The following is a 285,635-nucleotide window of genomic DNA, read 5'->3' as shown; positions in this document are numbered from 1 at the left end:
CCTTTAGCAATTGCCTATTCCTATATATGAGTCAACGTCTGTTCTATTAATCGAGGTTTGATCCGATAAGATTTTATGAGAAATAAATTTGATTTGATGAAAGGAATTGTGTGTCATTGGGGGAATTCCTGCTCTTTAACGAAATTGCTTTCTGCTGTTCATTATTATTTCTACGTGGACCACAGTCAATGGGCAATGTCAAATCATTCGAGTCGCGCTCTGAGAAAACTGGGCATAATGCATGTGCGTAAGGTGTCGTCCCAGATTAGACTGTGCAGTCCGCACAGGGTAATAAGGGATGACACTTTCCGCTTTTATGACATTTTTTGTTTAAATGAAGTCTCTTTTTAGCAAAACTCCAATTTAGGCGTAAAGTGTCGTCCCTGATTAGCCTGTGCGGACTGCACAGGCTAATCTGGGACGACACTTTACGCACATGCATTATGCCCAGTTTTCTCAGAACGCAAATCATTCAATCACGCTACAGCAGATACTTATTTCATGTACATTATGAAAAGCCTTACATGTTAGTGAGTTCAAACTTTTCAGCAAAACTCTTGAAAACTCTTAAAAACAATATTCAATTCTGGAAAAATGCATAATTGCATGATGGGTATTGTGGACAAGTAGAACACACGTAAATTCATTTAAATAACATTAGTCAGGGAACATACGTTTAAAATTATAGGCTTGTATGACAAATATTACATGTAACGTTAGTCTAATGCAAAAAGGCATATACTTATCTTTTAAATAATATATATAATTTGCTACCAAACAACCGTTATAGTATGTAGGTGTTGTTAAAAGTTCTGTGACATGATTGCTATAAATGAATTTCCACGAAATGAGTATATCAAAGACAACGAGGAGCACTTTGTCGTTATTGGTTAGATAAAATACGAATACAAATGTTTGCTTGCATACCTTTTATAACTCCGTCGTGTTCTTCACAAGCTACTGATAACGGCCAAGAACGATGAGAGGTTCAAACAATCATTGTATCCGCTTACTTCATCTGACGGATGCATGTTGGTGTTTTAATGTCCTCAGGCAACAATGCCTTTGAGCAAGACATGCAAATCACACTTAACAATCGTGTGAAAAGGTAGAAATGCATTAACAACGATTTTAACCAGACAGACATGACCATGTTTACATTCGTTCATAACTTCATCTCTCCATGTTTCTCATAACTAAATCTTAATTGTTTGTTTTTAATAAACTGTTAATATAGTGGCCATAGTTGACAAAAAAAAACATAATGAAACACGGAGGTTTAAGGCCATGTTTATTAGATTAAGGTTTCGTTCTCACATTCAACATGTGTGTTTGAAAACCATGTCTTCTCCTGACTGTTGCTTTATAACACTCTCTTGAACAGAAATCAGTGTAAGCCATCCTTTAGGCACCTGGTCGATTTTGGCAGCGAAACGCTGTAACGTATTGAAACGTATACAATTTTTCTCTCCTCAGAACCGGAGCTTTTTTTTAAGGTAACACCTACAACGTTGTTAAACGTACACGTTTTTCACAATTTTCAATCCTGTAACGGTTTTTCGCGGTTTTTAAAATACATTTTACGGTTTACAACGATAATCGGTCCTAAAATACGTTTTTACCCGTCACAGTTGTTTATCGTCAAACAATTATCTGCTTGAATACGGTATGATTTGTTTTAGAAAGGGATGTCCCATAGCGGTTTCTACCGTGTTTTTAAGCTTTTATACAACTGAAAAATGAAATGCTTCACGATCAACTCGATCATCTACACGACTAATACACGACCACTTCCCGAGCGCTTCTCCATTTATTTCCTACTCGACCGCTACTCGAATTTTTTGACATTGTCAAAAAATATCGGGTAGGAAGCCCGACCAATGCCTACCTACTCGACCGCCCCCGAATACTCATGCCGACCGAACCAGACCAGTACCCGACCGCTTGGTCGGGCCTGATCGAGTTGATCTGATCGGCAGTGGGAACGCAGCTTTACATTAAGGTCAATATATTACGACTCATACATATGTAAATCGTCTTGTATGCATTAAGTTTTTGGTAAAGTTATGCCAACTATCAATATATCATTGAGTAGTATACAAATAAAGTAATGATGAATACAGTGACAATACACAAAGTGCAACACAAAAATAACCGTGCTTGAACGTCTTAAATACATAAAAAAGACGGATAAACTGTAACTTTCTATTTACCTTGATTAATGAAATGTGAACAACAATGATTAAACGTATTAGATAGAACCTTAATTTTAAAGCAGTAGGAATACATTTGATTTTTAGTAAATCGGTTACGTCTAATGAAATTTCTTATAGTTAAAGGTTATTTTTTACGTTCTCACATATTTTACAAAAATTAGATTTACGAGCAGATTTGAGTAAATGGAATTTAAAAATATATGGGATAATAAAGTAATAAAAATTGAATATATCATTGTCATTGTATACATTAGCAAGGACATACACAAATAAGATGGAACGAATCCTTGAAGTCTCTTTGATTACAACAAAGGCAATAACGCTCGTTTAGAGGGATCTCTTTGATTACAACAAAGGCAATAACGCTCGTTTAGAGGGATCTCTTTGATTACAACAAAGGCAATAACGCTCGTTTAGAGGGATCTCTTTGATTACAACAAAGGCAATAACGCTCGTTTAGAGGGATAATTTTTCGAAAAACTAACGTTTTGAACTCTCAACGACTTGGCAGAGGACTTGAATGTTTAATATAAGCTCTTAGGCAATGTTTACAAGGAGATTAAAAAAATCATACATATCTACAGCAGAACTATTCTTTTAAGATTTGTTTCTCTAAAAAGTTTGGAAACTGTGTATTAATGTCTTATGTCGCCAGGATAAATGCACATTTTTGTTGAATTAAATAAACAGCGTATAGTCCACATTTTTGTATATGTACAGACGTATTCTGATCATATAAATACCATAGAGAACAGTTTGAGTCGATCACAGACAAAGAATCGAAATACATGCACATATGCTTATTGACAAGCATGACGTGTAGATTATTTTCGGCGAACAAAAACGGTAGATTTTAGACGACAGTTCGTTTTTAATGGAAATTCCTAAGTTATCGCGTAATCATGAAATCATAAATATTAGTGCAAAAATAACGGTTAAAACGTGAAATTGTATAATTAATGATAATTTTATCACTCTCAACGACATGCGGCTATTTTTGTTAGCCAATTCATTTGTGTATTTCGTTAATATGGCCATTACGGTGCACTTAAACCGCCCGTATGGAATTTACATGATACGTATACGTCCGCAATTGGCAAAGTGGACCATCAACTGGTTATTTTTAGTGTGAGCGTTAGCTCACACTAATGTTACAGAACAAGTTTTGCAAATCAGTATGCGCTTAACTGCTTAACTACGCTATGGAAAGACAACCACTGCCTGTTGCAGTAAAATTATGCAGACGACAAATGCTAGGAGCGTCTGCTAGGAACGATAACCACCACATCTGCCTGTTTATAGATCACCACTGGTATACTGCAGTGTGTCTATATGACTTATAGTGTTTAACAGGTTGTAAGACGACATTGGCCAGTCTAGTGTTTATCTTTGAAATCTGTACATATTGGCTGCTTTCAGGGAAAACGGGGCTTAATGCATGCCAAATAAGATTAGCCTGTGCACACTGATTAGCCTGTTCAATGCGCACAAGCTAATCAAGGACGACATTTCTGATTTTATATTGTTTTTCGTTTAAAGAGAGTCTCTGGTACTGAGATGACAATTAATGCATATGCATTAAGCCCTGTTTTCCCAAAATGAAGCTTAAGTTATATTTTTTATTAATGATTTAAAAAAACACACACCTGGACATGTGCTTCAAGACACACTCTTTATAAATTTGAATGGGTTGTGTTCATTTAAAACTTGCAATATAAAAAGCTATAACATATTTTTAAAAACTGAGTTGCATCTAAACTTATACAACAGCGAACACCTAGATTACCTTCAGCGCTTTGATTATTAAACATATTGTGCTTGCGGTCAGTGTGCATAATTTTGCTGGCAATTATGATTGTAATGATAACAGATAAATCTGGCGATAACGATATCTTAACCCGTGGATATGGCTTTTTCGTCAGCAAGAATATTGTAAAAATCGAGTAGAAAATAAAATATCTACCGGTACACTGTTTTAAAACTTTGTTATGGAACAAATACTAACTTACCATCTGGCCTACAATTAAGTCACAAGGTATGGTCACAATGTATTTATTCTTAAGATAATGATTCGTCCATTTTTATTCTGGTGTTTAAACAACATATTTAAAGGAAATCATCAACATTTACAATTGGAATATTTATTGTCCTTGGTAAATAGCGGTATCCCACTTTTGCCGCACGTTCATGCAATTGAAGCGGTTGCGCGTGAATTCGAATTTCAGATCGTCTCCACAAGACTCATAGCACAGTTGTTGTTCAAAATCATTTAAAATATGCCATCTGTATGTTACGAAGACCATTTTTACCTACCTTAATTAACTTTCTTTATCTTTTCTTAATCTATAAGGATTTCTAAACATACGATGGCGATTTAAAGGTGTACTAGCAATAGTAGGTAAATGGTACAATCAATTGAAAGACAGAAAGTCGCCAGGACCGAACAAACAGTGTGTGTTTTTTAATGTCAATAACCAGTCAATTTTGAATTATGAGAAAACTTCACCGATGTAAATTTTACATTCATGATTTTTTACGCCGGAGGGTAAGCAGAAAGGCAATCGGTACCCTTCGATTTAAGGTTCATGTTAAGTGCCAAAATGAACCAACATAGAAGAAATTGAAACATATAAACATGATCAGTAATACCCAAAATAAATAAATGAAATTTACATATGGTTTACATAATTACATATTATTTCCATATTTGTATACATTTAAACCAATCACAAATCCTAGTAATAATGTCATTATTAGCAAAAATATTCCAATGTATGACAAATTCTCAATTCATTAAAAAAACACACATGAACCAAATAAAACCACCAACAGTATAGGCCAGTTATATTTAAGGTACTTATACCATTGCACTGCGTCAATAAAGCCCAATATCGACATTATGCGTATTTCAAAATGAACATGTTTATCCCATGAGTTGCTATTAATAGATTTTGGAAAAAGTCAAAGTTTTCAATTGCATAGCATAGCATGCGATCAAGAGGAGTAATAATGTTATAAAATATATTTCATGAAACTATATCATTTTCAGATTATCTCCATAACAATAACGCTTACGTGAAATTCACTAATGCAATACAATCTTGATACATTATAGCCTCCTCCCGATTTAATTTCATCTGTCGTCCATCTTGGTCAGCAGTTTGTATTGATCCACATTTACGAATTTGTTAAATATTGCTTACATATGATATTTATTGGATTACTTAACTTGAAATTGAAGAACAAATGGATCGGTAATAATGTATAAATTATTGAAATTAAAAAGAAATGTTTTTCCGAATATACTTCCGGCAAATAATGGCTAGCTGAACAAGTGAACATGACAAGACAATAACAAATGCATTTTTGATCGATGACAAGGTTTTTATAGAAAGGTAAGTGTTCACTTGGTTTTATATGTACGTGTGCCAAACATTTGTATACTTCATTTTTCCGATCCCACAAATATTATGCCTAGATTGTTAATTGAAATATTGTTATGTCGACTTCCTTGAAACCGGATTAATGCCCCACATAATAAGGGTAGCCAATTAGTCGTCTTTCCGAGTCCTAAATGTTTCTAATGAAACATCAAAGTGTTTGCCTTTTGGTAATATAGTTTATTGTTTGTCATTGTGTCATTTTCTGACTATAATTAGTACTATATTGCGAGAAAATAAGTAAATTTGAAAATGAAGGTTCACTGGAAAGTCTCCCATACTTAAAGTAGTTCCCAATTTTTGTGTTAATTTTTGACAGTTTTTGATGTTTTTCGTTTGCATATTTTAGGATTGTTGGTGTGTGTTGTGTGGACTTTTCATTTGTAGTACCTAACATTAAGTGTATTTAATATTTTGACCAAAGGAGTTTGTTATTTTTGATAATTTCATGCATGCGCTGTATATTTCTTCAAAAGAAACATTTTGCATCATATTTGTTTTATTAGCATTTACTGATATGTTCTACAAGTATTTACGAGGCTATTTACATATAAATTGAATTAATTGCCATAATATTTATTGAACTATTCCTATGTGAAGAATACGCCTTTTTACACTTTACATGAACCTTAATTAGTGTCGGACACCCTTCATACGTGAGGCTTGATCATTCGACCTCAAGCTCTGTAGTTGAACACCCTGTGGACATGGAGACGAATGCGTACGTAAATGTCATATTGCTCAGACAGGTTCCATATGAAACAAGAGATGTGTTTGTCAGAAACACAATGCCACCTTTTGCGCCGCTTTGAAATAAAATTTCAATATATCATTTAGCAGGTTTAGACATTATCTCCCGTTTAAAGCTTATAACTTCCTTTTGATTGTATTTTTTGACTTTTGACCTTGAAGGATGACATTGACCTTGACCGTTCACCACTAAAAATGTGCAGCTTCATGAGATACACATGCATGCCAAATATCAAGTTGCTATCTTCAATAATCAAAAAGTTATGACCAAACTTTAACGAAGGTAAAAGTTTTGGTTAAAGTTTTGGGACACAATGAATGAATGACAGACAGACAGGCCAAAAACAATATGCCCCCGATCTTTTGATCCGGCGGCATAAAAGGCAGGAACAATGTGGAGGTTATGCTCCATAAAGAATTTGTTTTATATGGACATTGCACAGATCTCACTGGTGTGTTTGATTGGCGCCAGACTGTGGTAGATCTGCGTGTTTATGGGCCGAATGGTTTTAACGTTCGCCGTGATCTGCGCATGTGTGAACAACGTCTCGTCTCGTTAAACGCCATGCACGCTAGAAATTATATAAATAGGTGTCAATAGTCTTTGATTTACTGTCTTTTGTCATGCGATTCAGCTATAAATCTTCATTAACAAGGGGACTATTTGCATCTTTTACTGTTTTATTTGGTGTGTGTTTCGAGTAGAAACCTATGTTCAATGTTGGTTTATAGTTTTATCATTAAAGCGAATCAAGTCTAAGTTAAGGACCACGAAACTCGTCGTCTTAGATCGACCGAGCGTAAGTTGCTCAAACTATTCACAGGTTTCCGTCGTTATCATTTTATATTCTCAACGATGTTTCAAATGAAATATAATATAAATAAAAAAAAACAAATGTAATCTCGATACAAACTTAATTGGTGACGCCATTCAATTCACTCTGTGTAATATCTTAAAAGAAATAATACAACATCGTGCGTTCACTTTCATTAATAAGTAACTAAAACCAATAAACTCTCCGATAGATTGAATTCGCGGATTCAATGCGCAATATCCAATGAATCGCGGCAAAACCGGATCATGTCCTTTATTCAAATTACACGGCTTCCGTGCCAAAAGATTCGGTTTGTTTCAACTGTATTAATTGATCCCAAGTTATGGGATTTCATTTATTTTAATACGATGATAACAGGCATTACGGGCAGCACTCATCGCCACATAATTGGCTACAGAGTGTTCAGAGGTCCTATTCGATTGTAATACTGCAAGATGTCTATACAATAAACTTGTAATCAAGATGAATGATAAGTTTCAAACCTTGCTCATCTCGCATGCTGTTTGCTTTCGATTTCAGTATAAGTATACATTAATAAAATATTCCATAAAGTGTTTTAATATCACTGCATCCGTCTAACGATCTTTATTTGAACATTTTGACAAGACAGTCATAAATAAATTATACATTAATTGCATATTATTATATTGTATATGATAGAGGACAATATATACATCGGTGCATAAAAATAATTATTTATATTCATATCATTTTTTCAATTGTAAAGAAATCTTAGTCTATTTACGTCTCTGCACAACCTGCAATACACTTCACAAGGGATACGGAAAACAAAAAAAACACGTCGGACTTTTCTAAGCATTGGCGTTCCTATGCATACATTCTAAAACAATAAAACAGTGAAATACAAAGACAAAACAAATAGAACGTTTACCTGACAGAGTGTAACAACGCCGACAATAGGTACAGATCAAGGACAACAAAACACACACGAACTCTGCGATTTCTATCGTAGCTGTGCGCGGTTCCTAATTCTGGAATTAAATAAGCAGATAAACATGTGCAAATGAATGACGATGAAAGCGAAATAGATAAAGGAAGTGCAAATGGATGTGAGAATACTGTACGATCAATTCATATTCTGTATCTAATATGAGGGGGCTCACAAAACGAACACACATCAACATGTATAAGAAAACATATAACATACGAATGACCATGTGGCATCAAATCAAACTGTTAGAACACCAAGTAAAAAAAGAATATCATATATGTATTATCTCCCTTGCATCAATTTATCTTTTTCAAATGGTTAAATAATTGGATTTATGACTTTGTCCACAAACGCCAACTCAAACAACTTCTCTTTGAAAGTAATGTTAAAATTGTTGTACTCATCATGCCAAAATTACTTGCTTTATGTAAAAAATACATTTTACAGATTGTTGAAAATTGCAATTTTGTTATTATTGCGAATGGTGCTTACATAATGCGCAATGGTAGAGAAAGTACACTATTTATTAAAACAGTTGTTTTAAAACGGAGTATTACTGAGTATGTCGGTTTGTCCAGTTTAAAGTCCCGTCCGTTTATTTTTGTACGAATTTGTGACGTTTCGGAAAATGAATCAAGCTGAAAGATTATGGACTACGAATTTTGACTACCATTTATGTTTTAAAGTGAAAATTAATAATGCCACCATAATTCACATTTTTATTTGTTAAAGTTACGCATCATTGACTCGGATCATCATCATCATCATCATCATCATCATCATCATCATCATCATCATCATCATCATCATCATCATCATCATCATCATCATCATCATCATCATCACCACCACCCCCTCACCACCACCACCACCACCACCACCATCATCATCATCACCATCATCATCATCATCATCATCATCATCATCATCATCATCATCATCATCATCATCATCATCATCATCATCATCATCATCATCATCACCACCACCATCATCATCATCATCATCATCATCATCATCATCATCATCATCATCATCATCATCATCATAATCATCATCATCATCATCATCATCATCATCATCAAATGAACGAGGAATGAAGAAAAAACTATGAATTGTGTCGTTTAGTGATAAACAATAAACAAGAGGCCATACGTCACTCAGCTGAGTTAAAAAGGGACTGACCTGTTCTTTGCAGCCCAAGATATCATAAGGATAAATGTTCTATCCAAGTTTCATGATGAATGAACTAGAAATGGACCCCTGAGGGCCATGTTTTTTTCAACAGACCGGAACCATTTTCGAACTCATCCAAGATATCAATTTTTAAACTCGTCCAAGATATCATGGGGACAAATCGTCTGAGCAAGTTACATGATGATCGGACAATAAATGTGGCTTCTAGACTGTTAACAAGGTTTTGCCATAGCCATATAAGGAAAAACGCCCCGCACTCTGGGAGCCGTGTTTTTCAACGAACCGGAAACATATTCTGACCAATGTAAATGAAGATTGGACAATAAATGTGGCCTCTAGTGTGTTAACAAGGCAAATGTTGACGCCGCGCGACGAACGACGGACAAAAGGCGATCACAAAAGCTCAACATGATCACATTGTGCTCAGGTGCGCTAAACAAAGAACAATTTATGCATACTTCGTTATAAAATGTTGATTAAGTGTTGAGCTCAACAATAAATAAGTTTGACGATTGTATTTCTTGAACAAAATATGTACGCGTTAAACGTAATGCTGAATTCAAACAACTATTATTGATGATATAATTGTATCGCCAGTGTCTCATTGTTAATTTGCAATAAAAAATGTTATCATATGGCGCGATGTCTTTATATCTAAAATGTACGAATCAGAAATTTAGACATCTACGATACTGTTTTAATGCACGGTCACAAAGCGCATTACGACTTAATCACGTACCTTTTTTTGAAAATCTGGTCGACGTGGTCGTAAGTGGTAATTTCTGGTATGTTTGCGTGGCTGTGCTTTGGACGAGCTTCGCACTTTGTCTGGCCGTCGGCGGCTGTTCAACTGCTGAAACAGTGCCTAAGAACGAATAGCAAATTCCAGCCGCGTGTCAAGTTAGAAATAGGTTCTTGCGTGTTTAAACGCGGGTAAAAAAGAGGCAAGTTACCACGGCTAGACTCGGCCTTATCGCATCTGGAGCGCTGCTGATCACGTTTTTAGCATGATCGTAAAACGGGAACTCCACTGCTATCGCACTGTCCAATCACAGCTCGACCTCGTCGGAAGCGCAGCTTACCACATATACAAGCTGATCCTCACAGTTGCTAATTTTCCGCAGTCCAAGTTCGTTCACCTTCAAAGAAGAAGCCAACCAAGTATACGAATATCAAGGCCAAGGCTCCAGCTGAGGATGAGGCTCTTCAAACCTCACAGGCCCAGGCAACGGTTCATATCCATGCCGAGGTCCATGCTCCCCCAGCTGAAGCTGCCAGTCCAGACCCTCGGGCTGATACTGAAGCGGAGCTGGTGATGTTCAGTACATTTTTATTTACCAAGTCACTGTCTTCATTTGCAAGTTTTGTTACTTTCAAATTTACATTTTGAATGTATTTTAAGAAGCGAAACTAAGAGCAAGTAACTAAATACATTTGCATTTAATGAACTAATTTTTATGTTAAGGTGTTACCCTTGTCGCCACCCATACTTCCATCTCTCCTGCCACCATAATGGCCTCACATACGTCACGCAGAACCACACTTAAGGTGTTGTGGGGGACCCTCCAGGCATATTGCATCTCACGGTACTTGGAGCCAAAAGGCAAAGTGCTTCGAGGTGATAGCTACCTTGGGTCCTGGTGCAAGGAGTGCTATCCAGTTGGAGGTCTTCTTGGTAAAGGCTGGTGTCAGTCTCTGCATACATTTATCGTACATCGCAGGAGGCATCCTGATAAAGTTCTGAAAGCTTTTGGGTCTTCGTTACGCAGCTCGATCATAGGGTATTCGTAAAGCCCCAGCTGAGGTCTCCTCACAATCCAGTCACGAACTAAGATATTCCGTACCAACCTCCCCCTCCTTCTACTTCTCTTAGCAAGGATATGTTGGGCCTGTATCAGTTGTTTTTTTGCTGGTGCTGGAGCATAAAGATGAGAATATCATGGCGTTCAAGGTTCATGTTCAAACATTGACATATAGACTGAGATTGCATAAGTCTAAGAAAATTGCTCTATCTGTATACCGCAAATAAGAAATGAAACAGGCGTGAGTAGGTAGTGAACATTCGTAGTTAAGAATTGTACGAGACATCGTTTAAACGGTCTTAGGTAGTGCATCGTGCGATGAAAACACCACTTGTCAGTGATAAGCCGCAAAACACACGCCATTTCCCATGTTACCAAAGCGTAACACCCGTCCGATGACCGTGCTCTGCCCTTGACAGCCCGCTAAACTCTCGGGTCTAATTGCGTCTTTAAAGTTGTATTCACTGCTGGAACATGAATTGTCACGTGTGTTTCACGCGTATTGCACGTCTATAGCACGTGTATCACCCGTGGTTGTCACTGGTATAAAGTTTCGAGCAGTTTAAAACTTTTTTCCCGCGTCCAACGACGTTCAGAATTTTCCCCACCAGCGTCCTGTTACGTCTGAACCTCGACTTTAGCTCGTCTTAAACTCGACATCAACGCAAACAACATCGTCTCCTTAACGGGAGATCAATTTTTGACGAGTTGTGGCCTCGATTAAGCCGTTAATCGCTATGTGACCGGGCCTTTAGAAATACCATATGATTAATGATTTGCAGAAAACGAGAATGCAGACGCAACCGACGACGACCACAGGCCATGTTCTAGTTGACGACACATCGGTTTACTATGCTGAGCATGTGTACTCGCCTTTGTAATTCTTTCCATGTCGGATTTAATAATAATCTGGACATGAAATCTGACCGCCAAGAGTGACCGTGACTTTAGACCAAACCTTGAATTAATATAATAACGTAGCCGCGAAGAAAAGTATTGAAACAAAAGTACCGATTTTTTAATTCGTTGATTCCATTAACCAATGCAACTTTATTTTACCTATATTTTACGACTGATATGTAAGACACCAATATTTCTAAAGCCACGCATTCAATAAACCAACAATTTTAATATGATTATAGGTGCTACCTATTTTACGGGCAAAAGCTTTTTAAGTTTTTTTGATAACCATGCATTTTTTAAAATATATGGACATGATTGTGTTCAAAATATTATAATTGTTGCAATAATTAAGTAATGCATACAATAAAAAAAATCTTAAAACGAGTAACATGTTCCAAGCTTAAAGATCCAGCATCTTATAAGTTTTTTGTTTTCTAGCCACAGGAATTTTTAGCTGGTTCGGTGTCTGCGGTATAGTGGATGGGGTGTCTGCTAACTGGCTTAGTCACTGGGAGGTCTCTGTATTGATTCCTTAAGTGGGAGCATTCTTTAGATAACCCTAAAGACATACTATGGCGTACCATTGGGATTGAAAGTCAAGAAGACCTACACGGTAAAAAGAGAAATGTACGTAGAAGTACAATAATTGTACGTCGACATAAATATAAAATACACTTCGAAGTATATATTTGTACGTCAAAGTACAATTTGTACTTCGACATTCATGTTTGTACTTCGACGTACACATTTTCTGAACAGCCAATCAAAACACTAGTCTCTTGAGCCGCTTTTCCTTCAGATTTATTCATAATAAATGTTTAAAATCTCTTTTTTAAGTGAGGACAAAATGAATAAAAATATCAGAATGGCAAAAAAAATATGTCATAGAAGTTTCAAGTATTTAATGCATTGAAATAGGTTATATACAGATTTGAAGAAGATTCAATTGTTACCTTTTTTTAAATTAAAAGTATTCAGCATATTGTGAGTATTAATTGATCATGCGGGGCGGAGTATCACGACCGTCCAGCGCATTACTGTGTAGGAAATTCCCAACGGTAACCAAACAGTTACCAAGCATTAACGGGATAAATAATGTATAATAACCTCCCCGTTGGTCGTATTTTGTGATAACCATAACTTGCATAAGTCAGAGGTTAATTCCGCCACGCCAGGTCAATAAATACGCACAATATCTATGAGTTAGCGGTCGATAGTCGCATAATTTTGTATAACTTATTATAATAATAATGTTTAATAAATACGCACAATATATATGAGTTAGCGGTCGATAGTCGCATAATTCGGTATAAATTATAATAATAATAATGTTTAATGTCAAATATCTCTAAAAGCAACAGATGTAAGGTGTCTTCTGATTGGCTAACACTCAAGGGTCGGTGAAAATTGTACGTCAAAGTACATTTCTCGTTCTACCTAGTAGGTCTTGTAGACTTTCGACGTCATAAAGACACTAAGTACTGGTCCTACCCAGGAAACAGTTTGTTTCATCAAATGTCTTAATTCAACTTCACAGCTTGCTAAAGCAGTTGCATTTAGCATACAGTACACTGATTTAACATAAACAAAATCATGTGATGTGTCAAATCAATTTTGATTGACAAATTTGACAGGAATTTTTTTTAATCCAATAAGTTTTAGACTGTCAAATAACACACACTACGTATAGAACGCCATACATGAAGCTTTCGTCTGTATATCATGGACTTCATCAGAAGAATGATTTCTACTGTTAGGAAACGTTTACACCACAAATTGTCTTCTTATTTATTATCAATGTATAATTATGTGTAACAGCATAACAACATACTTGTTTCGCAATTAAAATATTTAATAAATACAGGTATCTTGCAGGTTTTTTTTTTTTTCGCAAACTCTTGTTAAATAGTTTAAATTTTGTCGCCACTAAAAAAACTAGCCATTTTGTAGCAATTCTAAAATCACAGTCTAAACTGCATACACTAGGCTCTATAGTTACACTTTGAATGCAAATATTAGAATGCATCATATTATATCATCCATATTTTTTTATTTAAACGTTCAAATAACACAAAACATAGTACATATATAAAAAGGTATGTGGTATTGTGTGGAGATACAAAACAATTCACATCATTTATTTGCACATAAAATAATAGTGACAAAATAAGTAATACTAAAACACTGTCATTAACCTACAGTACAAGAATATTTACGTAACTATATGAAATTAAAAAGTGGTGTTATTGTTTTACCTTTTACAAAATTAACACTGCTGGTTTTGTACTAGCCATAAAACATGTATCATGTATTAACAAGTAACAACCAATTTATTAATAATTACACAATAGAACGGAAATCATATTAATTGCATTATCCATTTACTAAACAAGCTATTTGCTACTGTTTAGAATTACAATATCTTACTAAAAATGATCACAGCTACTTAGTGCTTTTACATACTGGTGGTAAGTTTGGTATTACTAGTTTAACATTTATTGGCAGACACTTGTCGATATACAGACAAAATTTACAGAACTTTCATATTTTTTCAGCATAATTGCCTTCAAATTGTTAATTTAACAACCCTTTGATATTGTTTGCACGTCTGATCTTATTATACCATAGCTGATTTTTGTTTATAGATAGACATATATAGACTTTTCAAAGTTCTATAAAAATTCACACATGTTCCATCCAAGTAAACCAACAGATATTTAGAATATTTCTCTCAGAAATTCCTTTAAGCAAACAGCGCAGACCCTGATGAGATCACGCGGCGTCTCATCTGGGTCTACGCTGTTTGCCAAGGTCTTTTTTTCTAGACGCTAGGCATAAATGGGTTAAGATCTGGAAAGATGGTACGTGTGCATGCAGTTTCTAACGTATAAACTTAAGAGAGATACTACTAGAAGACGTCTGTTGCCATACGTCTACTTTGTTGCCGTCTAACAAATAGAATGAGCACCAACAGCAGCTTCGACAGCATAGGCACGACGCAAGCGTTGGTCAAACCACCATCAGGTCATCCCTGGAGGTACTGTTATAATTATGTAGTGTTATGCAGATACTTAATTCCAAAATTGAAATACTCACAACAAGCTTTGTCTGTGTTCTAACAAATAGGGTTGCACATGATGCAACTTCCTTTGGCTCAATTTTTAAAACTCTTAGAGGTTATAGATTTTTCTTTTTAACACTTTTTATGACCCCTTAATGAGCATGTAACTGTTATCTTATCCTGAAAATATATCGTTTTCTTGGTAGAGATAATAATTTCATTCTCCAAAACGTTCATTCAGATAAAAAGAATTGTTTAATTAGTTGGGCATGAGTTATCAAAGTTAAAAAAATTGAATAATAATTTGTCATATGAAACTCTTTACAAGTTCGTGTTTATTATAAGCATTTGTTTTGAATTATTAAAATAATTTCAAGGTCAAAACAGTTTTTGTGGAAATTGTTTCCACAATTCTATTCCAGGCGGTGTAATTGAATTATTGATCGCAGCCTGAATGCAAATTTTAGAATTGTATGACCGGTAATTTAATTTTAAAATAAATATCGATTATCGATTCACGCTATTCAAAAATATATATTTATGAAGCACTTAATGCCTTCGTAAAAGTGAAGTAGTAAATCCTAAAGCCATTGTCATTAACAGTATGATGTTTGAACATGAGAACGAAATGGTAATATAAAAGGAAACTGACAAACATGTCATTGTTATATAAATTGCTGCATTATTTCATAACAAAGCACTTACAATAGTGTTATTTGTCTTGCTATATTGGCACTAAGCATTCCAGTAAAACACATATTTTCCTTAATGGGCTCTTGTTTGCATTATGAGTTCAAAAAGAGGTTGTTCATAATACACGTAGCAATTGTTATAGCAACCGACCGAACGACGTTATTTGAAATACGTTTGGCCATTCGGAAAGCTCGGAGTGGATTGTTTTGCGGAACAATTTTGATTTCGTACACTGTCATTTGTGTTTGGCGGTGGTTATTCATAGCGTAAAGCGAGCGTTTCGCCAATGCTGCACATTATTGCATTTTCGCAAACGTCATGAGAGCGATGGCGGGGCCCTATGCATTTGACAACGGTACATCGGTACGGAGCTATTACTTCATAGCCACTGCACTGGCGCTTGTGGTTATGGGAGTTTCACAGACAATGCTTTCAGCAAACTGCTACATAAGCAAGACGAACGTATTTCGGCAAGTGTGGCAAACAGATTTAAAAGAGTGCCTTGGTTTGTGCAAAAGACGGAATCGCTGCGCTGGCGTCCGGTACCACTCCGGTTCTCGGCACTGTAGCCTTCTCCACACCTGGCCGGATTCGCCTTATTTAAACAACAACAAAGAAGAACCGCCGGTGTGTACGTACGTTGACATAAGCACGTGGACTTCCACGGAACTGGGGCCTTGCAACAGCCATAATTGCGCAGATACAGAAGAGTGTAACTGGGCGACCGAAAATCCTCTAGGATACGTCTGCAAACCTACCGAATGTCCGTCTACCACCGATGTAACGGAGGCACATTTGATGTCACTAGATACTGAGATCGGTATTGAGAACAGGTACAAATGTAGCGCTGATTACAGCGGTGTTGGCAACGCAAAGACCGCATGTTTTGCAAACGCAACGTGGTCACTCACTGATTTTTCTTGTTTAAAACAATGCGTAAGGCCAAACATGGAATATGAACGGGCAGTTTTGGAACGGATTGATGTAAAAAACAACTTTGCGCTAGGAACGACCGTACATTTCAAATGCAAAAATGGTTATCACAGTGCAGATTTGAAAGGTACAAGATTGGTTTGCAATGATAAAGGCAAGTGGAGCGATTACAGTTTGATAGGATGTTGTCCTCATGGCGAACGCTTTGTGGGGAGGTTTTGCACAAAGTTATATCAAGGACAATTAGTCTCAACAACCAACGGTAAGCAACAATATACTAAGCATTAACAAATGCGTGTAATACATGTGTATGCTCAGAACACGAAATTATTGAAAGATAAAATAATCCGTCTTTTTTCTATGGTATTATATATTCGTGAACGTATAACACGTGAAAGTTACAGACTTTTAGAATGCCAGTCAATGAGGTGATTATACAGAACGTCAGAAATAAAAGCATCACAACTAAATAATCCATTTGAATGCTTTATTTCAGACATCAAGACTTTCTGCAAAGGTGTACAAAGTTGGTGGATGGAACTGTGGCCAAAAGTAGCCAATAAGTTTCTTTCATTTGAGCCTAACATCAATTTGCTGATTCTCAATTTGGAGAAACAAGATATTGCAAATAAGTACAGTCTTGAGCCATGCATGTCGGCGTCAGGGATCGAAGGCGCTACTGCGCTCAGTTATGACCAAATGGTGAGGTTCGCAAGAGACCACAGTATGCTCGGTAATGAGAAGTGCAGCTCCGTGCTGTTTTGGGCGGACGGGCAACCCGATGGCGGGGATTTGGAGGAGTGCGTGTATCTCAACCGCTCAGAGAGCGGCGAGTACCTCTGGCATGATGTGCGCTGCGACTTTGGCCAAGATTTCAGACCGGCGTTTGTCTGTGGATGGCAAGTAACGGACATCATCGAATAGTCATGCATTACAGGACGATAGTTGTTAAAGCCATAGTATTAACACATCGGTAGAGATTATTATTTTATCTGCCATGTTTTAAGTGCGCAGAATGTGAGAGACAGTTTGTTTGTTTGTAACATGTACACGAATGGACAATACAACGGTATGCGACTGATACGCACATTTTAATATTTCGATTTTTTCGGTCGGGGTGGGGGGGGGGGGGAGTGTCACCGGTGTACACAAAATGCTTATAAGATCGAGAATTTAAAAATTTAAATTAAAAAAAGCTGTCCCGACGGTGGAAACAGCATGGACCATACGAATAAATGCAAACCGAATTGTATTGCGAATCGAATACTACATGCGAAAACCGACCTCACAGAAAATAATATGACTGTTCTTTTATAATGAGATGTTTATTTTCGTTCACATGCGCACGATGGCAATGACTGAATGATCGAATATCCGTTGTGACTCTTTGAAAAATGCAGCTGCAGCCGTGATTTTAATAAACCTGTTTATGATAATGCATACACATACTAAATCAATAAAAATCTTCCGACAAAACGTCTCCTTTAAGTCTTTTTAACGCTCAAAATTAACGAAAATTTCGTAAAGTATTTCGTAAAATAAATTTAACACCTAAACAATCAGTGTTCCTTATAGCAATAGCCACAATTTCAACGCTAAATGTGGTATGATTACATAGATTTTGTAGATACAAAATGCTCGTTTTTATGTATTTGTGACACAATTAATTCCATATTAATTTCCCGCGAATATATCAATTCATACGACACCCGAACACTAAAATGGTACCATGTTAGTGTTCATGTGTCGTATGAATAGATATCGTTTGCAGGAAATTAAAATGGAAACGAAATTTTCGTTAATTTTGAGCGTTAAAAAGACTTAAAGGAGACGTTTTGTTTTGCATATTCAAAACAATAATAAAAACGAGCATTTTGTATCTACAAACATCTATTTTACCAGACCACATCTGGCGTTGAAATTTCGGCAATTGCCATAAGGAACAATGAATTTTATTTAATTAGCTTTATTTTACGAAATATTGTACGAAATTATCGTTTATTTTGAGTAGTAATGTTACTTTAAAAAAAGATAGTTCGACTATGTTTATAGATATTGACATCTATATACATCGTCGAAATATCTTTTTTTAAGAAGACGTTTTGTCGGAAGATTTTTATTGATTTAGTATGTGTATGCATTATAATAAACCGGTTAATAAAAATCACGGCTACAGCTGCATTTTTCAACAAGAGGGCCTGAAAGGCCCAAAGTCGCTCACCTAAGTTTAAAAGAAATGACCTGTTTTTTGCAGGCAAAGATATCAATGGAACAAATGTTCTAACCAAGTTTCATGAAGAATGAACAACAAATGGCCCCCTGGCGGCCATGTTTTTCAACAGACCTGAACCATTTTTGAACTCGTCCAAGGTATCATTGGGACAAATCTTCTGACAAAGTTTCATGAAGATCCGACAATAAATGTGGCCGCTTTATAGTGTTAACAAGGCAAATATTCATGACGCACGACGGAAGACAGACAATTGACAAAAGGTGATAAAAAAATTTCACCATGAGCAAACAAGAGATGTGTTTGTCAGAAACACAATGCCTCCTTCTGCGCCGCTTTGAAGCCATATATTTGACCTTGAAGGAGGACCTTGACTTTTCACCACTCAAAATAGGCAGCTTCATGAGATTCACATGCATGCCAAATATCAAGTTGTTATCTGAAGCGACATTGAAGTTATGAGCATTTTTCGAAACCTAAACACGAAAACCTAAACGCAAAGTGTGACTGAAGGACAGATAGACGGACGGACGGTCCGATCACTATATTCCCTCCTTTGAGGGCATATAAATATCATGCTCATAAAGATTGTCACCATGTTTGAAGATGATATTATTCAAACTAATTTAGTAAACTAAATCAAGATATGATATATACATTTGCACTCAGCAAGTGTCATTCAGATTGAACTAAAAAATGTGACTAAAAGTATTCACAATGTTATGTTTCACTATAAACAACTGTAGACATACAATAAAACCCAGTTTATTTTAGCAGAAAAGTGGACCCTTCAAAAGAGAGTATCTTGGGCATACTAGTATGTTGATAAATACAGAGTGGTCATTGTCTACTGTACTAATTATGTAAAGGTAAGCCAGTGCAATTAACTGGAGTCAATGTTGCCATGGAAACAAGTTCATAGTACAGTATATGCTCACCAATACACCAAACACAGTTGATAAACTTGGCTTATCAGTAAAGATCAAAGATAAGGCTCTATAGTGCATAAGTTCATGTACAGTTATTTTATGACATAGAAATAATAGGTTTATTAAGTGCATGCAAACTACTGTCTTTATGTACACCACATTTTATGAAGGAAGTCCCAGGTTTATAAAAGGGAGTTAACTATTAGAAAGTATGTACAGGTTATCTTTCTTTAATATTATTGCTTATCAGAACAAGACTGTTCACATGTTTTCATTATATACATATAGAGAAAACTGCCCCACCCCCCTGGCGGCCATGTTTTTCCACCCATCATGACCATTTTCGAACTCGTCCGAGATATCTATAAAATTGATGTTTAGAAAACAAATTATGATGATTAGGCAAAAAATGTGACTTCTAGTTTTCACACACTTTTTTACTATATAAATATAAGGAAAATGACCCCCCCCCTGGCGGCCATGTTGTTTTACCGATCCGAACCATTTTCGAACTCAACCGTCATATCCAGAAAACACATGTTCTGACCAAATTTCATGAAGATTGGACCAAAAATGTGACTTCTAGAGTGTTCACATGTTTCCACTATATACATATAGAGAAAACTGCCCCGCCCCCTGGCGGCCATATTTTTTCACCGATCTGGACCATTTTCGAACTCGTCCGAGATATAAATGAAGCCAATGTTTCGAACAAGTTTCATGATGATTGGGCAAAAATTGTGACTTCTAGAGTGTTCACAAGGTTTCTCTAAAGCCATAAAAGGAATACTGCCCCGCCCCCTGGCGGCCATGTTTTTAAACGGACGGGAACCATTTTTAAAATCAACCAACATATAATTTAGACAAACATTTTGACAAAGTTACATGAAGATTGGGCATCAAATGTGACATCTACAGTGTTCACAAAGTTGTTTTTTTTACCTAGTGACCTAGTTTTTGATCCAGCATGACCCAGTTTCAAACTCAGTCGAGGTATCAATCGGACAAATGTTCTGACCAAGTTTCATGAAGATCAGATAATAAATGTGGCCTCTAGAGTGTTCCCAAGGCAAAATGTTGACGACGGACGCCGCACGACGGACGACGCACGACGGACAAAAGGCGATCACAAAAGCTCACCATAAGCACGTTGTGCTCAGGTGAGCTAAAAAGTCACAACGGAAAGTATATTTTATTTTATTTCAGTCTCATCCATTTACATGTAAAACATAGTATATACAAGATATAAAAACACATATATAAAAACATCTGTAAATGGCCATTCAAATTTGAATTATAAAAGACTAAACAAAATAGTCTATGTAACACAGAAAACACATTTATGGTAAAAGATATTACATGTATTCCGTGAGTGAGTGAGTGTGATTGCGAGGGTAAGAGTTGTATGAATGTGGTTTAGGTAGGTGATATGAATACGAATGAATGAGTGAGTGAGTGAGAGAGATCGAGAGTGTTGTGAGTGTAGGTCGATGTGTGGCTGTTGAGTATAAGTTAGTAATGACAATAGAGGGATTATTGAGCTATAATGAATCACTATTCAAAGCCAGTGGTTGACCACTTAAGTTGAGAATGAGTGTGTTGATTCACTTGTCTTGTTGGTAACCTAGTGAATTGGTAGATCAACTACAATTTAACCTATGTATGCAATATCAATGTTTTCATATTGATATATGTAAATGTATCTGACATTTAAACATGATTACTGAACTACTGAAGAGAGTATATACACAATGCATTCAAAATGCAACAACTGTACAGTTACCTAAAAGCCATATCAGTAGTGCTAATCTTAACTTTCATTTATAAGATTAAAAACTGTCTTAAAAACTAGAATTTTAAGATACTAAAAGAGATATCGTCACTTTTGCCAAAATTGTAAAATGTAGATAAAACACATATCACCTAAGGCCATGCCTGCAGTAAACTAATTAGCACCACTGATATGTACTGCATCATATTCTTAGGAAAATCATAAATCATTATGTTTCCTTGTACGCTATGTAAAACCGTAAAATCAAGTTGGACTAAAAGAATGAATAATCTAAATATCTGATAGTATAATCAAGAAATACGGTAGTCTATGGAAAGTCGATCATTGAGTCATTGAAATCAAGCGTCTATGACAACGTTAATAATATTGGAATACAATCGAGAGCTGGGTCCCGTCACGCTTGAAGTTTGTATTATAATAATAATAATAATAATAATAATAATAATAATAATAATAATAATAATAATAATTATAATAAAAATAATAATAATAATAATCTCTTTATTTTCCGAAGGTAACTCATTAAGACAACACATTGATACAAAGTCATGCAAACAGTTTAACAATGGCAATCTTATTTTCAATGAGGCCTTCAAACAACTATGGTATGTATAATAAATTTCTACATTACAATGCAAACATGTAGACTTTGACGGACATAAGAGTACTGTAACAGTGTAATAGAAGTGTCATAAAAAGCAAGTATATTATATGACTTCTTTTATATTACTAATTTCTCTTCCAATATTGAAATGGTCACAAGGAACAAATATTTATTAACATAAAGTATTTAAGAAAATAAATGTATTGTTGATTACATTGTCCCATATGCACACACTCTAACGCACACACACACACACGCGCGCGCACGCACACACCTATACACACGCACACTTATACAATTACCATATCTTAATTAATACGACCAATAACAATAACAAAAAGTTAACAAAACCAGCCGCGTGCATTATTGTACCAAGTTAGAGTTTTAAAAAACGTAGAATACATTATTCTTGAAATAGTTTACGATTGATAGAAGTGGCTGATATACACAAATATTATAATTACAGAAAACAATATTCATGATCAGTGTTGTTCACAATAGGATATGAAATTACACAACTATTATGAAGAATGGCCTGCACCTCCTTGCTATATAAATAGTTTGAAAAAGCAATATATATATTTGTTTGCAGAAATTAAATCTACAGTAATCATTACGACACTTATGGAGGAGTATTTGACTTTTGAATAAGAGGAAAACAAAAAAATGTTACTACGCGTGAGACTCATTTTGCGTCTCAAAGAGGAAATATTTCTTAAGCCTATGTTTGAAAGTGGTGAGAGTGAGAGATTGGCGAATACTAACCGGTATGTGGTTCCATATTTCCATACCAGAGTAACTGAACGACATTTTTAAAAGGTTTGAGTGAGGTGTTTTATGCGTCAAATCATTGTTTGATATCGATCTTAAATTGTAATTATTGTTTTTCACCAGTTTTATCAAGTCGTCAATATATGTGGGCGTTAAATTATGACGAGATTTGTTAATAATTATACATGTGAAATATTTACATCTGTTTTCAAAAGAAAGCCATTGTATTTTTTGTGATAAATCATAATCATTTATATTTAAGTCATTACGTAATATAACTCTTAAAAACCTTCTTTGCAGTTTTGATATTCTGTTTATGTCTCTAGTATTTGCATTTTGCCATGTGACACATCCATAATCAATAATTGGTGTTACATACGCATTATAGAACACAATTTTCATCTCAGGTGTTAGAAAATATTGTATACGCCTGAACAGTGATAATTTCGAAACAAGTTTTGAACAAGTTATATCAACATGGGCCTTCCAATTTAAATGTTTATCAATATGGATACCTAAAAGTTTTTGGGTTGCAACATGTTTTATTTTTGAGTTATTTACAAACAAATTTAGATCTTCTGAATGTTTAACTTTTTGGCGTGATCCTATAGTCATGCAAGTAGTTTTATCTGGGTTGACTGCCATATTATTTATCATACACCAATTTTGTGACCTTAGTAAGTCGTCTTGAAGAGTGCAAGTTATTATAGTTATATTATTCCCTTTACAGTGGATTGTTACATCATCAGCATACATGTCAGATTCTGATGTTAGTTTTAAGGGTAGATCATTCACGTAAAGTAAAAATAACAAAGGTCCTAAAATGGAGCCTTGTGGTACACCGGAACTTATCATGCAGGTGTCTGATGTTACTCCATCTGCCCGAATTAGTTGCAAACGGTTTTGTAGATATGATTAAAAAAACTTCAAAGACAAATCCGAAAAATGATATAGTTTCAACTTGTGCAGAAGAATGGTGTGGTCTACTAAGTCAAATGCTTTTTTGAAATCTACAAAAACAGTTTCTATCATATAACCATCGTCCATACAATTTAACCATGAATCAACGAGTCTGATTAAAGCAGTTTGGCATGAGTGGTTTTGTCTAAAACCCGATTGGTGTTCATTTAGTATACAGGTTTCTTTTAAATATTTATTTAATTGAATGGCTACATGTCTTTCAATTATTTTAGAAATTGTAGGTAATATAAAGATAGGTCTAAAATTATTTGGATCAGGTTTATCTCCTCCTTTATGGAGAGGTACGACACTTGCTAATTTAAGTAAGTCTGGAAAGATTCCAGTTTAAATTGAAGTATTTATAAATGTCGTAAGAGGTTGTACGATATAATCTTTGCAAAGTTTAAGGATATTAGGTTCTATTCTGTCTAAGCCACTACTTTTATTAGGATTAAGTTTATCAATTAATGTAAGAACTTCCATAGGCGATATATATTCTAATTTGAACTCTCGATTACCCAATTTTTCATCTAAGAAATTGTTTAAATATTCAAAATTTTCAGGTTTGAAAACTGTTTTCTTAATTATATGAGATATGTTAACAAAATGTTTGTTAAGTTCATTAGCCACAAGCTGTCTTCCACTAAAATAAACATTGTTAATATTTAATGTACGAGGTAAAATTGCTCTTTGATTTTCATTATCATTTGATATGCTTTTGATAGATCGCCACAATTGTTTAATATCTTTCTTCTCTTTAACATCATTATTGAAAATAGCTCTCTATTTTTCTTAATTATGGAATTGCATTTGTTTCTCCATATTTTGTACTGATCAAAATTGTTGCAAGCCTTAAATGTATCCCTTTTTAATCTAGCCTGTTTTATTTCATCAGAATACCATCCAGGCTGATGTATGCGCTTAACCCGCTTACTTTTAATTGGCGCATTGTGGGATAATACTCTATTTAATATATTGTATAAAGTCGTTAGGGCCAAATTCGGATCATTGGTAGTTTCTATAATATTCATATCATATTGACCTAGATCTTGTAGAAACAGTGTTTTATCAAAATGTTTAAACGATCTATAAGTTATTTGTCCATGTTCAGATATAGACGTACTTTTAAGTTTACAAAGGAGTGTACACGTGATTGGATAGTGGTCACTCAGGCCTATTACTGGAACGTTAACTTCTGATACGCAAGATATTGATGTTGTGTAATACATGATCAATTATTTTTGATGACGTTTTTGTTAGTCTGGTTGGATATTGAACCAGTTGTGTGAGTCCGAAATCAAGTACAGTTGTTGCCCATTTTGTATTATTAAATTTATTAGGTGAAGAAAATTCAATGTTAAAATCACCAATAGCTGACCAATTCATATTTGAAGATTCTGCAAATTCCATTTGTTTCTCAAATGAATCTATCCAAGACTGGGGACTGTTTGGGGCACGGTAGATAAAGCACAGAAGATGTGATTTATTATTTTCGATAGCTACCTGTAGCCAAAAAGTCTCAATGTCCGAGGATTCTAGATCAAAGCGACGGACATAGCTTATGTTCTTTTTGGGATATATAATGAGTCCTCCACCAGCCTTTTTTGACCTGTCTTTACGTTCAAAAACGAAGTCGTTAATTAATAGATCTGTATCATTAATTGAACCTGTTAAAAAGTTTCACTCAAACCAAATATATCAATTGACCCTGGCTCTTCCATTATAAGTTTGAGTTCATCTAATTTTGGAAGAATGCGTTGAATATTCAAACTTGCTACACGAATACCTTGTTTGCTGAAAGTAAAAACGTTTTTAAGAATCAACAATTTATCTTTGAAATTATAATTCGTTTTGAGAGGAGGCATTTTCGATAAATCTACGTTTTTGCTAACATTTAGATACTGGTATGAATCATAATTGCAATTACAATACAACGTACATGTATTTTTAGAAACAAAAATGGTGTCAGGTTGAATATTATAGTCACAAATTATTTTGTTACATTCAGTACATATATTGTTAAGTTTAAGAAATAGGTTTTCATGAGTAAATAAGTCAGAGTTGATATGTCCGTCAGTGTTTTCCTACCATAATCTGTGATTCCGGCAATCTTCTGTCGAGTGGTTTGCTAAACCGCAACGTCTGCACGGTGACCATCGTCCACGTAGCTGAAAGTTTCTATTACCAAACTGGCGACCGTTGTTTTGGAAACGATCTCTAATGCCATATGTCGCTCCTGTCCATGGTGGCCGAAAGTAACGTGCAGCGGCGACTCTGTGTGTTAATTCTCTCGCGGACGTATGTTTGGACTTCACAATTGGAGTAACCGTGTTGATTTTCGAAACCAGTCTACTCGAGCCTTTTGGACACAGGTGTATACCGTCTTTGAAGTAAAACGGACGATTTGTGGTTTTATCAGCGTAAATGAACGAATGGTAGCAATCAATGAGAACAGCGCCCGTTTCCATACACAATTTCTGTATTTACCGGCCCGATGTCCGTGTCCGTTCGCGGACAGAGAGTGCATAAATATACAGTGCACTGGTGACGTAGAGCCTCAAATGTTGAGCGAAGCGTTTCATACACACTGCGTGATGTTCCGGAAGCTGCATCATTACCTCCGACATAAATTACTATTTTTGTGTATTTTGATATATCGTCAGTCAAAAGACGAGTGTAAATGTCTCTCGATTTCTTACCGGGAAGTGTACGTACGTCCACATTGCTCTGAAAGCCACGCTTACTTATACCTTTAAGAATTGAGTCTCCGATTAATAACGTTCTATTTTGTTCAAGTCTGGGTTTATGTACGAAGTCAGTAGTGTGTGCGTTTCCGCTTCCGGTCAGTTCCGACGTGTTTTGCGAAGTTTGCAAAGCAGGCGACGTTATTTCAACATCAAATGATTGCGTCGGGGGAAACGTTGTACGATCATTTGATAAATCATACGATCTAGTAGGAGTCTTCATCAATTTATTTAGCGATATTTCAGTTTCTTTTTGTTGCGTTAAAATATTAGCCATCTGGGTTTTCATTGATTCAGAGAAGGATTGCCATCGTTTTAGAAGTCCCTCGTTCAGGTTGCTCATTTGCGTTTTAACAGATTGTGAATTAGAAGTAACATCTTTCAACTTATTTTTCATGTCACTACAGCACAGAGTGTGTTGATTTTTTTAAACCACATATAATATCTTTTATTTCAGCAAGTTGCGTTGAGGTCTGTAGTATGTGTTCCCGCATTTCACTTTTGAGTTCATTTATTTCACTTGAAACGGATTTCATAAAATCATTCAATATCTCATGGATATTCGAATTTGTGTCTTTATCAATTCGACGAGCATGCTTTTCTTTTCGTACTGACTGAACTGATTCATTGAGGCGACGTAATTCTTCATGGCTATCGGATTCATTTTGATTTTCCGAAAGTTTAGATTCATTTTTGCTTATTGACATCAACAGTTTTTTGAAGGCACTGTTTACATCAGTTGTTGTTGTTTCGTCATCTATATTTATTTATATTCTGTAGTGTGGGATTTTTACTGTAATGAGCAACAATTGATGACTTGTATTTTCCAACAATATGTTAATAATTTTACACGCTTTAATAAAAACGATTAAAATATGAATGTTTTCATAAAGAATCGAATTAAATATTGCTCTATGCAGATGTGAAGGCTGGTCATCGATGTTTGGCCTCTATAAATCAAAGCGCTGAAGGCACTGCGCATGTAAACTACCTCAATATACTGGATGCAGGCCACTTTTTCAAATTATTTTGTTTTAATCGAAAGTTTAAATAAAACACATTCTATTCAAATTTTTCTAAACGCATATGCCGACACTGTGTGCGCACTGTTCAGCATGCGAAGTAAAAGTTTAGTAAAGCATAGTTTGCTCAAAGGGATAACTAAGGGAAAACGCAACTTTAAGTGCATGGCGTTCAAGATTTCATTCAGAATGTTTTACCGGTAACCGCTTACTTAAATTCTTCCGAATTTCTTAAATTTTATTATTATTTATCACCCTTTTTTGCAAATTTGCTTTATACGTGTTTTCCCATAGCTCTCTGTTAAACGTTAGCATAGTCCGTATGCTTTATATGTATTGGGCCTTGCCAACCTATTCGCATTTTCCGAGAAACTTGTCCCGAATATTTAAAACCATTTATACTAATGTTATTTCTTCCGTAAAATATGTACAGCCTGAGTGTAATTAGAATTACGTGCGTGTGTTTTTTAATAGGTCGCATGCGTCTTGTTTTGTTAACTGGAAGATTTTTTTCCCGTAACATGACTTCCTCCACTTAAATGTCATCTATGATGTATTTTAATTCGACCAAATTCTCAACGTCGTTTATCCAACTTAACGTTTGATTTGTTTTCAAAAATTGGAATCTTCATCATTTTGATATGCAAACATGAAACCAACAGGGCCAACTGTCGAATCTAAAGCGAAAATTCTGATAATTCTTGTTTATCATATTCAACCAAATTTCCGTCGTTTAACGGCGGCTATTTAACCGCATGACACTCTGTCAGTTAATCTGAATTAAAGACCTACAAAATACATTATGTATTTACAAAAAACATTATGTATTGTATAGGTCTTTGGCTGAATTTAGCGGGTTAACCAGTATTTAGTGCTGATATTGCCAGTTAGTGCCTACTGGAATCAATGGTATATCAGTGGTAGGGAAGGAATTGGCGCACAAAGAGAAGACAATAAGTTTAAAGCTATAGTGCTAGAAGCATAAACCCATAAAACACTCCTGAGACTGATGGCATATTTGTTATTGAAGAAAGGTCAGAACACTATATCATTGAAATGTTTAACCGTTTTCTTTCATTCAAAAGAATCGTACAAGTTAAAGTAATAGCGATTGAGAAAAATACGCGAGTAGCAATGCAAATAATAAATATTTCCAAACATAAAAAAACGCTGCACATGTTTGAAATGCGAAATCTGCATCCACCGCTTAGAGCATGGACTCTAGATGAGAATATACGCTCCGTGCTTAGAGCAATCGCGCTGTTCCATCACAGAAACAGGAGCATGTGTACTGCGCGGTAGTGTACAGGTCCTACAAAGTAACCATCCGGTTTGCAAAATGGTGACGTTCGGTTCCTCGGTTGGCTGCAGCCAGTAAAAGAGCATATAATACATTGTCCTTTAGTTTACCATACGTTGTCATGGGGCATTTTTTTGTATACACGCGTTTTCTTTGGATCATTAAAAAGACCCACTGTATTTTCATTTCTTGGTCGAGAAACAAAATATAAACAAGCACATTCGTTGAATTGATATCCCCCGCCATTATACTTCTAGACACAAGATATGGCTCCGGACACACAAAAAAAGCATTTTTTCAAAATACAAAGTGCCATAACTCTGTTATTATTCGATGGTGTACAATGCCATTTGGCGTGCATCATCCTCTTATCCATACATATACTCATACCAAGTTTCAATGAAATCTGCCAAGCACTTCCAAGATATGGCTCCAGACACAAAAGTGCCGGACAGACGGACAACGCCAAAACAATATCCCTCCGCCTATGGCGGGGGATAACAAGGGCTGTTTGTAAAACATGCATGGCCCCCCCATATGGGCTGTCAGTTGTAGTGGCAGCCATTGTGTGAAAACGTTTTTTGTCACTGTGACCTTGACCTTTGACCTAGTGACCTGAAAATCAATTGGGGTCATCTGCCAGTCATGATCAATTTACCTATGAAGTTTCATGATCCTAGGCGGAAGCGTTCTTGAGTTATCATTCGGAAACCATTTAACTGTGTCGAGTCACCGTGACCTTGACCATTACCCTAGTGACCTGAAAATCATTAGGGGTCATCTGCAAGTCATGATCAATGTACCTATGAAGTTTCATGATCCTTGGCATAAGCTTCCTTGAGTTATCATCCGGAAACCATTTTTACTGTGTCAAGTCACCATGACCTTTGACCTAGTGACCTGAAAATCAATAGGGGTCATCTGCGAGTCATGATCAATGTACCCATTAAGTTTCATGATCCTAGGCGTAAGCGTTCTTGAGTTATCATCCGGAAACCATTTTACTGGATCGAGTCACCGTGACCTTGACCTTTGACCTAAAAATCAATAGGGGTCATCTGTGAGTCATGATCAATGTACTTGTACCTATGAAGTTTCATCATCCTAGGCCTAAGCGTTCTTGAGTTATCATCCGGAAACCATTCGGTAGACGGACGGACCGACCGACATGTGCAAAACAATATACCCCCTCTTCTTCGAAGGGGGGCATAAATATATGTATATTTCAATATGATAACCGTTTCACTTATGATAGATTCCAAAAACATATTTTCATGCATGAATATTATCAATTTATTTAAAAGAGCGCACAATATAAGTACATCTTAAGTGGTAACATTTCATCAGCTGTATTTTTACATTTGAATAATATTTTGTATAAATAATGCCAAGGGGTTATATCCACCTGTACACTACCTGGTGCTAACATTTTATACGAATGTTCTTTAGTAAGAGCAGCTAAAAGCTAGAATCCCTGAAGCTGTTCCTGAAAAACTTACCAACAAAAACCACTTGAATATCGCCGTCCGGACGTCAACACTGATGAGAGTATAATAAGTTTGATTTGAGGGCTAAATCGCGCACTTCTAATGTTAATACGCTTTTAAGACGATACACTAAAGTAGACTGTATGTTGGTTGAAAACAAATAAATAAACACATAAGACATAATATAATAATGCAAAAACAAACAAAGCATGTATTAAATCCCTAAATTTAATGCATCTTTAAGATAAAATATGACATAAGAGGCATTCTGCTTCCAAAATGTTAAATGTTTAACAATTCTGATTATGCAGCGTTTACATATGTGTATTAAAAACTATTGGTTGAATTTAAACTGCATAACAGCCTTCAATTCCTTCACACTGCCACCTTTCTTCAACTAGCAATTTTCGCCCTTTTGTTTGCTTTCTTCTTTTTCTTCTTATCTGTTACCTTAACAAGAGACTCTGTAAAACAGAACACATGGACAATAAACCTCTGGGTTATATTGCTACTGCTAGATATTGCTGTGACCTCAGTAATGCTAATATAACAATAACAAGCTGAGTTAATTAAAACATTTCCTCTGTCGGTGCTGCTCCTAGATGAAACAGTTAACCAACAAATAGGCAATGTCAAGTCCCAATTACGTTAAGGTAAAAGTGAGGTTGGGTGCTATTAGTTGAAAAGGAATGGTAACCGTAGAATGCAATAATTATGATAGTTTTGAAGATTGGTTGCAAAAGGTGCTGTACAAAACAGTTCAATTCACATCATCAGTTACCGACGGACGGTTCATCATCTTACGTACACATGAGCAGCACAAATGGGTCTTATTCCATATCCAGTCAGTATAGGTCTGGACCACCCTGCACAATTGCACAAGCAAGAAAACATGAGCTACCCTGTCTGATAATGAGTCAACAAAACCTGCCATTACTTTATAGTAGTCAGGGAAGCACCTGATCTGACTGTGCAAATGCGATGTCTAGAGCTATGCTGGCCCAATCACATAAAACCCATTTTTGCATGAAACTGCTCTAATGTGACATTATGTCACATGGTCCGAAGCAATGGGTGGAAAAATAATCTTTGGTCATAACTCATAAGTAATATGTGTATGCATTGAAGTGCTCTTAGCATACTGCATGGTTCTAGAAGGAACCATCATATCTACTTTACTTGAACTTAAGTTTTGGGGTTGAGGTGAGGTTTAATGAGAGTCCAGGTCATTCAAAGGTCAAGGTTAAATTCAACTTGCCAGTTACAGTAATCTCATGATAGTATGGAAGTATTTGAAGTTTGAAAGCAATAGCCTTAATACTTTAGAAGTCAAGTTGATCTTAACACAAAATTTAACCAAATATTCAAAGTTACTACCGGTAAGTCAAAAAATGGCCATAATTCCGTCAAAATGCCAACAAGAGTTATGCAACTTGTCCTGTACAGTCCCCTTATCATAGTTAGCGAGTGTTCCAAGTCTGAAAGAAATAGCTATTATACTAAAGGAGTGAAGTTGCCAAAAACAAAACTTAACAAAATTGTCAATTTTCTAAGTATAAAGGGACCATAATTCTGTACAAATACCAGTCAAAGTAACATAACTTTGCCTGCACAGTCCCCTCATGATAGGTAGTAAGTGTATCAAGTTTGAATGCAAGAGCTTTGAATCTTTATGAGAAAAGTGGACCTAAACACAAAACTTAACCGAAAGCCGACGCTCAGGTGATGACAATAGCTCATATTTAAAAAAAAGAGGGCCTGAAAGGCCCAAAGTCGCTCACATGAGATATCAAGATATTATTGGGACAAATCTTCTGACCAGGTTTCATGAAGATCGGAAAATAAATGAGGCCTCTAGAGTGTTAACAAGGTTTTACTATAGCCATATAAGGAAAAATGCCCCGCCCCCTGGCAGCAATGTTTTTCAACCAACCGGCATCATTTTTGAACTCGTCCAAGATATAATGGGGATGAATCTTCTGACCAAGTTTCATGAAGATTGGACAATAAATGTGGACTCTAGAGTGTTAACAAGGTTTTACTATAACCATATAAGGAAAAATGCCCCGCCCCTGGTGGCCTTGTTTTTAAAGCAACCAAAACCATTTTCGAACTCATCTAAGATATTATTGGCACAAATCTTCTGACCAAGTTTCATGATGATCGGAAAATAAATGTGACCTCTAGAGTGTTAACAAGGTTTTACTATAGCCATTTAAGGAAAATAGCCCCGCCCCTGCGGTGGACATGTTTTTCGACCAACCAGCATCATGTTTGAACTCGTCCAAGATATTATTGGGATGAATCTTCTGACCGAGTTTCATGAAGATCAGACTATAAATGTGGCCTCTAGAGTGTTAACAAGATTGTACTATAGCCTTATATAGCCATATAAGGAAAAATTCCCTGCCCCTTGGCAGATATGTTTTTCAAGCAAACGTAACCATTTTCAAACTCATCCAAGATATAATAAACACAAATCTTCTGATCATATTTTATCAAGATTGGACAATAGATGTGGCCTCTAGAGTGTTAACAAGGTTTTACTATAGCCATATAAGGAAAAATGCCCCGCCCCCTGGCGGCCATGTTTTTCAACCAACCGGCATCCTTTTCAAACTCTTCCAAGATATTTTTGGGATGAATCTTCTGACCGAATTTTATGAAGATCAGACAATAAATGTTGCCTCTAGTGTTAACAAGATTTTACTATAGCCATATAAGAAAAAATGCCCCGCCCCTTGGCAGCCATGTTTTTCAAGCAAACGTAACCATTTTCGACCTCATCCAAGATCAAATTTCATGAAGATTGGTCAATAAATGTGGCCTCTAGAGAGTTAACAAGGCAAATGTTGACGCTCAACGCACGCTTGACAAAAAGCGATCACAAAAGCTCACCATGAGCACATTGTGCTCAGGTGAGCTAAAAAAAATAAATAGATGAGCTAAAATTGCAATAAATACAATTTAATCCATTGAAAATGGCTATGTTAGAATTAAGATTACATAACAAAACAGTCCAGAAAACTGCTGGTGAAAAACACCATTACAACATATATAATCTTGCCAATTACATTCATACTGATTTTAGCCACTAAACACTATTTAAACAAGACTATTGTCAAGCGATATGGTCCCCTACCGGTGAAACTCCACCATTGTCAGATTTTTTTTATTTGTTGCCATAGCAACCAGAATTTTCGACGCAGGAACAAAATGAAATAACTTGCATAATCTCCATATAGCCATCTATCCATGTTTCAAGTTTCATGAAAAAATATTAAGAACTTTTAAAGTTATCGCAGGATCCAGAAAAGTGTGACGGACAGACTGATTGACTGACTGACTGACACACAGAGCGCAAACCATAAGTCCCCTCCGGTTTCACGAGTAGGGGACAATTAAGACAAATGCATGTATACTGGAAAAATTAATCTCAGTCCTTCACAGCTTACCTTTAGAAACAACCTTTGGGCTACTGTTCTCTGGTTTGCTCTCAAGTTTCACCTTCTTTTGACTGGATTCTTTCCCTTCAGACTTACCAGCCTTCCTTTTTGCTTTCTTAGGACTCTCCTCACTCATGCCAGTGTTTTCATGTTTGTCCGACTTTACAATATCAGTCACTTCTGTCACATTGTCTTCAACAACACCACTAGTGTTTGCTTTCTTGGCCTTCCTTTTCTTTTTCTTGCTCGTCTTCTCTTTATTGGTGTCTGAAATGCTGTCGTAAAAATTTGAAGACTGCTCCTGACTGTGTGGTGTTGAAACATTGCCATGCATGTGATTCTAAAGCCTGTGCTCTTCTCTGTCAATAAGTTGGTGGTGATTTTCTTCTGAAAAAGTAATGTTTATGAGAGGTGTGGCCATGTTATTAATGATCTTATTACAGTAACAACTGTGGGAGTACTCAATTATTGCAGTTAGTGAAATTGGTGTTGTTTCAATACAAAAAATACAGCCATTAAACCAATAATAGCAGTATAAATGTAAGACAGTCCTTTATGTTAGTTTTCGTAAACAAAGTTGTTACAAATATACAAGTTGTGTATTTGTGTCCACAAGTATTTATTCAGAAATGTGTTCCAGACACAGATGCTGTGAATACACGTCTTTGGACACAAAACCCACTTAACATTATACAGGGGACAAAAAGACAAAGGGCCACAATTATTCCAAAACTGGTTGCAGCCAAAATACCTTCCTTAACAATCATTTACACCTTAGGGTAATTCAGCTGTAGTACTTTTTAATCAAAATCTGCATAGAAGTTATAGTAAAAAAAAACATTAATATTTAATTAGAAAATTGTCAAAGACACTGAAGCTGCAACGTCCCATCTGCAACGTCACATATTTTTATACATAGCAAAGCAACTAAAATATTCAATAATAAAAAACAGAGAAAGGATAATAGTTCTACCAAATTTGTCACACCCTAAATTCCTTTCCCAACAATCACCAGCACATTAAGGTAACTCAGCTGTGAAAGGATAAGAAAAATCCAACAAGTATTTACGGAGGAGTTGAAAACAAAATGTTGGACCTAATGTTCCACAGTGAAGCAAGAGGGATAAGACCCTTACTTGAAAAACTAAACTGCTCTAAAAATGTATGTGGTGTAAGTTAAATAATTATTACTTGTGACCTTGCTTTTTCAATTGTTTTAAAACTCTGATGAAATATTATGAGAAAAGAGGTTTTGATAAAGTTTTATGCTTACAGGACAAAAACATGTGACTTTAAAAATGATCACAACGCTTCACTATAATCAAGATTGGAAAACTTCTGCCGTAGCCATGTTTATCAAAACCGCAACCATTTTTAAAATGGGCAGATATATCATAAGAACAAATGTTATGAGCAAGTTTCGTTAAGATTGGACAACAAATGTGGATTCTAGAATGTTTACAAAATTTCAATTAAGCATTTACTGAAAACTACCCCGCCTACTACCTGGCCACAATGCTTTTCAATCAACCTGAACAGTTTTCTAACTTTGCTGAAATATCATCAAACAAATGTTGTGAGCAAGTTACACAGGCCCTGATAGCCATGTTTAGTAACAGACCAGAATAATTTTATAAATCAGTCAACATACAATTGGTACATATACTCAAAATAAATTTGTTGAAGATTAGACAATAAATATATCAGCTCGAGGGTTCGCAAAACATTCCTTTAATATGGCCAAGAAACCATTGGTTGACCCCTCATGACCAACTTTGGAACTAGGCAGAATGTTATGAACAAATGCTATGACCAAGTTTTATGAAGATTGGGAAATAAATGTTACCTCTTCAGTGTTTACAAGGTAAATGTTGACATGAAAATGACACAATTGACAATCAACAACAGACAATAGGCAAGCACAAAAGCTCACCATAAGCAGATTGTGCTCAGGTGAGCTTTTAACTGACAACTTCACAGAGAAGTTTAAAAGGAGTATAGAACATACACTTTTGGAAACAAATACTAAATCATTTATAGTGGAACAAGAGCTGTCTCCATCGGCAGACATATGCCCCCGAAAAATGCTTTTTTGAAACGTAAACGCAGATTTTGAAAACTAAGCGCGGACCCTAAGTTCAAGGTCAAAGGGGTCAAAATTTGTGTGCGTATTGAAAGGCCTTATCGATATAGACATGCATACCAAATATGAAGGTTACATCTGAAGGGACATAGAAGTTATGAGTATTTTTCGAAACTTAAACGCAAAAGTGTGATGGACATACAGATGGACGGAATGGATGGACAGACAGACGGACGGTGCGTCTGCTTTAATATGCCACCCTACCAGGGGCATAAAAACAGATTATGGGCCATAATTATTCCAAAACTTGTCACAACAGAATTTCTCTTGTTTATGATTACCAACTCATTTACACAGGCATTAAACTGTGAAAGTTTTATCAAGATCCATCTAATAATTAAAGTAATTATATCCCTTTTTAAAAGCTTACACATGGTACTTATTTATTTTAATCAATATTTATACTTGTACTTTATAACAGTCATTAACAAAATGTAATCACTCATGCAACAATGACATCAGTGACAATTGATTAAATTAATTAAGATTTCATATTTTCATACATTATCAAATTTGTTAATTCTGACTGAACAATTTGGTTAAAAGTATATGTGTTAGCTATGCAAAATATTCCCCAAAATGGTCCAAAAATTTGAAAATCCCTGACAAACTTAAAAACGTTTTACCAAATCTTAATAATTTGATTGTCAATGAAAAACTAGTTGCCTGGTTACCAACCTCATGCACATCCGCCCTGTATAACTTGATCATTCCGTCGCTACTAGCAACTGCTATCTGTGTCTCGTTCTTTTCATTCTCTGTGTGCTTCCAAACACAAAGGCCCTTGATTCTGAACAAAAAATGGAATTATTACTTGATAAATGTGTTCCTTGTTTTTACAACTATGTAAACATCATTATGAAAAGTCAGGAATACCTGATAAAATTAAAATGCACTGTAAAATCAGTTAGAAATTTTCATATTTATTTTGTTTATTTGTAAGAAATAAATGTAATGTCAGTAGTTGTGATGTAAAGAAACCACTTTATCATCTTCAATTTCTATGCCTATAAATTAGAAGTCAAACTCATGTTTATCACATGATTAACAAGCAAATTCATTGAATTTATATCCCCCGCCAATATATTCTGAACAAAAAAGTGTTATATTTGACACTCAAAAAAGCATTTTTTCAAGATACAAAGGGCCATTACTCCGTTATTAACAGATGGTGTACAATGTCATTTGGCGTGCATCATCCTCATATCAATATATATACTCATACCAAGTTTCAATGAAATCCGCCTAAGCACTTCCAAGATATGACTCTGGACACAAAAGTGCCGGACAAACAGACGGAAGGCCGGACGGAAAACGCCAAAACAATATCCCTCCGCCTATGGCGGGGGATAACAACTACAAACAATTAAATTAATTATTTCAAATATTATTACTATTTAAATATTATTAAGACCATTGTAAACTCATTTATGAAGCGAACTATTATTCAACAAAAAATCCTACTGCCATGAATCCAAATGCACAAATAGAGCCTACCTTGTAGTCTTGGTTTCACAAGTATGCAAAGGCATATTGGTTGAAATGTCATGGAAACAGAGATCCCCACCTTCACCACCATAGCAAAGTACATCATCCTGAAACAACATTAGATTATGAAACAAGAGCTGTGTTTGTGAAACACGATGCCCCCTAATGCACTTTGGAGTTATACAACAGCTGCATCCCAAGATTGTTTTTTTTTAATGTAAAGATCACAGTGACCTTGACCTAGTGACCTCAAACCATGTTTGATAGTAGATCTCAATGAGATGCATGCACATGTAAGTTTAAAGAACATAGAGCCAAGAGTTTTCATTAAATGAGCAAGGTTAAAGTTTGGGGACAGACACACACATACAATGACAGACAGACAGGCCAAAAACAATATACCCCCTTATCATTTGATCTTGGGGCATAGAAATCAATGAGAAGATAAGACTTTCACTATTCATCCCAGGCAGTGGGAAGAGGTTGGCTAATGACTTCGACTGATCTTATGTTTCTGTAAATAAATCGCCAAACTTTGGTCAAGCATTTTTTTCTGAATTCATGTAGCTGGAGAATTATTTCTCAAAGACACGGAATTGTTCAGCACACCAGCTTGACGCCACTTTCAGTCTAATGTTCCATTTTTTGCTAATTGCATAAAAAAAGGTATGTAATACATATTGCACTACAAAGTAATTGTATTTAAACTACAGACACACTTTTTTAACTGGGAGTTTGTATTAAATATTTATGCAAGTCAATAACATAGTATATTTATTTATTAGTGACCTTGACATTTGACCTCAGCATGATAAGGGGTCTTCCTTTCATCCCAAGTAGTTATTTATTGGAAATGGAGACCCTATTCACTTAAAGGTGAATGGTATAGGTCACACTTTGCATGATAATAGTTTAAAGCTTTCTCTCTCAAAGTTCACAAGATGGTCAATAGGAATGAAGGACTGGTGCGATCAATACACCCCTACTTCCACTAAGTGACTTTACAAAACTTGAAGTACCTTGATGAATTCTAGACAGTTAACTCTGGATGACGCCTTAATAGTGGAACATACTTCTGCTGTCTGAAACATAGGTAAATATAGAGATCAAACTTTTTTAATAATGAATCTTAAGAATATATGGTCAGTGCTTTAAAACTTGTAGAACATGCATTTGTAAGTTCATTAAAAATTGCCTAACACTTTACTGTACTAGTTTGTTTCACTAATTCAATTTTATGACTTTTAATTATCAAAGGTAGGGTTCTAAATAATGACCTTAAGCATTAATAGAGTTCTAAATAATGACCTAAAGCATTTAATGTATTCTTGTGTGTACTCAAAAGAACAATATTGTTTAATAACACTGAAGTTTTTGAGAATATTCATGAACAGCAAGCCTATTCTCGTACCAAACTGCTTTTATTGTTTCTCGTCATGTTTCCTTAAGATTTAGCATAACCTCAGCAAGGTAGACATCAGAGCATGTGAATTACTCGAAGATGTTTATATTATATTGTTTTTGTATACAGAAACCCAAATTGCAGCATTCTTTAACTATATGCAGTCAGTAAATAATTCACGTACAGTTTCCTCATATTACAGATGATTTTGTCTACATTTTTTCTGCACTGCATAAATCAATGACTGCAATAAATTGCATTAAGACTTCATTGTATTTAATCAACATTTCTATAACAAGCAAATTTTATTAAATAGACAAAATTCTATCAAATCAGAAAGCATGAGTATTTCAATTTTTACAGCAATAATGTTCATAATTGAAAAGACTTGTACCTCTACAGAATAGACATCAATCTCGTTGTTGATGACAATCACATAGTTATCACCATTTGGTGACCAGCACACAAGCTCTGCTCCTGCAAGGAGAAAGAACATTACTGGTAGTCATGGAAAGTTCAAACTAATGTAGAATAATACCCACAGTGCAAAAACATGCCATTCCACATACATTTGTGTAGTTGAATGATTAGGAAAACTTTTTGAAATACTTTTCTCTGTGTATCATTGTTTAATATTTATACATAAATGTAAACAAACAGTGCTCCAGGTAGGACTGGAAAAGAGCAGGGTCCTCTTTTGTAAAAACGGAACATAAATGCACATGGTTGTATTACCCCTGTGACATATTTGCAATAAAACATGTGTTCTAAATTTCATACCATATGTTTTTTAATTTAAATAATTGCTTTTAGAATAAATAGAACTACTTTCACTAGACATTGTCAAAATTTTGATAATTTATTGAAACTACTAATACAATTTTCTGTTAAATCAAGTGATCAGATCAGAATAGCCCTACCAAAAGATTTGATTTAGTCATCTTAGGGATGAGGAAAACAAACACTTATTATCCTTGTATGCACATGTCTTCAAAACAATTATACAATCAATTACATTTGATGGACTTTATCCTAAGAGGCAGAATGTGATTCACACACATTAATACGCGAATGGAAACACCAATAATTACTTGCAAGTATTAAAAGCTAAATGAACATACTTTTCCTAATATTTGATATATAAGCAGATCGTCCTGTTATGAGGTTCCATGTATGAAGAGTCTTATCTTTGCCCACAGTCAGTGCCAACTTCCCACTGGGATGCACTGACACACAGTTGACCTCTGATCTGAAATAAACAGTTTCAATGGCTATATAAGCAGTTTGTGTATCCTTGCACTTAGTTACAATTTCAAAACCTGATTTGCAAGTACTATAATCACGTGTTCAACAAAAGCAAACAAAAATAAAGACTGTTGCTGAAAGACTTGCTCAACTTTCTATGTATATATTTAAACAAAAACATTATAACATGTATTTAACATACAGTAAATAAAACCTTAATTTCAATCTATACGTTATTTAAATTCAAAAAGTTTCTATTCAACCACATTTAAAACCCAGACACAAAAATCATCAAAAACACATCAATATATTGTGACACAACAAACTTTTTGTATACAATCAATTTCAAGGGAGGATATCAGGTAATAAATGTGACTGGTGAGGAAATACTTGTGTCCCTTGAATGTTCTCATGCACTCCCATGTGAATGCCCTCCACAGGCACAATGTGCCATCATCACTCGTGCTGAACAGGAACCCTCTGTGGAACTGCAAACTGGTAACCGAGCCTGAAGTAGCATTTATTAATCATTTAAAATGAGTTCATAGGTAGACATATTTAGTTTGTCATTTTGATTTTTTTCAACTTGAAATCAGGAATGGTATGCTTACTGAACCCTGTTATTAAATAAGAATAACAATAGCTGACATATACGATGCAATTACATTTATTGGCTGTTAGTTCTTTGGAACAGTAGTTACATGAATAGCTGAAACTCATTTTTATGTACGCATTAAACAATGCAAAAAACTTGAAATCTTACAATGAAGTGATAAATAATTTGTAGTTAATTAGTCCATAGTATTCACAAAGTAAAACTTCATCAGCTCCAGCAAAAGAAACTTATTATGGTATGTGGTCCGTTGTGGCATGGAACCATTGCCAAACTGTGAGACTCAAAAAAAAAATCGACTAAAAACACAAACAAATAACAAAACATTAAAAAAGGAATAAATCTGTGGTCAAAGCCTCAAAACGGTTAATGAATAGAATTGGTTGTTTGAACCCAATTTGAAGAGCTCCCAAACCTAGCTCTTGCCCAAGAATTATTTACAAAACATGTAACTCTGTGTGATTACAAAAGTCAGCATTGATCATTTTCAACATTTATTTTAAGAGAGCTTCAAGACTGTTACAAAGTTTCATCTTGGTTGACAAGGCATTCTGTTTTAGCAAACCTTCCAGCAGGGTGGCGAGACTTTTTTATCCACTTATAAACATTTCAAACAAAAAGAAATCAAACCAGACTTAACCATTATGATGTACAAGCGATCCAAGTTCCCTCATTTTACGAAGGTTGAGCAACCTGATGGTCTCGTCCGTGCTTCCTGTGGCAAGGATGCCTTTCTCAGAGGCAGCAATGCATTTCACGCAGCCTGAGTGGCAATTATCTGTGAAGCTGGCTTCAATTTGAACATCCTGCATTTTTTTTAATTTAAAAATAATCAACATGTACATGTATTAGGGTGTTTCATGGTTCAACAAATTTTCCACTCTCATTATAATGTTTTACAATAATAGAATTGGTTGTTCACATGCAATTTTCTATTGTGATTGTAATGGAAATATTATTTCACAGCAGAATCCAATAATGGGACAGAATTACACAAGAAACAATTGACAAAATTTCAGCACTAGATGCAGTTAACATCTTTCAACTTATTTTTCATGTCACTACAGCACAGAGTGTGTTGATTTTTTTAAACCACATATAATATCTTTTATTTCAGCAAGTTGCGTTGAGGTCTGTAGTATGTGTTCCCGCATTTCACTTTTGAGTTCATTTATTTCACTTGAAACGGATTTCATAAAATCATTCAATATCTCATGGATATTCGAATTTGTGTCTTTATCAATTCGACGAGCATGCTTTTCTTTTCGTACTGACTGAAATGATTCATTGAGGCGACGTAATTCTTCATGGCTATCGGATTCATTTTGATTTTCCGAAAGTTTAGATTCATTTTTGCTTATTGACATCAAAAGTTTTTTGAAGGCACTGTTTACATCAGTTGTTGTTGTTTCGTCATCTATATTTATTTATATTCTGTAGTGTGGGATTTTTACTGTAATGAGCAACAATTGATGACTTGTATTTTCCAACAATATGTTAATAATTTTACACGCTTTAATAAAAACGATTAAAATATGAATGTTTTCATAAAGAATCGAATTAAATAGTGCTCTATGCAGATGTGAAGGCTGGTCATCGATGTTTGGCCTCTATAAATCAAAGCGCTGAAGGCACTGCGCATGTAAACTACCTCAATATACTGGATGCAGGCCACTTTTTCAAATTATTTTGTTTTAATCGAAAGTTTAAATAAAACACATTCTATTCAAATTTTTCTAAACGCATATGCCGACACTGTGTGCGCACTGTTCAGCATGCGAAGTAAAAGTTTAGTAAAGCATAGTTTGCTCAAAGGGATAACTAAGGGAAAACGCAACTTTAAGTGCATGGCGTTCAAGATTTCATTCAGAATGTTTTACCGGTAACCGCTTACTTAAATTCTTCCGAATTTCTTAAATTTTATTATTATTTATCACCCTTTTTTGCAAATTTGCTTTATACGTGTTTTCCCATAGCTCTCTGTTAAACGTTAGCATAGTCCGTATGCTTTATATGTATTGGGCCTTGCCAACCTATTCGCATTTTCCGAGAAACTTGTCCCGAATATTTAAAACCATTTATACTAATATTATTTCTTCCGTAAAATATGTACAGCCTGAGTGTAATTAGAATTACGTGCGTGTGTTTTTTAATAGGTCGCATGCGTCTTGTTTTGTTAACTGGAAGATTTTTTTCCCGTAACATGACTTCCTCCACTTAAATGTCATCTATGATGTATTTTAATTCGACCAAATTCTCAACGTCGTTTATCCAACTTAACGTTTGATTTGTTTTCAAAAATTGGAATCTTCATCATTTTGATATGCAAACATGAAACCAACAGGGCCAACTGTCGAATCTAAAGCGAAAATTCTGATAATTCTTGTTTATCATATTCAACCAAATTTCCGTCGTTTAACGGCGGCTATTTAACCGCATGACACTCTGTCAGTTAATCTGAATTAAAGACCTACAAAATACATTATGTATTTACAAAAAACATTATGTATTGTATAGGTCTTTGGCTGAATTTAGCGGGTTAACCAGTATTTAGTGCTGATATTGCCAGTTAGTGCCTACTGGAATCAATGGTATATCAGTGGTAGGGAAGGAATTGGCGCACAAAGAGAAGACAATAAGTTTAAAGCTATAGTGCTAGAAGCATAAACCCATAAAACACTCCTGAGACTGATGGCATATTTGTTATTGAAGAAAGTTCAGAACACTATATCATTGAAATGTTTAACCGTTTTCTTTCATTCAAAAGAATCGTACAAGTTAAAGTAATAGCGATTGAGAAAAATACGCGAGTTACTATCGTAGCAATGCAAATAATAAATATTTCCAAACATAAAAAAACGCTGCACATGTTTGAAATGCGAAATCTGCATCCACCGCTTAGAGCATGGACTCTAGATGAGAATATACGCTCCGTGCTTAGAGCAATCGTGCTGTTCCATCACAGAAACAGGAGCATGTGTACTGCGCGGTAGTGTACAGGTCCTACAAAGTAACCATCCGGTTTGCAAAATGGTGACGTTCGGTTCCTCGGTTGGCTGCAGCCAGTAAAAGAGCATATAATACATTGTCCTTTAGTTTTCCATACGTTGTCATGGGGCATTTTTTTGTATACACGCGTTTTCTTTGGATCCTTAAAAAGACCCACTGTATTTTCATTTCTTGGTCGAGAAACAAAATATAAACAAGCACATTCGTTGAATTGATATCCCCCGCCATTATACTTCTGGACACAAGATATGGCTCCGGACACACAAAAAAAGCATTTTTTCAAAATACAAAGTGCCATAACTCTGTTATTATTCGATGGTGTACAATGCCATTTGGCGTGCATCATCCTCTTATCCATACATATACTCATACCAAGTTTCAATGAAATCTGCCAAGCACTTCCAAGATATGGCTCCAGACACAAAAGTGCCGGACAGACGGACAACGCCAAAACAATATCCCTCCGCCTATGGCGGGGGATAACAAGGGCTGTTAGTAAAACATGCATGGCCCCCCCCCATATGGGCTGTCAGTTGTAGTGGCAGCCATTGTGTGAAAACGTTTTTTGTCACTGTGACCTTGACCTTTGACCTAGTGACCTGAAAATCAATTGGGGTCATCTGCCAGTCATGATCAATTTACCTATGAAGTTTCATGATCCTAGGCGGAAGCGTTCTTGAGTTATCATTCGGAAACCATTTAACTGTGTCGAGTCACCGTGACCTTGACCATTACCCTAGTGACCTGAAAATCATTAGGGGTCATCTGCAAGTCATGATCAATGTACCTATGAAGTTTCATGATCCTTGGCATAAGCTTCCTTGAGTTATCATCCGGAAACCATTTTTACTGTGTCAAGTCACCATGACCTTTGACCTAGTGACCTGAAAATCAATAGGGGTCATCTGCGAGTCATGATCAATGTACCCATTAAGTTTCATGATCCTAGGCGTAAGCGTTCTTGAGTTATCATCCGGAAACCATTTTACTGGATCGAGTCACCGTGACCTTGACCTTTGACCTAAAAATCAATAGGGGTCATCTGTGAGTCATGATCAATGTACTTGTACCTATGAAGTTTCATCATCCTAGGCCTAAGCGTTCTTGAGTTATCATCCGGAAACCATTCGGTAGACGGACGGACCGACCGACATGTGCAAAACAATATACCCCCTCTTCTTCGAAGGGGGGCATAAATATATGTATATTTCAATATGATAACCGTTTCACTTATGATAGATTCCAAAAACATATTTTCATGCATGAATATTATCAATTTATTTAAAAGAGCGCACAATATAAGTACATCTTAAGTGGTAACATTTCATCAGCTGTATTTTTACATTTGAATAATATTTTGTATAAATAATGCCAAGGGGTTATATCCACCTGTACACTACCTGGTGCTAACATTTTATACGAATGTTCTTTAGTAAGAGCAGCTAAAAGCTAGAATCCCTGAAGCTGTTCCTGAAAAACTTACCAACAAAAACCACTTGAATATCGCCGTCCGGACGTCAACACTGATGAGAGTATAATAAGTTTGATTTGAGGGCTAAATCGCGCACTTCTAATGTTAATACGCTTTTAAGACGATACACTAAAGTAGACTGTATGTTGGTTGAAAACAAATAAATAAACACATAAGACATAATATAATAATGCAAAAACAAACAAAGCATGTATTAAATCCCTAAATTTAATGCATCTTTAAGATAAAATATGACATAAGAGGCATTCTGCTTCCAACATGTTAAATGTTTAACAATTCTGATTATGCAGCGTTTACATATGTGTATTAAAAACTATTGGTTGAATTTAAACTGCATAACAGCCTTCACTTCCTTCACACTGCCACCTTTCTTCAACTAGCAATTTTCGCCTTTTTGTTTGCTTTCTTCTTTTTCTTCTTATCTGTTACCTTAACAAGAGACTCTGTAAAACAGAACACATGGACAATAAACCTCTGGGTTATATTGCTACTGCTAGATATTGCTGTGACCTCAGTAATGCTAATATAACAATAACAAGCTGAGTTAATTAAAACATTTCCTCTGTCGGTGCTGCTCCTAGATGAAACAGTTAACCAACAAATAGGCAATGTCAAGTCCCAATTACGTTAAGGTAAAAGTGAGGTTGGGTGCTATTAGTTGAAAAGGAATGGTAACCGTAGAATGCAATAATTATGATAGTTTTGAAGATTGGTTGCAAAAGGTGCTGTACAAAACAGTTCAATTCACATCATCAGTTACCGACGGACGGTTCATCATCTTACGTACACATGAGCAGCACAAATGGGTCTTATTCCATATCCAGTCAGTATAGGTCTGGACCACCCTGCACAATTGCACAAGCAAGAAAACATGAGCTACCCTGTCTGATAATGAGTCAACAAAACCTGCCATTACTTTATAGTAGTCAGGGAAGCACCTGATCTGACTGTGCAAATGCGATGTCTAGAGCTATGCTGGCCCAATCACATAAAACCCATTGTTGCATGAAACTGCTCTAATGTGACATTATGTCACATGGTCCGAAGCAATGGGTGGAAAAATAATCTTTGGTCATAACTCATAAGTAATATGTGTATGCATTGAAGTGCTCTTAGCATACTGCATGGTTCTAGAAGGAACCATCATATCTACTTTACTTGAACTTAAGTTTTGGGGTTGAGGTGAGGTTTAATGAGAGTCCAGGTCATTCAAAGGTCAAGGTTAAATTCAACTTGCCAGTTACAGTAATCTCATGATAGTATGGAAGTATTTGAAGTTTGAAAGCAATAGCCTTATTACTTTAGAAGTAAAGTTGATCTTAACACAAAATTTAACCAAATATTCAAAGTTACTACCGGTAAGTCAAAAAAGGGCCATAATTCCGTCAAAATGCCAACAAGAGTTATGCAACTTGTCCTGTACAGTCCCCTTATGATAGTTAGCGAGTGTTCCAAGTCTGAAAGAAATAGCTATTATACTAAAGGAGTGAAGTTGCCAAAAACAAAACTTAACAAAATTGTCAATTTTCTAAGTATAAAGGGACCATAATTCTGTACAAATACCAGTCAAAGTAACATAACTTTGCCTGCACAGTCCCCTCATGATAGGTAGTAAGTGTATCAAGTTTGAATGCAAGAGCTTTGAATCTTTATGAGAAAAGTGGACCTAAACACAAAACTTAACCGAAAGCCGACGCTCAGGTGATGACAATAGCTCATATTAAAAAAAAAGAGGGCCTGAAAGGCCCAAAGTCGCTCACATGAGATATCAAGATATTATTGGGACAAATCTTCTGACCAGGTTTCATGAAGATCGGAAAATAAATGAGGCCTCTAGAGTGTTAACAACGTTTTACTATAGCCATATAAGGAAAAATGCCCCGCCCCCTGGCAGCAATGTTTTTCAACCAACCGGCATCATTTTTGAACTCGTCCAAGATATAATGGGGATGAATCTTCTGACCAAGTTTCATGAAGATTGGACAATAAATGTGGACTCTAGAGTGTTAACAAGGTTTTACTATAACCATATAAGGAAAAATGTATGGTGGCCTTGTTTTTAAAGCAACCAAAACCATTTTCGAACTCATCTAAGATATATTGGCACAAATTTCTGACCAAGTTTCATGATGATCGGAAAATATGTACCTCTAGAGTGTAACAAGGTTTTACTATGCATTGTTTTTTAATAGCCCCGCCTGCGGTGGACATGTTTTGTTAACCTGGATCATTTTTTTCCCGTAACATGACTTCCTCCACTTAAATGTCATCTATGATGTATTTTAATTCGACAAATTCTCTAACGTCGTTATCCAACTTAACGTTTGATTTGTTTTCAAAATTGGAATCTTCATCATTTTGATATGCAAACATGAAACCAACAGGGCCAACTGTCGAATCTAAAGCGAAAATTCTGATAATTCTTGTTTATCATATTCAACCAAATTCCGTCGTTTAACGGCGGCTATTTAACCGCATGACACTCTGTCAGTTAATCTGAATTAAAGACCTACAAAATACATTATGTATTTACAAAAAACATTATGTCTGTATTAGGTCTTTGGCTGAATTTAGCGGGTTCGTTGTTAACAGTATTTAGTGCTGATATTGCCAGTTAGTGCCTACTGGAATCAATGGTTATCAGTGGTAGGGAAGGAATTGGCGCACAAAGAGAAGGACATATAAGTTTAAAGCTATAGTGCTAGAAGCATAAACCCAATTAAAACACTTCCTGAGACTCTGCTGCATATTTGTTATTGAAGAAAGTTCAGAACATCTATCATTGAAATGTTTAACCGTTTTTCTTTCATTCAAAGAATCGTTACAAGTTAAAGTAATAGCGATTGAGCAAAATACGCGAGTTATTACCTATCGTAGCAATGCAAATAATAAATATTTCCAAAAATAAAAAAACGCTGCAACATGTGTTGAAATGCGAAATCGCATCCACCGCTTAGAGCATGGACTCTAGATGAGAATATACGCTCCGTGCTTAGGGCAATCGTGCTGTTCCATCACAGAAACAGGAGCATGTGTACTGGCGGTAGTGTACAGGTCCTACAAAGTAACCATCCGGTTTGCAAAATGGTGACGTTCGGTTCCTCGGTTGGCTGCAGCCAGTAAAAGAGCATATAATACATTGTCCTTTAGTTTTCCATACGTTGTCATGGGGCATTTTTTTTGTATACACGCGTTTTCTTTGGATCCTTAAAAAGACCCACTGTATTTTCATTTCTTGGTCGAGAAACAAAATATAAACAAGCACATTCGTTGAATTGATATCCCCCGCCATTATACTTCTGGACACAAGATATGGCTCCGGACACACAAAAAAAGCATTTTTTCAAAATACAAAGTGCCATAACTCTGTTATTATTCGATGGTGTACAATGCCATTTGGCGTGCATCATCCTCTTATCCATACATATACTCATACCAAGTTTCAATGAAATCTGCCAAGCACTTCCAAGATATGGCTCCAGACACAAAAGTGCCGGACAGACGGACAACGCCAAAACAATATCCCCTCCGCCTATGGCGGGGGATAACAAGGGCTGTTAGTAAAACATGCATGGCCCCCCCCCCCATATGGGCTGTCAGTTGTAGTGGCAGCCATTGTGTGAAAACGTTTTTTGTCACTGTGACCTTGACCTTTGACCTAGTGACCTGAAAATCAATTGGGGTCATCTGCCAGTCATGATCAATTTACCTATGAAGTTTCATGATCCTAGGCGGAAGCGTTCTTGAGTTATCATTCGGAAACCATTTAACTGTGTCGAGTCACCGTGACCTTGACCATTACCCTAGTGACCTGAAAATCATTAGGGGTCATCTGCAAGTCATGATCAATGTACCTATGAAGTTTCATGATCCTTGGCATAAGCTTCCTTGAGTTATCATCCGGAAACCATTTTTACTGTGTCAAGTCACCATGACCTTTGACCTAGTGACCTGAAAATCAATAGGGGTCATCTGCGAGTCATGATCAATGTACCCATTAAGTTTCATGATCCTAGGCGTAAGCGTTCTTGAGTTATCATCCGGAAACCATTTTACTGGATCGAGTCACCGTGACCTTGACCTTTGACCTAAAAATCAATAGGGGTCATCTGTGAGTCATGATCAATGTACTTGTACCTATGAAGTTTCATCATCCTAGGCCTAAGCGTTCTTGAGTTATCATCCGGAAACCATTCGGTAGACGGACGGACCGACCGACATGTGCAAAACAATATACCCCCCTCTTCTTCGAAGGGGGGCATAAATATATGTATATTTCAATATGATAACCGTTTCACTTATGATAGATTCCAAAAACATATTTTCATGCATGAATATTATCAATTTATTTAAAAGAGCGCACAATATAAGTACATCTTAAGTGGTAACATTTCATCAGCTGTATTTTTACATTTGAATAATATTTTGTATAAATAATGCCAAGGGGTTATATCCACCTGTACACTACCTGGTGCTAACATTTTATACGAATGTTCTTTAGTAAGAGCAGCTAAAAGCTAGAATCCCTGAAGCTGTTCCTGAAAAACTTACCAACAAAAACCACTTGAATATCGCCGTCCGGACGTCAACACTGATGAGAGTATAATAAGTTTGATTTGAGGGCTAAATCGCGCACTTCTAATGTTAATACGCTTTTAAGACGATACACTAAAGTAGACTGTATGTTGGTTGAAAACAAATAAATAAACACATAAGACATAATATAATAATGCAAAAACAAACAAAGCATGTATTAAATCCCTAAATTTAATGCATCTTTAAGATAAAATATGACATAAGAGGCATTCTGCTTCCAACATGTTAAATGTTTAACAATTCTGATTATGCAGCGTTTACATATGTGTATTAAAAACTATTGGTTGAATTTAAACTGCATAACAGCCTTCACTTCCTTCACACTGCCACCTTTCTTCAACTAGCAATTTTCGCCTTTTTGTTTGCTTTCTTCTTTTTCTTCTTATCTGTTACCTTAACAAGAGACTCTGTAAAACAGAACACATGGACAATAAACCTCTGGGTTATATTGCTACTGCTAGATATTGCTGTGACCTCAGTAATGCTAATATAACAATAACAAGCTGAGTTAATTAAAACATTTCCTCTGTCGGTGCTGCTCCTAGATGAAACAGTTAACCAACAAATAGGCAATGTCAAGTCCCAATTACGTTAAGGTAAAAGTGAGGTTGGGTGCTATTAGTTGAAAAGGAATGGTAACCGTAGAATGCAATAATTATGATAGTTTTGAAGATTGGTTGCAAAAGGTGCTGTACAAAACAGTTCAATTCACATCATCAGTTACCGACGGACGGTTCATCATCTTACGTACACATGAGCAGCACAAATGGGTCTTATTCCATATCCAGTCAGTATAGGTCTGGACCACCCTGCACAATTGCACAAGCAAGAAAACATGAGCTACCCTGTCTGATAATGAGTCAACAAAACCTGCCATTACTTTATAGTAGTCAGGGAAGCACCTGATCTGACTGTGCAAATGCGATGTCTAGAGCTATGCTGGCCCAATCACATAAAACCCATTGTTGCATGAAACTGCTCTAATGTGACATTATGTCACATGGTCCGAAGCAATGGGTGGAAAAATAATCTTTGGTCATAACTCATAAGTAATATGTGTATGCATTGAAGTGCTCTTAGCATACTGCATGGTTCTAGAAGGAACCATCATATCTACTTTACTTGAACTTAAGTTTTGGGGTTGAGGTGAGGTTTAATGAGAGTCCAGGTCATTCAAAGGTCAAGGTTAAATTCAACTTGCCAGTTACAGTAATCTCATGATAGTATGGAAGTATTTGAAGTTTGAAAGCAATAGCCTTATTACTTTAGAAGTAAAGTTGATCTTAACACAAAATTTAACCAAATATTCAAAGTTACTACCGGTAAGTCAAAAAAGGGCCATAATTCCGTCAAAATGCCAACAAGAGTTATGCAACTTGTCCTGTACAGTCCCCTTATGATAGTTAGCGAGTGTTCCAAGTCTGAAAGAAATAGCTATTATACTAAAGGAGTGAAGTTGCCAAAAACAAAACTTAACAAAATTGTCAATTTTCTAAGTATAAAGGGACCATAATTCTGTACAAATACCAGTCAAAGTAACATAACTTTGCCTGCACAGTCCCCTCATGATAGGTAGTAAGTGTATCAAGTTTGAATGCAAGAGCTTTGAATCTTTATGAGAAAAGTGGACCTAAACACAAAACTTAACCGAAAGCCGACGCTCAGGTGATGACAATAGCTCATATTAAAAAAAAAGAGGGCCTGAAAGGCCCAAAGTCGCTCACATGAGATATCAAGATATTATTGGGACAAATCTTCTGACCAGGTTTCATGAAGATCGGAAAATAAATGAGGCCTCTAGAGTGTTAACAACGTTTTACTATAGCCATATAAGGAAAAATGCCCCGCCCCCTGGCAGCAATGTTTTTCAACCAACCGGCATCATTTTTGAACTCGTCCAAGATATAATGGGGATGAATCTTCTGACCAAGTTTCATGAAGATTGGACAATAAATGTGGACTCTAGAGTGTTAACAAGGTTTTACTATAACCATATAAGGAAAAATGCCCCGCCCCTGGTGGCCTTGTTTTTAAAGCAACCAAAACCATTTTCGAACTCATCTAAGATATTATTGGCACAAATCTTCTGACCAAGTTTCATGATGATCGGAAAATAAATGTGACCTCTAGAGTGTTAACAAGGTTTTACTATAGCCATTTAAGGAAAATAGCCCCGCCCCTGCGGTGGACATGTTTTTCGACCAACCAGCATCATGTTTGAACTCGTCCAAGATATTATTGGGATGAATCTTCTGACCGAGTTTCATGAAGATCAGACTATAAATGTGGCCTCTAGAGTGTTAACAAGATTGTACTATAGCCTTATATAGCCATATAAGGAAAAATTCCCTGCCCCTTGGCAGATATGTTTTTCAAGCAAACGTAACCATTTTCAAACTCATCCAAGATATAATAAACACAAATCTTCTGATCATATTTTATCAAGATTGGACAATAGATGTGGCCTCTAGAGTGTTAACAAGGTTTTACTATAGCCATATAAGGAAAAATGCCCCGCCCCCTGGCGGCCATGTTTTTCAACCAACCGGCATCCTTTTCAAACTCTTCCAAGATATTTTTGGGATGAATCTTCTGACCGAATTTTATGAAGATCAGACAATAAATGTTGCCTCTAGTGTTAACAAGATTTTACTATAGCCATATAAGAAAAAATGCCCCGCCCCTTGGCAGCCATGTTTTTCAAGCAAACATAACCATTTTCGACCTCATCCAAGATCAAATTTCATGAAGATTGGTCAATAAATGTGGCCTCTAGAGAGTTAACAAGGCAAATGTTGACGCTCAACGCACGCTTGACAAAAAGCGATCACAAAAGCTCACCATGAGCACATTGTGCTCAGGTGAGCTAAAAAAAATAAATAGATGAGCTAAAATTGCAATAAATACAATTTAATCCATTGAAAATGGCTATGTTAGAATTAAGATTACATAACAAAACAGTCCAGAAAACTGCTGGTGAAAAACACCATTACAACATATATAATCTTGCCAATTACATTCATACTGATTTTAGCCACTAAACACTATTTAAACAAGACTATTGTCAAGCGATATGGTCCCCTACCGGTGAAACTCCACCATTGTCAGATTTTTTTTATTTGTTGCCATAGCAACCAGAATTTTCGACGCAGGAACAAAATGAAATAACTTGCATAATCTCCATATAGCCATCTATCCATGTTTCAAGTTTCATGAAAAAATATTAAGAACTTTTAAAGTTATCGCAGGATCCAGAAAAGTGTGACGGACAGACTGATTGACTGACTGACTGACACACAGAGCGCAAACCATAAGTCCCCTCCGGTTTCACGAGTAGGGGACAATTAAGACAAATGCATGTATACTGGAAAAATTAATCTCAGTCCTTCACAGCTTACCTTTAGAAACAACCTTTGGGCTACTGTTCTCTGGTTTGCTCTCAAGTTTCACCTTCTTTTGACTGGATTCTTTCCCTTCAGACTTACCAGCCTTCCTTTTTGCTTTCTTAGGACTCTCCTCACTCATGCCAGTGTTTTCATGTTTGTCCGACTTTACAATATCAGTCACTTCTGTCACATTGTCTTCAACAACACCACTAGTGTTTGCTTTCTTGGCCTTCCTTTTCTTTTTCTTGCTCGTCTTCTCTTTATTGGTGTCTGAAATGCTGTCGTAAAAATTTGAAGACTGCTCCTGACTGTGTGGTGTTGATGAAAACATTGCCATGCATGTGATTCTAAAGCCTGTGCTCTTCTCTGTCAATAAGTTGGTGGTGATTTTCTTCTGAAAAAGAAATGTTTATGAGAGGTGTGGCCATGATATTAATGATCTTATTACAGTAACAACTGTGGGAGTACTCAATTATTGCAGTTAGTGAAATTGGTGTTGTTTCAATACAAAAAATACAGCCATTAAACCAATAATAGCAGTATAAATGTAAGACAGTCCTTTATGTTAGTTTTCGTAAACAAAGTTGTTACAAATATACAAGTTGTGTATTTGTGTCCACAAGTATTTATTCAGAAATGTGTTCCAGACACAGATGCTGTGAATACACGTCTTTGGACACAAAACCCACTTAACATTATACAGGGGACAAAAAGACAAAGGGCCACAATTATTCCAAAACTGGTTGCAGCCAAAATTCCTTCCTTAACAATCATTTACACCTTAGGGTAATTCAGCTGTAGTACTTTTTAATCAAAATCTGCATAGAAGTTATAGTAAAAAAAAACATTAATATTTAATTAGAAAATTGTCAAAGACACTGAAGCTGCAACGTCCCATCTGCAACGTCACATATTTTTATACATAGCAAAGCAACTAAAATATTCAATAATAAAAAACAGAGAAAGGATAATAGTTCTACCAAATTTGTCACACCCAAAATTCCTTTCCCAACAATCACCAGCACATTAAGGTAACTCAGCTGTGAAAGGATAAGAAAAATCCAACAAGTATTTACGGAGGAGTTGAAAACAAAATGTTGGACCTAATGTTCCACAGTGAAGCAAGAGGGATAAGACCCTTACTTGAAAAACTAAACTGCTCTAAAAATGTATGTGGTGTAAGTTAAATAATTATTACTTGTGACCTTGCTTTTTCAATTGTTTAAAAACTCTGATGAAATATTATGAGAAAAGAGGTTTTGATAAAGTTTTATGCTTACCGTATACGTGCGCTTATAAGACGCATTTTTAAGAGTCAAATTAATAAGTAAAAGTGGGGGTCGCGTCTTATAAGCGAGATACTTGTGAAAATAAGCGAAATTTTTCAAAATATCGAGTTTACTGGGCTTACGCTGGCCAAGTTGGACACTTGTAAATTGTTTTGAATCATCGCGGCAGCCATTTGCATTTTCTCTAAAGTCTGTATTTGCCCGTACCGTGTATCGGAACGCTATGTTCAGTTACCGATTTACTTGAAATAAAATGTATCGTTATTGATTTTGTTGTCTATTATTTTTTATTTGAATTTTGTTATTTTGGGGTCGTAAGGCGTTATATTGTCCATGGTTATACTTGAAAAGTTTTTATCACCCGATTGTCTGCGCGCGACGTCGTTAAATGTCACATAAATTGGACATAATAGTAAACGTGTGTAAGCGGCGACACGATGCCAAACATGCTTAAAATAACAGCAAAATCAGTTCGCAGTTTGAAACTGTTAATTGTTAAATAAACACGCGATTACAAGTGCTTCTTGACAAATTTGTATCACCTGATCGTCTTTGTTCGACGCTGTTAATTGTCAATTAAGACATATTTGGCAATAAGGGTATCGTCTGAAAATAGTTACCAGTTTGCAACTGTCAATTGTTAAATAAACACGTTAATTCAGACGACCCCCTTATGCCGATGACAACTTATTTATTAGGGACCCACGACAGCGGGAGCAAAGAGCGACCGCATGCGATTATCCACAGGTGGCTTTCTTCTTGACCCGTGATTTCACTCTATCACGCGATTGGCTTATTTTATGAAAGTAGGCATTACCTATAGACAAGGGGCGTAACATTTGCATAATCAAGGTAATCTATATCTGCCTCTTAGTTTTCAATACCCGTCAAACAATACAATTATATTTACAAATTACAACTACTGGAATCGTCAAAATGAAACGTAAACGTAACTCTTATGATCTCAAACTCAATGGATGGTACACAGGACGACGAGTTGTTTGTTGATCTTGTGGAAAATCGCGATCAATCTGATGATGTATCTGCCTGTGCAAAGGTTAGTGATTGCGACGATGATGATGATGATATCGGCGATTGGGTTTACGATGACAATCTCACTAGTGAGGAATTCTACGAACTGTTCGGTGAAAGCGATGATGAGGATTTCGAGGGATTTTAAGATGACTGATACGATCAATTACGAACGTAATATGTTTGAAATTGTTATGGCAAATTGATTAAATACGCAATTGTTAGAAATTGTGTTAATTTGATAATTATTTTTACTGTATGAATAATACTTGAAAATAAATTAAAACCTACTTATATATCATGAAATAAACAAATATTATTTACTTTGTTATTTGATTGTTTTATTTTTCGGACTTGCGTGAATTAAAAATGTATGTGGTGTAAGTTAAATAATTATTACTTGTGACCTTGCTTTTTCAATTGTTTTAAAACTCTGATGAAATATTATGAGAAAAGAGGTTTTGATAAAGTTTTATGCTTACAGGATAAAAACATGTGACTTTAAAAATGATCACAACGCTTCACTATAATCAAGATTGGAAAACTTCTGCCGTAGCCATGTTTATCAAAACCGCAACCATTTTTAAAATGGGCAGATATATCATAAGAACAAATGTTATGAGCAAGTTTCGTTAAGATTGGACAACAAATGTGGATTCTAGAATGTTTACAAAATTTCAATTAAGCATTTACTGAAAACTACCCCGCCTACTACCTGGCCACAATGCTTTTCAATCAACCTGAACAGTTTTCTAACTTTGCTGAAATATCATCAAACAAATGTTGTGAGCAAGTTACACAGGCCCTGATAGCCATGTTTAGTAACAGACCAGAATAATTTTATAAATCAGTCAACATACAATTGGTACATATACTCAAAATAAATTTGTTGAAGATTAGACAATAAATATATCAGCTCGAGGGTTCGCAAAACATTCCTTTAATATGGCCAAGAAACCATTGGTTGACCCCTCATGACCAACTTTGGAACTAGGCAGAATGTTATGAACAAATGCTATGACCAAGTTTTATGAAGATTGGGAAATAAATGTTACCTCTTCAGTGTTTACAAGGTAAATGTTGACATGAAAATGACACAATTGACAATCAACAACAGACAATAGGCAAGCACAAAAGCTCACCATAAGCAGATTGTGCTCAGGTGAGCTTTTAACTGACAACTTCACAGAGAAGTTTAAAAGGAGTATAGAACATACACTTTTGGAAACAAATACTAAATCATTTATAGTGGAACAAGAGCTGTCTCCATCGGCAGACATATGCCCCCGAAAAATGCTTTTTTGAAACGTAAACGCAGATTTTGAAAACTAAGCGCGGACCCTAAGTTCAAGGTCAAAGGGGTCAAAATTTGTGTGCGTATTGAAAGGCCTTATCGATATAGACATGCATACCGAATATGAAGGTTACATCTGAAGGGACATAGAAGTTATGAGTATTTTTCTAAACTTAAACGCAAAAGTGTGATGGACATACAGATGGACGGAATGGATGGACAGACAGACGGACGGTGCGTCTGCTTTAATATGCCACCCTACCAGGGGCATAAAAACAGATTATGGGCCATAATTATTCCAAAACTTGTCACAACAGAATTTCTCTTGTTTATGATTACCAACTCATTTACACAGGCATTAAACTGTGAAAGTTTTATCAAGATCCATCTAATAATTAAAGTAATTATATCCCTTTTTAAAAGCTTACACATGGTACTTATTTATTTTAATCAATATTTATACTTGTACTTTATAACAGTCATTAACAAAATGTAATCACTCATGCAACAATGACATCAGTGACAATTGATTAAATTAATTAAGATTTCATATTTTCATACATTATCAAATTTGTTAATTCTGACTGAACAATTTGGTTAAAAGTATATGTGTTAGCTATGCAAAATATTCCCCAAAATGGTCCAAAAATTTGAAAATCCCTGACAAACTTAAAAACGTTTTACCAAATCTTAATAATTTGATTGTCAATGAAAAACTAGTTGCCTGGTTACCAACCTCATGCACATCCGCCCTGTATAACTTGATCATTCCGTCGCTACTAGCAACTGCTATCTGTGTCTCGTTCTTTTCATTCTCTGTGTGCTTCCAAACACAAAGGCCCTTGATTCTGAACAAAAAATGGAATTATTACTTGATAAATGTGTTCCTTGTTTTTACAACTATGTAAACATCATTATGAAAAGTCAGGAATACCTGATAAAATTAAAATGCACTGTAAAATCAGTTAGAAATGTTCATATTTATTTTGTTTATTTGTAAGAAATAAATGTAATGTCAGTAGTTGTGATGTAAAGAAACCACTTTATCATCTTCAATTTCTATGCCTATAAATTAGAAGTCAAACTCATGTTTATCACATGATTAACAAGCAAATTCATTGAATTGATATCCCCCGCCAATATATTCTGAACAAAAAAGTGTTATATTTGACACTCAAAAAAGCATTTTTTCAAGATACAAAGGGCCATAACTCCGTTATTAACAGATGGTGTACAATGCCATTTGGCGTGCATCATCCTCATATCAATATATATACTCATACCAAGTTTCAATGAAATCCGCCTAAGCACTTCCAAGATATGGCTCTGGACACAAAAGTGCCGGACAAACAGACGGAAGGCCGGACGGAAAACGCCAAAACAATATCCCTCCGCCTATGGCGGGGGATAACAACTACAAACAATTAAATTAATTATTTCAAATATTATTACTATTTAAATATTATTAAGACCATTGTAAACTCATTTATGAAGCAAACTATTATTCAACAAAAAATCCTACTGCCATGAATCCAAATGCACAAATAGAGCCTACCTTGTAGTCTTGGTTTCACAAGTATGCAAAGGCATATTGGTTGAAATGTCATGGAAACAGAGATCCCCACCTTCACCACCATAGCAAAGTACATCATCCTGAAACAACATTAGATTATGAAACAAGAGCTGTGTTTGTGAAACACGATGCCCCCTACTGCACTTTGGAGCTATACAACAGCTGCATCCCAAGATTGTTTTTTTTTAATGTAAAGATCACAGTGACCTTGACCTAGTGACCTCAAACCATGTTTGATAGTAGATCTCAATGAGATGCATGCACATGTAAGTTTAAAGAACATAGAGCCAAGAGTTTTCATTAAATGAGCAAGGTTAAAGTTTGGGGACAGACACACACATACAATGACAGACAGACAGGCCAAAAACAATATACCCCCTTATCATTTGATCTTGGGGCATAGAAATCAATGAGAAGATAAGACTTTCACTATTCATCCCAGGCAGTGGGAAGAGGTTGGCTAATGACTTCGACTGATCTTATGTTTCTGTAAATAAATCGCCAAACTTTGGTCAAGCATTTTTTTCTGAATTCATGTAGCTGGAGAATTATTTCTCAAAGACACGGAATTGTTCAGCACACCAGCTTGACGCCACTTTCAGTCTAATGTTCCATTTTTTGCTAATTGCATAAAAAAAGGTATGTAATACATATTGCACTACAAAGTAATTGTATTTAAACTACAGACACACTTTTTTAACTGGGAGTTTGTATTAAATATTTATGCAAGTCAATAACATAGTATATTTATTTATTAGTGACCTTGACATTTGACCTCAGCATGATAAGGGGTCTTCCTTTCATCCCAAGTAGTTATTTATTGGAAATGGAGACCCTATTCACTTAAAGGTGAATGGTATAGGTCACACTTTGCATGATAATAGTTTAAAGCTTTCTCTCTCAAAGTTCACAAGATGGTCAATAGGAATGAAGGACTGGTGCGATCAATACACCCCTACTTCCACTAAGTGACTTTACAAAACTTGAAGTACCTTGATGAATTCTAGACAGTTAACTCTGGATGACGCCTTAATAGTGGAACATACTTCTGCTGTCTGAAACATAGGTAAATATAGAGATCAAACTTTTTTAATAATGAATCTTAAGAATATATGGTCAGTGCTTTAAAACTTGTAGAACATGCATTTGTAAGTTCATTAAAAATTGCCTAACACTTTACTGTACTAGTTTGTTTCACTAATTCAATTTTATGACTTTTAATTATCAAAGGTAGGGTTCTAAATAATGACCTTAAGCATTAATAGAGTTCTAAATAATGACCTAAAGCATTTAATGTATTCTTGTGTGTACTCAAAAGAACAATATTGTTTAATAACACTGAAGTTTTTGAGAATATTCATGAACAGCAAGCCTATTCTCGTACCAAACTGCTTTTATTGTTTCTCGTCATGTTTCCTTAAGATTTAGCATAACCTCAGCAAGGTAGACATCAGAGCATGTGAATTACTCGAAGCTGTTTATATTATATTGTTTTTGTATACAGAAACCCAAATTGCAGCATTCTTTAACTATATGCAGTCAGTAAATAATTCACGTACAGTTTCCTCATATTACAGATGATTTTGTCTACATTTTTTCTGCACTGCATAAATCAATGACTGCAATAAATTGCATTAAGACTTCATTGTATTTAATCAACATTTCTATAACAAGCAAATTTTATTAAATAGACAAAATTCTATCAAATCAGAAAGCATGAGTATTTCAATTTTTACAGCAATAATGTTCATAATTGAAAAGACTTGTACCTCTACAGAATAGACATCAATCTCGTTGTTGATGACAATCACATAGTAATCACCATTTGGTGACCAGCACACAAGCTCTGCACCTGCAAGGAGAAAGAGCATTACTGGTAGTCATGGAAAGTTCAAACTAATGTAGAATAATACCCACAGTGCAAAAACATGCCATTCAACATACATTTGTGTAGTTGAATGATTAGGAAAACTTTTTGAAATACTTTTCTCTGTGTATCATTGTTTAATATTTATACATAAATGTAAACAAACAGTGCTCCAGGTAGGACTGGAAAAGAGCAGGGTCCTCTTTTGTAAAAACGGTACATAAATGCACATGGTTGTATTACCCCTGTGACATATTTGCAATAAAACATGTGTTCTAAATTTCATACCATATGTTTTTTAATTTAAATAATTGCTTTTAGAATAAATAGAACTACTTTCACTAGACATTGTCAAAATTTTGATAATTTATTGAAACTACTAATACAATTTTCTGTTAAATCAAGTGATCAGATCAGAATAGCCCTACCAAAAGATTTGATTTAGTCATCTTAGGGATGAGGAAAACAAACACTTATTATCCTTGTATGCACATGTCTTCAAAACAATTATACAATCAATTACATTTGATGGACTTTATCCTAAGAGGCAGAATGTGATTCACACACATTAATACGCGAATGGAAACACCAATAATTACTTGCAAGTATTAAAAGCTAAATGAACATACTTTTCCTAATATTTGATATATAAGCAGATCGTCCTGTTATGAGGTTCCATGTATGAAGAGTCTTATCTTTGCCCACAGTCAGTGCCAACTTCCCACTGGGATGCACTGACACACAGTTGACCTCTGATCTGAAATAAACAGTTTCAATGGCTATATAAGCAGTTTGTGTATCCTTGCACTTAGTTACAATTTCAAAACCTGATTTGCAAGTACTATAATCACGTGTTCAACAAAAGCAAACAAAAATAAAGACTGTTGCTGAAAGACTTGCTCAACTTTCTATGTATATATTTAAACAAAAACATTATAACATGTATTTAACATACAGTAAATAAAACCTTAATTTCAATCTATACGTTATTTAAATTCAAAAAGTTTCTATTCAACCACATTTAAAACCCAGACACAAAAATCATCAAAAACACATCAATATATTGTGACACAACAAACTTTTTGTATACAATCAATTTCAAGGGAGGATATCAGGTAATAAATGTGACTGGTGAGGAAATACTTGTGTCCCTTGAATGTTCTCATGCACTCCCATGTGAATGCCCTCCACAGGCACAATGTGCCATCATCACTCGTGCTGAACAGGAACCCTCTGTGGAACTGCAAACTGGTAACCGAGCCTGAAGTAGCATTTATTAATCATTTAAAATGAGTTCATAGGTAGACATATTTAGTTTGTCATTTTGATTTTTTTCAACTTGAAATCAGGAATGGTATGCTTACTGAACCCTGTTATTAAATAAGAATAACAATAGCTGACATATACGATGCAATTACATTTATTGGCTGTTAGTTCTTTAGAACAGTAGTTACATGAATAGCTGAAACTCATTTTTATGTACGCATTAAACAATGCAAAAAACTTGAAATCTTACAATGAAGTGATAAATAATTTGTAGTTAATTAGTCCATAGTATTCACAAAGTAAAACTTCATCAGCTCCAGCAAAAGAAACTTATTATGGTATGTGGTCCTTTGTGGCATGGAACCATTGCCAAACTGTGAGACTCAAAAAAAAATCGACTAAAAACACAAACAAATAACAAAACATTAAAAAAGGAATAAATCTGTGGTCAAAGCCTCAAAACGGTTAATGAATAGAATTGGTTGTTTGAACCCAATTTGAAGAGCTCCCAAACCTAGCTCTTGCCCAAGAATTATTTACAAAACATGTAACTCTGTGTGATTACAAAGGTCAGCATTGATCATTTTCAACATTTATTTTAAGAGAGCTTCAAGACTGTTACAAAGTTTCATCTTGGTTGACAAGGCATTCTGTTTTAGCAAACCTTCCAGCAGGGTGGCGAGACTTTTTTATCCACTTATAAACATTTCAAACAAAAAGAAATCAAACCAGACTTAACCATTATGATGTACAAGCGATCCAAGTTCCCTCATTTTACGAAGGTTGAGCAACCTGATGGTCTCGTCCGTGCTTCCTGTGGCAAGGATGCCTTTCTCAGAGGCAGCAATGCATTTCACGCAGCCTGAGTGGCAATTATCTGTGAAGCTGGCCTCAATTTGAACATCCTGCATTTTTTTTAATTTAAAAATAATCAACATGTACATGTATTAGGGTGTTTCATGGTTCAACAAATTTTCCACTCTCATTATAATGTTTTACAATAATAGAATTGGTTGTTCACATGCAATTTTCTATTGTGATTGTAATGGAAATATTATTTCACAGCAGAATCCAATAATGGGACAGAATTACACAAGAAACAATTGACAAAATTTCAGCACTAGATGCAGTTTGGTAGCATAGATTTAACACCATACAAAATGTTAGTATTTATTATTTGTGTCACAATATATTCCATGGGAATTTTCGGCTACGATATTAGGACATTTACAAGCGAACACAAAATTAATGCTTCAGAAGCACGAAGTTGTTCTCATTAAAACAATTTCGACACTGCCTGAAGCCAGTCTCGTGTTTGCTGGTAAATGTTTGGATATTGTGGCAGGAAATTAACATGGAATATATTCAGGCTTTTTCAGCTCCATTTTAGGAAAACGCCACACTAGAATTTTGGGAATTTCACGTCGTGAAAACCCCCATTTTGGGAAAAAAAATAATCACAAAATTGGCTCAATTGGGAAAAATTATCGCATGTAAAAAGTGTTTCTTATATTTCAAAGAAGCCGTTAACTGGTAAATAACGACTATTTTGATAACTTATTATTAAAATTTTACAAAAAATTATGAACATGTGTAATAAGTGCAGGTTTTTTAATCTGAATTTGGGGAAAAGGCCTGACCTTTTTTTAGGTGAAAAAAATCGCGCGAAGCGCCGGATTTTGAGGAAAATAAGGGAAGTCTTAAATAATCATTAACATATTTTACAGTTTTTAAAACAAATTCAAGGCAACAAATAATTTAATTATGCAATACTTTCTATTTTCTACACTGGATCAGGTTAACTCATTCATTTTAAGGTTAAAAAAAAAAAAAAAAAAAAAATTTCTTTTTGGAATTGGGAATTTTTTTTTTCAATTGGGAAAAAAACAACCAGATTTGCATTGGGAATGGGGCCGAATTTCGGACCTGTGGCATAAGGCGGAAAAAGCCTGATATTGTTGCAAAATCAATAAAAACAAGCATTTTGTATCTCGTTTAATTAATGTTACCATACCACATCTACATTTGTAGCCTTGCAATTTTGGCTTATGCTATAAGGAAAACTGATTTGTATGGGTTAACTTCATTTAAAAAAAAAATTTGGTGAAATATTTGTTGATTTGGAGTATTTTTCTTTGTACATTTCTTTAAACAGTAAACAAGAGATGTGTTTGTCAGAAACACAATGCCCCCTTTTGCGCCACTTTGAAGCCATATATTTGACTTTTGACCATGAAGAATGACCTTAACCTTTCACCACTCAAAATGTACAGCTCCATGAGATACACATGCATGCCAAATATCAAGTTGCTATCTTCAATATTGCAAAAGTTAAGACCAAGGTTAAAGTTTAGTGACAGACACACAGATACACAGACCAAAAACAATATACCACCGCATTTTCAATCCGGGGGCATAAAAACATACATGCCATAATTTTTTAGGTCCAAAGCGGGACATTCCATAAAAAATTGTCGGGACATTTGATCCAAAAGCGGGACACCTAAAACGATTTATGATTCCACCTTTACTGAAGTCAGTATAGTACTAACAAATACTCTTGGTACTTTTATTCAAGACATAAAACATCTGATATGAAGCATGGAATCTAACACATAACAATAACAGTTTTATCAAATAAGACAATAGCAAACAACGAGGATAATATTCATCTTTTTAGAGTACAAAATCTAGAACATTACGACAACAATACTCATATTAATTTCAATGGCAAACATTAACGCAGGGGAGGCTATCCAGTACACTGAAAGTACGGGTTACAGTCAACTATCTACTGAACAGTTACATCAGTTACACACGGAATGCGCGGCCGTACACATTTCAGAGGTAGGTTTTTGGTGGAAGCAAACCGTCTTTGTGTTCATTTTAACTCTCAACAACGCCTCAACTGTTTTTACGCCAACAAAAACAAAAGGACAAAAGAAGTCTATGGATGCTTTACTCGAATTATTTTTCTCTAATGTTAATAATCATATTTTGTTTTCTTCTTATATACACAGATTAAACTAAATTGTGAATTGTCAGGCGCTGTATTGGGGTAGTGTCAAACTGTCATGAATAACAACACGTTGTTTTTATTACAATAACACAAGACAAGATGGGTACCACTTTTACTGTTTGTTGCGATGTTTTTTTAAGCATGTATCCATGCGCAGTTTGTTACTTGTCAATTGTCGCGGCTTAATTGGAGTAGGGTCAAACTGTCATGCATAGCACCTCGTGGTTTTTAACTTCATTGGAGAAGGGGCAAACTGTCATGCATAGCACCTCGTTGTTTTTATTACAATTACACCCAATTACACTAGACAGGATGGGTATCACTTATTGGACTGTTTGTTGCGATTTTGGTATATTGCACATTCGGATTATCACGCTATTTATGAACTAAACATTGAATGTAAAAGACTCATTAATGACGTAGAGTTAATTTTACAAAACAATTGTTTTGTAAACCGTTTCAAACAAATACAAAAATAAACACATTTTCAACATTTATTTCATTATAATACAACTATCGATAGCAATAAGCGACCACTATCTTGAAAACCACCATGGTGTGAATGCCTGATGAAATCAATAATTAGCCGATAAATCGCTGATAAGGTGTCATAAACAACACTGGTACACACGATAAGTAGAATCGGATTGTTAATTGGGGGCAATAAAGGGATTAGCGGGGGTAAGTGTTAGCGAAACAGAGCTTGAATAGCGAATTTTATTGGGAACCTATAGACCTTACATCGTTTTTTACGAATGTCGGGACAAATCGTCTCATATCGGGACGGCGAGACAAAGGGCCCAAAAGCGGGACTGTCCCGCCGGACGTATGGCATGTATGCATAAAAATACATGGGTAATGTTTATTTATGGCCAGAGTTTTCTTAACATTAGGTGAATAAGGAAACCTTGTATTACTTTTTCGAATAACAAATTAAGTCTTACGCATTTGCAAACACTAACATTGAATAATAATTTTTTGTTTTACCCATGTATACCATATTAAAAAACACAATGTAATAAGGTAGGTAAATCACATGTGTTAAGGAAATGCCAAAATATGCTTTAAAAAAATGAAAGTGAATTTCTGAGGATATAAAAACTTCTTTTTGTAAATTGACAATTGTACCAAGTACAATACAATTGATCGTGATATAACTTGTTAGGTCATTCATGCATAAAACATGTTGGTATCCAGCCATCAACTGAAATAAAAGTGGGACTTACAACTTTCTGTCTGGAATGTCCAAAATTAAACTTAAAGGCTTGCGAGTCAGCACTCTCTACTTTTTAAAGCTAGCGAAAGCGCTATTAACGTGATAAATGCCTTTACCAAAAACAAGTTTTAGCTCTACCAAAGTACTCATTAAAGGTCAAAGCAATCAAGATGAACCACAGACCTGTAAAATACATTATTCTCTAGGTCTTTGGATGAACTAAATAGAAAGCATATTGCAGAAATTGCGACGCGAAAACAAGTGTCAAATCAATATTCGACACATAAATGACAATTATTGCGTAAAATATATAACACTTTCGAAAACAAAAGAGTTATCGGTTAATAAAATACCTCAGCGACATTGACGACACGATATCCTAAGACTACATCATCGTAAGTTCCAACTACTATTTCCATGTTTACACTAAACACAGAGCACGTGCGTTTGAGTATACGTCATCATAACTTGTGTAAAATTAAATAGCCTGTAAACGATAAATCATTTGTTGATGTTATTATGTATTATTATTGCAAAAGTTATATTATCATGGATTATATTTATATTTAAATTAAATTATAAATTTTTGAAATGTTGAAAACTGAATGGATGAAAAATCGAACAGTTTAGAGATTAGATAATACAGGGAAGTAAATAAAAATAATAACTTCCATATGTTTTAAAGCAGTGATGTATAACAACCCTCAAGCAAACAGACATCCTGGCACAATGACAACTGAACCAACAAAAACGCTATGGATGGGAGATGTAAGTAGAAATAATTCCATTGTTTATTATATCAATTTTTGTCACATTATTTCGTGACACGTTTCGTTTTCAATTTGAGTTTCCATTTACTCATTATATTTTCTGATCTTTGTTTATAATGATATTTTTCCTCTTACTCTTCATGCTTGCGACCGAATTGATGTGTGCGCACAGATTGGTCCGTGCATTTTTTCTTAGAGTTTTTCACTAACTTATATCATAGCCACACGCTAACAGCGTTTTTTTCCTTCTTTAAGTAGTACCAGGGAACGGTACCTTTCCCAAAGCCTACCTGAGGCTTCCCAATTTTAGCACCGGACCTTTCCCAATCTCAATATCTACCGTTCCGAACGATTCTAGGTGCCGTTCCTAATTGCCAGTGCCTTTTATTTTCGCTGGAAATATCTTTAGAAATCGTCGAGCCTTTCATTTTCTGCCATTTATTTTCGCCGGACATTGTTGCATAGAAAGTAAAGAAAACTTTTCAAAGGGGCTCAACTCTAACGGCTGTGTAAAATGTAACTGGATTACATAACTGCGACGAGTGGTCGATTTTTCCCATGAAAGAATTCCATCGTAAAGACCAGTCTTCCTTACATCAATAAACTTTCTCAACACTAATTTTTGTTGACATTAAAAAAAAATCGTAACCGTATTGAGTTAAATGCGCATATAACTTAAGATCTATATATGTATAGTTTTTTAAGTGTCAAATCCGGACAGAAACTATTCGGATACGGATATGAACAAATAAAAGTTTAACATAAAATTAAAAATAATGAGACATGGGTGTAAAATGCTATAGTTATTTACAACATATACATTAGCATTTTATGGCAGATTATCTTAATATGTTATTAAATGATTTGAAAAAAAATCAAAACAAAATATAAGACTTACCTTTGAAAATCAGAGCTCCAGATAAGGGCCGCACAGCCGTAAATATGCCTTTTTCATGAAGATTTACGCATTTATTTTTATAAACTGGACGTACAATAACGACTTTAATATCCATTTTACGCATTTACGAAAAAAATCTGGCCATACAGATAAGTCTGCGTCAGCGCGGCGTGATTTGTTGGTCTCTAACCTTACGGAGCTTTTCGTTAATTTAAATTACCGAAAAGTTGTAGACTGGGTTCATATTGTATTGTCTATTCTGTCGCGTGATTTCCTGTAACTTGTAAATCCGTCAAAAACAATATGTCAGCGCGAAATGGAATGCCGGCTTAACCGAAAGCGGTTCAAAACAACACTTTGTTGTCATATAATGACTACATACGGTGTTGTCTAACCATCCTGACATTAAATCGGTAAACCCAGAAAAAGACAGTATCGCCCCCGATATTTAGCGATTTTATTGCATCCGTGGCTTAAAACATTAGAAAACACGATGGGAAACGGATGAGACAGTGAAATAAGTGTTCGTTTACTTAGCTTACTAGTTTGCTTGTGTTTTCTTGTCAAAAAAATGAAGAAATAGTATTAGTCATGAGTTTTAATGTGTAGTTGTATTTGCATCATAATTCAGAATGGAAAACCTAATACAATAACTGTTTAAGAAGCTACATATGTTTATTATAATTGCTGCAAATGTTTCTGTAAAGTCAGTTATACACCCTTCAATATCCAAGAACACAGGTTGTACAGTACTACCTGTATTTTTGGATATGGTAGTACAGGTACTAATTGATTTTAAGCGTTACTCCTTGTCTTTCTGTCAGTGGCAGTACCGTAACTCATTTCACAAATCCTTATCTGGAGCTCTGGAAAATAGTTGTTAAAGCATTCCACTCTAAAAACTCATTTTGGTTATGTGTGACTATTCTCACTGTCTATTGTTAAAAGATTTCAAACCAGTACACGTTCCATTGTTGTTGGTTTTGTTTTGTTTTTAAGTTTTTAATTTAACTCACATGAAACATTGCAGGGCTTGTAAGACTTTTAAAGGCTAAAACTAAATTATTAATATTATTCTTTATGCATTAATATATATGCAACCTCAGTGCTTATGCCTATCACTGGAAGATATTTTTTTCCATTGACAGGCACATTCCTACTGAAGTGGCAATGACACAATTTTCACATGACATGATACAATAGTCAAAATATCATCACTAGTAGTTTTTCTGTTAAAACCTAGAGCTTAAAATGCTTAAATTATGCTTTGTGATGCAGAATATAGCCCCTAATGATAGATACCATGCATTTTAAAGGTTCCCAATTCATCAATTTTGTGACTCGAATTTTTCCCAATTCATTGATTTGGCGACTCGTTTTTTACCAATTTAAAGATTTCACGACTCGAAAAATTCCCAATTATAGGGGTACAGTTACCTTTGGGGAAAAAAAACGCTGGCTAACCACATGTATATTTAAAACTACTATTGAGTTTATATTTATTTTGAGACAGTCCCCACATTCCTGAATATGGGTCACCACATGTCCAATATTCACTAAATCCCGAGTTGCAGCTTTCATGCTTATTGTCCCCTACCGGTGAAACCGGGGGGGACTTATGGTTTGAGCTCTGTGTGTCCATCAGTATGTCAGTCAGCCTGTCATACTTTTCTGGATCCAGCGATAACTTTAAAAGTTCTTAATATTTTTTCATGAAACTTGAAACATGGATAGATGGCAATATGGAGTTTATGCATGTCATTTCATTTTGTTCCTACGTCAAAAATTCTGGTTGCTATGGCAACAAATATATAAATAGCAACAAATATATAAAAAAAAATCTGACAATGGTGGAGTTTCACCGGTAGGGGACCATATTGCTTGACAATAGTCTTGTTTTATATGGTACGCATCAATTCGGTTTCTGAGCATTCTTACTTTTGTAAAGGACACATAATACTAAAATATTACATCATCATGAACATTATGTTTATCAAACAAAATCTGAAAAATTCAAGAAACCATTCGTCTGAACTTTTCATGTCGTCACAAAAACGGTGCATACATAACATGACCTTGTTTTGCATTCGAAAAAAGAAACAGTTGTAAACATTGACACACGTAAAAAAAAACATGACTTAACAATGATAGGCTTTTTGTATTCAATTCATAGAAAACTGTAAATCTTCACATAAATAAAAGCATTTTGCAAAAAACGTTTAACCTATCCGTTACTCACTAAAATTCGCTATACACCAATCGACTGTAGCGCAGTGGGCTGCCTCTTTTTGCAATTTATGTTGAAATTTTATAAAGAGGACCAACAACTTGAATGGAGTAGGGATAAATTTGGATTATTTCAGTTCAAGTAAGATTTTGAAATGCAATAATACTTGTTTTTTCCTCATTTTATTTGTGTCTGTATTTATTTTCAAGCATATAATTTGTAATGAAACAAAATACTTAACTTTAAAGGGACTTTAAGTCTTTATCACGAGAGCCACATTCGTAATGTAAACAAAGTGATCGAAATTAGGCTACCCTTGATATTAGGGAATCGTGCGATAATTCTGTTGCTTCCTTTTCTTATCTAATTACTGTATGCTGGGAATGAATGGTATTAAAATACTGACAAAACTAAAATAATGGTGTTTTGCAAACGGGGTAGATTATTTCTATCTGAAACATTGACATTTGAAGGTCGTCAAAAAGAATGACCTTTCTTTTCAGTTGGAGCCATACATGGATGAGCAATTTGTGCTACAGGCATTTGAACAAATGGGTGAACCTGCTAAAGGTGTGAAGTTGATCATCAATAAAGTGTCTGGGTGAGTGGTATGCCTGTAACCCTTTACCACTTAGATACTTATTTTCACGCATTTGTAGTCCCTTAGAAAGTTATATTTAAGTCCTTTCTTTCAAGATTAAAGTTTTTAAGGCTTCATCTCCAAACCGAAGGTACATACGTACTGATGAGCAGCAAACAGCATAAAACCTGAACAGACAGTGAGTTGCTCGCAGGCTGTTCTAGTTTAATGCTGTTTGCACATAGCCATTTTTAATTTGCTTCTAAGTGGGAAAGGGTTCACAATTGTTCATTGACTTTTCAATTCCACTTTCCTAGTTCTAGTGACTTCCAATTTCACTTTTCCTGATCACAGTCTGCAGAGCTACAGATAAGGTGCGTATTTGCGTTAATACCCAATGTAAAATTGCCGCTTACTCTGCGTACCGAAACCCAATTGAAATGGCTGATTACGCATATCGTAAATTTCCTCTGCGTAATGAGTAAATCTGTCCCGGAAATACCCGGGTCCGAAATACCCGGATTCTTTCCGCCTTGTCCAAACGCTTTCAGTATAACCTTCAGCACAATAATATGTACGGAAGAAAGCGTCTATGTAACTTCGTGTCATTGTTGTGAAAATGTTGAAACCGGGAGGCCGACGCGTATCCCCACGCCGCATGTTTGACCCAGGGGCGCCCCAGGGTTTGTTATGGGGCCATGCATAGTTGAGATTGACCGTATTGTCATAAGAATAGTTTAGTATCAATTGGAAGTGAATCAGTGTAGAATTGAAGAAGTAATAGTAAAAGGCAATTTTGGGTGGGTGTGGTCTATGTGGGCAGGGGCGCCCCAGGGTTGGTAATAGGGGCATTCATAGTTGAGATTAACTGTATTGTCAAAAGAGAAGTTCAGTATCAATTAGAAGTGAATCGGTGTATAAATGAAGAAATTATAGTAAAAGGCAATTTTGGGTGGGTGTGGCCTATGTGGCCGGGGCGCCCCAGTGTTGGTAATGGGGCCATGCATAGTTGAGATTGACCGTATTGTCATACAAGAGGTTCAGTATCAATTTGAAGTGAATCAGTGTAAAAATGAAAAAATTATAGTAAAAGGCAATTTTGGGTGGGTGTGGTCTATGTGGGTGGGGTGCCCCAGGGTTGGTAATGGGGCCATGCATAGTTGAGATTGACCGTATTGTCATAAGAGAGGTTCAGTATAAATTTGAAGTGAATCCGTGTAGAAATAAGAAATAATAGTAAAAGGCAATTTTGGGTGGGTGTGGTCTATGTGGGCGGGGTGCCCCACGATTGGTAATGGGGCCATGCATAGTTGAGATTGACCTTAGTGTCATAAGAGAGGCTCAGTATCAATTTGAAGTAAATCGGTGTAGAAATAAAGGAGTTAATGTAAAATAACCTAAAGAAATGAGTGAAAACCTCTGACCCGGCCCCACTCCAACCCCCATAACTTTTGACCCAGGGGTCAGATCAAAATTCCAAATAGTGCAGGGTCGCACATATGCTCATAGCTACCATGTGTGTAAGTTTCAAGGTTCTAGTGCTCAGTGCTCCAGCTAGGATTTGAAAAGGGCAGGGGGGCTTTTTTATCAAAAGGGCACTTTCGACGCGCAGTATTTTGTAAAAAGGGCACTTTCGACGCGCAGAATTTTGTGAAAGGGGCACGTTCGAGCGCGCGGGTGTTTCTGGAATGCTTTCTATTGCATGTTAATTTATATGTTATAAATAATCTTATTATTCCCATTATTATTAAACCATTCAAATATAATGTCTACAATGAGGATTAAACTAATTACAATGTAATAAGAGATTTATGAATTATCATATGTAAAAAAAAAAAAAAAAATTTTTTTTTTTATGGGGGGGGGGGGGCGGGCAGGGCGGAGGTTCGGGGGGGGCAGGGCGGAGGTTCGGGGGGGGCAGGGCGGAGGTTCGGGAGAGCAGGGCGTGGCGCCCTTCGATTTAGGCCTAGCTGGAGCACTGAGTGCTAATAGTGTAGGAGGAGATAGTGGCCAGGACGGACGGACAGGCGGCGGAGATAACCACAATATCCCCAGCGTGGGGATAAATAATTCTTGACGATATTGTGTCGAAGGCAAGTGCTGACAGTGCTTACATTGTCAGTCAAATCCAAACTTGGTAAATTTTTACAAAACAGTAGGTCCTGTTAAATGGGGAAAAATACAGGACCTCCTCTTTTTTACAGGATCTACCGGTACTGGCGACAGAATAGAATAGTAACATAACTTGGTATCATTGCTGGGATCAAGGTGTTTATGATTTAAAATGATAAGTTATTAAAAAGCTATTAATTTTAAGGTCACACATTTGTATCGGATGTTAAATAATAATACATGCCATACATGGTACTAGTCTTGTTAAGTTAAAACATATTTAAACAAAATGTTGAACGAATGTGAACAGTAAATATAAACGGGAATCACTCATTTGTAATATCTTAAGAACATTTTCCAACCAAAGTAGCTGATACACTGTACTTATTTACCTAAGTTACGCTTAGCGCACATGTCAGATATGAGTCTGGTCAATACGGCCTAAACCGACAACGGCCTTAATAAATGACAACCAGCCTTTTTCACACATGGACATTGACAGCCAAGATAATAACGGTTTGACAATGATCATTATTATACATTACTATTGCTATTACAACCACTTACATTGATATCTGTATCATTTAAATTTTAATAATCAGGTTTATGATTATCTTGTCAAGCGACTAGGCCTTCATAGATTTGGACCGTCCTGATCCGCATTCGTAAAATGCATAAAAATGGACCAATCAGGTGCCCTTGGAAAATTCTGTCAGCAGAAAGAGCGTTGGTACGGAACAGCACGTGTAAAAAGACCCTATCGCTATTTTTGCACCTCAGAAAACTTTCAAACCCATTAACAAACATATACAAACCAAAGAATTTGTTCTTTTTTTTACCGGACAATCGGTCCTGTATATTTGACCGACAGGCCCAACCTTACAAAATTTTACAGGACATGACCGTCGGTCCGGCCATGTTTGGCTGAGACTGCATTGCACTTTCTTTTTAATCAAGACTGTATATTATGGATACATCTACATAATTACACAAGATCTGTAAAACTTAAAAAAAATCAATTAAGAGTGGAACTTCAACCAGCTCATTCAGGTGAGAATTAAAGACAATGAAAATACCCAATTTTTATACAAAAATACCCAATTGTCAAAGTAGTGGGTACCGACTTTTTTTGTACCCAATTGAAAATGAAAATACCCAATTGAACTCAAAAGTAGTGGGTATTTACCCAATTATTCAGAAAAGTTATCTGGAGCTCTGACAGTCTGTGTAAAGAACAGGCTAAAACTAATTGCAGGACTTCACATTTTTTCCCCAGTCAGTCTTTGTGGGCCATAACATTTAAAGCTCAAAGGACTCACAGTTTGTTGAAAGCATGAACATAAAATTATTTTCTATTACTACATATATAGGGGGTATAAGTTGTGATGAATATGTAGTTATTTTTTATTATGCCCCCCTTCAAAGAAGAGGGGGTATATTGTTTTGCACATGTCGGTCGGTCCGTCGGTCGGTCCATCCACCAGATAATTTCCGGATGATAACTCAAGAACGCTTAGGCCTAGAATGATAAAACTTCATAGGTACATTGATCATGACTGGCAGATGACCCCTATTGATTTTCAGGTAACTAGGTCAAAGGTCAAGGTCACAGTGACTGGAAATAGTAAAATGGTTTCAGGATGATAACTCAAGAATGCTTACGCCTAGGATCATGAAACTTCATAGATACATTGATCATGACTGGCAGATGACCCCTATTGATTTTCAGGTCACTAGGTCAAAGGTCAAGTTCACAGTGACTCGAAACAATACAATGGTTTCCTGATGATAACTCAATAATAATTAGGCCTAGGATCAGGAAACTTCATAGGTACATTGATCATGACTGGCAGATGACCCCTATTGATTTTTAGGTCACTAGGTAAAAGGTCAAGGTGACAGAAAAAACGTATTCATACAATGGCTGCACACTACAACTGAAAGCCCATGTGGGGGGGCATGCATGTTTTACAAACAGCCCTTGTTATAATTAAACTTTCACAGACATGCCTAATGTACCATGTACTAACATTAATATATTGTGAAGTGCATCAAACAATCTGAATTGTCTGATACAATTGTTTTGCATCATCCAGTTACATCACAAGTGTATTGACATCTTCCCTCTTCATTTGCAATCGTCATTGATTCCAGCATTTAGGCCAATTAATATTTTAAATCTTATAAGTGACAATGCACTGAGAAATAAGATTAAAGGTGTCCAGAGTTTGAACAAAAAGTAAAAGAGTTTAGGTCTTGTCTTTGTTTGATAATAAATGCAAATGTGATAAAGTTATTCTTAGGCTTTAGAATATTGTGAAGTCTTTTGCAATTTTTGTAACTTAGATGTTCATGCAAATGTTATGATTGAACAAGAAAGTGGCCTTATAAGATTTCATGTAATGTGAACTAATGGAAGGAATGTTTGTTATTAAAAGAGAGATTTATACTTTTATCTTCTTAGGATTGGTGTTGATTTGAAAAGTTGTATTGGCAGCCAAGGGACATTAATTCCAAAGTGAGTTTAAAAAAATCCACAACATTGATAGGTTCATGATGCAACAGTTATTGCTGGCCTACATTTGTAAATAATGTCTTAAATGTAACAAACAAATCATTGTTGTATCATGTACTGAAATGCATCATGCATATAATGGTGCATTCAGATAGCTTAAATGATTCTACTTCTGTGTGTTTTAGGTTGCCTGCAGGATATTGCTTTGTAGATTTTAATGATTCTGAATCGTCATTGAAGGCACAACTACGTTTGAACGGGAAAATCATTCCAAACAGTCAACCAGTAAGTGATGCTTTCCTATTTTTGTAACTGTTTTTTTTTAGTAGAACCTAACCTAAACGAAAAATGCTGGGGGTGAGCTTTTGTTTCGGGCCTTTGTCAGTCATTGTCAGTCTTCATTCTCAATTTCTTTAAAGCATCTCCTAAACTATTGGGAACAATTTAATTGAAATTATTTTGAAATATCCTTGTGTGGTCCTTTAAACTTTATAATACATAAGATTCCATTTATAATGAACAGACTTAACATGATCTCTGTGGGTTCATTTTGTGTGGTATTTAATTTCAGTTAACAATACAATATTTCACAGTTACACTATAAGGCAGTAGTCGATTTTTCTCATAATCAGACAAGACAAAGCTCCAGATAACGTGCTTTAAGACCTTTCAAAACATTTAATAACAAAACCTATTTGGATTAAAATTCTTGCTTAAAAATATTTGCAAACAAATGAAAATTACTAATCTAAATTTGAAAATGGGCAACGGTAAAAAATTTACATGTAAAATAAAGAAATATTTAAAGGTCACTTTTATTATAAATTTTGCAGCATTTTTTAGCAAAACAACAACAAGAATAATTCTCCTTTTTTATATTTGTTTCTTACTTTTTACTTTCTTTTATTTACTCTTCATATTGCAAAAAGACATAAACAATAACCTATGGTTAAACCACAATTATCACTATCTTTCCATGCGGAGTGGGTATATTTTGAAGAAAAAAACAACATTCTATTGTACATGCATATGCACCCATAATTGTACTGTTATCTTCTTGAAGGAAAAAATGTTTGCAATGTATGTACATGCATAATGTTTGCTTTTTTTTAGTTATATTGAATAAAAAAAAATAAAAAAAGAATAATTTCCTGATTTTAGTTAAAACGCCACAATTTTGTCCAATCCAATGGGACACAGCCCCGTTCCCAAAATGGTGAATAACCCCACTATATCATGTTATGATTTACCTTTGTATTATAGCATTTTGATATTTATCAACCAATTGGCAAGAAATTTAAACTGAGGAAAAACTGACGGATGTGGCCATACATTAATACATGTATCCAGTAAAAAAACTACTTTTTGGAAAACCCCACTAATCTGCTGGTACAAATAAAGCTGACCCATTTATAATCCTTTCAAAATCATACACTGTATCAACCGTTATGATTTAAAGTAAGCTTTCATTGGTTGATGTAATGGACCAGCGTTGTTTGTACGGGGGTGATTAGTGGGTTTTTCTAAACTCGTGCTTTTCCGGGATAAGTCTATTGTTCACTTATTAAAACTACGGTAATTTAAAATAATTTGCTCCACACAATACATTTTCTTACAGAAATTGAATACCACAAGTGTATAAAATCCTTTCATATGTAGTAAAGGACAACAAGCATCAAACACTTTGTCAATATTTATTTATGGGACTTTATTTCTGTTTTGCCAAAAGAAAGCTCTTAAGTTACACCATCATTCCTGTTTAATGTTTCTTTTTGTTGTACCGAGAGCATAGATACAGTAAGTCAGTACTTGGGCTACTGGCTTATAAAAACCTTATATGATTATATGATTAAGATCTTCAAATATTTGCTTGATACTAGCCATAGTTAAAGCGTACATTGATAACCATTTGTTAAGGATTCTGGGAGTGCAAAAAGATTTGCCCTTAAAAGTTATCCGAAGCTGGAGACAAGATTTCATATTGTTAGCATTAACGTCTGTTGAAGTTATCTTTAAACATGAATGCTTGACCTTGCCATTGTAACAAGCAACTAGTAAAAGAAGTATTTATGTGCTTCAAATTATTCTCACACAACTTATTTGTATAATAAATGATACATCTCTGATGTATTTTCTGTGTTGATCCATTTCAGCCCCACAGATTCAAACTGAATTCCAACAATGTGAAAGATGCCCCAAGGTAATCAAAAAGGTGTTACAAAGCATATTAATATTCTTAGAGTCAGAAACATGGTAAACAATAAATATAAAACCACAGTAGCTGCTATCTATTGAAAGAACAATGTCATTTGACAATAGTTCTCAGTGGACCAGATAAGATGCACACTGCTAAAATATGCATGAAAAAAATCTTTAGAAGTACAAACAATCATGGTTGATGCCACTGAGTAAATGTTCAAGAGTTGTTGCCTTCATTAAAATTAATTAGTTTTATTGTAATGCTTAAGTTATTTGTATTTATTTTTTAAACAAATACCAAATTTGCTTTAAACGCATTCATTGATAATAGTAATTGTTAAAATTGTGAATACCGAAAGCGTGACATCGTCAATCCAGGCTATGCAATTGACAAGAATCTTAGTAGCTAAAGTATTTGTAGTGTGTAACATGTTCAGCAATGGGTCAGTTGAAATGCATTGATTAATACCTTAGACTAGCTTTTTAGAGACTAGAGGGAAATGTTACATGTATGTCTGTTGTCAACAAAATGTGTTGTCTAAAATATTGCATGGTATGAATAGAAGATTCCTGGAAATGTGGAAAAATGTATTTATGAAAATAAAAAAAAAGAAATGATGAAATTTTGCATTAAATAAGGAATTATTCTTTAAATCTATATGGAGTACTGGTATATTAAAACTATGCTTGTGGAGGTACAAAATGCACATCTAGGAGAGGGATAAGAAAGGAAAATAATAAAAATTGCATAGAACAATTCCTCTTAAAAATCTTGGTGATTGTAGGTTAAGCATGAATAAAAAATATCATGAGTGAAAAACTTCTTGACTGAAGCAATTATGGAGAGATCTGAAATTCAATGGCGTTGATCAAACTGAAAACTAACTTATTTACAAAGCACAATCATGTTATGTTGAATTACATAATTGCTTGAAACAAGCAGAACATATACATGAACATTATACTTGTACCCCCAACTACTGTGCCCTCAAGACATTTCCTTTTATCTGAATATATAGTGCAATATTGTGACAAAAAAATCCTTTGGGGAGCATCACCCGTCTCCGACGGTTTCTTGTTTCTCTATTTTGTTAATTATTATTTTGATTCATGCATTGTAAAAGTGGAAGAGCTGAAAATCATACATGAAGTAGTTTCTAAAATTCGTAGAGTTGAATCCCCCCTCCCCAAATAAGCATCAAAGGAAAGCACTGACAGATTGTTTTGTTTTGAAATTTTATTTCTGGATGGCTACTTTATCTTTATCCTTACATGTTTTGCAGTATAATTAAGCAATATAAGATCTGCTTACAAAGATGAATGCGCAGAATTGACAGCAGTTTGAGCTCTTCCCATTAATAACAAGTTTGAGTTTTCAATAGACAATTGCATGTTTTATCAATTTCACAAGCTTTAATATTTCAGGAGGGAGTTTTCCTTATTTGTTGGCGATTTGTCTGATGAAGTGGATGACTTCATATTGTACAGAGCCTTCGTGAAAAAATATCCCTCATGTTTAACAGCCAAAGGTAAGCTTATTATTTGGCATGAAAGCAACATCTATAGGACTGGTATTGTTCATTGACCTTGTGCAATTCATATATAGCAATTAATTATTTCAGGTACTCTTCTGATTTAATTATATATAGTGAATCACAAAATTAATTTTATTTAGATTGAATGTAACATGTACATAAGACTGAACGCAACAGATATAAGTGAAGGAAAAATGATGTGAATAATACACCTGTGTTTGTATCTATCTAAATGGTCTGAATAGTCTGTATTACTTATTTCCTTGGTGACTTCAATTGCATTTTAGCAGATAATATATTAATAAACATCAATCTAAAAATAACTCTGTATTGAAACACGCAAAGATAAACTTTTCAAACTGAATTTGTTTTTCAGTTGTGTTGGACTCGAAGGGACAGACAAAAGGTTATGGTTTTGTGCGCTTTGCCGAGGAAACTGATCAACAGAAAGCTCTTATAGAGATGCAGCACACTGTTGGAATAGGGCGAAAACCCATCAGAGTTAGTCTAGCCACACCAAAAAAGTAAGAACACCAGTTGAACATTAACTTTAAATTGATGTAATAATAATAACATTTTGTTGTTTGAAAAGTTTTAAGTTGTATGATGTTATCTTTTAAAATTGTGTTTTAGTTACTTTTAATGGTAAAGATAATTAAGATGTAAACTGTCACATTAAAGGTAGTTTCTATGAAACTCTTGCAGAGTGTAAATATGTATTACTGTTTTACATGATGATGCATTTAAAGATCTTAATCACAGTTATTATTTTACTAACATACTTGTATTATTCAGTACATGAAAAATCATCTAAATCTGTTACAATAACCACTTGTATTAGTATATATAATTGTCTAACTGCTTGATAAAAGGATTTTTATTACAGAAGCTCATTGATTCATTTAAATATACCATAAGTACCATTATGTAAAATTTAAAAATGCACGATCTTACAATGATTTTAAATAAGACTTTTTTATTTATGCACGTAATTAGACAATGAATTGAATTGACAACATTGGATGAAAAGCATCTTTTTACAGATACAATATTCATATCGGTAAATGAATTGTATGTAAAATAGAATAGGCTGTAAAGTAAATGGTGCTGCAAACATGCAGAAAAGAGCCTAACTGAAGTTACATTATGGTTATTTTCAAGTCGGACCTGGGAAGATTCTAAGGTAGCGGGTCCAAATTACCCGTTTAACATGCAAGTAAATTAATTACATTTGACATGATATCTGTATTGTTTGTATTGGATGAATTAGTGCATTGGATTTCTCTTTAACCCATCAACCAACTTTGTATTTTTGTGTATTTTATGCCTAATACGGGATATATTTGCAAACATTTGAAATAATTATACAAAATGTGTCTCATTGGCTATGTTGTAATGTAAATCTTGTTTTGTTAGTTGATTAAAAAGCCTGTCTCCATGTGGAGCAAATCACTCCAGTTGGCATTATATTAATGTCAAAATGTGTTCATTTATTTGGGTAAATGTAATTAATTTACTGATTTACAAAAATCATTTCGTTTATTCAATGTTTGTATTTTCAAATAAATATATTTTCCTTGTTAAAACTCTTGTTACACGAAGGGACCTTAAATTGAGAAGACTTGTCTTTTTGATATGGCTCTGTGACCGCAACGTAATTAATATCAACTAGATATGAACAGATTAAATGTTAAGCACTTGCACAATGCCTTTGTGTGCAAAAATGATTGTTTTAAAGAAGCAGTAAGTTGAAATTTGATTGTTTTTTTCTCAATTAACATTTTTGTAATATTTTTTATCTTTTCATAGGAAAAACACACCATTATGAGTTTAAAAAGTTTTCCGCATCTTTGTAAATAGAGTGAGATGGTGCGTTAAATTGCAGGCGTGAGAACGATGTGGCGACTGCGGTTGCCGCCCACACATACAATAAGGCGTACCAGGACTACTACCAGGCGTACTACCAGCAGTATTACTCCAACTACTACAACACCACCCAGCCACCAGTACCTGTGAGTCTTGTGTTGGTTTAGGTATCCGCTTTTTGGGAAAAATCTCATCAAGATTACCCCCCATCTAAACGATGGATTTGTTTGGCTTTTCAAACAGTTTTTATCCAATCAAAAATGAATCTTGTGAATACTTTTGTTGGCCAAATTAAAAAATCTTTTTAGAATTAGCCTTTATTTTCAAATTTATGTTCCTTTATTTATCTTTAAGCTGTATTTAGATTTAATACTTGCATACAAAATGTTGACTCATGTGGCATACTATGATGCGGTTTGCATGATTGATTTTTCACTTAAAAATACAAATCTTTTGGATACCACTATAAAATTAAAGTAAGAGTGATCTGCACAATCATTAAAAAAAATCATACAGCACTCTTTGATGTCTCATTTGAACTACATTGTGCTATTTGTGGCTAGTGCAGCTCAAGACTGGGGCTATCCTGTGTGCTATAAATGAATGTCATGTTTCAAGGTCTCACAAGCACACATGGTTGTTCCAGACCAAACTGCAGGAATGCACAGGCTGGTCTGGAGCTATGCTTGACGCATATGGCATAAGACCCATTTTCGCACTGCATATTTTTTTAATTATTCTTTTTTATTGTTTTCAGGTGCCACAGACAGTATATGCCAATCCTGAAGATGATCCTAATGCTCTAGAAGGTATATGGGTTTTTTTCAATAAAAAGTGATTCAATTAATGTTTTCACTTTTAGATTTATATTATTCATTAACATTGTATTGGCATGCATGCCTTTAATTATTACACATTTGCCCTTTCGTTATGTCAGTTTTTAAGTTCTCCTGAGCACAATGTTTTTCATTGTGGGCCTTTGTGATCATCTAATGTCTGTCAGTCCTATGTTGTCCTTCTTCAACATTAATTCTTTGAAGTCTTTAGAGGCCTCAGTTTTTGCCCAATCTTTATAAACCTCTGTCAAAACATTTGTCTGAATGATATTTTGGTGAGTGTGAAACTGGGTAACATGGCTGAAAAACTAGATATCTTGGTCAAATTATAGAAAAAGTTATTTTATATTCTTGAAGTCACATGTTGTGCCCAATTAAGTCATAAAACTTGCTCTGAATATTTGATGTTATGATATTCGAAAATGGTTCCAATCTATTGAAAAACATGGCCACCATGGGACTGGGCAGGTTTTGTTATGAAATATAACCTTAAGAACAATTGTGAAGTAACACTTGTTTGCCCAATTTTTAAGACACTTGCTCAGAACATTTTTCTTATAATAACTTGTCCATTGAAAAACATCATTAAACACTTCACAGGACAGTTTTCTGTATATAGCTATAGTTCAACCTTGTAAAGACAGTATATGTCACTTATTTTGCACATTTGAAAAAATGGCCACCAGGCTGGTTAGTGGTTTTCATTTGAGAGCTGTAGTGAAAACTTGTTAACACTGTAGAAGTCGCTTGTATTTCCTGATAATAAAACTCACTCAGAATATGTATGATTATGGTTTTTTGACCAAGCTGAAAAACATTTGTGGTGCTTTTAAACAAATTTGTGCATATATGGCTTTAGTAAAACTAATGGAACACATAAGAGGTAACATTTTTGTGACCTAATTATCATAAAACTTGTTTATTGCAGTACACAAAATGTGTTCTAATTATCTTTTGTTTGGGTTTGAAAATGCTTTTGGTCATCTTAAAAACATAACTATGAAGGTTGTTCTCTTGCTCTGGATCCATCATTTGAGTCAATTAATTCCATAACTCAGAGCAATATTTGCTTACTCGAACATTTCGACAATATCACATAGTCTTCATCAGCTATGTGAAGGTCAGTTGAGCGGGTCACGTGACGTAGGATGGTCATGTAACACGAGGAGAGAATTGTACAAAAATCTGTCACCTGGCTCGCTCAACTGACCAGCACATTGCTGATGAAGACAATGTGATATAGTCGAAATATTCTAGTAAGCAAATATTGCTCTGAGTTATGGAATTAATTGACTCAAATTTCCATTTGTGTTTATTTCAGACCCTGAGTTAGACATAGACATTGACCGGTACAATCAGGAATACATGGCACAGAGTGAGGTAAGCTGTCTGTAATATTGCAGAAAAACAGGAGCATAACATGCACAGGATAATTTAAGATTCCAAGTTATCAGCTTCCATAGTGATTGACATAGAAAAAGCAGTACAGTCGTTAACGAGCAGTTCCTCACTTATTATCTCCCGCCTAAGGCGGAAGGATATAGTTTTGGCCTTGTCGGTCTGTCAGCCCGTCCATCCGTCTGTTTGTCAGTCCCTCCGTCCGTCTTTCACAAACTTTTAAGCTCACCTGATTGCTCAGGTGAGCTGTTGTGACCAGTCTTTGTCCGCCGTCAGTCCGTCCGTCGTCCGTCCACATTTGTTCGTAAACACTCTAGAGGCCACATTTATTGTCTGATCTTCATGAAACGTGGTCAGAAGATTTGTCCCAATGATCTTGATCGAGTTCTAAACTGGGTCATGCTGGGTCAAAAACTAGGTCACTAGGCCAAACAAAGGAAAAACCTTGTAAACACTGTAGAAGTCACATTTTATGCCCAATCTTCATGTTACTTTGTCAAAATGTTTGCCTTAATGATATGTTGGTTGAGTTCAAAAGTGGTTCCGGTTCGTTGAAAAACATGGCCACCAGTGGGCGGGGCAGTTTTCCTTATTTGGCTATAGAGAAACCTTGCAAACACTCTAGAAGTCACAATTTTTGCCCAATCATCATGAAAGTTGGTCAAAACATTGGTTTTATTGATATCTCGGACGAGATTGAAAATGGTCCAGATTGGTGAAAAAACATGGACGCCAGTGGGCGGGGCATTTTTCTCTATATGTATATAGTTAAAACATGTGAACACTCTAGAAGTCGCATTTTTGGCCCAATTTTCATTAAATTTGGTCAGAACATTTGTTTCCTTGATACAAGAGTTGAGTTTGAAAATTGTTCCAGTCAGTTGAACAACATTGCTGCCGGGGGAGGGGGCAGTTTTCTTATATTTATATAGTAAAAAAAGCTTGTGAACACTCTAGATGTCACTCTATTTGCCCAATCATCATGAAACTTGGTGAAAAGATTGGTTTTATTTATTTCTCAGAGGAGTTCGCAAATGGTCCGGATCGGTCAAAAAACATGGCCACCAAGGGGGGTAGGGCAGTGTTCCTTATGTGACTAGAGAGAAAACCGTGTGATCACACACTATAGAAGTCACATTTTTTGCCTAATCATCATGAAACTTAGTCAATACATTGGTTTTATTGATTTCGTGGACAATTTGAAAAATGGCTCAGATCGGTAACACACTTTTTAGCTCACCTGATTGCTCAGGTGAGGTTTTTGGATTGGTCTTTGTCCGCCATCTGTCCGTCCACATTTGGTTTGTAAACACTCAAGCATTCACATTTCTCAAGCATTCTTTATCAAAGTTGCTGAAAGATCTCAGTCAATTTTGATAATGAGCAGATCACATATTAAATGCAATTATTATTATCCCCCGCCATAGGCGGAGGGATATTGTTTTGGCGTTGTCCATCCATACATCCGCTTGTCTTTCCGTCCGTCCGGCACTTTTGTGTCCGGAGCCATATCTTGGAAGTGCTTTGGCGGATTTCATTGAAACTTGGTATGAGTAAATATATGGATAAGAGGATGATGCACGCCAAATGGCATTGTACACCATTGGATAATAAAGGAGTTATGGCCCTTTGTATCTTGAAAAAATGCTTTTTTGAGTGTCAAATATAACACTTTTGTGTCCAGAAGCATATTGGCGGCTGATATCAATTCAACGAATTTGCTCGTTGCCCTTAGATTGTCCAAATTTTCATTATATTATTCAAAATCCTTGTTAACACTCTAGAGGTCACAATTTTCATTCAGATTTTATGAATCTTGGTCATATTTATTTTTGTAAGCAAAGCTTGATGTTTGGTTAGGGGGGTCAACTCAAAATATAGGTAACCAGGTCAAATCTTACAAAAATAAAAACACTCCATGCGCCAGAGTTTTGGTTCAATAATGATGAAACTTGACCAGGATGTTTGTCTGGACAATATCTAGGTAAAGTTTGACATTTGGTAAAGATTGAATGAACTGACTCCTCTCAGGTGAGCGAACTAGGGCCCTTTTGGCCCTCTTGTTAGTTATTGCAGATCAGAGCTCCAGATAAGGGTCGTATTTTCGTAATTACGAATTATTTCCAAGTCCGTTACGTATTTATTTTAAAATCTTGTCGTACCATTAAGAATTACAAAATCAAGTTACGAATATTATTTTTACATCGGTTCGTATCGATTTTTATTGAGTTCTTTTCGCGTATTAAAGATCTTTGCGGTGCTTATATAGAATGGTTATCCGGTTTGTTTAACAAAGCGCATTTTTTCCAATATAAGGGGTGCGTATACAGTCTATCTGTCAAAAAACAATGGCGGCGCCAAGAGAGCGTCCTAAAAAAACTGCAAAGCGTCCAAAAACACGCTTTTAACATATTGTACGCAAAGTGAGCCGAAGTTAAATGTTTAGAAAGACATTATAGAAAAGATCTTATACGATGTTGTATGTTAAGTTGCCAACACAGTCGAAAAAGCTAAACAAAAATGCGACACGATGGGTCCAAACTTAAACACAAAAAAAACATTGAACGAGTGGAAGGGACAAGCCCTGTGGCTAATAGTTGAAAAGATTGAAGAGGTTGTCAGTGATGTCTGACTTTGTCATTGTTGGCTGTCTACAGACCCCCCCCCCCTCCCCTCGGTTGGATTGGACAAAATCCAAGGGAAGTAATAAGCTTTAAAGGGGGATGATTTCTATACTTGCCAAATGATAAATAGAAATTTTATATATTCTTATCCTCCATTTTACTTGCAATGGTGTATATAGTTAAATAACAGATGTATAACAGAAACACACATGGCAGATGGGTGATTGGGCTGCCTCAAAGAGAGCGTCCTAAAAAAACTGCAAAGCGTCCAAAAACACGCTTTTAACATATTGTACGCAAAGTGAGCCGAAGTTAAATGTTTAGAAAGACATTATAGAAAAGATCTTATACGATGTTGTATGTTAAGTTGCCAACACAGTCGAAAAAGCTAAACAAAAATGCGACACGATGGGTCCAAACTTAAACACAAAAAAACATTGAACGAGTGGAAGGGACAAGCCCTGTGGCTAATAGTTGAAAAGATTGAAGAGGAGACCCGTTTTTATTGTGAAATATATAAAAATTCATCTAAGGCATGCAATCTAAGCACAGTTTGGGCATATGAAGGTATTTGAAAAATTAAATTGTATAATACTGATAAGACACTGTTGAACTCGTATAAATAAAGTTGCTAGTATGTTTATTTTGATTTTTTTTGCATGAAAACAACCATTATTTTTTTTAGGTCATTTAGAAAAAATAAGAATTATTTTCCAAAACTTAGTAGTAACGTTAAGAATAAAATTTCAGAGTTAAGAATTCTTTTTGAAAATCTGGTAGTAATTTAAGAATTTCACAAAACCTTATCTGGAGCTCTGCAGATGATATCAATTCAACAAATTTGCTTCTTTCTTTTGCATTGATACTTCTAAAAATCAATACTCTATAACATATCTTCTTCATTAAAGCTTTACTTTTATTGTTTTTATAACCAATACATAATCATAGCCTTGGTAATGAGTTCCACTATACTTTTTAAAATAAATCAAATTTAATCAAATTGCAGTTTTTGCTTCAAGTTTATACCAGCTTATATCACAAGTGGAATTTAACAATAATCTGCATCTGTAATATTAATGTTAACTGTTTGTAACTGCATGTTTATGCCCCCTTTCGAAGAAAAGGGGGTATATAGTTTTCGCACTGTCCGTCAGTCTGTCTGTCAGTCTGTCACACTTTTCGTGTCCGCTCTCTAATTCAAATAGTTTGCATCGGATCCTTATGAAACTTGGTCAGAAGTTGTATCTAGACAATATCTAGGTCAAGTTCAAATATGGGTCATGCCGGGTCAAAAACTAGGTCACGGGGTCGAAAAAACAAATCCAAAGGAAGTAATAAGCTTTAAATGGACATAATTATCTGACCTGCCAAATTATATATGTTTGTTAAATAAATCAAAGCGGAGCATTAGGCGGCATTGTGTTTCTGACAAACACATCTTGGTAAAAAGTCAAGGTCAAGGTCATCCTTCAAGGTCTAAGGTCAATAATACAAATCCAAGGGAACTAATAAGCTTTAAAAGGAGATAATTATTCAATATTGAACATAGCAACTTGATATTTGGCATGCATGTGTATCTCATGGAGCTGCACATTTTGAGCGGTGAATCTACAGTCACTGTAGTGGCTTTTAATTATTTGCTACTAAAAATAGAGATTTGTTAGAGACAATTATTTTCAAGGGAAGTAATTTATATAATTATAAATCTCAGATTATATATTTCCTTACCATTTAAGATCTTTTCGCAGTTACTGTACAGATTTTTTATTTTGATTATTTATGACTCAAATGATTGATTTGTCAAAGTTTTTTTTTAAATGATATAATTATCATTCTTTCCTGTACTAATTTGTGAACGGTAGGGTTCATTACATACCTGTGGACTTCTGTCCATAGAGACATGATGAACTCTGGCTATGATCTCTTTGATAAACCACAGGCCTTGGTTGTCAGTGATGTCTGACTTTGTCATTGTTGGCTGTCTACAGACCCCCCCCTCCCCTCGGTTGGATTGGACAAAATCCAAGGGAAGTAATAAGCTTTAAAGGGGGATGATTTCTATACTTGCCAAATGATAAATAGAAATTTTATATATTCTTATCCTCCATTTTACTTGCAATGGTGTATATAGTTAAATAACAGATGTATAACAGGAACACACATGGCAGATGGGTGATTGGGCTGCCTCAAAGAAAACGATGTCTGCTCAATAACTCAAATAGTAAAAATACGATCATTATGTAACTTGGTAATACTGTTTAAGGGCTTAATATCTCAGCCTCGTTAGATTTACCTTTATATTACATTAAGCATTAAGACTATGGCCCTTAAATAGGAAGATATAGTCAAATTAGATAACTGACTCTGATAGTTTGTGTGAATTATCAAGACATTGGGGCTTGTTTATGGGCATATAATCTGCACTCCAATCCTTGAATTATTCAAAACTTGGGAAAGTAATCTTGTCTAGTCTAAAAGAATTTTCTAGGTCAATAAGTGAAATTTGCCTCAACTATCTTGATGAGAATTTGGATATAGTGGAAGTTAGCTTGCATGGAGACCAAAAAAGTGATTTGGGTTTTTTGTTTCAAGTCACTGTGATTGCACATTATTGATAGTAATTAAATGAAATTAATAAGTTAAACCTTGAAGACCTGTTTTCCTTGAATTGCCATATATATTGTTGTAAACATTTCTTTCTGTGCATTTATTTGTACAACATATTAATACATCCTTCATAGATAAATCTAACTCATGCTTATTTAATGACAAGTTGGCATTCTTGTATCATGTTACTTTACTAGTGTATAAATTTTTTACCTCATACATTTATAATTGGATATATTCTTCCATATAACTTTATCTTGATTTGATATATTCTTTGTAGCAACTTTACTTTGGGATATTTTCTTCCATGTAACATTACAATGAGATATATTCTGCTTGGTTACTTTGCTTTGTTACTTAACAATTGGATATATTCTTCCATGTTACTTTACAATGAGATATATTTTCCCTTGTTACTTAACAACTAGATATATTCTTCCAAGTTACTTTACAATGGGATACTGGTATATTCTTAATGTTACTTTACAATCTGATGTTTGTTTCTTGTAATTTTTAAAATCTGATATATTCGTCTTGCTTCTTTGGGATTCGTTTTCGTATCTTTACAATTGGATAGATTCTTATTACTTTACAATGCTATAAAATGCATATTCTGCTTGTTGATTTATAATCTGATCTATTCTGCCTGTTTCTTTACAATTGGATATCTTCTTGTTAGTTGACAAAAGTTATATTCTTCTTGTTACTTTACGATGGGACAAATTTCATCTTTTTACTTTACAATTCGATATATTCTGCTTGTTACTTTACTTCTTGTTACCTAACAATTGTCTATACTTTCCAGGAGATATTTGAAATGCTGGAGGACTCTAGATGGCATCCTATGGACCAATGGAACTCTACTGTACCTACAACAGCTAGGTGACCTGCTTAAAACTCATCCAAATTCGGTGACGGTTTTTCAAGAAAAAGTTCAGGGCATGCTATATTTTCATGTGGGAAAAGGGGCATCACATTTGTATGTAAAATGTTTTTGGGTTTTACAGAACAGGAAAGATCTGATTACAGTATCCAGTCACATGTTAGGCTTAGGTTACACACAGTTCTTTGTCAAAAAGCAACTGGTGTTTTTTAATTGCTTACATAATCATACAGGATGCCTTAAAGGTTTTTTTTCCAACCTGGGTTAATTGTTTGACAAAAGACATATATATTTTGTGTGTGCCATTAAGTCCTTAATATAACATCAGAAGTTTTACTACAAGGATGTTAACTTGTGATTGCCAGAATAATTTCCATTTTTCCTTAATGTAGTCATTGTCATGGTACATTTTGATTACTATTTTTAAAACTGTAATTATAATATGAGGTTTTTACATATAATTGTTTATATTGATAGTTAATTCAACATTGATAATTATTTAAAGATAAAATAAATTAATTTTAGTAATTGAATTTTTTATCAATTGGCACATTAAAGTAGCTCACAGTTGCAATGATATTAAATTTCTGGATTTAAGAACGGGAAGTGATGTAAACTACATGGAACACAATGAATATACCATGGAAGAGACTTCCGACATTGTATGAGTGTCTATGAGTGTCGTGTCGTGCCATTTTAACTGTTTTGATTCGTTTGTGATGTACTGAGGACTTTTTCAATAAACAAGAGAAAAACTGACAAATTCCATTTACTTTTATGTTGGTAATGTTCCTTTGTTAAATTTGTTCAAATGTAAAGCCTTCATTTGGCTGTTGTACTAATAGCATCCTTATCCTGTGGTCAAAACATCTAAATGTTTGTAGCTGTGTCCTTCATTGAGTAAAAGAAAATCCTGATTTTGGACATAAATATATAGCTTGGACGCATACATAGCTTTAGTGCAAATATAGCTTTAACATCATTTTCAGTTATTTGGATTAAAAAATTGAAACCGAAATATTAGATGTTTCGTCGGCTGTTTTTCAAATTTCAGACCTATATGTACCCAGTGTAAGGCATGTAGTGGAACGTGAGTTTGGTTAGTGGTTGCCATTACGGATAGGTGGGTTTTCCTCCGGGTACTCCGGCTTCCCCCCACAACACAAGACCACACCAAAATAAGAAAAAATCTTATAGTAGCAACAAAATAGCTTGAAGTTGAAGCTAAAATTCGGCATTTAACCCAACGTTGGTGGGTCTAGTAAGTCCATTATGTAGGAGTGCTGGGACACACTCTCGGTCCACACATAATGTAGCCTATTGCTCGGAAAGGACCTAATTATCTTCGAAATACACACTCGCACACACATGCAGTGGCAATGACCCTTTGATATGATTCATATTAAAAATCGTTATTCCCCATTAATCCATGTACGTACACACTTGAAAGAATCTAGTCCATATAACAATACTAAAATCTTATACGAACTCTTTAATTTTAATGTGAAAAAACACTATCGTTCATGGTTCATCACTCACAAGTTTCTAAACGGGGTATCATTCAGATTTCTAGGCCTATTCTCCCCCAACCTATGATTAAATAAGGGCAGTTTTCAGTACACATGGAAAGTGCTACTACTAAATGCCATTGAAAACGCTGAAAATCCAACAAAAAAACAAACATTTGAGCCGCGTTCTGACAAAACTCGGCATAATACATGTGCGTAAAGGGTCGTCCCAGATTAGCCTGTGCAGTCCGCACAGGCTAATCAGGGTCGACACTTTCCGCTAAAATTGGATTTTTGCTAAGAAGATACTTCATTTAAACGAAAAATGTCATAAAAGAGGAGTGTCGTCCCTGATTAGCCTGTGCGGACTGCAAGGATATTCTGGGACGACTCATTTAGGTCTTGTTGCTGTTGTCCATCCATAAATACTAGTATGTTCGATCCCCCTTTCTATGTTCATCCGTGAAGCTATAGTTCGGTCCCTATATCATGATAAAACGTAGAGTTGATGAACGTCAATGAAAAGGCTATCTGCTGCAATGAGCTTTCTTAATCAAGGTGCTTTCTTATTCCCAAACTCAGTTTATCTAAAAAAATATTGTGACAATTAGAGGTGACTGTCGAGATTTGAATAAAATTGGTTAATCTATGATAATATTCGCTACACATTTAATTTTACGGTCCACATTGGCCCAATTAAATGATTTCACGATAAATCTACAAGAATTTCATAATAAATAATAATTTTACAATGCCCGCTGCCGGAAAGCATCAGACCGATGCGGCGTAAGGTGTATTTCTCGTTACAGTTTACCTGCTAACTGTTTGTCAAATGTTATAATCCAAATGACTCTCTGTGTAATGTTGATTATCAGACAACAAACAACTGTGCCGTTCAGATCGGTGGCAATTTGTATCTACGTCCCAGGAAACCAAGTCGTTTATTGGTCGATGAATCGAAAATACAATTGAGAAAGACCGCAATGGTATCACACTACTGGTTGCCAATATCTGACCCGACATACAGTTTAAATTTCTGTAGTGTGCAAAAAAGAGATTCTCTTAGATGCGAGTCTAAAGGTTATTTAGAATTGTGCAGGACCATTTTCACCAGCCCTTTATTTGACAGAATAGTTTTACACTCAATAAAAAATCATCAGAGTAGGCGTATGTTCAGGATATAAATGGTTTGTTTATCATTTACATGTTTTTCTAAACAAAGAATTATATATTTGTATTTGCTAACTGCAACGCTAGAATTGACTTTCAAGTGGTTTAACCAATTCATTTTAACCCATTTATGCCTAGTGGACTCTCCCATCCTTTTAAATTGGATCAATTTATTTCCAAAATTAGAGATGTCTAGTATATTTATTTCTATATTTAGAATTTTTATGTCCCCCACTATAGTAGTGGGGGACATATTGTTTTTGCCCTGTCTGTTGGTCTGTCTGTCTGTCTGTTTGCGCCAACTTTAACATTTTGCAATAACTTTTGCTAGATTGAAGATAGCAACTTCATATTTGGCATGCATGTGTATCTCATGGAGCTGCACATTTTGAGTGGTGAAAGGTCAAGGTCAAGGTCATCCTTCAAGGTCAGAGGTCAAATATATATGGCCAAAATCGCTCATTTTATGAATACTTTTGCAATATTAAAGATAGCAACTTGATATTGGGCATTCATGTGTATCTCATGGAGCTGCACATTTTGAGTGGTGAAAGGTCAAGGTCAAGGTCATCCTTCAAGGTCAGAGGTCAAATATATGTGGCCCAAATGGCTAATTTTATAAATACTTTTGCAATATTGAAGATAGCAACTTGATATTTGGCATGCATGTGCATCTCATGGAGCTGCACATTTAGAGTGGTGAAAGGTCAAGGTCAAGGTCATCCTTCAAGGTCAGAGGTCAAATATATGTGGCCCAAATCACTTATTTTATGAATACTTTTGCAATATTGAATATAGCAACTTGATATTTGGCATGCATGTGTATCTCATGGAGCTGCACATTTTGAGTGGTGAAAGGTCAAGGTCAAGGCCATCCTTCACAAGGTCACGGTCATCCTTCAAAGTCAAACGTCATATAGGGGGACATTGTGTTTCACAAACGCATCTTGTTCTTACAGAAATTCCTTTAAGCAAACAGTGCAGACCCTGATGAGACGCCGTAACATGCGGCTTCTCATCAGGGTCTACGCTGTTTGCCAAGGCCTTTTTTCTAGACGCTAGGCATAAATGGGCTAAGCATATCGTGTATTATTATACTTCAGTCTTAAACTCGGTTGCTTTTTCTAGCTTGAATGTCCCCTTAATCGTGTTCCGGTGATAATCTTTTAGACCTTATTTAGACGCAACAAATCAACACAAATTAGTTATAACAGCGTTTTATTGTTGTGAAGTTGTGTTACTCAATTTGAGGTCACTTGTGTGAATACCTAACCCCGACGTTTTTCGATCATTTGCTTTTACGTCATTTAATGAAGTGCAACGCCACGTTTTCGAATATTAACTTTTTTCGTTCAAATGTAGTATCGAGGTATTTAATTCTTGAAATGCTAGTATTATGTTAACGTATTGCAACCACCGAACTTGCTTTAATCAAGATTGCTTTAATCAAGGTTCACCACATGACCGAAATAATGTAAAAAACAACAACATTATTTATATTGGTCACCGCATACCAAAACGGACAGTTATCAGAGGAGATAATCACGTGACAAACAAGATGGCGACGTCCATGCCGAGACGGGAATTTTCACCGTTTTATACCCTGTATTACTTGTATTTATTGTTTTAATGCCACTCACTTTCCAGCCATATCAGCGAGAAAGCAATCAAACAGTTAAAACAAGTAATTAACGGTAAAAAAACGATGAAAAATACGTGTCCAGGCATCTTGTTTGTCGCGTGATAACCCCTCTAGTTATGATATATTTTGTTCCTCATTAATGTTTGTTATATGTGTTGTCATAACCGCGCATGTGTGGTGTGAGGGTTTCCCGCTTTGTCGTATGCGGACGTTTATGTAACATAACTCGTGCTTTTAATACGTGGAGTTAACGGATCTGGGTTGTGTGTCCTGTATCTTCTAGGGTTGGATATCGTTCAGATTGAACGGTGCAACACCGATACTGATAGTTGGTAAAGGTGCGATATTTTTTACGATACCGATACTGACTGTTATTTAATAAAATCCCGTTTATCTTTTAATCTGTAATTAATTCGTAAAGCAAAAGAGCTTACCATGTTGGAAAAAGAGAGCGCTCCTTTTGAATTATTCCCGGGTTGTCAACGAACCATATTTTACATTCATTACTTCGTTAATGACATATAATGCCAGGGAAAAAGTATTATGTTGTTGTAAATATCAAACGATATACATGTACAGTGTATAACGGCTATTAATGAAGTTATCATTCGATATTGCAACAAGACCTGGTACCGGTGTCCAACCCTAGTATTGTCTTGCATGCGAAGGTAATGTACCGTGTCCTTCATTATTATTTGTGTATGTTATATTTTTAGCTCACCTGAGCACAACGTGCTCATGGTGAGCTTATGTGATCGCCTTTTGTCCGTCGTGCGTCGTCAACATTTTGCCTTGTGAACACTCTAGAGGCCACATTTATTGTCCGATCTTCATGAAACTTTATCAGAACATTTGTCCCATTGATACCTCGACTGAGTTTGAAACTGGGTCATGATGGGTCAAAAACTAGGTCACTAGGTCAAAAAAAGAAAAACCTTGTGAACACTGTAGAAGTCACATTTGTTGCCAAATCTTCATGTCACTTTGTCAAAATGTTTGTCTAAATGATATGTTGGTTGAGTTTAAAAATGGTTCCGGTCCGTTGAAAAACATGGCCGCCAGGGGGCGGGGCAATATTCCTTATATGGCTTTAGAGAAACCTTGTGAACACTCTAGAAGTCACAAATTTTGCCTAATCATCATGAAACTTGGTGGATACATTGCTTTCATTGATATCTCGGACGAGTTCGAAAATGGTCCAGATCGGTGAAAAAAACATGGCCGCCAGGGGGCGGGGCAGTTTTCTCTATATGTATATAGTTGAAACATGTGAACACTCTAGAAGTCACATTTTTGGTCCAATCTTCATGAAATTTGGTCAGAACATGTGCTTTCTGGATATGACGGTTGAGTTCGAAAATGGTTACGTTTGCTTGATAAACATGGCTGCCAATGGGCGGGGCATTTTTCCTTATATGGCAATAGTAAAATCTTGTTAACACTCTAGAGGCCAAATTTATTGTCCGATCTTCATGAAACTTGGTCAGAAGATTCATCCCAATAATATGTTGGACGAGTTCGAAAATGATGCCGGTTGGTTGAAAAACATGGCTGCCAGAGGGCGGGGCATTTTTCCTTATATGGCTATAGTAAAACCTTGTTAACTCTCTAGAGGCCACATTTATTTTTCGATCTTCATGAAACTTGGTCAGAAAATTTGTCCCAATGATATATTGGATGAGATTGAAAATGGTAATCTTTGCCTGAAAAACATGGCTGTCAAGAGGCGGGGCATTTTTCCTTATATGGCTATATATGGCCATAGTAAAATCTTGTTAACACTCTCGTGGCCACATTTATTGTCCAATCTTCATGAAACTTGGTCAGAAGATTCATCCCAATAATATCTTGGGAGATTTAAAAATGATGCTCTTTGGTTGAAAAACATGGCCGCCAGGGGGCCGGGGCATTTTTCCTTATTTGGCTAAATTAAAACTTTGTTAACACTCTAGAGGCCACATTTATTGTCCAATCTTCATGAAATTTGGTCAGAAGATTGGTCTCAATGATATATTGGATGAGTTCGAAAATAATTATGTTTGCTTGAAAAACATTGCTTCCAAGGGGCGGTCTTCATAAAACTTGGTCAGACGAACTGTCCCAATAATATCTTGTTATCTCAGGTGAGCGACTTTGGGCCTTTCAGGCCCTTTTGTTTCTATAAATTCATGTCGCTTACAAACACGATATGTTTTTTAATTGGTATGACGCTTAAATTGTGTTTAAATTCGATTGATTTTAAATCAAATACTACCATATTTTCTAATAATTATGTGTTACAACTTTTTGCACCGATGTTAAATGGCACACGTACAATTGCTTCGGTAGTACTCGTATACAAAGCTTTTATATTAATAACAAGCTTTTTATTTTGCCAATAATACTGTATTTTCAACAAGTGTATTTATTCATATGTGCGGAATGATTTAAAATTAACAAGAATTGCACTTTATGTCAGAATATTGATAAGTGTTGTATTGCATATATGGGTTTGAACCTAACCCATTTATGCCTAGCGTCTAGAAAAAAGGCCTTGGCAAACAGCGTAGACCCAGATGAGACGCCGCATGATGCGGCGTCTCATCAGGGTCTGCGCCGTTTGCTTAAAGGACTTTTTGTAAGAAAAATTCTAAATATAGAAATAAATATACTTGACATTCTTAATTTTAGCAATAAATTGAACCAATTTAGAAGGATGGAAGAGTCCGCTAGGTATAAATGGGTAAATCACACCCATTTATTTATTCATGTACAATATGTGCGGCTGTCGTTTATTTTGTGCTGTATACATATTGCGCCAACGGTTCAAATGAAGTATAATATGTGATTGTATGTATTAAAGGGGCATTTTCACAGATTTTGGCATGTATTGGAGCTTGTAATTAAATGCTTTATATTGATAACTGTAAACATTGGACCTAAAAATCTCCAGTAAAAAAACAAGAATACAATTATAAAAGGAAAAAAAAAGTAACACTTAACTGGACTCGAACCACTGACCCCTGGAGTAAAAAGTCTCCAACTTAGATCACTCGACCATACGTGCTCATGCTATGAACGGATGTATTTTTTTAATGATATAAGCAATCCTCGTAGTTTCTCAAAATATAACAACAACATAACTTTCCAAGTTATTCAATCGTTTCGCGTTGCAACGCTTTATAATTTTTAGGTTTTCAAATCGTCAAAAGATGCATATAATGAATATTTTAGAGCATGGTATATGTTTAGTATAACTATTCACAAATATCATAACTAAAACGAAAACTTGCGAATCTGAAACAACTTTTTTAAATTTTGTCAATTTACCAAAACGTGAAAAGGCCCCTTTAAGAAAGACGGTTATGAATGTTGATGATGTCGCTAACCTATTTCGTTTTACAGGACCGTTTGGTGACATCGCAATTTAAAAGGACCATAGAATGCGCGAACTTATAGTGCGGAAGAAACTTAACTCGTTTACTCAAGGTGTAATTAGCCCACGTGATCTCAATCAACAATGCAAGCATATTGCAGCCATGTGACATTGATGAACATTATTTATCCTTGCTGAAACAAACTCCAACGACATTCTGCAAGGGCTATGTTCTCAATTTGAGGCTTTAGGAAAAAATGTTATCCCGCCGACGTTTGCGACTTTGTGATGACCAAGCTTCATGCACGAAAAAAAAACAAACATGCGCGTGACCCGTAATATGACAATGTCGCAAGTTTTCGCGTTGTAATTTTATGATTATAAAATATCTAGTCAGGACATATGTCTCGGAAATGTAGTCTGCTTTTCAGGGAAAACATGTTGCCAAACCGATATACACGATTAAATGCAACTGTTATTCAAATACATTTTTTAATTATTATTGTCCAATTTGTTTCTGAAATAATTTTACGGTGTTTTGTTAATGTTGTTGTATATTGCGTTTTTGGAAGATATTGTGTTTTGATTAAAATGGTGAAAGAATTATTTTCATATGTAAATTCTTTTTTAATGTGTTCGGAACTGATCTGGGGTGGATTGTTTTTGTTGATTTTAATGATTGTGTTCTCGAATAGGCTGTAATTAGTCGTTTTATTCAATTTTGTGTTATTTATGGTGCTACGAAAGACACTAACGGTTTTATTTTTATTTTTCTAACTATTGTGTAACAATAATGTATGCGATTACGGAAATGGATTAACTAACGCAGTGTACTTTTTATTAATGGTGTACTTATTTCATTCAGTACATCTGTTGTAACTGCATTTATTACTTGTAATTTGATGTGCTTTTTAAAGTAGCGGGTAATCTCATTTTAGGTGACAGATTTTTTTTGTGATTTTTAAATCCATGTACAATTTGTTGGCCAGATATATTTATGCAAATAAGAAACACAAGTGTTCAGGTATTTGTTATGCATTTTTGAATTTTAATTTACCTGTTAATGAATACCGGTTGTGTATTTTACAATTTTATTTTATGACAAATTATTTTTGATCTTAATAAACATGTAAATTAAAATAAAGAAAACATAAATATGAACAGGCTAAACGTTTCCCTATCATCATGTAATCTGACTGGACGATATCGTTGAACCGATTTGATTTAAACTGTACCAAACATCGCGTTTTGGGCGCTACTGAAGATGGCGTTTAAATTACAAAATATTTTAATGACAATTAAATCACCACAACACTAAGCATGATCACAGCTGAGGTCAACTCATGGTAACGCTAATTGTAAATTTTGGTTTAAGCCGTTTTAAATGCTTGCCGAACCTCATAATTAACTATATGTATCCCCCTAATGAATGCTTCACAAAAATGTGCCTTGTTTTGTCCTGTGTCAATTAGATTTTATGAAGAACAGTTTTTAATGACTTCTCATGACCAAATTTAAACTTTTGTTTCGTGCACATTCACTAAAGTAACATAAATACTCAAAATCAACGGATATTTCGTACACTATTTAAAAAAAATGAAGTTAACACACGAACAATCAGTGTTTCTTATAACAATAGCTCAAATTTCAAAGCTAGATGTTAACATAGAGTTAAAGAGATACAAAATGCTCGTTTTTATTTTTGTGTGGAGCACTTAATGTAACATAGTTCGTCGAGACACAATACAAGATAAACGTAGACAGTAAACGTTGACAAAGTCCAATTCTCTTTTCTTTACTTTTTACACACAACGCAACGTTTTCAAAATGTTCGTCAAGTTCAATTTAACACGCGAAGCCCGCAACGGGCCCAGCCCGCGAAAGTAAGCAATAATGCACCTTCTACGTTCTGCTGCTCTAGTAATACTGTTTTATTAATATAGATATAAACAAGGAAAGCTTTGATAATTGTTTCGTTTGCAATTCTGATTGGCCGTGTAAAGTCAAGTGTCTGCAACGTAGAATTGATTTAACGTGTACAATTCTGATTGGCCGTGTGTAAAGCCACGTGTCTATGACGAATGCAACGGACACATAACGAATACATACGGAATGGACCGAATGTTGACACGTAAGGTAAACAAATATTCGTGTCCGGTAATTATTGACGTTTGCTAACCCGAGGCTACTGATATGTTGATCCAGGTGGCCGCCTAACCAAGACCGCATGGAATCTGGTACAAATTTCGACTATCATATTAATCCAACAATGTCCCAAATATGCGTTTTGTGTGCGTTATGTTACATTTATTCCATCTTAATTTCTCGGAACGATATCTGTTCATACGACACACGAACACTAACTTGGTACATGAACATGTATTTAATATATTTTTCCGCAAAAAAACTAAAAGAGCATTTTTTATCTCTTAATCTTTGTTACCAGACCACATTTAGCTTTGAAAGTTTGGCTATTGCTATAAGGAACATTGATTTTATGTGTAAATTTTTTTTTTTAAATATTGATTAAAATATTCGTTGATTTTGAGGGTTTATGGGCGTTTAACATGCAACGATTTACGCAAGACTGCAATATTTATAACATGGATAAAATGTTGACATAATTCTCTATAATGATCCTCTCGCACATGCGCCTATATTCTTACGCCTTCGATTCTTGTCACACAATGTCTTCCAGTTGAACTCTGCAGATCGTGTTTTCTCCTGTGCTGTGCATTCTAACGTAAGTTTGTTTATAAAATATGCATTTATTGAAATGCATAGGTTTATCGTTTATGAGTATGAAAGATACACGTCTGTTAACCAAATTGTAAATTATTTAACCCGCGTGCAATATTCATTTAGTATTTTAACCATTTTATTGAAAAAGACATACTCCTAAAACAAGTTGGAGAATGAATGACATGTTTGTAATCAAAGTACTGAAAGTACTGGTGTGACAATGCTTTTGAAAAGGATGGATATATAGAGGATATTTGTTGGATTCGGTGGAATATCGATTTTCCCAGAAAAACAGCGAAAAATATCGATATTTTCACTGTTATTTTTCACTGTTTAAAACAGTGAAATACCAGTTTATTTCACTAATATTTCTGTATAAATCACCGGAAAGCATAAAATAAATAAGCGTCCATTTTAGTTAATCTACATCACCGCAATTGTGTAATTTGTATTGCTTGTCATTTATCCGCAGGTCAATAGTTAATGGTTGTGGTGCAATACCGGGTAGTTTTCGTTCTTGGACACTGCACTCCCCTTCAATAGGATTTATTTACCCAAAAGTCTCATATTTGAACTTACAATTCTTTTGGGAGTTATGGTACAGACAACCAATGGATAAAACAGCAACAATATGCTAACCCATAATTTTTCGAGGAACATAATTGAGAATTCCTGTGCTAGCCCCCAATCACAGTATGTTGGGGTATAATAAGTCAAATTTTGTTTTTCTTCTCAAAAGATTGTCGTAGATTATAAGTTGAGGAATATATCATCCAAGACTACTACTTTTAGAAAGCCATTTTTTCCCAATAATTTTTATTGATAAACAAGATTTTGTAACAATCTATACTATACATAGATGGCTTTAACAGCACAATGTGGCTCACCTAAAACTGATTGTTTCCTAGTGATGTTAACTAATTTTTCGTGAAGATCTAGAAAAAATATGGCATTGTGAGTATGAACAAACTATTTACGTCTATCCGATCTAGTTGAGCCTTGTTACCGAGTTCCTACTTTTATTTATTTGAACATTCTGATCAACTGCCATGAAGATCATGTAAAAAATGTAAGTGTTAACATAGATTATAGATTTTAGTTATTGATCAAATGCATGGAAGCACATGACCCACTTTGAAACGTGACCTGTTAATCACTGAGACTAGACCTTGTGACCTAAATTTTGAATATGCTACTTTCAAGCTTGACTTTGAAATCATTTAAAAAATAATGTTTTAACCAATTTACAAGTGGATCAGAGAGAGAATGTGACCACTAAAGTATTAACAGACCTTTTCTTATATTTGACCTAGTGCCCTAATTTTTTACAAAATATGAAACCCAAAATGACATAGAGGTGACTACGTTTCATAAGAATCTGGCAAAGAGGTGACGACCAAATTTTAACATTGTAAAATGATATTTTGTTTGTTCACAATAAACTTAATAATAAAATACAACAGACAAAGAGTGATAAAAAAAACTCACCTTGTCACATCATAACAAGTGAGCAAAATAACCAAAACTATGACATCATATAATTGCTAAGTAACTTCCAATAACAATAAAATGTTACTTTTGAAACACATACAATACCTTCCCTTTCTTACTACAGGCTGTTCTAAAACAAGATAGCCCTGTATCGCTCACCCTTAACTCCTTCTATAGTGTCAAAAACTTGTGTATGCTTTGACAAAGTTGTAACCTAGCTTTAGCCTGCACATGACTAACTTGCAAATTCAGCTTTTGATTTGATTAAGATGGACATTGTAAGCAATTTTCATGAAAATCAGGAAGATAATGTGACATGTTGAAAGGTAAAGGACGTTTTCTATAATTTGACCTCATGACCTAGTTGTTGACAAACTACCATCTTTCAAACTGAAACTTTATTTCATCGAGATAACATTATGTCCAATTTTCATGAAGATCTGGAAGAAAATGTGACATCTGGAGTGTTTACTAACCTTTTCTGTGATTTGGTCTGTTGACCTAGTTTCGACCACATATGACCTACTTTCAAACTTAACCTAGAATTGACCGAAATGAACATATTCCAACATAAGACAAACACGGGCTTTTTGTAAAACATACATCCCCCCCATATGGACTGTCAGTTGTAGTGGTAGCCATTGTGTAAATACATTTTTTGTCACTGTGACCTTGACCTTTGACCTAGTGACCTGAAAATCAATAGGGATCATCTGCCAGTCATGATCAATTTACCTATGAAGTTTCATCATCCTAGGCCTAACAATTCTTGAGTTATCATCAGGAAACCTTTTTACTGTTATGAGTCACTGTGACCTTGACCTTTGACCAAATGACCTGAAAATCAGTAAGGGTTATATACCAGTCATGATCAATGAAGTTGCATGATCCTAGACGTAAGCATTCTTGAGTTATCATCCGGAACTCATTAAACTGTTTTGACACACTGTGACCTTGACCGTTGACCTAATGACATGAACATCAACAGGGGTCATATGCCAGTCATGACTCTAATGTACCTATGTAGTTTCATGATCCTTTGCCTAAGCATTCTAGTCACTTTGACCTTACCCTTTGACCTAGTGACCTGAAATTCAATAGGGTTCATCTGAAAGTCATGATCAATGTACCTATGAAGTTTCATGATCCTAGGCCTAAGCGTTCTTGAGTTATCATCCGGAAACCATCTGGTGGACGGACCGACTGACGGACTGACCGACATGTGCTAAACAATATACCCCGAACAAGCCACATAAGAAATGCAGCATAACACATTCTAAAAGTAACAGATATCTGTGCAATGATATCTTTTCTTCGAATGGTAAGATGAACAAACAAGAGAGCCTGAAAGGCCCAAAGTCGTTCACCTGAGATAACAAGATATTAATTGGACAAATATTGTGACCGAAATTCATGAAGATCGGAAAATAAATGTGGCCTCTGGAGTGTTTACAAGGTTTTACTATAGCAATATAAGGAAAAATGCCCCACCCCCTGGCAGCCATGTTTTTAATTTCAACCAATTGTAACCATTTTCGAACTGATCCAAGATATCATTGAGACTTATATTCTGGCCAAATTTTATGAAGATTGAAATATAAACGGGGGCATCCACAGAGTTAACAAGGCAAATGTTGACGGCTCACGACGGCCATAAAGCGATCACAAAAGCTCACCATGAGCACGTTGTGCGATTACACTCAACGTGTTAAAATTTTTCTCACAGGCTTTGCCATTGACCTTTATAGTATGGATGGCTTTGTTATTATTGATTGCTATCATGTACCTACAATATTGTGTGTATGTTTACAATACACAAAGCATACGATATAAATAGACAAATTGAGCTTATAATAATCTGATTACTATAGCCATGTCAATTTAGGACTTAAAAAACATTTTTTGTCCTGATTCCATGAAGACTTGAGATATTTATGCACAGAGAGTTTCAAGATATGGGATGCTCCACAAATAAAAAGTATTTTTGATCTGTTTTGTGCAGGCTCTTTTTCCATGACTGTCAAAGTGAAATTTCCATGTGAAAGGAATTTTTTTCTGAAGTACTTCATTCAGCCATTGTGTATAATGAACTGTTCTGCATATAATTTGCCATTTTGATAGGAGATGACCAGGGTGACAGAGAAAAGGGATATGCATTTGAGATCTGGTCAGGACTCCATATAAAAGTGGTTATATTTAAAAATGTTTAATTACCACATGACCATGGACTCTAGACCTCCGTGACATGACTAAGGTTCTAAATTAATCTAGTATGAACATTTGAACTATATCTTTTTAACACTAAAAAATAATATTTGATGTATAAATTTAATCTACTAATGTGTACAGATACTACTTAACATATATTTGACTGTATTGAATGTAGGAACTAGTTAAAGGGGCCTTTTCACAGATTTTGGCATTTTTTAAACTTATTCATTAAATGCTTTATATTGATAAATGTAGACATTTGATCTTTAAAGCTCCAGTAAAAAATCAAGAACAAAATTAAAAAAAGGAAAAGAACATTGGCCGGAGCAGGTTTCGAACCAGTGACCCCTGGAGTCCTGCCAGAGTCCTGAAGTAAAAACGCTTTAACCTACTGAGCTATTCCGCCGAGTACACAACCTTGACGTATTTTATACCTTATATAAGCAATCTTCGTAGTTATACAAAATTTAACGACAAAAACAGAACTCTCCAAATTATTCAATCGTTTCGCGTTGCAACGCTTTATAATTTTTAGGTTTTATAATCGTCAAAAGATGCATATAATGGCTATATTAGAGCATGGTAAATGTTCAGTATTACTGTTTCCTCACAAATATCATAACTAAAACGAAAATTTGCGAATCTGAAACAACTTTTTTCAATTTTGTCAATTTACCAAAGCGTGAAAAGATCCCTTTAAAATATCCATTAGAAAAAGAGATCAGGATATGAAATATTCATTGCCTGAAGCACTGACCCTGGAGCTAGGTTTATATATCTTTAAACACACTGATTAAAGAAGTAAAACAATACATTGATACAACAGAGGTAAAATCATCCCCTCTTAACAATATGGTACATAATTATGTATCATATTTTTTATCTGGATCTGGATAGGTACACAGCAGGATGTTTAGGTGTGCGCGATGCGGCAGAGATATCGGAGTAACTTATATTTTGGATTTAATTTAATTCACTGAAATTCATCACTGAAGTTACAGTATGATCTCATTTGATATAGATGTACATGATTGTATCAAGCAAAATATATTAAATAATTATCAGTATTAATTCACTGTCATGATTTCAGTATCATTTAAATGATTTCAGTAAAGTATATCATTCATATGCATCAATTTTGTAAATATCAATAGAAGTATACTACATGAAAACATTTTTGAAACAAGGGCTGTTTGTAAAACATGCATGCCCCCCATATGGGCTGTTAATTGTAGTAGCAGCCATTGTGTCATACGTTTTTGGCACTGTGACTTTGACCTTTGACCTAGTGACCTGACCATCAATAGGGTTCATCTGCGAGTAATTATCAATGTACCTATGAAGTTTCATGATCATAGGCAAAAGCTTTCTTGTGTTATCATCCGGAAACCATTTTACTTTGTCAAGTCACCGTGACCTTGACCTTTGACCTAGTGACCTGAAAGTCAATAGGGGTCATCTGCGAGTCATGATCAATGTATCTATGAAGTTTCATGATCCTAAGCGTAAGCGTTCTTGATTTATCATCCGGAAACCATTTTTCAAAGTTGAGTCACTGTGACCTTGGCCTTTGACCTAGTGATCTGAAAATTGTAATGGGTCATCTGCGAGTCATGATCAATGTACTTATGAAGTTTCATGATCCTAGGCATAAGCGTTCTTGAGTTATCATCCGGAAACCATTTTACTATTTCGGGTCATCGTGACCTTTGACCTAGTGACCTGAAAATCAAGGGGGTCATCTGCGAGTCATGATCAATGTACCAATAAAGTTTCATGATCCTAGGCATAAGCGTTCTTGAGTTATCATTCGGATACCATTTTACTATTTCAAGTCACCGTGACCTTGACCTTTGACCTAGTGACCTCAAAATCAATAGGGGTCATCTGCAAGTCATGATCAATGTATCTATGAAGTTTCATGATACTAGGCATAAGCGTTCTTAAGCTATCATCCGGAAACCATTTTACTATTTCGGGTCACCGTGACCTTGACCTTTGACCTAGTGACCTGAAAATCAATAGGGGTTATCTGCGAGTCATGATCAATGTACCTATGAAGTTTCATGATCCTAGGCATAAGCGTTCTTGAGTTATCATCCGGAAACCATTTAACTATTTCGGGTCACCGTGAACTTGACCTTTGACCTAGTGACCTGAAAATCAATAGGTGTCATCTGCGAGTCACGATCAATGTACCTATGAATATGATCCTAGGCATAAGCGTTCTTGAGTTATAATCCGGAAACCATTTTACTATTTCGGGTCACCGTGACCTTGACCTTTGACCTAGTGACCTCAAAATCAATATTGGTCATCTGCGAGTCATGATCAATGTACCTTTGAAGTTTCATGATCATGGGCCTAAGCGTTCTTGAGTTATCATCCGGAAACCATCTGGTGCACGGACATACGGACCGACATGTGCAAAACAATATACCCCCTCTTCTTTGAAGGGGGGCATAATAATACAGTAGAATGAACCAACAAGGGGGGCAACTCGTTATGTCACAATTTGGCAGTGTATAAAAAGTGGTACTTAATTTTCTCGCTTAAGGTTCATGGGGGGGATAAAATTAATTAAAAATTCGCTTTGGTTTTTCTTCATTCAATGTGGTACAATATGGTCAAACTATATATCATTTTAAAGCTAAAGACGGATAGAATAACATAAACACATTTTTGACATTCAATATGTGTGTGCTTTATTCATATTTTGGTTTAAAACCAATACATTTTTACACTAATTTACAAAATCTCAATCTAAAGTTAGGAAGGATATGCACTACCTTAAGTTGAATAAATACAAAGCTATATACATATACAAGGTCAAGTTAGCAACATTTCACAGAAAATTATTGTCATAAAACAACAAATGAGTTTTTATTCAACTGCCTATTTTGGATAAATTTCCTAAACAAAGTTCTAAAAATAACTAAAACGTAACTACTTTTTAAAAATCCATGTATGGTGGATAGTAAGAGTCACAATTCTTTTTCAAAGGCTTAACAATTTTGTTATTTACCTCTGAACCAAATTGCAAATTTAAACCATCTAAAATTGAAATAGATTGCAGACGACATATAAAATTGTAAAGAATTATAAAGAAATTGGCAAACCGATTGATTTTATATTTCGATTACTTCTACCCATTTTGAAAGCGTGGCCCTCGCTGTGCTCCGTAGAAAAACGTGCAAAACAAATCGGTCGAAACCACGTGCAGTAGTGAGAAAACCGGGTATGTGTATACACATACCTGAGAAAACACAAACATATTTTGACAGTTGGTTCGCAACTAGTAAAACAACTATTAACATTAATCAGCAAGAGATCGCACTCAATAACAGAAATGACCACGTAGAGATATCATCACTTACCCTATTTCAAATATTTTCCAGCTGAAAATTGTCCCCCACACGTCTTTTTTAGTTTATTTGTATTGTTTTTCTGGAGCCGAAGTGCATCTCACAGAATATCCATCTAACTTCCGTTGTTTTCACTTTCGTTATTAAAAACTTTGTTTAAAAGAATTATTTCTCCTTTTAGATTGTTAAAGCGATGTGTTATTATATATTATCAATAGAATAGTATACCGTGATGAATTTAACGGAGTTACTTATCGATCTTTCTGTCAGTCTGTAAGCGTACTATTTTATGCGCAATAATATAAGTATGGTGATTCGACAACAATTGTAAACATTGGTGAAATGCTTCTTACATAGTTATTCTTTTGAGTGTTTATGGGGTCTGATCGTGCAGTTTGCAAACATCAACGGAAAGATTACAATCCAATGCATTTGTCATCGTCAACCGTTTGGAATGTCAATTAGGCGATGAGTTAGTTTTTAGCATGTTTCTTTCTATGTTATGAATTTACAAATGGCTGCCCCCATGGTGATGAAATGACATGTGTTCGAGTTTTGATATTTCTAGATATGTAAACTTTTTTTACTGTTTAAGCGTAACTTGCCCTCGTCAATGTTGATATTATTCACTAGTTATATAATTTTCCGCCGAAATACGTGGAATTAACATGATTCAGATTTTTGAAAATAATGTATATTTTAGTGTTAAAATCGCTTTGTATTTTGATTGATTTTGTGGATGGTATGATACGTTGATGTACAAAATTGGTAGCAGTTTGAAGGAAAACATCCTTTAAGCATATATGTATACATTTTCAATGTGGCACTCTTCCTTTAGTCAAATTTGAGTTCAATGCTTGGGGTCCCACATTTTTCAAAATGAAGCCTCTACATGAACCTTAACATGGGTCTAGATTACGTTTGAAAGCGATTTTCTGATTGGGTGAAATAGTCAGAAATCATCCAATGAATAAGTCGAGATATTTAACTTGCGGAACATGCAATGCCATGCCGCATGTAAGCTATTTAGACGGTAAATATCGTGAACCAAAAAGTTTGTTATGTTTTTTTTCGCGGTCATAGACAGTGTTCCTGGCTGAAAACGATGCAACATTACTTTAAAATCATTCATGTATTTGTTTTTAGCAAGAAAGAGGTAGAATATTTGTGTAAAACAAGAATTTTTATTTAAACTTGTGTCTGCTACAATTTAACGAGTGGTTACGGAAATTACCGATTGTACAGATTTATCGACAGACATCAATCGTGATACATCGGCTATCTCGGATTCCTCCGTAAGATAGGAGATAAATCGTCTGCTGATCCAGAGTGCGACAGACATATGCACCACGAAAAAATAGCTTTATAAAATTGTAAAGAATTATAAAGAAATTGGCAAACCGATTGATTTTATATTTCGATTACTTCTACCCATTTTGAAAGCGTGGCCCTCGCTGTGCTCCGTAGAAAAACGTGCAAAACAAATCGGTCGAAACCACGTGCAGTAGTGAGAAAACCGGGTATGTGTATACACATACCTGAGAAAACACAAACATATTTTGACAGTTGGTTCGCAACTAGTAAAACAACTATTAACATTAATCAGCAAGAGATCGCACTCAATAACAGAAATGACCACGTAGAGATATCATCACTTACCCTATTTCAAATATTTTCCAGCTGAAAATTGTCCCCCACACGTCTTTTTTAGTTTATTTGTATTGTTTTTCTGGAGCCGAAGTGCATCTCACAGAATATCCATCTAACTTCCGTTGTTTTCACTTTCGTTATTAAAAACTTTGTTTAAAAGAATTATTTCTCCTTTTAGATTGTTAAAGCGATGTGTTATTATATATTATCAATAGAATAGTATACCGTGATGAATTTAACGGAGTTACTTATCGATCTTTCTGTCAGTCTGTAAGCGTACTATTTTATGCGCAATAATATAAGTATGGTGATTCGACAACAATTGTAAACATTGGTGAAATGCTTCTTACATAGTTATTCTTTTGAGTGTTTATGGGGTCTGATCGTGCAGTTTGCAAACATCAACGGAAAGATTACAATCCAATGCATTTGTCATCGTCAACCGTTTGGAATGTCAATTAGGCGATGAGTTAGTTTTTAGCATGTTTCTTTCTATGTTATGAATTTACAAATGGCTGCCCCCATGGTGATGAAATGACATGTGTTCGAGTTTTGATATTTCTAGATATGTAAACTTTTTTTACTGTTTAAGCGTAACTTGCCCTCGTCAATGTTGATATTATTCACTAGTTATATAATTTTCCGCCGAAATACGTGGAATTAACATGATTCAGATTTTTGAAAATAATGTATATTTTAGTGTTAAAATCGCTTTGTATTTTGATTGATTTTGTGGATGGTATGATACGTTGATGTACAAAATTGGTAGCAGTTTGAAGGAAAACATCCTTTAAGCATATATGTATACATTTTCAATGTGGCACTCTTCCTTTAGTCAAATTTGAGTTCAATGCTTGGGGTCCCACATTTTTCAAAATGAAGCCTCTACATGAACCTTAACATGGGTCTAGATTACGTTTGAAAGCGATTTTCTGATTGGGTGAAATAGTCAGAAATCATCCAATGAATAAGTCGAGATATTTAACTTGCGGAACATGCAATGCCATGCCGCATGTAAGCTATTTAGACGGTAAATATCGTGAACCAAAAAGTTTGTTATGTTTTTTTTCGCGGTCATAGACAGTGTTCCTGGCTGAAAACGATGCAACATTACTTTAAAATCATTCATGTATTTGTTTTTAGCAAGAAAGAGGTAGAATATTTGTGTAAAACAAGAATTTTTATTTAAACTTGTGTCTGCTACAATTTAACGAGTGGTTACGGAAATTACCGATTGTACAGATTTATCGACAGACATCAATCGTGATACATCGGCTATCTCGGATTCCTCCGTAAGATAGGAGATAAATCGTCTGCTGATCCAGAGTGCGACAGACATATGCACCACGAAAAAATAGCTTGCTTATTTCAAGTTTATCAGCCTTGAATTCACCTATTAATCAAATGAGAATCGAAATTATTAAAATATAAACCAGTAATGTTCATTAACACCAAAATCTTTGGGCACAACCATCATATTTTTGGAAACCGCGACGTATTGTTTTTCGGAAACCGACGATCGGTAATTTCCGTAACCATATGGAAAATTTCATCACTGACAAGTTTCGTTTCTAATGTTTTTCTCAAATATTCTACCACAAAATTATTGTATACCATTACACAAATGAATAACAAGTAATAATTCCTTGATTTTGGGGAGGGACACTCTCTATAAATGCTTATAAATACGCATTAAGGCTAAACTTAAGTGCATAAAATATTGAAAAATAAATCATAATTCAAGTATAGTCAAGTATTCGTTCCATCCGATATATTCATTCATCCCCATTGCTCAGTCACTCAATTATATTGGAAATTATTATGAATATCTAATAAAACTTGCATTATTTTCAGTTTCCAGGGCAGTCAGATCACACATTCTGGTTGATGATGCACTCAATACGCCTAGTATGGAAAAAAAATACTGCCAGCTGTGTTTCAACCGGAAGACATTGTTTCAACCGAAATTTCATCAAAAGACAGAGACGAGCTAAAAATTGTGGAAGAATTGAAGGCATTGTTTGACGGTGTACATTCCAAGGATGTGGAATTGCCATTAGTTAATGAAAATGGAGCATTGAATGAAGTACTAAGAAGACGTACAGAGTTAAAATCTACTCTTGAATGTTACCGAACAGCAAAACTTTGGATTCAGTATATGAACATGATAGACATTTTGAAAGCCTTCATTAAAGCTAAGAGAACGGGCGATTGGGACCTTCATCTGAAGACAATGAAAGAAATGCTTCCATATTTCGCAGCTGCTGATCATAATCTTGATCTGAAATCAGCTTATGTTTATCTTCAGATGAACTATCTGAGGACACAATGCAGGAATAATATGTTTCATGTAACTGTATAAGTGATACAAAACTTTGCATCGGTTAAGTGTGTGCTGTTATAACACTTTGTGCAAGTGCAATTAATTAATTAATTTATTTATTTATTGATTGATTAAGTGCAATTAGGTTCTGTTTCAATACTGTATTATATTTCGTTTTTTGACAGTATCTGTAAGTATTAACGGATCGATTATGATGTTTTCAAACTTATTATCATACACTGAGAATGTCACTTATTTTTGCACTAATTATTATAGGTACACAGCATGTATATTATTTTTTTAAACATCATCTAATAAATTACCACACCCCACATTATACTCCCTCTCATCCCCCCTACCCCCCAACCTCCCCCCCCCCCAATTTTTTTTAACATCATCTAATAAATAACCCCACCCCACATTATACCCCCCTTTCACCCCCCTACTCCCCCCTACCCCCCCCCAATTTTTTTCTTTCCTTTTTTATTTTTGAAAGATCGTCTGATAAATGACCACACCCCACATTATACCCCCTCTCACCCCAACCCCCCCCCCCCCAAAAAAAAAAAATTATTTTTTTTTCCGTTTTTTTATTTTTGAAAGATCGTCTAATAAATTATTGAATATGAACAATTTCCCCATGATGGCTTACGTTATACTGTCAAGCACTCGAATAATCGAGCGCGCTGTCCTCTGAAAGCTCTTGTTAAAGATATTATTTTGGGATGTAACATAATTATGCGTAACAAAAATCAATTTTTAGTTAAACTGCAATTTTGTTTATTGAATGATTTAATGTTGGACTGACATCGTTTTTTAATCGGTCTCATTAATATTCATAAATATGCAAATTATAAAGTTAACCTTGATCATTTCATCTGAATACCAATTACTCAAGTTTATGTTTGGAGACATATTTTATACCTTAATCTTTATCGTTAACAAATATATAATGATTTTTTTTAAAGAAACACATGCGTTTATGCATTTCCCGATTGTTACCACGGAAACACGTGATTTTATCAACTACTTAAATAGAAAGAAAAAAGAATTCATACAAACCAGTAATTTGAGTAAAGACTTTGTAATCAATGTTGTATTTCATGACAGCTTGGTGATATGCAAATCCCATATGGCATGTTGATATCGGGTATCATAGCCATTCAATAAGTCGCAAAATGCTCGAACAAAATTTATAAATGTGCCTTAAATTGATAACTAAAAATACCAGTGTGATCAGTATGCTAGTTTTGCCTTGTCAAGCTGTCGAGATCCAGAAAGTACTTCATTCACATCGAATATATCCTTCGAATTCCATGTATTGTTGCATTACTAAATAGCGAAACAAGCCGATTTAAGCTGTAAGAAAGTTTTGACACGAGTGTTATCAAGTCTCTCATGGGCGAAGTCATTGTTGTAGAAAATGATTCATTCACATCGAATATATCCTTCGAATTCCATCCATTGTTGTCATGAGCGAAGATTTAGTGAATAAATAATTCATATATCATAAATGACAACTTCTAAATAGCGAAACAAGCCAATTTATGCTGTAGGAAAGTTTTGACACGAGACTCTCATGGGGGCGGCCATTGTTGAAACACGAACGACAACTCTCCTAGTTGAATGTTATCAATGAAAATCAACGAAGTCGAGGTATTTCGATTAGAAAAACTGAGTTATCTCAATCGGATTGGCTCGGTCTTTTACATAGGTCGCCATTGTGAAGAATTTTTGATGGTATCATACCTTAGACGATGCTGAAACAGCATCGTCAAAAAAAGATCTTTTCTTGATGGTCTCCCGTAGTTGGTTTGTCAATACGGACACAAAGAGTAGAACACGGATGAGAGACGGGAAGTTTGAGCACCTACATGCACTGTTTTAGATAATTATATCATCGAATGTTGCGTTTAAACGATATCAACTGGAAACAATGTGTTTTGTTTAGATGTCGAATGACAATCGGCGTTGTTAAATGAATACTTCTGATGTGGTGATTTGATAATCCTAGTGCACCCGCCTTTCGCAAAATAGTCTTGTACATAAATGCCCTTCCTTTTCACGGTGACCACAAGTCAACCATATTTGTTGATATTTAAGTACTAAACAGTTTGGTTTGTGCGAAATATGTCAAAAATAGGTCGTTCGCAGTTTTACTAAATACATTTCTAACAAAGTGCCTATCTATACCTCACCGTTCGCAGTTTTTCAATTAATTCCACTTTTGTTGTCTAATATATTAAAGCTGTAACTCTTTGACGATATTTAATAACTTATTAAAATTCAATTTCTTATGTCATAGTCGTTGATTCCCATTAATGCGAATGCAATCATCATTAAACCAGAATCAACAGAAAACATGCGATCCGAACATACGCTTATTTAGCAAAAGTTATTATAGGCCGTATATTGACATTAGCTTGAATCAGTTGGCTCGGTAATATTTTTCCTACAACTTCAAGTCTGAATGAAGATACAATCCTGTTAACCTTATACGAAGAATGCATTTCTAGTTTTTAAAACTCAAACACAATTCACATAAGCAATTCATATGAGACATCAAGTACTTCATCAACTAAATATAAAAAGTATGCTAAAATAAGAAGTGCAATGCTATTCCTCACAGAAAGTTTATTCATTTAATTTATACCGTGTTGAAAATGGATAACCGTAGATCACGAACAAAGCATAAAAAACCCCGATATTTACCAGATTTTGTTGTTGAAGTTAGAATGTTGTTTTTTATGGCGAATATCTACACCAAAAAGTCTCGTACGATCACACCACGTGTTGTTTTACCACTTATATGTATGCCATAAAATTAGCAAATGGTCAATGTAAGTGCTATACTTGTGCGTGCAAACATTTTAACGACATCTTTCCTTGCCACCTCCATGACTAGTGAACTTCTGACCGTTTTTTTGAGTCTGGTGTACTTAAAAAAAAGAAAGTGCACGACACTTCTGCCAAACAAACGTTTGATTACCTCATTTTACACGATTTATGATCATAAAAAGTAAAATAGCATCGATGACGGATAAACATTTACCTTCGTTATTAAAGCATGATAATTTTATGAAAAGATCAAATCTATTAAAATTTAGTCATATTTAGTCATGTTTGATTTTGTTTTCTTATTCAAATTTTGGCACAGTATATTATGGCAATTACATAACAAGCCCGCTGTGTTAAAATTAATAAAAAGCAAAGTGAGATCAATGTGTGCTTCACCTTTTCATATTCATGTATCACTATGAATTGTCACACTGCGATCCGCCGATCACAAGCATCTAGTGCCAGGGTGCGTGATCACGTGACTGTGTGGGGTTCCCAATTAAACTTTAATGGATGTGAACACATCGGTAAGTGGTGATTTATTTCAAATAACTTTTTCAAACAATTTTTCTTAGGAATTTTATCAAGTGCATAAAAGACAGTTTTAACGCTACTTATGGCAATGTTAACTATTTCAGAATAACTTTACTTAATAAGTCTGTGTTCTTGGCAACAAATTCGATCTAAACTGCTTTTATGTATACAGTTATGCACCACGCAACGTGAAATTTTGGCACCTATTTCAGAGGTATTCAATGATTTATTCTTAAATCTTAAGATATCGGCACAAACTGAAAGAAAAACTGCCAGTTATGCACTTAAGATTTTTGCAAATGTATTTCAATAACTTGAGATATTTGCAAAAATAAATTTCTTAACGGTGTGTTTACATTCTTTCCAGCTCGTGTGTAAACCCCTGAAAACCCCGTTGGTCATGCCCCCTGAATGCAGTCGCAGAAGTGTCCGCTAGGTACAATTCAGTGTATAATATAGTTGTGGAGTTTTGATAACATACAGATTTTAATATACTGCACGCCAGTTTTTGCGCGGTATTTTTCCGATATGGTTTTGCATTTAATTACTTTGAAGAAGAAATAAAAAATATATAAGCACTACAATACTGCTGAAAACAGTCAATCTCCATGCTCTCACTCTCACATAATTTAATTAAACCGCCGTGCATTAGTTTGGAAAACAGTTCGTATTTTAACTGAATGTGATTCTTGAATATAATACAATAGTGATTTGTGAAGAAATGCTATCCTAATCAGACAAAACACATGTGATTTTTTCACACACAAATAGAGTAGTCTGCATTCTCCGGAGATCTGGAAAAGTTGCTGACTCGTTCAATGGTTCAATATGACACTGTTCCCATACCAACGCCTTTCATAACCGTCCGTCAATAAAAAGAGAGGCAATAAAACGAAGACACTCCAGTTAATGCAGCTATCATTTGCGCGATAAAAATTTATCCCGATGTTTACAATACGCAATAAAATACTGGGTCAATTATTAAAGCAACATTTCAATATTATTTAGTGGACTTCACTCGGTGGTATTTCGCTCCTTTCGTTCGGTACATAAGTATAGGACCCATTGGACACATTAATGATACATCTTTACGGATTTCAGTTTTAGTTTTAAAACAACAATACGCGTTTTTTCCTTTGTCTACAAAAACATTTTAACTTGCCTTGTGTAGGCATTATTGACGTTTTCTCACTTTTTAAAATAGATATGAGTCGTACTTTGTGAAAAGGGTGTTTAATGCATGTGCGTAAAGTATTGTCCTAGATTAGCCTTTGCAGTCCACCCACTCTACTCGGGGACAACACTTCCGTCAAACTGGATTCTTGCTAGATAATTTCCTTAAACAGAAAATATCATAAAAGCAGAAAGTTTCGTCCCTGATAAGCCTGTGTGGACTGCACAGGCTAATCTGGGACGACACTTTACGCATATGCATTAAACCCCCTTTTCACAGAGCACAGCTAATTTGTTGCTTTGTATCGTAATGGACATGTTTCACCAAGCTGATTGGTATCTTTTCAATGTGAACCTGGTTTATTGACATGGGATTTATTTAACAAAGATTTTGTATCCATCCTTCGTGTTTACTTCTCTTTTCGACATGCCTCTCTATAGAGAAACCACAAATAACGATTTTAATGACAGCCTAATTGTATGTAACATTAAATAGTTTTAAATGCACCAATGTTTAGCGAAACGAAATATAATGCATGATCCCCATTTCAATAGAAATGCCTAATGCACTTTCGGCGTCAAAGGCGTCGATAGCTAGCCCCACTTACATTTAAGAAACTCGTCTCTAAATCTCTTAGTCAGGTTTGATTTTTCTCTTTTGATCACCCTTGGGATTCAATAGAATCAAAGTTCCATAATACGGTCATAGGCAATGTTGGTGAAATAAGAAAATGGAGAAGAACAATTTCAATTAATTGTGAATTATGCGTGTGTTTCCTTTGCCAGCTGTTAATCAGCAGATGCTATAAAATGCGTCGTATTTCGACTATAAAATACTGATTTATCACACAGAACGTTTCATCTAAATCCGTGTGTCATTTTTATGATGAAATGTGATAAGTAATTTTGCATTACAATATTCCGAGTTGCAACTCAACGTTCAATTTTATTGTATTCTTCCTTTTGATCTGACATGTTGATCATCAGTAAAAGACAACACATTTAATACGTTTTCCAAATAAAATAAAACTACACGTTTTCAACTTTTCGTCATTCATCTTTGAATAACCTTCATTAAAAACAATAATAAACTTAAACTAGGAACTTGTGTGCGCATAAATTTGATTTTCAAATACATCACGTGCCGCCAGACTCAGCAACCTTTCTACTAGTATCTTCTTATATATTAAAAAAGCAAATGAAGGAAGTTATAATAATCTTAATGGTATCAACAACAAAATTATGTTGTTGTTGTTTTAATTTGTGTGATAGTGCCTCTTAAATAATTGTTCTACAACTTATGACATGTTCAAATGTTGTTTCTCGCACGGTTGCCAGTAAAACTGTAAAGCTTGCGGCAACTGCTATAAACGCGGCTGGTTTTTGTAACCAGTGATAGAAGACAATGTCAGTGCGATCAACACAATGCCATAAACGATTGAAACTTCCTATAAGTTCAATACAACTGATATAATTAATAGTTCTTTGTCATTCAATCATTTAAAAGAATTGCAAGCGCGTGTTTATACATTCAGTAGACAGTCTAGTTCAAGTATATAAACTGACTATTTCAAAATAATTAATAGTTAAATAGACGCTGTCTGATTTAGAATCCTTAGCATAAGCTTCGTTGTTCAGTTTGATATAATGGAGACGTCTTTTGTTTTCAATCTTTAGTATTCTTGGAGTGCGGAATTTAAGAAGTTGACATCTTCTTAAATATTTAGCATTCGCTTATCAAACGCGTTTAATGTTATTCTTAAGATCTGACAATGGGTTATAAAATATTATAATACTTTTCTTGTTCATCTATTTATTTAACACGGGTCTTAACATTTTGCAAAGCGTTGTGGAATTTAGAGAGAAAACAAATTAAAACTCTACTTCACTTAAAAATCAAAAGGTGTGTGCGTGTTTCAAATCGTAAACTATTTTAATCTCGAGATTGATTGATAAAACAAACACGGTGAAATTGTAAAAGTACTCACAAGTGTTTGTTTACTTTGATGAAAACGCTAATCTGGAAAGTAAGTGCGTTTAAAGCGATATGAAAGTCAATTAGATAAATCAATCCGTGCGTGTTCGATAAAAGACCCGTGTTTGTTTGTGGTGCGTTTAACTATTAACAAAGGATATACGATTCTAGACCCTACTCAGTGCATAGTCAAATCAACGCATATTTTGGAAAGTTCAAGACGTCAAGGATACGTTTGGAGGTGAGGATAGTCTGAGGATTACCGGATTAGGAAAGACGGAAATAAAGCAAGAAACAGTAACAAACTCGCGATTGAAACATATAATACGATTTGAATGGTTCAGAGGTGGTAATTTATTTTAATACACAATTAATTTTCATTGAGTTTGGTCTTTGTTTTATTTAATACCAAATAACCTGTTTTAAGGCACCCACGCAGTATCCAGGAGGCTATCTTTGTTAACCAGCCAATGAACTGACGAAGTACACGTCGTTTTTATAATAACATAGAAATAGTCACATAAATAAACCGATAAGTACGTAGTAATAACTCTCGACAATGCAGTGATATGAATAATAGAAAAGGAAAAAGTATGTTTAACATGGTCTATATAACGTTGTGGAAATAACGATGACATTTCTATTGATACGAAAGGGACGTTTAACATATTGTTGTTATTAATACGATGATAATCCATCACGTGAAATTATAGTGTTAGATGTGAACTCGATAAGTCAAGCAAAGGACCTTAAAATCTAATGCGGGATGAGGACGCGATTTGGGTGTGAAAGTTGCTCCCATCATCATCAATGTCGTTTATTAACTTCGAACTAACTTGCCCAGTCGGTAAGTTCGATTTTAAGGTATCACTTTGAGGCACCAGTTCGTGATTTCACATCGAAATGTCACATACCAGCTCCATATGAATTCTGCTTGAACGTTGAACTTCGCCGAACGTAGCATCAAAGGTATCGAATTATCACAATCGACTTGAACGTTAATGGTACTATCTAGTAGCACGAGGTAACTTATTTGACTTAAACGAATCATCTTTTGGGACGTGTAGCGGGTTTGATACGTGTAGAGCTATGGAGGAGAGGGAACGAGGCATACTGGAGCGGAACTCCGGCTTGCTCGTCGGCAATATTGTCATGGGCAAGGAGTTCTTCCGGTTTCTCCGTGCCGAGCACGTGCTCCCAGATACTATGGTGAATGACATCCAGGTATAACTATGTTTTTTTTGTAACTTTTCGTATAGGTGTTAAATATTTGGTATTAAAAACATCGTCCGTTATCATGTGATGAATTTCGTGTTTCGATTTTCATTCATTCTCATCATTATGAATCAACGTATATAACATACATTTCTACAATCACTCCTGTATTAAAGAAGATATTAGTTTCGAACAAATACAAATCAAATATATGAGCGCATTGTTAAATAAAGGTTTATAATAAAGCTTTGAAATAATTGGATAAATTTACAGTCAAATAAATGCCAAGTCACCAGAAACCGGAAGTTGCTAGAGGTGCTACGCCTCCGTGGTGGAGACTCATACCGGAAGTTCCGCCATGTTTTGTATCTTTCGGGCCACCAGTTGCTTGCCGATCATCTCTATGGAGAAGGTTTTAAAACGCTTTAGTTGAATCTTCAATTTATGTAATAAATATAATTTGGAACAGGACTTTGTACAAACTATTGAAACAACATGTATTTGAAATTTTCGTAGGGAAGCGTTATTATTTTGCTAAATTATGTCACTGTATCGGCTAAAATACTATGATATTTCCATAAGTTGTTCTCATTTTATAGGTGAACTTAACAGAGTATATTCAATTATTTTTATTTCATGACCTTAACACTATCTGTGCGTGACTTTTTTGTATGTCTAAAATGCTAAACTAAAAAACAGGTGCAATTTTCAATGAGCTATTTGTTGGCAACGAAATAGGCTCTTATTTTAAAACTGTACCATTGTACATTTACAGTCAAACGTCTTTCTCTTCCAGATTTTGAAACGAAGCTGTGGAGAGGAGACGAGTTATTCTCGAAGTTTCCCAAAGTCTTCCACCATGTCAGCGATGACTGCAAGGCGAAAATACTGAAATTCCTCGAAACCAAGGTAACCGTTTACGATATAGATTTCAAAAATACACATCTGATTACATAAACGTGATCCTAAATGAAACAGTTTGAACTCTAAATATATATCAACATACAAAAGAATAAGTTTTATAAAAACTATTCTGCAGACGATTAACAAATTTACGGACATAGATCTCCTGTCTATGGAACATTAATAGGGTAATGCGACCCTTCTATTGTATACCATTAGATATGGACCGGCTCTGTCAAAAGTTGGTTTAATTCATGTGCGTAAAGTGCCGTCCCAGGTAATCCTGTGCAGTCCACACAGGCTAATCAGGAAAGACACTTTCCGCTCAAACTGGACTTTTGCTAAGACGAGATTATCTTTAAACGAAAAATACAATAAAAGCGGAAAGTGTCGTCACTGATTAGATTGTGTGCACTGAACAGGCTAATTTGAAACGACACTTTACGCACATGCATAAAAACCCCTTTTCAGAGCACGGTACATATAAACAAATAATTGGTCGAACCAATCACTTATTGATGAACATCTAATAGTGAATTGTACATGTACAAGTTAGAAACAGCATTGGCAACAAAAGTGGGTAACTTTTTTAAATCGGTCTTCACAGGATGCTAAATGCCAACTGTTTCTCGTATCTACTAAATTAGTTTCGATTAGTACTTCTATCCCATGTTCATACAAGTGTTTGCGCCATCACCTCTTTGCCCTGGTGTAGGTCAAGGAAAAGGCCGTCACTAACGCTTGGTTGACGTCAAGCTCTGAACGCCTCGATCTGATGGAATCCAGGAAAATCATTTTTGATGCAGAGAAAGACTACAAACTGAAGTTGGAGACGAAGTCGAAAAAGGTTTTAATGACGCGTTAATTAATTTAAAATTAATATTTTTGTGGTTATTTGTTATATTTTTTTTTATTTACCCATTCACGAAGTGATTATATTAGCTTACTGAAGTAATACACTTACTTAGGTAAACCATTCGAGTCACACATGTCATGTAGATTTTGCTAACCGTTTATGAAATTGACTTCTTTTCGGTTTTTCTCAACAATGTAAAAGTAGTAGTATGGTAACACTTACTTCACATTTAGACGTATGCGTTTCAGGTCAAAATAAAACTTCCTATAATCTACTTTACAAGACGCTCCAACGCAAAACGTTTCTGTCACTAAATTAGCAAAAACCCAACAAATTTACATGATAATTTGTTAGTTTCTATGGCTTGTTTTGCACTAAACATCTATTAGTTTTATTGAGAAATATCGGCTTTCGAGAAAATAGTTCGCTTGGACAAATGCGAAGGTTAGATTGTCGGCGTACCACTACGCCCATAAGTCCACTAATGAAATCCATGTAATATAACAAAACGATAGCAATCAACGCACCCTTTTATTTCTTATAAGTTAAATAAAAAATGATATAACTACCTCGTCATACAATCGTTCTCTCAATACAGTTATGTGTCCCAAATAAAGTATACAAAAAACTTTACTGTCAGTAAATAACCATAATTAACACTCATAGTTAACGCCACAACCACTCCAAACGGGTTGCAAATGAACTTTCATAAAATCAAATAATTATTCAAGTTACCTGTACTTTTGAATGTAAATATATATCATGCATGTAATAAAAATACGTTGCACTATGTAATTGAACAGTAATATATCAGATAGCTTAGCAAGTTCCAAAGAAACTATTTTATAATAAAAGTGCTATTCTATAACCCATTTAAGACTACGCAGTATAAATTTACACGCCCTGTAATCGTCCCCACCACTCCATTAGGTGCTACAGATGAAGGACGATGTGACGCGGCTAACGGAGGAAATCAAGAAGCGGGATGGGGAGCTGAGTCGCATGCAACAGGAGGTGGGACTTATGCAAAAGAACTTCAAGGAAGATCTGGCCACGCAGTCACGCTTCAACGCCGCCAATAGCAACTCCATCATGCACTTGAAAGGTATATTGTGATATTTTTTTGCTAAATTGTTTTGTTTGATGTTCGAAAACAGTTGGTGTTTACTTCGTGTGGTTTTCTTTAAAAAAAATGTGACATAAATATTTACGTTGGTAATTAAATGTTTGGAATCCTTTAAGCATTACCTCCAAACAAGGCTGATTTTGTAACCACGAGTTAGTAAAGAACGGTCGGAACAATTACTTTTAAGACGTGTCGTTTCCACCGGTTTTTCAGCAAAATGGATAAGTTATGGAACGCTCTGATACATGAATGCATAGTTTAAATGTTGTTGACTTTTATAATTACCATCAATGTATCTGATCTAATGTTGCAGGACGTTTCGACAATTTCAACGAACGCGTCAGAAACGTTAACGTCGCAATACGCCGTTTCCTCGAGCCCGACAACGTGCACGTGGACGAAGACCCAGAAAACGTGAAACTCTCTGCGTTAGAGAAGAATGTGCGGAAGCTGACGCTCGTTGCGAGGACCAACATAGAGACGACGTCGAGCAACACAAACGAGAAAGAGGCGATACTGAGCATACTGAGGACGTCATCGAAGAGCAAGAACCAGACCTTGCTGGAGATTGTGCAACACTATGTAGACAAGCAAGAGAAAGGGAAGACGGCCCTGGGCAAGGAGTTGGAGATGCTGTTAGAGGTGGTCCGGGGCAACAGGTTCACGGCGAAGATGTCGACAAAGCCTAACACAGATTTGAAATACTTGAGGAATCAGATGGCCATGCTGAGGTACATAAAGTCTAATTAGGTTTCTTGAAATATATAATATACAGGGTATGTATGGAAATTGCTTGAACAGCAGTCAACATGAGTATAGACGACTCCAAAACCTACATACGACGGTTACTTTTTTGGATACAGATCATGACAATAATTTATCAGATGAGGAGGACTATGATTTTCAAAATTGAGGTTAGTTTGACAAAATAAGCGCTCCTACTGTTAGACGTAAATATCAGAATATTTTACCCCAAAATTCTTATCATAAAATACCGTATATAAAAATCATTCACTTACATACCCATTTTAAAGAGGGGTAACTCTGGACGAGTGGCTGATTGAACACTCATGAGTTATTTACTTCGTATGCATTTGGGAATTGATAAGAAGTGAACGCTTGTGAATATTTAAATACAACCTTCAAACATCTTTGAATGTGTTGATTGAAAAGTCGTGTGTACTTGTGATACCCTAATTAGAAACCTATCGCATTATTGAATCGGGCGTTAAATAATCATGTGACAGAGAATTTATATTGGTTTTAACTATTGTTTTAGTTAAGCATTTGTTAAATATATATTTGTTCTCTTTTACTGAGGAAACTATATTACTTTTTTTGTTATTAAGATTGTTTCGATATTATGATCTGCGACATTACTGAATTAATGTTTTCCATTCCAGGGAAGAGGTGGAACACATGAAGAAGAAGTTAGAATGGAAGGATGCGCAGATTACCGATCTCATCAAGGAAAACAGCGACCTCAAAGATCAGACGACAAAACAGCCATATTCACAGAAAACAGTCTCGTTTCCGCAGCTGTCGTCGAATCCGCCCGGATCGCATGGGGTTTCGAGAGACACGCCCGACTCGACCAGAGATATGGATAAGGCTTATCAGCAGTTCAATAGGTATGTGTTTATAGTTACGTGTTGAAGCAATTGCAAGTTTAATTTGCAGCAACTATTGAAACGTTTTTTATTAGTTTTTATTCCTCTCTCTCTCATGAAATTGATTTAATGTATTTCAGTAGATTGTTGTTTTGCATGTTCTATTCTTTAAAGAATAAAACAATAATTATAATGTTAAAAGGAACAAACTATTTTATCATCATGACACTTAGATAGTTTTCAGTCGATTTGGACCGCAACGCAAAATAAAAATGCGTGTTATATATAATATGACTGTTCCGCAAGTGCTGTGTTACAGTGTTTTATGAAAAATCACAGTATATAAGTTTGATGAAGAACACATTTTTGGGTTCGTATAAAATGAAATTTCCATTTAAGGTATATTGAAGGCTCTACTACACCACCCCCTTCTCGCCGAACCAGCACGTACAGACGCGGATCAATTGCAGAGGTGGCTCTTGAAACCGAACAGCCCGTAGTGCTTAATGACGTGAGAAGTCGACGTAATTCGAAGTACGACTATAGCGGTATCGATATTCTCGGAACTTCTTCTCAGTACAGGCGTAGCTCTACTGATATAAACTCTATAGAGATTGCGCGGGAAATTAAGAACGCGTCAGCTAGCGGTTTGGACAAAGCTATTGCCACTAAGAACGCGTCTCTTAATGTTTTGGACAAAGCAACCGCCACAAACGTTCATTACCCCCGTCCACGCCCCGATGATAAAGGTATCGATGACGTCAAACGACGAAATGACGTAATGCCGGATTTGACGTCAGAGTTCTCTCGTGGCGGCAGACGACCATCGCTTGCCGAGCTGATAACGATTTATGAAAACTCGCAAGATGATCATGTGGCCAATGAAGAAAACAACAAAACACGACTTCCAGTTTTACAAGAAACGTGAAATAATTCTTCGTTGTTGAGACTAAGCGAACTTTTAATTACCATGGCTTGTTGAACATGTGATGCATTGAAATACGATAGTTGCTGATTAATGTCAGGCAGCCGGTACAAGATTGGTTGTTTAAAAGCCGCAATCGAGATGACACATATTTGTACCTTTCTGTATATCTTTTCGTCTTTATATTTCCTGTATCTCCACATGTTCCTTCTACACGGAAATTAAGTCAGCGTAAACGTAATCGCGGCGTTAGTTGCTGATTTATCCCGTTCAAAGGCTACATCGAAGAAATCTCCATCAACAACACGACCAAGAGCATGGCTGTGTTGCAGTTTATATTATTATTGGTCACTAAATTGTATGTATAACTTAATATTATTTATAAAACAATTATAAAATTTATTTGGTTTCATTGTGTTGTGTGTCTCATGAACCTTATTGTGAAAATGACCAAATACAATTCGTCACTTACACACTGGCAAAGTGACCTAAACAAATCTAAATGAAAGAATAATATACATGTAGTATACTTAAACAAGCGAAAAACCTCTTAAAGAAAATAATATTCGAATTCTAATCCCGATGTATTTAAGCATTTGATTGACATCGAAACAATTAAAATCATTCAAATTATGTTTTATTCTTAGAAAATGCATTAATTGCAATACCCCTCAAATAGCGTTGCGTTGTTTAAAGTATTTTCTTCCGATAAATTATAAGGAAATTATCAATTGGATAGTGAATTTATGTTTAATGTTCTGTCTAGAAATCCACACCACAACATCATTAACACATTTTAATGACTTGATAAAATTATTTTAACATTATTTAACACAAAGTATTTCCATCTTCTGCCTGCTTATTTCAGTGTTTTGCATGACAGTGTGTGTTAATGCGCGCGTGTGTATGGGTTCATCAGAAGCCCCAATAATATGTGTTTGTTTGCGGGAACAAGGGAGAGATCGAGATACAAGAGACACCATGTTCAAATGGTGACCTACTGGTGTTAAGCTCGTGTAACACTGCACCTTGGTTATGTTAAACCAATACAAGTCATGTGAAATAAGTGAATTGTGAATCTAGTTGCGCGAGAATAACCAAGAATCCGCTATAGGGCGCTTACCTGAATGTCCATATGGGGTTTGCGTAAGATCATCTAATAAGAAATGTAATTATCATTGACATACTGCGTGAGGTTTTCGTGTTATAATCAAATGGATTTTCGAAAAGCATGCTTTATCAGTATTGGTTAAATACGTTGCCTTATGGTTTGTACTCAACGTATTGATCATACGGATATTTTGGTCATTTAATATATTTAACAAACATTTTTTTTTGGTTGAAACATATTTTATTTCGTGAGCACTAAGGAATATAGACAACACAATAAGTTGCATCTACTATAGGGTGTATGAAAAACATGAGTTATATTCTATGATGAAAAAATACACACTATATTTATCGTTAATACTAAGTTTACTAAAGGTTTAACACTGTGGTCTTTATTTATTATTCGCAGGAAACAGACGGATAAACAGGTTGATATGTAAAAATTATCAAAAATGCGCAAATTACTATATGTATACTATTTACATATATGACTCACGTATTCAAGTATTATTAAGAGACAAATACAGTTTTAAGATTTACAGGGGAATTTCTTAAGTTTCGCCATCGACAAAAAAAAGAGATTGCATTTGCGCCTTACACGATTTTCGTGAGGATTCGTAAAAACAAAGTTTATATCCTCATTAAAGACATATTTAAATCGATTGCAATATATCTCTTTTGAAATTGCTATTGAAAGAGGCAGTAGTGTTAGAAAATCATATAAAACACGCGATGCACTAAGAGGTTTAAATTGAATTGCGAAATATATATCCTTAGTATTCGCGTGAATTTGAAAACGTATATCGGCTCTTGCTCAGTAAGAATAGAGTGTATATTATTGGGCGCACCGGTATTATTTCCAATCAAAGTAATGACAGTACTGGTGTGACGATGCTTTTGAAGAGGATTGGTATAAAAGCATCTATTTAAGTTTATCTATATCACCACAATTGTGTATGTGGGTACGAAAATTTTGGGTAGGAAAAAAATGGGTACGAAAATTATGCCAAACAAAAGTGGGTACGAAAAAAGATTTGTTTACGAAAAAAGATTTGGTAGGAAATAAAAATTGGGTACGAAAAATTTTTGGGTACGAGCAAAAATTTGGGTACGAAAAAAATTGAGTACGAAAAAAATTGTGTACAAAAAATGTAGGGTACGACAAAAAAATTGGGGGTACGGGGAAGAAGTACCCGTGGGGAACTTGATCCATTCAACGAAACTGGGAGGACGGGTTACATTCTCGATCAAATATAACAAGAAATATCTTTAAAAAGATATTCGACGTGTATTTTCTGTACCACTTAAATAAAAGTTCTATTACAGTAAAACGTTAACATAACGTTTCAGCATATAAATTCAAAACTCTTTAATTACACCATGCTCTTTAATTTCACACGTATATCATACCAAACTTTATATTTCGTTGTTTCTTTTCCTAAGTTAATGATGCTATGTGTACGGACGTGATTTCACATGCCCATGTGCATGAACATATAATTTTTCTCTTTTGATTTTTTTTTCATTAATTCAATAAGCTTAGGCATGTTTGTTTGTTAAGTACGGCAATAATTTCATTTACTGAATCACGACAAATGTCAAATACAATACAGAAAATGCATAGTTGTTCCAATGATCTATAAACACATAATGAAATGAATATAACTGATTTAAAATTAACGTTTTCAAACTATTATTAAATCTTTTTCCCAGAATATGCTGTCCTATTTATAGCTGAGCTTCCTATTCCCATATCAATGATAATCAGCGATTAGAAAAATCGAGCTATCTCAATCGGACTGGCTCGGTCTTTTACATAGGTCGCCATTTTGAAGAATGTTTACATGGTATGATAACTTAGACGAGCTGCTTCGCAACATCGTCAAAAAGGCGTTCGTCAAATGAAGGCCTGTTTGTTGAATTGTGGTCAATAGGGTGAGCTAATGGTAAACTAAAGCTCGAGAAAACACTCAATCCAAACAAGTGCAGTTACTAATAAAACAATCTTATATTGTATTGTCTCTCTTAAATGGGAAATGAACTTGCGAATGTTATGACAACTAAAAGAATACTACAGACCCAATGGCGACTCTAGTACTTTTAAGCCATGGGCCTGTTTTCACGAACCCATCCTTTTTCCCGTTCTATACGTTTTATTTTTCTCTTACATAGGTATGTGGAAGTCGACGGCATCCCTCTCCGCTAAAAATCCTTACTTGAAGTAAAGAAAAATAGACTGGGACACACGAAATAAAAATTGAAATTCATTTAGTACGCATACATTTATAAACACACCCTGTTTTTTTGCCACTATTTAAATATTGTTCTAACCAAAAGTAGGATTAGGTGTGAAAAATACTATGAAAGACTCAACGTTAAAGCAATTTAAGAGCATTAAGACTGTTGTATCAGCTACTCTTGATTAAGTTTTAGTATTAAGTCGAAGAGGTGGTTGATGACTACGGGCCATGGTATATTTAACTCGTACGGGTGCACTTCGGGTTGCGAATTTCCAGTGTGTCTAAGCCGTTTTGTAAAGCGTTCTAACTAAATCATGGTAAGGTAACAGGTAAGATGCGACATTTCGATACTTTTTGTATTATTCATATAATATATGATGTGACTTGTCCGCGTTGAAGCTCGGGTATTTTCATGACGAATAATTATGCGAATATGTGGCGATGTTGAGAATGTCATTTTTGAATAATGTATTCATCGCACGCACAAGACGATGTAATTTATTCCACTGAATATGTAAAGCAGTCGCTATAGATTAAATTACGCCGTATTTTGATCAAATATCAACACTTACGATGCTTTGTTCGTGATAAAAGTAAAATACGATACAACCCGGGGACAAAATAACAAACGTATATACTAGGTTATACGGTGTTATAGTATACAAACTGTAGAACACCTGTCAATTTGGGTCATGTGCAAAAACATCAAGGTATTAATTGCATTAAACCAACGAATAACAAGCAACCAGGAAGTCAAAATAAGACCATAGGTATAAACAACGGGGCATACAAAACTATGTTATCATTTCACTGCAAATATTTGTTTGGACAAGTTTCAGCTTTTACACATGTATTTTGATGAAAAATATTTGTGAAATACTTTATCACCTTATACAAATCAGACAGTGTGATTCGGTTCGTTCGTGCATTTGCACCAATCTCGTTTGGTTAAAGTCCGAAGCCTTTTTCTTGGATATACTTTTTCATTGACTAACACTGTCATTATTTTAAGTACACTAATGCAGTGAACAATGCCTATCTATTGAATTCCGGTGTGTCATATACTTGTTGTCAATTGGACAATTGCTATTTGCAAAACGCCGATATGGCAATGAAACCATATTTTTCGTTACAAAATACCGCTTGGAAGTATAAAAGAAGTAATGACAGCTTTAATGATTACGCATGGTAATATTTGATTCCCGATCTGAACCTTTGATATCGATCTTTTGTATATTCCCCAATTTCAAACTTCCGTATTTCTGAACGAAAAGAGATTACTGTCGAACATTTGTGATAGGCTACATTGTCTTTTTGCATTAACAGATGATAACAGTTGACCTATTTTTAAAAGGGAAGTGAATAATTGTTAAAAAAATCGTAAAAGGTACATGTATATTGTGAAAATGTTTTGTAAAATCGTCCTGTTTGAGTAACTTATGTTGGTGGATCCGATTGATACATACGATAGACGGATTGCTATCACGGAATGTAATATTCAACACAGCAGGTCAAACTAAATCGAAACGCTCATACCAATTGTTTTGTTTCAACCTATTTATTTTAGCTCGATTGCATCGAAAGCCTCAGGCTTAGAGAAATTCTCGAGTCCGTTCCCTGACCTTAAACCAGTACTTGTAGTCTTTGGGGAAGATCTAGAGAACGCTTCCCGAGTGTGGATCAAACCCGTGACCTCCCGATCGCTAGGCGAACTCACTCCGTGTCGCAATGGTGTAGTGGGTATGGTGTCCGCCTAGCGAAATGGAGGTCATGGGTTCGATCCCCACTGTGGGAGCGTTTAAGGTTTCTCCCATAGACACCGAGTACTGGTTCTAGTCCCAGGAAACGGACTCGAGAGCGTTTGAAATAAGCCATAGGCGTTCTGTGCATCGAGCTAAAATAAATAGGTTTAAACTACAAACAACACTCCTATCTTTTATTCATTCACAATAGCGTTATAAGATTGAAAAAAATAAAACAACACCAAACACATGAGATATAAATGACATAATGTAAATCCAACATGAGAAACAGAAACAACAATCGATAAAGTGCAAGAACAAGCGAAATAATATTAATAACACATGCAAGGCGATAATATTACACGACATGTTCACCATTGGTTTGTACACTATATATTATTTATTAGTTATATTGTACTTTTGAGAGGTTTCCATTTCTTTTCTCTCCTGCCATTATTTATTATGAAATTAATACATGCATTTCTTTGGAGAAAATGTATTTTTAACATTTAAATTTCTGTTAAAAATCCTGTTAATCAATTTCATTGTTTGCAATACTGTTTTCCACAGTCGCCTTCTGGCGTGACTGAAATGGTTTGTTTCTAATATTTCATTTTAAGCCAATACCGAAGATGTGCAAACAAACCAATCAAACAACAATGTCAGACAATTCGGAAGACGGACATTTATTGAAAAAACATTCACCCTACTGTATGTTTGTTCACTTTGAGTTTGAAAAAGTGTTGGAATGAAGTGATGATAAAACCCCACCAACTTCGTACTGAACATAAAATAATGATAACATCAACATAAATCACTATATCGATAACTTGTTGATCATATATCTAAATGATTTCAATACAATAATTTATACCGCACATCTATCTTTATAAGTGTTGTAGTATGAACAGGTGAAAATATATGGACCGTGGCCTGTGAAAAAACAGTGTAATGCATGTGCGTAAAGAGTCGTCCCAGATTATCCTGTGCGGAATTCACAGGCTAATCAGAGACGACACTTTCCGCGTTTTATTGTATTTTTCGTTTTAAGAAAGTATCTTCTTAGCAAAAATCCTGCTTAGGCGGAAAGTGTCTTCCCTGATTAGCATGTGCGGACTGCACAGTCTAATTTGGGACGACACTTAACGCACATGCAGTAAGCCCCCTTTTCGCAGAGCACGACCCATATTGTTTCATATTGTCTCATCATGTGTATTATTATTTTTAATGATTATGCGGACTCTCTTTGACTGACAAAAACATTTCTTGAACAATGATAAAAATGGCAAAAGTTTTACAATAAAATAATATGGCAGCAACACTGTCATGTAGAAACATTAAACTGTTAAAACAATTTTAACAATGACACTTTATCAATTTATTAACCTAATATTTTAAGCATGATTATTATGCTTTGTGTTGTTTACTTTGTGTGAACTTTGACGATCATGATAATTCCTATTTGTAATTTCTCTTAGTTTCTACTGATTTGTACTTGAATATTTGCGCTCAAAAAGCTCATCCGAAAACCACTCCGCCTTTCAGACGTTAACGTTTGATTCTGTTCTTTTATCGCTATTTAGTGATGTATGTATTTACCAAATATACAAAGTAACAGAGTCACAAACGATGTTTGCAATTATCCATTTGGATTGATTGTTATAAAAAAACAAACCGATACTGACGATACTTCATTTTGTCCTGTTTTTGTTCCTATTGCATATTTGACTTTTGAATAGAAATGAAAAATGTCAATTTATAAATATAGCACTTTAAGACAATCGTACTCCACCTTCTCTGTGAAATGAGCCTAAATTAACATACTCAGCAATTTCATTATTATATTCAGCTTTTGAAACGAATTCATTTGCAATATCACAGCTACTTCCTCTGGCAGTAGACTCTGCAGTAATAAGCAAAGCTGATTTTGGAACGTCGTATATTAGACTGTCCGACAGGCTCTCTCTGTTTAATAAGTGTTCAGTTACTGACCTTGGTTTCTTTGGTGCATCGTATAATACACAGTCAGATTCACGTTCACTCTTTATGAAGTCTTCTGTCACGGACATTGAAGCATTTGAAGCGTAGTATAATTCAGTGACAGACCCCGATGATTTTCGAGCGTCGATTACTTGGCCGTCAGATTCAGTGTTACTGTTAATGAACGCTTTAGTCTCAGTCACATACCGGGATGACTTTGGAGCGTCGTATAATTCAGAAATAGACGTTGAAAACTTTTCGCGCGTCGTATATTTCGCCGTCAGATTCACTTTTAATGTCTATACGCTTCTCTGTCATAGACCTTGTAGACTTTGGGGCGTCATATATTTGACTGTCAGATTCAGAGTTTAAGTTTAGGAACTCTGTCTCATTCACAGATCTTGAAGACTTTGGAGCGTCGTATAACTCAGAGATAGGCCCTGAATACTTTGGCGCTACGCATGTTTGACTGTCAGATTCACTTTTAATTTTTATTAAGTTTTCAGTCACATTCCTTGTAGACTTTGGCGCGTCGTATATTTCACCGTCAGATTCAGTGTCATTGTTTATGAACTCTTCAGTCACAAATCTTGAAGACTTTGGGGAGTCGTATAATTCAGTGATAGACCTTGAAGACTTTGATGCGTCGTGTGTTTGCCAGTCGGATTCCATTTTAAAGTTAATGAAGTTTTTAGTCACAGACTTCGTAAACTTTGGAGCGTCGTATACTTGACCCTCGGATTCAAAGTCACTCTTTATTAAGTCTTCTGGCAAAGATCTTAACGACGGTGGTACGTCGTATATTTGACAATCAGATTCACATTTATTGTTTAATACTTCAGCCACATGCCTTGAATACTTTGGAGCGGCATATAGTTGATCATCGGAGATATATGCCGCCTCTTTTTCAAACACGTCGTCGTTCTTTTCTTCCGTAGCCACAGCACTGTAATCGGAATTAACATAATTACTACGATCATGACGATATTGTTTTCGAATACAAACGCTGCTGTTTATTTGGTTGCTTGCTTGCCTAAGCTCTTCTATATCATCCGGGTTTTCATAATCACCAACTGGGCCTTGACCATTTTTCAAAGCCTTTACATCGTCAGGTGCTACATAGTCACCACTTGACCCTTGGGCAAGTTTCAACGCTTCTACGTCATCAGTGTCTACATAATCACCAGTTGCTTCATAATCACCATGCGTCTTAACCATTTTTAATGATTTATCTTCGTCAGTTTCTTCATAATCACCAGCTTGCCCTTGAAGATGTTGTAATTGCGCTACATACTCTGATTCTTCAACGTCATCATTATCTTTGCTATTCTGGGGACTACACATTCCGTCCATTGGCATGTACAGACAATCTTCCATCCCGTCATCATTTGAATGTTCATTATTTTTATGATCATAATTGTTATGAGTATTAGATTCATGGCTTTTTGGAAGCTTCGTAAATCCTTCGATGTCTTGTCTACTTAATGGTGATAAATATAGTGATTCATCACCGCATTTATCATCATCGTCATATGAAACGCGTCTTCTCATTTGCATGTTTGGGTTATAGCTTAAACCTAAATGTGATTTTACCAGTTCATCATTGATCTTGCTATTGTCATGACCGTGACGGAACGAGTCTTGGGACACAGTGTGCCTCATCATTTTCGAGCTATCTTTACTTTGTTGCGTATGGTCTGCAATTTTAAATTCGCAGGAAAGATCACGTTCAACCAGTTCGTACACATCATCCTCTGTTATTTCATCACTTTCACTTTTTGACTTTCGAGGATCGATGTGATTCGTTGTTGCGATGGGCGTACTGTCAAAGCGTTGTTTACGCGGCTTGGAACTGGTTTTAGGTGAATTATTTGTGACCCATGTGGGATCTGGCTCATACACATTATCTAAATGAGAAGGAATTGTTACAGAAAAATGGCATATCGTGCTTATTTTAGGGTCAATAGTGTAAAGTTTCGAAGTAATAACTGCCTCATAGGAGCATCCTTGGAAATGGTTGAAAATGAACCCCGCCTTGCCAATATCTGATGCAAAAGTGGTTAGTTTCGCATGAATGTCTTTTAATTTTTCTTTTGGTATCAACAAGACTGTATGATCCTTTTCGTTATTCGTATAGGCGATGAAGAAATCTATATCATCAACTGTTTTTACTCGAACCTGACCCGCAAGAATTGTTTTCAACTTTTTGAATTCCATAGGATCATTTGATGCAACATCATTTTCGTCTATTTCATCAAATGTCACCACCGTCGAGTGTCTCAGATTGTCACCATTGATATACTGTTCTAAGGTCATGCGTTTTACGGGGACAAGAATATAGGCTTCCAACGGAGTGACGTCTTTCGCAATGTATTTGTTGCCTTTGATGTCCTGAAACACGGCTTTAACTAATTTGTTTTCGTGGTCCTTTTCCATTGAGGCCACAGCAAGAATAGTTTTAGAAGGGACATATACGGCTGCATGGTCCCCGTCGTTAAGTAGCAAGGCGTTTTCTCTGAGAACTACCGAACATACTCCTCCTACGGGAATCTGAATGATACACACAACAATATATATAATACAAATACATATAATAGAAGTCGAACTTTTATACGAAATAATTTTTCAGTATTTCGTTTCTTGTTTCTATTTAAACATGATTCGTGGCCTGAGGTAAAGGTTTTAAAATGGGAAAGATAGTTTTAAAGTATTTCAAATCAGTTGGTTTTTATCCTTAGAAGACAGATAGAGATTGAAATGGGTTATTGCAAATTGTTGTGAGGTTGTGAGGATGAACTTGGACAAAACGCATCTTACGTGAAGTTGTGGGTTTCTTTTTAATGAGTTTCTATTGAGCGAATTTTCATACATGCAATCTTTTTGTTAGGAACGACGCGTCTAAATACATGCACTTAGAGTACTCTTGCTCACCTCCTCAATTGATGAAATAGCTTTGCGACATTTCTTCAGTAGTCCATGGAATTGAATAGGAATACAGAACTGCACACCTTCATATTGCTTTCGTTCAATCAGCAATGATGGGTCTGGAATATAGAGGAAATGCTATTTTTGTATAACAAAGAATACGGTTATAATCTTTAAACAGAATATGTTGAGAATAAATATTATGTAGATGATGATGAAAATGATGATGATGATTTTTGATGATGCTATTGATTTTTTGATAAGTATGATGTTGTTATTGTAGTGGTGGTGTTGATGGTTGTGGTGATGGTATTTCTTTTGACCTTGCAGTCAAGGATAATCCATGAAAGTGCAAGCACTTATTTCCAATGAGGTCCTTTGGTGTTGCTCACTAGACAGCAAGCAGAAGAGACAGTATTGGTATAAAAGGAATCCGGGTGCGATACCCTAGCTCTTTACTTGCTCAGTATATATCACCGATATACCCGAGAATTACCTGGGTTTCATGCCAGTATATCTCTAGTTCGGTGGGAAAAGCATTCCTGAAATTTCCAGTGCCCCGGCCCGGAATTGAACCGGGGACCTCTGGAATGGTAGACCAGAGTGTTACCACTCGACCACCGCACCACCCATGGTGGTGGTGTTGATAAAGAAGACGACAACGATGTTGCTGCTGATGATGATGATGACGATGAAAATGATGATGATTATGAAAATGATGATTATGAGGAGGAGAGGAAGGATAGTGGCGATGACAACTTTTTTTATGATGATTGTGATGATGATAGTGATGATGATGGTGGTGGTCTTGATGAAGTTGGTGATGATATGATTTACGTAGTATCGTCGTTTAAGAGAAATTCAACGTAATGAATGATACGCACATGTCTCCATAAATTAAAGAATGTCGGTGGATGATTCGCTTATAATTATTAAGATACACGTAAATCGACGTGCACTACAATACATGTTTTTTTTAAGGTTTAGCATGTTATTTTTATACAATTGTTTAACACTCAAAATTTCGAAAATATTGATAAACAGCGTTTTAGTACTACCGGTAATTCAACACATCTAATTGGCTCATCAAAATAGTGATACAAATGTTCAGACGATTTTTTTTATTGGATTGCTGTAATTCAAAAAGTATCTTTGATAAACTAAAAAATGTAACTTTGTATTGTTTTCTATGATCTGACCATGCCAAAAGCTGACTATTTATAAATGACAAATGACAAAGCACAACAATGATAACAACAACAACTGATGAAAAGAGAGTAAAACACAAACACAAGCAACTATACTTAAACCTTAAGTCTGCAACTAAAACTGAAAGAGCGTTTCGCACTGAGCGAAACTTTTAAGCACCAACCGGTTATAAAAGGATCCGGCACCACTTCTATCCGCACGAAACGTATTGTCTTGCAGACTTTTTCCTCAATATACACCTGTCTTGCTGACACACCACTGCCGGCTAAGAACGATGCGATGAAAGGCGACCGCACGTGTTTGTCGTGCAAAATTCGGTCTAGCATTCGGTGTTCTTTGTGCTTAAACAATCTTGAAAACATGTTTACTTTTTTGGGGTATAACACAAGCAAAATGCGAATTCCATCTCTTCTAATCGAACCTTCTTCACGTGTGCTATGAGCTACCAGATGGTACTTTAATTGTGTCTTGTTCTGAGAAAACTGGGCATAATGCATGTGTGTAAAGTGTCGTCCCTGATTAGCCTGTGCAGACACTTTCCGCTTAAACTAGATTTTCGGTAAAAAGGGACTTCCTTTAAACGGAAAATACCATTTAAGCGGAAAGTGTCGTCCCTGATTAGCCTGTGCGGACTGCACAGGCTAATCTGGGACGAAACGTTACGCACATGCATTATGACCAGCTTTCACAGAGCAAGACACAATTTGTTAATGTTTTAACTAACAGTAGTTTCTATCTTAGAAATATTCGGTACGTTTTAAAACCACATAATAATCCTCTCCGTTCGTTTTCACAGTCACGAATCACGAATTAAACATAACACCATATTTCAAATCGATATTCATCGACGTATTTCTTATTCAATTGTTTTTGCTGGTAAATCTTTAGTTGAAATTTAATGCAAAACGATGCACGTTAAATGTCCAATGCTAGCTAGATACAATTACCCAATCTACAATAATTGCACACACGAATATGCTCCTAAATTCGTATCGGCTCATAAATCGTATCACTTCACGTTGAAGAACCTTTAATATTTTATCGGGCTTACCGTCTTATGCGACGCACACTTCTGTTTTGCATTTACTGTAGACATCAGTCGCAATGAACTCTTTTCACTATCTGAATTCAACTGCTTATTTTTTGCGCACACGATAAGGTAAGTTTATTTCTCTCTCTGCTCCAGATACGGTCACGATTGGAGGACGTATTCTTCCTTGTTACATATTCCTCATTGAAAATATATGTTTCAAACAAATCGTATCTTATTTAAAATTGCAACACATTGCTGAAGTCATCTTTGCTATTTTAAACAATAAGTCATTAAATTGTAACGGATGTAGTAATTGAACCGTATTATATTATAATTTTATATTGTTAAATGCGTTTTATATAGTAAAAAAGTGATCGTTCATGTTGTTATAAAATATAGTCACACACCCTATATGTGACTGAATATCATAGTTGTAGATGTAAATGTTTATTTGGTTATGTAAAAATGTGTTGCCATTTACATTTTCTGAAACAGCTTAATCATTTTATTTATTGGCGAACCAGATATATTACCATGTTAATTAGTTACGGAAGAACAACAACCTTTCATATTTTAATTTTGTCTTCATTTAATTAAATAGTTCTCACATTATTCAAAGTGAATTGTTTATAAGTCTTTTTTGAAGGTAGCTAGTGACTCGTCGATAACAAAAGGTAAAATATGCGGAGTGACGAACGAATCTCGGTCTTCCATGGCTATCTTCAGGAGATGAAATCAGCTTTATATTAGTTTACCTTGATCAACATTTCATTTTACAATTATAAGTAGAATGTTTAAATGACATTTAAGTTTAGCTCAAACCAATTAATTTAAGCTCCTATGCATTGAACGCTGTAGGCTTGAGTGACACATATGATTCCAAATAAGGCCCGTACAGATTCAAATGTGACAAATAAAACATGAATAGTTATTTTTTTCAAGTCATTTATGTTTCGACTGAATTGTGACTAACATTATATGTACCGGTAATTAATCCTTAACAGTTCTATTCGGAACGAATTTTGAAGGTTCTGATAAGTCAAAATGCTCTGAATGCTTTAATTTGTTTACATGACCATTCGGCAATATCAAACACACGTTATTGAACATACCGCACAGGCTAATTAGAGATGACATTTAAAGCTTGTATGTTTTTTTTTCCCGTTTAAACAAAGTAGCTACTAAACAAAAATCCAGTCTAGGCCGAAAGTATCGACTATGATAAGCCTGTGCCTGACTGCACAGGATAATATAGGACACCACTTTATGCACATTCATTAAGCACGGTTTTCAAAGAGCGCGGCTAATATATGAGTCGCGTTCTGAGAAAACTGGGCATAATGCATTTGCGTTAAGTGTCGTCCCAGATTAGCCTGTGCAGTCCGCACAGGCTAATGAGGGACGACACTTTCCGCTTTTATGACATTTTTCGTTTAAATGAAGTCTCTTCTTCGCAAAAATCCAATTAATCGTAAAGTGTCGTCCCGTGCGGACTGCACAGGCTAATCTGGAACGACACTTTACGCACATGCATTATGCCCAGTTTTCTCAGAACAAGACTCATATAATCACGAAGGTTTAGAGGCATAGATTATTAATAAATCACTCGTACTTCGTCATTAACAAGCCGCCTTTGTTCCTATAATATACAAAGTTGTGTTTTATACGATATCTCTATATGTTTAGTATTCTTTGGATTGGTGTTTGTGTAAAGCTTCCTTTATGTCGTTGCGTATTTTCAATGTATTCATATATGATCATTGTTTAAGTTCGACAACTCTTCCAAGAAAATGTAACTTGCTAAAATGGAAGGATGCAATATTTGTCGACCTTTACAATTCATACAAAAATAAATAGATTACGCACTTATACGTGGCCCTAATTCAAATGTCAATCTTACAAAATATCCCGATGGTTTAATAATGTTTTGATAACATGCATCATTGTGTCATTTGTCTATGTGACCACATGTTCTTGTAATATTACGAAGGAATGTGATGTTTGTTAAAACGCGACTTTACAAGGACCAACAGTAGTCCAGTACCTTTTCTCCGCCGATTAAAACAAAATGAATATATAACTTTCAATAAAAAACACGTTAGTGTTTTTGTTACGTTTATTATTAAACATCATATAACGAAAACACGATCCAGCTCTTGCTTCAAACTGTTACATATATGTGTCTTGTTCTGATAAAACTGGGCATAATGCATATGCGTTAATTGTCGTCCAAAATTTGCCTGTGCAGTCCGCACAGGCTAATCAGGGACGACACTTTCCGCTTAAACTAGATTTTTGGTAAAAAGGGACTTCATTTAAACGAAAAAGTACCATTGAAGCGGAAAGTGTCGTCCCTGATAAGCCTGTGTGGACTACGCAGGCTAATCTGGGACGACACTTTACGCACATGCATTTTGCTCAATTTTCACAGAACAAGACACATATACTAACCATATTATCATAGACGGAAAGTATACATGTTAAGCTGAATTCGTCAGTATGGTCTATGCATTAATTAAAATTCTTTGAGACTAAAACATGTCTTGTCAAGTGAAGCTATAATTGTATTATGTCTTACAAGGTCAGTGCATGTACCAGAAATGTTTCCTGTTGGGACAGGGGGAATGTAATAGGTTTTATTTACGACAGCGATCCAAATAAAATTCGACGTTTTTTTTCAAACATGGCAAATACATAGTTTAACAATCACAAACAATATAGGAGACGGTCTTCGTTACTTATGAAACTAGCAATTAAGTTATAGTTTGTCAATTTGTATAATTTTCATTTGTGCATTTGTTCATTTTCATGAACACAATTAAGATTTGATAATTATAATGAATATTTAATTCTAATGGTTTAATTTAATGTAATGCGATTGAAATTTTGTGTAATCAACTGAAACATGCAATATGCACTGTTTAAAGTTTACGTCTATTATCTAGATTACTAAATTTCAGATCGCAAAATGTTTGTTGACACAATTTTTGCTCTGAGGAAATGTGGGATTTAAAGTGATAAACTTTGCAAAATGGATATCAATTTTTGAACTGTGAGTAGATGAGCCAGTTATCCACACGATATGTGAATATTAACTTGTTTTTTTCTACAGAAAACGCTGTTTTTGAGTAAAAAAAAAGTTTTCCTGTGTTTAAAATGCTGATAAAGAGGACATTTTCACCAGAAATCGCTCACATTTTCCGCGTGGATTTGTCAGTGTGATCAGTGCTCGTCAGTGCTTTAAGCGGTTTATAAGTTTCCCGTTAACCATTGATATGCTTTAGCGCTCATTTAAGTGACTATTGGCTATTGACTATCAACAAAAGTACAGTATTTCTTCACGCACGGATTGAGCGCTGACAGTGCGGTAGTGTTTAACAAAATGGGGATTACTACAGAAGCCTGGCGGGCGAGGATCGGAAGCTTTTCACAGCCAGCCGCTAAAACAAAATCAAACTTTAAAGGGGCCTTTTCACAGATTTTGGCATTTTTTAACTTATTCATTAAATGCTTTATATCGATAAATGTAAACATTGGATCGTAAAAGCTCCAGTAAAAAATCAAGAATAAAATTAAAAAAAGGAAAAGAACATTGCCCGGACAAGGTTTCGAACCAGTGACACCTTGAGTCCTGCCAGAGTCCTGAAGTAAAAACGCTTTAACCTACTGAGCTATTCCGCCGAGTACACATACTTGATGTATTTTATACCTTATATAAGCAATCTTCGTAGTTTCACAAAATTTAACGACAAAAACAGAACTCTCCAAATTATTAAATCGTTTCGCGTTGCAACGCTTTATAATTTTTAGGTTTTAAAATCGTCAAAAGATGCATATAATGGCTATATTAGACCATGGTAAATGTTCAGTATTACTGTTTCCTCACAAATATCATAACTAAAACGAAAATTTACGAATCTGAAACAACTTTTTTCAATTTTGTCAATTTACCAAAGCGTGAAAAGATCCCTTTAAGACGCTTCAAATCACACACGTATCGCTGTTTATACATATAGCACTGTTTTTGCTCTTAGCGGCGCAGTGCATTGAGATGAACCCAGGCCCAGGCCCTGATCTGCGCGAAAGATTACCGCGCCAGAAGCCTCTTGGTAGAAGCTCGAACCGCGATGATACATCCGTCAGTGGAAAGACTAACGTGGTTGACTCATCAAAAGACACCAGAGTCCGACCCGATCGTGAATGACTAACTACTGTGCGTACTTCACAGCAGCCGGGGCCGTCAGATCGAGACCGCGCCACAAATCAGCTATCCCTAAACAACTGGCTCACTAAAGAAAGTCAGCAAACGAACGACGGCGACGATGATGGTTGTTCACTATTTTCCAACCAATCTGACACCGAGGGCGATACGATCAACGTAAGTAGTGGTAAACTAGGCTTCTGGCTCATCTCGATTTTTAACCATGAATATGGTTGAATTTTATTTTAACCATGAATATGGTTGAATTTTATTTTAACCATCTTGTGGTTGAATTTTATTTTAACCATCTTGTGGTTGAATTTTATTTTAACCATCTTGTGGTTGAATTTTATTTTAACCATCTTGTGGTTGAATTTTATTTTAACCATCTTGTGGTTGATTTTTATTTTAACCATCTTGTGGTTGAATAAGGTTTTAACCATCTTGTGGTTGAATTTGGTTGTAACCATCTTGTGGTTGAATTAGGTTTTCACCATTTTGTGGTTGAATTTGGTTTTAACCATCTCGTGGTTGAATTTGGTTTTAACCATCTTGTGGTTGAATTTGGTTTAAACCATCTTCTGGTTGAATTTGGTTTTAACCATCTTGTGGTTGAATTTGGTTTTAACCATCTTGTGGTTGAATTTTATTTTTAATCACGTTTATGCAATTATGGTCATTCATGATTGATTTAACCACGTTATGGTTGAAACCAAATTAAAGCCACAACTGAACCATGAATCGCGAAATACATGAAAATTCAATTTTCTTATTATCGTGACGGGGCGGCTGGAGGACTTTTGACCGTTTAGGCCTATGCAAAATATTCTCCTTTTATATGTTTAATTTCAAAGTCTTGGTCAACAATGTCGTTTGGTTTGATCATTCCGAGTAAGAATGCCGTGGTAATCTTGAAAAGATATTATTTATTCCAGTTCCACAGAAAGGTCAAGCTTTCCCTAAGATATTCGCCTTTTGACTTTCGACCTTGAAGAAACGTTTCTTCAACCCAAGGAGTAACATTCTGTTTAAGCCATATCTCCGTAAACTCTGACAACTCAGGGTCGCAGTTGGATTTTTTAACCATCTGCTGTTGAAAGTTATACAGAGTTAAGATTCTCCCCCAGTTAAGATCTGGTAGCATCTCATTCGCAATTAGTACAAATACTGTTTTGCATACCGGAACGGAATTAACCACATCAAAGATAGCCTTGTTGTACTTGTTATTCTGTATCTTTAAAAGACCTTTTTGTAAATAAGTATTCATGGTTTGTTTTGTATATCATATTTTTTAATATTTAACCATAACGATCACGAGGCTCTTGACAGGATAGGTTGCACGGTACGACGGGTTGGGAAGTTTTATATTACAAAAAAAATTGAATTGACTTAAGTATTTTTTTCCTATATATAAAATGAATAACACAACAGTACAAGAGTTGATTCAACGGCGTATTCAGCAAATTGAAAATCCACCACCACAAGATGAGCATCTAAATACAGTTTTACAAAACTTAAAATTTGCACACACAAAATTTAATTGCATAAAATTCAAAAGTCATAAACCTGTTAAAAATAGTTGGCTTTATGATCATCATGTTATGAATTTAGTAGATTATAAAAAGGATTAGGGTTAATTTCCATACCCAAATTGGGTTTGAAAATGACTATTACAAGTCTATTAGGCTTTTATTGTCAACCCATGAATTAAACGATTCGGGATAACCGAGCCACTTGACTAACGACTTGTTTCCGCTTTTTTGAATAACTTTTTCAATACTATATACTTCTTGACTTGTCTTTTGTAGTTCTTGTTCATAAAACGTACCCTGTATTTCCTCACCATTATAATCAGTGATTTTATACGTTGGTGGATCCGTATATTGAACTTGTGACACTGTAAACACTTCCTCAGTCCATCTAGGCGTATATCCTTTTTTCAAATATTCCCTTTTTCTTAGTGATTCTCACCTTATCACCGACTTCAAATATTGGCTTGCCGTACTTTTGAGGGTGTTTGAAGTACAAATTTAACCAAACATAGCTTTCGTTTTTTTATCACTAGCATCAACAGGTGTCAGTTTGATTGATGAATGCTTTGTGTTGTTATAATCATTTACCGTTTCATCTAAGACATCGATATATTTTCTGGTAGAGTTGGCTGAAACATATTTGAACATCTTTTCCTTCATTGTTCTGTTCCACCGCTCTACCACGGAACTTTTCTCTTCGTTTTCTGTGGAATACAACTCGACTCCCAACGCCATTACATTTTTATTGTAGAACTCTTTTCCTTTATCGACCCACAACTTTTGGGGTTGCTTTTCCTAAAATATTTTGTGAAATGCTTCTGCTACCTCAACTCCGGTTTTACTCTTTAATGGAACAATCCATCCATATTTTGAAAATACATCTCTAATTGTTAGCAAGTATTTTACACCATTATTAAACTTAGCAAAAGCTTGCATTTCTACTAAATCAGCAGCCGATATTTTATTAATGCCATGGGCAACGACAATTCTTTTTCTAAAAATTTTTACAACGGGTCTATGCAGTTCGTCTGCGAGCTGATCAGTCCATTTTAGTTCTTTAGCCACGACTTTTTTTCCCCTTATAACCTAACCCAAACGTTGCCTTGGTAGATATTATTGGCTTTATTATACTACGCTCAATTCTTTCACGGATCGTTAGGTCTTTAATAGCATCCATTTGTTCAAGCATAATTTAATCAGCTGCATTTCTACTTGCTGTATCTGGAAAGTGTTGGTAAGCTAAATCATGATGGTAGACAGCATTATCAACTCGATCAACTGGTTTACTCCAGTCTTTATAAGCACCAGTTGAAGTTAATCGTTCGTTTAAATTAGTTCCAGGTCCTGCAAAGTTCATTCCTGGAATATGCATTTCACCGGGAAATTTAGCCCACGGAAGCTTTACTTTACTAGTTACCGAATTTAACGACGAAACCAAGTCTCTTCCAGTTTTAGTATGCATTTTTACAAACTGTGTTTTAACACAACCGCAAACGACGCACTTTCCGCGAAGCATTGCTTTATTGTTTTTACTTACAACATTTTGCACATCAACTGTTTCAGTTTTGCTTTTGCACTTTACGCAATACATTTTTAAATGAAAAAATAATTTATATATAAAATGGAAGTTACAGATCTTTCATGGAATGATGATATTGCAAAAAGATGCAACAGTAGACTTTTACCGAGATCAATACGAGGTCTTATTATTGGAAAAAGCGGATGCGGAAAAACTATACTATTGTTAAACCTTTTACTTCGACCAGAATGGTTAGACTACAACAACTTGCAAGTTTTTGGCAAGTCTCTATTTCAGCCGGAGTACAGAATTATTAAGAAAGCGTTTGAAGAAAAGCTGCCTAAAGAAGAGATTCTGAAATTGTTCGCCGAACAAGACTATACTATAATAGAGAATGACGTTTCACCAGCTCTTTTAGTTGATTTAATTGCTAAACGTTTAGATAACCCAGCTGATATTGAATGTAATTTTTTTGATACGTCTGATGATGTACCTGATCCTAGAGACTTGAGTAGCTCTAAAAAGAATTTAATGATTTTTGACGACCTTTAGTTGGAAAAACAAAACAAATGTGAAACTTATTACATAAGAGGACGCCGCAGCAATATAGACTGCTTTTATCTCGCACAAAACTACTTTAAACTTCCAAGACGAACAATACGTGAAAATGCAAACTTTATGTGTTTGTTCCCACAGGACATAAAATATTAATCACATCTACAACGAACACTTTTCAACAGATATGTCAAAAGAAGAGTTTAGAAATTTTTGTAAAGTAGCCTGAGACCGTCCTAATGGATTTGCTGTTATAGATCTTACTAGTGAAAAGAATAATGGTAAGTATAGATCAGGATTTGACTACTCGTACATACTTCACTAATTGAAAAAAACTTTTTTCTTAATAAAAATGGAAAGTGTTCTTGAATTTTGTTTAGAAAAAATAAAACAAGTTAGGATTTATACAGGTCCGAAAAATTCTTTTCACATTATATCGAAAGGTAATAGCTCTCGAATTTGTACTTTTTTATGTCCAACAATTCAACTAGATGTAGACAAAAAATACGAAATGGCCTTAGTTAATTTGGAGACCTACTATTCATTTCCAAATATAGTCTCTTTAAACAATAATTTTCGCTATAGTCCTGACAACGGAGTAAATTGGGTTGATATAAATATTCCCGAAGGTTCATACGAAGCTGATGATATTAACGATTACGTCCAACGAATAATGATGTTAAATGGGCATTACAACTCTGTCTCGGACGAGTACGCAGTAACGCTAGAGTAAAACGACAGCACACTTAAAACAGTACTAAAAATTGCACCAAATTATAAAATAGGCCTGACACCTGCAAACTCTATCAGAACGGTATTGGTGTTTAATGCAGAAGTATACGCATCAGGATATCACGAGTCAGAAAATATTGTAAATATATTAGGTATTAGTAGCTTGAGAGTAACTTGTGATATAATTAACTCATCATATGTTAATAATTCGACTGACAACGTTATCTATAGTTTTTTTCCATCAGTCGGACCCGGGTATAAAATTATGGAAACACCAGTTAATTTGGTTTATTTACCTGTTAATTTATCGACAATTTCGTCAATTGAGACAAAACTCACTGATCAAAACGGGAAACTTGTAAATTTGCGTGGTGAAGATCTTTCGATAAGATTTCATATAAGAGAAAAGTAAAAATAAATTAAGTCCTATATAAAATGAGTCGTTACGAGAATGTAAAAGTAAATATTAGCGAAGGTCAGAGGGAAAAAATAAAAAGCTATTCAAGCAGGAGAGGCAGTGGCTATCCGTTTATCACATAAGGATATATCCGGAGAAGATGTGTTAGCCCTCACTCAAGCACAGATCAACAAAATAACAAAATCGTACCAAAGTGGAAAAGGAGTGACGATTAAAATGTCAAAAACACAATTAGAACACAACGCAAAAGTTGAAAGGGGATTTATTGGAGCTATTTTGCCGATGTTGGCAACCGCGGGTAAATTTCTGATGTCAAGCGTTTTACCAGGACTTGCAACCGGCTTACTAACCGGCGTAGGAGCCGCAGCCGGTAGTAAAGTTGTTAAGAAATTTTAGTGGATCAGGTGTTATGTATTTAAAGAAAAACGGAAGAGGTTGTAAAGTAACACAAGCAGGTAAAGGATTGTATTTAGCTCCGTGGAAGAAAGGTAGTTCGTTAGGAGAGGGGCTGTATCTTAAATCTGGAAAAGGAATGTACATGAGAACGGAAACAGAATTGCTACAAGGACCGAATTCACCATTTGGCAGTATTCCAATATTAGGGATGCTTCTATAAAAAATATTTACATATATAAAAATGCAAAGATATAGGATGCCAATTCACAAGTTTATCCACAAGTCTAAACGATCACCACCAGCGTCAGTTAAATGGTTGCCACACGAGAATCTTGCACATCCTGCAGAACCACTGTATGGTAAGTGGAACATTTTTGCGCAACAATCGCTGACTATTCAACCAAAAGCAGCACTAACTATTGCATTAGGAATAGGTGTACGGCTTTTTCAAGGTGTTTGTTTGGTATCGCTCAGACAAAGTTTAAAAGAAAAGAGATGTAGTTTACAAGATGGAACTATTGCTGAATCTGTTAACGACATAATTGTTACAATTCAAAACAACTCAGAAGTTGCAGTAAATATTTATGAAGGCGAATCTTTATGTTTTGTTACACCTCAGTCGTTTTAAAATTTTTTTTTTTAAATATAAAAATGGAGTACAAAGATTCTAAATGTAACGCATACGATACGTATGCTAGTGACGCTAAACTATATCCATCTCTACCACCAGTTGTCGTTCCGTCGGCTCCCGAACTGATAAGAGTCGAAGGAAGTGCTCAGCCATACAGACTTCAAAAGATTAACGAAATTCAGAAAGAAATTGCCGCAGAAAGAGACAAGCGTGTAAAATTGTCTAAAAAGTATCACAGAGCCGTGAGAATTGTAGCAGGATTAGACAACGCTCTTGTTGTTTCTTCAATGGTTTTAGGTGCAACGGGGATAGGAGTATTAAGCACAATCATTGTAGCGCCAGTTGCAATAACAATGGAAGGTGCTGCCTTAGGTTTAGTACTATTGTCTATCGTTGGAGGTCAAACTAATAAAAAGCTATCATTGATAGCTGAAAAACACGAAAAAATTAAAACACTCGCAGATGCAAAGTTGAGTACAATAAGTGATCTTATATCAAAGGCGTTAGCAGACGATCAAATTTCTGATGAATACTAAATGATTCTAAGTGAGCTAGATAAATTCAATCAAATGAAAGAGGAAATAAGATCTAAAATACGAGTAGGTATAGACAAGGAAACAAAACAGTCTCTTATTGCAAAAGGACGTGAAGATGCAATTTTATCGTTTCAAAACATGTTTAGTAAAAAAAGACGAACACCTCTCAATCAACGTATAACGTCTAAAATCACGTTGAAAATTACGTTTAAAATCACGTCAAAAATCACGTCTTAAATCACGTCTCAAATCACGTTGAAAATTACGTCTAAAATCATGTTGAAAATTACGCTTAAAATCACGTCAAAAATCACGTCTTAAATCACGTCTCAAATCACGTTGAAAATTTCGTCAATAATCACGTCAAAAATCACGTCCAAAATCACGTCTAAAAACATTTTTAATTCTATTTAAAAATGTCGTTTTTAAAGCTAACAGATCCGGAAAAAAGGAACTCCATGGTGCATGAGTATCTTATGTTAAGAAATAAAATTCGTCAAGACTCTTTATCTGAAAAGCTAGGAGACATTGATCAACACAGAGAACTAACAAAACTTTACAAACCTATCACCGATTCGCAAAGAAAGTTTAAAGAAGCAACGTCAAGTGCAATACAAGCACTGCCAGCAGCATTAGCAGCGTCAACACCTAATTCCATTACTTTCCCTCAATACCCAAGCATACAAGCAGAAGAGGATAAAAGACCGAAAGAAACATTAAAAGAACTAGGTTCAATAGCAACTGAATACTTGAGATCGATGGCAGGCAAACAATTAACCGATAAAACATTTGGACTGTATGATAAAGGTGGCGCTTTTTATATCGGAGATTCAGAGGTTAAACTATCTGGAGATGATATAATTGTTGGAGAAACTAAATATAATGGAACCCTAGGACTTTGGGAGCTAATAACATCGAAATATCCTGATTCCGAAAAATATACTTCACAAGACATTGAATTCCTACACAACAATTTTACTAAACACCAATGCTATTGTGAATCCTGACACGGGAAAGGTTAAATCAAATTCTGGAGAAAAGTACAGAAAAATTATTAAACCAATTTATGAAGCATATTTAAAACCTAAAAAGACACAAAAAATAAGTTCATTATTCAAGAAGAAAGGAGAAGGAAAAGCGTTAATGCCTTCTGATCCAAACAGACTCGTTGAAATGCTTACATTACGAGTTAATAGTTATAATGCAGGTAATACTGGAGTAAAAAATGAAATCATAGACATAGCAGATGAGACAAGCGGTAATAGACAAAGAATATTATAAAAAATTAATGTTACGCATTTAAAAAATGATTGTTAAACGAAGGTATATAAAAACACACGTTATCGGCGGTTCTGGAATGTTTGATACCGTCTCAAATTTCTTTAAGCGAATGGTAGGATCAACGGCTGCGAAAACTGCTGCAAATGTCGCAAAAACGGTGGCATCAAAAGTGAGTAGCGCATCGAAAACAGAAATAGGTAAAACGGCTATCGAAGTCGGAAAATCGGTTGTAAAAGAAGTTGGTTTAAAAGCTATTGATGTTGGAAAAGATGTAGCTATAGCCAAAGCTAAAGCTTTGATTGATGTATATAATGCACCAAAATATCGCGAAATAACGCAAGAATCGAGGGACGCGTTAGCGTCTCTCAAAAATAAGGGTTCTAATAAAGCAACAAACATTAACAACTTGATTGCGGGTTCCGGCGTCGGGGTGAAGAGAGGTACTGCAAGGGCAAACGCAATATCAATTCAAGATCTTGTAAAAAGGTTGAACACAGGATCCGGTCTTCGTCTGGCTTAAGAATTTTTTTCTTTTATAATTAAAATAGCAACAATGTCGAGCGAAATATTAAATTTTACGGAAGCTGCACCTATTGACGAATCCATTGAAAAATATGAGTTTAAGGCGTATGAGCCTGTAAATGGTACGAATTTAAATTCATCAGGTACCATAACTATCGATATCGGGTTGTATGATGTATTTGTTCATCCTGCGGAATCGTACCTACTCATTAAAGGTAGACAAACTAAAGTTAATGGGAATGCATACGCAGACGATGATGTAGTATCGTTAACAAACAATGGGCTTATGCATTTGTTTTCAAATATAACGTATAAGCTATCCGATCTACAAGTAGAATCGTTGAATCATCCTGGACAGGCTACGATCATAATTGGAATGCTCAAGTATCCGGATGGTTTTTCAAAAGCGCAAGGACTCAATCAGCTTTGGACTAAAGATACGGCGGCAACAGCTCATTTGGAAAATAACACAGGCTTTGCTATCAGGCAGGCATACCTTATTAAGAAGCCTAACCCCAAGGGAAAATTCTCGTTCGTTGTTCCGCTGAAACACATTTTCGGCTTTTGCGATGACTATGACAAGATTGTGTATGGATTTAAACATACGCTCGCACTTGTTAGAAAAACTGACAACGATGCCATCTTTAAACACAATGACGAAGATGAGGGTAAAGTAAGCCTTGATAAAATGTCATGGTTTATGCCTCATATTTTGCCTGCAGATATGGAAAAATTTCAGCTGTACAAATCCATTCAGGCAAAGGTAACAGTACCCGTCGCTTTCAGTTCTAGACATTGTGAAAGTATTACAGTTCCACAATCTACGTCGTTCAACTGGAGACTAAGTGTTAGAACACCAACCGAAAAACCGGGATATTTTGGTAGGATTCCATACTGATCGCAGAAATAATCAAACAAGAAATACATCGATATTCGATCATTGCAATCTAAATAACATATATGTTACTGTTAACAATCAACGATACCCTGAGGCTGATTACAACGTATCTTTTCCGAACCAAAAGTTCTCACGAGCTTACTATGAAGCGGCTAGATTTAGCGAAAAGTTTTATGGAATGGATCCGCTTATAACACAGAGTAACATTACTCCGGCGGATTTCAAAGACCTGTTTCCTATGGTGTTTGATGTCAGCAAACAAAGTGAGCGGTTAAAATATGCATCGGTAGAGATGCAAATCCAAGCAACATTCCACCAGAATGTGCTAGCGGGAACAGAAGCGTACGCAGTTGTTATTTCCGACCAAATGATAAAATTTACCTCTGACGGATCTAAAATGTATATAGTGATGAAAAAGAAAAATTGAATTGACTTAAGTAATTTATTTTTTTTATATTAAAAATGAGATACACGAAGGAAACGCTTATTAACATGTTAAAGAATATCAACATTACTGCAACGACTAATCAGAGTATAATGGAGTTAATGTTGATTGCAAAGGAGAACGGATTAAATTGGAATCGAAAGGATATTGTTATTCCAGAACCTAATGCCGATCAAAAAAGACCGCGAGGTAGACCTAGACAGTTTTCGCCAAGAGTAATTGTTAAATTAACGAATATTGAAACTGGAGAGGAAACAACCTATAATTCAAAATACCAAGCAATAAAAGCGCTTGGTTGTAATATAAAAAAGAAAGACAACGGACAAATGGTATATGGAATGAGGTATGAGGTAACGTTTTTATAAGCAAAACATATGCTTATAAAAAATGAATTGACTTAAGTATTTTTTTTCCTATATATAAAATAAATACCAAAACTGTAAAAGAGTTGAAAAAAAGACGCAAAAGATCAAGGTTTGCGCAGATATTCGCGGCTTACAAAGCATAAGCTGATTTCGTTGCTAAGCGGCAATGCAGTGCCGGCTGTTAGCAATACACTTCTCGACAATCCTGTTCCATTTATTGAAGTACCTGTTTTACAGCCTGTTAAGGCTACAAAGCCTGTTAAGGCTAAAAAGCCTAGTATGATAAAGAGAGCGATACAAAGTAGCTTTGATTGGATTCTTAATCATACGCCAAAGCCTGTAAAGAAAGCGATAAACAAAAAGGTGGACGCTCTTAAATCGCAAGTCGAATTTATTTATAATAAATATTATTGTAGAATTGTAGAAAGCAAATCCTCAATAAGAGGTTTTGCGAAGCAATACGTTGTTGATGGAGTTGAAGGAACTGATGCAATGACATTCTTAAAGTGGTGCAAGTCAGAAATTGTAAATTTCCTAAGCAACACTCGTCAAATAAAAATGAATCTAGTGCTCGTGTGTGAAATGGAGCGAGTAGATATAAAAAGTGGAGAAGTAATTAAAGACGATGTGCCGTATATATCAAAAACTGAATTAGTATTGGGGGGAACTGATGTAAACGAATTGTACAATAAAGCATCAGACAAGATTTTGGAATCCATTTCCATGTTTCAAATGAAGGGAAGCAATTGGAGACTAAAGTCCGTCATTAGACTGGAAGTTAACACCGTAACGTATAAGCCATTAAAAGGTAAATCATACATTCCATTGCCGGGTAAGTTGGCTGCTAAAAGGCAATTATTAACATGAAGAATGAAGATAACGAATGTTTCAAATGGTGCGTCACGAGAGCATTAAATCCAGGTTTTGAAAATTCCGAAAGAATAACCGAACAATTAAAAGAACAAGCAAAGTTGCTTCATTGGGATGGTATTGAGTTTCCAGTTGCAGTGAATGAAAATGTTATAAGTAAATTTGAAAGAAACAACTTGAGCATCAATATATTCGGTTATGATTCTAAAGAAAATGATATTTACCCACTAATTATCAGTAAAAACGAAAGTGAAAAGGTGATTGATTTGTTGTTGATTTCAGATGGAAAAACAAAGCATTATTGTTGGATAAGAAACTTTTACAAGTAAGCATCGGGACGAACTGAAACCGGTCACAATAAAATGTATTATTGTAAAAGGTGCTTAACAGGACATCGAACAGTTGAGGGTCTTCAAAGACACAAAGAATATTGTTCATTACACAGCACACAAAAATAGTAATGCCAGCAGAGGGAACCGCAGGGTATTTTAAGCATTACTGTAGATCAATGAGGGTTCCTTTTGTGATATATGCAGACTGAATCGTTTATCGAGCCTATAAGTTCTTGTAAACCAAATCCAGCGACGTCGTTTAAACACAAGTTCCAGAAGAATACGCCAAGCGCGTTTTGCTATCACGTAGTATGCTCTGATGGCTCATTGTATAGTCAAAGGCCTGTAGTGTATTCAGCTAAGAATCAAACAGATGATGTCGCGCAATTATTTGTTAACTCTGTTGAACAAACCACTAAGGATATTTACAATAAGTTCAAATTTTCCGAGGAAAATGATATTCACGAAAGATGATAAAACTGAATACGATGCTGCAACCACATGTCATATATGCGACGGTGCTGAAGGCGAGTTCCGATTAGAAGGCAACAATGATAGCTATACAAAGGTTCGAGATCATTGTCACTTGACTGGAAAGTTTAGAGGAGCATCACATTCAAAGTGTAATTTAGGGTGTACAATTCCTAAATTTATTCCTGTATTACTACACAATCTTTCTGGATATGACAGTCATCTATTTATTAAAAAGTTAAGTAATGGAGGACAAATTAGCTGCATTCCAAATAACGAGGAGAGGTATATTTCGTTCTGTAAGAAGATTGTTGTTGACACGTATACAAACAAAAAAGGAAAGGAAACACCTATTTATCATGAAATAAGGTTTATCGATAGCTATAGGTTTATGCAATCGAGTTTGGATGCTTTATCAGGAAATCTTACCGATGATCAGTTTCGTGAATTGGCTAAGGTCTATAGCGGTGATGAGTTTACACTCTTGAAACAAAAGGGAATCTTTCCATATGATTATGTGAGTTCTGTTGAAAAACTCGAAGAAACATCACTACCCCCAAAGGAAGCATTCTACTCAATGCTCACGGGTAAAGCTATTAGTAATGATGATTATGAATTTGCAAACAAAGTATGGAAGGCTTTTGGCTGTAAAACAATAAGAGACTACCTTGAACTCTACATAAAGAGTGATGTCTTGCTGCTAGCCGACGTTTTCGAAAACTTCAGAGATGCTAGCAATAAATATTATAAACTAGATCCAGCATGGTATTATACAGCGCCAGGACTATCTATGGATGCGTGTCTTAAGTTGACAAAGGTAAAACTTGAGCTTATAACGATTATGACGTGTTGCTAATGTTAAAGCAAGGTATTCGAGGTGGGGTTTGTACAATTTCAACGCGTCTTGGTATTGGAAACAATAAGTACATGGGTGATGATTATGATGAAAGCAAAGACTCATCGTTTATCATTTATCTGGATGCTAACAATCTCTACGGGTGCGCGATAAGTAAGCCACTTCCAACAGGGTGGTTTAAGTGGATGAATGAAAATGAGCTTAACGATTGGAAAAACATTTCATGCACAGAAGGACAGGGGTGTATTTTAGAAGTTGACTTGGAATATCCTGATGAATTACATGATCTTCATAATGACTATCCACTAGCCCCTGAAAACGTTATACCTGAGGGATCAAAAGTTAAAAAGCTTATTCCAAACTTGAACAACAAAACCAAGTATGTAGTACATTATGAAAACTTGCAGCAGTACGAAAAGCTAGGGATCAGAGTTACCCACATTCATAGAGGAATTAAGTTTGATGAAAGCCCTTGGTTCAAAACATATATCGACTTGAACACTGAATTGCGAACAGCTGCAACTAACAACTTTGAAAAAGACTTTTTTAAGTTGATGAACAACGGTGTGTTTGGAAAAACAATGGAGAACATCGAGAATCGTGTTGATATCCGATTGGTTAATAATCATACACAAGCGGAAAAGCTCGCTGCAAAGGTTAATTACAAACGCTGTACTATATTTGATGAGAATTTAATAGCTATACATATGAAAAGAACCAAATTATGTTATAACAAACCCATTTATCTTGGAATGTCTATTCTAGACTTAAGCAAGACAATAATGTACGAGTTCCACTATAACTACATTAAAGCTAAATGTGGAAATAGGGCGAAGCTATTGTTTACGGACACAGACAGTCTTGTCTACGACATTAACACTGAAGATTTTTATGAAGACATTTCAAATGATGCTTAACGACTGTTTGATATGAGTGAGTATCCGAAAGATCACCCCTCCGGAATAAAAACTGGTGTAAAACAAAAAGGTTCTCGGCATGTTTAAAGATGAGGCAGCTGGAAAACAAATAGAGGAATTTGTAGGACTCCGAGCTAAACTGTATTCGTGTAAAATGTATGAAGGGAAGGAAAACAAAAAGTGTAAGGGGGTAAATAAAAACGTTGTCGAAAAGACCATTACACACAACAATTATAAGAACACAATGTTTTCTCGCCAAGAAGTGCTAAGGTCAATGAACGTTATCAGATCATACGCGCATGAAATGTATACTGTTACGGTTAACAAAGTAGCTCTAAGCGCAAATGATGATAAACGTATTATACAAAAAGACGGTATTCACACACTGGCTTATGGAAATAAACTCCTAAGAAAAAAACAAAATGAGCAATAATCGTACAGACAATCAGAAGATAATGAAGAAGTTTAAGAGCGTGGGTGGGCGTGTTGTACCCATCATTCCCATTTACAGCACGTTCTCAAGCACATCATACCTTATTGACGTCGCAAAGCAACTAAAAAGCGCAAACGTTAGAGTAAGGTATGTGCGTGACAACTATCCACGTCATCTCAATATGCCGGGGACACACTGGACGGCATGGATCAAAAACGGTAATGAAAAAATATACTTTGACACTTATAGTTTAGAGCCACCACTTGAACTTGTAACGTATCTAAACAATCAAATGAAAACAAAACATTGATAGCACTATATAAAATGAGTTTTAATACCGAAAAGTATATTAATGTTGAAGGAGTTGTCTTACCAAACGAACCTCTATCCAATTTTCAGTTGATGGATGCTGGTAAAAAGTTAAAAATTAAAAACTTCAGGGGTGTCTATGTTAGCGATGAACTTCCGAAAAGCCCTAAAAGGTAGAATGTGGAATTCTAAATTTATGCGACTCGCGAGGAAATGGAACACACTGGACTGCATGGATCAAAAACGGTCATGAAAAACTGTACTTTGACAGTTATGGGTTAGCACCGCCAGTTAAACTCGTCAGCTATATAAGGAATCCTGTGTATTATAATAGCGAAAGAGTACAGATGGATGGTGAGGTGTTTTGCGGACACCTGTGTCTTTACATTCTTAAACAATGTGAGAGCGTAAGCTTACAACATGTAATAAACTCATTATATTAAAAAAATGTGTATATTAAAATGTCTGTAAACATATTTGGTAAAACAAACGTCGGATCGTCGCAAAGAGTGATTTCAGAAGGTGTCACATTATCACAAGCCATTAATACGTTCTTAAGACGAGATGGTAAAAATGCACTGCTGAAAATATTAATATGGATTCTCACAATCTAATCAATGTATTGGATCCTGCTTATGCTCAAGACGCTTCAACAAAAAATTATGTTGATAATCAAACAGTTTCAAAGTCTGGAGATACTATGATTGGTGATTTAAACATGGATGGTAGGATGGTTAAAGGATTACCTGTTCATTATCTTACATTGTACAGTGGAAATGAAGCACCCAGTTGGTCACAAGTCACTAGTTTAGTGAATGAAGCAACTACTAATAATAAACAGTATATAGATGATCAAGATGCTGTTACTAAATATAATGCTAACTAAAAAATGTTATTCGGGTTACGTTCCAATTTTGGAGGAGAATATTAGTAGAACTGGATTTGTAACAACTGCAAGTTCAGTAACTGATGATAAATTTAGAGCATACGGTGCATTTAATAGTCTTAACGATGATGGGTCTAATGGAAGCTGGGCTACACCTTCAAAAACTGGTTGGCTTCAAATTAAATGTCCTGAATCCGTAACAATTTGGAGCGTGGCATTAAAAGCTAGAGCTATAGATGGTAAAAATATAACTGGATGGACTATTAGTGGAAGCCTTCATGGAAAAGAATTTGAACCACTGTTGACATCTACAACTAAATTGTTTGGATCTGCTAATGCTCCTTTGTTTTTCGATATTTCAACTACTAAAGCATACCAGTATTATAGACTTAATATAACAGCAAGTTCTGGAGCCGCAGATCTTGGAGTTCAAGTTATGCAGTTGTATGTTTAATCAACCTGAGTTTAAAGTATCAAACTCTAATATAAAAACATGTGATTTTATCCGTTTTTTCTATAATGTAGGAAGCGCGAAACTGATAAGGAAAATAAGTTTATTTGGAACTTCTTGGTTTATGAAAATGTGGTATGATTATTGACAAAGACGATGGAACGTCTACCTTATTAAAATTTAATAAAACGTTTAAAATACCAAAAACATACAGCGTCCAACTGCATGATGAACTTAATCAAATACTCTGGACTAAAAACGATGAGTTTGAAAAGATGGAAGCAACCATTAAAGAGTCAATAAAACAGTGGAACAACGTTAAAAAACGGGTTCAGCTTAGGTTGATTGACAAATACGTGTTAAAATTAGAGTGTGATATGGAGGAGAAAAATTATCGCAAATGTGCTATTACCACGGCATTCTTACTCGGAATGATCAAACCAAACGACATTGTTTACCGAGACTTTAAATTAAACATATAAAAGGAGAATATTTTGCATAGGCCTAAACGGTCGAAAGTCCTCCAGCCGCCCCGTCACGATAATAAGAAAATTGAATTTTCATGTATTTCGCGATTCATGGTTCAGTTGTGGCTTTAATTTGGTTTCAACCATAACGTGGTTAAATCAATCATAAATGAACATGATTGCATAAACGTGGTTAAAATAAAATTCAACCACAAGATGGTTAAAACCTAATTCAACCACAAGATGGTTAAAACCAAATTCAACCACAAGATGGTTAAAACCTAATTCAACCACAAGATGGTTAAAAATAAAATTCAACCACAAAATGGTTAAAATAAAATTCAACCACAAGATGGTTAAAATAAAATTCAACCATATTCATGGTTAAAATAAAATTCAGCCATATTCTTGGTTAAAAATCGAGATAAGCCAGAAGCCTAATTTTATTACTACTTACATCAATGTGGCCTCAATTTCATTAGAAATTCGTACCGACGTAAAGAAAATGAACACAAATTTGACAGTCTTGAACTTTCTGTAAATTCATTAAAATATGAAAACAAGGCAATACGAAAGGAAAATGAGGAACTAAAATCCTCTGTTAAAAAGCTCAGAACAAATGAAACTGTATGAGGAAAAACTAAGCGAAACGGAACTTAAACAAAAAAAACACATGATTATGGCTTTTAGAAAAAACAATCTTAAAATATACGGCATAGCGTTCTCTGAAAATGAAACCGCTTCTCAAACAGAACAAATAATTCGTAATTATTTTTCGACCGAATTAGGGTTGAATCAGGATGAACCACTATTGGACTACGCATATAGACTTGCAAACAAAAAAGATATTCCTGTATTAGCTAGATTCTGTGCGTTAAAAAGTCGCGACGCAGTGTTAAATGCTTTTCGACAAAAGCGCAAACAGGGGCACGTAACCGGTAGGGTAGTGGATGATCGACCGGAAAGGATCGTAAAAGCGCGCACCGGACTGTATCCGTTTCTGCAACAGTGCATAGCAGAGAACAAATCCGTGAGATTTAAGTTGGACAAACTTATAGTTGACGGCGATACTTACGTGTTCAACGTCAACACTAAAATGCCCATTTTAGTTCCTAAATATGGGTCCGGCCAAAGCCCAAACTGCAGTGTAAATGTAAATAGGTGTACATATATTAAAATATGCTCATTAAACATTCAAGGTCTGAAGAAATACAAAAATGATGTACTGTTTGATAAATTTTGTAAATCGTTCGATATAATCGCTTTTTATGATACCTGGCCGAGAAGTGCAGATGAATTTAATCAATTTTTAAGTGGCTACACGTGTTACTAAAATATGAGGTTTTGTGGAAATAAGCGAGGCTCAGGGGGCGTCAAAGTTTTTGGGCGGGATACGTTTAGTCAGCACTTTAAGCAAATATACGACAAATTTGATGATTGTGTAATATTAAATGCAACGAAAGAGTTTTTATGCATTACGCAGGATGTAATATTGTACTTTACATACATTGCCCCAGAAAGATCACTAATTTACGAAGACATTAACACAAATGGCATTGAAAGTCTGCAGGATAAACTTCTTGCCATTGTATCAGACTTCCCATCAGCGCACTTAGTAGTAGCCAGGACCTGAACGCAAGGATTAGTGACACACTGGACTATATACCAAACGATGACGTCAATTATATATTCGATGAAACTGCATATCCAAGTGACACGTTCTGTGCGCCACGGAGAAATAAAGACGTTACGCTTAATAGGTTTGGTGTTGCTCTCTGTGAACTTTGCTCCGTTTTTGACATTCATGCATTAAACGGACGATCAGATGGTGACAAATTAGGCGAATTCACATGTACTGCAAACGGCGGGAAAAGTGCATTTTACTTTATATTGTTCCCAACATCGCTTTTTGAGCATGTTAGTCACTTCGAGGTTGAGAGCGAAGACTTTTCGGATCACTTTCCGTTAAAACTGCATTTTAAGTGTAACAGCAAAAATACTCACCCAGTTGATTATTCAAATCTGAAAACTGCACACCATTTTAAATGGAATGAAGGCTGTCGTGAAACGTTTATAGAACTTTTCGAAACGCATTATACCGCCTTTGAACGGTTGCCACCAAACGGAAACGCATGTGACAAATTAAACGCATCCATGAATGTCTTTGACCAGGCAGGCGCATGTATGAAGAAGAAACGTTGCGGCCCGCAAAGCAGATCAAATAATGTTACTCAACCTGAATGGTGGGATGCAGAATGTTCGAATCTTAAATACAAGAAGTATCGAGATTTAAGAAGAAAAGTTCCATACGACAAACACAAGTGGTGACTTCGAAGAATATAAATTAAACATATATAAGTTGAAGCAAACGTGTAACACAAAAAGTCAGAGTTACAGCGATCGAAACGTGAACAGTAATGTAACAATAGCGCCAATCCAACGAAATTCTGGGATCAATTAAAAAAAGGCTAATATGAGTAGAAACGATTCGAGTGATTTGATTTCTGGTGATGATTGGTATGAGTATTTCCGTAAATTATTTGACAATGCGGAAATGGATGATGGTGACCATATCGACGCGCTTCCTGAACTAGCAAGGGAGATAAATGCCGATCATTTAAACCTAGATATAACGGATGAAGAGATCTGCAAGAGCTTAAAAGATCTTAAAGGCAATACTGCCGCAGGTTACGTTGGTCTCTGTATAGAAATGTTTAAGGTCACTGCTGTACGAATTGTGCCATTTTTGACAAGAACTTTCAATCATATATTTGAAACGGGTGTATTTCCAGAAAACTGGAGTGGCAGTATCATTACTCCCCTTCACAAAAAAGGTTCAACCTTAAAGCCAAACAGTTATAGGGCAATTATAGGGCAATTTCGCTATCGAATAGTATAAGCAATTTTTTTGAATCACAGGCTGGTTTTAGGTCGGGATACTCAACTGTTGATAACATATTCAATTTACACGCTATCATTCAAAAGTATATTACAAAACAAGGAGGCCGTTTCTACATATTCTATGTGGACTACCTTAAGGCTTTTGACAATTGTAATTATATGAAGATTTGGCAATGTCTATCGAGAAATGGTGTTACTGGTCGTTTTTTAAATATGTTTAAATCTATGTATAGTCAAATGAAAGCATGTGTAAAAGTTAAAAATGGCTTGACAGACTTCTTTGACTGTAAAATAGGTACAACAGAAGGCTGTTTGTCGTCGCCGATTATTTTTGCCATGTTCATGAATGATCTGGTTAACTTTTTGAGATCAAAAGAAGGCGATGGAATATATGTCTCTCCTGAAATCGATCGATTTGTATTAATGTATGCTGATGATGTTTCGGGACTAGCAGATACAGCTTTGCAATTGCAGCGACTTATCAACAATATCGAAGTTTTCTGTGATAAATGTTAAAATGAAAGTGAATCTGGACAAGTCCAAGATCATGGTTTTTAGAAATGGTGGTCCTCTACGCCGATATGAACACTGGGCATACAAATGTAGAAGTCGTTTCTTTTTATAAGTATTTAGGTGCGTACTTTACACTGAAGTTATCATTGACAATGACGAAGGAGACGCTAGCAAAACAAGCCATGAAAGCTTTAGGAAGCATTTATAGGTGCCAGAAACATTTTGGATAGTTTAGCCCAAAACAAGCGTTCAAACTTTTTGACGCTATGATCACGCCGATTCTGTGCTACTCTGCCGAAATATGGGGCTTCCAGTACGCAGAATGTATTGGACGTGTGCACATCAACTACTGTAAACAGCTTTGTGGTTTAAACAAACATGTGTCAAATTTCTTTGCTTTGTCTGAATGTGGACGGCTGCCTTTGTATGTTACATGTACGGGTAAACTCATTGCATACTGGGTCAGGATTCTTCAGATGCCAACAAACAGATACCCGAGACAAATGTACATGCTTCTTCGAAACCTCGATTCATCAGGCAAAACCAATTGGGCTACACATGTGAAAAGAGTACTTTTCGAGAATGGCGTTGGCTATATTTGGTAAGCAAACGAAGTCGGAAATGCTAAAATGTTCATGTTCTTATTCAAAAACAGGCTTAAAGATTGTGCTCTGCAAAAACTCCAAGCTCAAATGGATAGTTCTCCTAAGGCGAAATATATCGGGAATACAAAACATTACTTAATGTTGGACGATATCTGTCAATTGAGTTGCCTTACGCATTAAAAAGATGTCTTTCAAATTTCCGATGTTCCGGACACGAGCTCATGATTGAGAAAGGCCGACACTTGAACATACAGCATAATTATAGATATTGTAAATTTTGTCTCATGCGAAATGTCTATATCGTAGAAGATGAGTACCATATGTTTATGCAGTGCCCACTGTATAACACACTTAGACACGATTTGTTTATTCCGCAGTGGCTGAATCAAATAGAAACTGTTCGTTTGTTCAATATGCTAATGGCCGATGAAAATGACAAGCACATATTTTTGATAGTTAAATTTTTGTCTGAATGTAATAAAATACGAAGACATTTCTTTAGCACGCAGCATTTATAACGTTTGCATTAGATGTCCATTTTTTTTCCTTTTTCCTTTAAAATGTAGATCCCATGTATTTAGACTGCCATAAAATATACACATATATATTTATGTGCCTGCTAATATGTAATAATTACGTAATTATCATGCAAACCAGCTTTCATTTTAATACTGCATGATTGTATTAAATTGTTTATTTACCTTTGATAATGAATAATGATTCTTAGATTATTTTATACGTATGTAACTATTGTGCATGCTAACTTGTCATAGGTATTTCATTATTAGGTAAACCATGTTTTCGTTAAAAATAACTGCATAATTATATTGGTTGGCATAGATAATTAATCATACGCTGTGGCTTACCTTGTAAATATGTTTATACTTGCATTTTGATGTTTAAAATTTTTGAAATTATAATATATAGCAGTATTTGTTCTACAAAAGTGCATGTGTGTGTTGCATCATATGACTTTTATTATTTAACTACTCAGTTTATTTTATATAATAATGCAATTAAACTGTTTGTATTATGGGCTGGTCGCCTTTGACTGCAAAATAAATATTCGTATTCGTATTTGTATTGTTCCTGTTGGTGTGCATAAACGGTAAAAGCATAATGAAAAACATTAAACATATTTGTATAAACACACGAAAACTATGGCATAAATCAATCTTATTTAAATTAAAGACAGAAAAAACATTAAACAACGTCTATATCCATTAAACCGTGTACTCTCTTATTAAAAATAGCGGACCCAAAACATAATATAGACAATGGTAACACTTTTTTTGTATCAGTTTCCTTCTTGATTGTCAAATTTTAGTATTTAAAACTAAACTGAAATCTCGTCATAGAGATTCGATTCGTCCTCATCTATGATGGCATTTGCTTCATCTTCTATTTCATGTTTATGAATAGCCATTTCTTTATCATGTTTTAGAACCACATATTCACCGATTTCGTCGTAATCGTTCAGACTTGTTTCCGCCAAATCAAAGCTTATCCCTATACCCTCATCCGAACTATTGCAGGAGTACTTTGCGCATCCTTCCGCTATTTCATCGCTCATTTTTGGGATCCCTTGACGTCTAACCTGGCCTTTACCATTTCGGTAATCATCGTCATTTCTCGCGTTTTTGAGCCTGTTCTTCCTATGTTAACACGTCGGTATATTTGTTTACATTGCTGCTTGAAACAATAACATTCAGTACGGCAATTATAGACGCCTCTGAGCCCGTCCTTTGGTATTCATACAGTTGTTTACCAACACAATTGTTCCAACTGCAATTTTCAACGTGTTTAGCAATGAATGCTTTACTACTTTCTGTGGTTTTAAAAGAATATGGTTTCACAACAAGATCCTTGGCCATTTCGTTCGGAATCAGCATGACATCGATCGAATATTAATTGGAGACACCTTTATGGCGTCAGGCTACAATTAATTCATATTCCTCCACTCTTTTTACTTTGACTAAGCCACGCAAGTATTTGACAATTTTGTTAAGACAACCCATGTCACATGTCGCTATATCTCTTTCTTCAATTTGATGAAATTGAACTGCTCTTGGTAACTGGGAAGACACAACTAACTCTTGCAAGGACAATGTAGATTTAGTGTTTTTTGCCTCCAATTAATGAATATTCTCTTCAGTAATTTTGTAACAAACGTTGTTGGAGTCGGTTGCAAACACATTGACCTCTGTGCTGTTGTTGACATAAGTTACCTCAAGTCGTGTTCCATCTGGAATAGGAACGTAACATGGAGAAGAAAGACCTGTCGAGCAATTTGCCAATGGTAAACGCAGTCCATTCGTAGCATAAACGTGGCTATATCTACAGAGCAGCATCTTAAAACATTATATTACAATACATTACATTTCTACATTAGATTTTGAATGCAATGACTAACATTAAACAAATTCAATACATGCTAGTCTCAAAGATATTATTTGATACTAATGTATTAAATATTTTTCTGAACAACATAAATATTATCTATATCCCACTCTTAAGTCGTTTGATTCTTTTAGTAAATACTATCTCTTCATTAAATGATACCTTTTGTAAAAAAAATCAAAATAGAGTTTTGCCATAATCGTCCTTGCATTGAAGTTTGTGCAAACTAAACATTGCTTACTATGATACTTGCCTTGCAGACTTAGTGCATTAGCATTTACTTAACGCATACCTCCTCATTGCCTTTGATACGCTTTCGCGCATATGCTTTGTTTAAAAGTGTCATATTGCAATCGAACGTTAGCGGAATCAACATTTCCTGACCCACCATAGTTGTTCGGCACTCTAGACTGCGATCTGCAATCATATATTATCAAGTCAGAAACCGAGTAAAATATAGTATTTTATTGCTGATTGTCTAATGTAGCGCATAATACCATTAACATATGATTATCTAAATACCATAAACTAATCAGTGACTTCCGTTATGCTTTTCTGGAGATATATTCATTGTATCAAAATAAAAGCAAACATATATCTGACTTCATCATTGAATATACTTATAACACATCAAAAAATTACAGATATACGTAAGTGAGTCTCAATGCTTAAATCGTTAATTTAGCAATAACATATTCAACGTTGAGAGATTTCGGACTGTGAGTCTGCTAGAACTATACTCAAGACAAGACAAATATTTATTCAGACTTGCACAGTGTACATCGTCTAAACACTAGATATTTCACATACAATTATGTCACAGAGATAAACATCGTAATAATATAAACATAAGGAGCATCGTATACGTTTAGGAAAAGTTACAGAGATAAACATAGTAGTAACAATAACATAATCAGCATCGTATACGGTTACGAAAAGGCAAGGTAATATATGGAGGATTGCTATATAAATTAATTAACAGCATTAGTAATATTATTTCTTAAAATCAGAGCTTCTTTTACAAATTTGGCTAACTTAATAAGTTCAAATTTATTCGTTGTATTCAGCAACTGGTGGAATTTGTAAACAGAAGGCCTATTGTAATAACATTTCTTTAAATAGTTTTTTCTAATATCAACGTATAATGGACATTTACAGACAAAATGGTACTCATCTTCAATATCTAATTCGTTACAACAAAGGCAAAAACGTTCATTTCGTGGTATATTTTGACCAGCATATCTTCCAGTTTGAATTTTCAGTGGTAGGCTGGAAGATCGAAGCTTTGCGACATAGTGTCTTAGTGATTTAGGTAATAAATCTAAATAATTTTCGTATACAAATGTTGACTTAAACACACGGTACATATCTAAAACAGAGCTATTTTCAATGGATCGAAACCACTCTTGTTTATAAGTATCAATGACAACAGTTTTAAACTGTGGTATAACTATTTTAACATCGACGGAGCTTGGATTATTAAACACGTATGAAAAACCGTAAGTGTCTAACAATAGTTTAACATAAGATACCCAATTAGAACGACCATTTTGACAATCATTTAATGCTTGTATATAAATCGATTTTAAAATTATGTTATCAGTTTCAATAAGTTTAAACCAATATTTAACCATTTTAACATATCTATGAATAAATAGTGGGTATCTTCCTAACTCGCCATACACTAGAGCATTACATACAGTTTGCTTAACGTTTAACAATCTTTTACAAAACTTTAAGTGTATCCTTTCCAATTCCATGGATTTTGCTTTACCCCATATCTCACATGCGTAATTCAGTATGGATCCAACAAAGGCATCGAATAGCTGGAATTGTGTTTTTGGTTTTAAGTCAAACTCTTTACATTTGTTAAATAAAATATTCATAGCTTTAAGTGCTTTTCCACATAAATATTCTTGATTTAAATTAAAATTTCCAGTGTAATTAAAAACAGTCCCAAATAATTAAAATCATTTACTACTTCTATTTGCTGACCTTCAAATGTCCATGTTTCAGATGGCAATAATCTACCCCGTTTGCGAAACACCATTATTTTAGTTTTATCGGTATTAACCTTTAATCCCCAGCATTTACAATAATTTGAAACAAGATCCAAGTGTTTCTGCACTTCCGCGGGCGATTTACCAATTATAGCCATATCATTTGCGAAAAGTAACAAAATCAATACAATGTCATCAATACTTAGGCCGGAAGAGACGTCATTCTGTAAAAACAATTCTAAGTCTTCTACAAATAAGGAAAACAACAAAGGGGACATAACTTCACCTTGCCGTAATCCTACAGCGTAGTTAAAATAGTCTGAGTATGATGAACAATGCTTAACACATGATTTAACATTTTCATACATACTTTTTATTATTCTAAGCAATTTACCTTCTATGCAAACCTTGTATATTTTCAGCCATAATGCATTACGGTAAACAGAATCAAAACATTTCATCATGTCAACGTACATTACATAAAGTCTTTTATTTTCATTTATATATTTTTGAACCAGGGACATGAGAATGTATATATCGTCAATTGTTGAGCGCCCTTTTCTGAATCCGAATTGGGCGTCCGAAATTATATTAAAGTTACTACAAAAAGTTTCTAACCTATTGTTAACAACTGAGGTAAATAGCTTAGATAAACAACTTAGAAGAGTTATCCCTCTATAATTGTTCACATCAGATTTATCACCTTTTTTATGTAGAGGGATTATAATACCTTCCGTCCATTTCTCGGGGAAATGACCAGAGTTCAACACAGCATTAAACAAATCACATATATGCAACGCTAAAATAACAATACATTCAATCAAGTATTCGTTTAAAATATAGTCACTTCCATATGCTTTGTTGCGTTTCAATCGTTTTACAGACAATTTAATCTCATCAACGGTAAATGGCTGATCTAGTTCGGGGAAACGTGAATTTGGTAAATTGAAATTATGTGTACTACAAAAATGTTCAGCCTCATCATTAACACAATCAAACAAACCATGACTAATATCAGTGAAAAAATGTTGAAAGTCTTCCAAAGGGATATTGTGATTTTTAGTTTGATTATTTGATTTAAAGTATTTCCAAAATTCTTTTGGTTTACGATTTTTTAAACGTTCTATCTCATTGGCCTTATTTCTCAAATAGCATTTTTTCTTTCTATTGATAATTTGTTTGTACTCCTTTTGACATTGCAACAAGTGAAGTCTATTGTCTTCCGACTTATTACAGTTAAATTGTTTTAACAGGGAAACATAGTGACCGTGTGCAATTTTACATTCCACATCGAACCAATCAGCATGCCTTACAGCGCTACACTGTTCAAATTTTGATGTATTGGTTATTACATAATCTTTGCAAAATAAAGGATCAGCAACATTACGTATAACATCAGTGAATTTATTTAACGCACTATTTATAGAGTCACAGCTTGTACAATCTAAATCCTCTACAATTGTGTTAACGGAGGTAAGTTGCTAATAATACCCGATCTAAATTGGTTACGCAATGAATCGTTCCATTTAAACTTCGTTTCAGTGTATGACAATTGTTCAACCGTTTTATTGTTACAATACAATGTAAACGATAACGGTGTGTGGTCACTGAATTCATTAAAAAAGTGTACTACAAATTCTTTAATAAGTGCGAAATTTCGTTCATGGCAAACCAAATAATCAATTATAATATAATATACTATTATTGCTACTACCACCAACATACATGAGAAGAGTAAAAGTAGGTTAGTACAGCATCCAACTAAACACAAGATATATACAAAACATTTAAATGGGCATATCAATGGTATTAATTGTAATTCTTGACATGACTTGACCAATGTTTTTCTATATGCCAATGCAAAAGTAGATTTAAATTATGTGAAGCAATATCAAACAAATATACGTTTATAAGGAACCAAAAAAAAAACACAAGACAATTGAATACATGTAACTGGGCATATCAATAGTTTCAATAGTTTTTGATGTAATTCTGTACATGACTTGAACAATGTATTGCTGTATGCAAATGTAGATTTGCATATAGTGAAAACACAAATTATAAATAATGTGTATCATATAATTACATTAGGTTAATTAAGTATCCAATTAAAAACAAGACGTATACAATACACTTAAAGGGGCATATCAATGGTATTAATTGTGATTCTTGACACGACTTTACCAATTCACGGCATTTCATTTGTTTAAATAAGTGTATGTACACGCCGAAATATATTTTTGGAATTGCTAGAAAAATATATACATGAAAAACAATAATATTTTTCGTTAATAACTTCGTTATCTATAATGAGTTTTTAAAATCATTATAATCTATAAGTTGTTGATAGGCTTCTGTTATGTTATAATACTGAAATCAGCATTTTGTTTTTAAATCTACAATGACTCACATATTTAAAGTACAGAATACATTTTAAGAACGTACGCGGTAGTTTTACTTTTGTTTTATTAAACAAAGCATAATGTTTGCTAGATCCATCTTTGGCTGATATCAAAATAAAATAAAAATAGATGGTGACGGGTGTTTTTTTTTTTTTAATTGAGCTTTGAATTAAACGACTATTTCAATGTGTGAGTTCACCTCGAAAATATGCATTAAAGAACAAATCTAAGCACACACGTGAGAAAACTGTTGAAAATAATGTAATTCTCTGTGCCCATTTATAATAATGATTAAAATTTGATTTCATAAAAAAAACATGAAATGGATATCAAAAAGTTATTTGGAAAATTAAAAAAAAGATAATTTCTTACTTTCAACTTTGAATACCTCCTTCCCTTACATAGAAAGGTTTATGCTTGGAACCAGTCATATATCTGTGCGGATGTTGAGAAACCACCAACCGTGAACCTGGCTGACAATAAATCACTCTTAACATAGTAACAGTAGAAAAGTCGTAAATGTGCTATATGTAAACATTCCTATTTCTCCATCTTGTCCAATCGCCCCACCAACAACTTCCAAACGAACACATTTTATACGTCTCACACTGTCTTCCAGTAACACCATTTGTCCAGAATCTTCTTTCACGTCTCGATTACCAGTAGACATGGAGACCACACATGGAAAATGAACGCGTCTGTCATTGAGTAGCATTTCTAACGTGTTAACGTCTGGTGAAGACGTCGGACGAAAACGCTCAGCCAATGCTTTCACTCTGCGCATTGTGTATGTTGATATTCTACCTTACATTCTGAATCTTTTTGAAAAAAAAGAATATATATATATATATATATATATATGAATGCCCCTGTTCGTCAACATCCACATTTCTTTTCAAAACGATGAAAGAAAGACGAACACGTTTTAAGTCTAAGGCAACTACCAAAAATGTTCAAGGTGTCTTATCCTTAAACCTAATTTCGAATTACATATTTTAATCACTCCGCTCACCGGTATAAATGTGGATGAACACTTCGTGTCTGCAGTTCGTGAACCCGAACATAAACTTACTATGGGAGGCCACTGTGGTGGGATTAATGAACTCGTCACATTGATATTGATATTTGTGTTGTTCGTCAGAATGATTCATAACTGCGAATAAATCTATTTACATTATTTAGTATTGGTTGATTACTCCTTTCGCACTGTATTATTTAGAAGCTTTTTTTGGTTGTCTTTTTGCGTAAATTAACCCATTTATGTCTAGCGTCTAGAAAAAGGCCTTGGCAAACAGCGTAGACCCAGATGAGACGCCACATAATGCGGCGTCTCATCAGGGTCTGCGCTGTATGCTTAAAGGAATTTATGTAAGAAAAATTATAAATATAGAAATTAATATACTAGACATCCCTAAGTTTGAAATATATTGATCCAATTTAGAAGGATGGGAGAGTCCACTAGGCATAAATGGGTTAATAATACATCATGCGTGTAAAACACAGTGTTGACGTTAAGTTTCAGTTGATTATTTATTCAAGACGAGAAACACGAGGCTCTTTAACAGTAATATCGGTAAAAAAGAAGATAAAAATGAGTATTTAGTCAATGCGTCACTATTAAATGGCCGTATTGACTTGTTAATTATTTTAATTCATATTTCGCTATATCAATAATGAGAATAATTATTTTAAACTGTCATTTCGTTTTTTTCCATATTTGTAGTCGGCAATACGAACTTATGTTTTTTAAATCATAACCCTCGTTTGTTTAGGTTTACGTACGTATGTACATTCTAATATGTATTTTGATAACTTGCGTACATATGCATGTGTTGTATCTACGTTCGTTTTCTGGTCAGTATACCTTTATTTGTATTTAAAAAGCTCACGCAAGATTGCCATTCGCTTCTTCTTACGGCGTTGCAAATCTGAGTGTTCTATTAAATTAAACTGAACTGTACGAGGCAAAGGCGACGGCATCAGTAGCAAATGGATGTTCTGACATTCTTACTTCCATATGACGAATGTTTTCCTTTGTTATATTGTAACGTTCACCGCCCACGTTAGCAGCGGTGATATCTTTTGTTTTTCGTCTCTATTTTATATCACATTGAGAGCGGTTTCTTTTTGTATTGTTATTCCCTTAGTAAGATAACATGATGGATCTGGCATTGGCAACACCAAACCAGGTCCTTCGCATTCATAGACGGTCGGATAAAAGCACTATGTATCTGGAGGTCAAAGCAAGAATGTACGTTTTAATGATCATTCAAGTGTGTTACGGACTGGTCCATGGAGGTATCAAATTCCAGGGAAATAAGGAAAAAACAACCATTTGGGGCATAACAGAAGATTGCCTGTCGGTGATTCAAATAAGTAAATGATGATGTTTTCCACAAGTATTACCATCATCAATCGTAAATTGTCGAAAAAAATACGGTATAAACTAAGTTGTATATCTGCATTCGTGGAATGGAACTGATTCGTGCTGAAATGTTCAGAAACTACATTCCCTTTAGATTACTTAAGCACTAAGTGCTGAAGCAAACAGCGTAGACCCAGATGAGACACCGAATCATGCGGCGTCTCATCTGGGTCTACGCTGTTTGCCAATTGAAGAAGAGCTATCGTGATCCCCCTATGTCGCCGTTCGTCTGGAGTTGTACGCAGTTCTCTGTGCGTCGTCAACACTTAATTTGTTATCACTAGAAGGGCAAAATTATTTATCCAATCATAAAAAGTCAGATTATTTTATATGGACCAATGCAAGTCCACAATCGGGTTAAGTCTTATAGAAGACCTTGTTAACATTCTTGAAAAACATTTAAGGCGCACTCTTGTTGTAATTTGGTAAGAACATTTTGCCTTAAAAATATAAAGGCCGCGTTTGACTGTGGTAATTTGTCAATTGGCTTGTCAATGGACATAATAACCACAAATCGAAAATACAATCCGATCGGTTTAGTGCAAAAGATGCGGTAAAATGCCCGGATGAAGTAGAATTCTGGCAGACGAAATAGATTAGATCATAAACATTAAATGTTCTCATTCTAACTTAGACACTTTTTTTTCGTAGATTTTTTTATTATTTTTTTTCTAGCACCATTTTAAGTGCATTTTACGACGAGCACTTTTTGTGAAAAAAACGTCCTTAGAAAATAAAACAAATATCGTTCATCAACAATTCTATCATTTGGCAAAAGCGTTAAACATATACTGTACAGATGTTGTAATTACGCGATAGTCAAGATGGCGACGTCTATGCCGAGGCAGTTGTTTCGCCGTTTTATACCCTTTATTTCTTTTATTATTTTTTCAAATGCAGCTAACTTTCAACCAGCATCGGCAAGAAAGTTACAAGTGGTTATTTCGCATTAATATTCGCTCTATATCTCGTCTTTACTCGCTGCGAAATGTCTTAGCGGGATGACCTTATTACAGCAAATTTTCACTAAGAAAATTTGCGGGAAGGAAAGTCACATATAATATGTATTTTAATACGAAAAAAACGCTAATCACCTTTTCACTGATATGGCTGGAAATTGAGCGGCATTTTAAAAATAAACAAAAGCCATGAAGGATCTAAAACGACGAAAAATAACTGTCTCGGCAGTGACGTTGCAACTTTTTTTTCTTAATACAAAAATTAGTTAAGTCTTTACAAACATTTCTAAGCTTTCATATGTAATGACATTTGAAAAAATGCCCAAATCATATTACAATTCCCTTAAAACGTGGATGGGAACGAGATTTTGATTTAATTATCGTATTTCTACTTCCCATCATTCGAATAACTATGTGCCTAACATTTGTTTGCATACTCAGTTGTGTTTTTTACAAAGTAAATCTCGACGTATTTGATTTTGAGATACAAAACTTTTCAATGTATTTATTAATGCAGTACATTACTTAAAAATAATTGTCTTGTTTCTTGCAGAAGACTGTACGGCTGTGATATCGTTAAACTTTGTGACGGCAATTATTTACCTTGCTATATTTGGTGGAAAGAGAGGGAATCAAATTTCAGTATTTTGATATGAATCAGCAAATTATTTTGCATAGTATTTTAAATTATTTTAATAATTTGAAATAGGATTGAAACTTCAGAACGTGTGCTAAAAATATAGCGTGCATGTTATAGTTTGCGTAAAAATAAAAAAAGCAACACAACAACAACAAAAACAACAACAACGAATTGTACTTTTCTGATTAAATGAACATGAAGCGATCGTAACACTATATTGAATAGAAACAAAACAAGAAAAACAAAGATATAAATTTGATCTTAGCTTCCGAATGAAAAGGTCGCTTAGTCTCGTAAATACAGTTGTAGTTATGATATTATGCTAACTAATTCTAAAAAAACTTCATTTTTAGAGCATTTTAGATTTTTATTTAGTCAACTGTTCCTTAAACATTTATTTCAGCAGAAACTTCCCGGTGTCGTGCCAATGGACGTTCAACGCCGTCGGTGCTCTCGTTTTCAGAATCTCCAACGAGATGTGTTTGTTGGAGAACGATAGATTAGGACAACACAATACTAAAGACGACCAGATACAGTGTCGACCATCTTGTGTAAAGCTCTTAGCTCACTCAACCTGGGTTGAACGAAATAATTGTGTTACACAACAGAAAAGAACATAACAAATCTTTATTATGTTTTAGAGGTCACAAAATACCATGAACATACATGTATCGTCAACTAGGTGAGCATATATAAGTTGTGAAAGTGCACAGTTTCATTAAACATTTGGAAATACGTCAGAAAAAAACGATAATAAATTGGTGAGGGGGGCTGATCTTTGGAGTTTAATCAGCTACTCAGTTGTTACAAGCGATTATAGAAGGATATCATTTTACAGTTAACGAATGTGAAGTTTTATCAAAAGAAAACAGTAAAAATAATTTTTTATAAGGCCACCAAAGATCTTCATCTTTACGCTCATATGATGTTTGAAAAGATTTAACTATATAACAAGATAGTCATCGATGGCATGCTTTGTTTTTCATCTATTAATAAAAGCATAGAATTAATTCCAAACGGCATACTTTATCTCTATCTCTATTTGAATGGGCTTTAATTTTACAGATTGAAAGTGCATGTAATGTGTTCATTGAGATTGTAAGCAGATATACAATACACTTGTTTGTTTATATGAGTTTATTAAGGGTTGAACATGACAATCTGAGTTAATATTGACAGTTTACTTAAGGATAAACAACTCTGCATTAATGTATATGTTAATGAATCATGTATACAAGTCTTATGCAACGAAAAAGTTGGGAGATTTTCAGGGGATTTTTTTCAAGTATCACCATTAAACAAAAATTAACTAGATTACATTCGTCACTATTAATCCTTTGTCGCTACCTTTGTGTTTTAAAAGTGCACAAAACACGTTGCGAAATACGAGATAAACTTATTATAACCAACGGCTTTATATTACGCATAGGCCGTGTCTCTGTTTTTTTTAAATCCTATCCGCACGAATTCATATTCTTATATCACCTTTCTATAGAGTGTATGTGTATGCGCAGAATACATTTCCAACGACGAGAGCGCCAAGTTAAGGCTCGTTTGTTGCCCATAGTATCAACTAACGTCAACTAACGCTTTAGAATATTCATTTTAAATACCTTGTCCAATGCAATATAATATTTTAGCCTTATTAAGAGATGTGAACGATCAATCCAGATATTAATTGACTTACTTTGAGTTTGTTTGATTGGCAAAACACGGACATTGATCACGCGATTGTTATTACGTTCCGTCCGTTTTGAAAATTAATGCAATGGTGCAAAAATGCTAGTTTGTAGCTATAACGTAGCAAAGGTTCGAATATGCAACTCATCGTAAAGCCCGTAAAGCCACTGCGTTATCCATAGACCACAGTTCCGTGAGAAGTCAAAAGCAAAATTTGCTTCTGATCGCTTGTTTTTTTTTATTCGACAGGCCGAGTTTAATGTATTCAACTAATTATGCAAAATAAATATTAAACGCATTATATAATTGTCAAGGAATTCCGGATTAAATACAACTCTTAATTAAAAATTGTATTCGTAAAAAGTAAACAGCGATGCGACAAACAATATCGTTTGAATGAACGGGTATTTCAGTTTACATTTAGATGCACCAAGTGATAAGGTGCAATATTATATCCACTGAACAAAACCTGTCAATATGGGTCATGTGCTATAAACATGCACTTGAATATCCTCACTTACCTAAAACATAATACGCGTCGAGGAAGTCAACATAATTTATCAGGTTCAAATTACCGTCTTCTTCTTCGACTGTGGTCATGCCCGCCGATCTGTTACCCACAAGCGTCTCGATTCTGATTGAGTTTCTCCAGCTGCGGGTCAAGTTGCCAGCGTGCGAGGATACGTGATCTTTTAACTGCATTTTTTATTTCTTGATGAGTTTAATTTTCTGAAATGCGATCTGATTCAAAATGTATCGGATTTATTGTATGTCTTTGATTACACCAGTGCTGTCCTATTTGTTGTATTTGCATCAATGGCGTTACATTTACTTTCTTATCTAACAGTTTCAAACCATCATCGACATTTCATCAACACACAAACCATTCAACGTTTCCTAAAATGGGCAGTCTTAAGACTTGCACATTAAGTCCGGAGCATTTTAAACAATTGCGTTTTCTCCAATTGTAATGGTTTTGAAACTTCATCATTAGGCAACCTTTTTTAACAAAATGAGTCGCGTTCTGAGAAAACTGGGCATAATGCATGTGCATAAAGTGCCATCCCAGAAAAGCCTGTGCAGTCCGCACACTTTTCGCCTAAATTGGATTTTTGCTAAGAAGAGACTTTATTTAAACGAAAAATGTCATAAAAGCATATTGCACTGGCTAATCTGGGTCGACATTTAACTCACATGCATTATGCCCATTTTTCTCACAACGCGACTCAAATCAGCACGCTAAACCTAGGGAGTTTTGGAAGCATTTTAAACACAATAAGAGAAAAGAGAAACACCATTTATAATGATGTTTTTTATTTATAACTATTTCTTTTCACCAAGTAATGATATTTCATAATATTCAAATGACGAGGCAGAACAATATTGTCGCTTACAAGATTTTACTAACTGTGATGTCCCGTTTCCAGAACTTAATAAACCAATCACAACTGACGAAATTGTTGATGCCGTTAGATTTTAAAATCAGGTAAAGCATATGTCTATGATAATCTGCTACATTCGTATTATAAGGAATGCGTGGATATTTAAGGATCTCATTTGTGTTATATATTTAATGCTATTTAAAACTCGGTGTATTTTCCCGCTAAGTGGATTGAGGGACGCGTGTAGATGTAATTGTGCCTTTACATATAGGGGAGGGGGGGGGGGGGCGGTACTGAAATGGCTAGTAAATATCCGGGGTGTAACATTTGTTAGCTGTTTGTCCAAGCTCTTACCACGGTGGTAAAAAAGTGCATTGGATATTTTTGTGTTTCGGACGCTCAGCTCGGATTTCGGAAAGGAAGATCAATCGTTAATGCCGTTTTATACTCATGTAATTCATTCCAAATTATCTCAACAGAAATAAACGTCTTTATGTTGTTTTTGTGGACATGTTATAATGCATTGACTTAATTTATTGAAATGCCGATTGTATCGAAAGTATACAATCTTAACGAGATTTCACGAAATAATGCAGCCATATAATGGTGTACTTATCGTGATATCTGCCTCCCGATATACTCCCTAACCTAAGGATGTTTTGTATATGTCTGTAGTTAAACGACCGCATTAAAGGTAAGAGATGACTGTTGGAAGGTTGGTGGTAACTAACCTGTATGCATTGAACTAAAGGACAACAGTTGATCTGACAATTCAAGAATACCTGACGTAGATGTATCACATCTTTATTAGGGAAAATAATCTTAGTTCAAAATAAACACTTCCTCATTCGTCCATGTATTGTATGGGGGTCTCCCAAAATCTTTACTAAATTCCACATGTTAAACTGAGGTTAGTGATCTAGATTAATAAATGTATAATCAGATTGTGTTCACGGAATGCAATATTTAACATAACAGGTCCAAGGTACCTGACACGAGCACTCAGATGGTTTCATTTATTCTGCAATTATCTTGTTATAAAAGACAAAATCCACACAAAACAACAATAACCCCAAATACACGATATATTTCTTTTAATAAGGAGCACAATTTAAAATCAAAACGAAGTTATACATATACAAATTACAACTGATAAAATGTATGGCCTAAAACTGTGTTAATGCACCATCGAATTTAATATTAGCATCTGGTACTTTCATCCATCTTTACATATTACAGCGAAGTGAATGTTTGAGTAAAATGTACACATCACACAGAAATCGTTCGAAATCTGAATGTGATATATGACTTGGGACAAAAAGTTATGAAACTCTCATGCGTGTAACCCATACACCCGTTTAACTCGAACGCAGTAGTTTGCACTTCAATTTTTGAAATACCGTCCATTTTGCAATATGGAGCGGTAAACGTCATTTACATATTCCCAAGCGTATAATTGTATAACATAAACTGGCACATACAATTACACTTGTCGTGAATATTATATGAGATTTTAGACGTAACGTTGATTGGTGGTTGCCGCGAATGAGCACGTTAGTATTATTATTATTTTGACGTCATATAGATTTGTATTGTTGTTGACGGGCAGTTGAATTAAAGGATCGAACCTGAACAGTCGTGTTTTGCATATCAACTCAAAGTACACCATTATAATTTCGTGAAATTGGTGCCGTGACCAAACAGTAAAATGCCGACGACAATAGAGAAGTTACAAGGCCAGCGGCTAGGTTTGAAAAATATTATTGACCGTTTCGTCAGTAAAATAGAAGAAACGAGCGATGAAGACGATGACATTCAGTTTCAAGCGCTTATCGAGAAATTAGAAGAAAAAGTGGCATGTCTGCTAGTCCACAATGATAAAATTCTCTCGCTCACCGACGCCGACGCTGCGCCAGACGAGATGGTCGAGGCAGAAGAGTATACCTTCGACGTAGAGGTCAAACTACGAAGATACAAGCAGCGTCTACAGCGGCCTAACATTGGCATCACAGACGCCGCCGATTTATTATCGCATGCATCCGGTTCCGGTAGTCAGCAGGCATCCGGTCCACTACCACCAAACAACCAACGCAGGGTGAACACCAATTCGTCAAACAACAGCGGCCAGTCAGCGCCCGAGATAAGTACATCTAGTACTCATAAATTGCCAAAATTAACACTTCCACGATTTGACGGTGATATATTACAATGGCAATCGTTCTGGGATTCATTCGAATCGTCAATCCATTTCAATGTCAACTTGACTGATGTGCAGAAATTCAATTATTTGAAAGCACAGTTGGAGGGTACAGCCGCCATGACTATTGAAGGATTTGCACTCATGAATGCAAATTACACGCGCGCAGTCGAATTGTTACGTGAAAGGTATGGTCAACATTGCAAAATTGTTCATGCAACCATGCAAGCGTTATTGAAATTGCCATCACCAACTTCCACAGTCGCGAGTTTGAGAGGGTTTTACGACCGCATGGAAACGTTTATCCGGGGTCTTGAGTCGCTAGGACAACATCAAGATATGTACGGTAGCCTATTGGAGCCAGTTGTATTGGAAAAATTGCCGATGGATATATGTAAAAATCTCGCCCGCGTAAACGAGAATAATGACTGGTTTTTGCAAGATCTGCGACGAGCGATTAACAAGGAAATCAACATTCTCGAGATCGGCACCGGTTGTTCCTATGCGTTGCCGGAAGTTAGCGACTACAACTCAACAGCATTGTTTCATGCAAGTGCGAATGGTAAGAAGACTTCATACACTCCTAGCAACAAGTTTGGCAAAAGGAATACGCAAAATTATTCTAGAACATGTGCATTTTGTGATCAAGAACATTTAAGTTGTGAATGTAAAAACTTTCCTGACACTGCTGCCCGAATGAATGTTGTGAAACAGAAACAGCTTTGTTTTAACTGCTTGGGTAAACACCGAATCACAGAATGCAAGTCAAACGGACGCTGTCAAAACTGCCACCGGAAGCATCACACTTCTATCTGTAAGGAGCTACAAAGAAAACCGGAAGTTGAATCGCCGCAACCGGAAGCCGCCGTATTCTTCTCGTCTACAAAGAGGTCGAACGCAGACGTTATATTAAAGACCGCCATTGCCCCTGTTTCGTCGTCTCACACTACAACGGATGCCGCCATTTGAGTCGACGAAGGCGCACAGCGATTCTTTATCACCAGAAAGCTTGCTGACGATCTTCAACTAGAGACTGATGGAATAGAAACACTTAGCCTGACGGGATTCGGAGGAAGTAATAACAGAAGCTTTCAGCAACAAGAACGCACGAAAGTGTACATAGTTTCGAAGAGAAAGAAGATACCTGTTAGTGTACTCATCATCCCCACTATTGCGGCTCCCATCAGATGCGGATATCTTAGATCGACTGCGGAACTTCCGTACCTGCGGGGATTGAAGTTGGCTCATTCCGTTACAGGTGACACGTTATTTGACATTTCATTACTCGTTGGAGCTGACCACTATTGGGATAATGTCGACGATCATGTTGTTCGAGGGAACGGGCCGACCGCCGTCAAGTCTAAGATTGGTTATTTACTGTCCGGTCCGATGCCCTCCAGGTCTCATGCGTCAGCTGTTAAGCACATCTTGAACGTACTTGCATCGCGCGCCCCAGAACACAGCATATTAGAACGTTTCTGGAGTCTTGAGAACATGGGTATCTCACCTTGTGAACCTGACCGGAAGTCTGTCGAGTACCTACAGCAATACCAAGCGACAGCCATTGAGTACGACAACGGAAGGTACCATGCCAAACTACCATGGAAGCAAGACCACCCTGCTCTACCAACAAACCACAACATAGCCTTGAAGAGAACTGTTGGGGCTATTCAGAGGTTGCGCAATGAACCGGAAGTGCCTCGGGCACATGGTGACATCATAGCAGAGCAGGAAAGACGTGGCTTCATCGAGCGGGTACCACTTGGTCAAGAGTCAGCTGAACAAGTGCACTACATCCCTCATCACCCAGTGGAAAAAGAATCATCGACACCCATACGCATCGTCTACGATTGTAGCTGCCGTCAGTCACGTGATTCACCAAGCTTGAACGACTGCCTGAAATCAACGCCACCGGCATTGAACGAGCTTACGTCGATTCTTACAATCGTCACAGAAATCGAGGCTGTACTTAACGATCTGCCATTGACGTATGCATCAACAGATCTAAACGACCCCGCGCATATCACGCCGTCGCAGCTGTTATACGGTCGCCGAGTTACAACGCTGCCTCACGATGACGTCACAGTCGATGCCGGGAGTACTGTCGCTGCAGCCGACCATGCTGCATTTAACCGCATGGCAAGGCGACGTGAGTTGCTCATACAACAGTTCTACAGACGCTAGAAGACTGAGTACCTGACGTCACTCCGCGAGCACCACCGAATGTCTGGTTCCAACACGCAGACGATCAACACCGGGGACGTGGTGCAGATCCATGATGATGGCCCTAGATGTCGATAGAAACTTGCCGTGGTCGTCGATGTTGTAACCGGAAGGGACGGGCATGTTCGCGCGGCCAAAGTGCGAACCAGTAACGGACTGTATACCCTAAGGCCAATAGCAAAACTTTATCCACTGGAAGTGATAAGTGCCAATGGAAACTGATGGACAATCATGATATTGTTGTGATGGACTGTTTTTTTTTTAAATATTTAAGCATTTTGTTATGATTATCGTATTCGTATACTTATGTGAAAACTCTGTTTTATCATTTTGCGGCCCCCAGTATGTCGTGAATATTATTTGAGATTTTAGACGTAACGTTGATTGGTGGTTGCCGCGAATGAGCACGTTATTATTATTATTATTTTGACGTCATATAGATTTGTATTGTTGTTGACGGGCAGTTGAATTAAAGGATCGAACCTGAACAGTCGTGTTTTGCATATCAACTCAAAGTACACCATTATAATTTCGTGAAAACACTGATTCGTTCAACGTTCTTTTTATCTTGTGAAATAACCTCATTTACACATTGTTATGCATAATATAAATATTTAATTATAAAACACTTATATCAAACAAAATTGTATAAATGATTATTGTATATGTATACTTATTTGTATACGTGTTTCCCCGTTTGCTTACATGTAAGTGCATGGTTTGATTGTTGGAACATATCACTATGTATGTTAACATGTGCACTGTCTAATAAATACAAACTATAAAACAAATGAAACCTGATTTTTTACTCTAATTTTCTTACACAAAAATGTATACTGTTCCCTGCATGGAGTGGACGCAGATAGTTTGAAAAAAAACTAGACGTTTTGTTGAATTGGCAACAACTCGTCGGGAGTGATAACGAATACTTCAATTTGGCGTCACCGTATATAAAATATACTTCGGAATGTTTAAAAATTATTCAAATAACTTGTTCATACTGATTATATGATCATGGTTTAACTGGTTATAACGAGAACATATTTCTTTAACAGAAAAGAAGGCGGCGATGCTTGATATTAAGATAATCTACTTATGCACTTTTGTACTAAACGCAAATATCCTAATACGATGATACGAGCCGCGCGCTCTATGAAAAGTGGGCTTAATGCATGTGCATTAAGTATGGTCCCAGATCAGTCTGGGTCTTCGACAGACCTGACTTTTTTGTGACCATCATAAAACTGACAAAAATGTTTTAGTTAACTGCTTATCGGCTCTTCTGACAAAGTTCGAGCTGATTTAGGAACGCCAAATATTTTGCAGTGTGCAAAGTTGGCAATTTTTTATACTTTGAATATATGTTTCAATTTCGTAAGTACAACTTGATAACCTTCCTGAAATGTAGCATTGCCATACATCCTTTCACTGTTTTCGTCATTCTAACAAATGTAATCAGCCACGTCTATTTCTTAATCGTCTTGTTTGCGACTAGTTTGCATAGAAACGTCATTATTCGATGCTTGGATTACTATCTACGTCGCTCCTGCTTTTGACAATGTGTTGCTAATAGGACTTTTATTCACACTTACTATTTTTTATCTATATTTCTTTTGTTTACATATGATACATCTATAGCATTAGTTTCGGTCGATTTAATATGTTCCTTATATGGTCTGCCATGTTTTCCGTGAATACTATGTCTACGTCTTGAGAAAGGACATGTTTTATCCCCTGTAACAAATACTTCGTCGTTTTGTTCGCCCATTCGTTCCACGGATGGAACGCGACCAACTACGTAACCATTATCAATATTCCCCTGATCATCGTTCGACGCTGTTCGTTCCAGGGATGGTAAACGACCAACTACGTAACCAGCATCAATATTCATCTGAACCTTGTTCGACGTTTTGTCGTCGTAAGTGGGAGCATTACCGCTAAATGGGACTTGATTACGTTCAAAAGCTAGAACAATGCCATTTACGTAATTGCCACAAGTTTGCGCCGGAAACATTTTACTTGGTCCGTTCATTAGCATGTAATCAGAATCTACTTCCACGTCATCATTTTGCTTTTTATACGTTTTCTTAGCATCCTTTTTAAAAGCATCCTTTATTTCAGAAGCCGACCCTTGTTCTAACATGTGACCACCGAGGGGCTCGTAATCATCTTCTATTATGGCATCATCTTTTCGCGGATCGATGCATTTCGGTGTTGCGATGGACGTGGTGTCGGCACTGGTCTTTGGTCGATTTTTCGTTGCAGATGTCGGATCTTTCACATAGACATTATGTAAATGAGAGGGAACTGTTACAGAAAAATTGCATATCATGTTATCTTTAGGGTCAATAGTGTACAGTTTCGACGCAATAACTTCATCATAGGAACATCCTTGGAAATGGCTGCATATGAACTCCGCCTTGCCACTATTTGTTTTAAAGTTTGTTAATTTTGCATGAATGTCTTTTAACTGCTCTTTCGGTATCAACAATACTGTATGATCCGTTTTGTTATTTGAAAAGGCGACGACGAAATCAAACGTTTCAGTTGTTTTAACTTGCACCTGACCCGCTAGAATCGTTTTCAACTTTTTAAATTCCATAGGATCATTTGATGCAACATCATTTCCATCTATGTCATCAAATGTCACCACCGTCGAGTGTCTATGATTGCCACGACTGATGTACTGTTCCAAGGTCATGCGTTCAGTTTTGACCAGAATATAGGCCACCAAAGGAGTAACGTCTTTTGCAATATATTTGTCTCCTTTGATGTCCTTAAACACAGCTTTAACTGGTTTGTTATCATGGTCCTTTTGAATTGCCACCACCGAAAGTTGTGTTTTGCTAGGCACGTATACGGCTGCATCGACACCTACGTTAAGAAGCAATGCGTCTTCTATGAGAACTATTGAACACTCTAGTGCGTCGGGTATCTGAATTATAAATACAACAATAGATATAATGCAAATACAAAGCACCCAATCCGATCATTTATTCGAAAAATCCAAACATTCCCCTATATATTTTTGTTGTCCTTATTGACATTAATTATGGAATGCGATTTCGGTTTGAATCAGGGAAATATAGTATAAAAGTGTTTCAATGTAGGAGATTGTATTCCAGAGGACGCAGATAGAGAAGGTATTATATGGGACGTGACGTTTACTTAAACTTAGTGTATATTAAGTGCATTAAGCGACATTAGGGCTTGAAACAAATGTTCGGAATGAATACACTACTGGAACCCGTACTCACCTCTTCAATTGATGAAATAGCTTTTCGACATCTGTTAAGTAGTCCATGAAATTGAATAGGAATAAATAACTGCACACCCTCATATTGCTTGCGTTCATTCAACAATAATGAGTCTGGAACATAAAGATATATTGTTACAGTTATACTGTAAATATACATCGCGACAATAATCTGATAAATATGTTGATGATGATGGTCATTCGATGATTTTTTAAGCTGATGATCCTGTTGTGGTGATTATTGTTATTATTATTATTATTATTATTATTATTATTATTATTATTATTATTATTATTATTATTATAATTATTATTATTATTATTATTATTATTATTGTTATTATTATTATTATCAATTATTATTATTATTATTTGTTTTTGATGATGAAGGTGATGATGCCGGTGATAATGCATATGATAATGCCGGTGATGATGATGGTGATGATGATGATGATTATGACGATGATGCTGCTGCTGTTATTATTGCTGTTTCTGCTGATGATGATGACGACGACGATAATGATGATGATGATGATGATGATGATGATGATGATGATTATGATGATCTTGATGATGATGATGATGATGATGATGATGATGATGATGATGATGATGATGATGATGATGATGATGATGATGATGATGATGATGATGATGATGATGATGATGATGATGATTATAATGCGTAAGTCTAAAAGGCCTATACTGACAGGATTTGTGTCTATGAGCGAGACATCTGTTAATACCAACCAGTAATAAATGGATCCGGAACTACTTCTATCAGCACGAACCGTATTGTCCTGCACTGTTTTTCCCCGATATACACATGTCTATCTGCCACACCGTTGACAGGTAAGAATGATGCGATGCACGGCGACTGAACGTGATTGTCATGTAAAAGTCGTTCCAGTATTACCTGCTCTTTGAGCTTGAAAAGTCTTGAAAACATTTTTATTTTCTTTCCCTTAAACAATCCATTAATAATAACTTCGGTTCGTTTTTAAAGTTCCCGAATATATTTCAAAAATAAAGTACACAGTTTTCTTAGATCAATCTCAAACGACTGATTTCTCATAACATGTTTTTCGCATGCACAGTTTTAAGTGATTTTATTCAAGTCAGATGACCTTCGCTACACACAATAGTCTCGTTTATAATCCTTGCACACACTTATTCACCCGTTTCTTCGTTCCCGCTCATAAGATCGTATCACTTGCGTCGAAAGAACCTCTTTTTACCTTTTATCATACTATCAATCTTACTTCCACATACATTTCTGTTTTGAACATTTACTGTATATTTACAGCGTTGAAATGAACGTTTTACACTATCCGAATTGTTTATTCTGTCAGCACACGCTTATGTAAGTTTTTTTCACAAGCTCAGGTAGCTTTTGTTCTGCCTCTTCACAACAAACACGCCTGCGATTAAAGCACTTAAACTTCCGTGTTACATATTCCCCGTTTATAGTATATGTTTAAATAAAAAAAAAAACTGACCCTAAGTAAACATTGCAACGCATTATTTAAGTCCTGTGGACTGTTGTTCAACAAACAGTTACAATAAGTGTATTATAAAACTATTTGTAATTGGGCGGGTAATGCTATTGGCCCGTAATATGATAATTGTCGATTTTAAACAGCACACAGATCGGCTTTCGAAGTTTTTAAATTCTGTCATGATAAAAGCCTTAACTATCTCTCGGTTGTCGAAGATATTAAAATGTTGGCTCTTAATGCTATAATTGTTTGTCATTAATCGTTCCTGAAACTTTTTTTACATTATCTTGATTGGCGAAACAGATAAATTAACATGATTATCAGTGACTCCGAAACAAAAGACTTGCATATTTACGTAAAGGCTACATTCAAATAGTCGATTACGATTAAACGTGTATTTTATGAGCGAGTATTCTACATCAAGGTGGCTAGTGCCATTGGTATTTATAGCTAAACTATGCGGAGTCAGGAACGAATCCCGTCCCTTCAAGAAAGTGTTTGCTATCTTCCAAAGATTGAATTATACTATTCATTATTCATGTAATTTCATTTTATGTACATACTTTCTATTACACTTGTCTAGTTTAAGATAAGTTCAATCCAATTTATTAAATTCTTTAGAATCGAAAACTTACGGCTTATAGTGACATCTCGTGTTAGTTTTCTTTGATAAACCAGTGCCTTGCGTCTTTGAAAAAATCCTTAAAATGCTTCCTCCGAGTGGATCGAACCCAGAACTTTCCTATTTCCAAAACAACTAACGAAAAGGAAATTATTTACTTTCAATCGCATTGCGTTTATTATGTTTTGTTTTTTAATTCATTGCAATCTTTATTACTTGTGAATGAGAGGTACAGTATGGGCTGTCATTATTCACATACATTTTATTTGTATTTGAGGTATTACAGCTGCATGTTTTGTTTCAGTTTTATTGAACAGAGGTATTATAGGTATATGTACGTGTATTAAACAGGTGTTAAAAAGTAATACGTGTTCACGTGTTCACATATTTCAATTGATTTACTTTATATGTATAGTCGTTAAGGTTGCATGCGTATTTATATGCATGCACTCGCATTTAAATAAGCTTGCCTCAAATAGATAATGTTGACAGGCTTGCACAGACAATATGCATACATTTATCATTGAAAATAACTGCACATCGCTCCTGTTGAAAATTTGTTTGGGACCCATTTGCTATGGTTTATTGTTTATTCAATGACCAATAGACACAGAGCACTTGAATGCCGGTAGGCACATATATACACGCCAATAAATGTGACCTATCATATAACGATACATGCATAATGAAACTTCGTAAAGTCCCTAGGTCGTTAATAAGATTAAGTACATTTCAAGTAAATAATAGAACGGTGTTATTAAGTGAAAATGCTTATAGTGTTTGACAAGGAACACTAGAAATACAATTAAAGGATCTATTAAATTCCGTTGCTCCAAATAGCTTCTTTTGAAATCACCACAATCATTCCGTATGTAATCTCTGTAAAGACGATGTAAATGATAAAGCGTTGTGTTCAGGTTCGTTCCTTTAATTCAACTGACAATAACATAATAGGATATGACGTTAAAACAACGTTACATAAAGTGGCGCGGCGTTACGGCGGCGTTACGTAAACGCGCCAAAACCGCGACAATCTTGGGGCCTCAAAATGATTACGCAACATAAATCAATGAGTCTGATCAAAATGTTAATCCAACAAAAATACATGAAGAACAAATTATTAGTCAAAATGATTATCTCAATTACTGTCAAAGTATCGATTAATCACCTAAACCCCAGAATAGATTGCACTGTCTTTGAAAGTTCACTTTGTATCACATTTGTAACAATCACATGTTAAGCACATTGTAAATCAACTGTTTATCGCGCTGTTTCTCACATGTTTTATCACAATGTTCATCACTAGTTTCTCTCGGTTTCGCTTCCACATAGCACTTCTAACGGATAAAGTTTTACGATTGGCCTGGTCCCGGAAGGGCAGCGACAGAAAGGAGGGGATGTTGCGCGCCCATTTCACGGACATGAAGAGCAATTTTGCGGCTGCCTCGTACGTCTGCTCCACCGGCTCTCTCTGCGCATGCCGGTACATGCTCATGTTGACATCCGCGAACGTGTTGTACCGGGAGCCGAAGCCGACGGGCGCGGTCCTTGCGCTCTGGTGATGGTACGGCGTACGCTGCAAAAGCGGAGACCAGCTGGAATCTTGGTGAGAAGCGGTGACCGTAGAGTTGACCGTCGGACTATCGCCTAGTGACTTTTCGGACACCACGATCGATTTATGATCTTCGCTCTCGGAGCCGGACGAGTGCTTGGAGTCGGACGGCGAATTGAAATCGGGCATGCTCGTGTCACGTGACTGGGGGCTTGCTCCCTGAAAACTCTGCGGTGACGGATATCGGGTAACTGAGATCGTCTTCTTTTGTTTCCAATCCGCCGTCCGTCCGCTCGCTCTTCATCTCTACCGATGAGACGCTTGTCTGGTCGCTCGAAGCGGTTCCCGCCGGATCGCCGGAGCTCCGCGGCCGCTCGTGGTCGCCGTCGGCGCTGCTAGGATAAGGCGGTTCCGGGCGTTCTGAGCGTCCGCCATAATTAGGCCACAAGGGAGTCGCATGGTTAACATTTGCGTAGCGGCCTTTGTGTGAGAAGCTGTTCCGGTAAACTGAATGTGTAGGATGTGGCTGCAGGTGGGCGGCGGCGGGATGTTGATGGAGCGTTGGATATACGCCATTGAAGTGAAATCTAGCTGGTGGTTCGTAGCCAGTACCAGGCGGCGACATCCTGTGGGTCAACGGCCGGAAAATGGCTGTGGGTGTTTCCGGTACGCCGACCCTGTTCGAAAGGCCGCTTACGAAAGGGAATTCAGTTGCGATGTTAACGTGAGAGTTGTGTTGGTTTGATTGCCGGTACTCCGATCTTGTCCGGTCGAGGTACTCTCCGTACGGATACGGGGACCGTCTATCGTGTGCCGCCCGGCAGCCGTCGTATCCTTCCCACCGGAACTGGAAGCTGCAAGGCGCCCTCTCGTGCTGCACGGCTGTAAGATGAATGGTATCGACTGGATTATGTAACGCATGATTATTTCTGTTCTCCAGTGTAAGTGATGTATCGTCGGGATGAAATGTCGTCTGCTGAATGTCCAACCTCGTATCCGCTTGATCACGCTGAGCTAAGGGATGAAATGTCGTCTGTTGACCTCCTAAACCCGTATCCCCTCGCCCGAGCTGCGTATCCATGGGATGAAATGTCGGCTGCTGACTCCCTATGCTCGTATCCCGTTGATCACGCTCGGCGATAAGTGTGTCTAATTTCATGCGTAAATCCATCATGTAAATTTCTGTTTCCACAATTTCATCTTCGATTCCGTCAGTTTCAGTGTTTGATAAGATTTTGTCGTTAAGTGTCTCTAGCATTTCCACTTTTCTCCAGCAAAATAGCGATGGTGCGTTTAGTACCTCCTCTATTTGATCGTAACTTCTGTAAATTCATCGTTCTTCTAGTGTAATCGGCACGGCACCAAAATATAAAGACGATGTAAGTGATAAAGCGTTGTGTTCAGGTTCGTTCCTTTAATTCAACTGACAATAACATAATAGGATATGACGTTAAAACAACGTTACATAAAGTGGCGCGGCGTTACGGCGGCGTTACGTTAACGCGCCAAAACCGCGACAATCTCCAAGGCCCATGGGTATACACACTTATTATTAGACTATCCGTACTTCGACATTTGTAATCAAATTCATACGCGTCTTCTCTAATAACCGTGGATTAATCGAAAATTACCTAATATAGAAAAACATATGTCTCAAACAATTTACCGTACATCTATATAAGTAAGTGAAATATTGCAATCTTTCTAAACTGGTGTCCACCTTGCAATCGAGAGGTCATGGGTTCGATCTGTGGGAGCGTTCTATAGGTTTTCCAAAGTGCTGGTTCTAGTCCCAGAAAAACGGAGCTTTTCAAATAATAGATCGTCGTGGAGTGGATATGGTGTCCACCTAGCAATCGAGAGGTCATGGGTAAGATCTGTTGGAGCGTTCTATAGGTTTTCCAAAGTACTGGTTCTAGTCGCAAGAAACGGAACTTTTCAAATAAGCCTTTGCTTTCTATGCAATCGAGCTAACAGAATAGGTTTAAACTATTTAAATGATAATGTACAGTTGCAAGAAAAGTCTTGGTTTTCATAATCGTCATTTGGTATAGGTCCTTTGCAATTCCATCTGTCTTACTGACCGTCTCCATGGAAACCTGACGTTTTGGTCTCGCAGGAATGAAGTAAGAGTCAGTTGAACCTTTACCGTTGGACGTTCAGTATGAAAATGTTGTTCCAAACGTTAAAAAAATGTCTTTGTATTGTCCAAACAAATTATAAGTTTTATATTAGTTTAAAACACGTTTTAAAACAAAATCGCATTTTTTTGTAAATAGATATACAACATTTACTAAACATTCGGCACAACATTTAAGTTTTAAGTAGCTCGCGTGTGTGGTTTATTTCTTGCACTTACGTGTCATCAACATTGTCATGATTGTTTTTAATTGAAAGTGTATGCAGAATTTAAAAATATTAGATTTAAGTTTCAGACTCAAGACAATCAGTAAAAACGGTTTTAAAACAATAAGACTCGTGCTGTTTTAAGTAGGATTACTTGTTACAAGAAGTATAACGTATGTAGTGGAGACAAAAATGGATTATGAAACCAGTATATTTCACAATTGAACTTATTATCAAACAAATTTTACGCAGTTGCTATGCGTTTTTGTTTTTTAAATAGACAAAGATACATTAAGAACAAGTTATACTAATGACGTTTGATTAACTTGCTAATCAAAACTTCTATTATGCATGCATGTATATTTGGTGCGAGACATGAGGCCCGGTATGAGGTAGCAGATTTTGTCTGGAATCAATCATTTTCTTCTAGATTGAGTGAAAGCTGAATACACGTATGAATGAGGTTAAGCTACTCTATTTATTTTATTCATTTTTATATGGTTTCGCATAAACATTGGACACTGAAAGTTTGTTTTTATCTTTATAGACCAGTATGGTGCCTCTGTATGTATTACTTAATATTAATATTAAGAAAGTAGTTTTTCTTCTTAATAAAACAGATCTCGAAACACAAATTCGTGCTTTGAAAATCTTTTGCACTTCATGTTCTAATAATTATGTGTTAAAACTTTTTGCACCGATGTTAAATGACACACATACAATTGCTTCGGTAATACTAGTATAAAAAGCAATACTTTTTATAACACGCTTTTTATTTTGTCAATAATAATGTATTTTTAGCACGTGTATATGTTCATATGTGCGGAATAATTTAAAATTAACAAGACTTGCATTTTTCGTCAGAATATTGACAATTGTTGTATTGCATATATGGGCTGGAGCATTAGCACAATCATTTATTTCATTTATGTACAATACGTACGGATGTCATTTATTGTTTGCTGTATACATATTGTGCCAACGGTTAATATGGCTCATTGGGTCATTGTCGAACTGAAATGGCCCACAAGTCTTCCGGGGATGACTTCAAGCCGACGCTAGTCACCTCCGGGTGACTAGAATCGGCTTGATGTTACTACAGGGTGACATGAATCGGCTTCTAGTCACCCCCGGGTGAAAAAAAATCGGCTACTAGTCATCCGTGTATTTTTTTTATCAAATTGCAACGCATCCAGGTATCTAATATAGGCTAATGTGGTAGTTGTTTAGCTCTACTTTCGTTTTTGTAGTATTTTAACACAAAGTCCCTCGCATATGAACGACCAAAACATGTATTTTGTTGTTGAAAAAGTAAAATCGGCTTGAACTCACGCCCGGGTGACAAAAATCGGTTTCATGTCACCCCCCGGGTGACTACAATCGGCTTCATGTCACCCAGGGGTGACTAGCGTCTGCTTGAAGTCACCCCCGGGTGACAAGAATCGGCTTCTAGTCACCTCCGGGTGACCTGTGGGCCATTGCAGGTCGACAATGACATAGTGAGCGTTAACATGAAGTATAACATGTGATTGTATGCATCAAGAAAGACGGGTATGCATGTTTTTTATGTTACTAACCTATTTCGTCTTACAGTACCGTTTAATTCAAAAGGACCATAGAATGCGCGAACTTATATAGTGCTGAAGAAACTTAACTCGTTTACTCAAGGTGTAATTAGCCCACGTGATCTCAATCAACAATGCAAGCATATTGCAGCCATGTGATATTGAGGACCACTATTTATCCTTGCTGAAACAAACTCCAACGACGTTCTTTAAAGGCTATGCTCTCAAAGTGAGGCTTTAGGAAAAAATGATATCCCGCCGACGTTTGCGACTTTGTGATGACCAATCATGCTTCATGCACGAAAAAACAAACATGCGCGTGACCCGCAATAGGACATTGTCGCAAGTTGTAGCGTTGTAATTTTATGATTGTAAAATATCTAATCAGGACATATGTCTCGGAAATGTAGTCTGCTTTTCAGGGAAAACATGTTGCCAAACCGATATACACGATTAAATGCAACTGTTATTCAAATAAGTTGTTTAATTATTATTGACCGGTTTGTTTCTAAAATAATTTTACGTTGTTTTGTTAATGTTGCTGTATATTGCGTTTTGGGAAGATATTGTGTTTTGACTAAAATGGTGAAAGAATTATTTTCATATGTAAATGTGAATGTGTTCAGAACTGATCTGGGGTGGACTGTTTTTGTTGATTTAAATGACTGTTTTCTCGAATAGGCTGAAATTAGTCGTTTTATTCAATTTTGTGTTGTGTTATTCATGGTGCTACGAAAGACACTAACGGTTTTATTTTTATTTTTCTAACTATTGTGTAACAATAATGTATGCGATTACGGAAATAGATTAACTAACGCAGTGTACTTTTTATTTATGGTATACTTATTTGTTTGTGTACATTTGTTTTAACTGCACTTATTACTTGTAATTTGATGTGCTTTTTAAAGTAGCGGATAATCTCACTTTAGGTGACGGATTTTTTGTTGTGATTTCTAAATCCATGTACAATTTGTTGGCCAGATATATTTATGCAAAAAAGAAACACATGTGTTCACGTATTTGTTATGCATTTTTGAATTTAAGTTTATCTGTTAATGAATACCGGTTGCGTATTTTACAATTGTATGTTATGAAAACTCATTTTTGATCGTAATAAACATGCAAATTAAAATAAAGAAAACATAAATATTAACAGACTAAACGTTTTCCTATCGTCATGTTATCTGACTGGACGACATCGTTGTACCGATTTGATTTTAACTGTACCAAACATCGCGTTTTGGGCGCTACGGAAGATGGCGTTTAAATTACAAAATATTTAAATGACAATTAATTCACCACACCACTAAGCATGATCAAAGCTGAGGTCAACTCATGGTAACGCTAATTTGTAAGCCTCTTGGTTTAAACCGGTAAATGCTTGCCAACCTCATAATTAATTTTATGTATAACCCTAAAGAATTAGACTTTATAAAGACAATTTTAAAATGACTTCTCTATACCAAATTTTAAACCTTTGTTTGTTTCGTGCACATTCATGAAAGTAACATAAATATTCATAATCAACGAATATTTTGTACAATATTAAATAAAAATAAAGGTAACACATGAACAATGAATGTTTCTTATAGCAAAGGCGAAATTTTCAGCGCTAGTTGTTGACATACATTTAAAGAGATACAAAATGCTCGTTTTTATTTTTGTGTGTAGCACTTTATTCCATCTTAATTTCTCGAAACGATATCTGTTCATACGAGACACGAACACTAACTTGGTACATGAACATGTATTTGATATATTTTCCGCAACAACACACAAACAGAGCATTTTGTATCTCTTTAAATCTTTGATACCAGACCACATCTAGCGTTGAAAGTTTGGCTATTGATATAAGGAACATTTTATGTGTTGTTTTTTTTCAAAATATTGTTTGAAATATTCGTTGATTTTGAGGGTTTATGGGCGTTTAACATGCAACGGTTTACGCTAGACTGCAATATTTATAACGTGGATAAAATGCTGACAGAATTGTCTATAATTATCCTCACGAAAATGCACCTTTATTGTTACGCCTTCGATCCTTGTCACAAAATGTCTTCCAGTTGAACTCTGCGGATCGTTTTTTCTCCTGTGCTGTGCATTCCTACGTAAGTTTGTATACACAATATGCATTTATTGAAATGCATAGGTTTGTCGTTTATGAGTATGAAAGAAACACGTCGTCCATGCTGCTCAAATGACAGAGAAATCGGAACTTATATACAATATTTATGAACACGAAACGCGAATTCAAAATAATGGTATTTTTCTATTAACCAAATTGTAAATTATTCAACTCGTGTGCAATATTCATTTAGTATTTAAACCATTTTGTTGAGAAAGACATACCCATAAAACAAGTTGGAGAATGAATGACATGTTTGTAAAATCAAAGTACTGACAGTACTGGTGTGACGATGCTTTTGAAGAGGATGGATATAAAAGCTTAAGCTTATCTACATCACCACACTTGTGTATGTATAGGATATAAAATTTGGGTACGAAAAAAATATGCGAAAAAAAATTGGGTACTAATAAAAAAGGTACGAAAAAAAAAATTGGGTACAAAAAAAAATTGGGCACGAACAAAATTAAGGTAGGAAAAAAAATTGGGTACGAAAAAAAAATGGGTACGAACAATTTTGGGTACGGAAAAAAATTGGGGGTACGGGAAAGTAATACCTGCGGGGAACTTGACCCACAATCGCACATTTTCGGCCCTTTCCGTCAAACATGGGATAAGTACCTCGAAGGCAAAAGTATGAATACACATTTCGGAAGCGGTAATGCGGTCCTACCCACGCGCGTCAAAATGTAAGGGAAATATGTAAACAAAGCGGTAGCCTGTCAGGAATGCTTGAATTAACGAAGAAAATCGTGTATTGATGTAAGTTTTTTTGAAGAAATGTGCAGAAAATATATTAAATAAGCAATGGCGATATTTTTTTCAGCCACATAATTTTTAATAGTTTGATATCACAAAATTAAAGTGAAAGTAGAACTGTCAAAAATGACAACCTGTCAACGTGTTGTTTTTGCTGGCGCGAGAGGGCGATTACACACAATGTGTTCACACTTTTACCATAGGCTTTGTTAATGACCTTTATAGTATGGGTAGCTTTGTTATTATTTATTGCTATCATGTAACTGCATGATTGTGTATTTGTTTACAATACACCAAGCATAAATAATGATATAAATATACTGATGAGCTTATAATAATCTGAGAACTATAGCCAGGTCAAATAAGGACTTAAAATACTTTTTCCTGATTTCATGAAGACTTGACAATGCATGTCCTAGATTACGAAATCAAGGCCCTGTTCTGACACATTTGTAGCATTAAAGTTAAACTGTTACCAGGCTTCTGAACGTAGTTTTTATTGAACTATGTAAGGAAATCTAAATCAGGCACTGTTTTTCCTTGTTTTAAAACAGTCATAGATCAGTTGTGGCCTCTCGGTAATGATCCGTTTTTGCTTACTTGTCACCCCCTTAAAACTTTCCTCACTTCTAAAATAGCAAATCTGGATTGAGGTGATCTTAAATGGTACATTTAAAATTTAGCTCTGTAACATCAACACGAGTGCTGGTCAAGTCAAGTCACATATTTAAATCTAGGCTATGTCAAAATCAAAGTGTCAAAGACAAATGAAAGATGCAGTCATTAATTATTGTCCAATTGTTTACTACTGCTGTGAGTTATTATATAACATAACTGATGACCATCATGTGAGAGAAAATTCACATAATCTTAGTATATCAAGTTTAGCAGCCATTTAGATAACAAAGTTGGCAAGTTTTCAATGTCGCTTCTGAGGATCAAACCCGCAGCGCAACCTCCTTTAATCAAAGTCGACGCTCTACCAATAGGCTTGTAGGAAGATTCTGCAATGTTTCGATCCCTCGAGAGCAACCAAACCAAAAATTAAGTCAAATATTTCCGACTCGGTTTTATTGAGTCGGTTCAGAGATAATGGAGCTCGATTGGTCATTGTCGGCTCGGGTACTTCTAACATGTACCCCAGGTACTCTTAAGTATACTAACAATGCATACAATTTTGAAAAAAATGCATGTCATTAAATTCTATACGTCGTAACTCAAATTATTAAACTTAAAATAGGAACACCGGTTTTGACACCTGTGGAGGCGGCCATTTTGGGCTCAAATAGTATGACCTACTTTCAAAGCCGGGAACCATGAACAGAAAAAGTAGAGCAAAAAATTGCTTTTTTTTCTTACTGCTTACATAAATACCTTCAAATTGACACCAAAACACACCATTTGCAATGTATTTTTCAAATCCTAGGCAGCATGCACTGAACAATGTGTGCTTAGTTTCAATTTGACTGTATGTAACCCTGCAAACAGGAGTTCCGGTTTGGGGTTATGTGACTTATTAGAAAACCCAACCCCTTCAAATTTGAATTAAATGCACTTTCCCATAGGTAAATCTGTTTTGAGAAAGATCACAAAGTTCCCGTACAATGACATACAGATTTATTCATAAAAGTTGCCGTAGAAAGCGTCATTCGTAACAAAGCGGTAGCCTGTCATGAATGTTTGAATTAACGAAGAAAATCGTGTATTGATGTAAGTTTTAATATATTAAATAAGCAATGGCGATATATTTTTCTCAGCCACATAATTGTTAATAGTTTGATATCACAAAATTGAAGTGAATGTAGAACTGTCAAAAATGACAACCTGTCAACGTGTTGTTTTTGCTGGCGCGAGAGGGCAATTACACTCAATGTGTTTACACTTTTACCATAGGCTTTGTCAATGACCTTTATAGAATGGGTGGCTTTGTTATTATTTATTGCTATCATGTAACTGCATGATTGTGTATTTGTTTACAATACACAAAGCATAAATAATGATATAAATATACTGATGAGCTTATAATAATCTGAGAACTATAGCCAGGTCAAATAAGGACTTAAAATACTTTTTCCTGATTTCATGAAGACTTGACAATGCATGTCCTAGATTACGAAATCAAGGCCCTGTTCTGACACATTTGTAACATTAACGTTAAACTGTTACCAGGCTTCTGAAAGTAGTTTTTATTGAACTATGTAAGGAAATCTAAATCAGGCACTGTTTTTTCTTGTTTTGAAACAGTCATAGATCAGTTGTGGCCTCTCGATAATGATCCGTTTTTGCTTACTTGTCACACCCTTAAAACTTTCCACACTTCTATAATAGCAAATCTGGATTGAGGTGATCTTAAAATTTCCGTACAATGACACACAAATTTATTCATAAAAGTTGCCGTAGAAAGCGTCATTCGTAGCAGCGTTTCGCATCAAGAATTAAGGTAGAAAAGCCGAACTTGGTTACATCATACTTCTCCATTTTCTGATTTGACAAGCAGTGCCTATGACCGTATTAAGGAACTTTGATACTATTGACTCTGTTGAATCCCAAGGTCGAACAAAAGAGAAAAAAACAAAACTGGGTAAGAGATTTAGAGACGAGTTTCTAAAATATAAGTGGGGCTAGCTATCGATGCCTTTGAAGGCGAAAGTGCATTAGGCATTTCTATTGAAATGGGGATCATGCATTATATTTCGTTTCGCTAAACATTGGTGCATTAAAAACTTTTTAATGTTACATTAATGTTTTTGATGGTCAACTGTCAAAATTCTGGCAGACTACATACTTTTTCGGCATTTCTTAAAGGTTACGCATGCGCAATTAATTTCCTTCTATATTACATACATTATATAATAGTTGAAGTTCGATATCATCTTTTACCATGATCAAGCGATAAGGCACTATATCATCATACATCATTGGAAAGATACATGCAAAATATTTAGAAAAAAATGCATGTCATTAAATTCTATACGTCGTAACTCAAAATATTTACCTTAGAATAGGGACACCGATTTTGACACCTGTGGAGGCGGCTATTTCGGGCTCAAATAGTATGACCTTCTTTCAAAGCCGGGAACCATGAGCAGAAAAAGTAGAGCAAAAAATGGCTATTTTTTCTTATTGTTTACATATATACCTTCAAATTGACACCAAAACACGCCATTTGCAATGTATTTTACAAATCCTAGGCAGCATGCACTGAACAATGTGAGCTTAGTATCAAGTTGACTGCATGTAACCCTGCAAACAGGAGTTCCGGTTTGGGGTTATGTGACCTGTATGTTTACCCATGAACGACAACTCTGCTTTGAGAATGTTTACAATGATAATCAGCGAGGTATGCCGATTAGAAAAATCGAGCTATCAAACCACGGGCATAAAACTGTTATTAAGAGCAATATGCGTCGGAATTCTTTATATAAATAAATACATAAATATATATATACGATAATTACTTTCAACAAGTCATAAACTCTGATATATTTTCTTTTGAAGATACCCCCACAATTATCCACGGAAAAGAAACCTTCTCAACACCTTTTAATTTGTTTACTCGCAGCGGGCCGCTTTTATAATATCATAGACAATTACCGCTTTCAGGCGCTTTAAACGCAAAATAGACGGACAAATAATGTGCTGTGTTTTTAATTTTCGCGACTCGAGACGACTGACGCGTGACCGTTGATTTCAGGTCAAACATGAATTTCGGAGTGGAATATAGTGGCCGTTAACCGTTATGGTCAGGTGGCCGTTAAATTCAAGTGTAATATAGAGTTTTTATCGTCGGGGGGATTCCAGACTGACCGTTGTCTGCAGGTGACCGGTAAATTCAGGTGGCCGTTAGGTCAGTTTCGACTGTATACAAATTAACATGTAAATATGTGTATCATTCCACAAGGAAAATGTCATCTATTGTACTTGCAAACTCGATTCATAATTCGTTAAAAATGTTTTGACAAGATGCAAATTTACATTAATTTAATCGAACAGGCTCGGTCTTTTACAAAGGTCGCCATTGTGAAGAATTTTTTCATGGTATGATAACTTAGACGAGCTGCTTCACCGAAGCAGCATCGTCAAAAAAGTATTTTCTTGATGGTTTCCCTTAGTAGGTTTGTCAATACGGACACAAAGACTAGAACACAGATTAGAGATGGGAAGTTTGAGTACCTTACCGCCTCTACATGCACTGTTTTAGATTATTATACCATCGAATGTTGTGTTTAAACGACATCAACTGAAAAAATGTGTTTTGTTTAGATGTCGAATGAAAATCGGCTTTGTTAAATGAATACGCCTGATGTGTTGCTTTCATAATCAAGTGCATTCGCCTTTCGCAAAATAGTCTTGTATATAAATGCACTTCCTTTTCACGGTGCACACAAGTCAACCGTATATGTTGATATTTTAGTACTAAACAGTTTGGTTTGTGCGAATTATGTCATAAATAGGTCGTTCGCCGTTTTACTAAATACATTTCTAACAAAGTGCCTATCTATACCTCACCGTTCGCAGTTTTTCAATTGCTTCAACTTTTGTTGTCTAATATATTAAAGCTGTTACTCTTTGGAAATATTTAATTACTTATTAAAATTCAAGTTCATATGTCATAGTCGTTTATTCCCATTATTGCGAATGCAATCGTCATAAAAGCCAGAATCAACAGAAAACATGCGATCCGAACATTCGCTTATTTAGCAAAAGTTATTATAGTTCGTATATTGACATTAGCTTGAATCAGTTGGCTCGGTAGTATTTTTCGTACAACTTAAACTCTTAATGAAGTAACAATCCTGTTTACTTTATACGAAGAATATATTTCTAGTTTTTTAAAACTCAAACACAATTCACATAAGCAATTCATATGAGACATCAAGTACTTCATCAACTAAATATAAATAGTATGCTAAAATGACAAGTGTAATGCTATTACAAACAGAAAGTTTATTGTCATAATTGATACCGTGTTGAAATGGATAACCGTAGATCACGAACAAAGCATACAAAATCAACCGATATTTACCAGATTTTACTGTTGAAGTTAGAATGTTTTTCTGGCGAACCTCTTCTACACCAAAAAAGTCTCGTTCGATCACCCCAAGTGTTGTTTTACCACTTATCTGTATGCCATAAAATTAGTACACGTTCAATGTAAGTGCTATACTTGTGTTTGTTTGCAAACATTTTAACGACACCTTTACTTGCCACCTTCAGGACTAGTGATTTCTGACCTTTTGTTGAGTCTGGTGTACTTCCAAAAAGAAAATCGCCGCGCAGAGTTGTCCTTCCATGCTCTCATATACAATTTGATCCAGCTATGCTGGTTCCAGTCAAATATCTGCGCGGAGGTTGCAAAAAGGAAGTGTTTGCACGACACGTTTGCATCATAAAGTTTGATAACCTTATTTTAAACGATAAATAATCATAAAAAGTAAATTAGCATCGATAACGGATAAACATTTACCGTCGTTATTAAAGCATGATAAATGTATTATTGTATGAAGCGATCAAATCGATCCAAATTTATTCATATTTAGTCATGTTTAATTTTGTTTGATTATACAAATTTGGACACGGTATGATATGGGAATTACTTAAAAAGACCGCTTTGTTAAAATTAATCAACAGCAAAAAGAGATCATTGTATGCCTCACATTTTCATCCCATAATCATGGGGCTTACTGAAGTTTATAAGATGGCGATCACAAGCATCTAGTGCCAGAGTGCAGGATCACGTGATTTTGTGAGGTTCCCAATTAACCTTGTATGGGTGTAAACAAACCGGTAAGTTTTTGCGCTGTGATTTACCTATATGGTTTCGCATTTAATTATTTTCACCAAGAAATAAAAAACGAAATAACAGCACTACAACAGTGCTGAAAACAGTCAATCTCCAAAGTTGCAAAGTTGTCGTCCCATGCCATCGCTAAACACATGATTTAATTTAACCGTCGTGCAAGAGATTGGAAAACATTTCGCACGCTAACAGAATGTGATTCTTAAATATAATACAATAGTAATTTGTGAAGAAATGCTATCCGAATCAGAAAAAAACACATGTGATTTTTACACAAACCAATAGAGTGGTCTGCATTCTCATGAGATATTGTAAAGTTGCTAACTCGTTCAATGGTTCAATATGACACTGTTCCCATACCAACGCCTTTCATAACCGTCCGGCAATAAATAGAAAGGCAATAAAACGAAGACACTCCAGTTAATGCAGCTATCATTTGCGCGAAAACAATTTACTTCGATGTTTACAATATGCAATAAAATACTGGGTCAATTATTAAAGCAACATTTCAATATTATTTAGTGGACTTCACTCGGTGGTATTTCGCTGCTTTCGTTCGGTCCATAATGATAGGACCAATTGTACACTTTAATGATACATCTTTACGGATTTCAGTTTTAGTTTTAAACAACAATACGCGTTTTTTGTTTACTTTGGTATCTTGTCTACAAAAAATTTTACTATGAAAACATGTTTTATATAAACCCATCTCCCTTAAAATATGCTGGAAAAAAGTGTATTTTTCCTAATACTTGTGTAGGCATTATTGACGTTTTCTCACTTTTTAAAATAGATATGAGTCGTACTTTGTGAAAAGGGTGTTTAATGCATGTGCGTAAAGTATCGTCCTAGATTTGCCTTTGCAGTCCGCACACTCTAATCAGGGACAACACGTTCCGTCAAACTGGATTCTTGCTAGATAATTTCCGATAATTTCCTTAAACAGAAAATATCATAAAAGCAAAAAGTGTCGTCCCTGATAACCTTGTGTGGACTACACAGGGTTACCAGGGACGACACTTTACACATATGCATTAAACCCCCTTTTCACAGAGCACAGCTAATTTGTTGCTTTGTATCGTAATGGACATGTTTCATCAAGCTGATTGGTATCTTTGCAATGTGAACCTTGTTCATTGACATATGACTTATTTAACAAAGCTTGTGTATCCATCCTTCGTGTTTACATCTCTTTTCGACATGCCTCTCAATAGAGAAACCACAAATAACGATTTTAATGACAGCCTAATTGTATGTAACACTAAACAGTTTTAAATGCACCCATGTTTAGCGAAACAAAATATAATGCATGATCCCAATTTCAATAGAAATGCCTAATGCACTTTCGCCTTCAAAAGCGTCGATAGCCAGCCCCACTTACATTTAAGAAACTCGTCTCTAAATCTCTTAGCCAGGTTTTATCTCTTTTGTTCACCCTTGGGATTCAACAGAGTCAATAATATCAAAGTTCCTTAATACGGTCTAATACGGTCATAGGCAATGTTGGTGAAATTAGAAAATGGAGAAGAACAACTTCAATTAATTGTAAATTATGTGTGTGTTCCCTTTGCCAGCTGTTAATCAGCAGATGTTATAAAATGCGTCGTATTTCGACTATAAAATACTGATTTATCACACAGGACGTTTCATCTAAATCCTTGTTTCAGTGTTATGATGAAATGTGATAGGTAATTTTGCAAGAACAATATTCCGAGTTGCAACTCAACGTTCAATTAAATTGTATTCTTCCTTTTGATCTGACATGTAGATCATCACTGAAAGACAACACAATACGTTTTCCATAAAAAAAATAAAACGACACGTTTTCAAATTTTCGTCATTCATCTTTGAATAATCTCCATTAAAAACAATAATAAACTTAAACCCGTGTGCGCATTAATTTGATTTTCAAATACATCACGTGCCGCCTGACTCAGCAACCTTTCTACTAGTATCTTCTTATATATTAAAAAAGCAAATGAAGGTATAATCTTAATGGTATCAACAACAAAATTATGTTGTTGTTGTTTTAATTTGTGTGATAGTGCCTCTTAAATAATTGTTCTACAACTTATGACATGTTCAAATGTTGTTTCTCGCGCGGTTGCCAGTAAAACTTTGAAGCTCGCGGCAACTGCTATAAACGCGGCTGGTTTTTGTAACCAGTGATAGAAGACAATGTCAGTGCGATCAACACAATGCCATAAACGATTGAAAACTTCCTATAAGTTCAATACAACTGATATAATTAATAGTTCGTTGTCATTCAATCGTTTGAAAGAATTGCAAGCGCGTGTTTATACATTCAGTAGACCGTCTAGTTCAAGTATATAAACTATTTCAAAATAATTAATAGTTTAAAAGATGCTGTCTGATCAAGAAGCATTAGCTTCGTTGTTCAGTTTGATATAATATAGACGTCTTTTGTTTTCAATCTTAAATATTCTTGGAGTGCGGCATTCAAGAAGATGACATCCTCTTCAACATTTAGCATTCGCTTATCTAACTTGTTTAATGTTATTCTTAAGATCTGACAATGGGTTATAAATATTATTATAATTTTCTTGTTCATATATTTATTTAACACGCGTCTTAACAGTTTGCAAAACGTTGTGGAATTTAGAGAGAAAACAAATTAAAAATCTACTTCACTTAAAAGCCGAAAGGGTGTGCGTGTTTCAAATCGTAAACTATTTTAATCTCGAGATTGATTGATAAAACAAACACGGTGAAATCGTAAAAGTAATCACAAGTGTTTGTTTACTTTGATGAAAACACAAACCTGAAAAGTAAGTGCGTTCAAAGCGTTATGAAAGTCAATTAGATGAATCAATCCGTGCGTGTTCGATAAAAGACCCGTGTTCTGTTTGTGGTGCGTTTAACTATTAACAAAGGATATACAATTTGACCCTACACAGTGCATAGTCAAATCAACGCATACTTTGGAAAGTTCAAGACGTCAAGGATACGTTTGGAGGTAAGGATAGTCTGAGGATTACCGGATTAGAAAAGACGGAAATAAAGCAAGAAACAAACTGGCGATTGAAACAGAGAATGCGATTTGAATATGACAGATGTGGTAATTATTTTAATACTCAATTAATTTTCATTGAGTTTGGACTTTGTTTTATTTAATACCAAATAACCTGTTTTAAGGCACCCACGCAGTATCCAGGAGGCTATATTTGTTTACCAGCCAATAAACAGACGAAGTGCACGTAGTTTTTATAATAACATAGAAATAATCACATAAATAAACCGATAAGTACGTAATAATAACTCTCGACAATCCAGTGATATGAATAATAGAAAAGGAAAAAGTATGTTTAACATGGACTATATAACGCTGTGGAAATAACGATGTCATTTCTATTGATACGAAAGGGACGTTTAACAAATTGTTGTTATTAATACGATGATAAACCGCCACGTGAAATAAGAGTGTTAGATGTCAACTCGATAAGTCAAACAAAGGACCTTAAACCTAGTGCGGGATGAGGACGAGATTAGGGCTTGACAAGTTGCCCCTATTATCATCAATGTCGTTTATTAACTTCGAACTAACTTGCCCAGTCGGTAAGTTCGATTTTAAGGTATCACTTTGAGGCACCAGGTCGTGATTTCACATCGAAATGTCACATACCAGCTCCATATGAATTCTGCTTGAACGTTGAACTTCGCCGAACGTAGCGTCAACGGTATCAACTTATCACAATCGACTTGAACGTACATGGTACTATTAGCACTAGGTAACTTATTTGACTTAAACGAATCATCTTTTGGGTGGCGGGTTTGATACGTGCAGGGCTATGGAGGAGAGGGAACGAGGCATACTGGAGCGGAACTCCGGCTTGCTCGTCGGCAATATTGTCATGGGCGAGGAGTTCTTCCGGTTTCTCCGTGCCGAGCACGTGCTCCCAGATACCATGGTTAATGACATCAAGGTATAACTATGGTTCTTAAATTTTCGTCAAGTTGTTAATAAATATTAGGTATTAAAAACATCATCCGGTATCCTTTGGTGTGTTTCGTGTTTCGATTTTCATTCATACTTCTCTTTATGAATGAACGTATATAACATACATTTCTACAATCACTCCTGTTTTAAAGACGATAATAGTTTCGAACAAATACAAATCCAATATATGCGCGCATGGTTTATAATGAAGCTTTGGAATAATTAGATAAATTTACAGTCAAATAAATGCCAAGTCACCAGAAACCGGAAGTTGCTCGAGGTGCTACGCCTCCGTGGTGGAGACTCATACCGGAAGTTCCGCCATGTTTTGTATCTTTCGGGTCACCAGTTGCTTGCCGATCATCTCTATGGAGAAGGTTTTTCACGATTTTGTTTAATCTTCAATTTCTGTAATAAATGTAATTTGGAACAGGACTTTGTACAAACTATCGAAACTACATGTATTTGAAGTTTTCGTAGGATAGCTTTTTTATTTTGACACATAATGTCACTGTATCAGCTAACTTACTAGGATATGTCTATTAGTTTTTCTATATTTTTAAGTGAAATTTACTGAGTATCTTGAATAATTTTTATTTCATGACCTAAACACTATTTGTGCGTGACTTGTTTGTATGCCTAAAAATGTTAAACTAATTAACATGTGCAATTTACAATATTCTATTTGTCGGAAGCCACACAGGCTCTTATTTTAAAACTGTACCATCGTACATTTACAGTCAAATGTCTTTCTCTTCCAGATTTTGAGACGAAGCTGTGGAGAGGCGACGAGCTATTCTCGAAGTTTCCCAAAGTCTTCCACCATGTCAGTGATGACTGCAAGTCGAAAATACTGAAATTCCTCGAAACCAAGGTAACCGTTTACGATATAGATTTAAAAATACGCATCTGATTACATAAACGTGATCCTAGATGAAACAATTTGAACTCAAAATATATATCAACATTAAAAAATATAAGTTTTATGAAAACTGTTCTGCAAACGATTAATAAATTTACGGACACAGATCTCCTGTCTATCGAACATTAATAGGGTAATGCGACCCTTCTATTGTATACCATTAGATATGGACCGGCTCTGTCAAAACTTGGTTTAATTCATGTGCGTAAAGTGTCGTCCCAGGTTAGCCCGTGCAGTCCACACAGACTAATCAGGAGAGACACTTTCCGCTTAAACTGGACTTTGCTAAGAAGAGATTATTTTTAATCGAAAAATACAATAAAAGCGGAAAGTGTCGTCCCTGTTTAACCTGTGTGCGCTGCACAGGCTTATTTGGAACGACACTTTATGCACATGCATTAAACCCCCTTTTCACAGAGCACGGTACATATAAAAAAAATAATAGGTCGAACCAATCATTTATTGATGAACATCTACTACTGAATTGTACATGTACAAGTTAGAAACAGCATTGGCAACGAAAGTGGGTAACTTTTTAAAATCGGTCTTCACAGAATGCTAAATTCCAACTGTTTCTCGTATCTACTTAATTAGTTTCGTTAAGTACTTTAATCCCATATTCATACAAGTGTTTGCGCCATAAAATTCTCTCAAACCATTTAATAACACAGGTGGTTAGCGCGTAGCTATGATATTAATTAGTGAAAACATCATTTTGAATGATAAATAATCAAATTATAACGTAAAATCAACTTTTCTGAAAAATAAGTGTTCACTATCAAATTACAAGGAATTCAACTCAAAATCACCCGAAAACGGGGTTTATCGCTTTGAACAGTCATAACTTCATCAATTGTGCAGCGGTTTTCATCAACCCGGTCTTAATCAACGCAGAAATAGATTTCCTTTCTGAAAACTTGTAATATTTCTACAAATGCTGGGTAAAATAACACGATACACAACTCGCGTGACCTACTTGACAGCGATCAGGCCCGATTCATGAATGAAATCTTCAGGTGTACAGACACACATTCGCATTGGACCAATGAAATCACTCGTGTGTTTAAAATGTCGGTTAGTTGAAATGTATGAAAACAAAGGTTTCAAAAGGCGCTGGACATGTTTATTTTCTGTCATAGAAACATAAAATTAAAGTAATTCTATATTGATTTTAACATTTAAAACACAGATCACAAAGTCTAAAGACTGCAACAAACCCATAGCAGTATATACTGAACAGTGGGTCTAGTAATGATGATGTCACATACAATAGTATGTGTTTTCAACATCTTTACTTATAAAAATTAGGCTATTTTCTCTCCTTCTCTTTCCTTTAAAAAACATCCAATAACAATATCATATTAATAATAATAATAAGAAGAAGAATAACAATATAACAACAACATAGTAATTTATTACTATAAAACAATTCATGTATTTCCTTAAAATTCAAGTTCTTTTGGATGTTATTATCCTTTTATCTTTCAACTCATATATTTCCTGCACAGAAAATTTTATTGTTTACAATCTGCAAAGTGCACTCAATGTCAAGGTCGTCCGCTGAGAAATTTTTCTATTTTAAAACGGATTGACCTACTTGTAATTTTGATAAGAAATTTCTGCCAATCAGCGCCGTCGTTATATAAGCCATTCAACCAATAGAAACGCCGCTTTTTAACAACGGAAGGCTCAGTCAATATGCAGTTTATATTGAGTATTGCGTTTATATCGCATCTAATTTAATTATAAGTAAAGCTATGTTTAAACGACTAGATTTTTATCAAAGCACCGCATCCAAACTGCAAAGTATTTTATATTATAAATGGTACAGCCCAGTAAAATCGGGCTGACCATATTATGGCCGTCTTCGGCTTTTTAACGCAGAGTTTTATGTTAATCAGTGTGCTCGGGCAAAAGTTTCTAACCGAAGTCCCGAGGGTAAATAACCCCATTAGTCAGTCGGCGCTGGACAGTTAACATTGATGCATAATGTAACGGCAAGCACGGTAAGAATTTGTTTCATACGTTTTATTGAATTATGGTATCGAGGTACGCGAACTTTGCAGGGAAAATGCCCTTTACTCCGTGAAGATTTCAGTCTTAGATCGGGTCTGATTGATGTAAAGTAGGTCACGCGAGTTGTGTATCGTGTTATGTCTTAACATTTGACCCAGCATTTGTAAAAATCTAGCAAGATATATACATTTCCAGAAAGGAAATTCATTTCTGCGTTGAATAAGACCGAGTTCGTGACAATCGCTGCATAATTGATGAAGGTATGGCTGTTCAAAGCGATGCACCCCGTTTTCGGGTGATTTGAGTTGAATACCTTGTTATATATATATTTGATAGTGAAAAATTCATTGTTCAGAAAAGTTGATTTTTTCGTTATAATTTGATAATTGATCATTCTCATTCAAAATGATGTTTTCACTAATTGATATCATAGCCACACGCTAACCACCTGTTTTAATAATAATGTCATTAACATAAAGAAGGACACTACATAGTATATATTCTTAACCTTCACCTCTTCGCCCTGATGTAGGTCAAGGAAAAGGCCGTCACTAACGCTTGGTTGACGTCAAGCTCTGAACGCCTTGATCTGATGGAATCCAGGAAAATCATTTTTGACGCAGAGAAAGACTACAAACTGAAGTTGGAGACGAAGTCGAAAAAGGTTTTAAAGACGCGTTAATTAATTTAAAGTTAATATTTTTGGGGTTATTTGTTATATATTTTTTTAATTTACCCATTCACAAAGTGATAATATTAGCTTACTGTAGTAATACACTTACTTAGGTAAACCATTCGAGTCACACTTGTCATGTAGATTTTGCTTACCGTAAATAAAATTGACTGCTTTTCGGGTTTTCTTAACAATGTAAAAGTAGTAGTATGGTAAGACTTATTTCACATTAAGACGTATGCGTTTCAGGTCAAAATATAACTTCCTATAATCTACTATACAAGACGCTCCAACGCAAAACGTTTCTTCACTAAATTAGCAAAAAAACAACAACAAATTTACATGATTATTTGTTATTTTCTATGGCTTGTTTTGCACAAAACATGCATTAGTTTTATTGAGAAATATCGACTTTCGATAAAATAGTACATTCGGACAAATGCGATGGTTAGAGTGTCGGCGTACAAGTACGCACATACGTCCACTAATGAAATCCAATGTAATATAACAAAACGATAGCGATCAACGCACCCTGTTATTTCTCATAAGTAAAATAAAAACAATTGATATAACTATCTCGTCGTACAATCGTTCTCTCAAAACAGTTATGTGTCCCAAATAAATCTACCAAAAAAACTCTACTTTCAGTAAATTACTATAATGAACACTCATAGTAAATGCCACAGCCACTCCAAACGGGTTGCAAATGAACTTCAATAAAATCAAATAATAATTCAAATTACCGGAACTTTTGAATGTAAATAATAAAATATATATCATGCATGTAATGAAAAAACGTTACAATATGCAATTGAACAGTAATATATCAGATAGCTTAGCAAGTTCCAAACGAAATATTCTATAATAAAAGTTCTATTCTATAAGCGATCAATGACTACGCAGTATAAATTTACACGCCCTGTAATCGTCCCCACCACTCCATTAGGTGCTACAGATGAAGGACGACGTGACTCGGCTGACGGAGGAAATTAAGAAGCGAGATGAGGAGCTGAGTCGCATGCAGCATGAGGTGGGACTCATGCAAAAGAACTTCAAGCAAGATCTGGCCAAGCAGTCACGCTTCAACGCCGCCAACAGCAACTCCATCATGCACTTGAAATGTATGTTGTGAGATATTTTGCTTAATTGTTTTGTTTTATGTTCGAAAACAGTTGGTTGTTGTTTCGTGTGGTATTCTTAAGAAAAAATGCGACATAAATATTTACGTGAGTAATTTTATGTTGGAATCCTTTAAGCATTACCTCCAAACAAGGTTGATTCTGTCAACACGAATTAGTAAAGAACGGTCGGAATTATTACTTTTAAGACGTGTCGCTTGCACCTGTTTTGCAGCAAAAGGGATAAGTTATGGAACGCTCTGATACATGAATGCATAGTTGAAATGTTGTTAAACTTTCATATTTACCGTCAATTTATGTGATCTAATGTTGCAGGTCGTTTCGACAATTTCAACGAACGCGTCAGAAACGTTAACGTCGCCATACGCCGTTTCCTCGAGCCCGACAACGTGCACGTGGACGAAGACCCAGAAAACGTGAAACTCTCTGCGTTAGAAAAGAATGTGCGGAAGCTGACGCTCGTTGCGAGGACCAACATAGAGACGACGTCGAGCAACACAAACGAGAAGGAGGCGATACTGAGCATACTGAGGACATCATCGAAGAGCAAGAACCATACCTTGCTGGAGATTGTGCAACACTATGTAGACAAGCAAGAGAAAGGGAAGACGGCCTTGGGAAAGGAGTTGGAGAAACTGTTAGAGGTGGTCCGGGGCAACAGGTTCACGGCGAATATGTCGACAAAGCCTAAAACGGATTTGAAATACTTGAGAAATCAGATGGCCACGCTGAGGTACATAAAGCCTAATTAGGTTGCTTGAAATATATTTTATACAGTGTATGTATGGGAATTGCTTGAACAGCAGTCAACATGTTGAGTATATACGACTCCAAAACCTACATACGGTGGTTACTTTTTTGATTAAGATCATGACCATTATAAGGCAGATAAGGAGGGACAAAATATACTCTCTTACTGTTAGACATAAATATAAGTTTAATTTGCCACAAAATACTGATCATAAAAGTTACGTATATCATTTACTTACATTCCCACTTTAAAGAGGGGTAACTCTGGTAGAATGGCTTAATGAACACTAACGAGTTATTTACTTTGTATGCATTTGGAAATTGATAAAAAGTTAACAATAGTGAATATTTGTATACAACCTTCTGAAATCTTGAGATCGTTTAAATGTTTTGATTGAAAAGTCGTGTGTACTTGTGATTTAGAAACCTATCGCATTATTGACTCGTGCGTTAAATAGTCATGTGACAGACAATTTATATTGGTTTTGACTATTGTTTTAATTAAGCATTTGTTCAATATATATTTGTTCTTTTTTACTGAGAAAACCATATCATTTTTTGGAATTAAGATTTGTTTGGATATTATGATCTGCGACTTTACTGAATGAATGTTTTCCATTCCAGGGAAGAGGTGGAACACATGAAGAAGAAGTTAGAATGGAAGGACGCGCAGATTACCGATCTCATCCAAGAAAATAGCGACATCAAAGAGCAGACGACCAAACAGCCAAACTCTCAGAAAACAGTCTCGTTTCCGCAGATGTTGTCGAATCCGCCCGGATCGCATGGGGTTTCGAGAGACACGCCCGACTCGACCAGAGATATGGAAAAGGCTCATCAGCAGTTCAATAGGTACGTGTTTATAGTTACGTGTTGAAGCGATTTAAGTTTGATTTGCAGCAACTATTGAAACGTTCTTATTTGTTTTTAATCCTCTCTCCCATGAAATTGATTTAATGTATTTCACTAAATTGTTATGTTTTGCAAGTTCTATTCTTTATCAAATAAAACAATAATTATAATGTTAAAAGGAAATAAACTGTTTTACCATCATAATATTTAGATAGTTTTCAATTATTTGGACCGCATCGTAAAGTAAAAAAATGCGTGTAATATATAATATGACTGTCCGCAAGTGCTGTGTTACAGTTTTTATCATATATCAGTATATACGTATGATGAAAAAGAAATATTTGGGTTCGAATCAAAATGAAATTCGTGTTAAAGGTATATAGAGGGCTCTACTACACCTACCCCTTCTCGCCGAACCAACACGTACAGACGCGGATCAATTGCAGACGTGGAACTTGATACCGACCAGCCCGTAGTACTTAATGAAGTGAGAAGTCGACTGTAATTCGAAGTACGACTATAGCGGTATCGATATTCTCGGAACTTCTTCTCAGTACAGGCGTAGCTCTACTGATATAAACTCTATAGAGATTGCGCGGGAAATTAAGAACACGTCAGCTAACGGTTTGGACAAAGCTACTGCCACTAAGAACACGTCTTTTAATGTGTTGAACAAAGCTACAGCAACAAATGATCATTACCCCCGTCCACGTCCCGATGATAAAGGTATCGATGACGCCAAACGACGTAATGACGTAATGCCGGATTTGACGTCAGAGTTCTCTCGCGGCGGCAGACGACCATCGCTTGCCGAGCTGATAACGATTTATGAAAACTCGCAAGATGACCATGCGGCCAGAGAAGAAAACAACAAAACACGACTTCCGGTTTTACAAGAAACGTAAAATAATTCTGCGTTGTTTAGACAAAGCGCACTTAATTACATGCACCATGACTTGTTGAACATGTGTTGTTTAAGAAATAACCGATGGGTAACCGTTGGTTATTGCGATAATAACCAACGGTATGGAATTCCGATGCGTAGAAAGTAAACCATTAGGGCGTAGCCCGAATGGTTCGATAACAAGCATCGGAACGACATATCGTTGATTATTACCACAATAACGAACGGTTACCCGTCGATTATTTCGATTGTAACACGAATACATGTATAAGTTATCTCCCATGTAAAGGTTATAAATGAGAATTATATTAACCGAACGTCCTCCACTTTTCCGCTAAAACGTGACGTCTCCACAAACAATGAAAATCAAATGACGTCGTCTTCATTTATAAACAGAGCCATTGAAATCAAAGTGAAGTCATACTAACAACCGTTGGTATATCGGGGTAATAACCCACGATACTTTTCCTTCTTTGTATATAAAAAACAAGTCACGTGCCGTGGTAGAAATTGAAATACGATACTTGCTGATTAATGTCAGGCACCCGGTACAAGATTTTGTTGTTCAAAAGCCGCAAACGAGATATCACGTATTTGCACTTTTCTGTATATTTGTGTGTCTTTATATTTCCTGTATCTCCACATGTTCCTTCTACACGGAAATAAAGTTAGTAAACGTAATCGCGACGTTGTTTGTAGATTTATTCCGTTCAAAGGCTACATCGAAGAAACCTTTGTCAATAACACGACCAAACGCATGACTGTATTGTAGTTGATATTATTATTATTGGTCACTAAATTGTTTGCATATTTATAAAACAATAATGACATTTATTTGGTTTTATGGTGTTTTGTGTCTGATGAACCTTACTGTGAATATGGCCACATACAATTCACCTGTTTTTAGACTGGCAAAATAACATAAACAAATCTTAATAAAATTATAATGTGTGATACTCAAACAGGCGAAATATCTCTTATAGAAAATACTGCCGAATTCGTATCCCGGTGTATTTAAGTATTTTATTTACATCGAAACAATTAAAATCATTCAAAATATGTTTTTATCTGAGAAAATACATTAATTGCAATGTCCCTTTAATCGTTTTGCGCTGTTTGACGTATTTTCTTCCGATAAATTGTAAGGAAATTATCAATTAGATTGTGAATTTATGTGTAATTAATTATCTGTTGAAAAAAAACAACAACACAACAACATCATAAACACCTTCAAATGACTAGATACAATTATTTTAACATGTTTTAACAGATGGTATGTCCCATCTTCTGCGGCAAGTTTCAGTATGAAAGCGTGTGTTAGTGCGTATGGGTTCATCAGAAGCCCCAATAATATGTGTTTGTTTGCGGAACAAGAGAGGGAGAGGTCGAGATACCGGAGACACCATGTTCAAATGGTGACCCTCTGGTGTTAAGCTCATGAAACACTGCACCTCGATAAGGTTAAACCAATACATGTGAAATAAGTGAATTGTGAAGCTAGAACAACCAAGAATCCGCTATAACGCACACACAATTGAGTCGCGTTCCGAGAAAACTGAGCAATATGCATGTGCGTAAAGTGTCGTCCCAGGTTAGCATGTGCAGTCCGCACAGGCTAATCAGGGACGACACTTTACGCTTCTATGGTATTTTTTTGTTTAAAGGAAGTCCCTTCTTACCGAAAATCTTGTTTAGGCGGAAAGACGACACTTTACGCACATGCATTTCGCCAAATTGTCACAGAATAAGACATAATTGAACAAAATAAAGCGGTCATACTGAAGTTTAAATTAGGTCACTAATAATCTTCTCCTGAATGACCATATGGGGTTTGTGTGAGATCATCTAATAAGAAAAGTAATAATCATTGACATACTGCGTGAGTGTTTTCGAGGTTGATTTCCGAAAATCATGCATTATCTGTATTGCTTAAATACGCTGCCTTATGGAGTTGTATTTTACGTATAGATTACACGTGGATATTGGTCATGTAATATATTTAACAAACTTTTTTTATTTGTTGAAACATATTTTATTTCGTGTACACTAACAAATATAGACAACACATTAAGTTGCATCTAATTTACTTGTTCGGAAAATGGATACGGACGGAATATTTAATCTTGTATAGTTCTTTTCCATGAATGTTTTGTAGACAATGATGTCACATTAATAAAGGGTGTGTTTGGATACAACTATAGGGTGTAGAAAAACATGTGCTATAGTTTATGATGAAAAAACACACTGTATTTATCTTTTTACCAAGTTTACTTCGGGTTTAACACTGCGGTCATTATTCATTTTTCGCAGGAAACAGACGGATGAACAGTTTGATATGTATTAATTATCCAACATGCGCGAATTACTATATTTTTTCTATTTACAATTATGACACACGTATTCAAGTATTATGAAGAGACAAATACAGTTGTAAGATTTTCAGGGGAATTTCTTAAGTTTCGCAATCGACAAAAATAAACTAGATTGCATTTGTGTCTTACACGTTTTTCGTGAGGATTTTTCAAAACAAAGTTTATATCCTCATAAAATACTTCTTATGAAATTACGTTTAAAAGAGGCAGTAGTGTAAGAAAAGCATATAAAGCACGTGATGCAGGAAGAGGTTACTTAATTTGAATCGAATTGTGAAATATATTTACGAATATTGTGTTTATCCTATTCGCACGAATTTGAATACGTATGTTGCCTCTTGCTCAGTAAGAATAGAGTGTATACTATTGGGGGCAGCAGCATTATTTCCAAAATGCATTCGTCGAATGAAGGCCAGTTTGTTGAATTGTGGTCAATAGAGTGAGCTAATCGTAAACATTCGCTCGAGAATAAACTCAATCTAAACAAGCGAAGTTACGATACAAACAATCTTAAATTGTATTGTTTCTCTTAAATGGGAAATGAGCTCGCGGATGTTTTGTCAACTAAAGAGTTCTACGGACCCAATGGCTATCTAGTGCTTTAAAGCCATGGACCTGATTTCACGAACCCATCCTTTTTTCCGTTATATAGGTGTTATTTTTCTCGTCAATAGGTATGTGGGAGTCGAGGGCATGCCTCTCCGCTAAAAAAACCTTTTAAAGAAAAATAGACTAGGGCACACGAAATACTAATTGAAAATCATTTAGCCCACACTTATTTATAAACACACCCTGTTGTTTTTGCCAATATTATACTATTGTTCTAACTAAAGGAAGTATATAATAAGTTGGGTAAAATACTAAGCAAGACTCAACGTTAAAGCAATTTCAGAGCATTAAGACTGTTATCTCAGAGCATTAAGACTGTTATCTCAGAGCATTAAGACTTTTATCTCAGAGCATTAAGACTGTTATCTCAGAGCATAACGACTGTTATCTCAGAGCATTAAGACTGTTATCTCAGAGCACTAAGACTGTCATCTCAGGGCATTAAGACTATTATCTCAGAGCATTAAGACTGTTATCTCAGAGCACTAAGACTGTTATCTCAGAGCATTACGACTGTTATCTCAGAGCATTAAGACTGTTATCTCAGAGCATTAAGACTATTATCTCAGAGCATTTAGACTGTTATCTCAGATTATCTCTGAGCATTAAGACTGTTATCTCAGAGCACTAAGACTGTTATCTCAGAGCACTAAGACTGTTAGCTCAGAGCACTAAGACTGTTATCTCAGAGCATTACGACTGTTATCTCAGAGCATTAAGACTTTTATCTCAGAGCATTAAGACTGTTATCTCAGAGCATTAAGACTGTTATCTCAGAGCATAACGACTGTTATCTCAGAGCATTAAGACTGTTATCTCAGAGCACTAAGACTGTCATCTCAGAGCATTAAGACTATTATCTCAGAGCATTAAGACTGTTATCTCAGAGCATTAAGACTGTTATCTCAGAGCATTATGACTGTAATCTCAGAGCATTAAGACTGTTATCTCAGAGCATTAAGACTATTATCTCAGAGCATTTAGACTGTTATCTCAGATTATCTCTGAGCATTAAGACTGTTATCTCAGAGAACTAAGACTGTTATCTCAGAGCATTACGACTGTTATCTCAGAGCATTAAGACTTTTATCTCAGAGCATTAAGACTGTTATCTCAGAGCATTAAGACTGTTATCTCAGAGCATTTAGACTGTTATCTCAGAGCATAAAGACTATTATCTCAGAGCATTTAGACTGTTATCTCAGAGCATTAAGACTGTTATCTCAGAGCATTAAGACTGTTATCTCAGAGCATTACGACAATTATCTCAGAGCATTTAGACTGTTATCTCAGAGCATTACGACTATTATCTCAGAGCATTAAGACTGTTATCTCAGAGCTCAGAGCATTACCTCAGACTGTTATCTCAGAGCATTAAGACTGTTATCTCAGAGCATTAAGACTGTTATCTCAGAGCATTAAGACTGTTATCTCAGAGCATTAAGACTGTTATCTCAGAGCATTAAGACTGTTATCTCAGAGCATTAAGACTGTTATCTCAGAGCATTGTTATCTCAGAGCATTAAGACTGTTATCTCAGAGCATTAAGACTGCTATCTCAGAGCAAGACTGTTATCTCAGAGCATTAAGACTTTTATCTCAGAGCATTAAGACTGTTATCTCAGAGCATTAAGACTGTTATCTCAGAGCATTAAGACTGTTATCTCAGAGCATTAAGACTGCTATCTCAGAGCATTAAGACTGCTATCTCAGAGCATTTAGACTATTATCTCAGAGCATTAAGACTGCTATCTCAGAGCATTAAGACTATTATCTCAGAGCATTAAGACTATTTTCTCAGAGCATTAAGACTGTTATCTCAGAGCATCGAGACTGTTATCTCACAGCATTAAGACTGCTATCTCAGAGCATTAAGACTGTTATCTCAGAGCATTAAGACTGTTATCTCAGAGCATTAAGACTGTTATCTCAGATCATTAAGACTGTTATCTCAGTGCATTAAGACTCCTCTTGTTGGTTGTTGAGTAAGGGCCATGGTGTTAAACTCGTACGGGTGCACTTCGGGTTGCGAATTTCGAGTGTGTCAAGTCCGTTTTGTAAAGCGTTAAAACTAAATAATGGTTAGGTAACAAGTAAGAGGCGAAATTTCGATATTTTGTGAGTTATTCATATAATATATGATGTTACATTTACTTAGCCGCGTTGAAGCTCGGGTATGTTAATGACAAATAATTATGCGAATATGTGGCGATGTTGATAATGTCATTTTTGAATAATGTATTCATCGCACACACAAGACGATGTAAATTATTCGACTCAATATGTAAAGTATTCGGTATGCATTTAATCACACCAACTATCAACACTTAAGATGCTTTGTTCGTGATAAAATTAAAATACGATGCAACGAAATCGACCCGGGGCCCAAATAACATACGTATATACTAGGTTATACGGTGTAATAGTATACCAACTGTAGAACACCTGTTAATGTGGGTCATGTGCAAACACAGGTATTAATTGCATTAAACTGACGAATAACAAGCAACCAGGATGTCAAAATTAGCCCATAGGTATAAACAACAAGGCATACAAAAATATGTTATCATTTCACTGCAATATTTTTTTGGACAAGTGCCAGCTTTTACACATGTATTTTGATAAACAATATATGTGAAAAAAATATCACCTTATACAAATCAGTGTGATTCGGTTTGTTCGTGCATTTGCACAAATCTCGTTTGGTTAAAGTCCGGAGCCTTTTTCTTGGATACACTTTTTCGTTCACTAACAATGTCATTATTTTAAGTACACTAGTGCAGTGAACAATGCCTTTCAAATGAATTCCCGTGTTCCAGTTACCTTTCGCTAATTGGACAATTGCTTTTTGCCAAACGCCGATATGGCAATGAAGCCACATTTTTCGTTTGGAAGTATAAAGAAGTAATGACAGCTTTAATGATTACGCATGGTAATATCACAGGCGCTTGATGGCATTGTTTATTATTATTGTTCTTCTTCTTTTTATTATTATTATTATTAGTAGTAGTATTAGTATTATTAGTATTATTAGTAATCTTATTTAGTTACCCGTTGTTTATAATAATGCATACACAAACTAAATCAATAAAAATCTTCTGATAAAACGTCTTCTTAAAAAAAGATAGTTTGACATGTATATAGATATTGACAAGGTAAGCCACTCGCCATTCTCAAGCAACGGAAGTGCGTCATTACCCATAATTAAATCGCTGTCACCCGCTCGCTTATTCAAATGCGTGCGCAGGCCGGGAACCTCGCTCTTTCTCTACAACAACAACCTTGTCTGTCAAGTTAAACAATTGGTAAGGAATGAGTCATGTGTATGCAATGTACAACATATTCCCGATCTGAACCCTATGATAAGGAGCTTTTGTATATTCACCAATTGTAAACTTCCGTATTGCTGAACGAAAAGAGATTACTGTCGAACATTTGTGATAGGCTACATTGTATTTTTGCATTAACAGATGATAGCAGTTGACCTATTATGAAAAGGGAAGTGAATAATAGTGCAAAATAAAAATTTCGTAATAGGTACATTTATGTTATGAAACTGTATTGTAAAATCGTCCTGTTTGAGTAAATTATGTTGGTGGATCCGATTGATAAACACGATAGACGGATTGTTATCACGGAAGGTAATATTCAACACAGCAGGTCAACTTAACCGAAACGCGCAATCCAATTGTTTATATATGCCATTTACGATAGCGTTATAATATTGAAAAATAAAACAACACCAAACACACGAGTTATAAGTGGCATATTCTAAATCCACCAGGAGTAAAAAAAAGAAAAGAAAAAACTAATCGATAAAGTACTAGAACAAACAAAATACTATTAATAACTAGAGCTGCAACGATTCGCCAACAGCTCGATTCGATTCGATTTCGATTTCAGACACTCCGATTCCGATTTTTTCGATTCGATTCATCTTCAAACCTATTTTTATCATATATTCACTCTTATGCCTCAAAATTAACATTTCTGTTCAAATGTGATTTCAATAAAACACATAAAAAATAATAGCAAATTAGGACTCAATTTTAATAAAAAAACTTCTGACTAGAAGATTGTGTTGATTACACAATAATATAAATAAATGAAAAAAATAATCATAAGAACGTATCTGGAATCAGTTGAATGGTAGTACTATCACTATTACATCTTTACCCAAAACCGCTATAAGCATGTCAACCACTGTGCCATGACAGCATCACCTGTTACCTGTAGGACAAATCACATTCTCTAATAAACTTAACAAAACTCCAACAGAAATAGAACTACTTTTCTGGCTGGCGACTTGAGTAGTTGCACTTGTGCGACCTCTTTGTCTTGCTAAATCAACGTTATGTTTGCGTTTGACATATTGCATTAAATTAGATTAGTGGTTGAGCTGGACTTAGTGTACGCCACATCCATGAAGCACAGTTTACACTTTGCTTTATTGGTAGGGCTACCATCCCGAAACCCAAAATACTGCCACACTTTTGATTTTAGCTTCTTAGGCGCATCTGATAATTTCAATTTGTCGGCAACAACTTGTTCAGCCATTTTGACGCTTTTTCCGAAAGTAGACCGTAACGGGCTTATTGATTGGATGACTAAAGTAATAAGCAACCAATCGCGCGCGTCGTAATTACAGGTAACTATAAAACCTACACCTTCCTGTATCAATAGTCAGAATACAGCGCGCTTTACGTATCTATGTATATATATGTATATATGTTAAAGAATCGAATCGAATTTGGTAGGTTTGGTATCGTAATCGAATCGAAGCATTTCGAATCGATTTTCGATGAATCGGATCGAATCGTTGCAGCTCTATTAATAACACATACAAGTAGGGCTGCAACGGGTACCCGAAATATCCGATGATATCGGATTCAACTTCAGATTCTCGGGTACGGATCCACCCTTGGAAATTTTGGTTCCGAATATTTATTTTATAGTTGTATGTAACCTAGCGCTGTTTTCACGAGTATTGTTTTTATACAGACTGGTTCTGTTTAAAAGATAAAAGATACAGGTAAGTATATTAGTGGATATTTATTGACATGTGACAGTCAAATAGCAGATCATTCGAGATCTTTCGGCTTTTATTGTCTAATGAGCGCCGAAAGCTAAACTAATTCAAAATTATTGAGGATTTACACATTACAAATTCAATTCCTAATGGCAATAATAAGTTTTCAATCCTTATTGTCTTTCTGAGTTGTATTAAAAACAACGGTTGTGGATCCAGTGTGGCTGAAAGGGTGCCGGTCAATTCGTACCTAAGTCAACTCGCACGGTAGTCAACTCGCACGTTTTTTGGTCAACTCGCACGGCATTTCTGGTCAACTCGCACTTTTTGAAGTCATAATTTCTATTATTAATACTTATAAACTACTTATAAACTGCTGATCATATTACATCCTTCATCTATTTCTATATATTTTTTATTTGGGGTGCGAGTTGACTTCAAAAAGTGCGAGTTGACCAGAAATGCCGTGCGAGTTGACCAAAAACCTGTGAAAAACTTTTTAATGCATGTGCTTAAAGAGTCGTCCCAGATTTGCCTGTGCAGTGCGCACAGGCTAATCAAACGCGACACTTTCCGCTTTCACTGTATTGTTTGTTTGAAGATAGTCTCTTCTTAGCACAATTCCAACTTAGTCGGAAAGTGTCGTCCCTGATTAGCCTGTGCGGACTGCACAGTCTGATCTGGGACGACACTTTACGCACATGCATTACCCCCCCTTTTCACAGAGATAGACCCATATTGTTTCATATTGTCTCATCGTGTGGAGTATTATTTTTAAGGATAATGCTGACTCTCTTTGACTGAAAAAACTTTACTTGAACAATTATACAAATGGCAAATGGTGTACAACAAAATAATATTTGAGCAACATTGTCATGTAAAAACACGAAACTGTAAAAAAACAATGTTAACAATGGCACAATATTAATTCATTAACCTAATATTTTAAGCATGATTATTAAGGTTTGTGTTGTTTGCTTTGTGTGAACTTTGACGATAACGATTATGCCTATGTGTAATTTCTTCTAGTTTACATCAGGTTTTAGCTGTACACGATCATAATTCGTTTATCAAATGGACTAGTATTGCAAAGACTTGAGTCTATGGAAACATTAAAAGCGTAACGTTTATTTAATAATATAAGGTAAACATTCCGTCGCAAGATTTGTACCTGAACCTTTGCGCTTAAAAAAGCTCATACGCAAACCACTGCGCCATTCAGACTTTAACATTTGATTTTGTACTTTAAGCGCTATTCTTGTGATGTATGTATTTACCAAAAATACAAAGTAACAGAGTCACATACGATCACAAATCCATTTGGATTGATGATTATAAATAAACAAACCGATACTAACAATACTTTACTTTGTCCTGTTTTTGCTCCTATTGCATGTTTGACTTTTGAATGGAAATGAAAAATGTCAATTTACAAATATACCCTTTTAAGACAATCTTACTCCACCTTCTCTGTGAAATGAACCTAAATTAACGTACTCGGCAATTTCATTATAATATCCAGCTTTAGAAACAAATTCATTTGCAGTATCACAGCTACTTTCTCTGGCAGTAGACTCTGCAGTAATAAGCAGAGCTGATTTTGGAACGTCGTATATTAGACTGTCCGCCTGACTCTTACTGTTTAATAAGTGTTTATTTACAGACCTTGGTGACTTTGGTGCATCGTATAATACACAGTCAGATTCACATTCACTCTGTATGAAGTCTTCTGTCACTGACATTGAAGCATTTGAAGCGTAGTATAATTCAGTGACAGACCCCAATGATTTTCGAGCGTCGATTACTTGGTCGTTAGATTCAGTGTTACTGTTAATGAACGCTTTAGTCTCAGTCACATACCGGGATGACTTTGGAGCGTCGTATAATTCAGAAATAGACGTTGAAGACTGTCGCGCGTCGTGTATGTCGCCGTAAGATTCACTTTTAATGTCTACACAGTTCTCAGTCACAGACCTTGTAGACTTTGGAGCGTCATATATTTGACTGTCAGATTCAGGATCTATGTTTAGGAGCTCTTCTGTCTCATTCACAGATCTTGAAGACTTTGGAGCGTCGTATAACTCAGAGATAGACCTTGAAGCCTTTGGCGCTACGTATATTTGACTGTCAGATTCACTTTTAATTTTTATTAAGTTTTCAGTCACATACCGTGTAGACTTTGGAGCGTCGTATTTTTCACTTTCAGATTCAGTGTCATTTTTTATTAACCCTTCAGTCACAAATCTCGAAGACTTTGGAGCGTCGTTTACATCAGTCATAGACCTAGACGACATTGGTGTGTCGTGTGTTTGACAGTCAGATTCCATTCTAAAGTTTATGAAGTTTTCAGCCACAGACTTCGTAGACTTTGAAGCGTCGTATACTTGACACTCGGATTCAAAGTCACTCTTTATTAAGTCTTCTGACAAAGATCTTAAAGAAGGTGGAGCGTCGTATATTTGGCAATCAGATTCACATTCATTGTTTAATACTTCTGCAGAATGCCTTGAATACTTTGGAGCGTCATATAGATGATCATCGGAGATATATACCGCCCCCTTTTCAAACACGTCGTCGTTCTTTTCTTCCGTAGCCACAGTACTGTAATCAGAATTAACATAGTTACTACGATCATGACGATATTGTTTCCGACTACAAGCGCTGCTGTTCATTTGGTTGCTAGTTTGCCTAAGCTCTTCTATGTAATCCGGGTTTTCATAATCACCAACTAGATCTTGAACATTTTTCAAAGCCTTTACATCGTCAGGTGCTACATAATCACGAGTTGACCCTTGGGCAAGTTTCAACGCTTCCACATCATCAGTGTCTACATAATCACCAGTTGGAGTATGAGCACGCTCCATTGATAGTTCACCACCAGGTGCGTCACAATCACCTGTATGCGCCTTTACATTTTTTAATGATTTATCGTCGTCAGTTTCTTCATAATTACCAGCTTGCCCTTGAAGATATTGTATTTGCGCTACATACTCTGATTCTTCAACGTCATCATTATCTTTACTATTCTGGAGACTACATGTTCCGTCCATTGGCATGTACAGACAATCTTCCATCCCGTCATCATTTGAATGTTCACTATTTTTATGATCATAACTGTTATGAGTATTAGATTCTTTGCTTTTTGGAAGCCTCGTAAATACTTCAATGTCTCGTCTACTTAATGGTGATAAATATAGTGATTCATCACCGCATTTATCCTCATCGTCATATGAAACGCGTCTTCTCATTTGCATTTGTGGGTTATAGCTTAAACCTAAATGTGATTTTACCAGTTCATCATTGATCTTGCTATTGTCATGACCGTGACGGAACGAGTCTTGTGACACAGTGTGCCTCATCATTTTCGAGTTATCTTTACTTTGTTGCGTATGGTCTGCAATTTTTAATTCGTTGAAATGATCACTTTCAACCAGTTCGTACACATCATCCTCTGTTATTTCATCACTTTCACTTTTTGACTTTCGAGGATCGATGTGCTTCGTTGTTGCGATGGGCGTACTGTCAAAGCGTTGTTTACGCGGGTTAAAACTGGTTTTAGGTGAATGGTTTGAGACCCATGTGGGATCTGGCTCATACACATTATCTAATTGAGAAGGAGTTGTTACAGAAAAATGGCATATCGTGTTATTTTTAGGATCAATAGTGTAAAGTTTCGAAGTAATAACTGCATCATAGGAGCAACCTTGGAAATGGTTGCAAATGAAATCCGCCTTGCCAATATCTGATGGAAAAGTGGTTAGTTTCGCACTAATGTCTTTTAATTTTTCTTTCGGTATCAACAAGACTGCATGACCCCTTTCGTTATCCGTAAAGGCGACGACGAAATCAAACGCCTCAACTGCTTTTACTCGAACCTGACCCGCAAGAATTGTTTTCAACTTTTTGAATTCCATAGGATCATTTGATGCCACATCATGTTCATCTATGTCATCAAGTGTCACCACCGTCGAGTGTCTAAGATTGTCACCATTGATGTACTGTTCTAAGGTCATGCGTTTTACCGGGACAAGAATATAGGCTACCAACGGAGTGACGTCTTTCGCGATGTATTTGTTGCCTGTAATGTCCTGAAATACGGCTTTAACTAATTTGTTTTCGTGGTCCTTTTCCAGTGAGACCACTGCAAGAATAGTTTTGGAAGGGACGTATACGGCTGCATGATCCCCATCGTTAAGTAGCAAGGCGTTTTCTCTAAGAACTACCGAGCATACTCCTACTTCGGGTATCTGAATGATAAATACAGCAATACATATTATACAAAAACATGGCAAAGAAGTCGACCATTTATACGAAATCATTTTCTAGTATTTCGTTTCTTTTGTCTATTTAAACATTACTCGTGGCCTGGTGTATAGGTTTTAAACCAGGAAAGATAGTCTTAAAGTCTTTAAATTCAATTGTTTTTTTATCCTTAGAAGACAGATAGAGATTGAAATGGGTTATTGCTAAATGCGAAGTTGTGAAGCTAAACTTGGACAAAGCGCATCTTACGTAAGTTGGGAGGTTAAATTTTAATGAGTTTCTATTGAGCGAAATGTGATACATGCAATCTTTTTGTTAGGAACGACGGGTCCGAATACATGCACTCCAAGAGAACTTTTACTCACCTCTTCAATAGATGAAATAGCTTTGCGACATCTCTTCAGTAGTCCGTGGAATTGAATAGGAATACAGAACTGCACACCTTCATATTGCTTGCGTTCAATCAGCAATAATGGGTCTGGAACATAGAGGAAATGCTATTTTTGTATAACAAAGAATACGATTATAATCTTTAAACAGAAGATGTTGAGGATAAATATTATGTAGATGATGATGAACATTATGATGATGTTTTTTAATGATGCTTTTGATTTTTTTTATAAGTATGATGTTGTTATTGTGGTGGTGGTGGTGGTGGTTGTGGTGGTGGTGGTGATGATAAAGATGACGATGCTCCTGCTGCTGCTGCTGCTGCTGCTGATGATGATGATGATGATGATGACGATGATGAAGACGAAAATGATGATGATTATGAAAATGATAATGAGGAAGAGGGCAAGGATAGTGGCGATGAAAACTTTTTTATGGTGATTGTGATGATGATGGTGGTGGTCGTGATGAAGTTGGTGATGATATGATTAACCATGTAGCGTCGTTAAAGAGCAATTAAACGTAATGAAAGATACGCACATGTCTCCATAAATGTCAGAATGTCGGTGGATGATTCGCTTTAAATTAGAAAGATAAATCAACGTGGACTACAATACATTTTTTAAGGTTTAGCATGATATTTCTATACAAGTGTTTACATAGACTGGAAATTATTGATAATCAGCGTTTTAGTACTACCGGTAATTTAACACATCTAATTGGCTCAGCAAAATAGTGCAAACATGTTCAAACAATTTTCTTTATTGGATTGCTTTAATACAAAAAGTATCTTTGATAAACTAAAGATGTAACTTTGTATTGTTTTCTATGTTCTGCTTTAAACCAGGCCCAAAACTGACTATTTATAAATGACAAATGACAAAGCACAAAAATAACAACAACAGCCCATCAAAAGACAGTAATCAAAGCGCTGAAGGCACTGTAGGTGTTTGCTGTTGTAAAATGTCGTCCTTGATCAGCTTGTGCGCATTGCACAGGCTAATCAGTATGCACAGGCTAATCTTATTTGACATGCATTAAGCCCCGTTTTCCCTGAAAGCAGCCAATATGTACAGATTTCAATGATAAACCCCAGACTGGCCAATCTCGTTTTACGAGCTGTTAAACACTATTAGTCATATAAACCCTCTGCAGTGTACCAATGATGAACTATAAATAGGCAAATGTGGTGGTTTTTTTTTCTAGCAGACGTTCATAACATTTGTCCACTCTCTTACACAGCGGTTCATCGCATTCACATGTATGTTGAGGCACGAACGACAACTCTGCTAGGAGAATGGAATTTGTCGTCTGCTGCAACAGTCAATGGTTGTCTTTCCATACCGTACCTAAGGCTTCTAAGCACACACTGATTTGCAAAATATGGTATGTAACATTAGTGTGAGCTAACGCTCACACTAAAAACACAACACAAGCAACTGCACTTACAGCTTAATTAACCCATTTATGCCTAGTGGACTCTCCCATCCTTCAAAATTGGATCAATTTATTTCCAAAATTAGGGATGTCTGGTATATTTATTTCTATTTTTAGAATATTTCTTACAGAATTTCGTTTAAGCAAACAGTGTAGACCCTGATGAGACGCCGCATTATGCGGCGTCTCATTTGGGTCTACGCTGTTTGCAATGTCCTTTTTTCAGGACGCTAGGCATAAATGGGTTAAGTCTGCAGCTAAAACTGAAAGAGCGTTTCACAATAAGCGAACAATTTTAAGCACCAACCGGTAATACAAGGATCCGGCACCACTTCTATTCGCACGAAACGTATTGTCTTGCAGACTTTTTCCTCAATATACACTTGTCTTGCTGCCATACCATTGCCGGTTAAGAACGATGCGATGAACGGCGACCGCACGTGTTTGTCGTGCAAAATTCGGTCCAGTATTCGGTTTTCTTTGTGCTTAAACAATCTTGAAAACATGTTTACTTTTTTGAGGTATTACACAAGCCAAAAGTCGAATTCCCTCTCTTCTAATCGAACCTTCTTCACGTTTTCTATGGGCTACTATATGGTACTTTAATTTGTTAATGTTTTAACTAACAGTAGTTTATATCTTAGAAATATTAAGTACATTTTAAAACCACATAATAATCCTCTCCGTTCGTTTTCACAGTCACGAATCACGAATTTAACATAACACCATACATAGTGTTTCAAATCGATATTCATCGACGTATTTCTTATTCAATTGTTTTTGCTGGTATATCTGAAGTTGAAATTTAATGCGAAACGATGCAAGTTAAATTTCCGATGCTAGATACAATTACCCAAGCAACAAATATTGCACACAAAAATATACTCCTTAATTCGTATCGGCTCATAAATCGTATCACTTCACGCTGCAAGAACCTTTCATATGTTATCGGGCTAACCGTCTTATGCAAACCGTCTTATGCCACGCACACTTCTATTTTGCATTTACTGTAGACATCAGTCGCAATGAACCCTTTTCACTATCTGAATTCAACTGCTTATGTTTTGCGCACACGATAAGGTAAGTTTATTTCTCTCTCTGCTCCAGATACGGTCCCGATTGGAGGACTTATTCTTCCTTGTTACATATTCCTCATTGAAAATATATATTTCAAACAAATCATATCTTTAGTGAACATTTCAACACATTGCTGATGTCGTCTTTGTTATTTTAAACAATAAGTCATACAATTGTAATGATTACTTCTTTCAATAGCAACGGATGTAGTTATAGAACCGTATTATATCATGATTTTATATCGTTAAATGCGTTTTATATAGTTAAAAAGTGATCGTTCATGTTGTTATAAAAATAGTGTCACACTTCCTCTATGTGATTGCATGTCGTAGTTGTTGATGTTAATGTTTGTTTTGTTTATGTTAAAATTAGTTGCCATATACATTTTCTGAAAACAACTTTATCATTTTCTTTATTGGCGAACCAGATATATTACCATGTTTATTAGTTACGTCAGAACAACAACTTTTCATATTTTCATTTAGTCTTCATTTAAATAGTCCCCACATTATTCAAGGTTGATTGTTCATAAGTATTTTTTTTTGAAGGTAGCTAGTGACTCGTCGGTAACAAAAGGTAAAATATGCGGAGTGACGAACGAATCTCGGTCTTCCATTGCTATCTTCTGAAGATGAAATCAGCCTATTTAGTTTTCCTTGATGAACATTTCATTTTACAATCATAAGTAGTTTAGTTTCAAATGGCATTTCAGTTTAGTTTAAACCAATTTATTTAAGCTCCTTTGCATCGACAGCTGAAGGCTTGAATGACACATATGATTCCAAATGAGGCCCATACAGATTAAAATGTGACAAATAAAAACATTAATAGTTCTGTTTCTTTGTTCAAGTCATTTATGTTTCTACTTAATTGTGGCTAGTATTTTATGTTCCGGTAATTAATCATTAACATGTCCCTTCGCAATGAGTTTTGAAGGTTCTGACAAGTCAAAATGCTCTGAATGTTTCAAAATTTTACAGGACCATTTGGCGATATAAAACACACGTTATTGAACATACCGCACAGGCTTTTAATGGATGGCATTTAAAGCTTGTATGTTTTTCCCCGTTAAAACAAAGTAGCTTCTTAACAAAAATTTAGTCTATGCGGAAAGTGTCGACTATGATAAGCCTGTGCCTGACTGCACAGGATAATATAGGACACCACTTTATGCACATTCATTAAGAACGGTTTTCAAAGAGCGCGGCTGATATATGAGTCGCGTTCTGAGAAAACTGGGCATAATGCATATGCGTAAAGTGTCGTCTCAGATTAGCCTGTGCAGTCCGCACAGGCTAATCAGGGACGACACTTTCCGCTTTTATGACATTTTTTGTTTAAATGAAGTATCTTCTTCGTAAAAATCCAATTTAGGCTGAAAGTGTCGTCCCTGATTAGCCTGTGCGGACTGCACAGGCTAATCTGGGACGACACTTTACGCACATGAATTATGCCCAGTTTTCTCAGAACACGACTGCTATAATCACGAAGGTTTGGAGGCATAGCTTACAAATAAATCACTCGTACTTCGTAATTTATAATGCCTTTTGTTCCTATAATGTACAAAGTTGTGTTTAATACAATATCTCTATATGTTTAGTATTCTTCGGTTTGACGTTTGTGTAAAACTTCATTTATGTCGTTGCGTATGTTTAATATATTCCTATTTGATCCTTGTTTAAGTTCGACAACTCTCCCAAGAAAATGTAACTTGCTTACATAAAAGGATGCAATATTTGTCGACCTTTACAATTCATACAAAAAATAAATAGATTACGCACTTATACGTGACCCTAATTCAAATGTCAATCATACAAAATATACCAATGATTTAATAATGTTTTGATGCATGCATTATTATGTCATTTGTTTATGTGACCACATGCTCTTGCAATATTACGAAAGGATGTATCGTTTGTTAAAAAACGCGACTTTACAAGGACCAACATTAGTCCAGTACCCTTTCTATGCCGTTCAAAACATAATGAATATATAACTTTCAATGAAAAAAAAGAACGTAAGTGTTTGTTGTTACGTTTATTATTAAATATCATATAACGAAAACACGATCCAGCTGGTGCTTCAAACTGTTACATATACGGAACGTAAACATATTAAGCTGAATTCGTCTCTATGGTCTACGCATTAATTTAAATCATTTCACACAAAAACATGTTTTGTCAAGTGAAGGCATAATTGTATTTAGTCTTACAAGGTCAGTTCACGTACCAGAAATGATTCCTGTTGGGACGGAGGGAATGTCACATGTTTTATCTACGATCATAGCGATCCAAATAAAATTTGACGTTTTCTTTCATACATGGCAAATACATAGCTTAACAATCACAAACAAGATAGGAGACGGGGTCTTCGTTACTTATGAAACTAACAATTAAGTTATAGTCTGTCAATTTGTAAAATTCTCATTTGTGCATTTGTTCATTTTCATGAACAAAATTGAGATTTGATAATTGTAAGGAATATATAATTCACGTGGCTTAATATAATATCCTTTAGCGATTTAAATTCTGTGTAACCAAGTGAAACATGCAATTGGCGCTTTGAAAACTTTACGTCTATTATTTAGATTACTAAATTTCAGATCGCAAAATGTATGTTTCTGTTGGTGTGTATAAACGGTAAAAGCATAATGAAAATCATTAAATGTATTTGTATAACACACGAAAACTATGGCATAAATCAATCTAATTTCAATTAAAGACAGAAAAAAAACATTGAACAATATCTATATCCATTAAACCGTGTACTCTCTTATTTAAAATAGCGGACCCAAAACATAATATAGGTAATGCTAACACTTTTTTGTATCAGTTCTTTCCTTCTTGATTTTCAAATTTTAGTATTTGAAACTAAATAGAAATCTCGTCATAGAGATTCGATTCATCTTCATCTATGATGGCATTAGCTTCATGTTCTCTTTCTTGTTTATGAATAACCATTTCTTTATCATTTTTTAGAACCACATATTCACCGATTTCTTCGTAATCGTTCAGACTTGTTTCCGCTAAATCAAAGCGTACCCCAATACCCTCATCTGAACTATTGCATGTGTATTTTGCGCATCCTTCCGCTCTTTCATCGCTCATTTTAGGGATCTCTTGACGTCTAACTTGGTCTTTAGCATTTCGGTTATCATCTTTATTTCTCTGTGCTAGGTCGCGATTTTTAGCTTGCTCTTCCCTTGATAACATGCCGGTATATTTGTTTACATTGCTGCTTGAAACAGTAACATTCAGTACGCCAATTATGGACACCTCTGAGTCCGTCCTTTGGTATTCATACAGTTGTTTACCAACACAATTGTCCCAACTGCAATTATCAAAGTGTTTAGCAATAAATGCTTTACTACTTTCAGTGGTTTTAAAACAGTATGGTTTCACAACAAGATTCTTAGCCATTTCGTTCGGAATCAGCATGACATCGATCGAATATTTATGGGAGATACCTTTATGGCGCCATGCTACAATTAATTCATATTCCTCCACTCTTTTTACTTTGACTAAGCCACGCAAGTATTTGACAATTTTGTTACGACAACCCATGTCGCTTGTCGCTATATCTGATTCTTCAATTTGTTGAAATTGAACTGCTCTTGGTAACTGGGAAGACACAACTAGCTCTTGCAAGGACATCGTAGATTTAGTGTTTTTTGCCTCCAATTTATGAACATTCTCTTCAGTTATTTTGTAATAAACGTTGTTGGAGTCGGTTGCAAACATATTGACCTCTGTGCTGTTTTTGACATAAGTGACCTCAAGTCGTGTTCCATCTGGAATAGGAACGTAACATGGAGAAGAAAAACCTGTCGAGCAATTTGCCAAAGGTAAACGCAGTCCATTCGTAGCATAAACGTGGCTATATCTACAGAGCAGCATCTGAAAACATATTAAAATGCATTACATTTCTACATTAGATTGTGAATGCTACGACTTAAATTGCACAAATTCAATACATGCCAGTCTCAAAGACATTCTTTGATACTAATGTGTTAAATATTTTCCGAACAACATAATTATCTCACTCTGAAGTCGCTTGATTCTGTTAGTAAATACTATCTCTTCATTACATTACACTTGTTGTTAATCTTTTTTCAAAATAGAGTTTTGTCGTATTTGACATTGCATTGAAGTTTGTGTAAACGAAACATTACCTACTATGATACTTGCCTTGCAGACTTAGTGCATTAGCATTTACTTAACGCATACCTCCTCATTGCCTTTGATACGCTTTCGCGCATATGCTTTGTTTAAAAGTGTCATATTGCAATCGAACGTTAGCGGAATCAACATTTCCTGACCCACCAGAGTTGTTCGGCACTCTAGACTGCGATCTGCAATCATATATTATCAAGTCAGTCACTTAGTTAAATAAAGTATTTTATCGCTGATAGTCTAAAGCAGTGCATAATACCATATGATTTATATTTATTAAGAATTGTAATTCTTGACATGACTTGACCAATATTTTTCTATACGCCAATGCAGAAGTAGATTTAAATTTTAGTGAAAACACAAATTATGTGAAGCAATATGAAACAAATATAAGTTTATAAGGAACCAAATAAAAAACAAGACAATTGAGTATATTTAACTGGGAAAATCAATAGTTTTTTTGTAATTCAGGATATTACTTGACCAATGCATTGCTGTATGCAAATGAAGATTTGCATATAGTGAAATCACAAATTATAAATAATGTGTATCAGATAATTACATTAGGTAAATTAAGCATTCAACTAAAAAACAAGACTTATACAATACACTTAGAGCGGCATATCAATGGTATTAATTGTGATTCTTGACACGACTTTACCAGTTCACGGCATTCTCTTTGTATAAATAAGTGTATGTATACGCAGTAACATATTATTGGGATTTCTAGGAATATATATATATATGAAAAACAATAATATTCTTCGTTAATAACTTCGTTATCTATAATTTGTTTTTACAATCATTATAATCTATTAGTTGTAAATACGCTACTGTAATGTAATAATATTGAAATCAGCATTTTGTTTTTAAATCTACAATGACTCACATATTCTTAAGTACAGAATACATTTTAAGAACGTACGCGGTAGTTTTACATATTTTTTATAACACATAGCATAATGTTTGCTAGATCCTTCTTTGGCTGATATCAAAATGAACTAAAAATCGAGGATGACGGGTGTTATTATTAATTTTTAATTGAGCTTTGAATTAAACAACTATTTCAACGTGTGAGTTCGCCTCGCAAATATGCCTTTAAGAACAAAACTGAGCACACAAGTGAGAAAACTGTTGAAAATAATGTATTTCTCGGTGCCTATTTATAATGATGATTACAATTTGATTTCATATAAAAAACATCAAAGGGATATCAACAAGTTATTTGGAAAATTACAAAAATATATATATTCTCACTTTCAACTTTGAATACCTTCCCTTATATAGATTTCATCCCAACTTACCGTATGGCTCGTGGGTTAGAAAAATGAAAAATGATAAACAAGCAAATTAGTTGAATTGATATCCCCGCCACATACATTTTGTTTGAAATCGGTTCGGCGGACGAACTGACATTTGGTTGGCCAAGGCCTATGCTATTTCCCTCAGCCTTTGAAGGGGGATAAAAACTACGTCGCCAGGCTCATTTGTTCACAATTACATTTCAAAATACAACTCGCTGTCAAACAATTATTGCTAAGTTCCAACACATCACGACTGATACTAAAAATGCACTAAATAAATAAATATCCGATCCTGTTTGCTCAATATAATGCGATACATTGTTCTGTCAAATGTTAGACGCAGATATCTTATTGAGAATTCATTATATAACATTTAAAGGCTGTTGTTTTCCAGAATACGGGCCATATTAACGTCCCCAATGCTACACGTGATTACATGACGTGCCTTAAGTATTTCAGCGAGTCACATACATAAAAAAGATCTCTGAAGTTATGTGTTTATTATAACTGGGTTGCACGTGCGGTACCAGCTTGTATTGAAATAAATTGCTTAACGATTGACCAGCCAGTAAATGCCTTAGTGTACATCCATGTTTTTTCACAATTGCTTTCCAAAAAATAAACAAAATGTTATTTTTTCGAGTCATATTGGTCAGAGATGAGTAATTTAAGCGAACATAAAATAATAATATTCGAGTATTACTATTTGCACATGCGGTAAGATGCAACCACATCCGCACATAGTAAAGACGTATCGGAACGTCGTGGATGAATAATTTTAAATCATCAAATATTCTATTTAGTAAACGATCTCAAACAACACTACATCTTTAGCCGTTGTTTAAGAAATTAAGGTCATAAAAGTGTTCCGAGTTATTTTAAAGTATTACATAAAATGTACATAACGATTTTGATTATAATTAATATATAGAGCGGGTGTACCTATTTCCGAACACTTTATCCACTTATAATGATGTTCGGAATTACGATCACTTTCAATCAAAGGGAGACAATAATCAACTAGATATGTGCATATGATATACTTGAGTCCAATATAGAATTATATAATGGTCCAACCAAAAAGAAATTATTTACAAAGCATGCGGACATCCAACTGTTCCTAATTCCGAACATATGTTCGTAATTCCGAACATGATGACCTTTTTAAAATAAAAATCCCGATGATTCCATTTATTTGACACAGTTTGAAAAATACCAACTTAGAAACAAGTTCTGTAATAAAAACGATTACATGTAAGTTCGATAAATGACAAGGTCGTTAAAAAAGTAATAAAGAGCAATAGATCTGGAGGTTTCGTTAAATTGAAATTTTTAAAAACGTCAACGAAACAAGGATATTAACACGCATTTAGATACTTTACAGTTATTCACGCTCTTTGTCCAGACATATTCAACTCTTTTACCTTTTTACCGAACTTTTCATTTACCAAACTCTCTGTCAATTAGTGAAAATGCAAAAAAACTGTAATCCATTACAACAATAGGATTTTTGTTATTTATTCAAATTACACAAATAAACATTACATTTAAAAAGTAAATTGTGGGAGTGACGGATATAATTACATACGAATATTTTGGCGAAAATCAACCAGTCTCTATTCAAACCAGGCAGCGTTAATGTCAGAAGTCGCGTTGATGTCATCCTCAAGTGTGAAACATAATTTTAGTGATGTTACGTTTATAGTTTCGGTAACTTGAAACGAATGAATGTATCATTTAAAGTCCCCAATATTTAATGCTTAATGGCATGAGCATTAAATACATATTAGCTATTTAAATACAAACATCAGTTAATTTGATACTCAATGCAAGTGATTTCGTTCCAAAGAATTATTTTATGTCTATTTTACTCATTTCATATTTCAAATATAGATTCTATTTTGCAAAACGCAGTGTTGCAAAACGCACACTTTTATTTCTTCAAACTTAATACAGCCGGGATTCGATCATAAATTTCGTGAAATTATGTACAAAAGCATGAAACTGTATTCGCCCGGTATTCGATAATAAATCTTGTGACAACATGTTTTAAAAATTATGTGCTCGTTTCGTTGTAGTGCTTCGTTGCACCCTACTTTGGTCCATGTGAATTACCGTGTCGCTAATGTAGACTAACCACAATAGTTATATCATCCCGATAAGTTAATGTTTTTTGCGACTCAATGCGTAAACATCATAACCAGACAGATCCTTTTAAAGTCCCATTAACACTCAACATCAACGAATATTTCGTTAACTGTTTCGTAAAATAAAGTTAACACATACAAAATCAGTGTTCCGTATATAATAGCCATAATTTCAACGCTAGATGTGGTCTGGTAAAAATGTATCTTGTTAAATCTATGTTACCATACCACATCTAGCTTTCATTCTGGCTATTGTGTATTTAGTAAATACACAATGCTCTGGTCTAAGGCTATTTCTTGTTTCGCACAAAAGGTTAAAATACTTCTTGAGGCATCCATGCTTGTTTTTGAACACCAAAGAAGATGGTTTAATATATCCTCGCGTAAAATATGGTTATATTCACGTTCGTCGTTGTAAAGTATTTCTTATTGAGCTTTCACAATATGGTACAGGCCTAAATGCACACATTTGGATTGTCCAGTGATTTCCCGTTTCATTAGTCCAGCTTGGAAACCCATTGTACCTAGAAAAAGATAGAAGGCCAATCATTTACACTAACATACTCAGTCAATTTTGGAAAAAGTTTTTTAGTAAATAAAGAGGGAAAAGTAGGTTATATGTTTTAGAGGATTGACAAAGAGACATTCTTCCACTTCTTACAACCTCGGCAGTTTGATCCATCATACAGGGGTCGTATGACTGCCTCTTCTCTCCAACTTGACGGCTCATTACTGCAAAAGAAAAACAAAACCAATTATTATAAGTCATCAGACATGCAACATAAAAAAGGATCAAATTTAGTCAATCGTTCGGTATTTGGATCAGTCCTTGAATGTGGTATGTAATTCCGAACACTATCAATTTACAAACCCTACATCTTGATCATGAGGGTCACACATGATTAGAACATGTTTCCATGAGGGTCACACATGATCAGAACATGTTTCTAGATTATAATCTTTCATAGAACTCTACTGAAACGAAATTGTGTGTTTTGATATAACCTTAGCAAATAAGTGTAAAAAATTGGCGATCAAATAATTTCACTTACCGGAAGGCTGTGTATATCGGCAAATGTATTTTTCAGAAAAACTGGCTGCACCTTTACCTCAAAATTGCACCGAAAAGAAAGAGAAAGGAAGTGATGTCAAACTAATTACGCTAGCTTCCTGATATCTTTTACGCCACATGATTGGATAAGAAATTTATATTGTGTTTGGAATCAGGAACATGGTCGGATTATGAAGCACCCGCCCTTACTTATATAGTTTGATGACATATTTTACACATATGATGATTCAATAACAAATTGCTTAATTTGAAGCTATCCGTTTTGAACAAGTCTTACTTGCGGTACAAACATTTTCAGTTATGAGGAATTATTGACTGTTTTTTCCGTATTGAGATTCATGCTTGTCGTTACAATCACGCGATACAAGGTTGGCGCGGTCGTAGGCATGATGGTCGATTCATATTCTGTAATTTAGGGGATACAAATTGTTTATCAATTTTCTTTACTTCATAATATTTTATTTCTTGGTATCCATGCCTTATTGAATATGCATCCCGTTTTGATTCGAGTATCCGAAAAAGCATATACGTATTGAGCAATTGGTGTTACAGTCAAAACAAACTGGCGTAAAACTAAACTGCCGCGTACGTCCTCAACCTCAAATGAGCCTCATGTGATACAATATTAGCCGCGTCATGCGAAAATGGGTCTATGCGAAAAGCATTCGTGCCATATGGTCCGCTTATGAGACCAGGAGACCTTGCAGGACTTTATAGGGAACAGGCAGGTCCGAAGCTACGCTTGCCTCATATGGCATAATACCCATTGTCGCATGACGCGGCTCGTATTTTTTTACAATGAGGCCAATTGAAAGTAGTAATTTTTGTTTGAACTTTAAAAAGCCAATTAATATAAATCAGGGATATGAATGATTAATGTACGGCGCGGGTTGAAAGGTCATTGCGTGGAACCAGTCATATCTGTGTGTGGATGCTGAGAAACCACCAACCTTGAACTTGGCTGACAATAAATCACTCTTAACATAGTAACAGTAGAAAAGTCGTAAATGTGCTATATGTAAACATACCTATTTCTCCATCTGGTCCAATCGCCCCATCAACAACTTCCAAACGAACAAATTTTATACGTCTCACACTGTCTTCCAGTAACACCATTTGTCCAGAATCTTCTTGCACGTCCCCATTACCAGTAGACATGGAGACTACACATGGAAAATGAACGCGTCGGTCATTGAGTAGCATTTCTAACGTGTTAACGTCTGATGAAGACGTCGGACGAAAACGCTCCGTCAATGCTTTAACTCTGCGCATTGTGTATGTTGATATTCTACCTTACATTCTGAATCTCTTTTAAAAATACCAGTATATGAATGCCCCTGTTCGTCACCATTCAAATTTCTTTTCAAAACGATGAAAGGAAGACGAACACGATAAATGTCTAACACAACTACCAAAAATGTGCAAGGTGTCATATCCTTTAACCTAGTCTCGAATTACATATTTTAATCACTCCGCTCATCGGTATAGGTTTATATTGAGAACTATGGCATACCATTTGTGTCAAAAGTCAACAAGACCTACTAGGTAAAAAGAGAAATGTACTTCGACGTACAAAATTGTACTTCGAGGTACAGTTTTTACCGACCCTTGAGTGTTAGCCAATCAGAAGACGCCTGACATCTGTTTAATAAGACGTTTTACATGTAGTAGTTTACTTATAACTTCATGCTATCTGTATTTATTTATGAATATGAATAGACAAGTTTACATTTAAATTATCTGTTATTTCATTATCTATTTCGTCTTGTTATGAATGTTCAATATTGTTGTCGCTATGGTAACTATTTTGTTCAATCACTGTTCAAGTTGCTTTTGTTCTTTCGTTTAACTTCAGTTATAAATTAATTTAGTTATCTGCCATGAAACATTATTGTTATCTAATTCTAATGTGAAATAACACAAACTCAGATTTTAATTGCTTTTTTTAATTTTGTAATTTATTCATTTTGTCCTCAATTAAAAACGAGATTTTAAATATTTATTATGAATTAATCTGAAGAAAAAGCGGCTCAAGAGAGTGTTTTGATTGGCTATTCGGAAAATGTGAACGTCGAAGTACACACATGTACGTCGAAGTACAAATTGTACTTCAACGTACAAATATATACTTCGAAGTGTATTTCATATTTATACGTCGACGTACAATTTTACCTAGTAGGTCTTAGTGACTTTTGACACAAATGGTACGCCATAGAGAACAGCAAAATATTTCTTCTTCCTAGTTGAGATAAATGAGCGTCTGCAATGGTATAGGAAATTGTTATAAACGCATGAGGTATATTGTAATAAAGAACCGTGCTAATTGAAATAATATGATTCTTAGTTTGTAGTGTATACTGTATTTAAATGACATGAGGCTAATTATAACGATTTGAAGTTCACGTGTTACATAACTCGAAATATGTCTGGTATCACGAATATTGGTCGTTGGCCTGCAGGGCAATATGTATAAATATAACGCACACATTCGATTGCAAGGCTCATATGTATGTATACTTAACAATTACGAGCAGGTAGTTACTGAATTACATCAAAAAATCGTTCCATACAGGATTTTGTTTTGAATAATCCATTTGATTATGTTTAAAATGTTTTATGAAGCTGTATACATATTACATTTCAATAAAACTATTTACGGCGTACAATACAGTAGATGACTGACTCAGATCTTTATTAAAATGTGGATGAACACTTCGTGACTGCAGTTCGTGAACCCGGACATAAACTCACTATGGGAGGCCACTGTGGTGGGATTAATGAAATCGGCATATTGATATTGATATTTGTGTTGTTCGTCAGAATGATTCAAAACTGCAAATTAAACTATTTACATTATTTAATAGTGGTTGATTACTCATTTCGTACTGTATTATTGAGAAGCTGTCTTGTGGTTGTCTTTTGCCGTAAATTAAAAATAAATCATTTGATTACAAAGACGATGAGATTCAGTTGATTATGTATCCCAGACGAAACACACGAGGCGCTGCAACAGTAACATCGGTAATAAAATAAATAATACAAACTGAGTGTGTAGTCCATGTGTCACGTTGAATGGCAGTATTGACCTTTTAATTATTTTAATTTATGATTCCCTATATAAAAATGCGAATAATTATTTTAAACTGTCATTTCGTTGTTTCCGTATGTGTAGTCGGCAATACGAACTTAAGTTTTTTAAATCATAACCCTCGTTTGTATAGGTTTACGTACGGTATGTACATTGTAATATGTATTTTGATAACTTGTGTACATATGCATGTGTTGCATCTTCATACGATTACTGGTCTGTCATGAAGATGAACATTGGAAGTTTCGGTCCGCAAAGGCTAAAAAAGAACGACATTTTCTTTATAAACTTGATTTTCACTATGAAGATACTTCATGTTAACAAAAAATACTTTAACAGCAGCTAGCGTCGTCCCTTATTAGCCTGTGTGGACTGTCCCTTATTAGCCTGTGTGGACTGTCCCTTATTAGCCTGTGTGGACTGTCCCTTATTAGCCTGTGTGGACTGTCCCTTATTAGCCTGTGTGGACTGTCCCTTAGTAGCCTGTGTGGACTGTCCCTTATTAGCCTGTGTGGACTGTCCCTTATTAGCCTGTGTGGACTGCAATGGCTAATCTGGATCAACACTTTACGCACATATATTAAGCCCGGTTTTCACTGATTGCGGCTCGTATCTATGATCGACTTCACATAAACCAGTCCTCTGACATGTATTTGAATTCAATGTCTTAGTATACGTATGCCGTGTACTATTTAACCCCTAACATAGAATTGATGTAAATCGAGATATCTCTGGTGGATACCAATAAAGTTTGTTCCCCAAACATCGGGTCAAAATTTCAGTAAAGAAACTTATTGAAAATTTCCGCGTTGGGGCGTTCTTAAAGAATAAAGAAAAACTGTAATGTACTTAGCAGTCTCAACACTTTGAAATGTGAAGCTCTACATGTATCCAATATTCTATGACTTAAAGGTGCGTAATTATTTCTTTACCTCAATTAGTCTTTAAAAAGCCCACGCAAGATTGTCTTTCGCTTCTTATGACGGCGTTGCAAAATCCTAGTGGTCTATTGAATTAACAGAACTGTACGAGGCAAAGGCGTTGTCATTAGTAGCAAATGGATGTTCTGACATTCTTACTTCCATATGACGAATGATTTCCTTTGTTATATTGTAACGTTCACCGTCCACGTTAGCGGCGGTGATATCTTTTGTGTTTCGTCTCTGTCTTATATCAACTTGAGAGCGGTTTCGTTCAGTATTGGTATGCCCTTCGTAGGATAACATGATGGATCTGGCATCGGCAACACAAAACCAGGTCCTTCGCATTCATAGACGGTCGGATAAAAGCACTATGCATCTGGAGGTCAAAGCAAGAATATACGTTTTAATGATCATTCAAGTGTGCTACGGACTGGTCCATGGAGGTATCAACTTTCAGGGAAATAAGGAAACAACGACCATTAGGGGCATAATAGACGATTGCCTGTCGGTGATTCAAATTAGTAAATGATGATGTTTTCCACAAGTATTACCATCATCAATCGTAAATTGTCGTAAAAATACGGTATAAACTAAGTTGTATATCTGCATTCGTGGAATGAAACTGAAACGTGTAGAAAAATGACGGTATTCACTGTATTGTGTTATGACGTTTGTTAATGCTAGTCATGGAAAATGTTCAGAAAATACATTGCCTTTAGATAACTTTTTTAAAAGCATTACGTGCTAAAGAAGAACTATTGTAATCCCTCTATGCCGCCGTTCTTCGGGAAGTGTGTTTCTTGCTGAGTGCGTTGTACGCAGTTCTCTGTGCGTCGTCACTTAATTTGTTATCACTAGAAAGGCAAAATTATGTACCCAATTATGAAAAAAACTGAGTCAGATTATTTATCTGGATGAATGCAAGTCCACAATCGGGTAAAGTCTTATAGAAGACCTTTTTACCACTCTAGAAAAACATTTAAGGCGCATTCTTGGTGTAACTTGGTAAGAATATTTTGCTTAGAAAATATAAAAGCCGCATTTGACTGTGGCAATTGCCCATTGGCTAGTCAATGGACATAATAACCACAAATCAAAGATACAATCCGATCGGTTAAGTGTAAAAATGCGGTAAAATGCCCGGATGAAGTTGAAATTTGGTAGATGAAAAAGATTAGATAATTAACAATGCATTTTTTAATTCTTACTTAGATTTTTTTTTCGAAAATTGTTTTAATGATTTTTTTTCTCGCACAATTTTAAGTGCATTTTTTTACGACCATTTTAAGTGAAAAAACGTCCGTAGAAAATAACACAAATATCGTTCGTCAACAATTCTATTATTGGCAAAAGCGTTAAACATATACTGTACAGATGGGGTAATTACGTGATAGTCAATATGGCGACGTCTATGCCGAGGCAGTTTTTTCGCCGTTTTATACCCTTTATTTCTTTTATTATTTTTTCAAATGCATCTTACTTTCAACCAATATCGGCAAGAAAGTTACAAGTGGTTATTTCGCATTAATATTCGCTCTATATCTCGTCTTTACTCGCTGCGAAATGTCTTAGCGGGATGACCTTATTACAGCAAATTTTCACTAAGAAAATTTGCGGGAAGTAGTCAGATATACCCGGTAATGTGTATTTTAATACGAAATAAACGCTAATCACCTTTTTACTGATACGCCTGGAAATTGAGCGTCATTTAAAAATTAAACAACAGCAATAAAGGATATAAAACGACGAAAAATGACTGTCTTGGCATTGACGTTGCAACTTTTTTCCTTCTAAATACAAAAATTAGTTAAGTCTATAAAAACATTAAAGATTTGTAAGCAATCATATGTAATGACATTTGAAAAGAGCCAAAATCTAACAACAATTCCCTTAAAACGTGGATGGGAACGAGATTTTGATTTAATTATCGTATTTCCACTTGTTTCATATATGTCATCATTCGAATAACTATGTTCCTAACATTTGTTTGCATACTCAGTTATGTTCTTTTTTTAAAGTGAATCGCGACGTATTTGATTTTGAGATAATATCCTTTTCATTGCATTTATTAATGGAGTACATTACTTTAAATAGTTAAAACGGAGAAATGATTGTCTTGTTTCTTGCAGAAAATTGTTGGGCTGCGATATCGTTAAACTTTGTTACGGCATCAAATTACAGTATTTTGATATAAATCTGCAAATTATTTTGCATAATATTTTTTATTATTTTAATAATTTCAAATAGTATTGAAAACTTCAGAACGTGTGCTAAAAGTATAGCGTGCATGTAATATTTTGCGTAAAAATAACAACAACAACACAACAACAACAACGAATTGTACCATTCTGATTAAATGAACAGAAGCGATCGTAACAGTATAATGAATAGTAACAAAACAAGAAAATCAAAGATGTAAATTTGATCTTATCTTTTGAATGAAAAGGTCGCTCAGTCTCGTAAATAGTAATGATGCAATGCTAACTAATTAAAAAAAAACTTCTTTTGTGATAGCATTTTAGATTCTCATTTAGTCAACTGTTTCTTTAACATTTACTTCAGCAGAAACTTCCCGGTATCTTGTCAATGGACGTTCAACGCCATCGTGCTCTCGTTTTCAGAATCTCCAACGAAATGTGTTTGTTTGGGAACGATAGATTGGGACATCACGATACTAAAGACGACCAGATACAGTGTCGACCATCTTGTGTAAAGCTCTTAGCTCACTCACGCTGGGTTGATAGAAATAATGTTGTTACAGCAAAAAACAATCTGTATAAGGCCACCAAATATCTCCATCTTTACGCTCATATGATGTTTGAAAAGATTAAACTATATCAAAAGAATAGTTATCGATGGCATGTCTTGTTTTTTTCATCTATTTATACAAGCATATAATTAATTCCAAACGGCATTCTTTTATCTCTATCTTTATTTGAATTGGCTTTAATTTTACGGATTGAAAGTGCATGTAATGTGTTCATTGAGATTGTAAGCAGGTATACAATACACTTTTTTGTTTATATGAGTTTATTAAGGGTTGAACATGACACTCTGAGTTAATATTGACAGTTTACTTAAGGATAAACAACTCTGCATTAATGTATATGTTGATGAATCATGTATACAAGTCTTATGCAACGAAAAAGTTGGGAAATTTTGGGGGGATTTTTTTCAAGTTACACCATTAAACAAAAATAAACTAGAGCACATTCGCCACTATTAATCCTTTGTCGCTACCTTTGTGTTTTAAAAGTGCACAAAACACGCTGCGAAATACGAGATAAACTAATTATAACCAACGGCTTTACATTACGCAAAGGCCGTGTCTCTGTTTTTTTAAATCCTCTTCGCACGAATTTAAATTCTTATCTCACCTTTCAATAGAGTGGACGTGTATGCGCTGAATACATTTCCAACGACGCGAGCGCCAAGTTAAAGCTCGTTTGTTGAATTGCCGCATCCACTGCCGATAGAATCAACTAACGTCAACTGACGCTTTTGAATATTCTATATACCTTATCCAATGCAATAGCATAGTTTAGCCTTATTAAGAAATGTGCACGATCAATCCACATATTAATTGACTTACTTTGATTTTTGTTTGATTGGCAAAACACGGACATTGAACAAGCGATTCGTTCCGTTCCGTTCTGAAAATTAATGCAATGGTGCAAAATGATAGTTTGTAGCTTTAACGTAGCAAAGGTTCGAATATGCAAGTCTTTATAAAGCCACTGCGTTATCCATAGACCACAGTTCAGTCAGAAGTCAAAGCGAAATTTTGATTCTTATCGCTTGTTTTTTATTCGACAGGCCGAGTTCAATGTATTAAACTATTTATGCAAATAAATCTTAAACGCATGATATAATTGTCAAGGAATTCCGGATTAAAAACAACTCTAAAAAATTGTATTCGTAAAAAGTTAACAGCGATGCGCCAAACAATATCGTTTGAATGAACGGGCATTTAAATTTAAATTTAGATGCACCAAGTGATAAGGTGCAATATTCTATCCACTGAACAAAACCTGTCAATATGGATCAACATGCTATAAACATGCACTTGAATATCCTCACTTACCTGATACATAATACGCGTCGAGGAAGTAAACATAATTTATCAGGTTCAATTTACCGTCTTCTTCTTCGCTTGTGGTCTTGCACGCCGATCTGTTACCCACAAATGTCTAAGTTCTGGGTGAGTTTCTCCAGCTGCGGGTCAAGTTACCAGCGTGCGAGAATACGTGATCTTTTAACGGCATTTTTTATTTCTTGATGAGTTTAATTTTCTGAAACGCAATCTGATGCAAAATATATCGGATTTATGTTATGTCTTTGATTACACCAGTGCGGTCCGGTTTGTTGTGTGTGCATCTATGGCGTTAAATTTACCTTCTAATCTAACAGTTTCAAACCATCCATCGACATTTCATCAACAAACAAACCATTCAACGTGTTTTAAAATTGGCACTCTAAAGACTTGCTCATTGAGTTCAGAGATTTTTTAAACAATTTCGTTTCCTCGAATTGTAATGGTTTTGAAAATACATCATAAGGAAACCTTTTTTTTTAAATCAGCACGCTAACCTAGGGAGTTTTGGAAGCATTTTAAACAATATAATAGAAAAGAGAAACACCATTTATAATGATAATTTTATTTATAACTATTTCTGTTCGAGTGATGATATTTCATAATGTTCAAACGACGAGGCGGAACAATATTGTCGCTCACAAGATTTTGCTAACTGTGATGTCCCGTTTCCAGAACTTAATAAACCAATCACAACTGAAGAAATTGTTAATGCCGTTAGATTTTAAAATCAGGTAAACCATATGGCTATAATAATCTACTAAATGAGTATTGTAAAGAAAGCGTGGATATTTTATGATCTCAATTGAGTGATATATTTAATTTTATTGTAAAGTCGGTGTATTTTCCTGATAAGTAGATTGAGTGAGTAATTGTGCCTTTACATAAGGGGGGGGGGGGTACTGAAATGGCTTGTAAATATCCGCGATGTAACATTTGTTAGCTGTTTGTCTAAGCTCTTTACCACGGTAGTAAACTAGTAAACAAGTGCATTGGATATTTTTGTAACAAAAACAATAGTATTTCGGACGCTCCGCTCGGACTTCGGAAAGGAAGATCAATCGTTGATGCCGTTTTTATACTCTTGTCATTCCTTTCAATATTCTATTAACCGAAATAAACGTCTTTATGTTGTTTTGTAGACATGTTATAATGCATTAACTCAATTTATCGGAATGCCGATTGTATCGGAAGTATTCAATCTTAACAATAATTCACGAAAGAATGCAGCCATATAATGGTGTACTCATCGTTAAATCTGTGTCCCGATATGCACCCTTACCTAAGGATGTTTTGTATATGTCTTTAGTTAAACGACAGCGTTAAAGGTGAGAGATGATTGTTGTAAGTTTTTGTGATAACTGACCTGTATGCATTGAACTAAATGACAACAGTAGATCTGACAATTAAAAAAATACCTGACATTATGTATCACGTCTTCATAAGGGAAAATGATCTTAGTGCAAAATAAACACTTCCTCATTCGTACATGTATTGTAGAGGGGGGGAGTCTCCCAAAAAGTTTACTAAATTCCCCATGCTAAACTGAGGTTAGTGATCTAGATTAATGAATGAATAATCAGACTGTGTTCAAGGTTTGGAATATTCAACATAACAGGTCTAATGTACCAGACACGAGCACTCGGATGGTTTCATTAATTTCGCAATCAGCTTATTATAAAAGAAAAAATCCACACAAAACAACAATAACCCCAAATACACGATATATTTCTTTTAATAAGGAGCACAATTTAAAATCAAAACGAAGTAATACAGATACATATTACAAATGATAAAATGTATGGCCTAAAACTGTGTTAAAAGCACCATCAAATTTACAGATTACAGCGTAGTGAATGTTTGAGTAAATTGTTAACATCACATAGAACTCGTTCGAAATCTGAATGTGATACTAGTATTCGACTTGGGACAAATAGTTTTGAAACACTCATGCGTGTAACCCATAAACCCGCTTTAACTCGAACGCAGAAGTTTGCACTTAAATTTTGCAATAACGTCAATTTTGCAAAAAGGAGCTATACAATTAATGTGCATATTGTCAAGGGTTATAACTGTGTAACATAAACTGGCACATAACATAACTCTGATTCGTTCATAGTTTTTTAACTAGTGAAAAAACGCATTTTCACATTGTTATGCATAGTATAAATATTGCATAATAAAATGATGATAAAACACTCATATCATCACAAAATTGTAAAAGTATAACACAGTAAAATGATTATTGTACATATTTACATTTAGTTGTATACGTGTCTTCCCGTTTGTTTAGATGTAAGTGCATGGTTTAATTGTTGGATCATACCACTACGTATGTTACCATGTGCACTGTCTAATAAATACAAACTATAAAACAAATGAAACCTGATGTTTACCCTAATTTTCTTATAACCCGCTCATACACAAAAATGTATAGGCCTACTGTTCCCTGCATGGAGTGGACGCAGATAGTTTGAAAAAAGACGTTTTGTTGAATTGGCAACAACTCGTCGGGAGTGATAACGAAGACTTCAATTTGGCGTCACCTAATATAAAATATATTGCTCAATACTTTACAATGTTTTAAAATTATTCAAATATTTAGTTCATATTGATTATATGACCATGGTTTAACTGGTTATAGAGAGAACATATTTCCTTAACAGAAATGAGGCGGTGGTGTTTGATATTATGATAATCTTCTTATGCACTTTTGCACTAAACGCAAATATCCTAATACGATGATATTGGAAGCGCTCTAGGACAAGTGGGTGTAATGAATGTGCATTAAGTATGGTCCCAGATAAGCCTGGGCATGCGACAGACCTCACTATTTTATGAGCATCATATAACTGACACTAAGATTTTCTTCAACTGCTGCATCACTCCTTTGTGGACAATCTCTCGTGATTTACTGTGTGTTGAGAATAGGACTTTTAGGCACAATACTTTTTTATCTACATGTCTTTTGTTTACCTACCATACATCTATAGCATTATTTTAGGTCGATTTAATATGTTCCTTATTCGGCCTGCCATGTTTTTTGTGAATACTATGTCTATTTCTTGAGATAGAACATGCTATGCCCCCTGTATCAAACACTTTGTCGTTTTGTTCGTCCGTTCGTTCCACGTATGGAACACGACCAGTAACGTAATCACCATCAATAGTCCCCTGAACAACGTTCGAAGTTGTGTCATCGTAAAGATTATCATTATCGCTAAATAGATTACGTTTCAAAGCTAGAACATCGACATTTACGTAATAGTCCCGAGTTTGCGGTCGAACCATTTTCAATGATTCAACGTCGTCTGTTTTGTCATTGTCAGCAGTTAGCCCATGAAGAGGATTCAATGGCGCTGCATACTCCGATTCTTTAATGTCATCACCATCCTTGCTTTGCCGGAGATTACTTATTCCGTTCATTGGCATGTAATCAGAATCTTCATTCGCGTGATCATTTTGCTTTTTATACGTTATCTCAGCATCCTTTTTATAATAAACATCCTTTATTTCAGAAGCCGACTCTTGTTGTAGCATGTGAGGAAAATCCGACACATTTTTAATTCTGCCCAAAATGTAACCATCGAGGGGCTCGTAAAAATCATCTTCTATTATGGCATCATCTTCATGCGGATCGATGCATTTCGGTGTTGCGATGGACGTGGTTTGGGCACTGATCTTGGGTCGATTTTTCGGTGGAGATGTCGGATCTTTCTCATACACATTATATACATGAGAGGGAGTTGTTACAGGAAAATTGCATATCATGTTATCTTTAGGGTCAATAGTGTACAGTTTTGACGCAATAACTTCATCATAGGAACAGCCTTGAAAATGGTTGCATATGAACTCCGCCTTGCCAAAATTTGTTGCAAAATTTGTTAATTTTGCATGAATGTCTTTTAACTTTTCTTTCGGTATCAACAATACTGTATGATCCGTTTTGTTATTTGAAAAGGCGACGACGAAATCAAACGTTTCAATTGTTTTAACTTGCACCTGACCCGCAAAAATCGTTTTTAACTTTATAAATTCCATAGGATCATTTGATGCAACATCATTTATATCTATGTTACCAAATGTCACCACCGTCGAGTGTCTATGATTGTCACGACCGATGTACTGTTCCAAGGTCATGCATTCAATTGTGACCAGAATATAGGCCACCAAAGGAGTGACGCCCTTGGCAGTATATTTGTTTCCTTTGTTGTCCTGAAACACAGCTTTAACTGGTTTGTGTTCATGGCCCTTTTGAATTGCCACCACGGCAAGTTTTGTTTTGCTAGGTACGTATACGCCTGCATCGGCACGTTCGTTAAGTAGCAATGCGTCTTCTATGAGAACAATTGAACACTCTGGTGCGTCGGGTATCTGAATAATAAATACAACAAAAGATATAATGCAAATACATTACACCCAATCCGAACATTTACACGAAAAAACAACCACGCTCCCCAATATCTTTTGTGTTGTCCTTATTGACATAAATTATGGAATGAGATTTCGGTTTGAATCAGGGAAAGATAATCTTCAATGTTGTCAATGTAGGACATTGTAGTCCTGAGGACACAGATAGAGAATATATTATATGGGACGTGACGTTAACTTTAACTAATTAATTGAGTGTATATTAAGTGCATTTTAATTCAGGTGATATAAAGGCTGGAAACAAAGGATCGGATTTAATACACTGTATTGGAACCCGTACTCACCTCCACAATTGATGAAATAACTTTTCGACATCTGTTCAGTAGTCCATGGAATTGAATAGGAATAAATAACTGCACACCCTGATATTGCTTGCGTTCATACGACAATACCGCGTCTGGAACATAGAGAAAAAGCTATACTGTAAATAAACATCGCGAGCATAATCTTATGGAACGCCTAGTCTGTCTCCTGTTGACTATTGATATATCGGAGGTTTCATTGAAATGATGTGGGTTTAAATCATATGCTGCGTGCTTGCAATATTATGCTGTGTGTTTATGATGGTATGCTGTGTGTTTGTGATGGTATGCTGTGTGTTTGTGATGATCTGCTGTGCGTTTTTGATGATATACTGTGTGTATACCAAAGTCTGCTGTGTGTATTTGATGGTACCCTGCGTGTTTGTGATGATATGCTGTTTGTTTAAAATGTTATACTATGTGTTTATGATGGCACGCTGTGTGTTTGAGATTGCATGCTGTGAGTGTGATTGAACTTATCTGGGTTTAAATCATATGATATGTTCTTATAATACTATGTTGCGTGCTTGCCATATTATGCTGTGTGTTTGTGATGGTATGCTGTGTGTTTGTGATGGTTTGCTGTGTTTTTGTGATGGTATGCTGTGTGTTTTTTATGATATGCTGTGTGATTTTGATGGTATGCAGTATGTTAACCATAGGCATCTGTGTGTATTGCATGGTATCCTGTGTGTTTGTAATGGTATACTGAGTGTTTGAAAAAGTGTGCTGTGTGTTTGTGATGGTCCGCTGTGTGTTTTTGATGGTATGCTGTGAGTGTTATTGAAATGATGCGGGTGTAAATCATATGATATGTGCTTATAATACTATGCTGCGTGCTTGCCATAGTTTGGTGTGTGTATGTGACTGTGTGCTGTGTGTTTATGATTGTATGCTGTGTATTTGTGATGGTATGCGGTGTGTTTGTCATGGTATGCTAGGTGTTTATCATGGTATGCAGTGATTTCGTCATGGTATGCTGTGTGTTTGTCTTGGTATGCCCTGTGTTTATCATGGTATGCTGTGTGTTTGTTGTAGTATCCCGTGGGTTTGTCTAACATGATGTCCTTTCCATTCGCTATGATGTAAGTTGGCGTTATTTTCATTCTGAACAATCGGTTCTTGTCAAAGATCTAATGGTTACGTTATACGTATGTCCGTCGGTTCGTTTGCCCGTATTTCCGTCCGTCCGTGCCTCTGTCTGTTTGTCTGTCAATTTTTATGTCTATCTGTTTATCTGTTTGTGTGTGTGTGTGTCTGTCTGCTTTGTCTGTCTGTCTGTCTGTCTGTCCGTCCGCCCGTTCCTCTGACCCTCCTTCAGTCCGTGGGTACTTTTTCCGATTGTCAATGCGTATGTCCGTCCGTCTGTATGTACGTCCGTATATCCGACAGACAAACAGATACGGACGCTGAGAGGAACGGGCGGACATGCAGACGGAAAGACAGATACCCGGACGGTCGGAAATAAGGACACACGGTCGGACGCACGAATAAATGGGCGCACTGACATACGGACGGACAGTAAAAAAAACAGACAGACAAACAGACGTGACTCTCGGACACACGGACACACTGACACACGGAAAAAGGACACACGGACGAGCGGACAGATGGAAAAACGGACGTACAAACCGAAGGACATGCGTATGACGTAACCATTGGTTATTTGACAAGAACCGAGTATTCCGAATGAAAAAAACTTACATCATAGCGAATGAAAATGACATCATGTTAGACAAACCCACAGGATAGTTCAACAATCACACAGCATACCATAATAAACACACAGCATACTATGACATACACACAGCATACCATGACAAACACACAGCATACCATGACGAAGACCTAGCATACCATGTCAAAACACATCATACCATGAAAAACACACCCCATACAATCACAAACACACAACATACCATCACATACACACAAAAAACAATGGAAAGCACACAGCATAGTATTATAAGCACATATCATATGATTTAAACCCACATCACTCACAGCATACAATCACAAACACACAGCGTACCATCACAAACACACAGCATACCATTTCAAACACACGGCATGCCATGACAAACACACAACATACCATGACAGACACACAGCAGACTATGGTAACACATAGCATATCATCAAAAACACACAGAATATCATCACAAACACACAGCATACCCTCACAAACACACGGCATACCATCAAAAACACACAGCATAATATGGCAAGCACACAGCACACTCTTATAAACACATATCATATGATTTTAACCCACATCATTTAACAGAAAACTTCGATATATCAATAGTAAACAGAAGACAGACTAGGCGTTCCATATAATCTGATGATGTTGATGATGGTTATTCGATGATTTTTTTTACAACTGATGATCCTGCTGTGGTGATTATTTTGTAAAATTATTATTATTATTATTATTATTATTATTATTGTTATTATTATGATTATGCTTATTATTATTATTATTATTATTATTATTGTTATTAATTTTTATTATTATTATTTGTTTTTGATGATTAAGGTGATGATGCCGGTGATAATGCATATGATAACGCCGGTGGTGATGATGATGGTGATGATCATGATGATTATGACGATGATGATGCTGCTGTTATTATTGCTGTTTCTGCTGCTGATGATGACAACGACGACGACGACGATAATGATGATGATGATGATGATGATGATGATGATGATGATGCTGATGCTGATGCTGATGATGATGATGATGATGACATCTGTTAATACCAACCAGTAATAAATGGATCCGGAACTACTTCTATCAGCACGAACCGTATTGTCCTGCACTGTTTTTCCCCGATATACACATGTCTTTCTGCCACACCGTTGACGGGTAAGAATGATGCGATGCACGGCGACTGAACGTGATTGTCATGTAAAAGTCGTTCCAGTATAACCTGCTCTTTGTGCTTGAAAAGTCTTGAAAACATTTTTATTTTCTTTCCCTTAAACAATCCATTAATAATAACTTCGGTTCGTTTTTAAAGTTTCCGTATAAATTTCAACACTAAAGTACACAGTTTTCTTAAATCAATCTCAAACGACTGATTTCTCATAACTTGTTTTTCGCATGCACAATTTTAAGGGATTTTATTCAAATCAAGTGTCCACCGCTACACACAATAGTCCCGTTTATAATCCTTGCACACACTTATTCACCCGTTTCTTCGTTCCGACTCATAAGATCGTATCACTTGCGTCGAAAGAACCTCTTTTTATCTTTTATTATACTATTCATCTTCCACATACACATCTGTTTTGAACATTTACTGTATATTTAAATCGTTGAAATGAACGTTTTACACTATCCCAATTGTTTATTCTGTCAGCACACGCTTATGTAAGTTTTTTTCACAAGCTCAGGTAGCTTTGTTCTGCCTCTTCACAACAAACACGCCTGCGATTAACGGACTTAAACTTCCGTGTTACATATTCCCCGTTTATAGTCTATGTCTAAATTATAAATAAAACTGACCTTAAGTAAACATTGCAACGCATTATTTAAGTCCTGTGGGCTGTTGTTCAACAAACAGTTACAATAAGTGTATTATAAAACTATTTGTAATTGGGCGGGTAATGCTATTGGCCCGTAATATGATAATTGCCGATTTTATACAGCACACCGATCGGCTTTCGAAGTTTTTAAATTCTGTCATTTTAAAAACCTTAACTATCTCTCAGTTGTCGAAGATATTAAAATGTTGGCTCTTTATGCTATAATTGTTTGTCATTAATCGTTCTTGGAACTTTTTTATACATTATCTTGATTGACGAAACAGATACATTAACATGTTTATCAGTGACTCCGAGACAAAAGACTTGCATATTTACGTTAAGGCTACATTCAAATAGTCCTCATAAGATTAATCGCGCATTGTATTAGCGTGTATTCTATATCAAGGTGGCTAGTGACGTTGGTATTTATAGCTAAACTATGCGGAGTCAGGAACGAATCCCGTTCCTTCAAGAAAGTGTTTGCTATCTTCCAAAGATTGAATTATACTATTCATTATAATTTCATTTTGCTTACATCTTTTTTATTACACTTGTCTAGTTAAATTAAATCCAATTTATTTACGTTCTTAAGAATCGAAAACTTAAGGCCTATAGGAACACGCTAGTTGTAATTTTCTTTGATGAACCAGTGCCTTCTGTCTTTGAAAAGTTCCTTAAAATGCTTCCTCAGTGTGGATCGAACCCAGAACTTTCCTCTCGCAAGGCAAACAACTTACGAAAAGCATATTAATTACTTTCAATCACATTCCGTTTATTAATTTTGGTTTTCAATTCACTGCAATCTTTATAACTTGTCTATGACAGGTACAGTTTGGGCTGTCATGACTGACATACATTGTATCTGTATTTCAGGTACTACAGTTGCATGTTTTGTTTTACTTTTATAGAACAGAGGTATTATAGGTATAAGTACGTGTATTACACAGCTGTTTATACGTAATAAGTTATTATTTCACATGTTAATATATTTACATCGATACGTAGAGGCGTTCAGGTTACATGCGTGATGACAAAATGCATATGCAGGCTCTCGCATTAAAATAAGCCTGTCTCAAATAGATAATGTTGACAGGCTAGCACAGACTATATGCATACATGAATCCTTGAAAATGACTGCACATTGCTCCTGTTAAAAATTTGTTAAACACAAACAAATGTAAACTTATATTTTAAAAAAGCAATTATTTATTCAATGACCAATAGACACAGAGCACATAAATACCGGTAGGCACATATGTGAGTCGAAGTCTGAGAAAACTGGGCTTAATGCATGTGCGTAAAGTGTCGTCCCAGATTAGCCTGTGCAGTCCGCACTGTCTAATCAGGGACGACACTTTCCGCCTAAACTTGATTTTCGGTAAGGAGGGACTTCCTTGAAACTAAAAATACCATAAAAGCGGAAGGTGTCGTCCCTGATTGCAGTCTGCTCAGGCTAATCTGGGATGACACTTTACGCACATGCATTAAGCTCAGTTTTCTCAGAACGCGACTCTTATATATGCCAATAAATGTGACCAATCATATAACAATAAATGCATATTGAAATTTCGTAAAGTCCTTCAGTCATTAATTGATTATTTACATTTCAAATACATAATATGGTTCTTAAGTGAAAATGCATATAGTGTTAGAAAGGAACACTAGAAATACAATGTAATTAAAGGATATATTAAATTCCGTTGCACAAACAGTTTCTTTTGAAATCACCACAATTATTCCGTATGTAATATACAAGGCCCATGGTTATACAAGCTTATTATTAGACTATCTGTTCATCGAAATTTGTTATCAAATTCCTACGCATCTACTCTAATAACCGTGGATTAATTTGCAATTACCCAGTATATAAAACATATGTCTCAAACAATTTACCGTAAATCTATAAATACATAAGCGAAATATTGCAATGCCTCAAAACTGGACAATATAAGCAGCAACATACAGTTAACTAATGTATGCATATGTGTATGTACCGGTACTTATCAAATAATAGATCGTCGTGGAGTGGACATGGTGTCCGCCTAGCAATCGAGAGGTCATGGGTAAGATCTGTAGAAGCGTTTTCTTTTAGGTTTTCCCGAGTACTGGTTCTTGTCCCAGAAAAACGGAGCTTTTCAAGTAAGCCTTTGCATTCTATGCAATCGAGCAAAAATAAATAGTTTTAAACTAATCAAATGAAAATTTACAGTTGCAAGGAAAGTCTTGGGTTTCTTATCATTATTAGGTCTAGGTCATTTGCAATTCCATTTGTTTTATTGACCGTCTCCGTGAAAACACGACATGGAAACCTGATGTTTTGGTATTGCAGGAATGAAGTAAGAGCTATTTGAACCGTTACCATTTGGCTTTCAGAATGAAAATGTGGTTCTAAAAGTTTAAATATTGTTCTTTGTATTTTTGTGTCAACAAATAACAAGTTTTTCATTATTTTAAAACATTTTTGTTGATATTTCATAGACAAGAAAAAATGCATTTTTTGTTAATAGACCTACAACATTTACTAAACATTCGGCACAACATAAGTTTTAAGTTGCTCGCATGTGTTGTTTATTTCTTGCACTTACCTGTCATCAACATTGTCCTGATTGTGTTTAATTTAAACTGTATGTAGAATTGAATACTAATGGTTTAAAGTTTTTGACGCAATACAATCAGTAAAGATGGTTGTTAACAATAAGACTCGTGCTGTTTTAAGTAGGATAACTTGTTATAAAAAGTATAACGTATGCAGTGGAGACAAAAAATGAAAAATTTAACCAGTATACTGCACGAATGAACTTGTTTTCAGAAAAATGTTACACATCAGCTAGGCTTTTTCTTAAATACACAAACATAAATTTATGACAAGTTATACTACTGGCGTTTGATTTACTTGCATCTTTTTTCAAATCAAAACCTTAATGCTAAAAGCATGAAAGTCCAGCACTAAGCTGATTCCATGGTATGACAATTTACTGTCAGCACTCCAGTGTTAGCATTATCCTTGCGGCATTGAATGATAGTAAATACTTGAAAGATTGTTTAAAATAAAATCTGACGTATCTAGTAGTTGTATACATGAAGCAAATAGAGTTTAAACTACATTGAGTATTTATTTATTCTGTAAAATATACACCAAACATGAACCACGTAGTCGGACTAACATAAGTTCCCCAAAACAGTTCTATTTATAAACATAAAATAACCTTATGTAACATGATACATTAAAACGCCTCGTCTCTGTATCATCCAATGGCGTTATGTATATAAAAGATAGCACACGAATGACACGTTTGTAACTTTTGTGTATATTATAACCTTAAAGGGATCTTTTCACGCTTTGGTAAATTGACAAAATTGAAAAAAGTTGTTTCAGATTCGCAAATTTTCGTTTTAGTTATGATATTTGTGAGGAAACAGTAATACTGAACATTTACCATGGTCTAATATAGCCATTATATGCATCTTTTGACGATTTTAAAACCTAAAAATTATAAAGCGTTGCAACGCGAAACGATTGAATAATTTGGAGAGTTCTGTTTTTGTCGTTTAATTTTGTGAAACTACGAAGATTGCTTATATAAGGTATAAAATACGTCAAGTCTGTGTACTCGGCGGAATAGCTCAGTAGGCTAAGGCGTTTTTACTTCAGGACTCTGGCAGGACTCCAGGGGTCACTGGTTCGAAACCTGGACCGGGCAATGTTCTTTTCCTTTTTTAACTTTTATTCTTGATTTTTTACTGGAGCTGTTACGATCCAATGTTTACATTTATCGATATTAAGCATTTAATGAATAAGTTAAAAAATGCCAAAATCTGTGAAAAGGCCCCTTTAAAGGGCCTTTTCACAGATTTCGGCATGTATTAAAGTTTGTCATTAAATGCTTTGTATTGATAATTTTAAACACTTGACCTAAAAATCTCCAGAAAAAAATACAATTAAAAAAAGAAAAAGAGGTAACCCTCAACTGAGCACGAACCACTGACACCTGGAATCCTAGAGAAAAAGTCTCCCGCTTGAACTACTCGACCATCCGTGCTCATCCTATGAAGTGATGTATTTTTTAGTTTTATAAGCAATCCTCGTAGTTTCACAAAATATAACGACAACAACATGATTGGTCACATTTATTGGCATGTATTTATGAGTCGCGTTCTGATAAAACTGGACCTAATCCATGTGCGTAAAATGTTGTCCAAGATTAGCCTGTGCAGTCCGCACAGACTAATCAGGGACGACACTTTCCGCTTTTATGGTATTTTTAGTTTCAAGGAAGTCCCTTCTTACCGAAAATCAAGTTTAGGTGGAAAGTGTCGTCCCTGATTAGCCTGTGCGGACTGCACAGGCTAATCTGCGACGACACATTACGCACATGCATTATGTCCAGTTTTATCAGAACGCGACTCATAAATACATGCCAATAAATGTGACCAATTATATAACAATACATGCATAATGAAACTTCGTAAAGTCCTTCAGTCGTTAATTAGATTAAGTACATTTCAAGTAAATAATAGATCGGTGTTTTTAAGTGAAAATGCTTATAGTGTTAGACAAGGAATACCAGAAATACAATATAATTAAAAGGCTCTATTAAATTCCTTTGCACAAATAGTTTCTTTCGAAATCATCACAATTATTCGGTATGTAATATACAAGGCCCATGGGTATACAAGCTTATTATTAGACTATCCGTACATCGACATGTGTAATCAGATTCCTACGCCTACGTTTAATCTTTACCGTTGGGCTTTCAGTATGAAAATGTTGTTCCAAAAGTTAAAAAAAAAAGTGTATGCAGAATTGAATAATATTAGTTTTAACTTTCTGGCACACGACATTCAGTAAAGACGGTTGACAATAAGACGCGTGCTGTTTTAAGTAGGATTACTTGTTATAAGAAGTATAACGTATGCAGTGGAGACAAAAAAATGGAATATGAAACCAGTATATTTCACAATTGAAATTGTTATCAGACACATTTTACACAGTTGCTATGCGTTTTTGTTTTTTTAATAGACAAAGATACATTAAGAACAAGTTATACTTATGACGTTTGATTTACTTGCATTTATTCTAATCAAATCTTCTATTATACATGTACATTCATCTACATTTGGTGCGAGACATGAGGCCCGGTATGAGGTTGCAGATTTTGTCTGGAATCAATCATTTTCTTCTAGATTGAGTGAAAGCTGAATACACGCATGAATGAAGTTAAGCTACTCGATTTATTTTATTCATTCTGATATGGTTTCGCATAAAAATTGGAAACTGAAAGGTTTTTTATCTGTAAAGACCATTATGGTGCCTCTGTATGTAAATGCTTAATATTAAGAAAGTAGTTTTTCTTCTAAATAAAACAGATCTAGAAACGCACATTCGTGCTTTGAATATCATTTGCACTTTACAATTGAAAAAATCAGTAAAACCCACCATTACTTTATGCCATATATAAACATATATTTGTCAACATATTTTAAAGCCTCAACTCATATGTTCATATGTTAATGTTATAAAAAAAATTGCTTTTATGTTGTCACACGCATTTAACCTAATAAAAGCATGAAAGTCTAGCACTAAGCTGATTGCCTCGTATGACAATTTACTGCAGGGGTCAGCACCCCAGAGTTAGCATTATACTAGCGGCATTGAATGATAGTAAGTACTTAAAACATTGTTTAAAATAAAATCTGACGCATCGAATAGTTGTATACATGAAGCAAATACAGTTAAAACTGCAGTTGGTATTTTTTTTATTCACTAAAATATACACCAAACATGAACCACGTAGTATGACTAACACAAGTTCCCCATAAAACATGTCTATTTATAAACATAAAATAACCTATATGTAACATGATACATTACAACGCCTCGTCTCTGTATCAGCCAATGGCGTTATGTATATAAAGGAAAATGCGAAAACGCGAATGACAACGTTTTCAACTTGTTTAAATTATTACCTTAAGGGGAAGATGCAAATAACTACATAAAACAATGTTAACAATTGTCTATTGTAGTCGCTTCGTTTAAATAACGTATTCGTTAAAGGTATTTGCTCAAGTTCGACAACCCTCCCAAGTAAATGAAACTTAGTAAGATGAATAGAAAAAATATAGGTTTGGGTAATATTCATACTGATTTCTGACGCCAGAATGGTCCTGATACCATTAAACTGAGAACCATCTTGCACATATCTTCAAAAAGATCAAAGGGAATCGCTCAAATACTTTTCCATCTTTAAAAACTGTCATGGAATGGAATACATTAATCTTACAACATTTATAAAATTAAAATAGTAGCAATAACAAAAGCTTTTGGAAATAAACGCATGGAAGCAACATCAAGTGCGTTACCACTAGACCATTCAGGCTTTTAAAATAAACAATGTATCTTATACGCTGTTTCTTATATATTGTTTTGAAATTATCTAAGGAAAGCATTATCGATGCTCAATTATTTTGCAGACGTCGATTGATGATTTACAGTGAAAAACTAATATTTGTCTCCGCCATCAGTTTTATTTCGCTTTTTGCATATAATATATACATTCATTGAAACGTTGACCTTTGCTGAAACCGGGCAATATGCACATTAAATAGTAACACACTTGATCAAAATGTTTAAGGTGTACCATTATTTACGCGGTTTCGACTGAGGCATGAACAAAATAATATTGGTATCATATTTCAGAAAAAATAAATTACATTATTTTCCTGGTTCAAATAGGCTTTTTAGATGGTTTGGATATTTGCAAGAGCTGTACTCATGCGTAAGTCAGGTATAATTAATGTGTCTTGTTCTGAGAAAACTGGGCTTAATTCATGTGCGTAAAGTGTCGTCCCAGATTAGCCTGTGCAGTCCACACAGGCTAATCATGGACGACACTTTCCGCTTTAATGGTATTTTTAGTTTCAAGGAAGTCCCTCCTTACCGAAAATCAAGTTTAGGCGGAAAGTGTCGTCCCTGATTAGCCTGTGCGGACTACACAGGCTAATCTAGGACGACACTTTACGCACATGAATTAAGCCCAGTTTTCTCAGAACAAGACACATTTGCTCATTTAAAATGTTAAATTAAATTAAAATGTTGGTGAAACTTGGTTTGAAGATGGAGGTTGCTATGATATGTAACAATAATGTTCTGCACGTCTTTAATATTCCAGGTATCCAGACGTGTGTCTGGTTTATTGCGTTTTCGGTCGCATATACAAGGCAGTATACAACTGTGTTTTTATTTTAAAAAGTACAATTATTACTAAAGATGACAATTTTATCAGCAATATAGAATACGTAAAATACACCATTCACAGACAGAACAGAAATATATCTGTATCACCTTAGAATGATCAACACTACATTGGTTGAACCCGATTATGTGCGCAATACGGGATACCACTGTGATCAGCTCATTAAATTGTTACCCGCATGTATATATGAGTCGTGTTCTGAGAAAACTGGGCTTAATGCATGTGGGTTAAGTGTCGCCCCAGATTAGCCTGTGCAGTCCGCACAGGCTAATCTGGGACTACACTTTATTTCCAAATTAGGGGTGTCGAGTATTTTTATTTCTATATTTAGAACATTTCTTACAGATATTACTTTAAGCAAAAAGCGCAGACCCTGATGAGACGCCGCATCAGGCGGCGTCTCATCTGGGTCTACGCTGTTTGCCAAGGCCTTTTTTATAGACGCTAGGCATAAATGGGTTAATTAATGTTTGGTATTATGTTTTCCAGCAGATGATATTGGAAAACTTGATGTAAAACATGACAATAGGCGTATTAAAACACCGTGTAGATGTAGAAGTTTTAATCTTATCATTCTTCGGTGACGGTACGCTCTAACCCCTTCACCAATGCATAGTAAAATCAATTTTCGAAAGAAACATACAGTATTTACACAGCATATATTAATTTGATATTTCAATATTTCTATTTGAAAAACATGGTCTATAAAAAGTGTTAATAAAAATAACAGTTTCAAAATCAATAATTTTTTTAACAAACTGTATGTTCTTCGCATATAATAATGTAATATTCACATAACATGATGTAATATTCATATTATATTACGAAAACATAAGTACAATAATTCTAATGTGATGAGACTTGAATAGACATAAATAAATGTAATATTCACATAACATGATGAAATATTCATATTATATTACAAAAACATAAGTACAGTAATTCTAAGGTGATGAGACTTGAATAAACTATTTCATCAATGACCCCGTTATCATCGAAATATGGCGATTATTAGAAAAACGAGTGCAGAAAAGAAAGCTAACTCTTCCAATCATTCTCACAAGGAACAGAAGAGTTTTCTCTCTTACTAAATGATATATTCAGTATACCCAAAACTGCTAGTCTTAGTTGATATGGTTTAAGATTCGAGATTCAAAATAAAATATTGAAAATATTAATCACCGATTGTATCCTTTTGTTGCAATATACTTTACTGAAATAATTGATCTTGTTTCATCACTGCATCCAATAATGGATCCAATAATGGATCTGTCTTTTACATGCATATGATCCTACCACACTAATTATACAATATGTATACATCACCATGGGTTAAAAACGATTCTTATTTTATAAATCCCTGTGTGCATAGTTTAAAATTTATATGTAGTCATGTAATACACGTATGACGCTTAATATTTTGGCTTTATGGTGTCTGATAAGTATTTCTGCATATATTTGCAATGCAGAGACCCCAGTTACACCCACAACGATTGCAATTTTGATATACGGGCAAGTGAATCAGGAAACTGATGGTGAATTATAGTTTATACTATACAATAAACGATATAAATAATAATGCATTGTATTATGTGCTTTTCTCAGTTCGAAGGCGTTGCTTACATATACAGCTAGGTTTCGTAATGTTTCACACTTATCATTTGTAATCAGCTCGACAGTTTTAAACATATTTGGTCTATGACAGTTATAATGCTTAAGATATTTTCCTCGTACACTATCATATAACTTACACTCAAAAAGAAAATGAAATTCGTCCTCTAATTTATTTCATTTGTTACATAGCCTTTGTTCCCTTGGCGTTCTATTCCTTCTACCTGTTTCAATATTTAATCCATGTGATGACATTCGTAACTTTGTAAGAGCATTTCTATAGCATTTAACATTTACATGGTTGAAATTGGAATTTACAGAAAGTGTTATAGAATATCGCTCGAGATGAAATTTCCAATCTACTATGCCAATCCTGTACAAATATGTCCTTAACACGTTGTTTAAAAGCATAATAGACTGGTTATTATTTCCAACACTCTGTTGCAGCCATACATGATAGAAACCTAAGCTACACAATGTATCTTTAACAAGTGAAGCCCAGTTTTGCTTACGTGGGTTATAATCAATATCAATACATGACACATATTTTCTATCACTACAGCCAGTGATCTTCAACCAATATTTAATAATACAAACAAGCCTCTGGGAATGTAAATCGATTTGGCCAAGATAACCATAAATAAAATCGTTTTGAATGTTACATTTAACACCTTATACAGACTTGCAAAACTTTGTATGCACTCTTTCAATCGGCGTTGCTCGAGCAAATCCCCAAACCTCAGCACTATAAAACAGAATTGGTTTGACTATCTTTTCAAAGAGATCTAACATATGTCCGACAATAATATAAACGTAACTGTACAAATATTTTCTGAGTTTAAATATCGCTTTAAGCGCCTGACCGGACAATGCCCCATGTGATTCCGTGAATGAACCTCCTGATGTAAATATTATACCGAGATAAGAATACTTATTCACAATTTCTATGTGGTTTCCAGCATAATAAAAGTTTAGATTATTTGGAAGTCTACCACCTTTTCTAAAACAGTATTTGTATTCATTTTAAATTAAACGGCACAATTTAAACTTCATTTTTAATGCAATAACGTTGCTTTATTAATAATATCAACTTAATATTACTTTTATACACGTGTAGATATTGTAATATACGTATATGATGGTAGGTATTGATGTGTCAGAAACTTAAACAGTTTCAATCTCTGTCGAACTGCTATAAATCTGCATAAATGAAGTTCTCGTCATCATCAGACGAAGAAGTTCCGTGTGATTGCAAAGCTCGCATATATCTGTGCTCGACGTCACATGTACCAGTGTCCGAGCATGGCTGTTCATAGGCTTGTTCATTCGAAGCCGAAACATATTCGTTCCGTATACTACTTAAGACCGAACATTGAATTGATGTTATTCGAGAAGTATTTAGATCCTTTCGATAAAGTCTGTTTCCAATTATCTGGTCAAAGTTACATTTATGAAACTTATTGTAAATGAAGGCTTTCTCACTCTCGGGCGTTCTAAATGAATAAGGACACACAGTTATTGCCGTTGCAGCCTCGAAAGGAATTAACATGGCTTCGAAATGCTCTTGATCTATATTCCTCCAACCGATTATGAGTTCAAAGCTTTTAACTGACTTTACCTTTATTAATCCATCTAAAGCACGTTCAAGTCTGTCACGTTCTTCTTTTAACGACGTCGCTAAATCTGATTGGTCTACTGAATTAAACTGAACAGCACGAGGCAATGGCGATGAAAGCACTAGTTCCTTGAAAGACATTGATGGCCTAGTATTTTTTACTTCCAAGTTCTTAATATTGTCCTCTGTGACATGATACAGTTCACCGTTAATATCTGAGACAGTAATACCCGATGTATCGTCGTTCTCCTCGTATACTATTTGCAGAGCGGTTCCTTTCGGTATTGGTATGCTCCTCACGGGGTCAAAAGCTGGCTCTGATTTTTTCAAAACCAAACGCAGTCCGTCGCAAGCGTAGACAGTGGAAAATATGCACTCTTTCACCTGAAGGTACAATAATTGAATTTTTGATATAATATGTGTACTTTATGATACTTCTTTCTAAAATGTTGCAAACACAAAGGAATTTAGTTATATATGTAATTACTTCATTTCCTCGTGCCTAAGATGGTACAATGTAGTTTCAATTGGTGATTATTAAAAAAACATTGAATAATTTGATTGCAATTAAATAAAATTTACACTCTATTTTATTGCGTTTGAATTCAAATTTCAATGCTATAAGATAGATCTTATTTGCATCTGCGTATGTGATTTGTTGTGGGTTAAGAGTGAGGTTTGCCGCACCAGTAAACCAGTTTATGCTACCAATCTGGTTTTTTTCGCATTGACTACCTACTGCGGTGACACATGAATAGAAACGTTTGGTGTATTTGGTGTATGTTGCGTAACTTTTATTTAGCCCTTGTATACCTTCCTTTTATACGTGTAATACTGGACTAAAAAGGAAATTTTGTGCGCCATTCAATCGGTTAAGACTCTAGTGCGTTGAACTAAACGTTCAACTGCGGTTATCCCAGCTTTAGTAAAGTTAAGTTTTATGTCGTATTGTATGTTTTATATATGCGATACATCACTATCCTTAAATGAAAGACTGTCAGGTGTCACTCAGAATTCCTCTGTTGATAATGTTTTATGTTTTTAATCATTCGTCTATATAATTCAAATTTGATACTGACTGGTCTGTGGTGGAATTGAGTATTCAGGGAAATAAGGAAATCATGACCGTTCGGTGTGCAAGATGTGTGTCTGTGATGCAAAATAAATTAGCACTTATGCTGCCCTAAAAATTGCAACGTTGATTGACCTCCTGAATGAATAAGCCATTTGACTAATGTACGTTTACCTCGTCTATGCTTTGGACTCTTGTTCGATAGTACAATTTGTTAAGGGTTGTCACGTGCCTAGAATAAGTAACCGGTAGGAAAAACTCCAAGCCAATCATAGGTTCCCTGTCTGGGTTTGTTTCAGCATCTGGAAAATTAGACAAAATAATGAAATTATATTACCTACAAATCCATTATGTCTTGTTTCATCGTACTATTGGACTTTTTCTAGAAATTTTTCACTTTTTGTCTTGAAAAAGATCACAATGTGAAACTCGTCATTCTACGAACAATGTTAGATCCATATACAATGCAATATAAGTGAAATATTATGAAATCAAACTTTCACAAGAACGACTTAAGCGGCCACTACGAAATTAATTTACTAGACTTACGAAAGGTGAGACGAATTTTAAATTAAGCTTTATTTTCCAACATTTTTTGCTAATGAAAGGTATATAATGTCGGGTGGGGGGGGGGGGGTGTCTTTTACTATGAGATAACCCGGAGTACCCGAAGGGAACCCCACTTTTCCGGAATGGTGACCACCCACCGATGAACGCGCTTCGGGCGTGGGTTTTTATTTAAATATTATCTCCCCAACTGTTAATCACATTCGAAATATCGAGCTACGAAAGTGAGCAATCAATCTTGAAGCGGACTGCTATTGGCTTGTCGGCCATTTTCATAAGCAAGCTGAACGTCGAGGTTACATTATTTTCCGACGAACTTTGGTTATTTTCGTAACAATAGATATTGAAAAGGTTTAATCGGTGTAATGTATGTAGCTCAGAAGGCCGAGGGTTAATCGGTGTAATGTATGTAGCTCAGAAGGCCGAGGGTTAATCGGTGTAATGTATGTAGCTCAGAAGGCCGAGGGTTAATCGGTGTAATGTATGTAGCTCAGAAGGCCGAGGGTTAATCGGTGTAATGTATGTAGCTCAGAAGGTCGTTATCGGTGTAATGTATGTAGCTCAGAAGGTCGTTATTCAGAATGATAAGGTGCAGGTGTAAAATTAATACCATTTTAAGCCGAAACGTAATCTTCACAAGTGCAAGTGTCAGCTGCACTGTGAAGAATTACCAAATGACCCGACACAGAACATTAATTTATTTCAGAACCTGTCTAGCAGGGTATATTATAAAGATCGATAAGTGTCTTGCAAGCAAGTTAAATATGAATTATGTCACGTGTTTATGTTAAAACACGGATACTTTGGTACCCGCTCTGCATAAATCACCGAAATCCCAGCTATAAATCATTATTTTGTGTCAGAAACAAGTGCAAAAAGATCGAGCGACAGAGCAAGTTAATTTCTTTTGATAATCAACTTGCATTTGTCTTCATTTAAATGACTTGTTTATTTACTGACATCCACTCACACAGTATAATCGACATCAGTTGTCTTGCAATAAAATTTAATTAGCGGTATTTATTAGCGGTATTTATTTTTAGTGACAGTGTATACAGCTAACTTCTCGTGCCTGTCAGTTTATGTTTATCATAAAACAATCATTTTTGTACTTATTTGTACTGTTTGTTTATTTAAAGATGTATTTGAGATGTCACATTCAACTAAGAATGTTTAAAGGTACCTGTTAATTTCGGATTGTATCTTATATTTATCGTTTGGTTTGTGACATGACCGATGTCAAAGAACACCATGCTTTATTTTTAGGCTACAAAGCAAATATTGTTGGTCATATGTTTTTAGTAATGAAAACAATTCATTCTGATGAACCAGTATCAGTAGGACATCAAATTCGCTCAATACACTTGGTTTTATTAGACAAATTACCGCGACTCGACTGATGACATAACATAACAGAATGATAGCCGACACCTAGTCATGCATATCAGCCTAGTTTTGTTAATTGTAAAGTGAAGATAATGAATTAAAAAATACTGGGTCTTCTAAACCTTAGGCGGTATAATAACATTCAGTCGTTAGTTAAATTTGGTACAACCTCTTTAAAATGAAAGACTTGGTTCATTTCTACGACTCGCATCTAAGAAGAAATATTATAAGAATCAAAATAAAGAGAAACATAAGCTCCTAAGCTTGGAATTAGATCTAGATAGATGAATAAATGGGTACGATTTTTCATTAACACTCCCGAAGATTAATACCAATCCATAATAAAAAAACTTACTACCGTCCCATATGTTTTTCAACATGCTACAGTAAACATGTCGTTTATTTTGTTATGCCTATTTAATAAAACAGATATTAACATTCATCCGCATACGTACCAGCGCCATGAGATGATAGAGTTCCAGGCACAACTTCAATCAATGCAAACTGAATCGTCCTTACACCTTCAAGAAGTAACATAGAATCTAAGTCACGATCGCTAGTTTCCAAGGAAACGACGCATGGTACTTTAAAATTCTCTCCCTTCACAAAAGAATCCAACGTTGTGACGGTACATGATGTCGATTTACCCTTTCGACGAAATAATTTATCCAGAAAATTCATTATAAATTTCTTTGCTTCAGAACGAGATAAACGTACTTCATTTTAAACCGTTTGAAATGATATTAAAGTACCTGATGGTTTAAGTTATAAGATGTTTCCTATAAAATCAAAATGTTGCGCTAAAAATGATAAACATAATTGTTAACGTTATACGATGTTGCTAAAGAAAATGCCATTGTTCAAATGTTTTAAGTTCCGTGTTGTTATTTTCCTCGCCTGTGACGATCCTAATCAAATATAGACGCACTCGAAAGATTTGTTATAATGTTAACATGATATGTTATATCGTTAATCTTTTGCGCTGTTCAGCCTTGAAGAACAACCTGCCAAATATTGAATAGGTTTTGAAAAATACTATAGTGTCAGATAATAAAGATCAGGTTGTATGACGCAAACTAATACACGATTTACACACAGATCAGCGAAGCGCCGCAGACAAAAATAAATTAACCAATCAAATTCACCGAGTTTTAAATAGAACCGAATGGAAAAACCATAACTGTAGTCTGTATCAGTAATCCATGTAAACAAACAGGTTATTCAGGCCAAAGGAAAAAAAGGTTTATTTCTCAGGTCAACATCATCATTCCCCCACCCAATTCAAATTTATGTCTCATATCTTATTTCATCTCCACTTCTCTTTCTCTTTTCTATTTTCTATGTAAAGTTCAACACCATGTCACAATTGTTAATAACTCTTTGTAAAAGATGCATTGTCACTGTATTCTCATGTGTCGCTATATTTGTGATTTGAGCTTAATTAAGGTTATGTTGTTGTTGTTGTTGTGATAAAAACGAAAATAGCAATCATTTACGCAACATCGAGAGCCAAACCATGGTTATTATCACCCGATACGACTCGAGTTAGTCTGTTTAACAGGCCTTAGTTTAACGGAGTTAGGCTGTATGGACAGGCAATGGTATTTACATCATACCATTTGGATTTGGTATGGGGTTAGCCTCTAGATAACCTGGCTCAAAGATCTATAAATGATTAGTCTAAGATAACGAAGGAAAAAGGGATTAGGCTACGGTATCTCATTCTTCTCGATTATGTATAAAAAATAATGAAAGAAAAACGCCTTTTTAGGTCTTAAACCAATAAAGAATGGAAATATTGGTTATAAATTTATATTTTATTCAATGAATTTAGAACATTTTAAGATTGAATATATTAAATGCTAAAGTGAATCGTGTTACCGCGTGGTTTATTTGTAATACCTGTGAAATGTACAATAGATTCATAATATTGAAAAACACTATGCATTTGTTGATAAATGTAGTTAAATTATATTTAAGTATGCAATAGCAAAAATAATAACAAACAAGAAGTGTGAACGTAATTTTATTTAATTAATTGTTTAATTATTAACCCATCTATTTATCTAATTATTAATTAATTCATTCATTTATCGTTCCATCCGTCCGTCCGTCCATCCGTTTGTTTGTTCGTTTGTGCGTTCGTGCGTTTGTTTAATTATTGTTTGTTTGTTAGTTGGTTCGTTCGTTCTTTTGTTCGTTCCTCGGTTCGTTCGTTGTTTGTTCGTTTGTTTGTTCTTTTGTTATTTCGTTCTTGTTTTGGTTTGTTCTTTTTTTCGTTCGTTCGTTCGTTAGTTCAATCATTCATTCGTTCGTTCGTTAATTCATTCATTTGTGTATTTATGTTTTATGTTTTTGTTGTTGTTTGTATTTCATTATTTATTCGTTCATTCATCCATTAATCTTTCCATCCCTTCGTCCGTCCGTTTGTTTTTTCGTTGCTTTGTGCGTTGACACCCATTTTATTTCAAGTATGCATGCAAAGCCGAATAATATCGAGAGGGTCCGCTATATACGCTGTTTCATCATAAATTTAACACCCTTTCTGTGTTATAAACAAGAGCTGAAATCGTTAATTTATTAAGATTCATTTATAATAAGCTTTATTGATATGTTTCGTGAACAAAATACTACAATATATTCCATAAAAATATAATAATATGGCAAAGGAAATTCAATGGCCGGTTTCTAAACATAAGCATAATCGCCAAGACCGTAGCATCAGTTCAGTGCGGTATGATATTTGCAAAAGTTAAAGTTATAACTCGCCGGGCTGTCGAAATCAGAGGAAAAACTTAATATATATTTATATATCTGTTTACTACGTAACGTAAGCTTTCTAATGATATTAGTTTGTCAAAATCGGCCGAGACATGAAACTATAATTTAACAATAGACGTGAGTGGATACATCAAAATGTATAACCTCGGCGCTTCGCTGTACGCTAATTGTAAAAGATCGATAGCCACAACACGGTAAATCGCCCGGTGGTAAAACATAAAATGTGTATTTCTTGTGTTTAACTCGCTATAAATCCATTAATAACAACGGGAATATACTAAAAGTTATATTTTTTTGAAAGGGGAATTAATAAGCAACAAGATAACGTATAAACCAATAAAATCGGATGAATAGTTTTTGCATAAGATTGAATTTACTACAGTAAGGGTCAAATACTCGATTCATCTCCTATCAATATACACTCCGTGCGTAGCCTAATCCCTTTTCCTTCGTTTATTTATATTTTATTAAACTATTTATTTATAGATCTTTGAGCCAGGTTATCTAGAGGCTAACCCCATACCAAATGGTATGATGGTAATACAATTGCCTGTACATACAGCCTAATTCCGTTAACCTAAGGCCTGTTGAACAGACTAATTCGAGTCGTATCGGGTGTTATTATTCCAACCTTAATATTATATTTAATGAACGTCCACATAAAAACTTACTAATTTCTGTATTTTATCAAATTCTTATTTAACAATTATTTCTCTTGTTGTTTTTACAACTAAAATCGTACATTTGATAAATAACATTCCAATTATATCCATCTTTAAACCGAACACTGCGTGTTGCTATGTTACAATATTTGTCGGGCTTCGTGTTCAAACTTTGTTAATCAAGATCGTAGTCACAGACAAAACGCAGACCACTACCGGGTTAATACTGTCGCATTTTGAGCCGGGTCTTAATAAGTTTCATCAACCTTACTTAAGTACTAACCATTAATTTTTATGTGACAAAAATAAAACAAATGATAATAACGCAAACATTTACCGTATGGCCCTTTATCCACATCATGTGTTTTAAATACCTAAGCTTATTTTAAAATGTTAGTTTTCGATCCAGATTTAAGTTTCACGTATTCCTGTAACCATAGCAATTTTCCCCATATTAAATAACATTCATATTTCCCATATTTCTTTCAAATCGCGTGTCACGTTTCAATGACCAAGTTAAGTACTTTTAATTTATCGCAGGATCAAGATTCTGTGGACGAACGAACTAATACAATTTAAAATAGTATTATGTGCATATATCCCCATATAATCTTCTATTCTTCTGCAGAGTTTTATATGCCCTAGCTTCAGGACTGTTTCAGTTGTCGCAGGATTCACCAACCACATATGTGTCTCAATAAGCTCCAGAATATAATATTTTAAGTATCATCAACATAGCTGAAGTACTTTTTGAGTCAGTCATCGCCGGATTCAGATTCAGACGGACGGACCGATCCAGGTTACACTGATATTTCTGCATGACTCCATCGCTTGGGTACAAATGAAGCAAATAGCAGAATTGCACTTTTTGAATTTCTATAAACATTATTCGCGCGAAAAAAAAACACATTGTTTTCCTTGTAAGAACTTAGGAAGACACACATTACTTTCAAAATACATGGCACAAGAAAAAAAAACACGCTCGCAATGTTTGTAAAACTGCTTTGGAATTATACTACTTGACATTGGTTTTCAATATTTGCTTAAAATAGCAAAATAATAATAATAAAAATAACTATCCTTACTCCGATAAATTGGTTACTTGAAGTTAATGTGAATATTTTCCAGTTTGATAGTAGTAACATATTTGGTTTGCGAAGGAATCTTGTATCGCTATTAGAATATTTCACATTAACAAAGATGCGTTTTAGTAAAGACAAGACAAATATGTATTCAGACTTGCACAGTGTACATGGTCTAAACACAAGATATTTCACATACAATTATGTCACAGAGATAAACATAGTAATAATATAAACATAAGCCGCATCGTTTACGGTTACGAAAATATAAGGTAAAGTACTTGTTATTTATGGTGGAACACCATTTGAAGTTAAATAACAACATTAGAAATATTATTTCTTAAATCAGCGCTTCTTTTGCAAAGTTTGGCAATTTAATAAGTTCAAATTTATTCGTTGTATTCAGCAATTGGTGAAATTTATCAAAAGAAGGCCTATTATAATAAAATTTCTTTAGGTAGTTTCTAAAATCGATGTATAAAGGACATTTACAAACAAAGTTTAACTCATCTTCGACTTGTAAAGCAAGTACTAGTTTTCTCATATCTGTGTATATTTATCAAACGTTATAAATCTAATATCAAATTTCTTCCGTGTAAATATTGAATTATATGTCGGACAAAGATGATTCGTTTGTTAAAATACCAATGACAGGAAACAAAACACTTAAGCGCAGACAAAAGGAAGCTTCAGCGACATTAATTTATTGATAAAACACGTAATACTCTAATAAAACTTTATTCTTCGCAAATACCCATGCAAACATAAATACAACTCATGTTTACAAAAAAGTTACTATATTGCAACGATTTACTTCTAATTTACTCTCTGCATGACAACTAAATTGTATTCGTATTTAGCTCACCATAATACAGATGGCCTCTACGACATTTGTGTAAATTATGCCTCTGGGGTCAAGACAATCCCGCAACGGGGATAAACCGTTTAACAAAGATAGAACACCTTCTCGTACACGACATTCAAAGGTGCAGGGTTTTCGTATTTTGTATGTGGCATCATGCACCGGTATTATTTAAAGTGTGTTTAAATTATGCTCTTGGAGTCCAAAATCGCCGGTTACTTGAATCAGCTGAGAGGTGTAATAATTCATATACAGTAAGCACTAGTTTGAAATATGTATGAAATTTCTTGAAAAAAAATTGGGTTCTTATATTTACCTGTAATTTATGAGGTTGACGCAACAGGCCAAATTAGGTGCGTTCAGCAAGAAACGCGACTTAAATCAAAGCATAAGTAAAGATAAACTATATGAGTTATGTTTTGTATTAAATGAAAATATGAAAACTGTTCATCCGTACAGCCTATGCCAATTATAGGTTTTTGCTGAGAAACAACAAAATTGTTAAGTACAAGAACAATTTGTAATATTTAAGATTGGATAATTATTACGACACAGGAAATTAAAATAGCTGTCAAAATGAAGAATTTGAAAATGAGATTTTGTAAAGCTAATAAAATACATCCTTTTATACCTAATGATAAAATATGACATTTCTGCAGTGAAATAACAGCAGTGAAAATAAACAAATTGTTATTTTCATCGGTAAAACTCTCGGAACTCCTTTTCCTTTTTTTAGATTATCATAAATAATTATATATATATATTTTTCTATGATCACGAGTGAATTTAAATCGACGTTTCCCCGTATCCAACAAATTTTATTTTATTTTTTCACCGTTTATTTACATTGTTAAAGAGTTTAACTGGAGAATTTCGCTGGTATAATGACGTCATTTCGTCACACCAATGACGTAATTTTGTGTTTTGAAATGTATTGAGGCACGCCACGGGAGAAATGGTAACTTTTCCGTGAAAGAGAAACAACTGTTTATTTTTTTAAGGGTATAAAAGAAACAGAAAATGTGTTCATGTCAGTGTAAGATCGTTTGTTATTTCACTCTTGATCATAGAAAAAATATTTTTATGATCACTCGTGAAATAACAAACGATCTTACACTGATATGAACAAATATCCTCTATGTATTAATATTATACCTCACATAAATTTGTTTCTTCTTTGCGTATATAAACTACACAGGTCCGTTATTTTTAATAGTGACCGGTAAAGATGCGCGCGCATCTAATAGTGCCCGCTAGAATGGTTATTTGTAACATTTGTCAAAGTGTAAAGGTGTGTGAATGTCAGAGTTTATTTACAGGTCTCGCTGCCCACGTGACCTTTCATGAGAAAATATTTTAATTTTGAACCAAAGTAGGTCAAATTTACCCCAACTGCTCGGGTTTTCGCCGAAGGTTTATTATTATTATTTTTAATACAAATACACCAGTGCACGGTGGCCAATAAGACCATATCGTTCACTGGTATTTAAAAAAAATGAAATGATAAAAATAAAAAAGGAGAATTATATTACAATAGTAAAACACGTTAATCATAGTAGATCCGTTATAATATAAAATAGATAAATGATGAGGTATATCTTTCGTTAAGTGTATAAATTTTTTGCCTATTATAATCATAACTAGTATTTTTATCATCATCATCATTACCCCAGCATCACAATCATCACTAACATTAACATAACCATCATTCTCATAATAACCAATATTATCACCACCATTTTTATTATAATTATTATAATAATTACCATTTATGACTTTTTTGTTTATAGTTTGTTGACTGAATTTAGTGTGATTTTATTGAGCTCTCCGCCCAGGAGATTTGTTAGTGGGGGTTCGAGCGGGATACAGAAAACGCCCCACTTCCAGAGGCGTTCCTGATTCTTTTAAGTGCCCGGTGTAGAGCACCGATACACTACACCCCCGTTTAACGTCCCTCGCGGAAGACATGTTAGTCAGTTAGGTTAGGGTTAACAGTATTAGTTAAATCAGTTTAAACACACACATTAATAAACAGATCTATGAGCAGTGAGTCAGAATCTAGCAAATTGCAGAGTAGGCATACAGCTTCCTTCCTAAATTAGACTGTTTACTCGTCGCCCATATATATCAAATATCATGCACTATAAACCAGATAATATGAAGAATATAAGAGAGCATGCTATAGAAAAGAGAAAAAACCGCCACCGTTGGTTTTATGTTTGCGTTTGGTTTGGTTTGCATTCATGGGTAAATTAGAATTTCCTAACTTATTCATTTAACACTCCTGTCATATAACGGGCACCATGCACTGTCTACACTACACTACGGGAAAGCATCATCTACACTACAGTAAGGAAAAAAAAACACAAAACGTCACAATTCTTTTTTTGGTCATGATGGGTGGGTCATTTCAACAGAGCCAGAGTGCACGGACGAGATGGTATTTCGCCAGGCGCGTCCTACTTTCCCTGCCGACACGCTCCACCCAACATGTTTTAATAGTGTGCATATGGGAAAATTATTTACTTATCATATTTATCTACAACATTATTTACACCTATAGGGGTTGCACTGTGAGTAAATGCAATTTGCCCACGTGTGGCTTTTAATATCTTCCGATACTGCGTGGAAGTATGTTGTCTGTGTGCTTTCCCCTGCCTCGTAGTCGGTAGCTGTTTACAGCTTGAGAGAAGGAAAAAGAGGGTCTCGCGGAACGCTGGGTTTTGTTATCTAGAGCGATATTTGGTTTTAAAAGAAGGATTAGAGCTTATCCATAGTGGTCGAGAAAGGCCGAGTGACATATGTATTAAGCGGAACGTACCCTCCCGTCGTAAGAGGGCTGAGTGACCTGCGTGTTGGGGAAAACGCACCCTTCCGTCGTTTTAGCATTGTGTGTTGTTGATATGTACCGAGATTCTTAATTCTCATTTGAATTTATTTCAGCTAATATGTATATATCTGGTTTCGATTTTGTGAGGGCTATACTGTAGCCTGATGATCACAATGTGATATCGTAATTCTCACAAAAATCTATTCCAGTCATTGTGGTAGTGGTATTCAGTATATGAATCATACATTGCTATTTAACATGTTTAATTGTAAATTGAATCTACTCCAGCTTATATGTAGATGTCTGGTTTCGATTATGTGAGGGCTATACTGTAGCCTGATGATCACAGTGTGATTTCGTAATTCTCACAAAAATCTATTCCAGACATTTGATAGTGTTGCTCTGGGTTATAATTAGACAATATACAGGTTAAATTAGTCTTTGACTGTTTTGTCCCTAATTTCCTACATGTATATTTATCCTGATTACCTATTTACTGGGTTTGTAGTTAGTCGAGGTGTGTCTAAATAGTTTGAGTTTTATTTAGTAAGTTATTGGAGAACGAGTAGCACGGGCACGCGGTTTATAAACACGCTTTGCAGGGTACCCGTTTTATCTATATACGTATTTTTGATATTCCGTTAGGCTAAAGGGAGGTCATTTGTTCAAGTAAACGCGAGATATTTTAGAATGCCTTTTTAACGATGCTGGAACAGCATCGTCTAAGGTATGATAACCATAAAAAACTCTTCACAATGGCGACCTATGTAAAAGACCGAGCCAGTCCGTTTGAGATAACTCGATTTTTCTGATCGAAATACCTCGACCTCGTTGAATTTTATTGACTACATTCTCCTAGCAGAGTTGTCGTTCGTGTTTCAACATTCAACAATGGCCGCCCCCATGAGAGTCTCGAGTCAAAACTTTCTTACTGCATAAATTGGCTTGTTTCGCTATTTAGAAGTCTTACTGCATAATTTGGCTTGTTTCGCTATTAGAAGCTGTCATTTATGATATATGAATTATGTATTCACTACATCTCCGCTAATGACAACAATGGATGGAATTCAAAGGATATATTCGATGTGAATGGATCACTTTCTACAGCAATGGCTTCGCCCATGAGAGACTTGATAACACTCGTGTCAAAACTTTCTTACAGCTTAATTCGGCTTGTTTCGCTATTTAGTTATGCAACAATAAGAATTCGAAGGATATATTCAATGTGAATGATGCACTTTCTGGATCTCGACAGCTTGACAAGACAAAACTGGCATACTGATGATACTGGTATTTTTAGTTATCAATTTAAGTCACATTTTGCTTTATAAATTTTGTTCGAGCATTTTGCGACTTATTGAATGGCTATGATACCCGATATCGACATGTCATATGGGATGTGCATATCACCAAGCTGTCCTGAAATACAACATTGATTACAAACTCTTTTCTCAAATTACTGGTTTGTATGAATTCTTTCTTCTTTCTATTTAAGTAGTTGATATCATTATAGTCCAAATATTAAGACGTAATTTACCGTTTAGTCCATGTATATCGACCTCATATTTATAGGAGTAGATATTATGTTAAAGGGGTCTTTTCACAGATTTTGACACGTTTTGAAGTTAGTCATTAAATGCTTTATATTGATAAATGTAAACATTGGATCTTAAAAGCTCCTGTTAAAAATCCAGAATAAAATTCTTTTAAAAAAAGTAGTCCGCAGCAGGGCTCGAACCAGTGACCCCCTTAGTCCTGGAGTAAGAACGCATTACGCTGCTCGACTATTCTGCCAAGTATAAACGGTTGACGTATTTTATACCTAATGTAAGCAATCTTCGAAGTTTCACACAATTAAACAACAACCACATAACTCTCCAAATTATTCAATCGTTTCGCGTTGCAACGCTTTATAATATTTAAATCGTTAAAAGATGCATATAATGGCTATATTAGACCATGGTAAATGTTCAGTAATACTGTTTCCTAAAAATAACATAACTAAAATGAAAATTTGTGAATCCGATACAACTGTTTTCAATTTTTGTCAATTTACCAAAACGTGAAAAGATCCCTTTAAAGTTAAATGAACTGTATCCCAGTAAAAGAGACATTAAGGCGATTGTGGCCAGTTTAGATCCAGTTCAGCGTGCAGTTGCTTGAAAGCTGTTTGCTTAAGAGCGGTTTTCTAACAATGACAAATAGTTTAATTGGATACTGATTATACTGCCCTTTTCCTGTGACCTGGCTAATTAAATTCAGAAGCCTGGTAACAGTTTAACGTTAAGGTTACCAATGTGTCAGACCAGGGCCTGGATTTTGAAATCTAGGACTTGCATGGTCAGAAGATGTCATTTAAGATTATACATTTTTTTCAAACACATACAAATGCATACACATATAAATAGTAAAATGCACTAAGTCAGAAGGCATTTGACTTTGGCTGGTGCCTTGGCACACCAGGTGTTTCGGTTGCAATAGTTTGATGGACTCACTACTTGGATGTGTAGTTACATTATTTACAGTATATCAAACAGTATTTAGCATGAACCAATGATTTTTTCAAACATAAATAATTGATGTAAAATGCTTGAAGGGATAATATTTAAGGTTTAAGAAGGCATTTTCTTTTTGTTTTAAAGGATATCTTTGAAAATTATATTTTTTTATGATTTTTTTTGGCAACAAGGGGTAACGCATTAAAAAAAGTAATTAATTTTCTGACAAAAAACTGGTACATTGAGTAGCATGAAACAATCATTTTTTAAAACATTTGTAATTGATGAAAAATGAATGCAAAAAAAAAAATATCTAGTTTTTTTTTAAGCATTTTTTATTTTATTTAAAAAGGTTACTCTGAAATTTCTATTTTTCATGATTTTTTTTGCAACAAGGGGTTATGAAATTTAAAAAATGTTACTGGATTTTTAGAACAAAACTGGTACTTTGATAATACTATGATGCACTTCGCCAAAACATTTATAATTATTTTGTTTATTCTTGAAAATGTATTTCCCCGATTCACTAAAAATATCACGTTTGATCAGAAAAGTCATATATAATGATGTTTACTTTTATTTTCAAGAAGCATAATGCCTCTTTTTAGTTGTATTCATTGATCATGACTCGCAGATGACCCCTTTTTAGGTCACTAGGTCAAAGGTCAAGGTCACGGTGACCCGAAATAGTAAAATGGTTTCCAGATGATAACTCAACAACGTTTATGCCTAGGATCATGAAACTTCATAGATAAAATAGATACATTGATCATGACTCGAAGATGACCCCTAATTATTTTCAGGTCACTAGGTCAAAGGTCAAGGTCACAGTGACTCAATTTTGAAAAATGGTTTCCGGATGATAACTCAAGATTGCTTATGCCTATGATCATGAAACTTCTTAGGTACATTTATCATGACTCGCAGATGACCCCTATTGACTTTCAGGTCACTAGGTCAAAGGTCACGGTGACTTGACACAGTTAAATGGTTTCCGGATGATAACACAAGAAAGCTTACGCCTAGGATCATGAAACTGCATAGGTACATTGATCATGATTCGCAGATGACCCCTATTGATTTTCAGGTCACTAGGTCAAAGGTCAAGGTCTCAGTGCCAAAAACCGTATTCACACAATGGCTGCCACTACAAATGACAGCCCATATGGGGGGCATGCATGTTTTACAAACAGCCCTTGTTTCAAAAATGTTTTCATGTAGTATACTTATATTGATATTTACAAAATTGATGCATATGAATGATAGACTTGACTGAAATCATTTTAATGATACTGAAATCATGACAGTGAATAAATACTGATAATTATTTAATATATTTTGCGTGATACAATCATGTACATCTATATCAAATGAAATCATACTGTAACTTCAGTGATGAATTTCAGTGAATTAAATTAAATCCAAAATATAAGTAACTCCTATATCTCTCCCGCAGCGCGCACACCTAAACATCCTGCTGTGTACCTATTCAGCTCCAGATAAAAAGATATGATACATAATTATGTATCATATTGTTCAGAGGGGATGATTTTACCTCTGTTGTATCAATGTATTGTTTTACTTCTTTAATCAGTGTGTTTAAAGATATATAAACATAGCTCCAGGGTCTTTGCTTCAGGCAATGAATATTTCATATCCTGATCTCTTTTTCTAATGGATATTTTAACTAGTTCCTACATTCAATACAGTAAAATATATGTTAAGTAGTATCGGTACACATTGGTAGATTAAATTTGTACATCAAATATTATTTTTTAATTGTTTTAAAAAGATATAGTTCAAATGTTCATACAAGATTAATTTAGAACCTTAGTCATGTCACGGAGATCTAGAGTCCGTGGTCATGTGGTAATTGAACATTTTTAAATATAACCACTTTTATATGGAGTCCTGACCAGATCTCAAATGCATATCACTTTTTTCTGTCACCCTGGTCATCTCCTATCAAATGACAAATTATATGCAGAACCGTTCTTTATACACAATGTTGATGAAAAAATTGACATCCTTTTCACATGGAAATTTCACTTTGACAGTCATGGAAAAAGAGCCTGCATCACACACATCAAAAATACTTTTTATTTGTGGATAATCCCATATCTTGAAACTCTCTGTGCATAAATATCTCAAGTCTTCATGAAATCAGGACAACAAAAATGTTTTTTAAGTCCTTAATTGACCTGGCTATAGTAATGAGATTATTATAAGCTCAATTAGTCTATTTATGTCATATGCTTTGTGTATTGTAAACATACACACAATATTGCAGGTACATGATAGCAATAAATAATAACAAAGCCATCCATACTATAAAGGTCAATGGCAAAGCCGGTGAGAAAAATTTGAACGCATTGAGTGTAATCACACAACGTGCTCAGGGTGAGCTTTTGTGATCGCTTTATGGCCGTCGTGAGCCGTCAACATTTGCCTTGTTAACTCTGTGGATGCCACGTTTATATTCCAATCTTCATAAAATTTGGCCAGAATATAATTTCAATGATATCTTGGATCAGTTCGAAAATGGTTACAATTGGTTGAAAAACATGGCTGCCAGGGGATGGGGCATTTTTCCTTATATTGCTATAGTAAAACATTGTTAACACTCGAGAAGTCACTTTTATTTTCCGATCTTCATGAATTTTGGTCACAATATTTTTCCCAATAATATCTTGTTATCTCAGGTGAACGACTTTGGGCCTTTCAGGTCCTCTTGTTTGTTCATCTTACCATTTGAAGAAATGTATCATTGCACAGATGTCTTTTACTTTTAGAATGTGTTATGCTGCATTTCTTATGTGGCTTGGTCGGGGTATATTGTTTAGCACATGTCGGTCAGTCCGTCAGTTGGTCCGTCCACCAGATGGTTTCCGGATGATAACTCAAGAACGCTGAGGCCTAGGATCATGAAACTTCATAGGTACATTAATCATGACTGGCAGATGAACCCTATTGATTTTCAGGTCACTAGATAAAAGGGTAGGGTCACAGTGACTAGAATGCTTAGGCCTAGGATCATGAAACTACATAGGTACATTGATAATGACTGGCATATGACGCCTATTGATGTTCAGGTCATTAGGTCAAAGGTCAAGGTCACAAAGAGTCAAACCAGTTTAATGATTTCCGGATGATAACTCAAGAATGCTTACGTCTAGGATCATGAAACTTCATAGATACATTGATCATGACTTGCAGATTACCCCTATTGATGTTTAGGTCACTAGGTCAAAGGTCAAGGTCAAAGTGATTCAAAACAGTAAAATAGCATCCGGATGATAACTCAAAGATGCTTACTCCTAGGACCATTAAACTTCATAGGTACATTGATCATGACTGGTATATAACCCTTATTGATTTTCAGGTCACTTGGTCAAAGGTCAAGGTCACAGTGACTCATAACAGTAAAAAGGTTTCCTGATGATAACTCAATAATAGTAAGGCCTAGGATCATGAAACTTCAAATGTAAATTGATCATGACTGGCAGATGATCCCTATTGATTTTCAAGTCACTAGGTCAAAGGTCAAGGTCACAGTGACAAAAAAATGTATTCACACAATGGCTACCACTACAACTGATAGCCCATATGGGGGGCATGCATGTTTTACAAACAACCCTTGTTTGTCTTATGTTGGTAAATGTTCATCTCGGTCAATTCTAGGTTAAGTTTGAGAGTAGGTCATATTTGGTCCAAACTAGGTCATCAAACTAAATCACATAAAAGGTTAGTGAACACTCCAGAGATCACATTTTCTTTCAGATCTTCATAAAAAATTGGACAGAATGTTATCTCGATGAAATAAAGTTTCAGTTTGAAAGTTGGTAGCTTGTCAAAAACTAGGTCATTAGGTCAAAATATAGAAAAGTAGCGGATCCGTGGTCTAGTGGTAACACACTGGCTTCACAATCCAGAGATCGCTGGTTCGATCCCCCGCTGCACCTAACCTACTAACTCGTCTTTCGCATGAGACGTTAAACCGAGATGCAGTGTATTAGGTGCTATACACCGGGCACTAAAAGACCCAGTGTCACCTCTGGAACGGGGTGTCTCCTGTATCTTGCACTATCCCCCGTAACCAACTAACACGTCTTTCTGGGGGCGATGGCCATGTGGGAGACAATCCCGGTGCACTCGATAAAAAGAAAAAAGAAATATATAGAAAACTTTCTTTACCTTTCTACAGGTCTCATTATCTTCCTGATTTTCATGAAAATTGCTTACAATGTCATTCTTAATCAAATCAAAAGCTGAATTTGCAAGTTGGTCATGTGCAGGCTAAAGCTAGGTTACAACTTAGTCAAATCATACACAAGTTTTTGACACTATAGAAGGAGTTTTGGGTGAGCGATACAGGGCTATCTTGTTTTAGAACAGCCTGTAGTAAGAAAGGGAAGGTATTGTATTTGTTTCAACAGTAACATTGTATTGTTATTGAAAGTAAATGAGCAATTATATGATGTCATAGTTTTGGTAATTTTGCTCACTTGTTATGATGTGACAAGGTGAGCTTTTGTTATCACTCTTTGTCTGTTGTATTTTATCCAAAGTTTACTGTGAACAAATAAGGTATCATTTTACAATGTTTAAATTTGGGTGTCACCTCTTTGCCAGATTCCTATGAAACTAGTCACCTCTATGTCATTTTGGGTTTCATATTCTGTCAAAAATTAGGGCACTAGGTCAAATATAAGAAAATGTCTGTTAATACGTTAGTGGTCACATTCTCTCTCTGATCCACTTGTAAATTGGTTAGAACATTATTTTAAATGATTTTAAAGTCAAGCTTGAAAGTAGCATATTCAACATTTAGGTCACAAGGTCTAGTCTCAGTGATTAACAGGTTACGTTCCAAAGTGGGTCATGTGCTTCCAAGCATTTGATCAATAACTAAAATCATTAAAATCTATGTTAACACTTACATTTCTTACCTGATCTTCATGGCAGTTGATCAGAATGTTCAAATAAATAAAAGAAGGAACTCGGTAACAAGGCTCAACTAGATCGGATAGACGCAAATACTTTGTTCATACACACAATGCCTTTTTTCCAGATTTTCATGAAAAATTAGTTAACACCACTAGGTAACAATCAGTTTCAGGTAAGCCACATTGTGCTGTTAAAGCTATCTATGTATAGTATAGATTGTTACAAAACCTTGTTTATCAACAAAAATAAATGAAAAAATGGCTTTCTAAAAGTTGTAGTCTTGGATGATATATTCCTCAACTTATAATCTACGACAATCTTTTGAGAAGAAAAAAAAATGACTATTAGTATACCTAAACATACTGTGATTGGGGGCTAGCACAGGAATTCTCAATTATGTTCCTCGAAAAATAATGGGTTAGCATATTGTTTTATCCAGTTGTCTGGACCATTACTCCCAAAAGAATTGTAAGTTCAAATATAAGATATTCAGGTAAATAAATCTCTTTGAAGGGAGTGCAGTGTCCAAGAACGAAAACGATTGCACCACAACCATTAACTATTGACCTGCGGATAAATGACAAGCAATACAAATTACACAATTGCGGTGATTTAGATTAACTTAATGGATGCTTATTTATTTAATGCTTTCCGGTGATTTATACAGAAATATCAGTGAAATAAACTGGTATTTCACTGTTTTAAACAGTGAAAAAATAACAGTGAAAATATCGATATTTTTCGCAGTTTTTCTGGGAAAATCGATATTCCACCGAATCCAACAAATATTATTTATATATCCATCCTCTTCAAAAACATCGTCAAACCAGTACTTTCAGTACTTTGATTATATCGCTTATTTCATTGCTTAAATGTGGATATGCAGTTAGTTTTAAATCGAATTCCACCAGAAAAAAAAATTCGGAGAAAGAAATATTGAGATTTTTATTGTTCATAGAATGCGAGTTTTCTTATATATTTTCCATTGCAGGGGATGTAATTTTAAAACGTTTAAGGCTTCGAAGTAGTATTTATCTATATATATATTGGTGCTTCCTTTTCAAGGTACTGGTTAAATATCAAATGAATTATTATTTCTATGTAGTTAAAGAAGTATTGATTCGGATATATGCGTTACTATATCATAGATCAGGAATGGTGAAATGCATTTATTGTGTTCATTGCTGTAATTCCCCATGTCGCGGTACCTTACTGCGAAGAAAAAGAAGAAAAAAACTTACTGCGAAGTACTTGAGGAATATTGTTTTCTTAAACAAGCCTTCACAATTTATTCTCGTTGCCGGATTATTTATTTGTACGATTTAAACGCAATGTGTTTTAATGTACGTGATTAAACTAGTATATTTATATTTTATCGAGGTACCCCGTGTCTCCGATCCCGCTCGGCGGCATTAGCAGTAGACCGCGATCAATTACAGTAATATTTTTGTACGCTATTATTACCCCTGCACTTCATTCTAGTCGCTGAACAGAATGGGGCTGTATTTAGTCTAGTTGGTTATAGATAGTTTGCACTGGAGTAATAGTTTGCACTGTAGTAATTGTATTAATTGAGTCCTTGGGGAACGAGTGACATAGGCTCGCGGTTATATTATTCCTTAAAGATAGTATGAGATATGTACTTTTTGAAAAGTAGCGCGGGTTATAATTTATCAAGGTAGCCTGTGTCACGCAGGAATTTAAGCACCTGAGGCCGCACCTGTGGGGCGATTTCGTTGGGCGGCATCAACAATAGGTTGCAATCTTTATTACATGTTGTTTTGTAAGCCGCTAGTATACCTCCGCACAGCTCTATGCGTTGTACAGTATATGCCGGACACACAAAGAAGAGATGTTCAAACGTATTAGGAATGTTACATTGCGGGCAGTTAACAGGTTTGTAATAGTCCCCATGCAACCGTGACACCCTCAGCCTCAGGCGTGTGTATGCTCTATCTTCCCGTTTTATGGGACTGAAGATGTTGATCTAGTGACTTGGGTTCTTAAATAGTGGAAAATCATGATCTGCACAGTAAAATTGACCAGCGGTTGTCCTGTTCGTTATAAGCTTTCTGATTAATGATTGCGATAAGTTCGCGTGCGCTAGGGTGTAGGTTTGAAAGTAGACCCTCATGTGATCCTATATCGGCAACTGTTTGTAATTAAATGTTAAAGTTTAAAGTGAAACATTTTCGCTTTATATACTTAGGGTAAATGCACGATCCGTTTTGCAGGTCACCAGTGTTTGTTTTTTAGCTCACCTGAGCACAAGGTGCTCATGGTGAGCTTTTGGGATCGCCTTTATTCCGTCGTCCGTCGTGCGTCCGTTGTGCGTCCGTTGTGCGTCCGTCGTCAACATTTTGCCTTGTGAACACTCTAGAGGCCACATTTCTTGGCCGATCTTCATGAAACCTGTTCAGAACATTTGCCCTAATGATACCTCGACTGAGTTTGAAACTGGGTCATGCTAGGTCAAAAACTAGGTCACTAGGTCAAGCAAAAAGAAAACCTTGTGCACACTGTAGAAGTCACATTTGATGCCCAATCTTCATGTAACTTTGTCAAAATGTGTGTCTTAATGATATGTTGGTTGAGTTCAAAAATTGTTCCGGTCTGTTGAAAAACATGGTCGCCAGGGGGCGGGGCAGTATTCCTTATATGGCTATAGAAAAACCTTGTGAACACTCTAGAGACACAATTTTTGCCCAATCATCATGAAACTTGTTCAAAACATTGGTTTCATTGACATCTCATATGAGTTCGATAGTGGTCCAGAGCGGTGAAAAAAACATGGCCGCCAGGGGGTGGGGCAGTTTTCTCAATATGTATATCGTGAAAACATGTCAACACTCTAGAAGTCACATTTTTGGTCCAATCTTCCTGAAATTTGGTCAGAACATTTGTTTCCTGAATATGACGGTTGAGTTCGGATCGGTAAAAAAACATGGCCACCAGGGGGGGGGGTCTTTTTCCTTATATATTTATAGTAGAAAAGCTTGTAAACACTCTACAAGTCACATTTTTCGCCTAATCATCATGAAATATGGTCAAAACATTGGTTATGTGGATATCTCGGACAAGTTTGAAAATAGTCGTGAACATTTGAAAAACATGGCCGCCAGGTTGTGGGGCAGTTTTCTCTATATGTATATAGTGAAAACATATGAACAGTCTATAAGACACATTTTTGCCCTATCTTTTTGAAATTTGGTCAGAACATTTGTTTCCTTGATACGACGGTTGAGTTAAAAAATGGTTCGGATCGGTAAAAAACATGGCCGCCAGGGGGGGGGGGGGGTTCTTTTCCTTATATTTGTATATTAAAAAAGCTTGTGAATACTCCAAAAGTCACATTGTTTTGTCCAATCATCATGAAACTTGGTCAAAACATTGGTTTTATGGATATCTTGTTATGATATCTAGGCCGAGTTCCTTAATGGTTGCGGTCTGTTGAAAAACATGGCTTTAAATGGCTTACACTCTACTATGAAATTACCAATGTACAGGTTGAATGAAATTTATGCATATTATGATATTCATGATCTCCATGCAGTCATCTGAATATTAATTCTTCCGATAAGATATACAGTTAAATTTCCAAAAATTATTTATTTATTTTTGTTCCTTTCTGAAGAGGATTATTATGTTTATGATTGATTGGGGATGAAGTGCAACAAAGATATTTTTGCCATCTGAAAACCCTTTATTAAATATTCTCAAAATTTTAAGTAGTAATATTGATTTCACAGAAAATTACTTAGGGAAGAAACAACTGCATATAACTTGAATTTTGTTTGACCCCCAATCATGAATGCATGGCTTGTCAGGAATGCACTCTTATTTCTCCATTGATCCCATTCATCCACCTGCTTTTCAGCAACTAATTAATTCTCTATTGACTGTGCTTGAATGGTTAATGTGATGTAACGGGCTTGCAGCTTAAAAGCCTTTAGTCCCTAGAAATAGGCCCCAGCTGGGAACTCACATCAAAGACCTTCAGACTGATAAGAGTGGAACACAAATTGTTATGGCACACAGTTTATGAATGTCAGGTGGGTAGTTTTGGTGTGATTATCAAAGATTTGTGTTTTAAATAGGGTTGATTGTTGTTTTAATTTGAAATATCATTGACAGGTGAGTCTGAAAAAAGTTCCAGTTTGTTTAAAAGCAAGGCCCTGAGGTGGGTGGCAGATTTCTTTTTATTGCTATAGTGAAACATTGTGAACTCTCTATAAGTCACAATTTAGTTCAATCTTAATGAAACATGCTTAGAACATATGTTCCTATAATATCTTGATTTACTTTGAAAATAGCTCCGGTGCTCTGAAGAGCATGATTTCCAGGGGCGAGCGAATTTCTTCTTGTGAACCTTATGATGATATTTATGTTTCATGAAGTACTTTTATTATTTTGAACTCCACCTTTCCAGAATATTTTAGTTCCTTTGGGTCTCAGGTGAGCGCCTTAGGGCCCATGGCCCTCTTGTATTAATAATCACATCTTAAAGAATACAAAAATTTAATGCTATATTTGGGATCAATGTTTTGCAACATGTTGTCTGTAATATAAGCAGATATTTTTATATAAAATGTATCTCAATATGTGAAATTCTTTACAATAAAAATGAATTTCGTATAAAGAAGCAATTTTTCCGTTTCCAACTTTCGCAGGGAGACAACTCGCGCACAACAATAATACCGTACATATTATTAATAGTAACGATTCGTTTGGCAGGTCACGAGTGTGTTTAAATTATTAATCACATCATAAAAATACACACAAAAAAGCTATATTTGGGATCAATGTTTTGCAACATGCTGTCTGTGATATAAGTAGTTATCTCTATATAAAATGTATCTCAATGTGTGAAATGCTTTACACTAAAAAGGAAATTTGTATAAAGAAGCGAATTTTTCCGTGTCCAACTTTCGCAGGGAGACAACTCGCGTACAACAATTATACGGTACATACTATTAATAGTGACTGATACATATAAGTATTGTGTTATTTATTTTTTTTTTTTATTGACATTTATCTGCACAAAAATGTTCGGTATAATATAAGAAATAGAAAACCTCACTTCAGGCCCAATGGCAGAATAGTGACCAGCCAGGCAGCCCCAAATAGTATATGGACCTCAGCCTTCAGTGAGGTTTTCTATTTCTTAAATATTAGTATCAATAAGAGGATCAAACAAAGACAAATTGTTATATAGTGCTGCAAACAGGCACACATAAGTCGCTTATTTAGGGGAGTAACTGGCCACTGATCATAAACAAAGAGTTTTATATACAGAAATGTTCGTCTGGGTCTGTAGATTATGGTATGAGATTTCATTTGTTCGAAAAAAGCTGGAGGGCTTCAAAATCCAAGATTGCGTCCAAGATGGCCGCCAAAAGTGTCCTACTCACTGTATACATTACAACTTGTATTTTATGTGGGGAAAATTGCTATCCTCCTTCTAAATCAACATTAAATGAAAGGGGTGTGTATTTTAAATGCTTAATTTACTTATTACCATGTAATGGAATGCATTTTTGTGCATATTTTACTGAAAATCAGCAAAAAATGCTCCAATTTTGGGGACAAAGTCTAATATCTTTATGTGTAACTATCAAGTATTTGATTAAAATGTACTTTAAATCAGGTAAAATTAATAAGTGTATTTATATCCTTTAAAAAAAAATGAAAAAGAAAACTTAATGGTCAAGAATACGACCCAGATATCATTAAATAATATTTTAATTGATGAAGTGATTTGTAACTGTACTTCATTTGATACATTGTGTTTATTCATAGCTTAAAACTTAAATTATGATTTTATACCATTAATATGTTATCCATTTAAATGAAATTATATACCATTTTTATGAACTGAGTCAACTGTAAACTCTGAAAGCTATGACAACTATAACACTATAAAGAATTATTTTATTTTAGATAATAAACATTTGTTGAGTTACTCCCCTTTGATAAAAATTTACCATACACATAAAAGTTAGCAGACACCAATGTAAAACTTGTTTTGTCATTTTCACAGTTTTCATTTCCATGTACATCAATATGGTAAGTATTCAACATGTTCATTCATTGTTCGTTTCATAACTACATGCTATGTTTATAGATTTTAATTGATAAAACATTTTCTCAAACATCATCACAAGAAAATTTGTCTGCAATGTCATTGATGTTATTCATCACATATATTTACTAAAATCCGTTTGAATACATGCAAAAGTAGTGTGCGTGAAAATTTGAAACCCTAACATGAAACCTACACTGTCTTTTGTATTTAATAAGAGGTGCTAATAATTTTTTTCCAAAACTTGAGTAGTACTCGGATAGGTACTAGTAAGCGGACATTGTTTTCATTCATTTTATTATCTTGTAAATTTACTTATTTGAATTTTTTATATTTTTTTCTGTTGATGAATTATTGTGTATGCCTAATATATGTTAATTTCTGCCTATTCTAAACTATTGTTTGGAATATATTATTAGTTTCGACAAAAGAACTTCATCAGTCAAGGGAATGCCACAGTCTTCGGGGAAGAAAACATGGCTACATCTGGAGAGAGCTTAAAGATCTACTATGACTGCAAAGTAAGAAAGTATGTATTGTTAATTGTAATTCTGTTGATCCATTATTACAGTCATTTATTAAAGAGGTTTTTTGTATACTAAATAGTTAGATATAAATGTACTTACAATGAGAACACAGGCAAGTTATAATTATTATTAAATCAAAGATGATTTTTGTTTGCTTCAAAAAAATGAAGCAGAGGAGTGTACTGAAGACATATATGACAACCATGTGGTGATCCTGGTGTGGTATGACAATGATAATGATATTCATAAATATCATAGTTTGATTTCTCTCAAACATGATCATTGAGAGTAGAACATTAATGTCATTTCAAATTCTATATTTTTCTGCAAAGGATTTCATATGTATTTCTGTTTTTCAGGCCCAGATGGTCCTATGATGACTCAACAATGAATGCCAAGGAAAACACAAGGACACCTTTTTAAGACGAGGTCCACTATTGAGAACTTTGACTGGAAATCATAGTGCTTTATTTGTGGCGAAAAGTGCAGCCGTCATAGAGACAATACATCAAGAGGTTTTAGCAGAAGTTGGTCCCTAGGGCCAAACAAAAAAATTGTGTGTTTCGGGAAACGGCTGAATTTTTTTTAGGTAGGGTAGGTATTTTTTTTCTGGTCTTTGCGATGGCTCAC

At 35.3% G+C, this 285,635-nt stretch overlaps 9 protein-coding genes across 26 annotated transcripts; 3 read left to right on the top strand and 6 right to left on the bottom strand.

Annotated features, from left to right (window-relative positions):
- Positions 1 to 30,836: 30,836 nt before the first annotated feature.
- Positions 30,837 to 66,478, bottom strand: LOC127861934 (p21-activated protein kinase-interacting protein 1-like). Of its 5 annotated transcripts, none has more exons than XM_052400669.1 (11): positions 66,352 to 66,478; positions 62,503 to 62,668; positions 61,641 to 61,758; positions 61,127 to 61,254; positions 60,400 to 60,482; positions 59,623 to 59,685; positions 58,613 to 58,710; positions 57,794 to 57,905; positions 53,455 to 53,836; positions 50,387 to 50,463; positions 30,837 to 31,009 (listed from the first exon to the last, which is right to left on the bottom strand). In XM_052400669.1, the coding sequence occupies exons 1-10, from the start codon at positions 66,415 to 66,417 to the stop codon at positions 50,393 to 50,395; spliced, it is 1,287 nt and encodes a 428-aa protein (XP_052256629.1). In that variant the 5' UTR covers positions 66,418 to 66,478; the 3' UTR covers positions 30,837 to 31,009; positions 50,387 to 50,392. The 5 variants fall into 5 exon arrangements, with proteins under 5 accessions (XP_052256629.1, XP_052256632.1, XP_052256630.1 ...); XM_052400672.1 differs by lacking the exon at positions 50,387 to 50,463 and adding an exon at positions 45,827 to 45,903; XM_052400670.1 differs by lacking the exon at positions 50,387 to 50,463 and having other exon boundaries at positions 30,837 to 31,086.
- Positions 66,479 to 66,598: 120 nt separating this feature from the next.
- LOC127861935 (tRNA selenocysteine 1-associated protein 1-like) lies at positions 66,599 to 97,884 on the top strand. Of its 4 annotated transcripts, none has more exons than XM_052400676.1 (13): positions 66,599 to 66,766; positions 70,397 to 70,494; positions 75,050 to 75,103; positions 75,286 to 75,385; positions 77,254 to 77,300; positions 78,725 to 78,828; positions 79,211 to 79,358; positions 79,996 to 80,046; positions 80,720 to 80,846; positions 81,458 to 81,509; positions 82,858 to 82,916; positions 88,971 to 89,047; positions 96,753 to 97,884. In XM_052400676.1, exons 1-13 carry the CDS (start codon positions 66,689 to 66,691, stop codon positions 96,763 to 96,765), a joined length of 1,008 nt encoding a protein of 335 aa, XP_052256636.1. In that variant the 5' UTR covers positions 66,599 to 66,688; the 3' UTR covers positions 96,766 to 97,884. The 4 variants fall into 4 exon arrangements, with proteins under 4 accessions (XP_052256636.1, XP_052256633.1, XP_052256635.1 ...); XM_052400673.1 differs by lacking the exon at positions 96,753 to 97,884 and adding an exon at positions 89,647 to 89,811; XM_052400675.1 differs by lacking the exons at positions 75,050 to 75,103; positions 96,753 to 97,884 and adding an exon at positions 89,647 to 89,811.
- A 19,074-nt stretch (positions 97,885 to 116,958) lies between these two features.
- Positions 116,959 to 209,668, top strand: LOC127861608 (uncharacterized). The gene is made up of 9 exons (XM_052400251.1): positions 116,959 to 117,266; positions 200,751 to 201,717; positions 201,970 to 202,108; positions 202,493 to 202,605; positions 205,202 to 205,333; positions 206,289 to 206,463; positions 206,797 to 207,214; positions 207,856 to 208,083; positions 208,459 to 209,668. Exons 2-9 carry the CDS (start codon positions 201,583 to 201,585, stop codon positions 208,586 to 208,588), a joined length of 1,470 nt encoding a protein of 489 aa, XP_052256211.1. The 5' UTR covers positions 116,959 to 117,266; positions 200,751 to 201,582; the 3' UTR covers positions 208,589 to 209,668.
- LOC127861607 (uncharacterized) lies at positions 117,662 to 124,062 on the top strand. The gene is made up of 8 exons (XM_052400250.1): positions 117,662 to 118,249; positions 118,514 to 118,652; positions 119,037 to 119,149; positions 119,859 to 119,990; positions 120,930 to 121,104; positions 121,439 to 121,856; positions 122,529 to 122,756; positions 123,135 to 124,062. The coding sequence occupies exons 1-8, from the start codon at positions 118,115 to 118,117 to the stop codon at positions 123,661 to 123,663; spliced, it is 1,869 nt and encodes a 622-aa protein (XP_052256210.1). The 5' UTR covers positions 117,662 to 118,114; the 3' UTR covers positions 123,664 to 124,062.
- On the bottom strand, positions 129,003 to 136,029 carry LOC127861606 (uncharacterized). 5 transcript variants are annotated; one of them, XM_052400246.1, is made up of 4 exons: positions 135,918 to 136,029; positions 135,030 to 135,308; positions 133,664 to 133,776; positions 129,003 to 133,282 (listed from the first exon to the last, which is right to left on the bottom strand). In XM_052400246.1, exons 2-4 carry the CDS (start codon positions 135,226 to 135,228, stop codon positions 130,967 to 130,969), a joined length of 2,628 nt encoding a protein of 875 aa, XP_052256206.1. In that variant the 5' UTR covers positions 135,229 to 135,308; positions 135,918 to 136,029; the 3' UTR covers positions 129,003 to 130,966. The 5 variants fall into 5 exon arrangements, with proteins under 5 accessions (XP_052256206.1, XP_052256204.1, XP_052256208.1 ...); XM_052400244.1 differs by having other exon boundaries at positions 135,030 to 135,339; positions 135,918 to 135,948; XM_052400248.1 differs by lacking the exon at positions 135,918 to 136,029 and adding an exon at positions 135,621 to 135,908.
- On the bottom strand, positions 161,161 to 234,324 carry LOC127861609 (uncharacterized). 7 transcript variants are annotated; one of them, XM_052400253.1, is made up of 4 exons: positions 233,888 to 234,321; positions 232,452 to 232,896; positions 228,391 to 228,515; positions 226,198 to 228,060 (listed from the first exon to the last, which is right to left on the bottom strand). In XM_052400253.1, the coding sequence occupies exons 3-4, from the start codon at positions 228,472 to 228,474 to the stop codon at positions 227,035 to 227,037; spliced, it is 1,110 nt and encodes a 369-aa protein (XP_052256213.1). In that variant the 5' UTR covers positions 228,475 to 228,515; positions 232,452 to 232,896; positions 233,888 to 234,321; the 3' UTR covers positions 226,198 to 227,034. The 7 variants fall into 7 exon arrangements, with proteins under 7 accessions (XP_052256219.1, XP_052256213.1, XP_052256215.1 ...); XM_052400258.1 differs by lacking the exons at positions 226,198 to 228,060; positions 228,391 to 228,515 and adding an exon at positions 231,208 to 232,311 and having other exon boundaries at positions 232,452 to 232,519; positions 232,840 to 232,896; positions 233,888 to 234,324; XM_052400259.1 differs by lacking the exons at positions 226,198 to 228,060; positions 228,391 to 228,515; positions 232,452 to 232,896 and adding exons at positions 161,161 to 162,186; positions 162,634 to 162,758 and having other exon boundaries at positions 233,888 to 234,324.
- On the bottom strand, positions 217,793 to 224,351 carry LOC127861605 (uncharacterized). Its single transcript, XM_052400243.1, has 3 exons — positions 223,395 to 224,351; positions 221,626 to 221,738; positions 217,793 to 221,244 (listed from the first exon to the last, which is right to left on the bottom strand). Exons 1-3 carry the CDS (start codon positions 223,591 to 223,593, stop codon positions 218,443 to 218,445), a joined length of 3,114 nt encoding a protein of 1,037 aa, XP_052256203.1. The 5' UTR covers positions 223,594 to 224,351; the 3' UTR covers positions 217,793 to 218,442.
- Positions 234,325 to 242,680: 8,356 nt separating the features above from the next.
- Positions 242,681 to 249,152, bottom strand: LOC127863003 (uncharacterized). Its single transcript, XM_052402338.1, has 3 exons — positions 248,467 to 249,152; positions 245,679 to 245,791; positions 242,681 to 245,337 (listed from the first exon to the last, which is right to left on the bottom strand). The coding sequence occupies exons 1-3, from the start codon at positions 248,663 to 248,665 to the stop codon at positions 243,964 to 243,966; spliced, it is 1,686 nt and encodes a 561-aa protein (XP_052258298.1). The 5' UTR covers positions 248,666 to 249,152; the 3' UTR covers positions 242,681 to 243,963.
- A 7,180-nt stretch (positions 249,153 to 256,332) lies between these two features.
- On the bottom strand, positions 256,333 to 263,993 carry LOC127862959 (uncharacterized). Its single transcript, XM_052402233.1, has 3 exons — positions 263,190 to 263,993; positions 260,956 to 261,083; positions 256,333 to 260,093 (listed from the first exon to the last, which is right to left on the bottom strand). The coding sequence occupies exons 1-3, from the start codon at positions 263,413 to 263,415 to the stop codon at positions 259,287 to 259,289; spliced, it is 1,161 nt and encodes a 386-aa protein (XP_052258193.1). The 5' UTR covers positions 263,416 to 263,993; the 3' UTR covers positions 256,333 to 259,286.
- Positions 263,994 to 285,635: the final 21,642 nt, after the last annotated feature.

This window comes from Dreissena polymorpha, chromosome 16 (assembly GCF_020536995.1).
Source record: "Dreissena polymorpha isolate Duluth1 chromosome 16, UMN_Dpol_1.0, whole genome shotgun sequence".
Taxonomy (NCBI): Eukaryota; Metazoa; Mollusca; class Bivalvia; order Myida; family Dreissenidae; genus Dreissena; species Dreissena polymorpha.
Note: the sequence above shows the minus strand (reverse complement) of the source record. Positions and strands in the feature narration are given on the sequence as shown.

What these genes read in the sequence shown, in the direction of transcription:
- LOC127861934 (XM_052400669.1), bottom strand. Translation starts at nt 66,417, where the DNA reads ATGGAAATAGTAGTTGGAACTTACGATGATGTAGTCTTAGGATATCGT. An exon ending in TATATCAAATATTAGGAAAA is followed by an intron (nt 60,483 to 61,126) that starts GTATGTTCATTT and finishes TTCTCCTTGCAG; the next exon opens with GTGCAGAGCTTGTGTGCTGG. An exon ending in TTGATGTCTATTCTGTAGAG is followed by an intron (nt 59,686 to 60,399) that starts GTACAAGTCTTT and finishes CCTATGTTTCAG; the next exon opens with ACAGCAGAAGTATGTTCCAC.
- LOC127861935 (XM_052400673.1), top strand. Translation starts at nt 66,689, where the DNA reads ATGTATAACAACCCTCAAGCAAACAGACATCCTGGCACAATGACAACT. An exon ending in TCATTCCAAACAGTCAACCA is followed by an intron (nt 75,386 to 77,253) that starts GTAAGTGATGCT and finishes GATCCATTTCAG; the next exon opens with CCCCACAGATTCAAACTGAA. An exon ending in TGATCCTAATGCTCTAGAAG is followed by an intron (nt 81,510 to 82,857) that starts GTATATGGGTTT and finishes TGTTTATTTCAG; the next exon opens with ACCCTGAGTTAGACATAGAC.
- LOC127861607 (XM_052400250.1), top strand. Translation starts at nt 118,115, where the DNA reads ATGGAGGAGAGGGAACGAGGCATACTGGAGCGGAACTCCGGCTTGCTC. An exon ending in TGAAATTCCTCGAAACCAAG is followed by an intron (nt 119,150 to 119,858) that starts GTAACCGTTTAC and finishes GCCCTGGTGTAG; the next exon opens with GTCAAGGAAAAGGCCGTCAC. An exon ending in TGGAGACGAAGTCGAAAAAG is followed by an intron (nt 119,991 to 120,929) that starts GTTTTAATGACG and finishes CCACTCCATTAG; the next exon opens with GTGCTACAGATGAAGGACGA.
- LOC127861606 (XM_052400245.1), bottom strand. Translation starts at nt 135,363, where the DNA reads ATGCATTATGCCCAGTTTTCTCAGAACAAGACACAATTAAAGTACCAT. An exon ending in GCCGGATCCTTTTATAACCG is followed by an intron (nt 133,777 to 135,029) that starts GTTGGTGCTTAA and finishes TCTATATTCCAG; the next exon opens with ACCCATCATTGCTGATTGAA. An exon ending in CTATTTCATCAATTGAGGAG is followed by an intron (nt 133,283 to 133,663) that starts GTGAGCAAGAGT and finishes TGTATCATTCAG; the next exon opens with ATTCCCGTAGGAGGAGTATG.
- LOC127861608 (XM_052400251.1), top strand. Translation starts at nt 201,583, where the DNA reads ATGGAGGAGAGGGAACGAGGCATACTGGAGCGGAACTCCGGCTTGCTC. An exon ending in CCATGGTTAATGACATCAAG is followed by an intron (nt 201,718 to 201,969) that starts GTATAACTATGG and finishes ATAAATTTACAG; the next exon opens with TCAAATAAATGCCAAGTCAC. An exon ending in TGGAGACGAAGTCGAAAAAG is followed by an intron (nt 205,334 to 206,288) that starts GTTTTAAAGACG and finishes CCACTCCATTAG; the next exon opens with GTGCTACAGATGAAGGACGA.
- LOC127861605 (XM_052400243.1), bottom strand. Translation starts at nt 223,593, where the DNA reads ATGTTTTCAAGATTGTTTAAGCACAAAGAAAACCGAATACTGGACCGA. An exon ending in GCCGGATCCTTGTATTACCG is followed by an intron (nt 221,739 to 223,394) that starts GTTGGTGCTTAA and finishes TCTATGTTCCAG; the next exon opens with ACCCATTATTGCTGATTGAA. An exon ending in CTATTTCATCTATTGAAGAG is followed by an intron (nt 221,245 to 221,625) that starts GTGAGTAAAAGT and finishes TTTATCATTCAG; the next exon opens with ATACCCGAAGTAGGAGTATG.
- LOC127861609 (XM_052400252.1), bottom strand. Translation starts at nt 234,131, where the DNA reads ATGCGCAGAGTTAAAGCATTGACGGAGCGTTTTCGTCCGACGTCTTCA. An exon ending in TGGACCAGATGGAGAAATAG is followed by an intron (nt 228,516 to 233,887) that starts GTATGTTTACAT and finishes ATATGATTGCAG; the next exon opens with ATCGCAGTCTAGAGTGCCGA. An exon ending in GTATCAAAGGCAATGAGGAG is followed by an intron (nt 228,061 to 228,390) that starts GTATGCGTTAAG and finishes ATATGTTTTCAG; the next exon opens with ATGCTGCTCTGTAGATATAG.
- LOC127863003 (XM_052402338.1), bottom strand. Translation starts at nt 248,665, where the DNA reads ATGTTTTCAAGACTTTTCAAGCACAAAGAGCAGGTTATACTGGAACGA. An exon ending in TCCGGATCCATTTATTACTG is followed by an intron (nt 245,792 to 248,466) that starts GTTGGTATTAAC and finishes TCTATGTTCCAG; the next exon opens with ACGCGGTATTGTCGTATGAA. An exon ending in TTATTTCATCAATTGTGGAG is followed by an intron (nt 245,338 to 245,678) that starts GTGAGTACGGGT and finishes TTTATTATTCAG; the next exon opens with ATACCCGACGCACCAGAGTG.
- LOC127862959 (XM_052402233.1), bottom strand. Translation starts at nt 263,415, where the DNA reads ATGAATTTTCTGGATAAATTATTTCGTCGAAAGGGTAAATCGACATCA. An exon ending in TCTATCATCTCATGGCGCTG is followed by an intron (nt 261,084 to 263,189) that starts GTACGTATGCGG and finishes CTAATTTTCCAG; the next exon opens with ATGCTGAAACAAACCCAGAC. An exon ending in GAGTCCAAAGCATAGACGAG is followed by an intron (nt 260,094 to 260,955) that starts GTAAACGTACAT and finishes TTGTACCTTCAG; the next exon opens with GTGAAAGAGTGCATATTTTC.